The 288,358-nt window shown below is 41.7% G+C and overlaps 6 protein-coding genes and 1 long non-coding RNA gene across 14 annotated transcripts in view; 5 read left to right on the plus strand and 2 right to left on the minus strand.

Moving 5' to 3' along the window:
• Nucleotides 1-16,264: 16,264 nt before the first annotated feature.
• On the minus strand, nucleotides 16,265-92,044 carry LOC129149503 (uncharacterized). The gene is made up of 3 exons (XR_008556403.1): nucleotides 92,011-92,044; nucleotides 19,619-19,695; nucleotides 16,265-16,289 (listed from the first exon to the last, which is right to left on the minus strand). It is a non-coding gene; the product is annotated as an uncharacterized LOC129149503 (long non-coding RNA).
• On the plus strand, nucleotides 42,440-47,308 carry SPINK13 (serine peptidase inhibitor Kazal type 13). The gene is made up of 4 exons (XM_028161499.2): nucleotides 42,440-42,538; nucleotides 43,936-43,970; nucleotides 45,468-45,604; nucleotides 47,015-47,308. The coding sequence occupies exons 1-4, from the start codon at nucleotides 42,469-42,471 to the stop codon at nucleotides 47,067-47,069; spliced, it is 297 nt and encodes a 98-aa protein (XP_028017300.2). The 5' UTR covers nucleotides 42,440-42,468; the 3' UTR covers nucleotides 47,070-47,308.
• SPINK7 (serine peptidase inhibitor Kazal type 7) lies at nucleotides 64,143-67,284 on the plus strand. Its single transcript, XM_008152266.3, has 4 exons — nucleotides 64,143-64,316; nucleotides 65,189-65,214; nucleotides 65,895-66,019; nucleotides 66,981-67,284. The coding sequence occupies exons 1-4, from the start codon at nucleotides 64,256-64,258 to the stop codon at nucleotides 67,024-67,026; spliced, it is 258 nt and encodes an 85-aa protein (XP_008150488.2). The 5' UTR covers nucleotides 64,143-64,255; the 3' UTR covers nucleotides 67,027-67,284.
• Nucleotides 67,465-73,437, plus strand: SPINK9 (serine peptidase inhibitor Kazal type 9). The gene is made up of 4 exons (XM_028161500.2): nucleotides 67,465-69,253; nucleotides 69,967-69,995; nucleotides 72,131-72,258; nucleotides 73,281-73,437. Exons 1-4 carry the CDS (start codon nucleotides 69,208-69,210, stop codon nucleotides 73,324-73,326), a joined length of 249 nt encoding a protein of 82 aa, XP_028017301.2. The 5' UTR covers nucleotides 67,465-69,207; the 3' UTR covers nucleotides 73,327-73,437.
• On the plus strand, nucleotides 77,911-91,697 carry LOC114235365 (ovomucoid-like). 3 transcript variants are annotated; one of them, XM_054718022.1, is made up of 5 exons: nucleotides 77,911-78,037; nucleotides 82,324-82,349; nucleotides 83,390-83,520; nucleotides 89,883-89,957; nucleotides 91,518-91,697. In XM_054718022.1, coding segments are annotated over exons 1-5 (246 nt in total). In that variant the 5' UTR covers nucleotides 77,911-78,024; the 3' UTR covers nucleotides 91,519-91,697. The 3 variants fall into 3 exon arrangements, with proteins under 3 accessions (XP_054573997.1, XP_028017302.1, XP_054573996.1); XM_028161501.2 differs by lacking the exon at nucleotides 89,883-89,957; XM_054718021.1 differs by lacking the exons at nucleotides 89,883-89,957; nucleotides 91,518-91,697 and adding an exon at nucleotides 84,054-84,185.
• Nucleotides 92,045-98,884: 6,840 nt separating the features above from the next.
• Nucleotides 98,885-152,489, plus strand: FBXO38 (F-box protein 38). Of its 6 annotated transcripts, none has more exons than XM_028161504.2 (22): nucleotides 98,885-98,961; nucleotides 106,623-106,813; nucleotides 111,595-111,728; nucleotides 116,434-116,597; nucleotides 116,805-116,970; nucleotides 118,070-118,207; nucleotides 119,402-119,539; nucleotides 121,119-121,212; nucleotides 122,249-122,379; nucleotides 125,992-126,162; nucleotides 127,732-127,874; nucleotides 128,707-128,914; nucleotides 132,573-132,692; nucleotides 134,338-134,517; nucleotides 136,001-136,729; nucleotides 143,460-143,560; nucleotides 143,771-143,873; nucleotides 147,560-147,726; nucleotides 148,952-149,097; nucleotides 149,717-149,820; nucleotides 150,298-150,411; nucleotides 151,928-152,489. In XM_028161504.2, the coding sequence occupies exons 2-22, from the start codon at nucleotides 106,686-106,688 to the stop codon at nucleotides 152,104-152,106; spliced, it is 3,558 nt and encodes a 1,185-aa protein (XP_028017305.1). In that variant the 5' UTR covers nucleotides 98,885-98,961; nucleotides 106,623-106,685; the 3' UTR covers nucleotides 152,107-152,489. The 6 variants fall into 6 exon arrangements, with proteins under 6 accessions (XP_028017305.1, XP_008150396.1, XP_008150397.1 ...); XM_008152174.2 differs by having other exon boundaries at nucleotides 136,001-136,504; XM_008152175.2 differs by lacking the exon at nucleotides 136,001-136,729.
• A 36,425-nt stretch (nucleotides 152,490-188,914) lies between these two features.
• The window catches only part of HTR4 (5-hydroxytryptamine receptor 4), a 120,830-nt gene continuing 21,386 nt past the window's right edge, over nucleotides 188,915-288,358 (minus strand). Inside the window, exons 3-8 of the mRNA XM_054716748.1 lie at nucleotides 233,831-233,956; nucleotides 232,307-232,507; nucleotides 215,270-215,423; nucleotides 214,335-214,376; nucleotides 211,093-211,661; nucleotides 188,915-189,005 (exon numbers count right to left, since the gene is read on the minus strand). Of these exons, the coding sequence (XP_054572723.1) occupies nucleotides 188,915-189,005; nucleotides 211,093-211,661; nucleotides 214,335-214,376; nucleotides 215,270-215,423; nucleotides 232,307-232,507; nucleotides 233,831-233,956 (1,183 nt within the window). The remainder of the gene's footprint in view (nucleotides 189,006-211,092; nucleotides 211,662-214,334; nucleotides 214,377-215,269; nucleotides 215,424-232,306; nucleotides 232,508-233,830; nucleotides 233,957-288,358) is intronic.

Raw genomic sequence — 288,358 nt, forward strand, 5'->3', positions numbered from 1 at the left:
TGGTGGTACCTAAGATCGTGGTGAGTTCCCTTCTTAGATAGAAAAGATCGCTAGTTCACGCTCACATGCATTAAGCGTTTTGAGGTTTCATGTATGTGATTTTATTATACAGCATTTGTTGTTGTCTGTCTGACCTCTCTCATTGACATAACGCTCTCAAGGACCATGTATATTTTCACAAATGGAAGGATTTTCTTCTTTCTTGTGGTTGAATAACATACTATTGTGTATATAACATCTTCTTTATCCATTCATATGTTGGACATAAATTATTTTTGAGTCTTGGCTGTTACAAATAATGCTGCATTGAAAAGGGAAGTGTAGATATTGTTTCAATATTCCATTTTCAACTCCATTATATATATCAAGAAGTGGGATTTTTCTGAGTTAGATGGCAGTTCTATTTTAACTTTTTGAAGAACCTCCATTCTCTTGTCCATCTTATTTATACCAACTTACATTCCCACCCATGGTGTATAAGGTTTTCTTTTCTTCACATCCTCGTCAACACTTGTTTGTCATCATGATGATAATCATTCTAATAGGTGAATGGTGATATCTCATTGTGGCTTTGATTGGCATTTCCCTGAAGATTTTCCAGCCCATTTGGAAATGTACCTGTTGGCCATTTGCATGTGCTCTTCAAAAATTGTCTGTACAGATCCCTTGCCCATTTTTTAAATTTTATTTCAAAGAGAAGAAGGGAGAGGGAGAGGGAGAGAGGGAGAGATGTAAACACCACTGATGAGAGAGTCATTGATCAGCTGTCTTCTGCATGCCCCAAATGGGGATCAAGCCCACAACCCAGGTATGTACCCTGACTGGGAATCAAACCTAGACCTCCTGGCTCATGGGTTAATGCTCAACTACTGAGCCACACTTGCCAATGATTAATTGAATTTTTTATTGTTATTTAGTCATATGAGTTCTGTATGTATTTCAGATGTTATGCGATATATGGTTTACAAAAATTGCTCCCATTTTGTAGGTTGTCTTTTCATTTGTTGGTTGTTCCTTTTGCTGTGCTGAAGACTTTTAACTTGATGAAACCCCACATAACCAACAAAACAATTCTGTAAGTTTAAACTAGTGATGATATCTTCAAGCTCTTTATAGCTAATAGGTGCCGGGTTATAAAAGTGAGTGCCTCTGCAAACTTTCTGGGGGTTTTATCCACCCCATTAAACTATTTCAAGAGTGTAACACCAAATTTTAACACATAATATTGTTTTCTAATAAATTGATTCTTCAAGTAATTTAAAAACCTTACTGTGACTTGGACAGCAAGACAATCTATGAGGATAATAATGTGTTTATTAGAATACCTCCTTTTACTTGAGTTCTGTTTCTATATCTAGAAATCATGGAAATTCATGAATGAATTTGTGCATTGAGAGAAAAAAGGTGAGATCAGAATGGCCTACTTGATTTAGACAAATGCCACCTATCTTAGATGTCAGCTTATTGATACCAGGAGAAAACATTAGTGGTCAGATCTAACTGTCTGCTAAATGCCTCATGTATCCAGAGATAATAAGACAGAGGCAGGGGAAGGAACAGATATGTGGTACAATTTCCTGGTCCGCTTCTTAGCCCTACTGAATCCGAAGTTAAACTGGAGAAGTCTAGGAGTCGGAATTGTTAGTGAGACCTCTTGTGATTCTTATGTAAATAAGGAAAAACTGATTTCCTAAGTCTTCTAAATGAAAGGTAAGATTAAATGCTTGTGCCTTCAAGGTTAGATATTTCCCACCCGTAGGTGAATTATGGCCATACTTCAGTGGTTACATTTTTCACTACCACAGGTCTTTTATAAAACATTCTAAATTATTTGCTTTAGGAGAGATTAATAATTCTAGGAACAAATTGAATAAGCACAAAGTAATGTTATATCTGGGTCTTGGGGTATATCTGCCACAATTTTATATTTTTCCTTATCTCTGAGATAACACCTCAAATATTCAGTGTCCAGCATTGACATACATGGTCCCTAGTCTTGTAGGACATTTGGTCCTGTCTAAAATGAGCAATGAGATACTTGTTCCCTGCCAAAACAGCCTCATATTTTGTTCTGTCCTAAGCATCCATGGAGACATTTGGTCCATAGTTAATATAAATCCCACTCTTCTACAATATTTGATCCCTGACATATCTACTTGCCCCATGTGTCATTGCCAGCTAGACTACCAAGGTTAAGAAAGGTTATTATTGCCAGGCAGCACAACACAATCATTGGACCAATACAATCTGAAATCATTTTTATGTTTTAATACTATAACCCAGAGTATAAGTAAACATTATGGGCTATTTGAATGCAAGAATAACTTCTTAGGTTGAAATGTAGTTTTTTTAAATGTGTTTTTACTGAGGGGAGAAGAGAGAGAGAGAGAACATCAACCCATAACCTCGGTATGTGCTCTGACTGGGTATCAAACCAGTGACCTTGAGGTGTACGAAATGACACACATCCAACTGAGCCTCACTGGTCAGGACAAGTGGTTATGTTTTTGACAGGATCAAATTTCAGAAACTTTTTGGTGTGAACCAAATGTCTCCAAGGACATTTTGGACAGGACCAAATGACTGAGAATCATAATTAGGGATAAGAAATATTAAGAGTTATGTTTATAGCTGTTTAAGGACTTGGCTCCAACACAGAAAATATTCTTGTCCCCGGGTCCGGGTGAGGCCACGCGCCCCTGGGTCCGGGTGAGGCCATGCGCCCCTGGGTCCGGGTGAAGCTGGATCCTGGGTCCGGGTGAGGCCGTGTGCCCCTGTATCCGGGTGAGGCTGGGTCCCGGGCCCAGGTGAGGTCACGCGCCCCTGGGTCTGGGAGAGGCCACGCGCCCCTGGGTCCGGGTGAGGCCACGTGCCCCTGAGTCCGGGTGAAGCCATGCCCCTGGGTCCGGCCGAGACCAAACCAGAGGGAGTCAGACCTGCATTACCACCATTTGTCCACCATCCAGAACTGAGGGGTCAGTGCCGACATGTACACATAAGGAACTGGTGGACATTGATATTGGGTCTCAAAAGAACTGTTGGTCCAGAAAGAAACTCACTAAAGACTGATTCATTTGCCTGTCAGCATAACTATTATTGCTCGTCTCACATTCAGTTCTTATAAGTATATCTCTAGTGACACATGATCTCGCTCATCTAGGGGAAATGATGAACAACATAGACTGAGGAACAAGAACAGAACCAGAAACAAGGAGGCATCGATCGGACTGTCGGGCCTCAGAGGGAGGATAGGGGAGGGTGGGTGGAGAGGGGAGAGATCAACCAAAGGACTTGTGTGCATGCATATGAGCTTATCCAATGGTTAAGTTCAACAGGGGGTTGGGGCATCCGTGGGGAGGGGTGTGGGATGGGAATGGGGGGGATGAGGACAAATATGTGACACCTTAATCAATAAAGAAATTGAAAAAAATATATTCTTGTCATCACCAACAAGTTCCATGTCATTTACTTTAAAGAAAAAAGACTTTTCAGTTTGGGTAAATATCACAAGCCATTTGCCAAAAGCTGGGCTCAGGCTATCACTCGCATGCATGCTACAGAGGGCATCTTCTATGAGGAAGTAAGGGCCTCTTGTGATGCTTAAGGGCTGAGTTTCCTTCATCTAAAATAATGTTTCCACCTTCTAAGGAAGTTCCAAAATGGAGAGGCGTGTACTTCTTTCCCCTTCCGCCACCCTGGTAGCTGGCATCTGGGAGAATAAAAAATTTGATCTTCACATGTTAATTTTGAGATGTCTCAATATTATCTCAATATACTGAGGTATCTCAAATATATATTTTTGTCTGTGTTCCCCCAGAAGTAAATTTTGTGGTAAAGATTTGAGAACAAATGTGTTGATTCAGGAGACCAAACAGGACCCATCAGAGGATATTGGGGACAGGGGGCAGGAACATGAAGGGAATAAATGAACAGTGTGTTTTCTAACAGGTTAGTTACCACAGTGTGTAAGTGGAGTTCACTCCTTAGTGAGACTCTGAAGGTAGTGTGCACCATTAAGGTCAGATTTATCCTACTCTAAATGCAAGGAGATGCCATAATTATATGCCAATCCTCATCAACCAGTGATTGCGAGGTGACCATAAGATGTGTTGACTTTCTGGTGCTTCCGACACTCTGTGTGTATGGACACAGTGTTCAGAGAAAGTCCTTTAGCAAAGGGATACAGATAGTGGCAGTTGGAAGTTGAGCCCCATGAACTGAGAGGTAGATCCCAAAAGGATTTGAGCAGGACATGAAAGTACTGTGTGGGAATGGAGATATATCAAGAATCTGGAATTTAGAAACAAGGGTTGAGATACAAATTTATAGTCATTGATGTAAAATGGAATTAAAGTTCATGAGAATGGATAAGATCACTTAGGGAAATAGAAAAGCGAAGAGGACTGTACATTTAGTACCAGCATCAAAATAACAAATGATATCAATAAAACAAACCCATAGGAACAAGAAATGATAAAAGAGAAACAAAAGAGTGTGATATCATTGGAGCCAAGTTTTAAAAAGTGCATCAAATATAAGCATAATCAATGGACAGAGACAGCAGGGGGATGAGGGCAGGTATGGGAGCTGGCTGAGGGGATAATGGGGGATATGGACACATATGTAATGCCTTAATCAATAAAAAATCAATTTTGAAAAAGCACATCAAGAAAGACATGAGTACTTAGGAAGCATTAAATGAGTATTAGCTGCTACGATTACTCCTTCCTTCATTCATTCATTCATTGAATTGATTATATTCTGCTGATTCTGAAAAAAAGGAAAGAGAAGAAAGGAGTAATAAACCATACTAATTGCTGCTGACACGAGAATAAAAAAAAAATGAGATGTGAGATTCCACTCCTATATTTTGAAAGGAAAATCCAATTGACAGTCCTAGATGGCTCTTGCCCTTGCAGGCAGGTATTGCAATACCTCCCTCTGGTGTGTATTCTGAGAAAAGCACCCTAGTTGTGAATTCTAGGAACCTGAAAAGAAAACTCAGTTGACAGTCCTAGAGGGCTGTGACTCCTGCAGGGCTTTAAAAGAAAAGCCTATTGGAGATGACATTGGCAAATATGATCTCCCATGCAGAGGGCTTTCTTGTTGTTTTGTTGATGGTTCCTTTTGTGGGTCAGAAGCTTTTTATTTTGATGTAGTCCCATTTGTTTATTTTCGCCTTAGTTTCCATTGCCCTAGGGGCTGTATGGGAAAAGATATTGATTCCACATATGTCTGCTGTTTTGCTGCCCATGGCTTCTTCTAAGATTTTTATGGTTTCTCATCTTGCTTTTAAGTCCTTTATCCATTTTGAATTTATTTTTGTGTATGGTGAAAGTTGGTGGTGTACTTTCATTTTTTTGCATGTATCTGTTCAATTTTCCCAACACCATTTATTGAAGAGACTGTCTTGACTCCATTGTATGCTCTTGCCTCCTTTGTCAATTATTAATTGAACATAGTACCCTGGGTTGATTTCTGGGTTCTTTGTTCTATTCCATTGGCCTATATGTCTGTTCTTGTGCCAGTACTAGGCAATTTTGAGACCAGTGGCTTTGTAATATAGCTTGATATATGGTACTGTGATTCCTCCAGCTTTGTTCTTCTTTCTCAGGATTGCTACAGCTCTTCAAGGTCTTTTTCTATTCCATATGAATTTTTGGAGATTTTGTTCTAGGTCTGTGAAATATGCTATTGGTATCTTAATGGGAATTGCATTGAATCTATAGATTGCTTTGGATAGTATGGACATTTTAATGATGTTGATTCTACCAATCCATTATTCCGTTATATTCTTCCATTTGTTTATGTCTTCCTCTACCTCTTTTGTCAACGTCCTGTAGTTTTTCGTGTACAGGTCTTTTACCTCCTTAGTTAAGTTTATTTCTAGGTAAATTAATTTTTTTTGTTGCAATGGTAAATGGGATTGTATTTTTAGTTTCTCTTTCTGTGATTTCATTATTGGTGTATAAAAATGCCTAGACATCTGTATGCTAATTTTGTATCCTGCTCTATTACCAAATTCATTTATTAAGTGGGTAGTTTTTTGATGGAATCTTTGGGGTTTTCATTGTACAATATCATGTCATCTGTGAATAATTACAATTTTACTTCTTCTTTTTCAATATGAATGCCATTTATTTCTTCTTCTTGTCTGATTACTATGGCTAGCACTTCCAGTACTATGTCGAATATGAGTCATGAAAGTGGGCATCCCAGTCTTGTTTTTGTTCTTAGAGGAACTGGTTTTAGTTTTTGCCCATTGAGTATGATGTTGGCTGTAGGTTTGTCATCTAAGGCTTTTATTATGTTGAGGTATGGTTCCTTTATTCCTATTTTTCTGAGAGCTTTTATCAGGAAAGGGTGTTTTATTTTTTCAAATGCCTTTTCTGCATCAATTGATATGATTAAGTGATTTTTGTCTCTCAATTTGTTTATGTGATGTATCATGTTTATTGATTTTTGGATTTTGTACCATCCTTGCATCCCTAGAATAAATGTTATCCCTCATAAGTGTTTAATCTCAAAATATTTATAGGGAACTCATACAACCTAACAAAAGGAGCATAAATAATCCATTCAAAAAATGGGCAAAGGACCTAAATAGACACTTTTAAAAAGAGGACATACAGAAGACCAAGAGACATATGAAAACACGCTCAAAGTCACTAATCATCTTAGAGATGCAAATCAAAATGACAATGAGGTACCATCTCAAACCTGTTAGAATGGCTATCATCAACAAATCAACAAACAACAAGTGCTGGCAAGGATGCTAAGAAAAGGGAACCCTCTTGCACTGCTGGTGGTAATGCAGACTGGTATAGCCACTGTGGAAAACAGAATGGCGTTTCCTACTCTACAAGAAATAATAAGCGAATCCTTCAATTTTGAGTAAAAAGGACAATAGAAAATAAACCAAAGTGATATGAAAATATAAAATTCTCCAGTAAAGGTAAATACATGGACAATTACTGGTATAAGATCTTATTTTATTGTAATTTTCAAAAATCCACTTTTTATTCCTTTATAGGGTTTAAAAGACCAGAGCATAAAACCTAATGTTCAATACAGTGTGGAACAAAAGTAAGTATGCAAATTATGCAAAACACACAGGTTATCACCTACTTTTACCCCACCCTATATATGTTAATTGGTAGGCAATATAAAAAGATAAGCGTTTGTAACATTACTAACATAAACTAAGGGAGCAGAGCTTCAATCAATTTATTTTTATATACAGTTGAAATTAGCAGCATGTAAGAGATTATAACAAGAGTGTGTGTGTGTGTGTGTGTGTGTGTGTGTGTGTGTGTGTATCCTATATAATAAAACCTAATATGCAAATTCACCAAAGGGTGGAACGACAGGTTGCTATGACGTGCACTGACCACCAAGGGTCAGATGCTCAATGCAGGAGCTGCCCCCTGGTGGTCAGTGCACTCCCACAGGGGGAGCTCTGCTCAGCCAGAAGTTGGGCTCATGGCTGGGGAGCAGGCCTAAGCAAGCAGGCAGACATCCCCCAAGGAGTCCTGGACTGCAAAAAGGCCCAGGCTGGGCTGAGAGACTCTACCCCCAGTGCACAAATGTCATGCACCTGACCCCTGGCCTCTAGTGTGTGTATGTATATCATGTGCGTTAATATTACTACTATTTAAAAAAATACAGAAAATAGTAAGTGTAAGGAAGTGGAGAAATTGGAACTCTTGTGGACTGTTTGTAGGAGTGCAAACTAGTACAGAATGCAGTAATAAAAACTTTAAAATGGAATTACCAGCAATTCCATTTCCAGGTATATTTCCAAAGTTGAAAGGGGGATCTTGAGGAGATATTACACATCTGTAAATGCAAGGGACCCTGTGTAGCCAAAATAGTCTAAAAAAAGAAAAAAGAGCAAATTTGGAATATTCACGTATTCAGATTTTAACACAGACTACAAAGCTATAGTGATAAAAAAAATAGTATGCTATTGTATAAAGATGGACATATATAACAATAGAATAAAATATAGTCAAGATAAATTCATACATATATGCTCAATTGACTTTTAAGACTTAATTTTTAGAACAGTTTTAGATTTAACCACAAAAGTGAGAAAGAAATGCAGAGATTTTCCTGCTGAATACATTTACTGTTTTCCTCATTATCACTCACCAGAATCGTACTTTATTTTTTTACCAAGGTTAAATCTACATTGACACATCAACGTCAGCCATAGTTTATAGTTTACCTTATGGCTCACTCTTGGTTTGTCTAAAACTTATGGCTCACTCTTGGTTTGTCAAAAGTTTAATGAACTCCTACAATCATTATAAATATCAGATAGAATATATTAATTATCCTAAAAGTATTGTGCTGTGCCTATTCAGGTCTCTCCCCATTCCTCCTAGAAACCACTGATATTGTTGTCTTCACAGTTCTAACTTTTATAGAATGTCATACAGTTGGAATCATATAGTGTATAACTTTTTCAAATTGGCTTTTTTTCACTTAGTAATATGAGTTTAGGTTTTCTCCTTGTCTTTTCATGGCTTCATAGCTCATTACTTTTTATCACTGAGTAATATCCCATTGTCCAAATGTATCCACATTTGTTTATGCATTATGTACTGAAGGTTATTTTTCTTTTCAATTTTTGGCAATTGGGAATAAAGCTACTATATTAATAAAGATTTTTTGTGTGTACATAAATTCTCAACTCTTTGGGTAAAATATCAAGGAACATGATATCTCAATTGTATGTTAAGAGTATACTTAGTTGTGGGGGGGAAAGAGCTGGGCAGAAAGAGGTAAAGGAGGGTAATGGGGAGTATCTGCAATACTATCCACAATAAATATATATATCTAATCTAATAATAGACAAATATGCAAATTGACCACACCTTCGCTATACCTAAGCCATGCCCACCAGCCAAGCCACGCCCACCAACCAATCAGGACGAGTATGCAAATTACCCCAACAAAGATGGAAGCTAATTTGCATATCAAGATAGCGTCGAAAGAAGCCAAGAGCTGCAGAAGGGAGTAAAGCTTCGAAGAAGCAAGCAAGTCGGGGGGAGAGGGGGGAAGGAGAAGGGAGGAGCGAAGTCAGGGCCAGGGGCGAAGGGAAACGCAGGCGGGCTGGCCGAGAAGGTGCGGCGGGTGACAAGGGAGGAACGGAGGCGGGGTAGAGTGCAGCAGGAAATGCTATTGCAGGATTTTTCCTGCAACGGGAACGCTAGTATATATATATATATATATATATATATATATATATATATACACACACACATATACATACACACACACATATACTACTGGCCTCGTGCATGAAATTCGTGCATCAGAGGGGGGGGGGTCCTTCAGCCCGACAGGCACTGTTTGCAATCCAGGACCCCTCAGGACTGCTGGCTCCTAACTGCTCACCTGCCTGCTGGCCGGATCACTCTAAATGCTCTCTCCTGATTGTCTGATCCCCCTAACTGCTCTCCCTGCTGGCCTGATCTTCCTAACTGCTCTCTCCTGCGTGTCTGATCACTTCTAACTGCCTGTGCCTCAGCCCTGCCACCATGGCTTTGTCCGGAGGGTCGTCCATAAGGTCGTCCAGAAGATGTTCAGTCTAATTAGCATATTACCCTTTTAGTAGTATAGATGCCACCTTGTCCTAAAAATGCAGGTTGTTAGCAGGTATTCCTATCTTGGAAGGGGAGCCCGCAGTAGCATCCTGGGTTCTGACCAGGGCTTATGCACTCGTGCTTTATCTCAGCAAATGAGATTCCTAGAAGAAGACTCTTGGATGTACCTTGAACATTTCTATCGATTTTGCCAAATCATCCTCCAAAAATGTTGAACCACTTTAAACTCCCACCAGAAACCTTGCATGTGCCCTCTGTCATAATTTGATGCCAATATTATTAATTTCCCCCTAGAAGCTTCCCTCCCCTCAGCCGGGACTGCTTGGCACTCACTGTTCAGCCCAGGACTTGATTTCCCAAGATAGAATTATGGAGGAGGAAACATAGTTTTCCTCTACCCTTCTGAGTTCTTAGCAGAGGTCCTTGTAATGAAAGACAGATTGCCAAGAGAAAAACAAATGTTCATTGACATATGTACCTCGTATATATGTGGGAGATCCCAGGGAAAAATGAACAACTGCCCAAAGTGGCTTAGAACCCCTTTTCTAGGGAAAGGGGACCGGAGATGTAGGCCTCTTGGAGGTGAGTAAATGATTTTTAAGGAAGATGAATACGGGTCAGGGTAGATAGCTTGTAACAAAGTTTGGGTGTGATGACAACTTCTAGTCTCCTGTCCTGTGACAGGAGTTAGTCTTTGCTGGCTGATGACACTTTTCCCATTGAGGGGACCTATGACATTTAAGCTCCCTTTTTTTTTGGGGGGGGGTCCAATTTTTGGGCAGATCAGAAGACTTCAGTTAGAGCCTCTCCTTGCATTGGCTGTTTTTGAAACATCTGCAGCTCAAGATCATCAATATAGCAACATGGCATATGTTAGGGTGGCATGTACTCTGACCTTCAGAATAAACCCAACAAAAGTTTTTCCTCTATGATATGTGTTTCCATAGTAGCGTTATGCCCTGGAGACAGTATTCTGACCAGACCTTCCTGGGAATGATCATAACATACCCCCTGCTTGTAGAAAGGTGTGGGCCATATCACTAAATAAATCAGTGTCAGTTTTCTCATCTTGTGGAAAGGGAGATAAAGTTACAATAGTTTATCTCCCTTTCCACAGGTTTCCTGTGGGTTTGTTTCTCCACTGCGGCCCAAGCGGCCCCTGTGCCACCCTGGTCGTGGGGCTTGGGGCTGCTGGGTGCCAGACCGCTGCAGACTTGTGACTCTCCTCCTCCCACTCCCACAGCAGCAGTGACAGAGCAGGCCTAAAAGCCCTCCGCAGGTGGGGGTTGGGCGGAACGCCTGTGTTCCGGCCCAGGCACTGCCATCAGTCATGCAGTGACTGTCAATTTGCATATTCCCTCCTTATTGGCTGTGGGTTCCACCATCTCTGTCATGGTGTTACAGTCAATTTGCATATTCCCTCTTTCTTAGATAGGATATATGTGTGTGTATATATATGTTTATATATATATATATATATATATGTGTGTGTGTGTGTGTGTGTGTGTGTGTGTATATATATAAATAAATATATATATGTATATGTATATTCTATATAATAAGAGAGGAATATGCTAATTATTCATTTTGCCCTGAGACATAACGACCATATCACGGATCTGCTGGAGGGTGGGGCAGTGAACTAAGGAGAGCTACAGGACAGGGCAGGGCAGCAAGCAAGCAGGAGGCAGAGAGCTACAGGAGGGGGCAGAGCAGCAAGCTATGAGGGAAGGGGAGGGGGAGCTACAGGAGGGCAGGGCATCAGGCGGAGAGCTACAGGAGGGCAGCAACAACCTACTGGAACACAGATTTGTGAACAGGACAAATAGTGTATCTATACTTTTTTTTTTTTTTTAAATAAAACTACCAAAAAAGACAAACTGTCAAAATGCCTTCCCAAGTGGCTGAACCATTTCTGATTCCCATCAGCAATGTATGAGTTCTTCTTGCTCTACATCCTCCTCAGAATTTGGTATTGTCAGTGTTCCAAGATTTCCTTCGTGCACTAGTGTTTTAGTAGCATCTCATTTTTTAAATTTAAGTTTTGCTGATGACATATAATGTGGAGCATCTTTGCATATGCTTATTTGCCATCTATGCATATTTGATGAGTTGTCTGTTAAGGTATTTGGCCTATTATTTTTTAAATCAGGTTACTTGTTTTCATATTTTTGAGTTTTAAGAAATATTTGTACATATTGGATAACAGTCTTTAATCAGATGTAGTTTTTTTGAAACATTTCTCCAAGTCCGTGCTGTCGTTTCTCATTCTCTTGATACTGTCTTTCACAGAAAAATTTTAAATGTTAATGAATTCCAGTTTATCAATTATTTCTTTCGCGGATCAAGCCTTTACTTTTGTATCTAAAAAGCCATTACCACCCACGGTCAGCCAGGTTTTCCCCTATATTTTCTTCTAGGAGTTTTATAGTTTTGCAAATTACATTTTGGTCTACAATCTTTTTTGAGTGCGTTTTTGTGAAGGATGTAAGGTCTGTGTCCAGGATTTTTGCATGCAGATGTCCAGTTATTCCACCACCATTTGTTGAGAAAACTATCCTTGCTCCATTGTATTGCATTTCCTCTTTCCTCAAAGATCAGTTTGCTGTATTTATATGAATCTATTTCTAGATTCTTCATTCTGTTCCACACATCATTTGTCTATTCTCTCACCAATATACACTGTCTTGACAAATCAATTGATTTTTGACAAGAGTTCTAAGTAAATTAAATACTCTTCACAACAAATGATGCTATGACAACTGGATATCCACATGCAAAATATGTAACTTTTTAGCCATAACTTTCACCACATGCAAAAATTACCTCAAAATCTATCAAAGCTCTAAATGCCAGCACTAATGTTATGAAACTCTTAGAAAGAAACCTTGGTGCAGATATTTTTCAGTTTGGATTACACAGAATTTTCTTTTACTGAACAACAAAGGTACAGGCAAAAAAGGAAAAATATAGATAAGTTTGAATTCATTAAATTTGTAAAAATTGCAGCAAAGGGCACATCAATAAAGTAAAAAAGACAAGCTGAATATCAGGGAAAACTTTTGCAAAACATATCTATATATATAAAAGCCTAAACCCCAAATGACCAAACAGCTGAACAACTAGTTGACTGGTCGCTATGACTCACACTGACCACCAGGGGGCAGATGCCCAATGCAGGAGTTGCCCCCTGGTGGTCAGTGTGCTCCTACAGTGGGAGTGCCACTCAGCTGACTGACAGGCTCCAGACACCTGGCTCTAGGCTGGCAAGGGCAGCTGTAGTGGCGCAAGCCTCTCCTGCATTTGCAGAAGCACTACCAAGAGTGACAGAGGCAGATGCAGCAGAGCTGGGATGAGCAGGAGCGGCATGGTGCCTGACCGGAGCACAGGCTCCTTGCTGGCCACCTGCCACTTTGTGCACTACTACATTCCAAGGAGGATGTTGGAATGCCAACATCCCCTGAGGGGTCCTGGATTGCAAGAGGGCACAGGCCAGGCCAAGGGATCCGTGCACTGGGCCTCTCATATCTAATAAGGGCCTTGGATCGAAATTATATCAAGTACATTAACAGCCTTTGACTTGACTGATTTGTGAGTAACAAAGAAAATAATGTAATTTTCTCCCAAGCCTCAGAAATCATACAATATTTTTAATAGACTTTGCAGTTCATTCAATTATAGATAAGGCCTATATTTTAGAATACAAACCCATATTGCCTAATATTCATGATTGAAAGATTGACCCTGGGTATTTGTTAGAATTCAAGTCCTACATCCCTCTTATAGAGGCTTTCACTCTTTCTGATAAAGAGGATCCTAAGTGTCTGTAATTTTAATGAACACCCAGGTAATGTATTTTTTTTAACCTTTGATAGTAGTTACTTGTAGTTACCAAAAGTAATCATGTGCTTTAATCCATGAATCAACAAACGGTTGTATTTTAAATAAAGATAATATTATTTATCATTGTATTGATTGAAATATTTATGATTTTAAATTCTATTAGGTTTTATGTTATCAAACACAATTAAGGTAGTTTTTATTCTTCTATTTAATAATTTAACAGAGAATGAAAATTAATCAAAAGTTCTTAGAGTTGAAAGACAATTTGGAACACTCTATATTTCATCTTGTATAGTATAGAAGGCTTTATCCAGTCACCTAGGAATTTAACACCCTGATTGAAAAGACTCGGATTGGCTGTAGAATCCAGTGCAAAATAGGATTGCCATAAAAGCCATATGAGTGTGTAGCTCAGGAAGGGTAACATGACCCATAATGCTTAATTCCAAATGCGTTATTACTTTCTCTGTAAAGAAAAAGAGAAAGAAAGAGACATTATTATAAATAGCATTCAAAATTGCCTAGATATTGCACTAAGTGCATCTAAATGTGCAGCATGATGTGGAGAAGCTGTGCTCCACCTCCACAACCAACTGGGACCCACGTGTTCCCCAGAACCTTGACACATCCTTTCCTCAACTGGGGCTACTTGGCTCTTCCTACATGGTCAGTCCTGGCTCAGTGGTGGAAACTACCCAAAATGGAAAGTGGAGAGGATTGGAGATCGTTTTGATGGTTCTCTAGAAGTAGAAGCAACTTTTGGGATTAAATAAGAGGAAATAAATTTGAGAGACAATGAAGAGGGAAGTAGGAAGACTGGCTGAACCTTTAGACTGCAAACTTCTTTGGAGTGAAGCATATAGGAGAGGAGGTTGGGTGGAAGTGTCCTGGAATGCCCTGCTCTCTAAGGAAGGTTTGCAGTCTATCATGGAGTTCAGAAGTCAGGGTTGACCCTCAGAGGAGTCCCTTCCTAGCATGAATAGGCCCATTGTGATGGATTTCAAATTTCTGTAGTCAAGTACGGTTTCTTGCTCAGTTATGGTCCTTGTAGCTTGGTGCTACATCACAAAGATGATCAGTTATCATATGGGCTTCAGAAGTCAATATATTGGTCATAGACCCATTAGTAAGTCCTGGTGGTTAAATTAATTGATTTGTACATTTCCAGAATACCCAGCAGATATATTGAGAAGTCAAATAAAAATCTGCTTTTGCAAATGAGAACTCCTGGGAAAGGTACCAGTGTGATTCTGTGGCATTTACTAAGATAGTACAATTTTTTCCCATATATACTAATATTTGCATAGGCAAAAACATGGGTTTTCCTATCATTTTGTGATAGTTATCTCATTTTTTTGGAAGAGCCAATATTTAGGCTTATATTCTTACAATACTGCGCTGCAGAGAACGCATTCATTGGAGTAAGTTTGCATATTCGTTCCGCAGACTGGATTCATTTCTCTGGTGCACATATGTAATCGGTCTTTATACTTATTACACTCTGGCTGTCAAACATAAAGAACAACGTAAAATTTGTCAGATAGTGAACTTTTTGAAAATAATGTCTTTAACCTTTGTACAAGATACCATGCATCCGAAGGGAAAGAAAATATTCTATATTGTGGTTTAGAAACACACAATCTACTTAGTCATAAAATATTATTGATATATTTTTACAAACCCAATATCATTTTTAAAAAGCAGACAAATGGTTGAATGTATTTTTATAATGTAACCACTCTCATCTCCCTTCTACTCATACCTGCATTGGATGTCCCCCATTATTTCATACCACAAAAAAATAGTAAAATGGTATTTTAATAATTTCCCTATCTTTTTAATGATTTAACTACTAGAGAATCAGATACATTCAGATTATCACCACATATGTATATATTCATACATTTTAGTATTTGCATATATATGTAAAATTTGGTTAGTAATGGCACTATTGGTAATTTACATAAATAAACAATATGAATATATGAAAATTATTATATTATCCACCTTTCAGTGGATAATTTTTGCAATCCTCTTGTTTTGCTAGATAAATAATTCTACTATAAATAGACTGTAACCTTTATCAGGTGCTTTCAGATAACAAGGAGACCCAATAATGTAATCTTTGAAATAATGGGATATTTTATCTTGTCCAAAATACCAATTATTTTTATATGGCTGACTAGTTTTCATTTCTTGAACTTAGCATAATAATGGCACAGTTTAAATAAAATTTGTGAAGGATCATTCTGTTGCACATTTTGTTTGGTGAATTTTTTTTTTTTTTTTTATAAAAGAACAAGTGAGAGGGACTAGAGAGATAAAAACACCAATGATAAGAGAGACATCAAAAAGTTGCCTCCTTCAGACCCTCTACTGGGGAGTAAGCCAACAACCTGGGAATGTGCCCTGACCAGGAATTGAACCAGGGTCCTCTTGGTTCATGGGTCAACGTTTAACCACAAAATAACACTGGCAGGGCTGTCTGGTGAAACTTGCTGTTAAAACTTACAATATAAAATAATTAAAAGTTGCCCAGCCAGTGTAGCTCAGTGATTGAGCATCGACCTAAAAACCAAGAGATCATGGATCCAATGCTAGTCAGGGCACATGCTCAGGTTGCAGGCAGCATCCCTATGTGGGGAAAGCAAGATGCAGCCCATCAATGATTCTCTCTCATTACTGATGTTTCTATATGTCTTTCCCTATCCCTTCCTCTCTGAAATCAATAAAAAATATATCTTAAAAATATTGAGAGCTTTTTTAATTTCCAAATTAATCAGTATTAACTTACCTCTTTGCGACTGCGTTTTAATGCTGCAATTAAAGCTTCTGCAACAAGCACACAAAAGAAAATGTAAAAATAAGAAGAAGGAAAAGAAATCAGAGTCTCTGGTGGGAAGAACCTATACTTTTTAGTAGCAAAATTCTATACAAATGCCTATCAGGACCCCCAAGTTCTGAAGTGAGCCTTTTGTGGTAATATCAAAATAGTCAGTTCACAAAATAAATCCAAATCTGGAAATATAATTCCAAATTATTCTCATTTGTGAAAAATAATTTAAAGTGTTATTCAGTAATCACCAATCTTTCCTGTGAAGATACCATAGTTCTTTTTAATCATTTTTTAAATTAATAAATCTTTATTGTTCAGATTATTACAATTGTCCCTCTTTTTCCCCCCCTTAGCTCCCCTCCACTCGGTTCCTAGCCCATGCTCTGCCCTTATCACTCCCCACTGTCTTCATCCATAGGTATACGATATTTGTACAGTCTCTTCCAGCCCCACACCCCTTTTCCCCTGAGAATTGTCAGTCCACTCCCTTTCTATGCCCCTGATTCTATTAAATTCACCAGTTTATTCTGTTCATCAGATTTTTAATTCACTTGATATTTAGATTCACTTGTTGATAGATATGTATTTGTTGTTCATAATTTTTATCTTTACCTTTTTCTTCTTTTTCCTCTTCTTAAAGAATATCCTTCAGGATTTCATATTATACTGGTTTGGAGGTGATGAACTCCTTTAGCTTTTTCTTATCTGTGAAGCTCTTTATCTGACCTTCAATTCTACATGATAGCTTTGCTGGGTAGAGTAATCTTGGTTATAGGTTCTTCCTATTCACCACTTTGAGTATTTCTTGCCACTCCCATCTGGCCTGCATAGTTTCTGTTGAAAAATCAGCTGATAATTTCATGGGTACTCCCTTGTAGGGAATTAACTGTTTTTCTCTTGCTGCTTTTAATATTCTCTCTTTGTCTTTTGCTCTTGGCATTTTAATTACGATGTGTCTTGGTGTGGTCCTCTTTGGATTCCTTTTGTTTGGGGTTTTGTGCACTTCCTGGACTTGTAAGTCTATTTCTTTCACCAGGTGGGGGAAGTTTTCAGTCATTATTTCTTCAAGTAGGTTTTCAGTATCTTCCTCTCTCTTTCTTCTTCTGGTACCCCCATAATTCTAATGTTGGTACACTTGAAGTTGTCCAAGAGGCTCCTTATACTATCTTCAAATTTTTGGATTCTTTTTGCTTTTTGCTTTTCTGGTTGAGTATTTTTGCTTCTTTGTATTTCAAATCTTTGACTTGATTCTTGCATTCCTCTAGTCTGCTGTTATGTCTCTGTATAATATTTTTTATTTCAGTCAGTGTATGTTTAATTTCTAGTTGGTCCTTTTTCATATCCTCGAGGGTCTTGCTAAATTTGTTGGCCTTTTCTAGGAAATTCTTGAAAAACCTTATAACTGTGGTTTTGAACTCTATATCCAGTCGTTTGCTTTCCTCCATTTCTTTCGTTTGTGATCTGTTTCTTTGTCTCTGCATTTTCGCTGCTCCCCTAAGTAGGTAGAGTAGTTTTGTGTGCTAGGTGTCCTATATGACTCAGCCTCCCCCAGTTACCTGAGGTGGACACTCTTGGTGCACCCCTTTGTTGACTGTATGTATAGCCTTGTTGCAGTTAAGTCTTGATTGTTGTTGGTATCACTGGGAGGGATTGACCTCCAGGCCAATTGACTGTGAGGATCAGCTGTGTCTACACCGTGAGAACTTCTGTGCTGGAGACACCCTTATAAGACAAGACTTGCAAAATTGCAAAAGCCTCTGTGCTCAGCTTGGATGGGTCAGAGTCTCAGGGCTGAGCAGACAGTCTTTGCTTTCCATCAGCCCTGCCCTATGAAGCCCCTGGGTCTCAGTGTCCCTCAGTAATTGCTGCAAGCACCTCTGAGAGAATGTTGCCCTCAAGTTTCACCTGCTGCCAGACAGTCCAGTTTCTCCCCCAATGAATCTGGATTCCCAGATTTTCACCTGGAACTGGGGTTCAGTGTCAGGAGCTTCTGTTTCTCTCCCACTAGAGAAAGTCAGCAGCGCACTCAGCAGTCAGTCCTTTCTGTGCGCACTCACACGTGTGCCTCCAGACCTCTGTCTTTCACGGCTCCCCTAAGTTTCCGTGTGCTCTCTCTTTTTCTGACAATCCAGATTCTCCCTGTATGAGTCTGGGTCCCGAGGATCTCGCCCGGAACTGGAGTTCAGTGCAGTCTAGAGTTTCCGACTCCCTCCTGCTAGAGAAAGCCAGCAGCACCCTCAGCAGTTAGTCCTCTCTGTGCACACTCGCGCGCTCCTCCAGACCCCTGCCTTCCACAGCTCCCCCAAGTTTCCATATGCTCTCTCTCTTCCTTTCAGTCCAGACTCCCCCCTGTATGAGCCTGGGTCCCCAAGTCTTGCCCGAATTGGGGTGCAGTAGGAACTGGGGTTCAGTGCAGTCAGGAGCTTCCTTCTCCCTCCTTCCAGAGAAAGCCAGCCAGGCACTCAGCTGCCTTTCCTCTCTGCGTGCATGTCTCCATACCTCAGCCTTTTTCCGATCCTCTGATTCTCCGTGAGCTTTTCTCTTTCCTTCTAGTTGTAGAATTTCCACTCAGCCATATTTCCTGTGGTTCTGGATGATTTCCGTTTTGTCTTTTAGTTGTAGTTTTGAAATTGTTGTGCAAGGCAGCAGTTTAGGTGTTTACTTATGCTGCCATCTTGGTTTCTCCCTATTCCTTTTTATTCATTTTTTAATAAATGAGACATCCTAGTCAGAGAAGACAATGCCACTTAATATGCCTAGCATCAGGTCACCTAACATGAAGAAATTATTACTTCATGAATTAGTACTCAGTTCTAATATCAGTGGCCAATTCAACACCTCACAGCTACTTTACTCAAATTGCACTAAAGGAAGACAAATTTTGATTGAGTTCTCACCTTATACAAAGTTTTGACTTTACAGGAATGAGAACTGGCAAACAAATGAGATTGCTTAGGATTATCTGATCTAGGAGACATTATTACTCCCGCCCCACCTCCACCAAAATCTGTATTTAGCAAACATGGAATCTGGTCTCCAAAATAATAATTAGATAAATAACTTTAGTCATAAATGAACAAAAAGCTAAGTTCTACTGCTCATTCTATCCCACCTTTCTACCTCCATCTCTCTAAGGTGGAAATGAGGAGAAATAATCCTTAGATATAATTTGAAAAGGGGGTTTGTAACATGCCTGCTTTCATTTTGCCAGTTTAAATATTACAAACCAAATGAAAGGAGCTGCTCCATTTTTAGATAATACATGTTGTCTCCAGTATTTTCTAAGATGTGTGAAATGCTTCATCCAGAATTAAAATGTACTCACCAGAATGAAGGACAAATACCAAGGCAGTGATGAAAATAACTTTGATCCATGATGAGAAAAAGGACATTTTATCAAATCTGTAGAAGAAACCCAAAAGGAATGTTTACAACACCTGACACAGAGACAAATTTCCTCTTTTTAAAGGAAAGTTTCTTATAGGCGAAGGACCTGCTACTCTCCTAGATTCCTAATTATAATGGACTTTTCCCTTTTTTCTTTGTCCAAACTCACTGGATGAAGGAGACACACCTGGGAACAGAAGGCATCGTACAGACTTGAGAGAAACACCAGAACACATTCTCAGCACACTTAAGAAGGAGCTGTTCATTCCCAAATCTTGTCTCAGTCCATAGAAGCCTGATACAACTTAAGGAAATGTGCACACTAGAATCTCCATTTTCTCAGAATATAGAAACATTTCAGGAAGGACTGACCTGGAGCAGGCCTCACAGCAATGCTGCACACCATGGCCAGCCCATAGATTCCCCACCCAACCTCCCTGAAACCGGAGGCAGTGGAGCCTGAGGCCTACAGCTCTAGAGACTGTGCCTATTTTGTTCCCCTTTCTTTGTCAACCACCTTCACCCAGCTGAGAAGTCTCCTGTATTGGCTTGCTGTTGAGGAGCTTGATGGGGTTAGAATAGATGGCTCACAATAACATAAGGCAGAGGCATTCTGTGTTCTGCCTAGAGTCTGTAAAACAACTTGTGAGAGATGCTACTCAAATATTTCTCAACTAGGGGCTGGGTGCATGAATTTCATGCACTGGGGAGGGGTCCCTCAGCCCAGTCTCTCCCATACTGGGATCCCTCAGCGGATGTCCTACTGATGGCTTAGGCCTGTTCCCTGTTGGGAGCGGACCTAAGCCGCAGTCTGGCCTCCCTTGGGGGAGGTGACCAGGCTGATCAGGGGAAGGCACCAGCCCCATCACTCTGCTGCTGCAGCCACTGCCAGTCACCACAGCTGCCAAGGTATTTTCATCAACATGGACTCCAGTCCCTTCACCATGAAAAAAATAACAATTTATTTAGGCATTTTCAACATGTGTCTTTCATAGGATATGACATTTCTTTCTTTATTTTTCTTTTTATCCTCACCTGAGGATATGTTTCTATTGATTTTTTCCCCTTCCCTCCGATCCCAGGCTCAATCCCCCCTTCCCCTCTGATTGCCAGATCGGGCTGCCCAGGCTTTAGACTTGGGAAGGAGCCCCCCCACTGCCCCTCCCATCACAGGCTTGGCCCTTTCCCCCCCGTCCCTCCGATAGCAGGCTCAGCCCCTTCCCCTGTCCCTCCAATGTCTGGCTGGGAGTGACCTGGGTGCCAAGAAGGTTCCAGGACCCAGGTATGTATGCAAATTAACCACCATCTTTGTTGGGTTAATTTGCATATTCACTCTGATTGGCTGTGGGCATAGCGGAGGTATGGTCAATTTACATGTTTCTCTATTATTAGGTACTAGTAGCCCATTGCAGGAAGATTTCTGCAATAGGGCTTCTTGCTGCTCTCTCCCCGGCCCCGCCTGCTTTCCTCCCTTCTCCCTGTCCCGCCTGCTTCCCTTCCTTCTCAGCAGCCCTGCCTGCTTTCCTCCTGTCTCCCCCAGCCCCACCTGCTTTCCTCCCTTCTCCCCCGGCCCCGCCTGCTTCCCTTCTTTCTCCGCTGCCCCGCTTGCTTGCTTCTCCTCAGCTTCGCTCCCTTCTGCAGTCTTGGCTTCTTTCTATGCTGTCTTGATACGCAAATTAACCACCATCTTTGTTGGGTAAATTTGCCTACTCGTCCTGATTGGCTGGTGGGCGTGGCTTGGGCGTAGCAAAGTTGCCATCAATTTGCATATTACTCTTTTATTAGGTAGGAAGATAGGTCTTCCCTCAGTAGAAGATTTGGGACAATATTATGATATTCTCAGAACTGTGGGGTGGGGATAAAGTAATATACAGTGCTTTAAAGCCCTAAAATAGAAATGATATGTGAAAACTTTTCAAGCTACTAAGTTTTGGAAAGTAAGGAGAATCAAAGCAAGTAAGAGAAGAATAAATTTTGGAAACTGTAATTATATCCATACGTAGGCCTTTAGTAATTTGAAACACTAGGGGCACATTCAACTGAATTGGATATATGGTTTATTAACCTTTTTATTTTGAGATAAATGGAGGGTCTCATAAAGCTGTAAGTAATAGTACAGAGAGTTATGATGTTTCTTTTAACCAATTTCCCCCAATGGGAACATCTCCTAAAGCTATAGTACAATTTCACCACCAGAAATATTTAAAAAGCTCCCAGATGAATATCAGGCAGCCAGCTTTGAACCTGGGCTTGAATACAACATGCAAATACTAAGACCAAGAAAGAAAAAAGACTCAGGAGTGAAATTGAGACTACAAGGGACAATGCCCTAAATTTTATATTGAATCATTTGATCTGAGGAATAAGTGAAGAAAAGATCAAGTCAGTATAGCCCAGCTGACTTAAAATAGAGTCTGTATAGTCAGGCTGACAAAATTAGTTCAAACTAAATATGCTGACACATGAGGAATGGATTTTTGTTAATTAGCCTGAGGACTCATAAATGGATGGATATTTCATGTTCATAAATAGGAAGACTCCCTATTGTCAAGATGTCAGTTACTCCCAAGTTGATCTATAGATTCAATACAGTCCCAATCAAAATCACAGCAAGTTATTGTGTGGTTGCTATTAAACCAAGTCTAAAGTTTATATGGAAAAGCAAAAAAAGAAAAAAAGGAAAACCAAAACCAAAACAAACAAACAAACAAAAAACCGGAATAGCCAAAGAGTATTGCAGGAGAAGAACAGAGTTGGAGAATTGATGCTACTCATCTTCAAGACTTAGTATAACAAACTCAATAATCAAGACAGTGTGTTATGGGCAAAAGAAGAGACAAGTTAATTAATGGAGTACAACAGAGATTCCAGAAATGGACCCCCATAAATGTAGCCAACTGTGTATTGAAAATGAGCAAGGTAAATACAATGAGGCAAAGATAATTTCTCAAAATTAGTGCCTGAACCACTGGATATCCACATTCAATAAAATAAATGTAAACATAGACGTTATAACCATCACAGAAAATAACCCAAAATGAATCACAGGCCTAAATGTAAAATGCAAACTATAAAACTCCTAGGAGGTAAGATAGGAGAAACTTAAATAGATGACTTTGGAAATAGTGAATACTGTTAAAATGCAATGCCAAAGGCATGATCCATGGAAGAAATAACTGATAAGCCAGACTTAATTAAAAACTTCTGTAGTGTGAAAGATAATAATCAGAGGATGAGAAGACAAGCCACAGACCAGTAGAAAATATTTTCAAAAGACACATCAGTTAAAGGACTGTTATCTAAAATATACAAAGAAATATTAAAATTCAGAAATACAGAAACAAATACATGGTTTAAAAATGGGCCAAAGACTTTAACAGGTACCTCCCAGAAATAATTATAAAGATGTCAAATAAGCAAATATTCTCCACTGAAACATCCACAAGGAAATGAAATCGTAAAATGAAATGCACCACACACCTATTTCGAATGCACAAATTCCAGACCATTGACAATACCAAATGCTTGCAAGGATATGGAGCAACGGAAACTCTCTTTCACTGTTGGTGGAAATGCATAATAGAACAGCCATTTATAAAAGAGTTTGGTAGGTTATTACAAAACTAAACTTATTTACCATGCAATCCAGTAATTATGCTCTTTTCTATTTATCTAAAAGAGTTGAAATCTTATGCCCACAAAAAAATGGGGGGGAAAGCCTTCACACTGATGTTTAGAGCAACTTTATTCATAACTACCAAAACATGGGAGCAATCAAAATGTCCATCTTTAGGTGAATGGATAAATAAACTGTGGTACACCCAGTTGATGGACTGTTATTCAGACCTAAAAAAAAAAAAGAGCTATCAAGCCATGAAAAGACATTGAGGAACTTTAATGTATGTTACTAAGTGAATGAAGCCAATCTAAAAAGGCTTCATACTGTATAAATCCAACTATTTGATATTCTGGTAAAGGGAAAAGTATGGAGACAGAAAAAAAAATCAGTGGTTGTCAAGGGTAGGGAGGTGGAGTGATGAATAAGTGGAGCACACATGAATTTTAGGGCAGTAAAAATAGATAATACCATAATGATAAATGTATCTAATTATATATTTGTTCAAACTCATAGACCATACAACACCAACAGTAAACTATAGACTTTGTGTGAATATGAAGTGTCACTGTGTTTGCATCATTCTTAACAAATATACCACTCTGTTGTCGGTGTTGATAATGGATGAGGCTATGCATGTGTAGGGGCAGGGGGGAATAGGGTATATAGGAAATTCTGTATTTTTCTCTCAATTTTGCTGTGAACCAAAAATTATTATTCAAAGTAATTCTTAATAAAATTACACATGCACAAGGTTATTTATTTTCTGATGCATAATCTGTAATTGAAAAAGTTGAAAACATTTATATACTGGAATATAAAAGGTTGAATTATCTCTTGTACTTCCACACAGTATATTACTATACATCTCATTAAGAAGGAGTAATTTAGGCATGAACATGTATGCTTCTGGGTTGCTGGAATTTCTGTATTTTCTCTGAAGAGGGTAATAATTTAGGATTTTACTTTGTAGCACCATTATTATTGCAAGAATTTTTCCATGTAACAATTCATTTTATAATAATTTATAAAATTGTAAAGTTTTCCATTTCCAAATAAGTGAGAGGTAATCTACGCACATCATAAAAATCAAAGCATTTAGCCAATTTAGTTCCTGCACATATAAAAGACTTTAAATAACTTGGTATCTTCAATGATATTTTCACATCTGTTGTGAGAAGACATGGATGCAGTTCTTTTAATGAGAACACAACATGGCATGAGTGAGCCTTCTTTGGCATTGACTGTGGATAGAAAAGTCCATTTGTTAAAACTGTGTACAATGCTGATTTCTACAGAGAAATCAGTAGACCTAACTTTGTCTCAAAAAGCATTATATTATTTAAACCCAACAAAACCTTCATTTGAAGATATCATTTTGTTACTGATATTTTTATATGAAGAAACTGAAGAGTAAGAAAGATAATAACTTGCTAACATCGTTTTAATATACGTAAAGGGAATTAATTGAGATTGATTATTTCAATGCTGTTTCCAATGTCCATGCAGTTGCCTCACAATAAACAACTCTCAATTTCAAGGCAGATGAATTGCCCCTAGAGATATCAAAGAGGGTTTGACTAACATAGGGCTTTGATGTTGGAACTGATAACTGAAAGTATTAGAACAGAAAGAGATTTATTCTAGCAAATTCCATTGGAAAATATGACCTCCAAAACTGACAAGGATTCTTCAAGTACTTCAGCTCTGTAGGTCGGAAACAGGATGTATTTCCCTGCCCCATTATCCAGTGGCCATTCAAATCCACTATCCAGTTTCTTACCTTTTACAATATAGGAATTTTTAAAAATCCATTAATATAATCTTAAAGAGGCATTTACATTGCTCTCTATTTAATTTACTGATTCAAGGATTCTAAACCATATGGAACAAACAATTTTCTTCCCAGATGACAGCAAATATTGCCTGCACTTTTTAGGGTATGAGAAATGCTCTATCCAGGATTGGAAACTGTACTCACCAGGAGAAAATGGAAATGCCAACATGATTAATATATATATATCTTTGATATTCAATGAGAAGTTAGCCATTTCATCTCCTTAGAAAGTTGTAAAGAAAGCAGAATGAAGAAAGTTGTAAAGAAACCAGAATGTTGTAAAGAAAGTTGTAAAGAAGCCAGAATGTTTATGACAGCCCATAAAGAATTCAATGAAGGGAGGCCACTTCCTGAATCCTCCAACTTGAGGAAGAACAGCTATAACACCTGAGTTGTTAAACTCCTTCTCTTTCTTCCTTTCTTCCTTCCTTTCTTTCTTTCTTTCTTTCTTTCTTTCTTTCTTTCTTTCTTTCTTTCTTTCTTTCTTCCTTCCTTCCTTCCTTCCTTCCTTCCTTCCTTCCTTCCTTCCTTCCTTCCTTCCTTCCTTTCTTTCTTTCTTTCTTTCTTTCTTTCTTTCTTTCTTTCTTTCTTTCTTTCTTTCTTTCTTTCTTTCTTTCTTAATTCTCACCCAAGGATAATTTTTCCATTGACTTTCAGTAAGAGTGTAAGAGATGGAGGCAGGGAGAGAGGATGGGAGGGAGGGTGGGAAGGAGAGAAGAAGAGTGAGAGAAAGTGAGAGAGAAAAAGACATCTGTGAGAAACATATTTATTGGTTGCCTCCTGCACATGCCCAGACCAGGACCTGGATAGAACCTGCAACCCAGGTACATGCCCTTGACCAGGAATTGAACCCGAGACCCTTTTGCGGGGAAAGATAGCAGGGGAGTGACACTCCAACCACTGAGTCATGATGGCCAGGGCTAAACCCCTTTGCTTTTCATTAGGGAAGACTGTTCCCTTTTTTCCTCCTGCACCCAAATCAATTAAAAGTAAAGATGTTAAACAATACATATGGAATAAAGCTCAAGAGAACAATCTCCTGGAGCAGTTAAGAATATATGCCATTTTGAACGCTCAATCTATCCTTCAGAGATCCAGGAACAATTATTCCTATAAGAACCAGAGCTAGAGCAGTTTTGACAGCAATACTATACAAAAAAATCACAACAATGTATGCCCCAAGTTACCCACCTCAAGAAGACACAATACACAGGGAGACTGTGGATGTCTTGTTTACTTGTGCAGCCTCAGCCAGCTCCTCTGTGTTGAGCAGTGTATTTTAAATACTGCTATGTAGGAAGTCAAATGTCAGGAGAGATAAGACACACGGGGTCATATGTCCTGGCACTGACTGGGATGTTGCCACACACAGAGATCATCAAAGCCATTCCTACAGTAGGAAGTTTAGAGGACAATTCTATCTGATGGGCATAATGGATGGGGAGGGGAGAAAATAATGTGTATGTTTTAGATCCTAAAATAGGTAAGACATGAAGTCTTTCTAAGCAAGGGAGCTATGTAGGATCAAGAGATAAGGCAGGAAAAGAATTTCAGAAACTACAATTTGCAAATATGTCTGGAACATCAGCAGTTATAAAACATAGATAGCTATGAGAGGCATCTGGAGAACTTTGAAAATTACCTGAGCCCATGTTCCTCCCCCAAGGTTGCGATTCCATTTGCTATATGAGATCCTAGTAACTGGTGTGTGTTTTTAAGTTTCTTAGATGATGGTAACTTGCAGCTACAGTTGAGAGTGACTGAGGTAGAGCCACAGAGCAATCTCTGGGACAGTATTACATCAATCTTCCTACTTCCCTAAACCAGAGCTCTCATAGTTAGTGGAAATACATACAAACCTGTGGCTAGTTCTATTCACACATTTAAATTTGTCTTCTTTTGGAAATTTATCTTGTTTCAAATTTCTATGATCCAGTCTCAAAAAGAAAGGAAGAAAGAAAGAAAGAAAGAAAGAAAGAAAGAAAGAAAGAAAGAAAGAAAGGAAGGAAGGAAGGAAGGAAGGAAGGAAGGAAGGAAGGAAGGAAGGAAGGAAGGAAGAGAAAAGAAACGCTACAATGTTAATGATACCTTATTCTTAGGAATCTAGAGCCTGTCCTGAGAAGTGGTTAGAGGGTCAGCCCATGCATTGAAGGGTTTCAGGTTTGATTCCCCATTAAGGACACCTACGCAGGTTGCAGGTTCCAGCCCCAGTCCGAACTGGTGCACTGGCATCCGATGGGGGGGGGGGGGGGGGTAATCCAATCCATGTGTCTTTCTCACATTAGTGTTTCTCTCTCTCTCTCTCTCTTTCCCCCCTTTTTCTCTACTTTCCACTCTCTCTAAAAATCAATGGAAAAAATATTGTCAGGTGAAGACTAACAACAACAACAAAAGAATCTGGAGCCAGACAACTGTGCTTCAGGTCTTAACTCTGTGGCTTAGTAGGTGAGGGACCTTTAAAAATTGCATATATTATCTGATTATAAGTTAACTCATTTGTAAAAACAATGAATTAAAATGAAATTGCTGCTTGCAATTGTTAAATGATTTGTTACATACAAAATGCCTAAAAGTGCCTGTACCAGATTAGCATAGAATAAAGGCCTAGGAAGCGACAAAAGCATTTTCAAATAGTTAATTAAAACCTGTTATATAAAAAGGATATATCATTTACTGACAAAATATCCGTGAGTTGAATATAGCAACATTTTTTAAAGATAATTGTGAAGTAGGATTTTCCACCATTCAGCTAGATGGTACTGCCAAATATTGATTGGTAAATTCAAATTTAGATTATAAAGGGCTCTATTCTATTGCCTTAAAACAAATGAGCACTCATACAAATTGGAGGAATAATAAAGCTAACACAACTGCTTTTAAAGTGCACATGATCTAGGATTCATCTTTAGTAAATAAAAACTAACTTGAGAATGTTGTTTTAATTAAGGACATGCAGTTGCCCACTACTCTCTAACTTTGGAGCTGACAGACCAGATGGGAAACCAGGGTAATGAGCTTGGAGCCTTAATGTGTCATTAACAAGGCTAGAAGGGCACAAGATGCCTCAGAGAAAGATCCAGACATTTGTGATAAAGCCTGATTAGGATGTTAGGGTGATTGAAAATGATTGTGTATAGAGAATAAGACATGTGTTTATTAAAGTAACTTACCAGTAACAGAACACATTTTTATTGAAGAAAAAGAAGAAAGTAATCTTGCCCTAAGTAAATGATGTTCTAAAATAAAAAAGGAAAAAGATAGAACAAAAGATAAAAGATTTATGTAAGTTGCAGAAAGTTTGTGTGTGTTGAACAAGGTTCATGGAAAAGGAATCTTGAAAAAGAAATCTTATGTATGCTCAAACTAAGTTTGGAATGGATTCATTTAAGTTAAAGTACGCTGATTCAGAATTGGGATTTGGGTTTCTCTCTCTGTTAAAAGGAAAAAAAGTTTCTTTTTTTATATTCTTGGTATGCTCTTAATAGGAAATTATAAGGGAGAGTAAGATGTACTCTGCACCATCAGGTCTTTGATTGCTTAGGTAAACCAAATCTAAATATCTAAAGAGCTAATTTTTCCTTCTAACCATTTAACTTTCTGTAATTTCTTGTGAAGTTGTTTTTTTTAATTATTTATTAAAGTATTATGCATGTCACCATTTCCCCCCATTAACCTCTCCCCAGCCACTCCTACCCCCAGCAAATGCCCTCACCTCCCTAGTGTTTGTGTCCATTGGTAATGCTCATATGCATACAAATCCTTTGGTTGATTTCTTACTCCATCCCCTTCCCTGCCTTCCCTCTAAGGTTTGACAGTCAGTTTGATGCATCTCTATCTCTGGATCTCTTTTTGTTCATCAGTTTATGTTGTTTATTATATTCCACAAATGAGTGAGATCATGTGGTATTTATCTTTATCCAACTGGCTTATTTCACTTAGCATAATGCTCTCCAGGTCCATCCATACTGTTGCAAGTGATAAGAGTTCCTTCTTTTTTACAGCAGCATAGTATTCCATTGTGTAGATGTACCACAGTTTTTTAATCCACTCATTAGCTGATGGGCATTTAGGCTGTTTCCAAATTTTAGCTATTATAAATTGTGCTGCTATGAGGATAGGGGTGCATATATCCTTTCTGGTTGGTATTTCTGTTTTCTTGGGATATATTCTTAGAAGTGGGTCTACTGGGTCAAATGGGAGTTCCATTTTTAATTTGTTTAGGAAACACCATACCGTTTTCCTCAGTGGCTGCACCGGTCTGCATTCCCACCAGCAATGCACAAGGGTTCGTTTTTCTCCACATCCTCACCAGCACTTGTTGTTTGTTGATTTGTTGATGATAGCCATTCTGACATGTGTGATAGCCATTCTTTTAGTTTGCATCTCTCAAATGATTAGTGACTTTGAGCATGTTTTCATAACTCTTTGGTATGTCCTCTTTCAAAAAGTGTCCATTTAGGTCCTTTGACCATTTTTTGATTGGATTGTTTATCTTACTTTTATTAAGTTGTATGAGTTCCCTGTAAATTTTGGAGATTAAATCCTTATCAGAGATAACATTGGCAAATATGATCTCCCATGCAGAGGGCTTTCTTGTTGTTTTGTTGATGGTTTCTTTTGCAGTGCAGAAGCTTTTTATTTTGATGTAATCCCATTTGTTTATTTTCTCCTTAGTTTCCATTGCCCTAGGAGCTGTATCAGTAAAAATATTGATATGACATATGTCTGATATTTTGCTGCCTGTCGTTTCCTCTAAAATTTTTATGGTTTTCCATCTTCCATTTAAGTCCTTTATCCATTTTGAGTTTATTTTTGTGTATGGTGTAAGTTGGTGGTCTAGTTTCATTTTTTTTTTTTGCATGTATCTGTCCAATTTTCCCAACACCATTTATTGAAGACTGTCTTGACTCCATTGTATGTTCTTGCCTCCTTTGTCAAATATTAATTGAGCATACAAGCTTGGGTGGATTTCTGGGTTCTCTGTTCTGTTCCATTGGTCCATGTGTCTGTTCTTGTGTCCATACCAGGCAGTTTTGAGAATAGTGGCTTTGTAATATAGCTTGATATTTGTGATTGAGATCCCTCCTACTTAGTTTTTCTTTCTCAGGATTGCTGCAGCTATTCAGGGTCTTTTTTTTTATTCCATATGAATTTTTGGAGCATTTGTTGTTGGTCTGTGAAATATGCCATTGGTATTTTAATGTGGATTGCATTGAACCTATACATTTCTTTGGGTAGTATGGACACTTTAATGATGTTGATTCTACCAATCCATGAACATGGTATATTCTTCCAGTTGTTTATGTCTCCCTCTGGCTCTTTTTTCAATGTCCTGTAGTTTTCTGAGTACAGGTCTTTTACTTCCTTAATTAAATTTATTCCTAGGTATCTTAATTATTTTGTTGCAATGTAAATGGGATTTTTTTTAAAAAAAAATTTTTCTCTTTCTGTAAGTTCATTATATACACTGAGTGGCCAGATTATTATGATCTCTGAACACATAATAATCTGGCCAGTCAGTGTACTTCTCTTGACTACCTCATTTATTTGATGTCAAAGATACTATAAATCGTTCACCTGATCAGTTTTCCTCTTTGCACTGGCTGATAGAAAACTCAGGGTAAATAGGTGGTTGATCTCCAGCAAAGGTCTAGAATACTTTTGGTACCCATTTGAGATACAAACACACTGAATGGGCAGATTATTATGCATTCAGAGATCATAATAATCTGGCCACTCAGTGTATACTAATAATAGAGGATTATGCAAATAGTCCAGGACACAATAATAGTAACAACTGAACAGAAGGCTGCGTGGGGCAACCAGGCCCTGGCAGGGTGGGGCAGTTGGGGGTGACCAGGCTGGCATGGGGGGAAATTGGGGTGACCAGGCTGGCAGGGGAGCAGTTAGGGGCAACCAGGCTGGCAGAGTGGGCAGTTAGGGGTGACCAGGCCGGCAGAGGGGGGAAGTTGGGGGTGACCAGGTCAGCAGGGCGGGCAAATGGGGATGACTAGGCCAGCAGGGGTGGGGGCAGTTAGGGGCAATCAGACAGGCAGGCAGGTTAGAAGTTAGGAGCCAGTGGTCCTGGATTGTGAGAGGGATCCCAGATTGGAGAGGGTGCAGGCTGGGCTGAGGGGACCCCCCCATCCCATGCATGAATTTCATGCACCAGGCCTCTAGTTGGTCTATAAAAAGCCATAGATTTCTGAGTGTTAATTTTGTTTTCTACTACATTGTTAATTTATTAAGTCTAATAGTTTTAGATGGAGTCTTTAGGCTTTTCAATATACAATATCATGTCATCTGCAAATAATGACCGTTTTACTTCTTCTTTTTCCAATTTGGATGCCTGTTATTTCTTCTTCTTGTCTAATTGCTATGGCTAGCACTTCCAGTACTGTGTTGAACAGGAGTAGTGAGAGTGGGCATCTATGTCTTGTTCCTGTACTTAAGGGAAATGGTTTTAGTTTTTGCCCATTGAGTATGACGTTGGCTGTAGGTTTGTCATACAAGGCTTTTATTATGTTGAGGTGTGATCCCTCTATTTCCACTTTGCTGAGAGTTTTTATCAAGAAAGGGTATTGATTTTGTCAAATGCTTTTTCTGCATCAATGGATATGATTATGTGGTTTTTAACTCTCAATTTGTTTATGTGATGTATCACATTTTTTGATTTGCAGATATTGTGCCATCTTTGCATCCCTGGAATAAATCCCAATTGGTCATGGTGTATGATCTTTCTAATGTAATGCTGGATCCGATTTGCTAGGATTTTGTTGAGGATTTTAGTATCTATGCTAATCAGAGATTTTGGCCTGTAATTCTCCTTCTTTTAGTGTCTTTATCTGGTTTGGGGATTAGGGCAATGCTGGCTTCATAGAAAGAGCTTGGAAGTGTTCCTTCCTCTTGAAGTTTTTAGAATTGTCAGAGGAAGGTAGGTTTTAGTTCTTCTTTGAATGTTTGGTAAAACTCCCCTGTGAAGCCATCTGGCCCAGGGCTTTTGTTTGCTGTAAGTTTTTTGATGACTGATTAAATTTCCTCCTTAGTGATCAGCCTATTCAGATTTTTTTATTCTTACTGATTAAGTTTTGAAAGGTCATATTTTTCTATGGATATGTCCATTTCTTCTAGGTTGACCCATTTGCTGGACTAGAGTTGTTCATTGTATTATTATTATTTTTTTTTTTTTACAATCCTTTGTATTTCTGTGGGGTCTGTTGTTATTTCGCCTCTTTCATTTCTGATCTTGCTTATTTGAGTCCTCTCTATTTGCTTCTTGGTGAGCCTGGCTAGAGGTTCATCAATCTTGTTTATCCTTTCAAAAACCAGCTCTTGGTTTTATTGATCTTTTGTATTTTTTTTTTTGTCTCTATGTCATTTATTTCTGCTCTGATCTTTATTTTTTCCTTTCTTATGGTTACTCTGGGTTTTCTTGCTGCTCTCTTTCTAATTATTTAAGTTGTAGAGTTAGATGATTTATTATAAGTTTTTTGTTGTTGTTTTTTGAGGTAAGCCTGTATTGCGATGAACTTTCCTCTCAGAACTGCTTTCACTGTGTCCCATAGATTTTGGATTGTTGTGTTTTCTTAGTCATTTGTTTCCAGGATGTTTTTCATTTCTTCTTTGATCTCTTTGGTAACCCAATAATTGTTTAATAGCATGCTATTTAGCCTCCATGTGTTTGAGGTTTTTTTATTGTTTTATTGTAATTGATTTCTAATATTATGCCATTGTGATCTGAGAAGATGCTTGATATGATTTCAGTCTTCTTTAATTTGCAGAGACTTTGCCTGTGTCCCAATATGTGGTCTATCTTTGAAAATGCCCCATGTGCACTTGAGAAGAATCTATATTCTGTAGCTTTGGGGTGAAATGTTCTGAAGATGTCAATTAAGTCTATCTGATCTAGTGAGTCATTTAGGGTTGCTGTTTCTCTGCTGATTTTTTGTTTAGAAGATTTATCCAGTGATGTCAATGGGGTATTAAAGTCCCCTACTATCTCTCCTTTGATATCTTCCAGAAGTGTTTTTATGTATTTGGGTGATCCTGCTTTGGGAGCATATATGTTTACCAGAGGTATATCTTCTTGTTGTATAGATCCCTTTATTATTATGAAGTGGCCCTCTTTAGCTCTTGTTATCACCTTCACTTTGAGGTCTATTTTGTCAGATATAAGTATTGCTACCCCACATCTTTTTTTTCTTTTTTTCTTTTTTTTTTTGCCTGAAAGTTTTTTTTCCCATCCCTTCTCTTTTAGTCTGTGTGAGTCCCTTGTTGAGAGGTGGGTCTCTTGTTGACAGCATATGTGTGAATCATGTTTTCTTATCCATTCAGCCACTCAATATCATTTGATTGGGGCATTTAATCCATTTATATATAAGGTTATTATTGATAGGTACTTGTTTGTAGTCTTTTTTGTGTTTGTGCCTGTGTTCCTTCTTGGCTTTCTATTTCTTCTTTTTACAACAGTCCTTTTAGCATTTCTTGCATTGTTGGCTTGGTAGTGATAAACTCTCTTAGCCTTTTTTTTTTGCCTATGAAGCTCCTGATTTCCCCTTCAATTTTGAATGATAGCCTGGCTGGATAAAGTATTCTTGTATTTGGTCTTTTACTTTGCATCATTTTGTGTACTTCATTCCATTCCCTTTTGGCCTGATGTGTTTCTGTTGAAAAATCATTTGATAGTGTAATGGAAGTTCCCTTGGTAACTTTCTGTCTCTCTCTTGCAGCCCTTAAGATTCTTTATTTGTCATTAACGTTTGCCATTGTAATTATGATGTGTCTTGGTGTATGTCTTTTTGGGGTCATCTTGTTTGGGACTCTCTGTGCTTATGTAACTTTTTCTTCCCCAAATTAGGGAAATTTTCTGTCATTATTTTCAATCCTTGCTCCTCTTCTTGTTTTTCTGGCACCCCTATTATACATATGTTACTTCATTTCATGTTGTCCCAAAACTCCCTTAGGCTTTCCTTCTGCTTTCTAACTTTTTTCTCCAATTGCTGTTCAGATTGTGTTTTTCTGTTCTATCTTCTAATTCGCTAATTTGGTCCTCCACTTCTTCTAGTCTACTGTTGAAGCCTTCCATAGTGTTTTTTTATTGTAACTATATCACTTTTTATTTCCTCTTGATTCTTATATAAGTTGTTGATTTTCTCATCCAGCCGGTTTAGAAAATGTATGACCCTTATTCTGAATTCTTTTTCTGACATGTTGCATGCCTCGGTTTCATTTAGTTCTTTTTCTGGCAATGCCTCCTTTTCTTTTCTTTGAGGGTTGTTTCTTTGTCACCCCATTCTTGCTCTCACAGAAGGGTCGAGGCACCAAGACACGCAGGACTCAGGGCCACACCTCATGCTTGGCGGGTGGGGGGTGCAGTCCAAAGCTTGCAGGTAGGACATGCAGGGCCTTGGGCACACACCATGGGCTTGGCAGGAAGGGAGTGCAGTCAGAGGTTTGCCTGCAGGATACACAAGGCCCGGGAGGATGTCACAGTTTTCGTGAGTGGGAATGCAGTCCGAGGCTTGCCAGCAGGATGCGTGGGGCCAGGGCAATGCTGTGGACTTGGCAGGCAGGGGGAACAGTCCAAAGACAGTGGGAGGGGGGACCACTCCAGGACCCACAGGGCCCACATCTGAGGAGGTTGGAGTCCCAGTGTCCGTGGGTCTGCAGCTGATGTAGCAGGTCTTTGGCCAGAGTGCCTATAGGGTCTGAGGTGGTGCCTTAGAACAGTCTTGGTAGTGGTGAGGCTGAGCTCTTAGTCACAGTAACTCTCCCCTTCAAGATGGTGTGGTTTCTATCAGAGCCGGCCACCCAGGGAGTGAATTCAGCAGTAGCAGGGGCTCTCCATCTAGTAGATCCTGGTCCACCAGCCCCTGGAAGTTCTACAGGGTCTAACTGTCCCTCCCTCACACACACACACCACACATGTCCATACACTCCCCTTTCGCTCCCTAACTTACTCACACTCTCTCCCTCACTGACATCCTGCTGGCCTCCATCTTCTGTCCTTCCTTGTGAAGATTTTTAAGTGAACAATTAAAGGAATAGCTAAACTGAAGACTTAATTAGTCTCTTTACTAAAGGGTGAAATTAGACTAATTAAGCCTATTTGATGTTTGGAAAGTGGATTTCAATCCAATTGAACCTCCCTCCCCCAAGGATAAAAATGTAATAATGATGACTCATATGTATTCTTATTGGGTAGGGCTATAGCCATAGCAGTTACTAAAATACTTCCAGAAAGGATTTTTAATGCTTGGAAAATCCCCACAGTCCCTGTTTCACTAGACAAATTTTACACCAGGTGTCCAAAACTTGGCTGATATCGCAGCATTTCCATTGATCTTATCATCCCCAGTCCTCTGGTTTCATAGAACAAACTGAAAATAAAGTTAAATTGAATTGGTAAAAATTGTTGAATCTTTTTATCTGCCTTGGCCTAAATTCTTTCCCTTGATATTGCTTAACTTAAAATTAATTCCTATGGATAGCCCATGGACACAGTCAATAGTGTGGTGAAGGCTTAGGGGAGGGGGAAGAGATGGGGTGGAGGGGATCAATGGGAAAACAAAATAAAGGGGACATCTGTAATAATTTCAACTATGAAGATAATTTTTAAAAAATCAATTCCTTCTGGTATATATTGAGTGCTCTCAAATTGTTAATGAAAAGCCTATCTTATGAAGTTAGATTAAGGAATGTGCACACTTGCCTTATTAAGGAGAGTTTTTAACTCATTGCTAAGAATTTACAAAGACTCTTGAGATTAATGCAAGCTCATGGGGCATTCTTTCCATAACTCACTTCCAGGAGACAAAGACACTGAGCATCATGGCTACAACCTGGATACATGGTCCATCAAAAACATCTCCGCAAGGACTCACTCCAGTCTTGCTGAAGTAGACCATACCAGATGTTGTTAACTAATCGCTGAGTTGCAAGGTTAAAAGGTACTAATTTATGTTTTTCATTTTAAAAGGCCCTCAAACTTGCATCTCATTCACCTGATTGTACAACCCATTCTATAGGAGACCTCAAATTAGAGTTATCTAGAGCTTGGCTTTTACCTTGACAGTTTTACATTCAGCTTCTTATCTTTGAGTCTGTATTTACCTTGCTGAAAGAGAGCTGAAAATGTTCTGTTTGGTTGGTATTATTTCTAAGTAACTATTAATATCATTCTATTAAGTGGATATAACTAACTCATAGACTGGCAATTTTCTTTGACATTTTTTCTTTCCTCCTGTCTGAATTTATTCTATTCTTACTGGAACTTGAAGCATTGTCTAGAATTGATGAAATGACCCCCTTTTGGGTCCCAATCAGCTCAACAACAGGGACTGTCATGCTTAGGAGCTGAGTATCACTGATGTAGGTAAAAGTAGCAAGCATAAGTGTTGTAGAGGGAAAAGCTCACCAGCTAATCCCTCTAAATATTCCCATTACACAAACTGAGGCTTTAAGAAGGAAGTGTTAAAGGAAAGTAACTACTAGAATAATAACTTATACATGTGTTTAAAACATCAGATGTACTAAAAGTAGGGAACTTTCTTCAAGGAGTAGTTTGAAACATAATATGCCAGAGGCTCTTCCTATGTCCTCAAGCCTGCCTGCTCCCTCTCTGCCTCAATAAAGGGTAGAATTTGCCCCCAACATATTACCTCACCCTTTGTAGCCCTGCAGAAATTCTGTCACCCAGAGATCTCAGTGTGTTTACAAATGTAAATTAATAAGCCTCATCATCATTTCTCTCCACAGAGATGGTTCATTTGAGTAGCACAAAAATTTACCTAAATGGCCTACTCAAGGTCACCCGAGAAGTCCTTTGAATCATCTGGCAATGGATAGTCAGAGGGTAAAATATGTAGCAACCTCATTGTAGATCCAAATTCATTGCCTCCTTTGGCAAGTACCCCTGGAGGGAGGAATCATCTTTAATCTTTACTGCAAGGCTCCTACCAGTTGGCCTTTCCTCAGCCTCACTGAGCACCCACATACCTGGAAACCCAGACTTCAGCCCTCCTCTGTCCTATCTTATCTGCCCCAAAAGCTGAGTGAGGACAGAACATGGCTTGCTTTTTGAGATGTTTTATGAATCACTTTAAATAAATAGTTGGCTGTATTTTATTTTTGTTCCCCCAAACTCTTCTGTTAATCCAATGAACAAATATTTATTAAACACTTATTTTGTTGCCACTCACTGTGCTAGACACAGGGAACACTGTGTCATGCTCCTCCCTTCATGTGACTAGGACTAATTAGCTTGTCTTCTTTTTCTTTTTCTTTAAGTCATCATGTGTAATGACTGCAGCCATCCCCGCCAACGAGGAGCGGTATATTGGTGATTACATCCTCCTGAACACCATAGGAAATTAATCCTTTGCAGAGGTGAGGTTGGCCTGGCACACTTAGACTGGCACAGACATGGCTGTGAAAGTTGTGAATTTGCAGGGCTCCTCTGAAGATTTAAGAGAACTTAGTTGTCTAAAAGGCTTGAGTCACCTAAACATCACAGTTATTTGAGGTGTTTTCCACCCAGGAAAAACTGTATCTCTTCATGGAGTATGTGAGCAGAGGTCACTTATTTGATTATGTGGGGGAATGTGGATGCATGACTGAGGAGGAAGCCCCAACCATGTTTCACCAAGTATATCAGCAGTACAGTACTGCCATCAGAGGGACATCGTACATAGGGACCTGAAGCCATAGAACATACTCATAGAGAGTGATATGACATTCAAAGTATCATTTGGCATTAGTACAGAATTTACAGGTTAGAAACTGAGCACCTTCTGTGGATCCATTGCCTATATGGTCCCAGAAATCTTGATATTCTAACCCTATTATGGCCTGAAGATTAATATATGGAGTCTGGGGGTAGTTCTCTACAGAGAGACAGGGATTCATTTGTGAGGCTGACCTTCGGGCAAGAGAAGAAATGGATATTGAGTGGGAACTTCTGGGAACCATCTTTTATGTCTCTAGAATGTCAATAACTTAAAAAAAATAAATTACTACTTATCTTAGCTAAAGACCAACGCTGGATGATATAATAAAGGACCCATGGGTCAACATGGACCAGGAGGAGGAACTAAGGCCATACATTGAGCCACCCTGAGGCGACTTGGACCCTCAGCTACCAGAAATAATGAAGAACCAGCATGAGATCCAGGAGTCAATAACATAAAGAAAATATTATAATATCATGAAGATTTACTAATTCTAGATAGCACAAAAAACAAGAGGAAAGGCCGTAGTATCAGGGTAAGGCCCTACCACGCCCTTGACCCCACCTACAGTGTTGCCTCAAGCCAAGAGGGTCCACCAACAGATAAGAATTCTGAACACCCTGCCAATCACCCAGCCAGCCTGGAAGCAAGGATGTCCACTTCCCCAGTCAGCCTAGATTCAAAGACTGCTACCCTCATCCCAGCCCTCCAACATGGCCCTCAGGCTCCCCCTCTACCCTCAGCAGCAGCTGTGGTGGTGGTAGAGCCCCAGAGGAAGCCACCCATGAAAATTGCCTTCACGCTGGGACCCCAGTCTCTTCCTCTGGCCATAGCCAGGGCTGGCAGGGGGTAGCTAGGAGGGTCTTCAGGTTTTTCTTATGATTCCTATGCTGCCGGCTGCCCAGAAGTAAAACGCATCTCAAAAAGACAAAAAATCAAGCCAATAAATTGGTGAAAACACATTTTTAAGAATATACTTAGTAAAAAAAAAAAGAAAGAAAAAGATGGATGGATGGATTCCTTTCTTTCTTCCTTTTGTACACTATCAAGTGGTTAAAAAAATTGCAATGCACTACATTTACAAGGTCAAAATTGGGTATAGATGGGGTCTATTCCTTCATAGAGCAAACAATTTAATTATATAGGAGGCAGTATTGTAGAGAGATTAAAAGTACTGGCTTTGGAAAAAGAGAAAAGGAGGGGAAAATCGAAGACACTGGCCAAGAAAGGCATAGGGTATCACAAAAGACATTCATGGTGTATTGATCTAAGAAGACTGATGGATAATAAGTTAACGGAAGGGAACATTGTTGACCAAAGTGAGAGAAAACGTAGAGAAAATAAATGAACATGGACTTCGGAGTTAAAGGTGCGTTTGAATCCCATCTCTGCCCATTAGTAGCTTTGTTACTAGTTAGTTAGTGTCAGCAAATGAATTACCAGCCTCGGTTTTTTATTTTTTTATACAAGTTTCAGAGTGATATAAACCTCATGGGATTATTGTTATTGGGAATGTCAACCATATAGCCAGGTGCTGGCAGAAAGAAAGATAGATGAATGTGAAGACCTCTAGGGAAATTGATATGGAGATGATAAAATAGAAAATAAGGTAGATGGAAAAATTAATTTCCAGAATTATATGGCAAAGGGGAAAAAAATGGGGCTATCCATCCTGAGGCTTCCCTGCTCTGTAAAGAAGAGAAGTATTCCATTCAAAGTAAGGTAGAGGAAGTGAAGTCAGATAGTTTTTATTTATTTATTTATTTTTAAATTGGTGAGTGAGAAACTACCAATGTGGGTTTTTTTTTATTATTTAATATATTTTCATTGATTTTTTATAGAAAGGAAGAGAGTGGGATAGAGAGTGAGAAACATCAATGAGAGAGAAATGTCGATCAGCTGCCTCCTGCACACCCCTACTGGGAAAGTGCCTGCAACCAAGGTACATGCCCTTGACCGGAATCGAACCTGGGACCCTTCAGTCCACAGGCCGACGCTCTATTCACTAAGCCAATCCAGTCAGGGCAAGGTCAGATAGTTTTTAAAAATAAGTAAAAAAAGTGATATGGAGATGGGTGGCATATGAGGCAACATGATATTAAGTAAGAAGCTTCTTTAGGAATCTAAAGGGCTTAGCTGATTATATCAGGACTGTAGAGTCCATTGTGTGGAATTTGTTCTCTCCTTGCTCCACAAACAATCTCTGGACCAGGAAAATAGAAAACTGGATTTTGCCAGCTTGGAAGAAAGAGGAAGGAATAAAGAGGCGAATGTCAAGAGAGTACGGTCACATCAAAGGGTTAATTATAAATGTCAGACTTTGGGACTCAGGCTGGGAAGAGACTATACTGCAGCAAAAGGAGAGATTAAAGTCTAGGAGATAGAAATGTTCCCGATAATGGCAAATAATTTTCAGGCTTGCCTAAGTTGAGATGTAGTGGAGGGAAACAAGTGGAGATTTGGGGAGGCTTGGGTATTGCAAAGATGATTGGTTATGGTGCCAGAGTGTCCCAGGCTAATATCAGAAATCATGTCCTAGAAGGGTAAAACAAGTAAACCTTCTGAAAAGCAGGAGTGACTTCAGCAGGGAGAGGAGATGGCGAAGATTGGAACTAGTGTTGAATTCAGCAAGGAAGTTCATCACATCATCTGGAATGTGGTAGGTAATCTGATTTGCAAATGTCATCCGATAGTTAGTATGCAAGTTCTTCTTGTTCTTATGATCCACCATGAGAAACTGATCCTGGACACAATGGGTATGAAGCCACCTGTCACTACTTGAGCCAAATTAAGCAAAGACAGGGTTGAATCATGTCTGAGTGTTTATTCCAATAATGCTGGCAGTATGGGGAGAGCAGTTGGTCACCCTGGAAATTCTGCTCTCAGCAAAGGAGGTGGGTAGGGCCTGCAGTCCGGCCTTCAGGAGCTCAAAGTCTGATAACAAGGTGGCTAATCTTCTATGATGTTACAAACAGCTCAGCCCGTTCCTGAGACTGGGAGATGGTCAGCGTTCCTGAGGCAAACTCCCGGAGTGGGTCAGGGTCCGGGCACAGCCACCAAATCAAAGGGTATCCTGTTCTTGGTCTGCTTTTAAAATGTATTTTCTTTTTGCAGCACATCCTCCAGTTTCCCAAGGTCTGCAAGAAAACCTCTTATCTATAGTTGGCAACATGAATAATCATTATAAAACAAGTGTGGCTCTATTCTCATGTGCTCGTCCCTCTATAAAAACCTCAAGTACAGAACCTCCAGGGCTGTCCTTGCTTGCTGGAGCATGAAACATCCCAAGGAGTGGTTCAGGGAGGTGGACAGAGCAAACCAGAAAACAGCCTAGGTGTTCCTGGCCACAGCGACTCTGCTCGAGGCTAGCCGTGACCTCGGAATGACTGCAGCAGGCTGACTTTTGGTAGCAGCCTTATTCAGGTAGCATCTCTTCACCTCTACCCATTCACCAAGTCTGTTCTGGGATATCTTTGGCTTTCTTCTCTGTCAGTAGATGTCCCTGTATCTTAGGGAAAACTTTGTAGCTAACGTTTTCCTTCCTCATTTCTCTACGTGCCCACCAGCAGTGCTTTGTAGAAGACAGAATGGATAGAGTAGGGCATGAGGAAGGTAATAAAATGACTTGGAAAGTAAATTCACCTCTGGGCCTCAATATTTCCATCCTTGCAAAAGAAGAGTTTGGCCAAATAAATTGGCAGTTTAAAAGAGTTATGCTCTTTATGTATATTAATATCACTTGATCCTCTCAATATCCTATGAAGTTCAAGCTTGTCAGGCTCACATTTCTAAGAGAGGTTGGAGCCAGAATTTGAACTCAGATATATATATGTAGATACCTATAAGTACCTACATATGAGTCATAAAAATCATTGTGTACCTATATATGAGTCATATAATTTATAAAAGTTGTAAAAATTAATTCTAGATCTAGCTATAGCTGTATATACTTATTCTTGCATCAGGGAAGGTATACGTAATTTTTATGTCCCAGGACCAACAATTCCAATTTGAATTTATTCCTTGTATTTGAGTGCTTGTAACTGGCCTGGAAGAAGAAACTTCATTAGGAAAAGGAGGACTTCAGTATGGGAGAAATTGGTCGGTGCCTGGGAATCAAATGACTTGCATTATAAAATGACATTTTCCTGATTATGCAGGACAGACCTGAGATCACACCTGTGATTTCTGAATTCTTAAAAATTCTTATAGTCTGCATTCACTGGCGTGAGTGTACAGTGGAGATGATCTATTTTAGGGTGAACCTATTTGTAGATCACATGCCTGACGTCAGCCCTTGTGAAAGCCCTGAACCTAATTCCTCTTCCAAACTAGGATGGGGACTACACACTGGCTGCTGGGAAAGAAAAAAGACAAAGTTATTTAAATTGTTTTCTTTCCTTCTTTAGACATAAGGGCCCTCTCCAGTCTGAATCCCTGGGAACCAGGACAAGGTGAGACAGCCATGGCCAAGTGTATGGAAATGGCACCACCTCAGGGTGCTGGGTTATCCCATGTTTGGAAAGCCAGCTTTGCAAGAGATTAGGAATTAACTCTCTTGAGCGTTTTCACAGGCCTCACCCAAGCAGGACATTAACTGAGATCGAATGGCTGCCTTTCCTTGTGTGATCGTATTTTTCTTGGTCTCCTCCACTTGGGCACCTACTGTTTTTTCAGGTAAGCAAATGTGTAGGTCTTGGGAGAGAACCATCTGATTTTCTTTTAGTTGTAGGGAAGAAAAAGAATAACATGAATGGGTGGGAAATGTTTTGCTGAAACATGGGCCTTTGGGCTTGATAATGCAAATTGGTATCAATTGGGCATCATTATTAGAAACATCACTATCTGAAAACTAAGTACCATGCTTCTACATGATGCATGAGTCAAGAAAAATCAGAAGGGCAATTCAAAATTATTTTGAACGTAAAGAAAATGAAAAAAAAAAATGAACAAAAGTTTAGGTTCAAACTTATGTCATTGCCTCCATACCCGGTTCCTTTTACTCCAATCCCACCATCATCTGGTATGTCCCCAATCTCATTAGATTCTACTTTATCTTACTTGTATTTATTTTTTCTCAAATAAACATATATATGTATATTTTGTTATCCCTCCTACTTTCTTACATAAACAATAGCATGCCATAGATAGGCACCAGTTGAGTTTGTTTCCGTTTGTTGCTTTTTGTTTAATATCCCACATGTGAGTGAAATCATAGTTTCTGTCCTTTCCTGTTTGACTTATTTTACTTAGCATAATACTCTCATTTGAAACATGTTTTCTTGGATATTTTAAATATCATCTGATGGCGAGAGATAAGGAGGAGCAGAACTACAATAAGTCTTATTTCATTCTCCCACATCTAGCTGGTCATCCTCTATCCCCAGGCAACACCAGCACCACTCATCCAAACCAGTTCACTGAATCCCTCAGCCTCTCTAGGGTCAAGGAACTCCTAAGTTTTCTCATCATCATTCACTGTCATCTTTAATTCTTGATAGGAACAGACCTAATACTTTATTTACTGAATCATGTTGAACTTATATATATAATTGGTTTCAGAGAGGAAGGGAGAGGGAGACAGATAGAAACATGACTGAGAGAGAATCATCAATTGTTGTCTCCTGGGATGGAGCCTGAAACTTGGGCCTGTGCCACAACTGTAACTGAACCTGCGACCTCTTGGTTCCTGGGTCAGTGCTCAACTTCTGAGCCACACCCAGCCAAGCCATATTGAGCCGTATACTTATCCCAATTATAGTGAAGATGAAACTAAAGCCAACAAAAGCCAAGTCACTTAATGAAAATAACGTGGTTGGCACATTATGTGTACAATCCTGAAAGGTTTTTACTCTTTTCTCAATGACACAGAAAGTTTTTAAATGAAGTCAGAACTGTGAAAATAAAAGAAAGAATAAATAAATATATAAAGTAGTTACCACTCACAAATTCTGTTGTATAATTTTGTGCAAATGAGTAATTAAATTACACTTCTATATTCAGTTAGTAACTTCAATAAGTGAAATCATATTCTATGGAAAACTTTTTTTAATCTATTGTGTCTTTATTTGCAGGACTGAGACCACGGAACCCTGCTAAATGGCCTCCAGTAAATTTAAATTTCTCAATTCTGAATTCTAATTCTAACCTGATCACTCTCTTGACACAAGAACCCTAAAAAACTTCATAGTGGTAAAGTAGAATGGAAAGATTTCTGTGTGACCTTGGACATGTATCTTAACCTCTCCAGACTTATATTTGTGCCCAGGTAACACAAGCATGATAGTAGGAAAATATACTTCTGAGCATTAAATGAAACCATACCTGTCACTTGTTCAAGGTCACAAGCCTAAACTGTGGTATATACAGGAATTATTTCAAGTCTCAATATAAACCCTAAAACTTTTTTAAAATTTTATTTTTCTATTAAAGTTGCTATTCAATATTATTTTATGCTAGTTTCAGGTGTACAGTATGGTTGTTATACAACCATATAAATTACATAAATGATCACCCTAAATTTTCAAGTACCCACCCAGCACTGTGCATAGTTATTATAATATTACTAGAGGCCCAGTGCATGAAATTCGTGCCTGGTGGTGGTGGTGGGGGTCATTCAACCCGGCCTGGACCCTTTCCAATCTGGGACATCCTCCCACAATCCAGGACTGCTGGCTCCTAACTGCTTGCCTGCCTGCCTGTCTGTCTGATTAACCCTAACTGCTTCTGCCTACCAGCCTAATCACCCCCTAACCGCTCCTCTCCTACCCAATTGATGCCTAACTGCTCCCCTTCCATCTTGATGGCCCCCAACTGCCCTCCCCTGCAGGCCTGGTTGCCCCCAACTTCCCTCCCCTGCCAGCCTGATTGCCGACAACTGCCTTCCCCTGCCAGCCATCTTGTGGCAGCCATCTTATGATGGCATCGCACGAGGGCATGACGCCACCTAGGCTTTTATTATATAGGATTGATGACTAGAGGCCCGATGCACGAAATTCATGCAAGGGGCTCAGCCCTCACAGCCACAGTGGCTTGCCTTGGCGCTTGCAGCCCTGGTTTTGTCTGGAAGGTCATCCAGTCTAATTAGCATATTATGCTTTTATTATTATAGATATTCCATGTGATGTACTTTATATCTCCATGATTGTTTTGTACCACCAATCTGTACTTCTTAATCCCTTCATCTCTTTCACTCAGTCCCCCAAAATCCCTCCTCGCTGGCAACCATCATCACTGTGTTCTCTGTATCTATAAGTCTGTTTCTGACAAGCCCTCACCCTGTCCTCTAGTTCACATACTCCTTATAGTGAGTTTCTGGCATTGGGATTCCTAGTTTAAATGAAAACTTTGCATTTGGAGTTGAAGTTGAGATGTTATAATGCTCATATTTGAAGAAATGGTTGGATGAGCAAAGACACTGCTGTCAGAAAAAGAAACAAACAAAAAAACTGCCTGACCGAAGACCAGAGCAGAGAAAATCCTTATAAAAGATCAACCGACTAGTAATATTTGATGTTATTTCCATGTGGGGCAGTAGTGGCAGGATAGGAATAAATAGGAAAAATCTATCAATCATTATCTACATGATATTTTATATTATTTGCAGCCCCCATGTAGGATGTACTTCCCAACGGATCTCCTTTATGAACCAGATGAACCAGAATGCCCTGATATAGCTGCCCCTGTTTGTGCTACAAATGGCCACACTTTTCAGAATGAGTGTTTCTTTTGTCTTGCTCAGTGGTAAGTTCAAGTTAAAATGTCATTTTTTTTCTCTATATTTCATCACAGAAATGTCAAATAATCTTAGCCAAGGAACTGGATTTACTGATGCATGGGATTTTTTTTCAATAGCCACTATTATTCACCAAAGATTGCAGACAAACTACATATATAGTGATTTCTTTTTTAAAAAATGCAGTGAACATTCAATAAAACATAAACTGCAAAAGAAATAGAATAGGCAGTTTACACAGGGCTCATTGCTTGAGAAAACACTGGGAATTGATAAAATGTGTAATGTGTTTAGGAAAACAAAGAGAAAATTGTATTGAAAGGAATCCTAATATATAAAAAGCCAGGGGCCATCACAACCAAAACAACTGAATGGACAACCAAACAGTAGGCTGCGTGGGGCAACAAGGCCGGCAGGAGGGTTAGTGAGGGATGACCAAACGACTGAACAGCAGGCTGCGTGGGGCAACAAGGCCAGCAGGAGGGTTAGTGAGGGACGACCAAATGACTGAACAGCAGGCTGCTTGGGGTGACCAGGCTGTCAGGGGAGGCAGTTGGGGATGACCAGGCCAGTGGGGAAGGGCAGTTGGGGGTGACCAGGCTGGCAGGGGGGCAGTTGGGAGCGACCAGGTCGGCAGGGGGGACAGTAAGGGGTGACCAGGTCAGCAGGAGGGGCAGTTAGGGGCAACCAGGCTGGCAGGCAGAGGTGGTTAAGGGTGATCAGGCTGACGGGGGGGCAGTTAGGGGCTATCAGGCAGGTAGGCAGGTGAGCAGTTAGGAGCCAGTGGTCCTGGATTGTGAGAGGGATGTCCGACTGCTGGTTTAGCAGTCTGACATCCCCCCAGGGGTTTGGAGAGGGTACAGGTGGGCTGAGGGCCTCCCCGCTGGGCACAAATTTTGTGCACCAGGCCTCTAGTGTTATATAAGGTTACATAATTATATCCAAATATATAATATTTAGATAACAGTGATATATAAGGATGGAAAGTTAGGTAGAGTCTAACTTCTGGAAAATATAAATATTAGAGAATAGACTGTAGCTATGGGCATGTAAACCTAGTGAGAATTTGAGCAGAGTGTGTAAACTATGTGAATTGTGCACCACATTATTGTAGTTATTTTTTACTTCCTGGTAGAAAAAATCTGGCATTGCTATGTTGAATGGAAAGGTATCCGAATAGGAATGGGTTAGGGGTGAAAGATTCTCTGTTGAAAAATTTCACATAACACTTAGAATAATCTCGACATAGAGGAGGAATAAATAGGCAAGCTGTGGTGGTGATGAGAAGGAAGGGAGAAGAGATGGGTATAAAGGCAACTGTAAAAGCAGCTCTCTTAGGATGACATTTGAAAGATAAGAGAATGTGTAACAATGTCCACTTTCCTTGTGATGCTAATCTTCTTTTCTCTTCTCTTTAGGGAATTTGGTCATCGTATTAAATTTGGTAACTATGGAAAATGTGAGCGTGGGTAACAGAGTATTCCACTTGTTTATTCTTTTCATTACTTAATTCTAAAAATCATTTCTCTTGGAATTTGAGGATGTATAATAAATAACATGCCTGTCTATGCTGCACCCAAATTTGTAATGAAGTCGGGGGGAAATTAAGCTAATGGAGAACTAAATACTGCATTTATTACAAATAAACGTTATAACAAAAAAGGTGATCAGTGTTCATCCCTGGGCGCTGGTTGTTTACAGTCAGCTTTCATTGTGTGTGGGTCTAAGACAGTGTTTCCCAACATGGGGCACATGCCTTACAGGGGGGCAATTTGATTTTTAAGGGGGGAAATTTGAGAATGACTTATTAACAGTGAATTTTTTGCATTTCTTATCGTTCTAGGGGCCTCATATACAGCATATAAATGTGTATTGTGACATACTTATGCATTTCAGTCTCTATTATGTGTTTTGAAACTTTATTTGCTATTGGCTATGTTTTCATATCACTTCATATTATTATTTTTTAAAAATTTCTTAGTGATTTTTTTCCTCAGTACTTCAACTGTCCTTTTGTTCTTTTATTTCTCTCTTTCATGGATGCCGTATTCTTTGGAAGCTTGTTTAGACCAAGTTAATGGCCTTTTAGACTTCCTCCATGAGAACAGGAGTTCACTTTTTGAATAGTAAGAATTAGATGTCACAGGGGGGCATCAGGATTTTAGAGATGCTTAGGTGGGGCATGGCCAAAAAAAAGGTTGGGAACCACTAATTGAAAATCTGTGATCAGGTGGGCTTACCTAACACTCTCCTGGTTTAAATTTATTGCAGATTGCAGGCTTATCTGCAAGGTCCAGCACTGCCCTACTCATCTCACTTAAACACCTGAGCAAAAGAGAAAATAATCCCCCCACCCTCGCAACTCCCACAAACACATTCACAGAGCTGTTTGAGACTTTCTACCTGATATTCATGAGTGAAGCCCACCTGCATTAAGAGAGAAAACTTTCCACTTGCTAATAAGAAGAGGGAGAAGGATAGCCCAGAGGTTTTTTTTGTTTTGTTTTGTTTTTGTTGTGTTGTGTGTGTTTTTTTTGTTGGTTGTTTTTTTTTGGGGGGGGGGGGGCAGACATGTTTTAGAGAGAGCTAGAAGGTACTGATATCATGTGATTCCCCTGATTCCAGCATACCTAATTTTCACTCCATCTCATCGTTCCTATCCCATTGGTCAATAAATTCCTTTTCCTCTTTTGCTTAATCCAACTTATAATCTGTCACTTAAACTTAAAGGTCTTGATTAATACAGGGAGATCATGTTATTTTTACATTTCAGGCTGGAAAATTAACAGTGAAAAACTTGGGCTTCGGTGTGCTCTGTGTCATTACCTATTGTTGCCACTAGATGTCAGTCTCTTCTTAGTTTGACAAGATCTTGATTTAACCAGTTATCTTCCAGAGGAGGTCCTGTAACTCTACTTTTTCCATCACCTTTCCAGCTAATCCACAGTCTACTTCAGCTGGCAACAGGGACCCCCCTCCTCTTACCACTTCTGCCTTCCTTGGTTTTGTACAAGTGTTTGTATATAGAGGCCCAGGCCTATCCTATTTTAAAGAGCCTGGGCTTCTGTGTTCTGTGTTAATTCTCCAGGCGATTCTAGTGCACTACATTTTAAAACTATTTTCTCTTTCTTCTATTTTATTACATTTATTGGGGAGACATTGGTTAATAAAATTATATAGCTTTCAAGTGTGCAATTTATAATACACCATCCTATATAATAAAGAGCTAATATGCTAATTAGACTGGATGATGGAACGACCTTCCAGAACAACCTTCTGGAATGACCAGTGGGTGGGGGGCAGGGGGCGGTGGGCAGGGCCGAGAGACAGCCGGGCCATGAGGGCTGAGGCAGCGAGGGCTGTTAAGGCCTACTCTTGCATGAATTTTGTGCATCAGGCCTCTAGTCTCTATATAGTTGTGTATTCACCACCCACAGTCAAGTTTTATTCCTTCACTGTATATTTGAACCCTTTACCCTTTTCTACCTCTGTCCTTTCCCTTTGTATCTACATGTTTTTGTTTGTTCATTTGTTTTCAGTTTTATATCCACATGAGTGAATCATATGTTTGTTTTTTTACTTTTTCACTCTGACTTACTTTGCTTAGCATATTCTCAAGATCCATTCATGTTGTTGCAGATATCAGTATTTCATCTTGTTTTATGGCTGAGTAGTATTCCATTGTGTATATGTACCACATCTTCTTTATCCAGTCATCACCAGTTGTTCCCATGTCTTAACAACTGTGAATAATACTGCAAATGAACATGGGGGTGCATATATCTTTACAAATAAATGTTCTCAAAATTTTTTTGGATAACCAGAAGAGGGATTGCTGGATAAGTTCTATTATTAATTTTTAAAGGAACCTCCAAACTATTTCCATGGTGGCGATAACGTTTTACATTCCTATCAGTGTGGTGAGAACTATTTTCTAGACTGAGTTCCTTTATTCCTCAGCATGTCCTCAACTGGCAGAATTGAAAGTGCAGGTAATGATGTTATTGAGGAAGTGACATTGGGAAGGTAACTTCTCTCTGGGCTAACTTGTTTTATCTCTACAATGAGAATTTTAACTTGGATAATAAAAATTATATAGCATTTATATAATTAGCATTGCTATGTATACTACTTTGTGTTTGTCACTATATCAAACATGAGTAAAGTGAGGTCAATTAAACCCAAAATGCATTGAGGGAGAGCCTAATTCAGGTAGTCATTGGCTTTCTGAGTTGGATTGAGGACTCAGAGATCATCTAAACAATCTGTGACTTCTTCCACAGTATTCCTAATGGGATAGCATGTACCCAGATTTCCCACCAATGGGAAATTCACTGCCTGATAAAGTATGAACAATGCTGTAGAGGTATGGTTATTAGGAAGCACTGCTTGCCTTGAATCAAAACTTACATTGATGGTGCTTTCAACCATCAGAGCCTTTCATGACAGAAGTTCTCTCACAGTTAGCAGTAGAAGATGAATATTCTGTCTTCTAATCAATACATACTCAAATCATTTTTCTCCAGTCATTTACTTCAGTCATTTCTCAAGTCCTATTTTTATTATTTCATTCTATATGGTCTCGACATGCTACATTTAGGTAGTACGCATCTTAAAGTATTTAGGCATAACCTTAATGAATAAAAGCTTTTGATTAGCTGATAAATCCTTCTCAATTACATTTGGACACTACCAGGACTCAGGTGGGTCCCTCACATTGATGACATGGTGGTAGCAGCTGCAGAGAAGTAGGTAGAGGTTCTCTGGCAGCTCTATTGGGTACATTTATCTTGTGGCCTTTTGCCACTGAAGGTAGCTCTGCAAAAGGGCCCTTGTTCAGTCAGGTCATAGAATGTTTCAACTTAAAGACAATTCTGAACCATTTGGGAGGTAAAGTAAAGGAGGATGTGTTAAACATTTCACAATTTGCTCTTCTTATTGAAGTGTACAATCATTCTAAAATAGTTGAATTACTTGAAGTTCCAGTTAAGTAAGCATTTCTTTTTTAATTCGCTGATGCAGAACAGATTATTTCTCCCATATGCTGGATGCATTCTGTGTTCCTCTGCCTTTTGACTAAGGACTCCTTGTTCATTTAGTAATTATTTGTTGAGAGTATCTATGCAATGCACTGTGCTAGGTGCTGATTTGAGCAAGCAAACAAGACAGGCCGGATCCTTTTCTTATGGAACCTGCATTCTAGTGATGAGAGATGAATAATATACAGGGAGAGGAACAGGCAATGGCAGGGAGTAAGGAATGCTGTGATGACAATGAATAAAGCAATATAATAACAGTCAGATAATAATAAGTGAGGCAAATAATAGAAGTTCAATAAATAGACACTAAATGAATATTTGAGACCATGAACTCCTAGACAAAGACTCTAATTAAAATCACCGTAAGAAAAGCTTATAATAGAAAATAATAACAAGAGAGAGACATGGAGAAAAGGTAATTTAAAAAAGAAAAATAGGCAAAAAATTTTAAATCCAATCTCACATAGAATTTAGTATAAACATGTATGGTAATCACAGAAAACACAGGCTAGAGCTTGTATGATTTACAAGTTTTAAGGGTAAACACCCATTTTAGATAACAGTGAAACTGGATAAAATGGAATATCTAGGCTGGCTTCTCATCATTTGGGTATCTGTTCAAATATATCATCTCCTCAGAGAAGCCTTCTCTGATTACTCAATCTAATTTGTCCCCTATCTCCATGTTATTCTCTAGCCTAATACCATGACATATTTTCTTTTGAATACTTGTCAACATATGAAATCATTTATTACATTATTATGTTTTCTTTTCATTCTACAAGAAAGTAAGTTCCAAGAAGTAGAGTCCTTGTCTGTCTTATTCATCTGTGAACCTGCAGCGAGGAAAACTGGGTCAGAGAAGGGAAGTGATGAGGTTGATTGTGACTGTGTCTGACTGTTGCTAAGTAATGCTATGTTAATATGTCAGGGCAGGGAGGACTTACAGGGCTACATGCTATACAGGAAATACTAAAGAAGATGATTTGTCCAATCTAGAGGGGAAAAAAGGACTTTCTAGACACTCTAGAGCTGCCTTTACATATCTGAAGAGATCTATTTAGAAAGAGAGAACAGATTTGTTCTATTGGGCTTCATTGTAGAGAACTAGAATGTCTGGAAACCATATAGAAATGGAGTTCTTTTGAATTTGAAAAAATTTCTTAGCCAGTCTAAGCATACCAAAAATGCAGTCATCTTACTTGGTAACAAGTCTATATATTAGATATCATGACATTAGGGAAAATTGGAGTAAATCCTTTCTTAATGTCCAAGAAAACACTAACATCTCTTTAGATGTTATTAAATGTTCTGTAAAATAATAAACTGTGGCAAATTAAGTTTGGGGAACATTGAGTTTTTAAAAAGTGGGGGGGGAATTTGTATTGCAAAAAAAAATAAAAAATAAAAAATGGAGCCTTTAATAAGTAATTCCCAAAAATGAAATTGAGTATCCAGAGTTTCCCAAATCTGGTTGACCAGAGAATCCTTTAGTCAGGAAATACTAGTTAACTTTTCATGGGATACCAGTGTCTTAAATATTAAAGGTCTGTAAAGTGGGGGTGGGAGTATAGACGTCAGAATGTTATAGATTGACTTCTGTCTCCCCCAATTCATGTGTTGAAGACCTAACTCCTTGTGTGGCTATGTTTAGAAATTGTGGCTTTACAGGGGCAATTAGGGCTAAAAGAAGTCATAAAGGTGGGGGCTTTATCTAATAGTACTTTAATTTTACTAGAAAAATGAAGAGACACCAGGGGTTACGCACACAAAGCAAAGGCTATGTGAGGACACAGTGAGAAGATAGTTGTCTGCAAGCCAAAGAGAGAGGCCTCAAGAGAAACCAGCCCTGCCAACACCCAGAACTGTGAGAACATTAATTTTTTTTTCTTCACTTTATTTCAGAGAGGAAGAAAGAGGGAGAGAGAGATAGAAACATCAATGATGAGAGAGATTAGCTACCTCCCACACACCCCACACTGGGGATCTAGCCCGCAACCCGGGCATGTGCCCTGACTGGAATCAAACCATGACCTCTTGGTTCACAGGTCGACGCTCAAACACTGAGCCATGCTGATCAGGCAGAACATTAATTTGTGATGTTAAAATCACCCATTGTTTGGTATTTTGTTTTGGAGGCCTTAGCAGACTAATATATTCACTAACTCTGGGGCTGACTCTGGGGCTACAGGTGATCCCTTCACTAGTGAGCACAATAGACATTATTTTACTAAAAGGAGATGGGAGGTAGGTGTGTGTGTGTGTGTGTGTGTGTGTGTGTGTGTGTGTGTGCGTATGCATGCATGTGTGTGTGTGTGTGTGTGTGTGTGTGTGTGTGTGTGTGGTCTATATCCAGATAGTGTGAGGTCATCTAGGAGCAACATGAACCAATAAAAAAAAAATCATTACTGTTCAATTCAATAGTTTCATGATTTGGAACTATTTGGTCTTAATCATTCAAAGAAAATTGAGTAGAACCAAAACATAATATTCCTGCACGTGCTAACTTCCTTTTTCCATGAGAAACAGGAAATGAACTCCTGCTAGACACAAGGTCAAAATGCAAATGTCACTGTGCCTCAGTGCACACAGAGGCATGATCACAGTGGGGACTACATCAAAAACTGAAAATAAGAAGATAAGAAAGGAGCTGGAGTATTAAGGCATCATCACATAGGGGAAGGAGAAGAGGACAGACAAAAGGCTAGAGCTAGTGCAGCCAAGCCTGGGCCATGGATTTTATTTTTTATTTATTATTTTATTATTTTATTATTTTTATTTTTATTTTATTTAATAAATCTTATTGTTCATATTATTACAATTGTTTCTCCTTTTTCCCCCCATATCTCCCCTCCACCCAGTTCCCACCCTCCTTTTTGCCCTTACCTCCCCACCCCCGCTGTCCTCATCCATAGGTGTACAATTTTGTCCAGTCTCTTCCCGTACCCCCCACAGACACCCCTTTCCCCCTGAGAATTATCAATCCACTCCCATTCTATGCCCCTGATTCTGTTGTGTTCACCAGTTTATTCTGTTCTTCAGATTTTTAATTCACTTGACTTTTAGATTCACTTGTTGATAGGTATGTATTTGTTGTTCATAATTTTTATCTTTTTTCTTCTTTTTCCTCTTTTTAAAGAATACCTTTCAGCATTTCATATAATACTGGTTTGGTGGTGATGAACTCCTTTAGCTTTTTCTTATCTGTGAAGCTCTTTATCTGCCCTTCAATTCTGAATGATAACTTTGCTGGGTAGAGTAGTCTTGGTTGTAGGTTCTTCCTATTCACCACTTTGAAACCAGGTGCCAGTGCCTGAGGCTGGCTGCAGCCCAGGAGATGAAGAAGCTGCCTGCCCTGTGATCCCAAGCTGCAGCTAGCAGCAGAAACCTCAGGTCCACCTGCCCCACCTCCTGGGGGAGACTGAGAAATGGGGCCTCAGCGCCTGAGGCTGGCTGCGACCTGGGAGATGAAGAAGACGCCTGCCCTATGATCCCAGGCTACAGCCAGCTGGAGAAGCCGCCCACCCCATGTCCACCGGCCCCATGTCCTGGGGGAGATGGAGAAACCGGGCCCCAGTACCTGAGGCTGGCTGCAGCCCAGGAGATGGAGAAGCCGCCCACCCTGCGGTCCTGAGCACCAGTACCTGCGGCTGGTTGTGGCCTGGGAGACAGAGAAGCCACCCATCCTGCGGTCCAGGTGCCAGCACCTGCAGCTGGCTACAGCCTGGTAGATGGAGAAGCCGCCCACCCTGCAGTCCCGGGCACCAGCACCTGTGGCTGGCTGTGGCCTGGGATACAGAGAAGACGCCCACCCTGCAGTCCTGGGCACCAGTACCTGTGGCTGGCTGTGGCCTGGGATACAGAGAAGCCACCCACCCTGCAGTCCTGGGCACCAGTACCTGTGGCTGGCTGTGGCCTGGGAGACAGAGAAGCCACCCATCCTGCGGTCCAGGTACCAGCACCTGCAGCTGGCTGCAGCCCGGGAGATGGAGAAGCCACCCACCCTGCGGTCCTGGGCCCCAGTACCTGCGGCTGGCTGTGGCCTGGGAGACAAAAAAGCCGCCCACCCTGTGGTCCTGGGTGCCAGCACTTGCAGCTGCAGCACAGGTGAAGCCCCCTGTCCACCATCCCCTGAGGCTGCAGCCAGCCTGGGCGCCTATGGCTGACCAGAGGGAGGGAAGCCCGGATCCTGGGTGCCTGTGGTCAGCTGGAGGAGGGAATCCTGGGTACCAGGTGTGGGCTGAGGCAGAGGTGGTTAGGGGCAATCAAGCCAGCAGGGGAGCAGTTAGGGACAATCAAGCTGGTAGGCAGAAGCAGTTAGGGGCAATCAGGCAGGCAGGTGAGTGGTTAGGAGCCAGCAGTTCTGAATTGTGAGAGGGATGTCCAACTACTGGTTATCCCATGAGGGGTCCCAGATTGGAGAGGGTGCAGGCCAGGATGAGGGACACCCTCCCCACTCCCCCCCGCCTCCTCACCCCCGTGCACGAATTTCATGCACTAGGCCTCTAGTTAGCTTATAATCTTTTGTAGATATTGTGTTTCAGAATGTACTAAAATAAATCTACCAGGCAGAGCATTGGGGAGAAGAGTAAACTGACTTCCCCCAGGTTTTCATTCATTCATATGCCCTTAAACTCAGTAGACAAACAACAGCCATTTGGCCCAATGCAGTTTATAAGCTAATGTCAGGAACCTGTAGCAGAAACTCTGGGCTCATCAGTAATCATCGTCATCATCACAATTACAATTACATGCACTGCACTTTGGATTTTCACGTACATGACACCAATTATATGAACTCTACTATTGTGGCAAGTAATAGTTCCCAATCTAGATTAGATGGAGTTAAAGTTCTGGGATAGTTTCTGTGTCATTTGCAAACTATTTTTAGTTCTCCCCATCTGGTTGTCCAGGGACAAGGTGATATCACACTCCACATCCTCTATGATTGGGCCAGCCCACCTGAAGGTGAGGGAAAGGACAGTGGTGTCATGTCTGGACTGAAATATTTAATTGCTGAAAAGGGAGATCCTCAACAACACATCTTCACTTAACCTTGACAATGAACAACATTCCAAATAGTGAGAACTCTGCCCACCTGGGACCCTTGAAGATAATGCAGGACCATTAGCTGACCACCTTACATGTTCAGCTTGATTAAATAATATAATTTGTTCTAAGCCACATATATCTTGGGGTTAGATGTTACCACAATATAACCAGGTGTTCCTGGTAGCTGCAGGCTCACAGCACATAAATGATTTAACCAGGATCACACAGCTAGGAAATGTCAACACTCTTCTCCAAACTTCATAAATGCTAAAATCACTGTTCCTTCCTCTAGGTCCCAGCTTGCTTCATAGGTTTATTGCCTCAAAAATAAAACCATAGTTTCCCAGAAGCAAAAATATAAACATAAGTATGATCTGTCTAATCTGGGTTTTTGTGAACTAAGGAAACTTTGATATTTTCACTTATTTCATGACTGGGCCAAGTCAAGTTCTACTAATACAACAGGTTTAGAATCCTAACAGTCCCCACCTTTAGGACAAACAGAAAAATAGTTCTCACCTCAAATAACTAATGTGTTGGTCAGATAGGAAGTAGCAATTAAGTGACAAGGACTGCAGCACCACCCAGGGTGTGACATTGTGCTCTGAGAGCCTCTCAAAGCCAGCATTGACTCTGGATGACCTCAGAGGGAAGGCGGGGAAGCCAGGCATTGCCATATAAACATGGTCCCTTTCCTACCTCATGGCTGATACAGCTGCTGTGACTGCCTGAACAGCCTTTGCAGAGCAGCCACCTCCACCATGAAGATCATTGGGGTTCCCCTCCTGCTCTGCACGGTGATCCTCTTCTGCAGCAGCTCAGGTGAGGGAAGGGTAGAGAGTGAACAACCATTAAGCTTGTTTTGCCAAATAACCTTTCCTGGGAGGTAAGCATCTGAGAGAAGTGTCTGGTTATATGGATTTTAACTACCGGCATATGGGTTTAGAATAAAAAGCGTACTGGTTTAGAAAAGAAACAGCCCTGGCCTGGGAAGGGAGAATCTTATGTCCCTAATAGAATTGGGGCGAGGGAATAGGGGGGTTAGGCCTAGTGTCTTCCCATTTAAGGATTTTTATTTCCATCTGTGGAACAAAGAAATGAATTCTTTTCTTCATAAGAACATTGGAAGTTGTTATACACTATTGGATACTATTCCTGTTATTGGATGCTATTCCTCTGAGCAAAGATGCAGAACAACTTGGATGCCTCCCTAAATTATTTCAGGAGGATTGAAATAGAGTACAATTCTCCAGAGGCCAGGAGTCAACAATTAGACTTTTTATATGGTTAAAAAAATAAAATAAGATGTAAACACCTTAAAATTTTATTGCATCCCTTCATATCAATTAGAAGGGGAAGAATATCAAAGATGGTGCTTCAGTTCTTGGCAGTGGTGGCTGCAACACTGCCTGTTGGGATCTGACTTTAAACCGTTATCAAAGTCACAGTGAGTTCCAGAAGTGTCCCATGGTAAGGAAGGGAGGAAATTTGGGTAATTCTCTTGCCTGAACCAAGGGTTTACCTAATGGCTGTTTGCAAACAGCTGAAATTTTTGCATAAGAATGGGGTGTGTGCTGAGACTTATTGCCAGAGGAAACACAGTGTCTTAATCTCTGGAATCAAAATGACATTAATTGATGAGACTTCAAGACTTTGCTTTATTATTAACACTGCTATCTCTATTTCTCTTTCAGAAGCTGCTAGTCTACCTTTAACAACCGTGAGTATGTTGAATTACATTTCAGTTACTATTGACTGTCACTTAGTCAACAAATAATTACCAAATATACTGTATATGTAGGATTAAGTCAGTATGTGTAGGTGGTAAAAAGTGGAGGCAGACACAGATAAAGAAATCTCCTCTGCTGTTTGAGAGACATATGACATAAATAACCACAGCCTTAAAATCATTCCCAACTTAAAAGAGAGAGAGATGACTTTCAGTTGAAAAACTGGTAAAGTCTTGATGGAAAGGACAACATTGAAGAGGTAGGATCTTGGTTAATTGCACAGGCTCTGGATTCAAATCTCAACCTCACCAATGGGAAATTCACTGCCTGATAAAGTATGAACAATGCTGTAGAGGTATGGTTATTAGGAAGCACTGCTTGCCTTGAATCAAAACTTACATTGATGGTGCTTTCAACCATCAGAGCCTTTCATGACAGAACAGAAGTTCACTCACAGTTAGCAGTAGAAGATGAATATTCTGTCTTCTAATCAATACATACTCAAATCATTTTTCTCCAGTCATTTACTTCAGTCATTTCTCAAGTCCTATTTTTATTATTTCATTCTATATGGTCTCGACATGCTACATTTAGGTAGTATGCATCTTAAAGTATTTAGTCATAACCTTAATGAATAAAAGCTTTTGATTAGCTGATAAATCCTTCTCAATTACATTTGGACACTACCAGGACTGGTGGGTCCCTCACATTGATGACATGGTGGTAGCAGCTGCAGAGAAGTAGGTAGAGGTTCTCTGGCAGCTCTATTGAGTACATTTATCTTGTGGCCTTTTGCCACTGAAGGTAGCTCTGCAAAAGGGCCCTTGTTCAGTCAGGTCATAGAATGTTTCAACTTAAAGACAATTCTGAACCATTTGGGAGGTAAAGTAAAGGAGGATGTGTTAAACATTTCACAATTTGCTCTTCTTATTGAAGTGTACAATCATTCTAAAATAGTTGAATTACTTGAAGTTCCAGTTAAGTAAGCATTTCTTTTTTAATTCGCTGATGCAGAACAGATTATTTCTCCCATATGCTGGATGCATTCTGTGTTCCTCTGCCTTTTGACTAAGGATTCCTTGTTCATTTAGTAATTATTTGTTGAGAGTCTCTATGCAATGCACTGTGCTAGGTGCTGATTTGAGCAAGCAAACAAGACAGGCCGGATCCTTTTCTTATGGAACCTGCATTCTAGTGATGAGAGATGAATAATATACAGGGAGAGGAACAGGCAATGGCAGGGAGTAAGGAATGCTGTGATGACAATGAATAAAGCAATATAATAACAGTCAGATAATAATAAGTGAGGCAAATAATAGAAGTTCAATAAATAGACACTAAATGAATATTTGAGACCATGAACTCCTAGACAAAGACTCTAATTAAAATCACCGTAAGAAAAGCTTATAATAGAAAATAATAACAAGAGAGAGACATGGAGAAAAGGTAATTTAAAAAAGAAAAATAGGCAAAAAATTTTAAATCCAATCTCACATAGAATTTAGTATAAACATGTATGGTAATCACAGAAAACACAGGCTAGAGCTTGTCTGATTTACAAGTTTTAAGGGTAAACACCCATTTTAGATAACAGTGAAACTGGATAAAATGGAATATCTAGGCTGGCTTCTCATCATTTGGGTATCTGTTCAAATATATCATCTCCTCAGAGAAGCCTTCTCTGATTACTCAATCTAATTTGTCCCCTATCTCCATGTTATTCTCTAGCCTAATACCATGACATATTTTCTTTTGAATACTTGTCAACATATGAAATCATTTATTACATTATTATGTTTTCTTTTCATTCTACAAGAAAGTAAGTTCCAAGAAGTAGAGTCCTTGTCTGTCTTATTCATCTGTGAACCTGCAGCGAGGAAAACTGGGTCAGAGAAGGGAAGTGATGAGGTTGATTGTGACTGTGTCTGACTGTTGCTAAGTAATGCTATGTTAATATGTCAGGGCAGGGAGGACTTACAGGGCTACATGCTATACAGGAAATACTAAAGAAGATGATTTGTCCAATCTAGAGGGGAAAAAAGGACTTTCTAGGCACTCTAGAGCTGCCTTTACATATCTGAAGAGATCTACTTAGAAAGAGAGAACAGATTTGTTCTATTGGGCTTCATTGTAGAGAACTAGAATGTCTGGAAACCATATAGAAATGGAGTTCTTTTGAATTTGAAAAAATTTCTGAGCAGTCTAAGCATACCAAAAATGCAGTCATCTTACTTGGTAACAAGTCTATATATTAGATATCATGACATTAGGGAAAATTGGAGTAAATCCTTTCTTAATGTCCAAGAAAACACTAACATCTCTTTAGATGTTATTAAATGTTCTGTAAAATAATAAACTGTGGCAAATTAAGTTTGGGGAACATTGAGTTTTTAAAAAGTGGGGGGGAAATTTGTATTGCAAAAAAAAAATAAAAAATAAAAAATGGAGTCTTTAATAAGTAATTCCCAAAAATGAAATTGAGTATCCAGAGTTTCCCAAATCTGGTTGACCAGAGAATCCTTTAGTCAGGAAATACTAGTTAACTTTTCATGGGATACCAGTGTCTTAAATATTAAAGGTCTGTAAAGTGGGGGTGGGAGTATAGACGTCAGAATGTTATAGATTGACTTCTGTCTCCCCCAATTCATGTGTTGAAGACCTAACTCCTTGTGTGGCTATGTTTAGAAATTATGGCTTTACAGGGGCAATTAGGGCTAAAAGAAGTCATAAAGGTGGGGGCTTTATCTAATAGTACTTTAATTTTACTAGAAAAATTAAGAGACACCAGGGGTTACGCACACAAAGCAAAGGCTATGTGAGGACACAGTGAGAAGATAGTTGTCTGCAAGCCAAAGAGAGAGGCCTCAAGAGAAACCAGCCCTGCCAACACCCAGAACTGTGAGAACATTAATTTTTTTTTCTTCACTTTATTTCAGAGAGGAAGAAAGAGGGAGAGAGAGATAGAAACATCAATGATGAGAGAGATTAGCTACCTCCCACACACCCCACACTGGGGATCTAGCCCGCAACCCGGGCATGTGCCCTGACTGGAATCAAACCATGACCTCTTGGTTCACAGGTCGACGCTCAAACACTGAGCCATGCTGATCAGGCAGAACATTAATTTGTGATGTTAAAATCACCCATTGTTTGGTATTTTGTTTTGGAGGCCTTAGCAGACTAATATATTCACTAACTCTGGGGCTGACTCTGGGGCTACAGGTGATCCCTTCACTAGTGAGCACAATAGACATTATTTTACTAAAAGGAGATGGGAGGTAGGTGTGTGTGTGTGTGTGTGTGTGTGTGTGTGTATGTGTGTGTGTGCATGCATGCATGTGTGTGTGTGTGTGTGTGTGTGTGTGTGTGGTCTATATCCAGATAGTGTGAGGTCATCTAGGAGCAACATGAACCAATAAAAAAAAAATCATTACTGTTCAATTCAATAGTTTCATGATTTGGAACTATTTGGTCTTAATCATTCAAAGAAAATTGAGTAGAACCAAAACATAATATTCCTGCACGTGCTAACTTCCTTTTTCCATGAGAAACAGGAAATGAACTCCTGCTAGACACAAGGTCAAAATGCAAATGTCACTGTGCCTCAGTGCACACAGAGGCATGATCACAGTGGGGACTACATCAAAAACTGAAAATAAGAAGATAAGAAAGGAGCTGGAGTATTAAGGCATCATCACATAGGGGAAGGAGAAGAGGACAGACAAAAGGCTAGAGCTAGTGCAGCCAAGCCTGGGCCATGGATTTTATTTTTTATTTATTATTTTATTATTTTATTATTTTTATTTTTATTTTATTTAATAAATCTTATTGTTCATATTATTACAATTGTTTCTCCTTTTTCCCCCCATATCTCCCCTCCACCCAGTTCCCACCCTCCTTTTTGCCCTTACCTCCCCACCCCCGCTGTCCTCATCCATAGGTGTACAATTTTGTCCAGTCTCTTCCCGTACCCCCCACAGACACCCCTTTCCCCCTGAGAATTATCAATCCACTCCCATTCTATGCCCCTGATTCTGTTGTGTTCACCAGTTTATTCTGTTCTTCAGATTTTTAATTCACTTGACTTTTAGATTCACTTGTTGATAGGTATGTATTTGTTGTTCATAATTTTTATCTTTTTTCTTCTTTTTCCTCTTTTTAAAGAATACCTTTCAGCATTTCATATAATACTGGTTTGGTGGTGATGAACTCCTTTAGCTTTTTCTTATCTGTGAAGCTCTTTATCTGCCCTTCAATTCTGAATGATAACTTTGCTGGGTAGAGTAGTCTTGGTTGTAGGTTCTTCCTATTCACCACTTTGAAACCAGGTGCCAGTGCCTGAGGCTGGCTGCAGCCCAGGAGATGAAGAAGCTGCCTGCCCTGTGATCCCAAGCTGCAGCTAGCAGCAGAAACCTCAGGTCCACCTGCCCCACCTCCTGGGGGAGACTGAGAAATGGGGCCTCAGCGCCTGAGGCTGGCTGCGACCTGGGAGATGAAGAAGACGCCTGCCCTATGATCCCAGGCTACAGCCAGCTGGAGAAGCCGCCCACCCCATGTCCACCGGCCCCATGTCCTGGGGGAGATGGAGAAACCGGGCCCCAGTACCTGAGGCTGGCTGCAGCCCAGGAGATGGAGAAGCCGCCCACCCTGCGGTCCTGAGCACCAGTACCTGCGGCTGGTTGTGGCCTGGGAGACAGAGAAGCCACCCATCCTGCGGTCCAGGTGCCAGCACCTGCAGCTGGCTACAGCCTGGTAGATGGAGAAGCCGCCCACCCTGCAGTCCCGGGCACCAGCACCTGTGGCTGGCTGTGGCCTGGGATACAGAGAAGACGCCCACCCTGCAGTCCTGGGCACCAGTACCTGTGGCTGGCTGTGGCCTGGGATACAGAGAAGCCACCCACCCTGCAGTCCTGGGCACCAGTACCTGTGGCTGGCTGTGGCCTGGGAGACAGAGAAGCCACCCATCCTGCGGTCCAGGTACCAGCACCTGCAGCTGGCTGCAGCCCGGGAGATGGAGAAGCCACCCACCCTGCGGTCCTGGGCCCCAGTACCTGCGGCTGGCTGTGGCCTGGGAGACAAAAAAGCCGCCCACCCTGTGGTCCTGGGTGCCAGCACTTGCAGCTGCAGCACAGGTGAAGCCCCCTGTCCACCATCCCCTGAGGCTGCAGCCAGCCTGGGCGCCTATGGCTGACCAGAGGGAGGGAAGCCCGGATCCTGGGTGCCTGTGGTCAGCTGGAGGAGGGAATCCTGGGTACCAGGTGTGGGCTGAGGCAGAGGTGGTTAGGGGCAATCAAGCCAGCAGGGGAGCAGTTAGGGACAATCAAGCTGGTAGGCAGAAGCAGTTAGGGGCAATCAGGCAGGCAGGTGAGTGGTTAGGAGCCAGCAGTTCTGAATTGTGAGAGGGATGTCCAACTACTGGTTATCCCATGAGGGGTCCCAGATTGGAGAGGGTGCAGGCCAGGATGAGGGACACCCTCCCCACTCCCCCCCGCCTCCTCACCCCCGTGCACGAATTTCATGCACTAGGCCTCTAGTTAGCTTATAATCTTTTGTAGATATTGTGTTTCAGAATGTACTAAAATAAATCTACCAGGCAGAGCATTGGGGAGAAGAGTAAACTGACTTCCCCCAGGTTTTCATTCATTCATATGCCCTTAAACTCAGTAGACAAACAACAGCCATTTGGCCCAATGCAGTTTATAAGCTAATGTCAGGAACCTGTAGCAGAAACTCTGGGCTCATCAGTAATCATCGTCATCATCACAATTACAATTACATGCACTGCACTTTGGATTTTCACGTACATGACACCAATTATATGAACTCTACTATTGTGGCAAGTAATAGTTCCCAATCTAGATTAGATGGAGTTAAAGTTCTGGGATAGTTTCTGTGTCATTTGCAAACTATTTTTAGTTCTCCCCATCTGGTTGTCCAGGGACAAGGTGATATCACACTCCACATCCTCTATGATTGGGCCAGCCCACCTGAAGGTGAGGGAAAGGACAGTGGTGTCATGTCTGGACTGAAATATTTAATTGCTGAAAAGGGAGATCCTCAACAACACATCTTCACTTAACCTTGACAATGAACAACATTCCAAATAGTGAGAACTCTGCCCACCTGGGACCCTTGAAGATAATGCAGGACCATTAGCTGACCACCTTACATGTTCAGCTTGATTAAATAATATAATTTGTTCTAAGCCACATATATCTTGGGGTTAGATGTTACCACAATATAACCAGGTGTTCCTGGTAGCTGCAGGCTCACAGCACATAAATGATTTAACCAGGATCACACAGCTAGGAAATGTCAACACTCTTCTCCAAACTTCATAAATGCTAAAATCACTGTTCCTTCCTCTAGGTCCCAGCTTGCTTCATAGGTTTATTGCCTCAAAAATAAAACCATAGTTTCCCAGAAGCAAAAATATAAACATAAGTATGATCTGTCTAATCTGGGTTTTTGTGAACTAAGGAAACTTTGATATTTTCACTTATTTCATGACTGGGCCAAGTCAAGTTCTACTAATACAACAGGTTTAGAATCCTAACAGTCCCCACCTTTAGGACAAACAGAAAAATAGTTCTCACCTCAAATAACTAATGTGTTGGTCAGATAGGAAGTAGCAATTAAGTGACAAGGACTGCAGCACCACCCAGGGTGTGACATTGTGCTCTGAGAGCCTCTCAAAGCCAGCATTGACTCTGGATGACCTCAGAGGGAAGGCGGGGAAGCCAGGCATTGCCATATAAACATGGTCCCTTTCCTACCTCATGGCTGATACAGCTGCTGTGACTGCCTGAACAGCCTTTGCAGAGCAGCCACCTCCACCATGAAGATCATTGGGGTTCCCCTCCTGCTCTGCACGGTGATCCTCTTCTGCAGCAGCTCAGGTGAGGGAAGGGTAGAGAGTGAACAACCATTAAGCTTGTTTTGCCAAATAACCTTTCCTGGGAGGTAAGCATCTGAGAGAAGTGTCTGGTTATATGGATTTTAACTACCGGCATATGGGTTTAGAATAAAAAGCGTACTGGTTTAGAAAAGAAACAGCCCTGGCCTGGGAAGGGAGAATCTTATGTCCCTAATAGAATTGGGGCGAGGGAATAGGGGGGTTAGGCCTAGTGTCTTCCCATTTAAGGATTTTTATTTCCATCTGTGGAACAAAGAAATGAATTCTTTTCTTCATAAGAACATTGGAAGTTGTTATACACTATTGGATACTATTCCTGTTATTGGATGCTATTCCTCTGAGCAAAGATGCAGAACAACTTGGATGCCTCCCTAAATTATTTCAGGAGGATTGAAATAGAGTACAATTCTCCAGAGGCCAGGAGTCAACAATTAGACTTTTTATATGGTTAAAAAAATAAAATAAGATGTAAACACCTTAAAATTTTATTGCATCCCTTCATATCAATTAGAAGGGGAAGAATATCAAAGATGGTGCTTCAGTTCTTGGCAGTGGTGGCTGCAACACTGCCTGTTGGGATCTGACTTTAAACCGTTATCAAAGTCACAGTGAGTTCCAGAAGTGTCCCATGGTAAGGAAGGGAGGAAATTTGGGTAATTCTCTTGCCTGAACCAAGGGTTTACCTAATGGCTGTTTGCAAACAGCTGAAATTTTTGCATAAGAATGGGGTGTGTGCTGAGACTTATTGCCAGAGGAAACACAGTGTCTTAATCTCTGGAATCAAAATGACATTAATTGATGAGACTTCAAGACTTTGCTTTATTATTAACACTGCTATCTCTATTTCTCTTTCAGAAGCTGCTAGTCTACCTTTAACAACCGTGAGTATGTTGAATTACATTTCAGTTACTATTGACTGTCACTTAGTCAACAAATAATTACCAGATATACTGTATATGTAGGATTAAGTCAGTATGTGTAGGTGGTAAAAAGTGGAGGCAGACACAGATAAAGAAATCTCCTCTGCTGTTTGAAGACATATGACATAAATAACCACAGCCTTAAAATCATTCCCAAGTTAAAAGAGAGAGAGATGACTTTCAGTTGAAAAACTGGTAAAGTCTTGATGGAAAGGACAACATTGAAGAGGTAGGATCTTGGTTAATTGCACAGGCTCTGGATTCAAATCTCAACCTCACCACTTCCTAGCTTTTATGTTATACAAATTCTCTCTTTCAAGCCTTCATCTCCCCCAACCCTGTAAATAGGAGTCATAGTAGAACCTACTCTATTCAGTTGTTCTGAAGACAAAAATCCTGTAAGATTTAAGTTTAAAGCTGGCCTGATATTGTTAACTGCATGCACAAGTCATAATAGAAGTGGTGCCAGTGTGACTGGTATTTATCATAGTGACATTAGTGCTTAAAGTAGTGACACCAGCATCAGAATATCTGAGCTGGAACATCTAGGTTGGTATTTTGCTTCCTGTACTATAGAGGCCAGGGTAGCCTAGCCTGGTATCCAGGAATAATGCAGAACATTCCCCTTGTGTCTGTCACAGGTGGACTGCAGCATTTACAAGAAGTACCCAGTGGTGGCTATCCCTTGCCCCATCACATACATGCCTGTTTGTGGTTCTGACTACATCACCTATGGGAATGAATGCTTCTTGTGTACTGAGAGCTTGTGAGTACCTCACGGGGGTAGGGAGGGGGAAGAAGCTGGGGCCAGTGCCCTGCACTGCAAACCTCTCTTCTTTCCATGAGCCTGCTAAACTCTGCGTGAGCTGTACTTATTCCTACCCAGAAGCAGCTGATGTGGATAGAAAACTGACCACCTCATGGTCAGACCAGGGTTGGGCCACCATTATTTGCCCAACCATTCGTTACAGAACCTCCAACTCCTGTCTCTCAGTTGAAGTCCAACAATAGCATGAGTTTTCAAATTGCTGCCCCAGAGTCCAGAGGTACTGTAGAGGCAATCAGAAGTCACCAAATGTGTTAAAGGGATAATTTGGGGTGGTCTCCAAGTTCAGCTTTTGACTATTTTAAGTTGTGGAGTTCCATATAATATCTTGCTTGCAGAAAGGGTCCTAAGCCCCACACTAAAAAAATAATTGAGCCCAGGACAAGTTAAAATATCAAGTTAAGCCCTAAGCCCAGAAGGGTATGTCTACATATTTACTCCTATGCAGGAATGTTTGTTTCACAAAAGTGACGCTTCTCTAACCTGTACATACTGGGCCTTTGGGCTAGAGACTAGCTTGTATTCAAAGATTCTGAGGGGACGTGTAGTGGAAGCTGTCCTCCTAAAGCAGGACCCAGCTCCATCGCAGGTCCTGCTAACCAGGAAAGGCTTAAGGGCAGGCACTTCAACTTCCTGTGGCAGAATCCCTCCTTTGATGTTTTAAGACATTGAGTGACCAGCCTGGGCCCTGGGATCAGTGGAAGCAGCAGGTGGGGTGGAGGATACACCAGCCTAGGGAAATTCTGCTTCTGCCTCTGAAAAGGACAGTCCTTTTCAGAGACTCCATGGCCTCACCTGCAAAATGAGGTTCTGCCTCAAGATCTCTGTGGTTCCTTTCAGCTCTACTATTATGCAAAATTTCCTCTTGTGTTAATGAATTGTTAACTGTGTCTTCCTGTAGGAAAAGTTATGGAAAGGTTCAGTTTCTTCATGAAGGAAGATGTTAACTCCTCCATAGACATGGACGGGGAGCAATGATATCCTGTGTCTTCTTCATCATCCCTGGGCTCTGATGACCTTCTTCCTCCTCATGGCAGAGGTTCTGGGGGATGGGATGGGTGGAGGATGTGGGGCAGGGGCAGATGTGGGGTCATCTCTGTTGAGTGGAGAAAGTTGTTGTGCTTTCCTTCAAACTCATGCCCAAGTGACCTACTGGCTTCTTTTTGTACCTCATTAAAAGAATCTCCCCAGATAGTTTATCTTTACTTCTGTCTGTATTTGTGTCTTAGATCGGGGTATAACATATATATTTGGTTGTTCAGGAGAAAGTTTTGTACAATGAATCCCAAGTGGCTTCCAAGAAACAAATGCACACACACACACACACACACACACACACACACACACACAAATACACATGTGATCACATACACATGGAATGAAATGGAATTCAATACAATTAAAGCTCAAACTCTAGAGGGGGAGATAAACAAGAATTAAAAAATAATTACACACTGTTTTAAATGCTGGTATATAAGTCATTACTAGGTACCATATTGGAATAATCTTCCTATTGTGTAAATCTGATTCTATTACTTCTCTGTTCAAAACCCTTCATCTGTTACCCTTTGCCTACGGGATAGAATCCAGACTCCAGACATGGTGTTACCCACCCAGCCTGTTCTTCTCCCATTATCTCTGAAGGACACTGACTCTAACACTCCTTTTCCCCGACCCTGTGTCTATACATGCACAGTTTCCTTTGCTGGAAATGACTGTTCCTTTTCTGGTTTCAGCTCAAATTTAGCCCTCCTGTGAAACCTTCTCTGAATTTGGTTTGGCAGAGAAGTGGCTGAGGAGTCAGGAGTTAGTTTGTAAACTAGTTCTGTCACATTCAAGCTGTGTAACTTTGGGTGGATACCTAAACCCTGTGCTTGGCATATGGGGTTATTGTTGTGATGATTAAGTGAAATAACACAAAGCATCCTACAAGATACACGCAATAAATATTAGAGCCTTTCCCTGACTACCCATCATTTGCTCACCTGCTGTTTCCTTGCATTTTGTATTACATTGAATTTAAATTGTCCTGAATAGTTGGTGGTTGTGTTCTCCTACCCTTATCAGATTGTAAACTCTGTGAGGGCAGGACTATATATACATTTTTATATACCTGGCATAATAATTAGTATAATGCTTGATTCATGGTTAGTATATCATAAACATTACCAAATTGTTCTGGGGCCATAGAGGAAGTTGAGTCTAAGTCTGCCTAGTGTGTTGAGGAAACCTCCCCTTGAGTTGTAATTCATCTGAGTATGAGTGGGTTGGGGAGGGGACAGGTAATTCCAGGCAAACAGAAAGCAAGTACAAAGGCACAGAACTTGAAAAACGCATAGGAATTAATTACTGAACACAATTTCTGAATTTGGAAAAATAAATATTGAACACCTACCATGCTCATATCTGAAATCAAACTCAATCTCAGTTGCCTGACCTGCTCCCCCACCAGCTTCCACAATCTCAGGAAATAGCCGTTGTACCAGCTCCCGAAATGTGAGGAACTTGGAAAAATTATCTCCCTGCTAAAGAGTATGAATCATTGCTTGTTTCTGCTGAACCAAGAATTGGCAGTTCATACCTTTTCTCTGTGCCCATTCTGGTGTCTCAACTGGCAACATTTTCCATTGATGCTAGAGAAGGAAAGAGGAGAACCTGGGACTATTTCAGCGCCTATAAAACTGCCATGCTGGTGACTGTTCTTGCAAAAGTAGTACAACATGCAGTAAAACTAGTGAAATCACTTAACTTCCTTGTAACTTCACTTCCTCATCTGTAGAACAAAAAAAAATGGTAACTATGTGACATATTTCTTATGCAGATCAAATTGTGTAACAGAGATGAAAGCACTCAAACTTTTAAGGACATAAAGAGACAAGGAAATAATGCCAGCTTCATCGGGTCCTATTATCTATTAAAAAGTCATGTAAAATAATCTGTCTTTCACAATAAAAGAACTTCCACACCCAGCAGATGTTTCTGCCCTCCTTCCAGGATTCTGATCCTGCAAATAGGTGTTTCACAATTGAGTCAGGAACTCTTGACAATATATAAGGCAAGTGGCTGGGCAGACACCAGAAAGTCACTTCTTTTGCCTCCATCTGACTGCCCTTAGCCTCTTCAGCAGCATGAGAGTGACAGCCTTTGTCCTGCTCTTGGCCCTGGCACTTATTGGTGAGTATCTCCCTCCTAACACTGCTCCTCCCTTGATACCAATAGCTCCTGTCATCTTCTGCCCACATAATTCTGGGGTATACGCTTCACATAGATAATAAGGGAAGTTTTTGAAAAGGCACATTTGTTTGGTCTCCACCAATAAATCACTAAATCATATCATCTAAGGCACTGAGTGGACCTAAATTGTCAACTAAGGCCAAGTCCATTTTGTATAACCTCTTTGGAATGTGTTCATCCAGACTCTACTCTGACTTGATATCATTATTTATAGGGACTGATTTCTTCATAAAGCAGTCCAACCCATTGTTGGGCAGCATGAACTGTTACTTTCCTTCCACTATTGAGTTAAGATCTGACTCCCTAGAATTCTCAACCCCTGCCATCTCTGCCTGCAAGAGCAGACACTTCCTAAAAACTCCACTGTTTTCTCTTACTATTTCCTAAATTCTGATTATGAGATAGGAAGAAATAAGACTCCTTGTTATTATAGCAGCTTTTCCATACTTTTGACTATACTCTAATTCTGCTCCAAAACAAAAATCTGTTTTGTGGGTCAACATTTGATATGCTGATACAGAAGTTCTGAAGAGAATCTTATACTTTGAGAATGTATAAGGTTGAGAATGCTGATACATAAATCAAATATTATTTTTCTGATGAAATTACGTTCTTCCAGAGATTAATTTTTTTTGTACTTGTTTTTCTTACAGATGTAGAATGTGCCAGACAAGGTCAACAGGTCAGTACATCTGTCTTGCTTTGAAACTGCTACTTTTACGTAATTTTAATGCCTGTATCAGTAAGGAAAGCTTGACATTGTACATAATTACATTTCTACCCATTGGAAGAGCTATTTTTTAAAGTTTCAAAATTGCTTTTATTCAAAAATTGTACACAGATCCTTCTGAAACGAAGATGATGGGGGAAAAATGGTTAGATACCAGCATCTGGGTTTCAGTGCCAACTCTGATCAGGTGACACTTAAAGTCCCAGTACTTGGAAAGATTTAGCACAGTACCCACACATAGCAAAGCTCAGTAAGGACAAGTCCTGATTCTTACCATTTTTAAGTGATCCACATGTATCTTTGTTCTCTGTCTTTAAAAAAATGAAGATTTTGGCTCATATGAAGCTTTCCTTCATGGCTCACATTAAGTAATGACTGTTATTAAGAAAATGTAGGTGTGATTGCAACAACTTTATACCAGCAGTCAGGCACTTTGGGTTCTAGTCCAAGCTCTACAGCTTTTTAGTGGTGAGACCCTTTGGCCTAAGCAGCTCCTTTCACACCTTTGAGTCTTTTGTTTTATCCTATTAAAGAAAATAATGTTAAGAACGTAAGTTTGGAGTCAGGCAGGCCTGAATTCAAGCTATCCTTCACAACTTAGTAGCTGTGTGAGAATGACAAGGATTAATGAGCATTAAGCCATGGTCGTTTCCTGGTCACTTTTTGACCATTACACCAATTCTGGCACTGGGAGTTGAGCAGGCAAGGAGAGGAAGTGAAATCATGCTGGTATGTCCACAGCATGGGGCACTACCCTTTCTGTTCTGCTCCACTAGACTTGAGGTTCCTCTGCTGTCATGGCATGCTTACTAATCTTTGTATTTCCAGCACTCAGCTCAGCCCTAAGACTAGGGCTCAGTGACTAGAGGAATGACTAAGTTCACTCCTAGAACATATCTGAAGGGGAGGAGGAATTCAACTTTAACTTGGAGCATATTTCAGGTTATCCAAGTAGAAATGTTGAACAATTAGTAAAATATCATGTCTGGAACTCTTGGGCAGAAAGAGCTGAGAATGCAGTCTTCTATATAGAACTGGAGTTTGTGCAGACCTGGAAGGGAAGCCTAGGAAGAGAAATTATAGTGATTATATATTCAGTGTTTTCCATGCTGTGTAGTGCTAAGCATTTCACACACATCTGCTCAGTTATGCATTTGTTACTTTAATCTGACAATGTAGGTATATCACCTTCATTTTGCAGATAAAGAAACTAAGGCTTAGACAGGCGAAATAATTGTCCCAGGTTCGGAGAGTTAGGATTTGAATTTCAATATGCTTGACTTTTCTGTCCACACTCCTCAATTTGCTCATAGATGAAAAAAAAAAACAGGAAATTCTTGCTTAGTAATTGTCTACTTGCTCCCACAAGTGGCTCATCCCCTTGGCTTTACTCCAGGAATTTGAAAAAGTGGTTCTCAACCACAATCTATAATAATAAAAGCATAATATGCTAATTAGAACAGACAACCTTCTGGACAAAAGCCAGGCCTGCGAGGGAAGCCTGGGTCCTGGGTGCCTGCAGGCAGCTGGAGGGAAGCCAGTGCCAGCAGCTGGGGGAAGGAAGGCCTACTCTTGCACGAATTTCATGCATCGGGCCTCTAATGTTAACAAAAATCTATGTGCTGATGATGTGTATAGCAAGTAATTTGTTACCAATAGTTAAAAGTTTCCAATGGTGTACTAGTTATTAAAACAATAGTATTTATTTCTATAATACATCTCACACTTGCATTCATTTAGAACTTTTTAAGTGAAAGAGTGAAAGCAGGAAACCAAATGTTCCATGAGCATTAAGAACTGACACATAAAAAATAAAAAAAAAGGAACTGACATATCAGCCAGTACTAACTACAGTGGGTGGATTCTACATTTAAATAAATTGTGATTTGATTACCAGCTACTACTCAAGATTTTATATCTTATATAAAACATCTCTATACTTGATATATTTCAAAGAAGTTAGATAAGGACAGACAACTAGAATAAAAAATGAATGCATCCGGAAGCCTTCTAAACTTGGAAAATTCTAAATCCTGGGAGTAAAAATTTGGTAGAAGGAATTAAAGATTTTTAATCTCTATTTTCAGGTTGATTGTAGTAAGTTTAAAAAATTACCACCAGGAGAAGAGAGACTGTGTTATGAAATATATAGACCAATTTGTGGATCTGATGGCAAAACTTATGCCAATGATTGCTTCTTTTGTTCCGAAGTTGAGTAAGTATTGAAATATTTTTCTTTTCTATATTTAAAGTATAATAATCGTGTTAAAACAAATGTATCACATTTCAAAGAAGTGGTTTAAGGCACAAGGAATATGTGGATCATCTCACATTGAGTGTGGTGAACAGAATTCTCACAATTCATTGGATTTGGAGTCCTTGGTACCATTGTACCCCCTACATATTCTGGTAGTAATAGTCAACCAGAGAAGCCTAGCATCTTTGAATTGGAAGGAAATTTAAGGGTAATCTAATTACACTTCCAACTACTAATTTATTGCTTAAACTCCCTCTACACAAAACGTCACCAAGTCATCTCACAGTCTATGCTTATTTCCAGGGACAAGGAACATTCCTCCTCCTAGGCATGCCAGTCTGCATCTGTTAGAATGTTTATTGTTGAGCTTCAACAGTTTAAATACGTTAGAGTCCCCCAATGACTGGTGCAAAAGGGGGACAATATCTGAAAAACCTAAAGAACTTGTTCTGTTTCAGAGTATGATTTCTCCACAAAATATGTATGTTGGAGTGCTAATTAAAATTAAGTAGTCAACAGTACTTTAAAGGTTAAAAAGTATTTGTCTGCAAGATAAGTAGCATCAGCTCAAAAAAAAGGTAAATGGTAAGTTATGTACTAGAATGTATAGAAACATATAGTTCCTTTTAACTATTTCCAAAATATAAATGGGTTAAAACAAACATCTAATATATATGGTTTATTATATATGGAATTGGTTTTTTATAAGCAAAAAGTTACAATGTTATGACAAGAGGTGTCTAAATATGCATCACCTTTAAATAAAATAATCCATTAAAATATGTTTTCAGGGACATAAACTGTGCTGTATTTGGAGCATTGAACCTTATGTTAAATATTTCTAAATTGCAATCACTCCTCTTAAATACATCTGTATGTGAAGTAACCTGGTACATTTTTGGGGTTCATTAGTAAAGTTTGGATGCTAATAAAATGCTTATGGCTTCAATATTTCATTTGTTACTCTTTCCTCTCCACAGGAAAACAGACAACAAACTTAAATTTGTACGTTTTGGGGCATGTTGAATCTATCATGTGATTCCATTCACAAGAGGCACATTTCTTCTCCCATTTAATCTTGCCTCCATTGTCTTGATTTAGTTGTAGAATAAAGTGGACCTAAATGAAATAAACATACCTGACTTTTTTTATTTAAGAGCAGAATCTTCTAGGTTTGTTTCACTTTGGGGTGATGTCGGATAGACTATCTTATGGTCACATTCTGTGGGGGAAAGCCAATTAAGACCACATGGGAATCAGAAAATCAAAGGACCCAAAGCTGATGCCTTCTTCTTTCTCAAGCTAGGGAAACACCGTCTGTGCATTACTTATTTCTAAAAAAAATCAAACAGATAGAGAGGGTGTTCAATTAATGCTTTATAAATAAACTAAATTAAGATTAACTGGATTTTACCTCTGTCACAAGTAAGCAAGGAAATTACAGTGTTTTATCCCAGATAATCCTAAAAGCACATATCAACTCCTGATCCAGCCACAGAATTTGTAAGTATAGTAGCATTCTAATGCATAGTATTCTGTTTGCTTTCAAACTCTGAATTCCTTCTACTAGTTCCCATAAAAGGAATCCACACACAAAAAGAAATGCTTTTCTAGAGATAGTGTGGGAGTGACCCAGATGGCGGTTACCTTGCACAGCCACAGCCTAAAACTCCTCATTATATTCCAACCCTCTACTCTCAGCTCTTACAACAAACACTACTGTGCAAATCCTTGTCATTTGTAACATGAAAAGACCATTGCCATAAAATTTTAAAGATGCAGGACTAAAATAACACAAAAACAATTAAATACATTGCCAAATGTGTTACTAGAAGTGAAGCCTACTCCAATTATAAGAAATCTCACCCTGTTTCCTTTTTAATTAGTTCTTCCTCATATGTAAGCATAGCAGTCATTACTACATCCTAATAAACAGGTCCTTGTGGAACAGGTAACTCCTGTCTGTCTCAGAACAAATGCTGAAACATTGGCTTTGGAATTTTAATGAACAATGAGAGTACAGATCAAAGAAATGGAAGTCAGATCTATAAATACATGTCTTAACAAAACGCATCCAGATGGATGCATCCTGAACACTTTTCAGAATTTCTTAAGGAAAAAGAGAAAACACTGAGTCAAAAAATTAAGCTTTTTTAGAGTGCCTGCTTACAACTGGAAAAAACTGCTGGAGTTCTGAGAGATGCAGGAAACTATCATTCCCAGTTGCTTCTTTCCTGGGACAGGAGGCATTTAGTGCTCAACAATAAGATTGGGGTGTAGATCCAAGGCAGTGCTCAGCCATCCCCCGGGTGCCTCAACGAAGAGTAGGCCTGGGTTGGGGTTTCATTCGCCAAGAACCCAGCCCCTGAATCGCATTGCGCATGCGCAGGCCCTCTGTTCTGATGTTGGCTGGGCTGCCTCTCTTTAACCTGCTCTGTAGCCAGACCCTCTGGTTCTCTGCACGTCTGGGTTGTGCTCCTTGCCTCCCTCCTCCTTTTCACTTCACCTCTCCTAGAAATGGAGCCCAGGGGCAGACACCCCAAACTACTGGCAACCTTCTGTTGGGGCGCTCACCCCCCTGGTCGCCCTGCCTCTGTTTCCGCTGCCTGCCTGTTTGAGTTCCAGTTTTTCTTCTTTTTGAGGCCAACAGATTGTCTGAACTACCATCTGTTTGCTGCCACACCCTACAGATATTAGCGCGTTCGACCTGCCAGACTGAAATTATTAGTTATAATATAAATGATTAAGATGTATAACTATTGGTTAAGGTGGTGATCATTTTGCAATATATACAGCTATCGAATCATTATGCTGTACATATGAATCTAATATAATGTTATATATTCATTACACTTGAATTTTTATAAAGCACACTAAGAAATAAAACAAAAACAAACAAACAATAGGGCTTTGGAAATAGAGAACCCTGGGGTCAAATCTAAATTTGCTACTTCTGAGTAACCTTGAGTTGGTGGTTTAACCTCTGAGTTTCAGTTCCTGCATTCCCCACTGGGGGCAATAGCAGTTCCTATGAACTGGCATGAACCTATGTACATACAGTTCATAATATTGGGCCTGGCACGTAATTAGCAAACAATGAATGAATGGTTTAAAAAGTAATCACAGCAAAATTCCGTGGTTGTCCAGTTTGTCCCTTAAGCACATGGATGGTTCTAATTTAGGTTCTGGCTCCTCTTGATCTCCTCCCCACCCTATCATGCCTGCCTGACACCTGCCTGACCGTGTCCTGAGAGACAGCACCATGAACCTTCTGTTAAAGCACTCGGCACTGTTACAGCCACTGAAGTCTGCCATATGGAAGTCCCCATGAAGAGTAAGGCAAAAAAAATCAAGGGCATCTAGAATATTCATGGTAGGGTACATAACAAGTACTCAATACATACTATTCTTGTTGTTTAAAAGTATAAAACACTGAGGGCTACAATCTTCACACTCAGTGAGAGACTGCCTTTGCAGGATTCCTAAAAGACAATCATGCAGCTTCTGTTGGACTCTGAGTGAGAAGGAGCTCACTCCTTTCTGAGGCAGTCATTAATGGGAACTCTTACTGTCAATACTTCCTATCAAGCTTAGCGTTGCCCCATAGTATTTAGTATTTACTCCTTCATTTGTCCTAAATATAACCCTTGAGCCACAAAGGAAAAGTCTAATTGAGAACCTTTTTTTTTTTTTTTCACAAACACCTCTTTATTGCACACATTTCAGGCACAGGTACCTGGAAGAAGCTGTATTGCAGCTTTTATACAGGGTGGCTCAAGAGGCAGCAAGTACCTACCTCTCTACCCCACCCCCCAAATACTCAGCAGCCTAGATATCAGTGTCAGTCCCACTGAAATCTCCCGAATATTCTATCCTCTCACCCAGCACATCATCCAGTCCTGTGCCCAGGATAGTCAGGCACCTCTGGGGGTCTAAGGAAGTCCTTGGTCTTGATCCATAGTAGAGGGAAAGGGAGGTACAAGATGGTCAGGCATAGGTGTGATGCCCTCACCAATCCTAAAACTTTCAGTAACTTTAAGATAGTTCTTGTGTACCTCCTGAATATCCTAATGTTAGTTGAAGAAAACCTTGGACCAGGTCCTATACTATGTCATTATCTCATGTAATTCATAAAACAAGTCCAGTAATAACTTTATCTAAATATAAAGGAGAGTGTTTTTATTATCCACCACTAGAAGCCCGGTGCATGAAATTCGTGCACGGTGGGGGGTTGTCCCTCAGCCCAGCCTGTCCCCTCTCCAATCTGGGACTCCTGGAGGGATGTCTGACTGCCCGTTTAGGCCCGATCCTGGTGGAATCAGGCCTAAACGGGCAGTAGAACATCCCTCTCACAATCCAGGACTGCTGGCTCCCAACTGCTTGCCTGCCTGCCTTCCTGATTGCCCCTAACCACTTCTGCCTGCCAGCCTGATCACCCCCTAACCACTCTGCTGCCAGCCTGTTTGCCCCTAACTTCCCTCCTCTGCCAGCCTGGTCACCCCTAACTGCCCTCTCGCAGGTTGATTACCTCCAACTGCCCTCCCTTGCAAGCCTGGTCCCTCTCAACTGCCATCCCTTGCAGGCCAGGTGCCTCCCAACTGCCCTCTCCTGCTGGCCATCTTGTAGTGGCCATCTTGTGTCCACATGGGGGCAGGTCTTTGACCACATGGGGGCAGCTATATTGTGTGTTGCAGTGATGATCTATCTGCATATTACTCTTTTATTAGATAGGATAGAGGCCTGGTACAGGGGTGGGGGCCAGCTGGTTTGCCCAGAAGGGTGTCCCGGATCAGGGTGGGGTTCCCTTGGGGTGTGGGGCGGCCTGAGCGAGGGGCCTGTGGTGGTTTGCAGGCCGGCCACGCCCCCTGGCAGCCCAAGTGGAGGCCCTGGTATCTGGAATTTATTTTCCTTCTACAATTGAAACTTTGTATCCTGGAGTGGAGCCAAGCCTGCTGCTCCCTCCAGGATGGCAGCCATTTCTGTGGCAGTTAATTCACCTTCTACAATTGAAACTTTGTAGCCTTAAGCGGGTGAGCCTGGCCAGGGTATGCGGAAAGCTTTGCTTCCCCTGTTGCTGGTGGCAACCCTGGCCTGCTCTCTCAAGTTCCATTCTGCCGCCTTTTGTTTGAATTTGTTTACCTTCTATAATTGAAACTTTGTAGCTTGAGTGGAGGCTTAGGCCTGCAACGGCTATCGGAAAGCTTGGCTTGCTCTGTTACCTGGGAAACCTTGCTCTCTGTGGCTGTAGCCATCTTGGATGGGGTTAATTTGCATACTCGCCCTGATTGGCTGTTGGGCGTGGCTTATGTAGCGGAGTGATGGTTAATTTGCATATTACCATTTTATTAGAGAGGATGGTAAATCTAGCATCTAATTGGTAAATCTAGCATCTGGAACATGATAGGAACTCTAAAAACAATGAGAAGTTAATGAATGGATCTAGTTTTTTCTCACTCAAGAGAAGTAAGGTTTAGTGATGACAGAGTTGTTGTCCAACATGAATAGGAAATGGTAGAGTTCTGACTGATAAAGCTCTGATTCTAGAGCTCAAGCTCTGAAATACTTTGGTACTATGTTCCCTAGGCAACATCACAATCCCTATGCCCAGAGCAGCTCACCTGGACATATTCTGGCTGTTCTTATTCACTTACAGGGAGATCAATGTGAGTTCCCTATTGCACAGCCACTATGTCAACTAGTGTTAAAGAGAATGCCTTCTAGCCCATGAAAGCAACAGGTAAGAGGAGCTACCAATTATTTTGTCACTAGAGGCCCAGTGCACGAAATTCATGCATGGGTAGGGTCCCTAGGCCTGGCCAGCAATCAGGGCCGATCTGTGGGGTGGCCAGCAGGGCAATGGGGAGGGCCCCCACTGGCACCCGCCTTGGCCGGCCTGGTGCCACCCACATGCCGCCCCCACCCGCCACTGGTCACCTCCCTCTACAGGGTGACTGCCGGGGCAATCAGGGGTGAGTGGGCCCTGCTGGTACCCTCCTTGGCTGGCCTGATCATCTGTCCCCTGGTGGTTAATGCATGTCATAGCGACTGGTCTTTTTGCCAGATTTGCTTATTAGGCTCTTATTATATAGGGTAGTTCTATGGAATGGCTCTTTGCAATTGTCATTTTGCACAGTCAAGAGTCCTTGTAGTAGCATTTAGCAAACAACGTAAATGAAGAATTTAAAAAAAAATACTGATTCAAAATAATTTACTTCCTAATATTTGACATACTGAAAAGCACAAATGGTGCCCTTGTTTTGAACAATGGCAGGACAGTTAATGATATCACTAGCTAAGTATGCCCCTGGACACTAAATGCAATGGGTTTCTCTAGCTCTTGATCCATCAAACTGTACTTGGTTTCTTAAGGTTAGCTCTGTTTTGGAGACAAAGCGATCATGGCCCAAAGCATTGGAGACAGCCCAGCTTCTGCACCACTGGATTCTTGAGATAGCCACATGAACCTCATTCTTGTGCTTGAGGATACCAGTGAACTTCCCCTTAGCAAACTTGAATAAGCAGCTTCCAGCAGAGAACAGGTATATTTCTAGTAGATACCTGGCTATCTCACTAGCTCTACTTATACCACAACATTTGGAGCTCTCCAGAAAGCCATGCTCTACTCTAGAGCATAGATTGCCGCTTAAACTTTGTAGACCAAATCAGTTCAATGGATTCTTGTTTTATTTCTAGTCTGGAACCAGATGAGGACTCCAAGTAAAGGACCAAGGTACTGAGAGCTAAGCTTATCACTACAACAGACACAGGAAAGTGGTACTATTGCAGAAAATGAGCACCAAGCCTAGGAAGTTGTGTTTAAGGCTTATTTCAGACAACTCCAAGTTGTCATATCTTAGACAACTTCTCTAAGACCCAGTTTCCTCCTCTGTAAACTGGAGGCAAAGGTAATACCCAACTCAGACTTATATGCCAATCAAAAACGTAATTATGTGAAAGCACAAAGAACTGTTTATGCACCATCCAAATGTGAAGTAGCATTAATTTGGGTCATATTATGTAGTCATACAAGGAAACCTTTTTCGTGATTCATTGAGCCTTTTAAACCTGCTCTAGGGTCTTGTTTTGGGATGTATGCATTTCTTAATAGAGATGACACATCTGACCAGGATATAATGCAAGCCTCAAATGGGCTAGGCTGACAATAGGTCACTTCTCTTACCTCCACCTTACTGCCCTTGGCCCCTTTCAGCATCAAGGGAGCAACAGCTCCTCTTGGGGTTCTCAGACTTTCATTAAACTTTAGAATCTCAGCTTAGAACTGTGTCCAGGCCATCCTGAGATTCTTTCATCTCAGAGATGAGCAAGTCTGTTTAGTTTTGGGTTTTGGTTGTTGTTGTTTTAATGCATTTTTCTCTTTCCATCAAGAAATCAATGAATCACACAAACTCAGAGTTGGAATGGACCATAAAGCTCATCTAACCCAACTTCCCCATTCTACATAGAAAGCTTCCTGGGAGTTCCCTGAGAAGTGATCATCATTTACTTTCTGCTCTGATACAAAAACTCTTTTCAAAAAGAGCATCCCATTCTTGACCTGTTTGAGTCAATAAAATAGTCTCGCTTTATTGAGTATAAATCAACATTGACTTGTCATCATGACTGACACAGGATTTTAAGAATTTAAAAAATCTATTATTTATTTGTCTATTTTGCATTTATTGAGCACTGAATATGGCCTGGCATTATTTGCTATACTAACCCCTCATTATGATGGTCACCTTCCAAGTCCAAGGTCACTTTTTCTATACTCCATTCTTACTCCAAAAGAGCAATCATAGTATTCCCACCTTGCTCTCAAACGTATTATTTTGATTCAAAGCCTTGAAGAGAACCCTATGTCAGCCAGCACAGACTAAAAACTGATGGTATTTTTAAAATAAGACTTCCTTAAGAGTTAGGTCAGATTGTCTAATGTCTTTGTTTTCATAACAATATGAACTAAGCCCATTGCACCTGCTCATCACACAATCTACAATATAGAATTATTGATTACTTCATGATCTCCAAGTCCCTGCTGTTTTGAAAGCCAGGTATTATAATAAGAAATCACATATAATGAACTTGACTTTCCACATATGCCTCCTGGTTATTTCGTATGTTTTATGTGAAATATGAGATAGTAGATACTATGACTAAGGAAGTAGGAATGATTATGGCAATAATAAAAGATATAAAGATCACTGTAACAAAACAGAACAATTGCCTTTAGGAAATAAGGGGGAAAGAACCCAGAAAATTAGCCCATTAGTACAATATTATGGTCTCCTAACCCACTGGTTCTCAATTAAAGAGGTGAATCAGACTGTACCATACAATTTGAATGTGTGTGTGTGTGTGTGTGTGTGTGTGTGTGTGTGTGTGTGATGTCTAAGTCACACTCTGGAGCTACTGGATCATAATTTTGGGGTTAAGGGGAGCAGGTGTTGAAGGCAGGTGTAAATTTTGAAAAAGTTCCCAAGACTTACTCATTCTAAATCTGTTGTTTTCCCCCACATTTGCTGTTCCTTGCTAGTTGAAAAACCACTTACTTCTATGAAACAGAATAATTTAACAATCAAACAAAATAATGTTAAATCATGCTGTCATGCTACAGCTCTACAGTCTGTTAAGAAGGAAATATTTTCCCCTAGTAGTCTTCTTGGTTTTCAGTGACCTGGTGACTTAACCCCAGGTGTCACATGTAAAGGAGTCCTTTGCAAATGACTTCATAATGGGGTCGGAGGTTCTCAGAATGGATCAAGAGAACTGAGCCTATGAGGATTTGCTAGGAAACTTGACTGAAAGAATGCTAGTGGTGTCACTTTATGGAAAAGATGAAAACTTTATTGGTTGCTGTCTTGGCTATTGGCTATTTCTCATGTAAGTATTTATCAAAGAACTTTGGGAGGGAGTAAACATTTAATCTTCCAAGTGAAGTAACAAGCCAATGATAACTTTTCTCTAGATGTAGGGATTTTTTGAAACTTGGAAGTTTTTCTCAGAGGTAAAAAATTCACTTCCTCAACTACAATGAATATCAGTGATTGAATTGATTTTTAAAATAATTCCAGAACTGCCATAGATAGATTTGAGATATTTTAAGGGGTGACCTATGAGAGGTATAATCAATATTTGACAAATAATTTGGTCTTTTGAGTTGACAATCAATTTTATCTCTCCTCCCTCTTCTTCCTAATACTTTCCCACCATATTCCCCACACACTCGTAGTTCATGTGTGAACACACACACACACTAGTGCCTTCTACACCTAAGTGTCATTTTCTGGAATGGCTTACTAATAGCGCACAACCAATATCAGCTATCCAAAAGAGGCCTCAGTGCTTCCTGATTAAGTCCAGCAAAGTAACACCAACAAGGGAAGCCCAGGATATGAAATTAAATCTTCTGGCAGGTCAGTACAAGTCGACGGGGAGGCAAGGAGGCTCAGCTGCAGTAGTTAAAAGAAGTTGAGGCTATAAAAGAGATCCTAAAATATGAAGGTCATGGGAACTGTTCATAGTTTGGATAAACAGTTGTTGACACAGAGGTCTTGAACAAAGGAAACGCATTCCTTGGAAGCAGAGAGAGTTTGGGAAAAGAGTATATTCAAGAAAGGCAATCATCAGAAACAAAGGCAAGTATCTAAGATTTGTGTCCGAAGAGCTAGACATTTCTCTAAAATGGGTCCACACAATGAGCAGCCCAGCAGTAGATGGTATGCTGAGTCCCAGGTGATAAAGCTTGGGTCTAAACCTCCCTTGCCTAAGGTCAGATGACATCTAGAAATGGAGAAAGGATGAATTATCAGATGGGACAGTAAGGGTCCCAGGCACGAGGAGAGGAAGCAAACAGTGTTTGGGAACCAGGCATGGCCAGATAAACCTTGTGTGGAAGAGCCACATATTTTCTTATGACATTCATGGTTATTAATTTATGATATGACTTAGTGGGCTAATTAATTCTTCACATCTCAACACTACATTATTTTATTTGATCCTTTTTTCTGAACATTTTTGTTTCAGATATTTTTGGTGAAATTCCACAAAAGGTAAGTTTGCTTCTTCTTGCATAAGAATGATTTTTCCAGTCTTAGGCTTATAGTATTTCTATTAGATTGAACCATATAAAACTGCTAACATTTGACAATTTTTTGACAATATTTTTTAATCTCCATAATAACAATCCAAACATTTATGTCAAACATATTCTGGGGAAAACCAGGACTCATCCCTGTCTCTTATTGCCCTTTCATCTGCTTATATAACCACTGGCAATTAAAGCTCATCATTTTTGTTTTTAATTTTTTTCTCTTTTAATTTTTCCCATATTCAAGTCCTCCTCACTTCTTGCCCATGATACTGAAACAGACTTCTTATGGGGTGAGGTGTGTGTGTGTGCTTAACTAAAAGGATTCCAAAGGTACCTGGACATTGGTTGTAGTCATTTTAGACAGTGGTTATATTCATTTTTTAAAATTGATTTTTAGTGAGAAAGGAAGGGAGAGGGAGAGAGAAAGAGAAACATTATCTGAGAGCAATAACATCAATCAGCTGCCTCCTGCATGTCCCCTACCAGGGATCGAGCCCATAACCCAGGGATGTGCCCTGACCTAGAATCGAACCAAGAACCTTTTGGTGCTGTGATGATGCCCAACCAACTAAGCCACACTGGCCAGGGCAGTTACAGTCATTTTTTTCACTCCCCAAAATGGTATTCTAACAGGTTACAGATATATATTACACAGTAAAAGATCCGGCTGTCTCAGCTGCCTTGCAAAGTGGAAATTCCAAAGAATCTGGCTGCTGAATTTCAGATCAGGAAGTTTGTTCTTTGTTTGTTTTTAAATTCTTTATTGTTGAAAGTATTACATATGTCCCCTTTTTGCCCCCATTGACCTCTTCTGCCCACCCCCCGTCCCCTGCCCCAGGCCTTCAAAGATCAGGAAGTTTTAATGTTCAAAGTTTAAAAGGAGACATATTTTATCATTATCTTCCTTCTGCATATAAAAAAAATTCCCCAGTGTTTATAATAGAAGCTATTAAGAGATCATTGCAGGATGGAGAGTTTGACCTGTGAGTTTTGTTTTAGGGCATTTCGTGCAGTCATTATCAACTGAAATCTGTACAACGGAAACGAGTATGCTCCATTAGAGTGAGCCCATTATGCGCCTCTAATAATGTTACGTATCCGAATTCCTGTGTATACTGCTTCGCTAACATGTAAGTGGAAACAGCAAACCCTAAACAGAACCCTCTTTTGGGAAAATATTGTGTAGGTGACTGATGACACTCCCACGTATTTTGGAGACCTGATTCTTAAAACTAAAATCAATGTCATTGGGGTTTCAGTTCCACTGGTTGAACGCAAGGTGGGGGAGGGTAGTAGCAACTAAACAATTGAGATTCTGAGTCCCCTCCTCCAACTCCAACAGAGAAGCCTCCATTTACCTGTGTTGAACATTAGGTTCTAATATGAGATTTTATTCGAAAAAGAGTTTTGTGCCTAAAATGTTTGAAAATCATAGCTGTAAGAAAAGTCTCCCTTTTTAAGATAAGGTTACAGCTTCAAGTCTCAGCACTCAATCAGAAGACCTTGGGGTGAGCCCTACCTGCCCCTGTGCTAAAGTGATATGGGAAAGTTTCAAAATTCCTCCAAACCTCAGGTTCTTATCTACAAATCTGAGGTTATATTTACTGCTTCATTTGCTAATTATGCTCTAACCATACTCACTCTTCCTTCTTAATATTTTCAGATATACTAGTACAAAGTTCTCTCCTGCTTCAGGACCTTTGGGCAAACTGTCCTGTCCCACAAGATTGTTCTCTCCATGCTGTTCACAGGCCTAGCTCCTCATCATCAGGGTTTCAGCCTAAATATTTCTCCCCTGTAGATGCCTTCACTGACCATCCTACCTAAAATAGATTTACCTCTGATATTTTCCATGTTAATATGCTTTTGTTTCCTTCTTGAGTCTTATAACTCCAAGATATTTTATTTCCTGTTTCATTATTTTTGGTCTATCACTAAACGTAAATTGCATAACGTCAGCAGTAGGTTTGTGACTTAGTCCTAGCATTTCACACAGTATCGTATCGGGCATCAAGTAGGTATCATAAATACTTGTTGAATTAAATAAATAAATAAATAAATAAATAAATAAATAAATAAATAAATAGTTTTGAGGTGAGGCAATGAATTGATAATGGGTATAAAAAGCAATTTTAAACTTAAGGTACCTTTTATAGGTAGTTAAAATTTTTCCTTTATCACATTGTATTGGCTCAATCTTTTTTTTTTCAATTTTTTTTATTAAGGTATTATATGTGTACATATCTTACCATTGCCATCCCCCACCCCACTCCCATATATGCCCTCACCCCCAGAGTTTTGCATCCGTTGGTTATGCTTATATGCATGTATACAAGTCCTTTGATTGATCTCTTATCTCCCCACCTCTCCCTAACTTTCCCCCTATAATTTGACAGTCTGTTTGATGCTTTACTGTCTCTGTATCTATCTTTTTGTTCAAGTTTATAATGTTCTTTATTATCCATAAATGAGTGAGATCATGTGGTATTTTTCTTTCATTGACTGGCTTATTTCACTTAACATAATGTCCTCCAATTCCATCCAGGTTGCTGCAAATGATGAGAATTCCTTCTTTTTATGGCAGCATAGTATTCCATTGTGTAGATGTACCACAGTTTTCCGATCCAGTCATCTGCTGATGGGCACCTAGGCTGTTTCCAAATCTTAGCTATGGTGAATTGTGCTGCTATGAACATAGGGGTGCATATATCCTTTCTGATTGGTGTTTCTAGTTTCTTCGGATATATTCCCAGGAGTGGGATTACTGGGTCAAATGGGAGTTCCATTTTCAGTTTTTTGAGGAAACTCCATACTGTTCTCCACAGTGGCTGCACCAGTCTGCATTCCCACCAGCAGTGCACGAGGGTTCCTTTTTCTCCGCATCCTCACCAACACTTGTCGTTTGTTGATTTGTTGATGATAGCCATTCTGACAGGTGTGAGATGGTACCGCATTGTTGTTTTGATTTGCATCTCTCGAATGATTAGTGACTTTGAGCATGTTTTCATATGTCTCTTGGCCTTCTGTCTTCTTTTGAAAAGCTTCTATTTAGGTCTGTTGCCCATTTTTTTATTGGATCATTTATCTTCCTTTTATTAAGTTGTATAAGCTGCCTGTAGATGTTGGAGATTAAACCTTTATCAGTGATGCCATTTGCAAATATGTTCTCCCATGCAGTAGGCCTTCTTGTTGTTTTGTTGATGGTTTCTTTTGCTGTGAAAAAGCTTTTTATTTTGATGTAGTCCCATTTGTTAATTTTCTCTTTAGCTTCCATTGCCCTAGGGGCAGTGTCAGTGAAGAATTTCTTTTGGCATATGTCTGAGATTTTGCTGCCTGTGGATTGCTCTAGTATTTTTATGGTTTCCCGTCTTATGTTTAAGTCCTGTATCCATTTTGAGTTTATTTTTGTGTATGGCGTAAGTTGGTGATCCAGCTTCATTTTTTTGCATGTATCTGTCCAATTTTCCCAACACCATTTATTGAAGAGACTGTCTTGACTCCATTGTATGTTCATGTCTCCTTTGTCAAATATTAATTGAGCATAGTGGTTTGGGTCGATATCTGGATTCTCTGTTCTGTTCCATTGATCTATATGTCTGTTCTTGTGCCAGTACCAGGCTGTTTTGAGAACAGTGGCTTTATAATACAGCTTGAAATCTGGTATTGAGATCCCTCCTACTTTATTCTTCTTTCTCAGGATTTCTGTGGCTATTCGGGGTCTTTTTTTATTCCAGATGAATTTTTGGAGAGTTCTTTCAAGGTCTGTGAAATATGCCATTGGTATTTTAATGGGGAGTGCATTGAATCTATAGATTGCTTTGGGTAGTATGGACATTTTAATGATGTTGATTCTACCAATCCAGGAACATGGTATGTTCTTCCATCTGTTTACGTCTTCCTCTATCTCTTTTTTCAGTGTCCTGTAGTTTTCCGTGTATAGGTCTTTTACCTCCTTAGTTAAGTTTATTCCTAGGTATCTTAATTTTTTTGGTGCGATGGTAAATGGGTTTGCCTTTTTAGTCTCTCTGTCTGTAAGTTCACTATTGGTGAATAGAAAGGCCATAGATTTCTTGGCATTAATTTTGTATCCTGCTACATTGCCGAATTCATTTATTAAGTCTTTAGTTTTTTGATGAGTCTTTCGGATTTTTTATGTACAATATCATGTCGTCTGCAAATAAAGACAGCTTTACTTGTTCTTTTCCAATTTGGATGCCTTTTATTTCTTCTTCTTGTCTAATTGCAATGGCTAATACTTCCAGTACTATGTCAAACAGGAGTGGTGAGAGTGGGCATCCCTGTCTTGTTCCTGTTCTTAGGGGAAATGTTTTTAGTTTTTGTCCATTGAGTATGATGTTTGCTGTGGGTTTATCATATATAGCTTTTATTATGTTGAGGTATGAGCCTTCTATTCCCACCTTGTTGAGAGTTTTTATCAAGAAAGGGTGTTGGATTTTGTCAAATGCTTTTTCTGCATCAATTGATATGACTATGTGATTTTTATCTCTCAACTTGTTTATGTGATGTATCACGTTTATTGATTTGCGGATATTGTACCATCCTTGCATTCCTGGGATAAATCCTACTTGGTCATGGTGTATGATCTTTCTGATGTACTGCTGGAGCCGATTTGCTAGAATTTTGTTGAGGATTTTGGCATCTATGTTCATGAGGGATATTGGTCTGTAATTCTCTTTCATTATGTTGTCTTTATCTGGTTTTGGTATTAGGATGATGCTGGCTTCATAGAAGGAGCTTGGAAGTGTTCCTTCTTCTTGAATTTTTTGGAATAGTCTGAGGAGGATAGGTTATTGGCTCAATCTTTGAGAGTTGAATATGTGGTTAAGAATGAAGACTCTTATCCTATAGACTTGGATTGGAATTTCAGCTCTTCTATTTAAACTAGAGGCCCAGCGCATGAAATTTGTGCATGGGTATGGTCCCTAGGCCTGGCCTGCGATCAGGGCCATCTTCCCCAGCAGCCCGAAGCCAACCCTGCCCCGCGCCATCACCCACCCCTAGCTCCCCATTCTCCATCGGGCGATCGGAGCCTGATGGCCAGGGGAAGGGACCAAGAGGTCAGCCGTTCCTGCCACTTGCCGGTCCTGCCCCTGCTGCGGGTGGCCCTCTGTGTGTGGGGTGATCAGTGGGGTGGGGGCCTTGGCCTGGTGCCACCCAGGTCCCTTGCCCTGTCACCCACTCCTGGTTCCCCATTCACCATCTGGCTATCAGAGTCTGCCAGACAGGGAGAGGAACCGAGAGATGGTCAGTGCGCCTCATAGTGACTGGTCGAGCAGTCATTCTGGTCATTCCGCTGTTAGGGTCAATTTGCATATTACCCTTTTATAATATAGGATTATATGACCAAGGACAGATAATTTAACCTCAGTAATTACCAGAGAGGTTGGCTGTGGGAATTGAGAAAGATGTTGCATGAAGGATGCTTAGCATAATGCCTACCACATAACAGGCCCTTTGTCAATAATCACCTTCAGTGTCCTTATTATGTTTCTTACAACAAGGGGATCAACCATCTGGTTTGACTTAGGCTGAAGATTTTCCTGGACACTTTTAGGGCTAACACAGGGCAATCTCAGACAAACCAAAATAGTTGTCACCCTACTATCGACAGGTCTTTATACCTAGCCCCTCATTCTTCTTCCATATTTGCCAAGCCTTCCTTTCACTCAGTCCATATAATATATACCATAGTCATTCCCAACGAGTACAACAGTAACTTCCAAGCAATCTCAAAACTTCATTTCACAGGCCTTTAGAAGTGACATGGTAATTCCATGGTGCACAATGAGATTCCTTAGAGGGAAGAGAAACTGCAGGTGATTACTACTTTCTCCCAAATTTATTAATAGCTTTTCACTTTCATCCTTTCTTGAAAAAAAACTGTCTGCCCTCTTAACTAGGATACCAAGGTTTCTGGGAAATAAATAACTTAGTGGTAAGACTTTATCCTTGGGATTTTAATTGAAAAGAAGGGTGAATAGTAAATTCACTCTTTTAATGTATACAACCGTGGTATTTAGCATGTTCACAGAGTTGTACAAGTACTAATTTCAGAATAACTTTCATTAAAATAAATCTGTATCCTGCCCTAGCCAGTTAGAGCACCAGCCTGCAGACTGAAGGGTCCCCAGTTTGGTTCCAGTCAGGGGCATATCCAGTCAGGGGCATATCCAGTCAGGGCATATCCCAGGTTGTGGGCTCCGTCCCCAGTGTGGGGCATGCAGGAGGCAGCCGATCAATTAACGTTTCTCTCTCTCTCCCTCTCTCTTCCTCTCTAAAATCAACCTATAATAATAAAAGCATAGTATGCTAATTAGACCAGACAGCCAAACGACCTTCCAGATGTCATTCCGGACATCCTTCTGGATGGAGCCACAATGGTGGGGGCTGAGGCAGAGGCAGTTAGGGGCAATTAGGCAGGCAGGCAGAATGGTTAGGGGTAATCAGGCAGGCAAGTGGTTAGGGGCAATCAGGCAGGCAGGCAGAGTGGTTAAGGGTGATGAGGCAGGCAGACAGAGTGGTTAGGGGCAATGAGCTAGGCAGGCAGAGTGGTTAGGGGTGATGAGGCAAGCAGGCAAGTGGTTAGGAGCAAGCAGTCCTGGATTGTGAGAGGGAGTCTGGTCCGTGATAAGGGGGCCAAGTACACCTTTACACTAATGGTATATATGCCTCCTTTCACCACCAGTTGGACATCCCCCAAGGGGTCCCAGATTGCAAGAGGGTGCAGGCCAGGCTGAGGGGTCCCGCCCCCCATGCACAAATTTAATGCACTGGGCCTCTAGTAAAAATATAAAACATTTAAAATAAATACATAAATCTGTATCCTTTCTACCATCCCCCCAGTACCTGGAAACCTTTCTACCATCCCCTCAATTTTACTTATTGGCTAATAAGTAAAAGTACTTTCCCAATCAGGGAAGTATGAGACCCATACCAATTTTAGCTTTATGGATTTGCCTATTCTGGACAATTAATATAAATGAAATCGTATAATATGTGACTTTTTGTTTCTGCCTTCTTCCATTCAGCATAAGCCTATCAGGATACACCCAGGTAGTAGATCATATCAGTTCTCTGTGCCCTGTTATGATTGAATAATTATATGGCTATGCCATCATGTGGCTATACCATCCATCATATGTGTGGTTACACCACTCTGTTTTGTCCATTAATGGACATTGGGTTGTTGACACTTTTTGGCTAATATGAATAATGTTGCTATGAACATTCATGTACAAGGTTTTGTGTAGACAAATTGTTTTCATTTCTTGGGTATACATCTAGGAGTGGAATTTCCCAAATAATTCTTAGCATCTCCAAAGACAATAGCAGGACTGGAGGAAAGTAAAATTTTCTCAAATAAAATATGCTCCTTTTCCCATTGTGGTAATGCCACCTAAATATCCTTGTCCATGCCTCTCCCTGATGTTTAGTACACCTGTATCCTATTGCCACATTCTTTTTGTCGCAGGCCAATTGAGAAATTCATTCTGCTTCTCATGCAGAGGGACCCCAATGGTGCACGAATTTGTGAACCAGGCCTCTAGTAAATAATATATGATTATAAACCTTCTATAACTTAGAAAGTACTTTCCCAATCAGTGAAGTATGAGACCCATACCAATACTGCATGGTGGGAAAGAGGAAATTATTTGCTTTTTACACATGAAAGGAAAAGACTTCAAATTGTTTTGCCAATGTCAAATAGGAAGTATTTACAGAAGATGAACAATGTTTGGTTTTTTAAAAATATATATTTTATTGATTTTTTTACAGAGAGAAAGGGAGAGGGATAGAGAGTTAGAAATATCGATGAGAGAGAAACATTGATCAGCTGCCTCCTGCACCCCCCATACTGGTACATGGCCTTGACCAGAATTGAACCTGGGACCCTTCAATCCACAGGCCAACGTTCCATCCACTGAGCCGAACTGTTAGGTTATGAACAATGTTTTTATCATTTCACAGTAGCTCCTCTGTGACTATTAATTGTTTTTTAATGGACCACTTTTTTTTTTGGCCTGAAAAAATGCAATAGCGAAAGTCCATTGAGCATAATTTAGCACAAAATGTAGTTATTGGCTTTCTGTTATTATTACATTTCTGCTGAAGAAGACAAATGTTTTCACTTAAGTTTTCCATACTGCTGCATTTACCATGTTCTTGGTCATTATGTTCTTTGCCTCCAATAATGAGTCCTTCCTGTTTGCTGTTCTTAGAGCACTTTCACAGTGAGCCTCAAAGACTCATCTCCTTTTTCCTACAAACTGGTAGTTACAGAATAGTCACAGGGATGTAAATTACAGCATAGGGAATAGTCAATAATATTATAACTGTGTACGGTGCCAAGTGAGTACTTGAAACATTGGGAGAGACCACTCTGTAAAGTACATGATTTTCTAACCACTATGCTGTACATCTGAAACTAATACAGAACAATATTGGATATAAACTATAATTGAAAAGTATACATATACTTTTATATAATATATATATATATATATATATTACTTATCTCAGTAGGCACCCATCATTATGGTTATTTTATTTATTATTTTTTAAATATATTGTATTGATTTTAGAGAGGAAGGGAGAGGGAGAGAAAGATAGAAACATCATTGATGAGAGAGAATCACTGATCGGCTGCCTTCTGCATGCCTCCCACTGGGGATCAAGCCCACAACCCAGGCATGTGCTCTTCGCCAGAACCGAACCTGGGACCCTTCAGTTGAGCCAAACCAGCTAGTGCCATTATGGTTATTTTATAGTTAACGTCTATTTTAAGGTAGCGTCTGGTTCAGAAAAGTGAGATTTTTCTGGGATTCCTCAGTGATTCATTGTTTTCCCCTCCTTCTATTCTTAACATACAAGTTTACACATTTGCTAAAAGCTCTAATGATGTTTCACCATGATTACAAAGCAGAGGTGTGTCAGGGGTGTTGTAAGGGGAGAGGCAAATCTCTACCTATGGGCTATTTATAAGTCAGGATATTACAAATCAAGGCCTCTCTTCCCTCCAAATACTTACTGTAGTATAACTAAGCTAGGAAGAAAAAGGTTATATTTCTACCAATGGTCTCTAAATATTTATGTCAATTTCTCTTAGAGCTTTGGACTTCACTCTTCGAATTCAATACAATGGAAAATGCCGAAAACCCTTGGTTCCGCTCTGATTTTTCTTCGTTTGTCATGAGTGAACCCATTTGATTTGAGCTTTGTCTTTCCTTCAAAAAGTGGAATTCATATTACCTTATTTTAAAAAATCAATAAATTTTACCTTATGGAACGCTCTTTAACTCAAGATATATTTAATGAGCGGCACCAGAACTGTTTGTTTCTAGAAATACAGAGCTGAATAGGAAGTGACTCCTAACTTCAAGTCACTCAGTCTGATAGGCTAATTGGACAATTCATTCATTTATTCAGTAACTAGTCTTTAAGTTGTCATAAGACTAGGGCTCTGGGTCTTCAGTGGTAATCAAAACAGGTCTAGGCCCTTGTGCAGTTTACAGTCCAGTGAGGGAGCAAGAAAATGAACGACTATTAAACACAATGATAAAATGCGAGAAAGAGAAAATCCATGACACACAGGAGCTGACCTTGACATTGTACAGGTTGGCCTCCTGCTCACAGCTGGGCCTTGATGTTCTCCTGTTTAACATAATTGTAAAGAACATTAACATCTGAAAAAGCCACTCTGTAACCAAAGATCATGCCACTCCAAAAGCACGTCTGAACACAGAGAAAACATGATCATTATCCCACCTACAAAATACCAACATCCCCCGTCTACACTAATATGAGTGACTGCTGCTTTACCAATTTCAACTCTAGCCTTGGCTATTGTTCCCTGCTTAAGGTTCTACCTGACTCCCTGTCCCCATAGGCATCTTCTTCCTATTGCTGGAAAGTCTTCACTTTCTCAATTCCTACTCCTTTTCCCTTTAGTCTTAAAGGATTTTAGGAGCTCTAGTTCAATCCTCAGGTAATTCAATCCAAGTCAAGTCACTCTTGGTCAAACAATGATTTTCAAATAGAGCAGTACTGTTCTCCTAAGAGGCACCTAAAGTATGTGGGGACTTGAGTTTTGCTCATCACGATGACTGGAGTGATACTACTAACATTCAGTGGACTAAGGCCCTGCAATGAACTGGACAGGGCCACACAGTGAAGACTGAACCACTGAAATTCCAGTAGTAGTCGTGCTGAGAAACCCATAGGTGGGCAGTATTCATCATATCCCATCTTCCCGCTTCTACCCATGCCCATACCAGATACCAGTAATCAGTGACAATATGAACTAGTCCACTCTGCTGAGCTGGATGTGGCCTCCAAATCTTTCTTAACATAGAAATCCAGGCATGCCTTGGCAATCAGATTTGATATGAAAGACAAAACCCTATTTGCCATTCCTGCCTTTACCTTTTTTCTTTTTAAGACTAAGGAGGTTTCGTGGTTCTTGAGATCAAGTCTTCACCTGACACTTTAGTCCTCTTCCAGTTTCTATCTCTGTAGCCGTGCCTTCACGGTTATCTTGGTTATCTGACTGCTGTCCCAGTCCTAAGACAAGGGTATCTGACTGCTGTCCCAGTCCTAAGACAAGGGTACTATCAGGAATGTGAACTCTGTGGCTGGGACCCTGCACTCTCCCAGCAGGTGGCAGTAAATGCCTGTCTGCCAGCATTACCTCTCTGAATAAACACAGTGAATGAGCTACACCCTCTAGTGGGGAAGCCACATGTAATGACATCCAAGAGAAAATCCAACTCAAACTAAATGAAGTTTTAAAAAAAGAAAGAATAAAAGGTGGGGGTGGGAAGGGACTGGTTCCATGGCACCTGCTCCTGAAAAGTCCACAAGATCTCTCAATTCAGGCATGGCTAGATTCAGTCTTAAAAAATGTTTCCAGAAATTTCCCCCCCCCCTTTTTTTTTGATCCATCCATGCCTTCCTCGATGTTGTCTTCATTTTCAGATAGGCTTTGACCACCCCACCCAACCTCCATCCTTAGAATAAGATTACTGAATTAGTTGTTATGGCTACAAGCATGCTCAACTCTCATTAAAATGAACTGGATTACAAGGCACTGCAGGAGCTAGGGGTGAGGCAGTCCCCAATATATGGATTAGATGAGGGTAAAGAATTGTTCTCCAAAAAATATGGAGGCACTACTGCCAGGAGAAATGAATGCAAGTCAAACAAAAATTACAGACACTGTGGCACTATCTTTTATGGATGCCATGCTTCCCTCCTCTGGGTATGAGCTTGTCCTCAGGCCTGCCGGAAGCTCAACCTCCTGCTATTTTTCTGCCTTTACTACAGTTAACTATTCGTATCATGATAAATTATGATACTCCCAGGAGCTAAAAAAAACTTTACTATCTTGGTAGAAAGCAAGGAAATGTCACCCAGAGATCTAAGCCTTCTGGAAAACATGCTTTCGTAATGATACAAATGATTTGACTTTTCTAGTCCACAAAGAAACAATGGGAAGTCTGTTGTCTTCTCAATTTCAGAGGACACCAGGGCATTTGTGTTTTCATGGCCACTACTTGCTCTGTATCCATAAGTTTGCAGTTCTCCATCAGCCCCTCATTTTACCTTCTGAGACTGATGCCCCACTCTCCACCACTTCGGTACACATTAGAATCTCCCCATCTCCTTTCATTCCTTTCAAGGCTATGAGAGTAAAAAAATTTCTGAAGATCTGGGATAATATTAGAGAATAATAATGGTTTATGCAACATAATAAATATATCAGGATTCTTTTGGTTAAGAGTGATGAAAATCCAACTGAAACTTAGCTTAGCCAAACAAGAAATGTGTGGGTTCATGCAATTAGGATGAGCCAGGGTGGGTCTTAATTAAAACACAGCAGTATCACAGACTTAAGCAATATCAGGAGTCTTACTCTCCACCTCTGCCCTTTGCTAGTCTATGAATTTCGTTAAATGCTGATTTCATCATCTCCTGTACTCACTCCATATAGATGCAGAGATAATGGCTGCTAACACCCTAGGCATGTGTCCTTACAGCCAGGGGCCAAAAAGAAAAAGGTTGGGAGTGAGAAGGAAATCCTGAAGCCCAGCCAAACACCCCTCCAATTAATATGCAATTGCAATCCCCAGACACGGGAAATAGAATGGCTTTTTAAGTGATTGTCTTATAACCCCCAAAATATTAAATTTAAGCTTAGATATGAGGATTAAATCACATCTATATTATTATTTTGGGTTAAAAAGTCTATAATTTTCATTTAAACTATTTGTCACGTTTTAGGAAAAGAGCATATTATAGAAAATGATGCTTATGATTTCCATTTGAAATTTTTGAGTATTGATGTAAACTTAGAATTTTAAGTTGAAAGGATAAGAATTTTATTAAGACTATTATTGCATTTTGAGAAGTTATCATTTGCCATATTTATAGGTTTAAATAGACATATATTTGGAAAGGGTTTGTTTGTTAAGAACAGGTTTTGTTTGTTAAACTTAAATGCTTAAAAGGAAAATTTAAGTATATTAGATTTATCTATTCATTAATTCATTCACTCAACAAAACTTAACTGTGTGCCAACTTCCCATGTGTTTATTTTTAAGAAATTGATTTGATTCACCTGTATGGTTAATTGATTGTCTGTCCCTTGCCAACTGAAGGCAGAAACATCAACTTTTCACAATTGTTTCCTTGGCCTAGTCCAATGCCAACCCCCAGAGCAAGCCCTCAGGAAATATTTATGAAATGAATGAATAAACCGTGTCAGGCTCACAACACAATGGGCTTTTGAAAACTACACCTCTTTTCTCCCTGTTACTTTTGGAATATTTTTAAAATACATTTTTATTGATTTCAGAGAGGGATGGAGAGGGAGAGATAGAAACATTCATCAGCTGCCTCCTGCACGCTCCCCACTGTGGAGCAAGCCGCAACCCAGGCATGTGCCCTGACCGTGACCTCCTGGTTCATAGGTTGACACTCAACTACCCAGCCACGCTGCCTGGGCTGCTTTTGGAATTTAAGGGCCATCCATTTCTATTCTAGGATTGGGCACACCTAGACGGGCCCAGTTCACCACCATCCTCCACTTCTTTCTTTGCAACAGCTGAATGAGGTTCATTCACCTTTTGCCTACTAGGGGGGCAATTTGTTCCCTCAGCCAAGGGTACAAGAATCATAGGGTATGTGAGGGGAAACCTGAGTCCTGTGTGCAGCTGGGACATGATGTTTGTGAAAGAAAATGAGATTGAAATGGTAGGCTGTGACCAAAGCATTTTGGGCTTTGGATGTCTGATTAACAAGTTACAAGAGTACACTTTAAGGTTTAAAGTCTAAGCAAAAAGGAGCCATTGCCACAATTTACACAATGCTTTAGGAAGATAAATCGGATTGTCACTTGGAGAAAAAAAATTGCAACAATGCACCATTTAGTAATTAGGAATATGGGTTTTGAAGTCAGGTTGCTCAGATTTCACAATAATTCTCTGCAATTTACTAGCCATGTGACATTTAAAAAAAATACTTCACCTCTCTGAACTTGAGTTGCATTACCTATAAATGAGGTAAGTGATACTTACCTCAGAGTTCATAGGGATTAAATGTGATGATAATTAAAATGTTTGGTAGAGTCACATTATGATTAAAAGAATGCATAAACAAAAACAAAATGTACACAAGTAAAAATAAGAATTTGTGTGGGAGAAGCTAAACCCAGATGAAACAGAGAGGTACAATGAAGAAGTAGTGACCCAGAAGCCTATGGGAGGAGGAATGGTGAGTTGAAGAGGGTGTTTGCAATTATTTCAAGTGCAGCTGCATGAACACTGGACTGATTCAGCACCGTCTGTGCTGCTTCGACATTCTGGCATACCACTGTGCCAGGATCTCCCAAATTTCACGGAAGTGTTCTTTGTAGATAAAGTCTCCCAGCCTGCCTAGGAGCAGAGACTGTTTCCTAGTAATTTCTTCAGCTCTGGTGTGGAACATATTCCCAGGTCCCATACAGTCTTTTAGGAGATGTTGGCTGATGGTGAATAGCTCATAGCTTTTCAAATGATTTTTTCCCTGAAGAATAACTTCTTTACTCTCATCCCTCTAGAGATCAGGATAAAAGACTTGCACTACATGTAGTGACAGGAAAAACACAGGAAGGTTAACTGTTAAAAAGAAAGCTTGCTGAGTTTCCTAAGTTTCATTCTTGATCTTTCTCTTTCTGATAACATAACCTTGATCTTGTGCGGTATAGTCCAAATTAAAAAAATGAAAAGCAAAGGCTTTGTTCCTTAATATTTGCTCAGAGCTCATGTTTATAAAAGCCTCCCATGCAATTTATTTTCTTCTTTTTCTTTTGCCTAATCTGCCTTGTGTTTGGGTTTAAAACTGCAATTCTCTATACATACACCTATGTACAATATCGTTTACAGGATGTCCTAATGTAACATGGAAAAAGTTAGGATGCTTTAAAAGTGAACTTCAGAAATATCACATGCTGAGAAATCAGCCTTTGCAATTTCAACTGTAGCTGGGAAGAAAGGAAGGAAAAGAGGCCTCCAAATAACCAAATAATAACAGCTAATCTTTGTGGGGTTTTTGCTGTATTCCAGGCACTGTTCTAAGTGGATTACAAACACCAACCACAAAAAACAAATGAGAGCAAGAATGTAAAAAATATGGAATCCTTGTACACTGTTGGTGAGACTATAAAATGGTGTAGATGCTATGGAAAAATTAAAGGTAGCAACCCCACTCTGGGGCATACATCCAAAAGAATGGAAAGCTGGATCTAGAAGAGATATTTGCTCATATGCATTGAAGCATTATTCACAATAGTCAAGAGGTGGAAGAGCAACCCAAATGTCCATCCATTAATGAGTAGACAAAATGGGGAATATACATACAATGGAGTATTATTCAGTCTTAAAGACAGGAAATTCTTACACATGCTACAATATGAATGAACCTTGAAGACATGATGTTAAGTGAAAGAAGCAAAACAGCAAAGGCAAATATTGTATGATTCCACTTACATGAGATACCTAGAGACATAAAGTAGAATGGGGCTAGGGGGTGGAGGAGGGGAGCAGAATGGGAGTTGCCCTTTAGTGGGTACAGAATTTCAATTTGGGAAGATGAAAAAGTTCTGGAGGTGGCTGGTGATGTGGTTGTACAACAATGTAAACACATGCGGGGCAAAGTAGATTTACAGTTGCATGGATAATAATATAATAAATAATAATACAAGAATAACCCTTGTGTTTCACGTCCTCACGACTGTAATCCTACGTTTGCCCCACCCTGTATACTTAATGCTACTGAACTGTACTCTTGAGAATGACTAAAGTGGTACATTTTATGTTACTTATATTTTACCACAATTTTTAAAAAGTCATGTAAAACATCATTCATGTGCACTCAAGACTTTTTCCTGGTGGAGCTACCAGCCTTCCTTTTTGATACCTGTGCTCACAAAGTCTACATATATCTAAAAAGAAATAAAAAAATAAACAAATGAGGTAGTTTGGTAAATTAAAAGATGGCTACAAATTCTTTGCCACTTCTTCACCAAGAGGTGAAGCCTTATCCTTCTCCCCTTGTCTCTAGGCTGGCTTCGTGGCTTCCCGGCCCAAAGAATGTGACAGAGTAGGTTCTGGGACTTCGGAGGCTGGACCATAGCCTTGTCCTGTAGCTTCCCCCTGCTCCTGAGTGCTTCCTACCCAACCCGAGCGCTGGTCGGTGACAAACCCAAACCAAGGGAGAGGTCGCCTGGAGGCATTTGGATACGTAGCTCTAGCTGAGCCCCTATGGGCGCTTCCAGCCTGAGTTGCCAACCACGCAACACCCACTTCTGCCTGAAGTTAGCTACAGTCTCGGCTGACCTCTGACCGCAGATGGATGAGACTCAGACTAAAACGGCCCAGCTGAGCCCAGTCAACCCACAGAATCACGACAGAATCATAATACATTGTGTTAGCCATTAAATTCTGCAGTGGTTTGTTAAGTAGGTACCAAAAGATGTCCATTTTCACCTCACACACCTGAGGCTTACAGGTGAAGCGTTTGATGGTGGTCTCTCTGCAGTGAGGGGAGGAAGTCTCCCTTTACCCACGTCTGTCCTGCCCTAAATCCTGCATTGCACGGCCGACCACGGACTTCAGGATCTCAGTCCAAAGGGCTGGCTGCAACCGCCCGAGCCCTGGATATTTGCCCAGCGTGGGACTGCAGGCGCGGCGACACTGTCACGTGACAGGAGAGTGAGTGTGTGTGTGTGTGTGTGTGTGTGTGTGTGTGTGTGTGTGTGTGTGTGTGTGTGTGTGTGTGTGTGGTCCCCCTCCCCCCCCCGCTGGGAGGCCACTCTCAACATGGCTTCGGCGCGCTGACGCCTGTATCCCACACCCAACATGGACGCCGGTGCGCGCCCAGCCTGGATGACCACATTCCGGAAGTGCCCTAGCGGCGGCGGAAGCGGAAGTGCCGCGTCGGTGGGGGCCGCGGGAAGCATCGGTCGCAATTTTCCCTCCCTCTCGACTACAATAACAGACGGAGGGCCGGCGTAGGTAGGCGGTGGCCGGGGGCCCGCGGGCGGGAGGCGGGCCGCAGAGCCGGGGCGCGAACGGCGGGATGGGGACGGCCGGACGGCGGCTCCCGGTCTCCCGACCTCCTGGGTGTCGGTCTCGGGGCCCCTTTCGGGCCTATCGCTCCCGGGAGAGCAGGGGTTGGGCTTGTGGTTCTCGGCCTCCTAGGCCCTGCTTGTGGGGTTTGCCTCCTTGCTTGAACCTGCCCAAGGTACCAGCGTTCAGAACACGCTCTTTCTTGAACAAAATAGGGGTTGTTTGGCCTAGACAAGTAGGGGCACCCTACTTGTTTCATTCTGGGCATCACGAATTCCAGGATGTTAATATTTAGTCAGTGGTTAAGCCAGGGAATTGGAGAAGGCCTGTAGTCCGCGTACGGAGGGGATGACCCTGAGCAGGACCCAAAGAAGACATCCTTGAGTGGCCGCCAGCTCGGGGGTCCGGAGCCCCGAGTTCTAGTCTGTCTTCTTCCACCGACTCACTATGTGACTGCCCAGGTCCACGAGCCTTTCTGTGGCACAGTTTGCTCATCTCTAACATGAATGTGATGGATGCCTCTGATGGCCCTCCCAGCTCAGGAAATCGGATTCTCAACTCTCTTTCAAAGAGTCTTTCCTTGAAGAGAGACCTGAAAAGCATGTCTTTCCTGCATCCTGCATAGCCAGGAGGTCACTGATAAGAGATGTCTACCGTGTTTCTTTTCAGACACCAAGCTGGCCAAGGGCAACTGGGCTCTTAGGAAGGTTCCTGTGCTTCCTTTGGGGCCCTCTGCCCTGAAGACTTTGTTTTATAAACCACTACCAGCAGTGTAAAGCACACCGATGAGAAAAATAGGAGACCTTGTTTATGTGTCCTAAAACTCTCTTAACTTACCGGTTCACTTTGGGCAAATCTCTTCCGTTCTCTGGACTTAAGATTTCTCATCTGGCAAAGGAAAGTGTTGGGTCAAGTCACTGGTTCTTAATTCCCTTTCCTATAACCCCAACACAACTGAAGAATGAATAATGATTCTATAAGGCCATGATTTTCTGGGGGAGGGAAAGGTGGGGTTTGGAGGGTACACATGTAGTCATATAAATTGGAAAATCTGTGCTTGTGATTTTTAACTTGCATTTTTGACAGTTAGTGGTTTAGGTGATTCCTAAAGCTCTTTCCCTCTCTTTAAAATATACAGTGTTGTGAATCATCTGTCTGCTTTAGGTGAAAAATTTAGACTTGTGTGTGTGTATTTGTTTAAATTACTGTGTGCATGGAGGTATACACTTTAGTAAAAAAAGATTCTCAGGCGTAGAATAGGAGAAAAAGAAAAAACTGTATTTCAGTAAGGTAAAATGTATAGCGAAATAAAGCTGGGCTTGAACTAGAGTTGAAGACCTGGATGCTCGGTTCATTTAGCAGTGATATTTTCTGACTTTATAACGTCGGGCACCCCAACTTAACCTCTTCGGGCCTCACTTTCTTCACCTGGAAAATGAAGGGTTGGACTGGATGATTCTTAACCCTTTTCTTTACCATAATTCTGGTGTTTTGTTTGTGTTTTGTTTTTTATCTAAGCAGCTTGGTGGATGTGGTGTGTGGCATTTCTTTAGGAAAGAGGCTATCCTCAGTAGGAGACATTGGAAATCTTTAATGTGAGAAATGGGGCCAAATTTAGTGACATGCATGATTACTTTGACAGGAGTAAGCTGAAGCCCATAGAAACTAAAAAAAGGCATTAGAAGCCTGAAGGGCAGAGAAGTCCTTGACCAGATAGAATGATGACACTGGGAAGTTTTAAATGGGAGAAGGTATTTTTTAAAGTATATTTTTATTGATTTCAGAGAGGAAGGGAGAGGGAGAGAGAGAAACATCAATGATGAGAGAGAATCATTGATTGGCTGCCTCCTGCACACCCCATACTGGGGATCGAACCTGTAACCTGGGCATGTGCCCTTGGCCAGAATCGAACCTGTGACCCTTCAGTCCGCAGGCCAACGCTGTATCCACTGAGCCAAACCAGCTAGGGCTGGGAGAAGGTATTTTTGATGAGAATAATGAAAAGTAATTTAAGATACAATAATTGAAATGACTGAGTTGTACGACACTGGTGGTAAAATCTATCTCCACTCTGAGACTGTGAGATACATGGGCAGAAAGTCTGTCACCACCTAGCACTTAGTTGGCAGTAAATAAATAATTGAGTTAAGGGATGGGTCACTTAAATGATGGATGGATGGATAGATAGATAGTAGCAATCATGAAAAGAAGTTCCTCCAGAGGATTGTTATTAATTAGATATGGGATGAGAAATTAATACAGAATTGTGAACGTTTTATAAAAGAAGTCCCTTAGTTTTCTGGTTAGTTGTAAAGTGTTTAATCTCTGCCCTATAAAGTGTGTAGTAAGAGACAAACACATGTCCTGGAGGGTCTCGTGTGATCTGAGGAAGGGAGTAATTAGAATAATTTAGGGATGGAAGAAGAAGTTGACAAGATGGGACAGGTATAGGAAGGGTTTTAGTTGTAACATTTAGAGAGTAAAGGAGTAAATTTATGTAGTAGGCCTTTATAGGTATCAGCAGTTGTGGGAATTGTGCAAAATGTGTTAAAACCTCTATTATGGAAATAGAGGGTTAAAAGGAAAATAACTTGATTTTGTAAGCAAGGAAATGTTGGCTTCCCAACAAGAAGTGGAGAAAGCCTTGAAGGCTAAGGATTAAAAGATTGGGATAAATTGGGAGCAACCAAAAGGAATTGAATTAGAAAGGATAATGTAGTTTTGCTTGGGATGGGAGGAGCTTTGAACGGGCAGGTTGGGAGAAGAGCATGCATGTCTAAGAGAAATGATGTTATGGAAGGACCTAGTTTACAGGATACTCACAGATAACACTGGCTTACTACTTAGAGTGTACTTGGGCCTCCAGGACAAAAATGATACTTCCTGTGGCTCAGGTCTGCTGAACAGACAGCTACAGAATGCCTATAGGATACCCAGGGCTATTGTAGACTACGGTGTGGGAGCCTAACCTAGATGGAAGGAGAGTTGCGGTCAGCAGTAGTTCTATCACAGCATCCAGAAGCCCATCTCCAAGCACTGGGGCTTATCTCTAGAGTGCAGGGAGGCAGCCAAGGTGCAGAGGACTGACTTGATGATAGGGTATATAGTGTGGGTTGGGGAGTCTGAATCCAAACCTGAGCTCTGGCCCTTAATATATGCAATTGGGCAAGTGACTTATCCTCTCTGGTACTATTTATCCATTTGAGAATTGAGGTTTGCCAGTCTTGGGTAGGGACCTCTGGGTGAGCTTTTATGTGTCCCTGAAGTCATATGTATGTAATTCAGCATACATGAGTCTGGGTATGATTTGTTTACCTCTTGGGGAGAAGATGTGCATCTTTCATCATAGTCTCAGATGTGTTTGTGGCCCAGAAAAAATTAACAACTCTGTGACTAAGTAGTCTCTGAAGGCCCCTTCCACTTTTAACATTCTAGGATTCTCTAAAATTGTCAGAATGACATTTCTTTGAGGTTTAGACTCTAAGCCCCCAGAACTTGGTAATCCTAGAAATAAGACCTAGTGCTGCAAGCTGTAGTCCATATATATAAACTCACCTCTCCCTAACCTTCCTGACTCCTCTGCAGGCCACCTCCAATGCGTCATCTTTATCTACTGCTGATAACTGGAATTTCTCCCCTTTCCTCTTCCCCTTTTAACCTACTGCTGCTTTAGACTTTTCCTACTTTGTTGAATTTCTCAAGAGGCAAATGGTGATATTTTGGAGATAAGGGTAGGAAGAAATGAAGATATAGAAGGGTAGTCATGGCAATTTTCTATTTTCACTTGCTTTTATTCCTCATTCCACTGAAATAAAAGTATATAAGAGAGACTGTGCATGGACAAGAGAGACAACATCGTCACTCGGGAATTTGCATGTCTTGCATGGTATTTTCTTCTCAGGCCTCTTACTCATTGCCTGGGATGAAATGCTTAGCATGGCCTAGCTGTATTTCACGTAAATGAAGATGAATCAACTTTAATTAAAACAATTTTGGTGTCCATTATAGAGTGAGTGGTGGCAAGGGGAGATCAATGAGTCCTTTAATGTGAGGGAAGATAAATTAGTCTTTAATGGGGAAGCTTTTTACGTCCTGAACATTTTCAGGGGCACCTACTTAGACTGGAGAGGACTGATGGACTTCCCGTCTATAGGTCCTCACCTGTTAAACCCTCTACAAGTCCTTTCCCCACCGAAGGCTTAGAGGAAGGGGGCAGTCACTACTCTACCTACTGCCAGGTAGGTCGCTTACATGACCAAGTCTAATTCTAGGCACGATATGGGAAATATACATACAATCTCACCTAAAATTTTGTTAGTCTTGCTAATTTAGGCTCTTTAGTGTAGAGTTAATGCTTACTGTTGGTTAAAGAGATTTTTGTGGGCTTTCTGGAGACCTAACATCTATATGATGTGCATAATGTTATATCTGTGAGTAAATATTTATCTGAGTTCCAAACAAGTGAACTTTTATAAACTCAATGATATTTCAGATGCAGTCAGTTTGGTTTTAAAAATTCAAATGTAGGTTGTACACTGGAGCTATTAAATCAGACTTACACAAAACCACAGCATTGCCAAATATAAAGGGACAATAAAAGGTGGGATTGTAGATGAGGGGGTAAATTATGAAGTGGTGTGGATTTGGCTAAGCAGGATTTTTACTTAAAGGATGAAGAGTCAACATGGTATGAGTAAACAGAATTGTGAAGATTTAAAAAAAAAACTTTTATTGAGTTTTGAGAGAGAGAGAAATCACAGTTTGTTGCTTCACTTATTTATGCATTCATTGGTTGCTTCTTTTATGTACTCTGACCCGGAATCTCCACAACCTGGCATATAGGAATGATGCTCTAATCCAGCGGTCGCCAACCTTTCGGACCTCACAGACCACCAGTGGTCCACAGACTGGTGACTGCTGCTCTAACCAACTGAGCTCCCCGGCCAGAGCAGAGTTGTGAAGATTCTTTTAAAGGTGAAGCATTAAAATATGATAGCTAGAGAATTACCCCATGGTTGGATTGCTCTGTACTAGTTAATAGTCTTGTTGAGTCATTTACATGTTGCAGGGTAGCTGTTTGTGATGTGTCCTTATTGGAGTAACATGTGATTACATTTTTGCAGGGTTATAGGCTTGCTGCTGAGGTCATTGAGTGCTGTGGTAGCAAATAGGAACATGAAACGGTTCTTAGCAGCCTTGAAGCTACTGGATGCATATGAGTAATGGAAGGACTGATGGATATTCCTACATCAGACATTTGAGAATTTATTATGAGCCAAGGACTTGTTATCACCTAGAGGCAGGAGGTTGAGTTTCTTTTCCTTTTCCTGGCAGAGACATGATGAATAAAACATTACACAAGTTGCTATGGTAGAAGCTCCCAGGGAGAAGTTTTCACAGAGGACTTAACATTTAAACTAGATTTTGAAGGCAGATTAAAGAAAACACACAAATTAGTGGTTTCAAAAAATAAGGAAGGGAAGAGAAGGACTTTCTAATCGGGAGTCAGTAGCTTATTAGGGATGAAATATCAGTGATGGTTTGAGGGAATCGAGGATGTTGGTGTGGCTGGAGTGAGTGTCCTGAGGAGCAAGTGGTAGGATTGAAAAGTGAGATGGGAAAGGTGGCTTGACACCACATTGGAAAGATTTTATCCTAGAAACTAGGATTTTTTGCAGGCTGATTCGGTCATTGTGTGTTTTTTAAGAACTACACTTGACCAATCTAAAATTTTCAAACAATGGAGAAGAATATGAAAAGTAAGTCTCTTTCCTGCTTTCCTAAACTGCTGTTCTTACTCCCCAGAGGTAACTACTGTTAATATTTTATCATGTATCCTGCCAAAAATGTCCCATGCCAACACAAACATATTTGTCCTTTTTCTTTTATCAAATTCAACATCTTGCTCTTTTCACTTAGGAAGCAATCAGAGGAATGTTGTACAATGATAACTGTAGCTTCAGTGTGGAGTATGGTATGGTAAGCATTTATTCAGCAAATTACATATTATAGGCCTACTGTGTGGCAGGCTTTATTCCAGGCCCTGGCATTATAGTGATGGATATCATTTAGGAAGCCATTGCTGTAGCCCAGGTGAGGGCTGATAGAGGCCTGAAAGCCCGTGGGATTGGATGCAAGAGCAATATTTTGGTACAGTTGATGAGAATAGCAATCAAGTGACTGGGAAGTGAGAGCTCTTGCCTTATATTTGAAGAAATTGATGCTTGGTGAAATTGAGTAAGTTAGCTAAGAAGCAACAGAGTACAAATTAGAATCCAGGACTCCTGGTTCCTTGGATTTTTGCTTATCTAATAAAGAGGGAATATGCTAATTGACCATCACTCCATCACAAAGATGGCTGCACCCACAGCTGAGGCCAAGTTCCCATAAGGAGCCTTAATGAGCATTCAGCAGGGACCTGAGGCTACGCCCTCCCACGCCCCCGTGGGGCTTGACAGGGGACCTCAGGCCACACCCCCCACCTGGCAGGGCTTGACAGGGGACTTCAGGCCACTTCCCACATCCGACAGGGCTTGACAGGGGACCTCAGGCTGCGTCCCCCACCCAGCAGGGCTTGACGGGGGACCTCAAGGTGTGCTTCCCATCCTGATACTGGGCTAGGGTACCTCAGGCTGCTCCCCCTGCCCCAGCGCCAGGCTGGGGGACCTCAGGCCATGCCCCCCACCTGGCAGGGCTTTTCAGGGACCTCAGGCCGCGCGCCCCCCCCCCCACCCAACGGGGCTTGACGGGGGACCTCAAGGTTCACCCCCAGTGCTGGGTCGGGGGAACTCAGGCCGCGTCCCCGCCCAGTGGGGCTTGACGGGGGACCTGAGGCTGCACCCCCTTCCCGGTGCTGGGCCGGGGGACCTGAGGCTGCAACCCCCAGCCTGGCAGGGCTTGACGGGGGACCTCAGGCCATGCCCCCTACCCAGCGGGGCTTGACAGGGGATCTCAGGCCGTGTCCCCCACCTGGTGGGGCTTGACGGAGGACCTCAAGGCACGCCCCCACCCCGGTCTGGTCTGGGGGACCTCAGGCCATGCCCCCTGTCCTGGCGCCGGGCCAGGGGACCTGAGGCTATGCCCCCTGCCTGGTGGGGCTTGACAAGGGTGGGACTAGCCAGGTCTGGATCTAGCCCAATGGGGAGCGGGGGCAGCCGGGTCTGGGTCTCACGTGATTTTGAGGTGCATGTGGGTGGGCGGGGACTTGACTCTGGGTCCCTTGGTGAGCTCCAGACTCTGACAGGAGGAAGGTTTTCACATACATTTTACTAATTTTCTTTCATCTCTGACACTTCTATTATAGAGAAAGGGCAAATAGCAATATTAAATTATTTCCTCTAATTAATCTCCTTTTAATGTGCACGAATTTCGTGTACTGGGTCACTAGTTCTAAATAATTGTTGTATATTCTGAACTATTCTCCAGAAAACTATGTTCTGTACCTTTTGTGTAATAGTTTTATTAATTTGAATGTGATCTGTACCATTGTAATTATCTTTGTCTGTATTTTAAAGTAAATGTTGTTTTATTAGTGTCTATGTTTTATAGAGATAATTTCTGCATCTGATTTGCTACTTTAGTCTCCTTTGTTCTCTTCTTGCTTTCAGGTACTTTGAATTCAAGTAACAAAGAGGGGAGATTTGCTCTTCTATATTGGAGATAACGCAGCAATGGGTCCACGAAAGAAAAGTGTTAAAAGATGTCTCATAAATAATGAGATCCCTGAGGAAACAGTATCAGAGGAAACAAAAGATTATATGAATCAACTTTCACATGAAGTGCTTTGCCATATTTTTAGGTAAGATTATTTCTTTTCTGGTAGAAAGTTCTTTTGGACAGCTATTTTCTAGACTGTGTTAACATTCCAGGCCTCTTGGAATTCTTTTTGACTAAAAGATTTGTTGACTTTTGTTATTACAGCACTGTGTACATAAGGCAGCATTTCTGATTTTTTTTTTTACTACAACCCACATTGAGAAACATATTTTTGCTCAGTATTCAGATATATGTAAGTGGTTGAATCAGAAGTTTATGAAATAATACCCATCATTACCATATGAAGTGCACACATGGAAGTTATTTTGTGATGAACTTTTTTCAAAATCTTTTTTTTTAAATATATTTTATCCAAATTGCATTATAACAATAGTTGAAGAAACCAAACCAAACAAAAAACCCACAACACCAACAAAAAAAACCTGTCTTTCTAGTTTCCCCTGTTCTCTTACTTCAGTCATGATCCATTCAATAAACAAATCCCAATATGCTTTGTTTCTGGAGTTGGAGACCTGAGTTTGAATCTTGTCTGTCATTTACTAGCTGTGGACCAATGATAGATATACTAGTAAAGATGTTATAATAAGGACTAGAGGCCCGGTGCATGAAATTCGTGCACGGAGGGGGGGACGGTGTCCCTCAGCCCAGCCTGCACCCTTTGCAATCTGGGACCCTTGTGGGTCGGGCCTAAACCGGCAGTCGGACATCCTTCTCACAATCCGGGAATGCTGGCTCCCAATCACTTGCCTGTCTGCCTATTGCCCCTAACCACTAATGCCTGCCAGCCTGATCATCCCTAACCACTCCCCTGCCAGCCTCATTGACAACTAACTGTTCCTCTGCTGGCCCGATTGCCCCCAACTGCCCTCCTCTGCCGGCCTGGTCATCCCCAACTGCCCTCCCCTGCTGGCCTCATTGCCCACAACTGCCCTCCCCTGCCAGCCATCTTGTGGTGGCCACCTTGTGCGAAGGCGTGACAATTTGTATATTACCTCTTTATTATATAGGATTCAGTGAGATTTAAAGCACCTCACACTTTGCATGACTTAAATGCTTGGTAAGTGTTAATGGTTATGATTATGTTCTGACTTTTTCATATTGCTACATGGTCTTCATAATTGTCATTTTAGTCACTGTGTTCTATTCCTATGACATGATAATTACCTTACCCCCAGTGTTTTGACATCTGGATTATTTCCAGTTTTTCTCTTACACAATTGCAGTGAACTTTCCTAAGCATCTGGACTTTCAATTATTTTAGATTATTTACTAGGGGAAATTTCCATATGAAGTTCTTAGAGATGATTTTAATTTTAAAAAATTATTAAATATTTGTAAATTTAGATGTTTTTAAAAAGTAGCAGAGTTACTGTAGGGAATCATGGACACTTTATTTTTCTTTTCTAATATAAATATGTATTAGTCTTTATTGTTTTCAGTTCGTTATTTTGTGTCATAATGTAGTTTTTGTTAGTTTATTTCTGGGAATAGGGGCCCAATTAAAATAACAGATTTTTTTTTTAACATAATGAAAAACTACTGAAGTTCATCTTACAGAAAAACATCTACTAGAATAGCCAAAATTTTTTGAAAAAAGAGTGTACCCTTATCAGATATTCAAATACATTTAAAAATATACAATAATTAAAGATTTGGAATTGGAGAAGATATCCAGGCAGTAGGGTAAAATAGATAAACTCCATATGTAGGCTCCATATGTAGATTCAAATATATGTGGGATCTTGTTTATAGTAAGGTTGGTATTCACATCACTGAGGAAAAGCAATGTGGGTTATTATTCATTGATGATGTCACAACCTGAAAACCATTTGGAGAAAATAATAAAAGCATGTTCTTATCTCATACCTGACAACTAAATTCTAAGTGCATCAATGAAATAAACAATAAAGCTGTTAAAATTCCAGAAGAAATCGTAGATAAAGTTGTTTCTAGGCATGTGTGTTAGACATTTGTGAATGATGGAAGGACATAGTATGGACAAATTGGATTGTATTTTAAGTTGAGAGTGGATCAAATAACATACAGTTCAAACAGAATACTTAAATGGAAGGGTTGGAGTCAAGCACAAGGATGTTATTCTGGTTATAATGCAAAAAACATGCAGCAAATTGGCAGAATGTAAAGAACTGTGAACTAAGCTGAATACTTAAATTTGGTATGAGCTGTTTATTCTAAAAAAAATTATTTTTAAGCTGCTGAAGTTTTTATCTGAGGACCCATGGTTTAGTTTTTGATAACTACTTAGCATATTTTCATGAAATAAGTAAAACTATGGCTTCCTTAAAAGAAACCTAATCTTTGTTGTGTGTGCCATGTTAAACACATCTTTTCTAAAATGTATTTGATCTGCCTTTTGAACTCCAGCCCATTGACTATGTATCTGCGAAGAAAAAAATAACATTTCTTTTTCTGAGGGCAAATGTAAGATCAACTTTGTGTGATTACTGATCTATTTGTATTTAAAGGGAGTATAATATTAACTGAGGCAAATACTTTGGATAACAATGATTTGGGGGAAAGTGTTTTAGTGGCAAAACTAAATTCAATATTTTTCATTGTTTATAAAATGTGTAGTTATATAGTTTCTGAAAATTGTCCTGCTTACCTTTAAGTTATGGAGACTGTAAGTTAAATTAGCAGTAATACTTTTTTTTTTTTGCAAAGAAATGATTTGATTTGATTCTCTTTTTAAAATAGTTTTAAAAGGGATGGGAGAGGAGCCAGAGGTAGGAAAAAAATGGAGTAGAGAAATATTCATCAGGCATAGTCGGATTTTTCCTTTAGAATTAGCTTAATTTTTAGGAATTAGACTCAGACCCAGCTGTATTGACATCTCTGCTCTTCCTCCCTCTTACCTGGCTGTTGACTTTTTGCAGGTTTTTTCTGAGCCAATTTCACCACTTGCAAAATGGAATAATTATAGCACCTACTTTATCATTGAGGATTCTAGCAGGAAACAAGATAAACTAAGCTGGAATTTGAAGATAATTTAATGAAGGGACTATTTTGAGACGTGTGGGTAGGGGTAAGGTTAAAGGAATCAATGAGGGATGTTGAAGAATTCAACTAGGTGACTAGCAATTCAGAAAGCCTTTGCCTGGACTTGACATTGGCCAAAGTCAACTGATAGAGGGATAGGGAACACAGCAGAGCAGAGAAGGAAAGAAAGGATGGGGGAGGGCTGTGTGGCAAACATTGAACAGCCTACCTTGAAAAGTTGTGAAGCATTGATTTCCATCTGTGACATGATACCATCTCCATAAAGGGTAGCTCGTATGTTTTTAAAAAAAATTAATCTAAGTGTGTATGGAAGAGTGTTGAAAAAGAGAGAGAATGATATTTCCTGATCTTTCAAAATATATGTTGGTATTACTGGAAACAGCAAATAAAGGTTAATTGAAAAGTTTCAAGAAGGAAAATACAACGAGGTTGGAAAAGAGGAATTGCAATTCAGATAAAGTGTTCTCACTTAATGCTTATGAAATACTTTTATCAAAGTGTGTGATCTGAAAGGTAAAAGATCTAGGGAAAATTATATACTATAAACTTACTGTACATATCTGAGAAAATAGAGTTTCTTAGGGGGTGTTGAGGGAGCAGTGAGGAATTTTTTAGCCACTACAGAAAATGGATCTGGGAAAGCTATGCTATATAATAAAGAGGTAATATGCAAATTGACTGTCATGCCCTCGCACAAGATGGCCACCCCCATGTGATCACAAGATGGTTGCCACAAGATGGCCGGCATGGGAAGGCATTTGTGGGCGATCAGGCCAGCAGGTGAGGGCAGTTAAGGGTGACCAGGCCAGCAGGGGAGAGCAGTTGGGAGCAACGAGGCCTGCAGAGGAGGGCAGTTGGGAGGGACCAGGCCTGCAGGAGAGGGCAGTTAGGTCGTGACCAGGCCAGCAGGGGAGAGCAGTTGGGGGCGACCAGGCCTGCAGGGGAGGGCAGTTGGGGGCAACCAGGCTGGCAGGGGAGAGCTGTTGGGGGGGACTAGGCCTGCAGGGGAGGGCAGGGGAGGGGGGCCAGGCCTGCAGGGGAGGGCAGTTGGGGGTGACTGGGCCCGCAGGGAAGGGCCCTTGAGGGTGACTGGGACAGTAGGGGAGGGCAGTTGGGGGCAATCAGGCTAGCAGGGGAGCAGTTAGGCATCAATCAGGCTGGCCGGGGAGTGGTTAGGGGTGATCAGGCTGGCAGGCAGAAGCAGTTAGGGGCAATCAGGCAGGCAGGCAGGTGAGTGCTTGGGAGCCAGCAGTCCTGGATTGTGAGAGAGATGTCCGACTGCCAGTTAAGGCCCGATCCCACAGGGGTCCCAGATTGGAGAGGGTGCAGGCTGGGCTGAGGGACAACACCCCCCCACCCTCCCGTGCATGAATTTCGTGCACCAGGCCTCTAGTAAAATAATATTGGGCATGTTCAAAATGATCAGTACTCTCATCTTACTTGCATTCCCTTATCTTGTTTTGAAATGTATTAAGATTTTTTTCTTCATACCTTTTTTTTTGAGATTTTTTTTTGTCCTTAAAAACTTAAAAGAAGAAAGGCAGTTTCTATTAAATGCCCTGTAGAGGAAGCTCAGTATTTTTTATTTGGATACTTGAGTATTTGCTGACTTACCTGTTTTTAGTAAAAAGCCGTATATGCCTATTAATCTTAAAACCCTATGAATATTCCTAAGGTCTTATTTCATTTGAGGGGTAGGAGAATGGGAGAAGGAAAACATCACCCATCAGGGAGAGGAAGTCCTTACGACTTGATAAATATGAGTTTCTTTCTCTCACAAAGGTACCTCCCTCTGCAGGATATCATGTGCATGGAATGTCTTTCCCGGAAGCTAAAGGAAGCAGTGACCCTGTATCTGAGAGTTGTGAGGGTTGTAGATCTCTGTGCTGGGCGCTGGTGGGAATACATGCCAAGTGGTAAGTGGATTTAACCTGGAAACTAGCATTAATTATGTTTCCATAAAAGGTAACTTGTCATCATATCTTTTTGTCTTGAGGTAGGCAATTGGAATAATCTTGCATGTAAGGAGGCAGAGTTTTAGCTAAATATATTAAGGTTGGGTTAGTTTGATTAAATACATTTTGCCTGGCCCTGGCTGGTTTGGCTCAATGGTCAGAGCTTTGGACTGAGGGGTCCTGGGTTCGATTCCAGTCAAGGACACATGCCAGGGTTGTGGGCTCGATCCCTAGTAGGGGGCGTACAAGAGGCAGCTGATCAATGATTCTCTCTCATCATTGATGTTTTTCTCTCTCTCTCCTTCTCCCTTCCTCTCTGAAATAAATAAAAATCTATTACAAAAATACATTTTGCCTGATGCTTTCCTGTTTTAATGGTCTGTTGTTTTCATTTCCTATTTAAACAAGGGGCCAGTTCACTGTCCCTCAGACCGTTGGAGGGCCGGATTATAGTTTTAAAAAAACTATGAACAAATTCCTATGCACACTGCACATATCTTATTTTGAAGTAAAAAAACAAAAGGGCAAAAACACCCGCATGTGCCCCGCGGGCCGTAGTTTGAGGACACCTGCTTTAAAGGAACTGTATCAGCCTATTCCACAAATATATGATTAGAAAATACTTATGAGCCTTTTATTACCTAAATATATGTCTATCCCATTAGATAAAGTGTCCTTTTTTTTACAATGCAGTTTTTCATGATTTCCTATACCCCTTCAGTGGTGCCCTGTGGTTAAAAAAATATTTACAAATTTTTGTAAAGCTGCTCTAGTAGGCCACAGAAGTTGCAGTTCTGGAACTTGAATTTCTTTAGCACTTTTAGAAGGCCTATACTAGGGCTTGGATATTTTCAAATAAGACATTGGCCTTGCAGGTAAAGAACTCCAAGTTAGCCTAACCACAACAAATGGACCTCAGATGAAGAGACCATGAGAAAAGAAAGTTGAGCCCGGCCGGTGTAGCTCAGTGGTTGAGTATTGACCTTTGAACCAGGAGGTCACGTTTCAATTCCCGGTGGGGGCACATGCCCGGTTGTGGATTCCATTGCCAGTATGGGGCGTGCAGGAGGCAGTTAATCAATGATTCTCTCTCATCATTGATGTCTCTATCTCTCCCTCCCCCTTCCTCTCTGAAATCAATAAAAATATATTTTTTTAAAAAAGAAAAGGAAGTTGATCACTTTATATAAGCAGAACATATCTGAAAGGGAAGAATTAAAATTAAGGGCCAATCAGGATCCCCCCCCCCCCCCCCCAGTTAACATCAATCCATTAATTAGTGCCCTTTGATTACTATGTTTAACAATTTTAAATGTTTTTTTTAACCATCTTTCTTCAAAGTATCCAGATCCTGATATTTTGAAAATGTGATGGGGCTGGGTATAGGGGAGCCTTAAGGGTATGTGAAGGGCTGAGGAGGTAATTATCTTATTCTGTCCTATTATGTGGCATAGGACAGATTACCTCTGGAACACTGGAATGTTGTACAGCTTGGGCAACCATATCCTTTCCAGAGAGTCTTTAGTCACCTGGTAACTCTTACGGGTTGTTCAGAATTAGTTAACAATAGTATATACCTTTTTGTTAAGCAAAGACCTGAGGCTAGAACAGTTGTCTTTAAATACTTGAAAGAAATCATCCTAAAGGGAAAGCATTCATCTTCTCTGGAGAGGGATCATTTATAACAGGAAAGAAATTAGGGCAATGTGAAAATGACTGCCATTCTTTACATTAGATTTGCTTAATGGAGGTTAGGCCAGCAGGAATTCTGGAGATGAGATCAGTGCACTATATAAAAAGCAGCATAGGAGAGCTCCCATTTTAAACAGTTTAGAAGAATTTATATGTACGTTGCTGACTTCTTTCAGATTGGGATAAATATCTGTGAGCTCAAGGCTTCCATCCCTGCAAAGAATATAAAAAGAGAGTCAAAGCAGCAAACAGTCTTTAGTCTAGAATAAGATCTCATTAATTGCTTATTAGTGTTGTCAGGCCTGTCCCTGGAGTTTAAACCCTGATTCTATAATAATGCTAACTAAGGTTTTTATATAGTACTATTATGGTTTACATATACAATCTCTTTGAATTCTCACACCATCTCTGTAAAGATTAGGTGGAATTTTACCCACATTTTAGTGAGAGGCAGCATGTACTGTACAGTGAAAGGGAATGGACATTGGTAGTGGTCAGATTTAGTTTTGAATTACGGCTCTGCCACATGGTATCTTTTAAACTCTAATTTTAACATTATAAATGCGGTGGTAACCTTTTTAATTGGGTTGTGAGAATAGATGAAAAAACATGTAAATTGGTTAGCACATTGGATGTCAATAAGGTTACTATCTATAATAATAAAAGTGTAATATGCTAATTAGACTGGATGTCCTTTTGGACAAAGCCGGGGCTGCGAGGGAAGCCCAGGTCCCGGGTGCCAGAGGGAAGCCGGTGCCGGCAGCTAGGGGAAGGCAGGCCTACTCTTGCATGAATTTTGTGTATCGGGCCTCTAGTACAGGATAATAATGTGAATTGTTATAATTAGAAAGACCAAGACATTTCTGAGATCCTTTCTTACTCTTTAGTTTCGTGATGCTAAAGTTACTATATCATCTGAACTAGCCCTGTACAAATAGAACAACTTTTGAAAACTTTAGTATGTAAGACTTAGGGATTTGGGGCTTCATTTTTATTCTTTTTAAAAAATATATTTTTTTATTGATTTCAGAGAGGAAGGGAGAGGGAAAGAGATAGAAACATCAATGATGAGAGATAATCATTGATTGGTTGCCTCCTGCTTGCCCCCTACTAGGGATTGAGCCTGCAACCCGGGCATGTATCCTTGACCAGAATCGAACCTGGGACCCTTCAGTCTGAAGGCCAACACTCTATCCACTGAGCCAAATTGTCCAGGGCCATTTTTATTCTTGAGAGTTACTATTTTTATCATTAGTGAGCAGACAATTGGCTTTCTGACAGCCTACATTAAAAATAAAAGCCCCAGGTTGTCAAATAAAAATACAACAACCAGCACAACAATAGCTGTCTTGAACCATAATAAAGTTGCATATTTTTTTTATATGTTTTTATTGATTTCAGAGAGAGGGATAGAGAAATAAAAACATCAATGATGAGAAAGAATCATTGACCGGCTGCCTCCTACATGCCCCCTACTGGGAATCAAGCCCACAACCTGGGCATGTACCCTAACCAGGAATCGAACCATGACCTTCTGGTTCATAGGTCAGTGCTCAACCACTGAGCCCCACCGGCCAGGCCAGAGTTGCATCTTACTGGTCATGTCACATAATAAAGTTGCATCTGATTGGTTAATTCTTGATAGTAAAAATCCTTATGTACAGTATAGGCACCTGATCTTTTAAAAATTTTTGTCTTTATTGTTGAGAGTATTACATATTATAGATTTCCTCCCGTTGGTCCCCCATTACCCCTCTCCACCAGGTGTCCAGTTCCTCTTCCCTTGCCCCAGGCCTTCACCACCCTGTTACAAATAAGTTCTTTGGTTAATCTCTTCCTGCCACCCCTCACCCCTTCCATCTGAGATTTCTTAGTTTGTTCCATGTTTCCATGCCTCTGGTTCTATTTTATTTATCAGTTTATTTTCTTCATTATGGTGTATAAAAATGCCATCGATTTCTGGATGTTGATTTTGTAGCCTGCTCTGTTGCCGAATTTATTTGTTAAATCCAGTAATTTTTTGGTGGCGTCTTTAGGGTTTCCTATGTACAATATCATGTTATCTGCACAAAGAATAGGTAATTAGGCCCTGGCTGGATGGCTTGGTTGGAACATCTTTCTGATATACCAAGTTTACAGGTTCAGTCCTTGATCAGGGCACACATAAGAATCAACCAATGAATGCATAAATAAGTGGAACAACAAATCGATTTCTCTCCTTCCCTCCCCCTCCCTAAATTCAATAAAAAAATTTTAAGGGTAGGTGATTACTATTACTATTTTTTGTAAGTCAATCAAGTCATATATATTATTTTTTTTTGTCAGATCTGCAAAAAATGTGTTTTTTTTTTTTGATGTGCCACAGAATTTTAGGAATTAGTTTATATATGTCATAAAATGAGAAAGGTTGAAAATTGCTCGTCTAAAATGTCTAGGACTAGGTAGTGCCCCAGCCAGTGTGGGTCAGTTGGTTGGGCATCATCCCTTGCATCTGTCAGTTTGATTTGGGATCACGGAGGTTCCAGGTCAGGGCACATGCTAAGGTTGTGTACTGGATCCCAGTAGGGAGCATTGCAGGAGGCAGCCCGTAGATGTTTCACTCTCACATTGGTGTTATCTCTCTTTCTCTCTCTCTCTCTCTCTCTCTCTCTCTCTCTCTCTCTCTCTCCCCCCCCCATTCCTCTCTCTAAAAATCAATAATAAAAATAAAATCTTTATTAAAAATAAATAAAATGTCTAAGGAGTGATAGTTAAACATAGGACAGAGTAGTTATTAGGAATAAAAGAACCTAGGTTGGGATGGGATTTAGCTTTCTGAAGATGCGGATCTTATCTTACTCATGTTTTTTAGTTGTAGGGTCTATGGACCCCTTGAGGTTTTATGTACCAGAGAGTACTTTTTGGGGAGGAGCAAAGTGCAAATGCTGACAAACAGAAAAATGAACTAGTCTCTAAATATCTTTGAACTTCTCAGGCTTCACAGATTCCAGTTTCCTGACACTATTGAAGAAGATGCCAGACGTCGAACAGCTATATGGCCTTCACCCTAGATACCTTGAGAGGCGAAGGGTGCGTGGCCATGAAGCTTTTAGCATTCCAGGTGTTCTGGAAGCTTTGCAGGCATGCCCAAACTTAGTGGTGAGTACCTCTAGTTTGAACATTTGACATCAACTAATTGATGAAACAAATAAAAAGAATGATAACGCATGTTCACTCACATGAAAATTTCATCCATAGCAAACTTTTAAGTTCCATTGCATGCTTAACATCTTATGATACAGAAATAGAAGCTTTGGGTGCTAAATTAAAAGCCTTTCTTATACTTGCTTGGGCATTATTTTCTAGGGTGTGGAGACTTCTCATTTGGAATTGGTAGAATCCATTTGGACGTATATGCCACATGTTCATATTTTGGGGAAATTTCGGAATCGTAATGGAGCATTTCCAATTCCTCCTGAAAATAAACTGAAAATTCCTATAGGAGCAAAAATTCAAACTTTACATTTAGTTGGTGAGTACATGTTTCTCAGGTCATTGTGACTCCTTGAAATGCCGTTCCTTAGAAATGTCTTTGTTGATTGATGGTGGCAAAGATATGCTTATGAGATTTATATAAAAATTTCCATTAAAAAGCCTGGGATGGGGGATGCGAGAAATACTGCTTCACAATGACTCTATTTCCTTTTTGAAGATAGTTTGAGTAGTTTTGAAAGTTGTTGGTTTTTTTGTTTGTTTGTTCGTTTCAATGAGCCAGAATCCTGCCATTGTTCTCTAACATCTACCTCTTGTTCTAGCTCAGCCCTCTAGAGTAGAGTCCTCCAGTGTAACTTACTGTGATGATGGAAATGTCCTATACTTGTACTATCCCATATGGTACCCACTGTGGCCAGTGAAACAGGAACTGAATGTTTTTATGTTAATTTATCAAATAGCCACATGTAGCTATTTTTATATAATAAAAATCTTCATTATAGCTCTGAGGTTACTTGTATCTTCTCCAAGCAGAAAGTGCCCCTGTGTTCTTCAACCCAGAGTCATGGGAAAACTACCACTTCTCTGTTTCCCTGAGAAATGGGGAAAAGATGGTCTTTTCCAGATCACCTTATTTGCAATGATTACAGTGTGTACCAGGCCTCTAGTATTAAAATAAATGACTGACAGGTCTCTCACTTTCTTAGCATCATGCTGACTGGCTCCTACTACACATCTACAAATCCTTACGATTCATATATTTGTAAGAACAGCTTTAATCTCTGTGTCGGATATCAGTCAGAAACCATGATTTTTAAAGCCAGCTAGCCTGCATTTGTGCTGAGAAATTTAATTTTCCCACTGGCTGGATAGTGGACATTGGTATCTTCCCATGTGCTTTTACTCAAGAAATAACAAAGTACTAGTCTATTTATGGTTTGTTTAAATTGTTTTTTACAAGACTGTTTTAAGTGAGCCAAACTTGATAGACTTTAATTGGGTAATTTGTTCTGAAGAAAATATCCATGAAGGATATGTTATCAACTTGAAAATAGACTTGAACTTTGATACAGAATACAGAGTTTCTTGGTGATTTTCTTGTTTGTTCTTTTTTTTTTTTTTTTACATGTATGTTTTAGGGGTGAATGTTCCTGAAATTCCTTGTATCCCAATGTTAAGGCACCTTTATATGAAGTGGGTAAGACTCACTAAGCCACAACCATTCAAAGACTTTCTTTGCATCAGCTTGCGAACTTTCGTCATGAGGAACTGTGCAGGTAATGGGACATAGTCCTGGTGGAATTAGACATATGCTATTCTAAAAATAACCTAAAGCAAACTCCATAGCTACATTCATAAACAAAATTATATTTTGCTACTACTATACTATGTGTTTTGTAACTTACCTTGTGAAGATAAATACTTTTTGTTTTGAAGACAAAACATGATTTGTGTCTGACCCTTAGCAAAAAAAAACAACAAGGAGGAGGTGTTTGTGTGTCACTATGTCTCTAAGTATTTCTTACAGGCATTTTCACACTTACTTTTTTATAGGATTGTTCTAATAGATTTCTGTTTGCTTTCTTTGTCTCTGGTCGCCTAATCATTCTGCACGTAAATAGTTGATCTAATGTACTTTAAAGTATAAAACACTGCTTTTACGATATTGCTTTTCAGTTAAAAAACCTTCAGTGTCTCTGTTTCCTAAGTGTGTCAGGTGCAAACTATTTTGCTCTAAATTTCATAGTAACCAGGGCCCTTCTTGATAGCCTTTTGTTTTGATTCCTTTCCAAGATACACATTCTTTTATAGTCAGGTGTGCCTATGTAATGTCTACAACCATACCACATTCATCTCAGTGTCTTTCCTTATGCTATATGTCCTGAGTTACACACTTCCTCCTCTTTACTTGTATACATCCTTCAAGTTCTGCCTCTTTCTACTTCCCTTTCTGTTCTCTTCTTTTTTTTAAATATAGTATAGAAGATCTTATTTTTTGTACTTAATATGTCCTGCATTTTTATATTTTTATAATTTTTCATGTTAGTTTTATCTCCATGTCAGTTGCAAGCTCTTTGATAGGATCATATCTTTTATGATCTTCCATAACACTTATACAACAATCATTACATAGAGATATGTTTAAGTGATTGCTCTATTTATTGAGTGAAGGATCCAATTTTCAAATTGGCTTTTTCCCCCTTAGTTATTTTGAGCTCAAAACTATTAAAAGTTCAGGGAATTTATTTTTAAAAAAACCCCAAAAACTATCCAATGTTCTTGACAAATCCTATGCTAAGTATATGGTTAACAGGCCAATACTTTCATTCTAATAAGTTTAAATGGCAAAGAGCCAACTATTTGGCTCTCATTTTCCAACATAGAATTTATGTTATTTCAACTGCTGACTTGAAAATTTGTCTTTAAGGTTGTTTATATAATTCATTGAATTTTGTTTTTCTTTTTCCCAGGTCCCACAAACTCCTTGAAATATGTCCCTTTAGTAACAGGCTTAGCCTCTGCCCGAAACTTGGAACACTTAGAAATGGTTCGAGTTCCTTTCCTTGGAGGTCTTATCCAACATGTAGTTGAAGACAGTTGGAGATCAGGTATTTGTTTTTCTTTAGTTATTAAATATTTTAAAAATCAGTTTTTAAAAATCATTAAGATATTATTTACTTCTCTTTTGAGTCTTTTCAAAAGAAAATGCTTGTCAGTAATGGCACTTTCTGTCTGGTGTATTTCATAGAGAGTAAGTAACCGTGAGCACAAGCTAGTATTCATTTCCATTTTATGCAATGTTAAATCTTAAGTAGAGTGATAAGGCATGTTTTCTGGCTTGTTAATACTTATATTTAGTTAATACATCTGTTACATTCAGATTGTTTTTGAGAAATGTTAACAAGGAAGTCTAATGCTCATTGGTTTTAAGAGATGTTTTTTGACTTGGATACCAGAAGAACTCAGCTATTAATAACATAACTATATTTAATAGTATATAAAGTGTTTTCATGTTTATCACTTGGATATAGACCCATCTGGCAGGGGAGGGCAGTTAGGGGTGACCGGGTTGGCAGGGGAGGGCAGTTGGGGGGGGACCAGGCTGGCAGGGGAGGGCAGTTAAGGGCAATCGGGCTGGGAGGGGAGCAGTTAGGCATCAATCAGGCTGGCAGGGGAGTGGTTAGGGGGTGATCAGGCTGGCAGGCAGAAGCAGTTAGAGGCAATCAGGAAGGCAGGCAGGCGAGCAGTTGGGAGCCAGCAGTCCTGGATTGTGAGAGGGATGTCTGACTGCCTGTTTAGGCCCAATGCTACTGGGATCAGGCCTAAACAGGCTGTCGGACATCCCTTGAGGGGTCCCAGATTGGAGAGGGTGTAGGCTGTGCTGAGGGACACACACCCTTGTGCACCAGGCCTCTCGTCATTAATAGTTATAATGATAATAATACTTCATATCCAACAGAAATGCATACAGTGTTCACCAGGAGAGTGTTCAAAATTGTTTATAGTAACGTTCATAAAAGCTCCAACATGGAAGCACCCCAAATGCCTATTAGCAATAGAATGGAAAATTAAAATGTAACATATTCCTGCAATGGAATACTGTGCAACAATGAAAATGAACAAACTAATGCTACAGGCAACAATATGGATGAATCTCATAAACAAAATTTTTAATAAAGCCAGACACAAAAGTATATATACTGTGTAGTCTTATTTATAAGAAGTTCAAAACAAATCAGTCTTTTGTGAAATTCATTGAGCTATATACATTAATAATTTGTATATTTTTCCCTCTATTTACAAGTTAGAAACATAGCCAAAACCAGTTAAAAATAAAGTAGTGTTGATCTTATTGCTTATAAATATAAGGTTCAAACTTTTGCCAGAAAATGCCAGGATTCCTTATTTACAATCCCCTCATGAGCTTCTGGCTTTCTGAAAAGTCTTACTTAAAATTGAAATAATTTGGACTAATTTTCAGACGCCATCAGACTGTCTTTTCAGAGTGAAGGTATCTGTTTTCATCTTAGGACATAACTAGTAGTCCTAATTCATCTTGAGATACTCATTTGAATGGAAAAACAACTTTGATTTTCTTTTAAGAAATATCATTTAAAGTGAGAATAAATGCTTTTACTGTGGTCGAATGAAAAGTCTTAGGTTTTGTTCCTTTTCTTTGTTAACCAGGTGGTTTTCGAAATTTGCACACCATTGTTTTGGGAGCTTGCAAAAATGCTCTCGAAGTAGACCTTGGTTACCTCATTATCACTGCTGCTCGTAGGTAAGTTTCCTCTTCACCTGTGTCTTTTAGAATTATATGTATTTTCCTGTTTTACAAAAATTTGGGGGAATATGTGTGAAAAGTTTGATCATGCCTTGTTCGGATTTCAAATACACTGGAGTTTTTAAACAGCAGCAGGGTTATCATTTAGTGGTAGTCTTATGTTATAATTGATGACCAGTTGAGCTGCTTTTTCAGATCAAGCAAGCTCTGAAAGGATGTGGTCTCATCAGAGAAAAGCAGGCAGCCCTCTAGAAGTGCCTGAGAGTCTAACAGACGTCACAGCATTGATTCTCTGGTGCCTGCAGCCCTCTCAGGAAGCATGTCTCAACTTCAACGATTTTCTGAATCAGTTTAGTTAGTTGGAGATATTATTTGCTGTTGGGAAATCTGTTTAAAATTAGCCTTTTCAAGTTTCTGGCCTTATAACACATTTCATATCACTATGCCACATTTACTATTTCCTATGTTATCAAAAAGTCTACCTCTACTTGTACTTTAATATTTTATTTAAATTGGATCAGTTATTTTTTCATTTTATTTGAAAACAAAAGTCTTTTTATCAGTTGGATATTAAGAAAATAAATAAAGCAAAACTGTTTCTAAGTTTAAATAAATAGGTATTGTTACCTACTGTAGAACTGTGTACTCTTTGTTAAAATGGGACATAATGGTTAGCAGAGAAAAGATGTTAAAAAAATACCAGCACCAGATTCTTACTTGACTTAATCAGGTTTAAGAAAGCACTGGGAAGGATATAAGATTCTTACTGTGTAACTCATTGTTATTTAATAGGAACTTCCGTGTACCACCTAAGATGTGCCCACACTTTGCAATATGTATCTTTAAAGGAAACATCTCTAGTATTTTTTAATGGAGGGGAGAAAAGTTGTTTGCATTTGACACTTCAGTAGGATAAACTTCTTTTAGAGCCTTATATTAGGAAGAGCCTGTGATTCTGGTTGCTTGTAATTTACTGTGATTGTGTATTTTACTGGTTGCTTGTATTTTACTGTGATTTTATCTTTGTTCATAGGTTACATGAAGTTCGAATCCAGCCTTCCCTAACCAAAGATGGCGTCTTTTCTGCCCTAAAAATGGCAGAGTTGGAGTTCCCCCAGTTTGAAACCCTTCATCTGGGATATGTAGATGAGTTTTTGCTGCAGAGTAAGACTTATCCCATTTTTTTATTCTTTAGAATTTCTGGAGGGAACTTACTTGACTGAAACCTGAATTGGGATTTTCCTGAATATAAGACAACTTAAACTCTTAGGTGCTCTTTTTTCTTGAAAAAAGAAATTTTTAATTTAAACTTGAAGTGTCAGTGATTATTTTTTTCAATATTGCCTCTGAATTTAGCATATTATAGAAAATGTAGTGATTATCAGTATACTAAAAAAAAAAAAATCCTTATCTACATATCTACATTTGATATTGTCTCCACTTTGCTGCCCAAGTTTCTTTCCCATTCTGCTTCATTTTTTTCACAGAATGTCATCCTTGGTTCCATTTGTTGAATTTGATCTGCCACACTTCTTGAAGCTTTTGATGGTCCTCTCAGATGAGGTCCCATTCCCTGCCCATGCTCTTCATTTCCATAATTAGCCCGCTGGGGCTACTGGATTTCCCAGATAGTGTGAGCACATAATGGTCAGTATTCATTTAATGATGATTGCTGTTGGAAGGCTTGTTCACAGCATTTTCTGGAATGTATTTACAATGGGGAACTTAGCCTTTGGGTTTGAATGCATGTCAATTCGTTACTCAAACTTTTCTCCCACATGACGTTAGTCATACATGCAAGAACACCAGCATGTTTTTATTTTTGCAAGAATTAGTTTATTCCCCTTGTAATTTGCAACAAGTCTTTCTTACACTGTTCACTGTCATTCCAGATGGCATTTTTTTCTTTGGATCTAATTTGTGTTGTAGAAAACCATAGAAGGCTTAATTCCTCCGGTCAGGACAGTCCTGGTCAAACCGCATGACTGTTGTCCTTTTTCATTTCTAGTAATTATCATAGTAGTAGGTTTTTTTCCTACTTTTTCTTTGTTGCAGTACTCATTAATACTGGTGAAGGATTAAAACAATCAAATCAGCCAATTTAATACAGGATTCACTTAATCTTTATAGCTTTGAAAGAGATCAGCTTTTCACCAACATAGCTTTAAAATGCTAAATTAGTATAGTAAATTCATATAAAATCAGTGTACAGTAAGTCCCTCCATAACGTTTTTGGTAAGTTCGTGGAACTGTGGCAAAACAATGTTTGTATAATGAAACTAATTTTATCATAGGCTAATTGATATAAACAAGAATAAAGTTCTTGTGGTATCTCATCAACATTGTAATGAACGACATTGTAGGACCTGCTTTATTTGATATTAAACTTTTCTGGTTTTGAATGAGATTGTAATATTATCTGTGTAGTAAGTTAAAAAAATTATTAGCTTGGTAATTAGTGTTCTTTCTATAATCTTGTATTTTGTTCTTTCCCAAAGCTCAAAACATCGATTTGTTGTTTCACTTATTTATTCATTCATTGGTTGTCTTTTGTATGTGCCCTGACTGGAGATGAAACTCGCAACCTTGCCAACTGAGCTACCCGACAAGGGCATATTTCTTTATTGTTTTTCTGTCCCTTCCCTACACATTTTCAAAGAAAAACACTTTACCTTTGGCTACTATTATGTTATACTTTTCAAAATAACTTGTTTCACAGTCTTTTTCGTATTTAATAGTCTCTTAGTTCTGACCTTTTTTATAAGCTGTCCTCTTCATATTTGCTGCAGTTATTCCATTTCTCTAGTATAATTGTTCTTCTCTGCTTCTCCAAAGGTGGCTTAGAATTTTCTGCATCAGAATAGGATCCAGGTGCCTCTATTTAGAGAGGAAGGAGAGGTCACTGGTCACACTCTGTCACTAAATCTCAGCCTCAGTAATTTAGATTTTAAAGCATCTGTCTAGGAGGTGGGGGTGGCCCCTGGTAAAACTTGAGTCACTTTTTTTGTTACAGAGGGTCTGGCAAAATATAAAATAGACAAAAATCTTTGTCTCAGACATTTATGGTAGAAGTGGCAGTGCCAGATTGAGGAAATGGACCTGCTGAAAAGCAGATGCTATGTATTAGGAATACAAGAAAAGTGACCCAAGGATGAATACTTAGAGAAGCGTTCTTTGTTTACATAGATTTATGATCTCAGAGCTTCCTGTAAATGTGATAGGGATGTAACACTCATTGCAAACCAGAAGCAGTACAGAGTAATCTTTAGTGCTGAAGCTTTGGAGAGAGGGTGGGAGATGGACTTGAGGCCTGCCTACTAATCGTGGGGCCTTGAGCAAGTTACTTTAGTCCATGTTTTCTTATTTGTTGTGGTTTTATCTTCATTTAACAAATGAGAAAACAAGGGCTTTTATTATTATAATTTCTGACATTTAGAAAGCATTCAGTAATGGTAACTTTTAGCAGACCTATGAGCTCTGAACTAAAAAAGAAACAAAAATGAGTCTTTGGTGATGTCCTCAGGGTTTTGAAGGAGTGTTACAATCAGGAGACCCCAAGAGCAGGAATCCGCTATTAGTCTCAAAGGAGTGAATGTAGGACATGGTTTTCTCATATCAGGCTGTTTATTCAGATAGTGCCCAAGGAACAGGTTCAGTTCAAGATTTACCTGATCAGAGGAGAGAAAAGGCAAGTTTCAAGTCCAATGGGCAAGAAAAAGCTTTTTATCAGGAGACTGAAGAAAATTGCTTAGCTTAATGGTAAAGGATGGGTTCAGGTAATCTGCAAGAAATGCCAATAAAGGCCCAAAAAGGGTACTATCAGAGAGAGACTGTGAACTATATGGAAAGCAAAATTGGAAGAGTTTTGGAGTAGATTGCTTGTTTTAAGCATGTTCCAAACTGAAGGTATAAATCCCTGTCGTGTGCAGGGCAGTTTCACCAGAGCAACTGTGTTTCCTTTGTGCTTTGTGTCACTTGATTACAAGGACTGAGAGAGATGTTTGAATTCCTGTATTCCCAACCCTGTGCTGGACATTGAAAATGGAAATGTGAACTAGATACAGTTCCATTTTTACTTCAAAGTGTTCAGTCAGCTGGACCATCCTGGAGAGTAGAGGGAAGATAGATGAGAGAAACATTGGTAGGGGATATGGGATGAGGTGTGATTTCCAGTGGCATAAACTAGAATGGAGGGACCTCTTCTACTTATATATACACCTCCTCGTCTGTGACAAGATAGCAGGAGCTCAGTGGCAGAGAGAGTGGGTGTGTTTTGAGTTAGAAGTCCATGCCCTAGGAACAGATACAGATTTACCAACCAATAGCACGGGCTCTAAAAATGAATCTGAATTCCCCAAGTTTATTCTTCTGTACATATGGCCACACCCAACTCCATAAACATGATCCTCACACTGTGAAAGAGTTATATTTTTAAGGTACTATTTTTATTTTAAAAGATAAAACTAAAACTTCACTATAGACTTGAACTAATACAATATATCTGTCAGTTTTGCTTTAAGAATTTTTGCTTTCTTTTTGCCTTTTATAAATAATTGGAAATAATTTTTCCTATTAGCTGCTTCCCCCCCCCTTAACTTTTAATATAAATTCTTACTTTAATGTCCATTCATACAATACACCTAGTTAAAAGCTATACCTGAACCTGAATCTGATGGTGGGCAGATGACACAGAATGATCATAGTTAAGATAAAGAATTGGCAGTGCTCCTGGACACTTAACCTTTTTTTTAAAAAAAAGTCTATTTTTCTTTTTAGGCAGAATGGCTAATGCAGATCTGGTGAAGTATGGTCTGGCCGATGTGGTAGAAAATCCTGGTATTATCACCGATATAGGGATGAAGGCAGTCAATGAAGTTTTTTCCTGTATCAAATATCTGGCAATTTATAATTGCCCCCATCTACATAATCCATACAATTGGATCTCAGGTACTGTAGGCTTAAATCTGGCTGTTTTTTATGTTGAGCTAATATGTATCTTTGTTTTCTGTGTGTGCTGTGGATTGCATTCGTAATATAAAATGTAGATATTTTACTTGGATTATTCATACAAGTTCTGGGAACTTTTGATAACCGAGAAGGAAGTATATTCAGTGCCTTTTTGAACTCCTGACAATTTCTGTCCAGAAGTTTGTACTGTCCAGGTTATGGATTCAAGTGCCCTGATCTTTATATATACTTCTTTGAGCCAGGCACATACAATGAAGATTAGAAATTGTTGCTTGGGATATTATGGTTGTTTTCTCTGAATTACCTTCAAAAGGCATATTATCTGAAAGGGCAAAGTGGGTATATATTTAACTTTAGTTAGGTGACATAGTACACATTAACTTATAGAGATTTTTTGTCATCTTAAAATTCTAGGCTATTTCAGATCTCTCTTCCCCCTCCACCCCCTGTGACTTTTGCACTTGGTATTTTTCCTTATGGGGGAGTTGATTTTTCTCCCCAAGAGTGTAATACTATTTATTTCTTTAAAGGTCCTTCTTAAATACCTAAATTCTCAACCTTTAAATAAATTCAGAATTAGAGAATTTTCATTGTGATGTCCTCTTTAATCAAACCATGCCCCCTCACAAACACCTGCAGAACTGCCTCCTCTGCCGTCTGAGCCACTGCCCAGGGATATTGTAGCTCCTCACAAAGCCTGTCTTCAGGCCTGTCTTGGGGCTCTGCGGCTTCTGTTGATATCAATCACTCATTAGAATGACCATGTCTCACCCACCAGAAATGAAATCCCTGGCCCAGCTGCACCAAGAAGTTATTGGGAAATCCAAACTTTAAGTTTAGGAAGTGTAGACCACTTTTAAAAAATAACATTTATTGGGTTTTTGATTTGTTTGTTTTCTTAAATACAGAAGAGTATAAAGAAGAAAATTAAAAAAATGCCCTATAATCCCATCACTCAGAACTCCTGTTAACACTTAAAAACTAAAATAATACATGCACTTGATAAACAATATCAATCAGTACAGAAAGGTACAAAATGAAAAGTCTCCTCTTCTCAAAGGTAACCACCACCAACAGTTTCTTGTATATTCTCTGAGCATATTGCAGCCTATACATGTATAGCATTGAAAATGATTTATATATACAAAAGGATCCTGCTATGTATGCAGTCCGGTAGCTTGTCTTTTGTACTAAGAATGTTTTGAGAGTTTTCCAAATCAAGCATATTCAGTTCTTCATTCTTTTAAAAGCTGCATAATGTTCTATTAAATTAATGCACCAATATTTCTTTACCTAGTGTCCCACTGTTGAATAGGTATGTAGGTTGTTGAGTGTATCACGTTTAAATCCAAGCCAACTTGGTTATACATTAATGAATCCCACAGTGAAATTAGGTAACGAACATCATAGTTTACAGTTATCAAGTTGTAGAGATAAGAGAAAAATTATTTAAAGAAACCAGATTTGAAAGTCTTTGTGACCTATAGCAAAATTCATCAGTAATGGAGAAAGTGTTGTTTAAATTCTCTCTGGCCATTTCATCAACAGATCACTCAAGATGGACACGATTGGTTGATATCAACTTAGTGCGGTGCCATGCTTTGAAGCTGGACTCCTTCGGCCAGTTTATTGAATTATTGCCGAGCCTGGAGTTTATTTCACTGGACCAGATGTTTCGTGAACCACCCAAAGTAAGTCATATTTGAGAGAATTTTTGTTCAGTTATTTTGGTACCCAAAGAAGAAAACAAAACAAGTGTTTTCTTTCTAATAATATGCCTTTACAGTGTTATAATTGGACTTTTTACTGCCAGAATCAGTGAAGGCATAAAAGTCAGAATAATGCATGGCCTCTTTCTTGTAAATGAGTATTAAGGGGTCTCTAGAAGAGGGGAAGAAAAAGTAAGTGGAAAAGCTATCTTCATCTGTTCTATAAACTGAAGATATGATAAGAGCGAAGACAGAAATTTGGGCTAATACAAATTATTACTCATACTAATTAGTTGGGAGATTAAATCTCTAATCTGGAACTCAAAATATAAATGAGGATATGAATTTATTTGGAAATGTCTTACTTTGCTGCTGTCTTTTTTAGTTGGTTGTATATCCTGGGAAATTTGAGATTGCCCAGTTGAACAAAATGTTATTTTAAAACTGCTTAACAAATAAAATTTATACTCTCACCATAAAAAAAATTAATGCTTCAACTAAGTATGTTCTGTCTTGTCAGTTCTTAATGGTTACATTCCCACTGTTGAGTCAGTGGGATTTGAGGTCAGAACACTGGGTTTCAAGTCTCAGCTGTACCTCTTATTGGTCATGTGTTGTTGGGCAGCTCTCTTCCCATCATGCATCTCATCTGAAAATCAAGCATAATAACAATTTATCTTGCTTGAAGTGTTGTGAGCCTTAAATGAATTCTTGTATGTGTATGTAAGAGCACTTCATAAATAAAGTGCTATATAAGTATTCTTATGTAGAGATGAAATAAGGGATATAACGTGTGGTTTTGTCTTAACCTTAGGGCTGTGCTCGAGTTGGTCTGAGTGCAGGCACTGGAATTGGGGTGTCCTCAGCCCTTGTCAGCAACCAGAACTCTAACAACGACAATGATAACAATGCCCAGAATAATGCCAACATCCATGACAACAATCATCATCCAGATGACTCAGATGAGGAGAATGACTTCCGGCAGGATCTACAACCAGGAGAGCAGCAGTTTGCAGCCGACGGTAACCCAGATCTTTTGTGAGCTCCAGATAGAGATGATTTTTACTTTGGATCATACTTCTCTGACTCTATTCTGTCCTTCCCTCCATTTCACTTTTGTCACTTTACACATTAGGGTCCGAGTTGACACGGTAAATGAAGGGGTGGATGAAATTTGCCTGTCTGCTTGCTTGTTTCAAGTTCTCCATGTAATGCCTCTTGTCCACAGAATCTGTAAGGCTACTTACAAAATGGGAAGGACTTGTAGATGCCATGGGAAGTAGGGTTCGATGCTCCTTTGAGGCCTGGCTTAACTGAGATTTAACTTTCAGGATTTGGGCAAAAGAGCAATTCTTAATGTGTCACTGAACAGTAGATGTGGAATATTCAGCTTGCACGTCCCCAGAGCTGAGAAAAAGAAATACTAGTGATGTAGTTGACATTGTGTTGGGCATCTTTCACATACCTTTTATCTTTAAGTCTTCGCAACCATCCAGCAAATTAAGTACATGAACTAATAAAGACCTATTGGATTTTGCTTATGTAATTTTCCTTCCAATTTTTTAACCTTTTGCACTCGGATGTCGAGTGTGACCGTTATTGAATGTATCAATAATTTGAAATATAAAAAAATCCAAATAAATAAGTTTGTATGAAAAGAAACTCCAGTTTTTTATTCTACTGCTGCACTTTGTAAAATCTGGGGTATTTAAAAAATTAAATCCCGAGTAGAATAAAGGAATCAAGAAAAAAGCAAGCGAGTGCAAAGGGTTAATATTGACTAAACACTTGCTGTGTGTCAACCCATGTATTAGTAGGCTTCATCTGCCCCTCTGTTGGTGAGTGAGGATAGAATGAAATTATTTTTTCCACTTTCCCAATTGACCCTTAAGAAATAGAGAAAAGCCCTAGCTGGTTTGGCTCAATTCTGCTTAAGGGCATATGCCAGGTTTGTGGGCTCAATCCCCAGTAGGAGGCACGAAGGAGGCAGCCAATCAATGATTCTCATCATTGATATTTCTGTCTATTTCTCTTTCCCTCTCCCTTCCTCTCTGAAATCAATAAAAAATATATTTTTTAAAAAAAGAGAAAAGAACTAGGGAAGAATCTCTTCTAGCCATCTATCTGTTGCCCCCTCACCCATTCTTGTGGGCACAGTAATTTATGAGAACAAAGAGCCCTGATGGTATGTAACTGCTTTGATAATGAAAGCATACTGTGTAGAGAGCATGACTTCCTTTAGGGTCACTCTTTTGTATGCAGCCCCTCATCTAGGAATCATCTGTAGACATTGTCTTCCCTTTCCCACCTCACACATTCTCTACAGAACTCTCCATTTTGATTCTTGAAAGTCAACAGTGACCCTTAGCAAAAGCTAGTAGTCATTTCTCCACTTTCATCTTACTTGACATCTCAGCAGCATTTGTCATTGTTGCCCATTTCTACTTTTTGAAATATTGCAGTTATATCTGGCTTTATCCGTTTTATTTCCACCTAAGTACTCTCAGACATTTCAAACCTACAGCTAAATATCTGCCGCCGCCCCTGTCCCTACCCTCCCCCCACAAAAAAAAAAGAAAGTACAGAGCAGAAGGTGCTAGGAGCTAAGGAGAGGGAGTGAGGTGAGATTAGGTATTATCTCTTTTGCCTTGTGGTCCCTGAGTGTCATCATACTGGTCACTGGCACCATAAGGATCTGGACTTCAGAGAACACAGACCATCCATGGGAAACTGACAGCAGCTGTAGTATAGAACCACCCAAACCCTCTGAACCCAGTTGTGGTTGGAGTTAATTTACCTGACAGATTCTAGACTCCACTGGAAAGTTACTTGGCCGTATGTTTCTCAGTGCATAATGGAGAACGCCTTCCATTGTGAATCACTTATTCGTGCAGCAGGGATCAAAATATGTGCAAGAACACTGTGTTTGATTTAAGAGAGAACAATGGAACTCAAATATACTGACATAGAAACTTAAGCTTTTAGTTTGTGTGGAACTTACACACAAACCAAATATTTGAGGTACAGTCTTGTCAAATCAGAGATCTTGTGATTTTGTACTGTGAAAGGCTAGCAATTAAAAAAAAAGTGTCACAAAGATTAAAAATTAAAAAGGATCAATGAGAATTAGTTGGCATGACTAACATTGATGCTTCAACTCTAGGTGCAAATTTAGCATTATTTGTAAAGTTAGATTAAAATTTGGATTGACATGTTTACTTTCCTTAATGTAGAATTTTAAAACTTTTCACACATGGGCCTCTAATGAGTTTTGGACCAACCCCAGAATGAAGCAAAGCCATCCACCCTTTATCACCCTGTTGTATTTAGCTTCATTAGCTTGCATTAACTTGGTTTGTCTCTTTAAGGAGATTCTTTCAGGAACCAGATTCTCTTTCGGTTTTTTTCATCTAACTCAAATGGTTGGATGGCTGATTTCTCAGCAGTAGTTATTGAACATCTTAAGCATTGAGGATATAGTGATGAACAGGGTGGACATCCGCCCTTCTCTGAGTTGAGCCTGAGCTGTAAAGGTGTAGGATAGTATTGGTATTATCTTGACTCAAACTGAGATCAGGCACACACGTTTAGGGATTAAGGGGGTACTGGATTGAGTGCCCTGAATACTGACTTGAAGGATTTGGATTTAATTTTAAAAAGCTAGCAAAGCCAGCAATTTTTTATTTAGGGTCCTCTTAGAAAAGTGATCATTTTATCTTAAGACTGGTAAACTGATTAAAACTTTAGTACTTACAATAAACTTATTGAAGCTTAGCAGTCTGAAGTTGTTCACTGTGCTTATCCTCTGGAAAAAATATAAAAGTACACATTTTTATTTATTGACTAGAGGCCTGGTGCACAGAATCATGCACCGTTGGGGTCCCTCGGCCTGGTCTGCACCCTCCAGCAATCCGGGACCCCTCAGGGGATGTTGGATAGCTGATTTCAGCCCAATCCCTGCAGGCCCGATCCAGACAGGAGGGAGCCCGATCCTGTGCGTTGAGCGGCTGGCCCCTTGTGGTCAGTGCACATCATAGCAACCGGTTGTTCGGTTGCTTAGGCTTTTATATATATAGATAGGCACTAGTAACTGTAGTGAAGACTTTGTTGCAAATTAAATATTTGAGTACTATTAAAATGTCAATAATGTACTTAGTGTATTTGTTAGTAATCCTTGCCACACATTAGCCAAAAATGATACCAGAGGCTCTAGGGAGTAGGAAAGGAAACACAATTTGAGCTTGCCTACCCAGAACATCCTGGATTAGCTGGCAGGTACTGTGAAACTAATTGCTTATAAGATAATCCTAAGGTCTTCTAGTAGGTGGCTCTTCCTACCTTAAAGCAAATAGCTTAGAGGGAGACAAACAGTTGCCTGGTATAGCCATCTCTGATAGCATCTTCAGGAATGAAAATGGTGTTTTCTCTCAGCTGTGTGCCTTTGTCCTTGCTTTCATCTTACAGTGATGGGCTTTCTTCACCAAGTGATCCCTCCTCTCCTACAGAACAGTTGGCCACTTCTTGTTAATGTTAATATAGTGAAGCACAATTTTATGATATTTTTCCAAAGTGGGCCTAATAATCAGGGGCGTGTTCATATCTCAAGGGTGCCCTGTTTGGGCTGCCTTTGTGGTTTTCTTAGACCTTTTCTGGTTTGACTTTGTTTATTTTTTATTTAAGCATTGAATGAGATGGAAGACATGGTGCAAGAAGATGGAGAGGTGATGGCTGAGAGTGGACATGAGACTCCAGCTCACAGTCAGGCAGTTCTTCCTGTGGATGTTGATGAGGAACAAGCAGGTAACCATGTGACTTCCCACAGTCATGTAAAAACTAGGGCCTGACTAATGAAGTGAAACACTAAGAATGGTTAATTTAAAAAAAAATTATTTTTTTTACATTACGGCTAATGATCTGTTATATGCTATTTATTATTGAGGACTATATTTGTGTTCTCCCTGCTACTTGTATATATATTTTACTGAAGTTTGCTCTTAATTTTTTGTAACTGTGACAGCAACTTTATTGGCATATGCCCCGTGTGTGTGTGTGTGTGTGTGTGTGTGTAGAGAAAGAAAGCACTCAAATTGTTGATGGGAAAATAAATGACCTGACTAAATATTTTGCTTCTCCTCTCCCTTCATTTTGGTGTTGAGGGGAAGCAGTGGAGAGTTGACCTGGTTTAGTAAATAGGTCAAGATCTAATCTTTTGTTCTGGTTGACTTATGGCAGGCTATAGTCAAAGGCCCTTAAAGATGATCTAATACCATCCATTTTGCAGTAGCGAAACTAATATTCCTCCACAAGTTTGAAAGTTTTTGCCCACTCAGCCAATGAGCAAGGGACAGAATTGAGATTATAATTAAAATTATTTCACTCCTGATCTATTGGAAGGCTACCTTGTCTTTGAGTTGAAAATATGTTTACACTGTTTTAAGTGTCTTACAGTCAGTCACTTAACTAATATTGAGTGCCTATTCTTTGCCAGGAATTGTACAATATTAACAGGAAAAAGATAGGTGAGGTTCCTTGGAGCTTACATTTTATTGATGGAGCGAATATCAGTCACTCTCCCAAGAAAATTGGCTCATAGAAGCTAAAGGTTTACTGTGTGTGGTGCCAAGCAGATTAAACATTCTTTACATACCTGTAAATATTCAACCAAACTGTAACGGTGCATCTAGCCTTTAGGTGCATCCAATGAGATAGATCTTTATTCCGTTAAAGAATGCAGAGAGTCCCATACGTGTCTGAGGTTCATCTTCATTTCCTTTGCCTTCTTTGTACATTTGCAAAATTGGAAAAACAGACTATTTTAAAAATGATTATCATGACTGTTATTTTGATTATATTAGCATGACTTATATGACTTTTTCTTTTCTTGGTAATTCTCACCTGAGGATGTTTTTTCCATTGCTTTTCATAGAGATAGGGAGAGCAGGGTGGAGGGAGGGAGGGGGAGAAAGAGATAGAAACATCAATGCTGAGGGAGACACATGGACTGGTTAACTCCCGTATGCACCCCAACTGTGGGTCGGAGTGAACCTGAAACCCAGGTAAGTGCCCTTGACCAGGAATTGAATCCAAGACCCTTTGGTGTATGGGCCGATGTTGTAACCATTGGGAAACACTGGCGAGGGCGGCTTACGTGACATTTTCAAATAGTGAAGATCCTATAGGGAGAGGCCATATAATCTGTTTTAATTTGTCTTTAGAAATGTATAAAGTTTTTGACATGTTAATCATACTTAATGTTTATATAATGCTTTAGAGTTAAAGTGCTTTCACAGTGTCTCATCCTAGTGTATACCCCATTAAAATGAGTGATAAGGGAGGCTTCATAGAACCAAAGCATGTGTGTGAGCCCAGGTTCGTGGAAACAATACTTAGAATGAGAGCTTTTCTTGGGCAAAAAAATAACTTACGCCTGTGCTTTTTGTTTTAGGACCCAGTGGTCTTCAGCGGGTAGTAAAACCAACTCCAATTACTGTTCATGATTCAGAGAGTGATGATGAGGAAGATAGTCTAGAGCTCCAAGAAGTCTGGATTCCTAAGAATGGTACTCGGCGTTACTCTGAGCGGGAAGAAAAAAAGAGAGAGTCAGAGCAATCCAGGGAATTGTCAGGTGAGAGATTTTGTCATGCCCTGACCTACTAGTGAGAGTCATGAGAACCGACACACATGGCCTTTATTTATATAAGATGTCCCACCATGGCTTGGGTGCAGTTCACATTTCCTTACGAAATGTGACAGGAGCAGGAAAGGCAGTAGCCCAAGTGAGAGTGTAATCCGGGTGTGCTATCTAGGGTGAGTGGAGCACAACAAAAACATTGTGGAGTCAGGGCTCCGGGGACAGAAGACGTGAGGACTGTGACTCCTAAGCTTTTAGGAAGTGGCGATGTCAGGGGGTTAGGGGTTAGAGGGAGCTTAGTCAGTGAGCCATCCAGAGCAATGAACACACAGACATTCCCCAGCTCATAACCTGTCCAGTTGTGCTTAGTGGATGTTGGTGGCTGGTTTGGTGCTCGGAGAATCCTTTTAAGTATGTTCCTATAATCCCCTGCCTCTTTTCAAATCTGGTCCACAGCCTTCTGCCATTTGCTTCACCAGAAAACTGTACTTCTCTTAACGTTTAGGTTCTTACTTCTTCCTTGTCTTTCCTTCCACCTTGTTCCTCAGAACCATATGCTTACCACTTTCAGCAAAGGATGAGGTTTTAAAAATTCTCCACTCGTTTTTTCTTGGGCACTCTCTCCTTTATATGTTTGAATGCTTAGTTCATTATACATTTAACACAAAACCTGAAATAAATATACACTTCTGTGTACGGAAAGCTCAGTTCTTTAGACTTGGGAAATTTACTCACCATTGACTAATCACACAATTCTTATTTTATGCCTTTTAAGAAATTCAGATATCTTTACACTGTGGTTGAAATGAGCTTTAATAGAAACTGAAATTAGTAATGTGACCAGCTGGTTAACTTATGTTTCCTAGAAAGTTCAGTTTCTGAATGTAGAAACTAGATCTTCTGCCAGCCTGATAAAACACGATTTGTTTTTATGTGCCCTTTATATAGTCATTGAGCCTTACTGTGCCTCAGGAACTGTTAGATGCCATGAGGGATAGAAATGAGTAAGGCATGATCTCTCTGGGGAACCTCTAGTCTGATTGAAGTGTCAGGTCGGAAACATGTTTAGTAATACCACAGGGAATGTATTACAGAGGTGTGGGGGTGCAGAACAGATTGAACAGAGGTCCAAGGCTGAAGAATTGGTGAGAACAAAGGCCCTGAGGGAATAAGGCAGGGGTATAGTTGGGGAAAAGTTTGGGCTGGGGTATAGAATGTATACAGAGGGGAGAAGAATAGAAGGTAAGTATGGAATCAGATCATACTGAGCCTTGAAGGCTGAGCTGAGGAGTATAAACCTGGAAAGCACTAGGGAGCCATAGAGAATTTTTTAGTAACTGAGTGATGTGGTCACCATTATACTTTAGGAAAATTAGTGTACGTTGTTTCCTGTTCCAAATTTATTCTTGCCTTTTGTCCAGAATTTGTACTGAAATCTTTTCTTTTCCTTGGGCCATTCTTCTTTTTCTATAAGCAGTAAGTGGAAAAGGCAAGACTCCACTTCGAAAGAGGTACAACTCCCATCAGATGGGCCAATCGAAGCAGTTTCCCCTCGAGGAAAGCAGCTGTGAGAAAGGCTGTCAGGTCACCAGTGAGCAGATCAAAGCCGATATGAAAGCAGCTAGGGATATTCCTGAAAAGAAAAAAAACAAGGATGTGTATCCCAGCTGCAGCAGCACCTCCGCCAGCACAGTGGGAAACTCCAGCTCACTCAGCACTGCTTCTCAAAGCCCTGACTGTGTAAGGACAGTGAACAGCAGCGGGTCTTCCGAGCCTAGCCCTGCAGAAGTGGATGTGTCCAGGCAGTGTGTCTGCTCCCCTGCTGGGTCAGAGGACTCCATGGAGGAGGGAGATGCAGAGAGTTCTGTCTGCCCCAGATGCTGCTGTCACAGGCCCCAGGAATCCCAAAGGAGAACTAGCAGGTGTTCTGATGAGGAACGTCCTTCAACCAGCCGAGCCTGTGTTGTGAATGGCCCGGATGGTACGAGATCCGCCTTTTCCTTTAGGACTCTGCCACAAGGGGGGTCTTCAGGCCCAGCACATGATGAGAGGACTAATGGGAGTGGCTCTGGGGCTACAGGTGAGGACAGGAGGGGGAGCTCCCAGCCTGAGAGCTGTGACGTGCAGTCTAATGAAGACTACCCTCGGAGGCCCCTAACAAGGGCCAGGAGCAGACTCTCCCATGTACCGCTGGTATCTGAGTCAGGTATGACAATACTGCCAGGACTAGCAACTGCAGGTTAGGACTGGAGAAGGACATTAGCTCATTCCATACGTTTTCCTACATAAATCCAGTGGGGCAAACTGAATTCTATGTTGGTGTTCTGGGATCCTACAGATTTTGACCTAATTTTCAGCAGTGATGGAGGGAGGGAAGGGTGTGTAAAACAGCTTGTAAAGCATCCAACCCAGAAAAACTCAAGAAGTTGTTTCTAAGAAAAAAGTATTATGTGTATATTACCCTAAACACAACACTGATTCCGATGTGTAAGCTCCAATAGATAACCTCTACTGCCATCCCATGCTTAGGGAAGTCTTACTGTGGGTGAAGTTTTGAACCTTAGCCAGAAGGTAAGGACCTGAAGTTGCTGGGGCTGTGGGAACATGTATGGATATACCCCTATATCTGCCTCTGTAGTTACCTAGTAATTTTTTCTGAAGTGTAGTTTTGTTTCTAGTTACATTTGCCAGGATATAAGCAGGTAAGTAATTTAGCTGAGGATTATTTTGGTAAAGTTATAATCAAACATGTGTGTATATAATTTCATTAATATTTATAATGTGAACACTAATGGGTGGGGTGAGCACATTTCTTAGTCATAATTGTATTTATATCAGACCTTATTTTTAAGTTACCTCTGTCTTTATTAAGTCATGTGTACCTATCAATGAATCCTAATATATAAAAACCCAGGGTCCGTAATGACTGACTGAAGGCTTGACCGGAAGTCATATCTGCAGTCAGTGCTGGGTTGCCACCGCTGCAGGTGTGATGACCCAGCACTTACTGCCAAGGGAGAGGCCCGAAGAGAGAGGCAGGGTCTGATCCACAGCCTCCATAGCAGCTGTTGATCAGCTGTTGCCTCTCTCTTTCTCTCTGGGCTTCTCCAGCAGCCACGCCTCTGTTTCTCTCTGGGCCTCCGCAGGGACTGCTGATCAGAGCCGCCTCTCTGATCAGGCCCAGAGATAGGCCCGGAGATGCTGACTGGCATAGAAATAAGCAAATCAGAATCAAATCTGGGTGAATGTGAGGAGCCAATGGTTACCTAGGAGGTGGAGCTTTTGATGCTGACTGGCATAAAAACCAATCAATCAGAACCAAATTGGCCGGCAGGGGAGGGCAGTTAGGGGTGATCAGGCAGGCAGAGGCAGTTAGGGGCAATCAGGCTGACAGGGGAGAGCAGTTGGGGGCAAGATCAGGCTGGCAGGGGAGGGCTGTTGGGGTCAAAATCAGGCTGCCAGGGGAGGGCAGTTGGGGGCAACCAGGCCGGCAGTGGGGGGCAAGATCAGAGCAGTTGGGGGCAACCAGGCTGGCAGGGGAGGGCAGTTGGGGGCAAGATCAGGCCAGCAGGGGAGGGCAGTTAGGGGCGATCAGGTAGTCAGAGGCAGTTAGGGGTGATCAGGCCGGCAGGAGAGAGCAGTTAGGGGCGAGATCAGGCCGGCAGGGGAGGGCTGTTGGGGGTAAGATCAGGCCAGTAGGGGAGGGAAGTTGGGGGCAACCAGGCTGGCAGGGGAGGGCAATTGGGGGCGAGATCAGGCCAGCAGGGGAGGGCCTTGGGGGCAACCAGGCCTGCAGGGGAGGGCAGTTGGGGGTGAGATCAGGCCGGCGGGGGAGGGCAATTAGGGGTGATCAGGCAGGCAGAGGCAGTTGGGGGCGAGAACAGGCCGACAGGGGAGGGCAGTTAGGGGCAATCAGGCAGGCAGAGAGGTTAGGGGTGATCAGGCAGGCAGAGGGGTTAGGGGCAATCAGGCAAGCAGGCAGGTGAGCAGTTAGGAGCCAGCAGTCCCAGCCCCCCTCCATGCACGAATTTCGTGCACCGGGCCACTAGTAATAATATATTTTAATTTTATTCAAGTTTCCCTCAATTTAAAAATCTTACAATCCCCCGCAAGACATAGAGTTGATTTTTATATACTAAGTAGACCTGATTGCATCATGTGGAATTAAACGAACAAAAATAAGCTTTTACAAGATAAATATGAGAACTTAATTATGTGCTAATTCTCATAGTAGCATAAACTCATATTAAAACATAGTATATGAGTTTTATTTGAAGATTTCATTATGCTTTGCAAAAACTAGTTCAGTCATATGATGAAAATACTTTTTCCTGGCTTGAATTTTAAATGCTTTATGATATTTTTTTAAGCATAATGGAATTTACCATTTTAACCATTTTGAAGTCTGTAGTTCATTGGCATTAAGTGTGTTCATATGTTTGCAAACATCATCAGCATCCATCTGAACTTTTCATCATTCGGAACAGAAATTCTATGCCCATACACAGAAACATCCCATACACAGCAACTCCCCATTAAACAGAAACTCCACATTAGGACACTTTTGTTGTTCGCTTTTTTTCATTTGTAAAGTCAGATCTATGTGTTTACTTTTATGGTTTTTTCCCTTTGTTTTTATGCTATGGAAGGCCTTTCCAACAACTATTTCAAATAATTGTTCACATCTCTGCATTTTTTTAATTCATTTTTTGTTTATTATTTTAATCTGTGGGAACTAACTTGATATTTTATTTCAAACTGTCACCAGGTTGTGTCAGTACTATTTATTGACATCCATTCTCGTGTCACTATTTTGAAATGCTCTTTTGTCTCTTTGATACACTTAAGTTTGTCTCTGGGCATTCAATTCTATTCCATTGCTCTATCCTCTTTCATTATTTTTTGTCAAAATTTCCTTGCCTAGTCATATTTTATCATTTACTTTTTAGAGTTGTATTTTAAAATAATTTTGTCAAGCTCTAAAAGCAAATCTTGTTTTGGTTTGGATTTCTGTTGACTGAAAAGATTATTGTCATTTTTGTAGCACTGAGCCTTCCTATTTCGAAACTATTATTTTGTCTCCTATTTTGTCTTATGTCTCCCCGTAAAATTTTATAGTTGTTACCATTTTGGAGGTTTTGGTTTGTTTTATTTTTGTTTTTAACATAGATCCTTTATATTAACCATAGGGAGATAGGGGGCTTTGACTTCTTTTTTGTTTTGTGTTCTGCTATCCCTCTTACGGTTTCCTTCTGACTTGTTTTGTGACTAGAACTTTTTCTTAGGTTAAATAATTCCCAAGAATTAAAAAAAAAAAAAAGATTTCTTGCAGCGCATTTTACTTTTTTAAGTAAATTACATTTGTTATCTTGTTATTTTTTTTTAATTTGAGAAGACTTCTTGTGTATGTAGCTGATGTGTAAATAGTAGGTTAATTATTTTCTAATATTTTTTACACACAATACAAATGTCCATTTACTTTTCTTTTTATTTTTTTTAAATTTAAGTTCTTTATTGTTGAAAGTATTATATATGTGTCCTTTGATCTCTCCCCAGACGCTCCCACCCCCAGCACCTGCCCTCGTCCCCATACTGTCTGTGTCCATTGGTTATGCTTATATACATGCATACAAGTCCTTTGGTTGATTACTTACTTTCAATAACAGTTTTCTGGAGAAATGTCAAAGAGCTGCTTTTAATACTATCCAGATCTTTTGGAAAGGAAAACAAGTTATTTGGATGGCTTTCATCTTATTTTTAATCTAGCACATTTTTTATATCTATCAGCCATCATGCTTTAAAAGTTTTAAGGAGAAAAAAATCCAACTCATAAAGGTACAAACTTGATTGAGTGTTATGGATTTTTTAAAAATTACTTTAAAGAAAACATTTGAGTTTTTTATTTAGTTTTCAATCTATGACCTTATCTAGTGTTAAAACTATGTTAGAAGCTAATATAGTTATTTGTCTTGTGAATTCCTATTTTGATAATAAAAGCCTCTAAGTTTTTTTTAGCCTCATTGTATAATACTTTATAAAATAAGTATCACAAAAATAACTAATTGGATTGTCAAAGAATAACATTTAGGATTGATATGGTGTGATTCTCATAAAATACTAACTTCTTTCCTTGACACTTAACACTGGATTGGTTAGCTTTAGCAAGCCAGTTGTGTTTCTGTATCACCTTCTAACCTAATGTTAACTGTACTATGTTGTAATTTCGTGTTTTTCTGTCTTTCCAATAGACTATGAGCTCTATGAGGGCAGGGACAATGTCTGCTTGTTCGCTATTATATGCCCAGCTTCTAGAATAATGGGGCTCAGTGAATAATTGTGAACTTAATCAGTGGTAGGAACCATCATTTGAAGTATGTTGTTACTGGTGGATCAGCGATTTTTAACCAGTGTGCTGCAAGAATTTTTAAAATAAGCAATACCTATTTAGTCAGGGACACTGACCTCTTTTCCCTAAGATTGTCAAATTAAAATTGACAACAACCAACACAATAGCCATCTAGTGTGAATGAATCAGAATTATACCCATTTTTTTGTCAGCAAAAAATACATTTTTGGTGTGCTGCAGAATTTTAGATATTTGTGTGTGCCATAAGATGAGTAAGGTTGGAAATCGCTGTGATGTATGTATGAATTCACTAACAGTTGTCCCTAAACGAAGAAAGTGGCATAAGAAAATAACAGGGTGAACTCTGTTTTCCTTATACATTGGGAAGCCTTTGTTTTTCAAGGTTATCGGTATATAAAATGTGATTTAGTTTTATAACTTTTCTTAGAAAACATAAGCAGTCAATGTGGGCACTCTGGAGAGTAGGAAATTTAACTTTGAACCATATATTCTAATGAACTAAAGGGGAGGGGAGAGAGCAATCTAGGAAGGTGAGAGTTTGAAAATTGGATTGTGAACAGAGAATGCTAATAGAAAATTCTGCTCTGAACACTGTCACAAAGGAATGGAAACAAACGTGCTTTTTGTACGTTTGTTCCTTTTCATTTTTGTGGTATGGGGAGAGGGAACCAGGACCTATTGTTGGTTGTAACAAGTGTGTGAATTTTATCTATTACGTGAAATATGCTGCCTTTAGAAGGTGCCTTGTTAATGAAGATAATTAGATTTTGCACGAAGTTCTTAGAGGAATACTGTGGGAAGCAGCCTTCACTGGCTTGCCTAGATCAATAGTTTTTATGTTTTTTCCAGAACCCCTGGGCTTTGCTTGGGTTCAGGATCAGTTTAGGAAGTTTGATGGGTAGAAAGAACTCTTGGGTTCCCTTTTAAGCTTCATCCAAAGCAGCTTATTTCAGTTTTGCATGGTGAAATTTCCCAAAGGTTTCAGATAGTGGAGGAAAGGTTCTGGTATGTAAAAAACACACACTTAGACTAACTCTTTAGCAGGGGTCCTCAAACTTTTTAAACGGGGGGCCTGTTCACTGTCCCTCAGACCGTTGGAGGGCCGGACTGTAGTTTAAAAAAAACTATGAACAAATTCCTATGCACACTGCACATATCTTATTTTGAAGTAAAAAAAACAAAACGGCAAAAACACCCGCATGTGGCCCGCGGGCTATAGTTTGAGGACACTTGCTTTAGAGTTCCCATCTAACCCCAAGCCTTTGGGAATTTGCAACATTTGCACATTGTTTCCCTATCTTTCTTAGGAATCTTTCATGTCTGAAGTTGAAGAATTACCAAGTGAAGTGTTGTAGTCTAATAGTGGTGTATGGAAGAGCAATATGGTAGGATTTCATTCGTGAAGCTCAGTCTTACTTCATCCGTGTCGGCTCTGCTACAGAATGCATATCAAAAATAAAGACTGACTTTCCGAGTCTTGTTTAGAATATATATGTGCTTGTTAAGTTTTAGAGATGAATTTAGAACTTGTATTTAAAATCATATTTGCTTTGCAAATTAAACAACGTTTTATAACAATACTAGCAAATGAGTTAGGGCCTTACCAACTAGGGTTTGGGAGATAAAGAATTACAAGTTTTCTAGCATAGTGATTGGCACTAGATTACCTGAGTTTTACTCCTGGTTCCACCAGTTACACCTTCACAAGCTTCCCATGTCACAGTTTCTTAATTTGTAAAATAAGGAGAATAATAAATCTATCTCAAAAGGCTGTTGTAAGAAACCCTTAGAAAAGTGCCTGACACAGAGAAGGTACTCAGTAAATATTTGCTGTCATTATTATTCCACCTAACGTATCTCTAATGGCAGCAGTCGCCAACCTTTCGGCCCTCACGGACCACTAGTGGTCTGTGGACCACCGGTTGGCGACTGCTGCTCTAATGCATTCATTCATTCAATGAATGCTGAGTGCCATTCATTCAATAAATGTTCATTTTAGCTCATTGCTAATAGCTGACATTAATACAAAAATGAAATAAGGCAGTAATATTGCCTTCAAAGAGCTTTTAGTTTAAATAGAGAAACAAAACAGGTTTGGGAATCCAGGTGATTTGTTAGAGCAGGTAGCATTTGAGATGGTCTTTTCAGGGAAGAGTAGTATTTTCAAAAGTGAAGTCTGGAAAGTTGTTCTGGGCAGATGGAGCTAGAATGGTTAATAGTGTCAGAGGCATTGGCAGTGGGAGATGACTTAGATAATAGTATGAAATAAAACTGAACAGGTGGAGCCAAAGCATAGCTGCAAATGTCAGGCATTGAAATGCATGTATTAAGCCGTAGTCGAGAACTTACAGTTGTTTAGCAGGAAACTGGTGAGTTTAATCCACCAATAATATTTCAGATGGCTTGAGTGACTAGAGATGGGAATGTTCCTTAGATTGTCAGAATGCCCCAGGGATGAAAAGGACACTGTGTTTGAGGTAATGGAGGACGATCTGTTTGGGAACAGTCACTTGGAAATAGTGGTCTGACTGTATTCCATTGGGGACCATGTTCCTCTCGCTTTTTCTAGAGGTTGCTAAAACAAAGCCACGGCATACCATGAAGCGGAAGCGGACAGCAGATAAGTCCACCAGTACCAGTGATCCTGTGATTGAGGATGACCATGTGCAGGTGAAGAAAAAGCCCTCCCTTACCTTTCAGGCCAGCCAAGGTCCTGAATAATGTAAAGGAACTAAATTTTCCATCTCTATGTACTTTTTTTTACTCTAAATAGAAGAAATTGGTAATAATGGCTTCTCACTTGTGCCAATGAAAACATTTACGTTTTCCAAAGAAAGTACAGAAAAAGACATCTAACTTAAAAAATTTTCTCCTCCATAGGTCCTTGTGTTAAAGTCCAAAAATCTTGTTGGAGTCACTATGACCAACTGTGGAATCACAGATCTGGTGCTAAAAGACTGTCCCAAGATGATGTTCATCCATGGTATGTATTTGGGCCCATGTCATACAAGAGCATCATGAAGGAGTTTAAAGAATTAAGGACTAATAAAGGAATCGTTATGTTGGATTATATCTAATTCTGACCTTATTCTGTAGTTCTCACATAATTACTCAATAATATTTGTGAGGGGCCTGTCTCTGCCATTTGCTAGCTTTGTGATGTTGGACATGTTTTGTGTGTAAGTGTTTTGGGGGAGCGGTAACTGGGCCTTAAGTGCCTAACTGCTCTGGAGTTGGTTGACATGATTAAACATAACCTCAGTTCATGGCATATTGTCATTATTCCAAGCCCTGCTTTTTTTGTAGTCCCACGTGCCCTGCCCCTCTTTGCCAATCCCATCAGCTCCCTTCATTTATGCTTGTGTATTTAATATATACTCTTGCATGTATTTGCTTATATATATGTTTATCTCTGAAAAAATAGTAGGGTATTACTTTGTATGAGCTTTTAAAATTCTAGGTACATAATATGTCCTTTACATGATCTGTTTATTTTTCCATTCCACTCAAAATTATATTTTTGATACCTATCCATGTAAAATTATGAGGCTCTGACTCGTCTCTTGCCATGGGATAGTTATATATTCTCTGTGGGGGTTTTTCCCCCCAGTATGTGAAGTATGCATGATTATGCTTACCTTATAAAGCACTTATGAAGGTTAAATGCAGTGATTGATATGTGGGTATGCATATGTACATAACATATACACATACAGTAGAGGGTCTGACCTCTAGTAAAAGCCTAATGTTAATTTCTATTATATTAGTATTGCAAAGAAAATAATTAGGGGCTTTCTTTTCTTTGCACTTCTTCTATAATACTGGTAGTAAACAGAACAAGAAAATCCTTACCAAACATTTTGTCATAAACTAGGAGAATCTTAGAATGGAAAAATAAAAGTTTTAAACACTTAACTACTCTCTTGAATTCTAGAAAATACCAGACCTGGGAACCCTAGATTCATTTTCACCCTTAAGAGGTGGTACTTTTCTCTGTTCCAACCAATGAGGTCTTGAAACACCTAATCGTATATAATAAAAGCGTAATATGCTAAATGTCCGGTCATCTGGTCAGCCATTTAACCAATCAAAGTGTAATATGCTAATTATATGCTAAGGCCACTCAACCGCTCAATATGACGTGCACTGACTACCAGGGGGCAGATGCTCCGACCGGTAGGTGAGCTTGCTGCTGGGGTCCTGCCAATCGGGACTGAATGAGATGGGCTGGACACACCCTGGAGCCCTCCCACAGTCCCACGTCTCTCCCTGGCCCCGATCATGCACCAGTGGGGTCCCTCAGCCTGGCCTGCGCCCTCTCGCAATCTAGGACCCCTCGGGAGATGTCGGAGAGCTGGTTTCGGCCTGACGTTAGAACACCTGGTCACTATGATGCACACTGACCACCAGGGTGGGGAGACACTCAACGCAAGAGCTGCCCCCTGGTGGTTAGTGCACTCCCACATGGGGAGTGCTGCTCAGCCAGAAGCCAGGCGCATGGCTGACAAGTGCAGCAGCGGTGGCGGGAGCCTCTCCTGCCTCTGTGGCAGTAGGATATCCCCTGAGGGCTCCTGGACTGCGAGAGGGCGCAGGCCGGGCTGAGGGACGCGACTCCTCCCGCCCCCCCCCCCCCCCCCCAGTGCACTAATTTGTGCACCTTGAAAGGAACTGTGTGCTGCAAGGCTGCGGTAGGCACAGGGGCAGGTCTTGGCCCATCCTCTGCGCCCCTAACTGGCCCCTCCCACCATGGCCCCTGTTCCCCTGTCTGCTGGCAGCCCTGCTCCCACCGACTCCAATCTCACACACTGATAGCACCGGCCCCGCTTGCACCTGCTCATGGTGCAGAGCCATTGGGGCCGGTTCCAGCAGGGGGAGGTGGAGAAGCCCTGAGGGGCGATCAGGGCTGGCAGCACTGGGCACCTGCTGATGGCGCCGAGCTATTGGGGCCAGCAACAGGTGCGCGTGCTGGGTGGGACCTTGATGCACAGGAGCAAAGAATTTTCAGTAACCACCAGAGGCTCGCCCCAATGATAGCAACCAGTGCCCCGCCTTGGCCTGGTGCCTGCCCCGCCCCACCTGCTTCACCACCCTACTGCGGCCAATCAATGCCCACCATGGTACGTGCGCGCCCCCCCCCCCCCGACCCCCGGTGGTCAGTGCATGTCATAGCAACTGGTTCAGTAGTTCTGTTCAGTCTATTTGCATATTAGGTTTTATATATATAGATTGTAGTATCCTCCTGAAATAGAACAGGAGCCCTTTAAAAGCTCAGAAGATCATAACAGCAGGGGAACCCAGCCTAGTTTAAGACAGCAATGCTTGCAGCTCTGAGGTCTGAGACTCTACCTCTTAACCCTTTTTCTCTGGGGGTTGACTTCTCATTCCCTTTTCTACTGTGAGTGCTCTGAGATTCTGACTGGTTTTCTCTTCACTTGACTCTCCCTGTATCTTCTGTGAACTAGTGATGGATCACATGACTTTCAGGCTCAGCCTTTTGCCCTTAAACCAAATAGTTCTTCAGCTCCTGGGACAGAGGACCTTAGATTAGTAGCTCAGTCCCTAGACAACAGCTAAGTTATGGCGGCTGAGATGACTAAGTGAGATTAGAACCGACCTAGCCCTGTCTGGGTTTACAGCAGATGACCATTGAACCCTTATCACCATCTAGTCCTCTTTCTGTCTTTCCTCCTTTCCTGTCCTGTCATGTCACAGAAGGAGGAAATGAGTCTGAAAGGCTGGAGACTTGCTCATTGTTCAAACATCAAGTTTGTTACAGGGCCAGATTGCTCAGGACGTTGATGACATTTTGGTCAAAAGCGTTATAGAAGATACCCTTAAAGAGTTAAGATCAGGCATATCAGCCTTATAGTTTTATAGTGTCATCTCTTGAGTTGGACCAGGTTTAAATCTGGGATAAAATGGAACAGATTGAAATTTGAGATTGGAAAAAGGAACTAGATTTTTTTTTCAGCGTGGCATACTTTTTTATCCCTGTACTGTTGGATATGATAGCCAACGGCCACATGTGACTGTCGAACACTTGAACTGTGGCTAGTGCTGGAGGGACTGAGTTGTTCATTTTAGTTCATTTAAATTTAAATAGCTGCAGGTGGCTAGTGGTCCAGCTTTAGACCAACATATACAAATATTTCTGGGTCTTTTAAGGTTCTACTTTTTTACCTGCAGTAGGAGTTAAAATCAACTCTTCTCATTTTCTGTGGGTGACTGTAAGGTAATAAATGTCAATTATTCCAGGTTTATTTGATCATTACCCATAATATTTTGGAATTTAATAATCCCATCATTCATTCTTTTCCGTAAATGTTTCCTGAATAATTCCTGTGTTTATGCAACTCATTCTATGGGTCTTAAGATTCCTTGCCAGTAAACTCTTAGATAGAAAAAGGTACCTTAACATCCCTCTAGCATATATATGAGTGACCACCTTCTTTTAAACAGGATGGAATCACATTTTCAAATGATTGTGATAACTGTCAGTTGTACTCTGTGACATTACGTGACCTTTGTTAAAGATGTTTATTACATCTGTGGTATTTTATGCTAAGGGAGTTGGGCCAATCCTCCAAAGATGATGCCAAGTAGGCCATACATTGCTCTATTACTTTGCATAAATTATTTGTAGAGCTTACCATTGTTTTCATTTTGTAGCTACCAGGTGCAGGGTGCTGAAACATTTAAAAGTAGAAAATGCACCACTTGTAAACCGATTTGACTATGCACAATGCAAGAAACTGAACATGGATCAGGTACTAGACCAGATACTACGGATGCCTCCTGAGAGAAACCGCATCATATACCTACGCCCAATGCAGCAGGTACCAAGCTCGGCCCCTTTTTGATGACACATGTATTGCAGTGGTATTTTTTCTTAGTCTTCAACTTTTGTGTATTTGGCATGTTCATATGCTCAACCCACAGAGATGATTCTTTAGATTCTACAGAGTTCTTTTAACCTAGCTAGAAGACTTTGCCGATCTTCACTTATGCTTCTCTGCTAGATTTCTGTGGATTTTTAGCAAGTTCTATGATGAGGGCAGTTATTACTCAACACGACTGTTTTCAGACTGCCTGATTCAAATCCTGGTTCACTGACCTGTAGCTGATTACTTAACTTCTGTCTTAATTCTATCTGTAAAAGTAGAATAAAAACCTAATTCTTGTGATGGTTAATTCAGATGTGTGAAGTGCTGAGCAGTTGCTGGCATGTAGTAGCAATCATTATTATGAAGAGTAAGCTTTTTATTGTACCTATATGAAATTATGGATGTTAGCTGAACCTATCATTTCATAATATTCATAAACCAAGCCCAACATGCTGTGTGCCTGAAATTTATACAGTGATGTGTGTCAGTTATTTCTCAATAAAACAAAAAATAAAGTGAACATTATATGTAAGACTGTGCTCAGTGCCTAAAGAAAGCTGAAAGGAATCATTAGTCAGTGTCAGAGTCTAGTCCCAGAAGAGATATTTGAACAAACAAACCGCTTGTTGAGTGTTCTCTAATATTCCGGGCCTGAAAAAGACACTTCCCTGGAATCTTTCTGAGAAGGAGGTAGGCGTGAATATCACTAAGATGACAGATGAGATTTCATAAGGAGAGGTGAGGAAGAGGCATTCCTTGAGAAGAAAGCAATGTGAACACAGGCTGCGAGGGGCAGGCAGCTGGAATAGGCCTCAGCCAGACTGAATAGGGCATCTGGTACTGCACACTCAGTCTATGATGCAATCAATACTTGAGCCTGTGGAGGACATATTCAGATGTAGGTTCCTGGGATCAGTTACCTAATTCTGGATTCTCTGATTAATAGGCATTTATTTAACGAAGAAATGTAAGTTGCTGAGCTTGCAAGACAGAAGAATTTGCTAAGCATCACCCCCAGCATGGCAAACTATGTTCAGGGCTGAATGTGATACTTGATTTTCAAATGAGCCAGCGATTTTAAAATGTAGGTCCCAGGAAAGATTGTCCAATCTCTAGGAGATAGAGTTCTAAGGAATTCTGTTCCTGGGCCCACAGCTCGCTCTGCTCTCTTCCATAGGTGGACACACTGACGCTGGAGCAGAAGCTATTTAGTGGTCCCTACCCCTACCACATCTGTATTATCCATGAGTTCAGTAACCCTCCCAATGTGCGGAACAAGGTGCGCATTCGCAGCTGGATGGACACCATAGCAAACATCAATCAGTAAGTAACCGTGGCACCCAGTCTCTTCAGTCATTCCTGTTGCGAGGGAGGGCCATGGGAACAAGTCCTCGTTATTCTTTATTTTAAATGATCTCATGGGGCTTTTTAGGCGCTGAAGCATGAAATGTAATGTGAGAAACTGAGCGAAAGAGGACTTAAATTAGAATGCATACATGTGTATCTGCAGTTTTTTATTTTCAAATGTAAAAAAAATTCCAAGAACAGACTGTACATGAATATTTGACTTCATTTCTTTAACCCTAGGGCATGGAAAAAGAGGTCAGATTAAAAATCTTAAAACTGATGTTTTACATCATCAGAAAATTAGACTTTTTAGGCATTTGATATATAAACATTAAGTACCACACACAAGCTATTTGATTGGAGAGTGGTTTCTTTACCTGACATGATTTTGAAGATAGTAAAGTTTTTTTGACCTGACTAGATATGTATTCTCTAGTTTGAGTGTACCCTTCTTCCGTTAGGTATTTAATATTTAATTTTTGAGATGTTCATTAGAATCTAGGCCTGGCACAATTTTGACAGTTCCTTCCTACCCCACATCTCAACATTATTTCCAGTTTTATAATTTTTGTTTGATTTTTCTTGTTGCCTCCAGAGAGCTCATTAAGTATGAATTCTTCCCCGAAGCCACACGAACTGAAGATGACTTGAAGAAGTACCCCAAGTACCCCTGGGGCCGAGATATCTATACTTTAGAAGGTGAGCAGTTAAATGGTTGGGAAGCTAAAGAGCTGTTCACTAACTGCATGGAGAGACATGCCTTAGGGAAGATGGGAATGGGAGCCTTACAGTTAGGCAGAGTGATGGGGGCTTTGAATGTCTGCAGGTAGCAGGAACCAGGTAAAAGTCTGAGTCTTTACCATCCCTAAAGTAATCAAACTGTGTGGAGACAAAGAATAGAAGAAAATTGAAACTGGCTACAGTTTGAGAGTTGGAAGTGACTTGAGGGCACCTGTTTTAACTTCTTTATTTTATACATATAGAGAGAAAAATACTGAGGCTTAATGAAAGCAAAGGGTGAGCAAGATCCCATGACCAAGCTGGAGCAAAACCAGAACCGGTCCAATGCTTTTCAGCCAGGAGGGACAGAGGCACATTCACGCTCTGCCTGCAGAATGCTGCGTGTTGCCCTGTCTGCCTCCGCAGCAGTCGCACTGTTCATCTGTCTCCTTCCAGGGGTTGTGGATGGCGCTCCGTATTCCATGATTTCTGACTTCCCCTGGTTGAGATCACTACGGGCAGCAGAACCCAACAGCTTCGCCAGATACGATTTCGAAGATGATGAAGAAAGTAATTATGACCTGGCTTGATTTGTGTTCGCTGGTTTGAGCGTGTCCTGCTGTGTTAGATACTTACAGATTGTTTGAGAGTTGGGAGCAGTGTGGCTGTTGAATCACTTCCCATATAAATGTTTTCATCTGTGTTCTGTTATTGCTTGGTTCTCTGCCAGCAATAAATAATCTTACTGGGGATCTCTGAAGGTAGGTGGGAAGGTTTCCTTCAGACAGATTTTTCTACCTAGATTTTTTGTTACCTGTTTATAATGTTGTTACTCCTTATTGTCAACTATATTGTTTCAGATGTGTTCCTGTCACACTAACTATTCTGCTCCTTACGAGCAGCTCCTTGTTAGGTAGCATGTAGGAACTTATGATTTAGACTGGTGGCCCAGTGCTTGAAATTCGTGCATGGGTGGGGGGGGTAGGGCATGCGGGAGGTCCCTGGCTTGCACCCTCTCCAATATGGGACCCCTCGGGGGATGTCCGACTGCTGGTTTAGGCCCAATACCTGCAGTCGGACATCCCTCTCGCAATCCGGGACTGCTGACTCCTAACTGCTCACCTGCCTGCCAGCCTGCTCACCCTCATTACCCTCCCTCCCCCGTTGGCCTGATCGCCCCCAACTGCCCCCCTGCCAGCCTGATCGCCCCCAACTGCCCTCCCCTCCTGGCCTAATTGCCACCATGGCTTTGTCTGGAATGACTTCCAGAAGATATCCCGGTATAATTAGCATATTACCCTTTTATTAGTATAGATAGAGGCCTGGTGCATGGGTCAAGGCTGGATGGTCTGCCCTGAAGGGGGTCCCGGATCAGGGTGGGGTCCCTTGGGGGGCAGGGCCGGGCTGGGCGTTTGTGTAGCTAGCCTGGGCAAGGGGCTGAGGGCCGTTTGCAGGCTGGCTATGCCCCCATTGGGGTGAGGGTCCCCGCTGGGGTCGTGGCTGGCCTGGGCGAAGGGCTAAGGACTGTTTTCAGGCTGGCCACACCCCTTTCAGGGTGGGATTACCTGCTGGGGGGCGTGGCTGGCCTGGGCCTGGGGCTGAGGGCTGTTTGGGGGTGGTTTGCAGGCTGGCCAAGCCCCCAGCTTTGTCCTGAAGGTCTCTGGAAGGTCTCCCGGTCTAATTAGCATATTACTCTCTTATTAGTATAGATGGAGATGTTCAGGAGGGGCAAGAGGGGCTTGAAGGACATTTGGAATGAAGTCCTAGTTGTTAGCATACTAGAATATCTACTTGTAGGATGTTTTCAAAAACTAATTGATGAGTAAATGGGTTTTAAAAGCTCCATGTACATCTGTGACTGACTTAGTCTCTCTGGGGCATTTCCACCCCGGCCTTTAATCATGTGTGCTGTCTTAGCATCAAATGGGGCATGTAACTAAACTGACGGGGGCCCAGTCCATGAGCTGTACCTTTTTCAATGGCAGTGCATGGCCGTATAGAGGCACATCTCATGGACCAGCTTAATCGAGCGGCTTTCCAAATGCATCTGATAATAATGTTTCCCCTTTTCTTTCTAATTTCCAAGGCACCATCTATGCTCCTCGCAGGAAAGGGCAGCTGTCAGCAGACATCTGTATGGAGACCATCGGAGAAGAAATTTCAGAGATGCGTCAGATGAAGAAGGGGGTGTTTCAGCGAGTGGTGGCAATTTTTATCCACTACTGTGATGTCAATGGAGAGCCGGTCGAAGATGATTACATTTGACTGGTCCCTCCTGTTTCCCTGCTATTCTGGCAGAGCCAGGGGCCATGCAGCTGCCTGAGAGGCCCCGGGGACTCGGGACTGCGGCTCAGTGTGTTACAGGAAATGCATAAGGAACACTGAAGTTGTATACGAAGATTTGTACATACGGAGCTATACAACGACACTTCCTGAGTACCAACTTTATATCATATGTTTATACAGCTTAATTTAAAAGTTCATTTTAATGAAGGCAGATCATTGGAAGGAGTTCATTTTCTTGACTTAGTTTATAAAGTCACTCGCTGAGCCTCCATTTACTGTATTCTTCATAATCACTGTCACCCCCTTAAATCTGTGCCTTTTCTTCTCGAGCGAAGCAGTTTGAGTAAATCTGTTGAAGAGTCTTTGTGTCTGGTGTGCTTTTTTTTTTTGTTACTATTAAGCTGAAACCCTATAGTCAGAGGTGGCTACACGTTTCTGTACAAAATTGTGGTTCTTTTTTTCTTGGTATTATAGTTGCCATATTTCTTAAAATCAAGTAAAAAGACTCATGAATTTATAAAACAACTGAGTTTGGAGAGAGAAATGGAAAAGTTTCCAAAGCATTTCTAGTTATTTATTTCCACATTCAATTGTGTACATGCTTTATCTTGAATATAAAAATAAAAGTTTACTAAAAACTTCTTTCTTGCCTTGGACCTGACTCCCTCTTTGTCAAGAAAAATAGCAAATACCATGCAGAGAAGGAATGTGCTTTAAACTGAAGGTCTGGGGGAGACATCTTAGAAACTTTTCACGTAGTCATGTACTGCATAATGATGTTTCAGTCCCAGCAAGCCACGTGTGCACTGGTGGTCCCATAAGGTTATGATGGAGCTAAAACATTCCTGTCCCCTGCTGATGTCAGCCATCTGGTAAAGTCTTAGCCCAATGTTACCGCAGTGTAACCCCTGACTACAGAGGCATCCATCTCGAAGATGGCTAAACGGGATGAGGTCTAGGAGCCAGGCCACACACCCCCCTGAAGTGCCTTTGTTTTTGAGATCTTGGTTGAGCAGTAACTGACCATTTGGGCTACTTGACTTTTGTCTTCCACACTATATTCCTGCTCTTACAGTTTAAATTCACCAATAGAGAATGAGCCCTCGAAACCCTGGGCCCCCACCCTCAAGCCCAATTAAAGCAGAACCTCAGCCCCGTGCTTTCTACCCTTGGACTTGCCATGTGGCCCCAAGTGTCCTGTGTAATTTCCGGGTCTTGTGATAGACCTCATCTTCAAGTTCACCTAATGGTTATTTCTGAGGGCCCTCTTGCAATCAAGAACCACAAGGGCGGGTCCAACCACAACACTGGTTACTGATAGGCTGAAACCTGCACAAAACAATTATGTGTGGTGGTGTTGGTGTAAACCCTGGGCTGCCAGTCTAGGAAAATGGAGTCCTTACAGTTGCAGTAGTAGGGCCGTACCACCTGGATTTGTGTAAGTGCACTCTGATGTTTGCACAGTGACAAGTGCCAGATGATGCATTTCTCAGAACATAAGCCCCTCGTTAAGTGGTGCGTGACTGGAATATGTAATTACGGTCTATGAAATTGTGCACTGGGGGAGCGGGCCTAAGCCGTCAGTTGGACTTCCGTAGTGCTGCCACAGAGGCAGGAGAGGCTCCCGCCACCCCCACTGCACTCATTAGCCGTCAGCCCACTCCCCCTGTGGGAGCGCACTGACCACCAGGGGGCAGCTCCTGCGTTAAGCGGGATTGGGCCAAAACAGGCTCTCCGACATCCCCCGAGGGGTCCGGGATTGTGAGAGGGCTCAGGCCAGGCCAAGGGTCCCCACCAGTGCATAATCAGCAGGCCAGGGAGGGTAAGAGATTGGCCAGCCAGGGAGGGACCACGGGAGGGCTCCAGGGTTATCCAGTCCTTCTTGCTCAGTCCTGATCAGCCAGACCCCAGCAGCAAGCTAACCTACTGGTCAGAGTGTCTGCCCTCTGGTGGTCAGTGCACGTCACAGCAAGCAGTTGAGCGGCCTTAGCATATTACGCTTTGTTTGGTTGAACTGCTGACCGGATGACCAGACACTTAGCATATTAGGCTTTTATTATATAGGATGAGGGGTGAGGGACCTGAGAGCTTATGTAGTCCAACCCCCTCATTTACAGGAGAAAACTGAAGGCCAGGGAGGGAAGAGCTCGCCGATGGTCAGGAACTGGGTAAGGCCAGGTAGCACAAAAATCTAAGTGCCTGATTCCCAGGGCTACCTCTATCTCAACAATGTCCACAGAAATGAAGGGTGCCAGCAAGTTTTCCTAACACTAAATAGTGTGAATGATAATCAGTGTCTTTCTGCCAAGTCTTTTCCAGGGATTTAAAAATTCTTCCTATTACATTAAGAGGAATGTTAGGCACTGCATTCAGTCATCTCTTTAGTACCTTGCTTTTAACTCAGCTAACCTTCCTTTTCACTAAGAGTGTGTTCCAGTCCCCAGGTTAGAACTGTGATCAGTAAAAGACTGGAAAAAATATAGAACATTCTAGACACTTCAAAATAATACAAACCCCCAACCTTCATTTTAAGATTAAATCCAAACCTCATTTTTCACTGTCCCCAAATAATCTAACTCAGCAATTTTCAACCTTTCTCATCTTATGGAACACAACTGGTTAATAATGCAGATTTTGTAATCAAAGAAAACACAATCATTTCAAGAGAAACATCAAAAGTGCTTTATTCAAAGTAATGTCCATCGCCAGCTACACATTTCCCCCATCTTTCAGGTAATTTGTGGATACCGTCCCTATAGAACTTTTCTTGTTTTGAGGCAAACCATTCAGAGACCCAATTTTCCACTTCTTCAGAAAGTGCGTGTGCCATCGATCGGAACAAGTGGTAATCTGGAGCAAGGTCTGGTGAATACAGCGTGTGGGTTAATACTTCCCAGGCAAGATCTTTTAAGGTGTCTTTAACTGGTTTTGAAGTGTGTGATGGTGCGTTATCATGAAGCAAAATTACTTTGCCGTGTCTTCTGGCACATTCTGGTTGTTTTACGATCAAAGTGTGGTTCAAATTGATTATTTGTTGTCGGTAGTGATCAGTATTAACGGTTTCACCTGGTTTTAGAAGCTCATAATACACCACACCTTCCTGATCCCACCAAACGCAGAGCATTGTCTTCTTTCCAAAGCAATTTGGCCTTGCAGTCGATGTTGATGGTTGACCTGGATCAACCCATGATTTTGTGCATTTGGGATTCTCAAAACCACTTTTCATCGCCAGTCACAATTCGATGCAAAAAGCCTTTCTTTTGTGCCATTGAAGCAACATTTTACTGATGACTTTTCGGTTTTTCATTTGTCTTTCGTTCAGTTGATGTGGCACCCATTTCCTTCCTTTAAAATCTTTCCCATTGCTTTAAACGATCGGAAATTGTTTGCTGAGCAACGTTTAATCTTTCTGCAAGTTGTTTTTGAGTCTGACATGCATCTTTTTTTTTTTAAATATATTTTATTGATTTTTTACAGAGAGGAAGAGAGAGGGATAGAGAGTTAGAAACATCGATCAGCTGCCTCTTGCACACCCCCTACTGGGGATGTGCCCGCAACCAAGGTACATGCCCTTGACCGGAATCGAACCTGGGACCCTTGAGTCCGCAGGCCGACGCTCTATCCACTGAGCCAAACCGGTTTCAGCCTGACATGCATCTTCATCCAATAATGCTTGCAATTGTTGGTCTTCAAACTTTTTTGGTTGACCTGGACGTTCTTTGTCTTTCACGTAAAAATCATCACTTTTAAAGTGTTTAAACCAGCATTCACAAGTATCTTGAGATGACACACGTTCACCATAAGCTTCCCGAAGTATTCAGCAGCATTTTTCTTCAAAATAAAGTAATGAACTAAAACTTCCCACAAATGCTCTTTTTTTGGCACGAAATTCGACATTTTAAAGTGTAAATATCTGATGTTAACACCTTCAGAAAATTTGACATATGAATATTTGAAGCTTGTTGTCAATACAACAAAATAGCATACATATCAAATCGCATATACCGTATATCAACATATGTGTAACTCCATCTATTGAAAAAAATCCGCATTATTAACCGGTACACCCAAATTCTGTGGCATACCAAAAAAATATATTTTTGCAGATCTGACCAAAAAAAGGTATACTTTGGGTTCATTCACATGGGACAGCTATTGTTGTGTTGGCTCTTGTCATTTTTTTTTAACTTGACAATTTAAGAGAAAAGAGGTCTGAGACCCTGACTAAATAGTCAGATAGTGCAAGTTTAAAAAAAAAGTATTTTATATGTTTTTATTTCAGAGAGAGGAAGGGAGAGAGACAGAGATAGAAACATCAGTGATAAGAGAATCCTTGATCAGCTGCCTCCTGCACGCCACTGGGGATCGGCCCGCAACCCGGGCACGTGCCCAGACAGGGAATCAAGCATGACCTCCTGGTTCTTGGGTCAGTGCTCAACCACTGTGTGAAAATCGCGGATCCAGCTAATGCTTAGATGAGCCACTAGAGGTCGCTGCTTTCTAACTTTTGTTGATCAGTCTCACTTCATGCCCTGTTAGAACAAGTACAGCAGGGGGCGCTGAAGTCATCCTACAGCTGCCCACACTGGACCAACTAAAATCACCGAATTTGGAAGATGCATACTATAGAAGGCTCTTGGTAGGTGTCTATGGAATGAATGGCTAGATAGTGATTGCCCAACAGCAGGATCAGCGCACTTTTTCTGTTGAGAGCCAGATAGTAAATATTTTTATCTCAGTTGTGACAACTGCTCAACTCAGCTCTTGTGGTGTGAAAGCAGCCCTAGGGGATCCATCAACAAAGGGGTGCGGCTGTGTTACAACAAAACTTTATTTATGGACACAAATTTGAACGGCACATAATTTTCACATATCACAAAATACTTTTTGATTTGTTTCCAACTACTTTAAAAAAAAAAAAAGTAAAAGTCATCTTTCGTTTACAGACTGGAGGACTTACCGACATCAGAGAACCAAAGTCATCCTGCATCCTTCACGGATGTGGAGCTGGCACATTTTTAAAAGGCTTTAGGGAATGTTTCCTGGATGGATTCACGAACTAAGGTGAATGTTAGAGAAAGAATCGGGTTTCTCTCACAGTGCGGCCAGGTGCGTGAGTCCTGATCATCTCTCTAAATAAGAGCAGGTACCACAGTTCTTACAGGGACTCCGCATTTGGATTCAGAAGGCCTGGGTTCAGATTCTGACACCCTCAACTGACTGCTGGGTGCCTTGGAGATGGTCACAAGCCTGACTCTGGAGCCACCTGTGAGTGGTTAACAGTGAATAGGTAAGATGCCCACTGCACAGGGCAGTCACGAAGGTCCGAGAGCTGTCAGCACACTGGAAGGTGTGATGGGTGAAGGTCGTATCGCTCCATGGTCACCCCCTTATTAGAAAGGTTTTCTGTTTTTCTAGTCTTTCCATAACCTTCGGTTCCTTTGACCGTACACCAGGATGGTAGGAAGCAGAGAGAACTGGTGAGGCCATTAACAGGAACTGGTGATACTACGAAAGCATGTTTAAAAGCATTTACCAAGGGCTTTCTGTGCACCCTCATACTAACACTTCAAAGTATGCCTGGCCATTGTGGCCTCTCCTTGACTGTTGGGGAAGTTAGGGCTGAGCGCGTTAAAAATCCGGCTCAAAAACACAAATCTAGGAAGCGGTGGAAGCAGGAAGAGGCAGTCTGACTCCAAAGCCTGTGCGACTTGAGCAAATTGTCCCGGCCCCTCAAAGCGGGGAGGAGGCCCGGGAGCCATTCAAGGGCTGCCCTCCCCTCAGCGAAGCTGCCAAGTCAGAGCTGCTGCTGCCTCTTAAACATGAAACTACCCCAGCTGACCTGCATAAGGTTAGCTCAGGCTCACAAAGAGGAGGCGGCTGATCTCCTGATGCCTCCAATGCCCTCTCAGGCACGGGGTCCAGCTACCACATGAACGACGGCACTGCAAACTGCACGTCTATCCCATAAAGCTCACACACGGCAACGAAAGAGAATGAAGGTTCACGTGTGGATGTGAAATGATGTGGGAGGTGTACTGTTGAAAAAGGCAGTTTGCAGAGTATTTAATACCGTCTCATCTTATTTCTAGAGAAGAACAAAACAAAACCTTATACTTTTATGTGTACATTTCTACACGTGTTAAGTACGCTGACACATTCTTGAATGATATAAGCCAAGCAATTACTTCTTGGAGTCAAAGAGTATTTTATTGTATTTCTATTATTAGAAATTTTTGTAATGAGAATGGACTGCAGATACATTATGTGTATAACCCATCATTTACATAGCCCCCAAATATAGAATTTGCATATTTAGAAGTTAATAAATTTAAAGTAGAGGAGGAAGGAAACACTGTTAGACTGGAGTGACCTGCCGTCTTGACTTCTGTCCCCTACATGCTCTGTGTCCTTGGGCAAATCACTTTTCCTGCAAAGTCTGTTTCCTCTTCTATAAAATAAAGTCAATAATCTACCCTCCCAAGCTGCTGTGAGAGGCTGAGATCTTGGGTAGGTGCGCAGAAACGCCCGAGTGCCTGTGATACCGCTGTAATTAGCTAGTTAACGGGGAAGCAGCAAAGGGAAGGCCGGACATCCTAGGCGTGTCATCTGGGCAGCTTCACCAGGAAGCTGCAATTTCCCACTCCCCAGGGAACCACCAGTCCATTCCCCAAAGATCAATGCGAGGAGGGGCTCAGCAAAGGGGAGATAGACTCATGGTCAGTGAAGTTGGGGTGACTAGGAAAGGTGCCTGTCAATCAAACCTGGGGACAGAGCTCATTAGCCAGATTGGGTGGCCGCTACACACCCTCAAAAATTTGGGAATACATAATCCCCTAAACAAAGGAGTTTGCTCTCTGGCACTTGCCCAGATGGCCCATGGCCATGTGGGCCCCGTACATATGGACTAATGGACTGCAGCTGGGAACACAAACTGAACGGGCCTGGTGCTGAATCGGACCGTTCCATGCTGGACACTGGCTTTGATCTTAGCTCTGCTGAAGCCCCAGCTACACGGCTTCCTTGGTGGGACGAAGGGAAATGGGACCTTGGAAACGCAGGTTTGACTCCACAGAAATAAACCTTTCTACCGTATCTTCTCCTACCAGGCGAGTCTCAGAATTCTTTTTCTCGGGATACCACAGCCACAGGTGGAGGCGAGAACCCCTTCCCACTGGTAACACCTGCAGTGCGAGCTGATGGGACCGATGCGAGCAGGTCCGCCAGGTGTGCAGGTTCCAGCTACAAATGCGGGACGTCCAAGTGCCTTGCACCGGGGGTCAGCAGTCCCAGTGATGGTCTGAAACACACAAGACTGGTGCTCTCCCTTGGCTCACACATCTGATTCTTGGGATTTGTTGCTGGTTATCCGTGACTTCAGGCTCCTGAAAAGGCTGAGAACGATCAGGGCGGAAGGGCCTCTCCCGCTGATCAGTCACTATCTGTGTCCCTCCATTGTTTAAAGATGGAGACTGAGGCTCAGAGAGCAGAAGGGTGCAGAGGAAAGCAATAGAGCAAGTGAGAAGCCGTTTCCCACTGGAGTAGGCACGGCCCAGGTGCCCTCCAGGTGCCAAGCTGCTGCAGAAGGGAAATGCTTAGGCAACAAGAGATGAGGGAGGCGGCCACACTCCGCCTGTTCCCTGCTCCCTCCCAGCATTGGGGCTGACGTGAATGTGGAATAAATTGATCCCCGCAGTGAGCAGTGTTGCACATGTTGCGGGCTGGGGGCTCGAGCATCAGACTGCCTGCCGTCCCATTCGCGTCCACACTTCCCAGGTCTGTTTCCCTCAGCTGCGGTTTGCTCGTCTGTGATGCATCAGCTGAGGTTTGCTCATCTGTGATGCAGGGGCGATTCTGGTGCTCATCTTATAAGGATTTCATGGGGCTTGAATGGGATAATCCACATTAAGCACTTTCCACAGTGCCTAGCAGAAAGGAGCTCATTGATCGTTGGCTTCCCTCTCTATTGCTACATTATTATTTTTATTATTAACTAAGATATATTCTCGGTGAGCCAAGAAAGGGGAGAGGGAAAGGAGAAACCTAATCTAAATCAGATATAACATTAGTTAAAAAAAAAAGTTTAACTTCCCTTGTATGTTTCCAAAACTGTGGACTGTAGCTTGCAATCACATCACATTAACTCATAAAGTTTAGAAGTTCATCTCTGGTACCTTCTCTTTCAGCTCTTCCTTGCTTAAAGGGCCCTTCCTCAGAGGTGGGCCCCTAACAGCTCTCGGACACTCGCTCGTCATCCTTTTAAACACAAAAGCCTTGGGCAAGCTGAGGGCTGGCTTCTCATCAGAACGTCATCACCTTGTTTTGTTGTCATCTGTTTACCACCATGGCTGCTTTCTACGTATGGCAAGTAATTACGGTTTTCTACTTGGGGAATCAATATAATGTTTCTTCCTAAAATAAATGTATGTAAATGAAACCCTGAATTGATTTAAATAAAAATATTGCATAAACAACAGTGCTGGTGGATACATATTTGGTGATGCGCACGGGAACACTCACGACACTCCTACCAGCTCTGAGGTTTGCTCCATTTTGGGACAAGACAAGCGAGGCGAGCGCAGAACGTGACCCGATGTCCCAAAGTCAGGCCGTCAGACCCACCCCAATTTGCTTAAATTCAAACCAAATACTCAGCCTCGGTGTTCTGGAGTGGACGGAAGAGAGACCGCACCCGATGGCTAGAAGAGGTCACTGCATTCGCCTTTTCCCTCTAGACCAGCTGCCACAGGAAGGACTTTGACCAGAGAAAAGCCGAGTCCTAGAGAGAGAGAGACGCTACACCAAAGAGGAAACGGGTGGGAAGACAGCACAGCACCAGGGATACATGACTTGTTCTGAAGACAACATTAGAGGCAATTTAGTTACAGCCCCTCTGGGTCCCTCCCCGAAGCCCACCCCCACCCGCAGCCAGACAGCAGTTTTCTCAGGAAAGACCAAGTTAGCAGCATGAAGAGGACCTGTTGGCGAGATGAGGTGAAATCTCAGGAAGAATGGGTTTTTCTACAAACGCATCCTTGGGTGTCAGTTGAAGTTGGTTTTTAATCTCTTTTGCTTTCTAGCTGCTGATCCCGAGCTGGCGGGGATGCTGTGGGGCTGCAGAGCCTCTGCCTGGACAGCCCTGCAGGCTGGAGGTCAGCTTGAGGAGCAGCACAGGTGGACCCCTTTCTCCCAGGCATCGGGCAGTCTGGCTGCAGCATCCATCACCCAGGGGTTGTCAAGGCCAATCCCCTCCTCGCGGGAGCATCGCTTCTTGACGGTGCAGGCTGCCTGGGAAATGGTGGCCTCCTCAGAGAAGAGGGCAAGATGCAGGCCTCCTCCTCCCTTGGATGTGTCCTAAGTCTCCTCCTTCCATGCACATGCTCTGTGACCCGATTCCCAGGAGCAGAGAGTGGAGTAATGCCAGGCGAGCAGCTGTCTGGACAGAACAAGTCTGGTCCTGTCCTGGGAACCACCAGTGTGGGCCTTTGGTCCAAAGAGACAATCAAGTTTGCTTCTGAGTCTACCTCTGCAAAGGAGACCATCTTCTTGGCAATGACAAGGCTCCTATACCCACAATTGCTGTTCGTTCCCTGGTCAGGGGTGTACGTGACCTCTACAGACACCAATCATGGACTGGCTCACAGAAGCGTATCCAGAGTGTCCAGAAGCTATGGACCAGTGACATGGTAGGAACTAATTTCCCACCTACATTGTAATCTGTGGATCCCTGTTGCATCCAGGTTGCCCTTTAAGATGGTAGATCTGCCACTGAAAAATATCTATATATATAAAAGCCTAAGTGACTGAACGACCAAATGACCAGTCGCTATGATGCGCACTGACCACCAGGGGCAGACACTTAATGCAGAAGCTGCCCCCTGGTGGTCAGTGCACTCACAACAGGAGTGCCACTCAGCTGACCGACCCATCCGGGCGGCCCACCAGCCTGGTGGCAGCCACTCCCTCCCTCAATAGTCCTGCAGGTCCGATCTCCGGAGAACGGGCCAGGCACCAATGGACCAGCGCCGCTGGCACGATCCTGACAGCGCTGCCAGCCTCCTGGAAGTTGGCCTCGGGCACTGTGGCACTTCCCCTCCCTAGACTCTCCACAAGGAAGAAACAATATAGAAGCAGCTGTCAGGTGGCTCCCAACAACCGGCGCGAACGTCAGCAGGACGGATCTGGATCCCGGGCCAGCAAGGGCGTCCTACTGCCTGCCCGGAGGACCGATCATGTCCCGCTCACCCTCCCTCTCCCTTAGGAAGGTGCCGATCAGGACTGCCTGGGCATGAGCTCGCAGCAGGTGCAGCAGGGCCGGGATGAGCAGGAGTGGCAGGCGGCATTGGACTGCCAGTTTCAGCCCAGTCCCCACAGGCCACGCCGAGGGACCCCACCTGTGCACGAATTCGTGCTCGGGGCCTCTAGTGTTACATAAATAAATATGCTTGCTAAGCTGCTTGGAAAAGAAGCATTTCGCAGGGAAGAAATCCAGTTGTATTTATGTATCTGTGTGTGCACGTATGCATTTAATAGTAGATCCTACTGACTTCAGGGTGTTAAACAAAGTTTACCAGTTGCCTCAAAGCACTAGACCTATTCCTCCTGTGAGCTGGTTCTGGTGAGCGCTGTCTTAGTCTTTCCCTAAGAAGTTCTTTGTGAATCAAGGAGAGCAGAAACCACATACAGAGAGCACGTGGAGAACTATGGACCCGCAATTTCACTCATCTCTGCCTTTACCATTAAAAAAAAAAAGTGAAGAAAGGAAAGCAACTGTGAGGAGGCTTATTAATCCTCAGCATGGGGAGGGTTCCATTTCTTGGGACGTGGGACTTTCAGTGCTAAAACCAGAGTGGCTGGTCACCCTAGTCCTATGTGGAGTCTGACCATCCTTCTTACCATTTCTGGGACAGAGAGAAAAGGGAGAGGCAATGAATTCTGCCCTCATGGATGAAATAGGGGATAAGGAGGCAATGTGGCTTCTGAGATCACTCAGGAAAGAAAGCAGGATAAACAGACCAAGTGGATGGTCAAGGGGAGCTGGTGAGGTTAGAAAGGTCTGGCGCATCTTTGCCTTGTAGGGTGTGATCACATACGCACCCCACCATCACCCACATTGTCTTTTCAATGGGCTCTGATAAGGACCAACAAGCAAACCTTTCGATAGGGTTTTTATCAGCAACCAAAAGAAAGGCAACTGAGCCTCAACCTGGCGGCATAATTCACCCCAAGATAAAGTAGTTTGGTGGTAACTTTGACATCAGGGAAGCGTCTACGTAGGAGCTTGGAGAAGGGGAGATGCTGGTAAAAGATGTAGAAAAGCGGTATTGCAGGGGCTTCACAGGCAGGGGTCAATGAGGCTTCCTAGAAAACAAGTTGGTCTGGGGCTCTGTCTTCGCCGAAAGAGCCAATGGCCCTGACCAAGACCAGGCACTGACTCAGCACAGGGCCCCGAAAGCCACTCAACTGATTACAGCAACTGAGTGTTGTTCCCCAAATCGGAGCGGCAGGAGCATTCTCAATTGATGTTCTGGGTAAAAGAGGCCCTTTTCGCATTGCCATGGAAGGGAAGTGAATCAGGATTCATTCCAAATGACTCAAAGCCAGTCTGCCAAGGAGAGAATGTCACCTTTAAACAGATGTGCATATCAGACCAGCTCTAAATAGAGCTGGTCATAGATCTGAAACCAAATCCTAAGCAGAGTTCCCAGAGTCTATACCCCCCAAAATATGACAAGAAAAAAAATGCTCATGTCTATAAACCAAAATGTATTGATGCTTCTCTTGTCAGCACTTCGGTGCTTCTGGACGAACCTCTTGGCATTGCTATCAACCTAATTTTGTTAAAAGAGCCTTGATGAACTCATCCACCAAAGCATGTCCAGAAGCAGATGGCCAGAATGGAGAGAAAACTGGAGCTGTTGAGAGGAGGAAGGATTAAAAGGGTGAGTGGGTGGCAGATCACGGTCTCCTAACAGTGATCAGGGTTCTTAAGAGGAAAAGGTGGCCAACGGCATGGCCCCATTGGAACAGTTACAGAGTCGAGAGCCAACAAAGGGAAGAACTTCCTTTAATTAGAGCTTCCCTACGGCAGAAGGATCTGCATCAGGAGGTAGTGAGCTCCTGTCCCTGGGGGTGTGCAAGCAGAGATCGACCGACTTCCAGGGATGCTGTGAAGGATGCTACTCCTGCGTTGGGTGGGAGGCTGGATCTGACGATGCTTGAAGTCCCTTCTCAACTCTGTGAACCTCCACGCTCTGGCCTCAGGTCCTGTCCAACACGGACGGTCCTCCATGACCTTCCCTGGGCCCTGGGCCTACTTTCTCATACCTCACTGGTGGTGATGAGGGTCAGGAGAGGTGCCAGGGTGTCCTGTTCATGCAGACACAAATGGGAATGAATGGCTTAGCTGTGAGCCATGTCCTCAATCAGAAGCATGATTCCAGGGATTCTGGGTCAGTGTGTATGGGCAGTTTCTCGAGTTCCTGGTGATGCCCACTGTGCAGAACTGTGTACCTAGGAAGGAAGGAAAGCAAGCATGAGAACTCAATAGGCCTCTTTCAAATGCACCTAGGAGAGCACTCCCACCAATCCTCATTTCCTTTCAATGCTGTCTGCGGGGGTAGGGGGGGGGTGGGGGGGGAGGGCTGCAGACGAGGCAGGGGTACTTCCTCAAAATAAGGTCCAAAGAAATGCATCCACACTGCTCATTTTAAAGGTGAGGGACAGAAGGTCTTAGGAGAATAGCTAGGAGAATAGCAGGCCCAGGGTTACTCAGACACTGAGTGGCAGAGCTGGGACTAGGCCCCAGATTCTTTCCTCCCTGCAAAGCCTGGGGCTCCCGTGTTACTCACCAAAATGGACCCTACATACCACCTCAAGCTCCACCCGCACATCTCTGCCAGGGACTGTTCTGGATTCAGCAACATCAAAGTGCTGACTGAGATCCTAAACCCCTTAGAGCCTGAAAGACAATGTAACTATTTGTTCCTTTTGGGGGCATTTGGAAGAGCTCATCCATTAGATGAATCAAACAGCAAGTTGACTCCAAGCATCGCAGTGAAATTGACTTCTTGACAAGTGTTTATTGTTTTTCTGCAATATCACATGGTTGCACTCAATATGTTAATTGCATTTAAATCAATTTCAATTGCATGCAAGTCTTGTCACCAGTAACCCAGATTCCAGCATCTGGCAGTCATTGTTAGGAAATTTCTAGCGAGTTTAGGAGCACCATCCCCACTCACTTTCCTGAAACCAATGTCAAACCCATTCAGTAACACACACACACACACACACACACACACACACACACACACACACACCAGTTTGTTATTTGGCATTATATGTTGACAACCAACTTGATGGTTTATCATGAGTTACATTAATGCTTTGTTTTGCATTATATTGATTGCTTGTGTGTACCAGGGACTGTACTAAGCCCTCTCCATGCATTACTTTATATTTAACCTCACAAAAGCCCCATAAGATAGTATGATGCTCATTTTTAAGTTAAACAAAATGGCACAGCTTCAGGGACTTTCCCAAGGGAATACTGGTAATATGTGAAGATACAGCCCATCGAACCTGGTCTATCTGGTGCAACACCCATATGCTTACCTGGTTCTCGCATAGCCCACGGACCAGTGTAAATTTAGAACAGTGAGTCTCCACAGGAGCACCGAACAGGCATTTTTGGTTGTCATGGCAGGAGCGGTGCTATTGGCATCTAGTGGGTAGAGACCAGGGATGCTGCCAAATATTGTCCAATACACAGTACAGTTCTTCCAGAACAAAGACTTATCTGGCCCAAAATGTCAGCAGTGCCAAGACTAAGAAACCTTGATATAGACCGAGTTCCCAAACCAGGCTCTACCAGTTACCATCTTTGAGATGTTTAGCAAGTTATTTAACCTCTCCACATGTCACCTCCTTCTTCTGTAACTGAGGGTGCTGGTGCCTGCATCATAGCCCTGGCGTCTGGATTAAAGAACGCAATGCATGAAAGCAGCAGCACAGGGTCTGGCACAGAGTAGAATTCCAATATATTGAAACCAAAATTATTCTCCTTCTCATTCAGTTATGAGAATATAAGAATGATGATAATAATATATATATAGCAGTTTATTATTTCAAAATATTTTCTCCTTTATTTCCTTGATGGGTAAAATCTAAAAGGACTCAAGATATGAAAGACTACCAGATGTTGTCTTTCTCCCTGATCAAAGTCCTAAGCCCTTGTTTGGCAAGCAGGCATGCTGAAGCAGAACTAATTGGTTTTTCCATACATAACTCCTGCAGGCCAGTCAAGGCCCACAATTATTGGGAGGAGAGAGTGAGGCTCAGGGCAGTTGACTAAGTACTTAAGCATTACGGTAAGTGAGTGGCAGAGCCTGGCCAGGAGCACAGGCAGACTCCTGCCCATTGCTCTTACCCCTGAGCAGCATTGTTAATGACTTAAGTCCAGGTGTTCAAAAAAGGGCTTCGAACCTAACACCCCATGAAACGGGATTGCACTCCTGAGCTACAGGGATATCCCTGAAGTGAATACTTGTGCAAGAGAAACTTTAATGATAATAATGAGAAATACACAGCTCAAATTATTGAGAAATGAGGATGTGTGTTGGTAACAGTTTTAGTAATTACATATATGATTTCGTTTATATCATTCATTTTTCACAACCCTAAGTGCTAGCTACTATACTTAGATCTACTTTACCGATTAGGAAACTGAGGCTCAGAGAGGTTAAGCAATTAATGTTAGGTCACAGTCTCCATGATGCCCACACTCTTAACCTCAAAACACACTCCTGAACCTGGCCAATAAGTCTACTTCAGTGGCAATCAATGGCACTTTCTCCTTCACTGTGTTCACATAAAGAGAGTGTCCTAGTTGGGGAACCAAACTGATACTTCTGATTGTATAAGTTGTGCTGCCACAGAATACAGCACACCTCGACAGCAGCTGTTCACACACCTCTCGGAGGGCTGTATTTCTCCCGTGCTAAAGAGTGGGTTGTTCAGGAATAACTAGAAAAGAGGTGTGGGTATTCCAAGTGGAGGTTCTCTTTATCCTGCTGCAGTTGACTGGGGGTGAGCAGACAAACACGTTTTCTAGTTGCAACTTTTGGGTGGGTCCTCTCACTGTGGTATGCCAAGGGATACACACAGAATGGAGGAACTCGTCTGAGATTTCCTTGGCAGGACTCGGGTAGAGGGCCTTGTGTCTCAAATGGAGTGTGGCCTGCAGAGGCATTGCCTGGGCTGGGGTAGTCCCCATTCTTCATGAGATGGATATATTTGTAATTTGGTATTTTCACTTTGACAGTAAATCAGTAATTTGAGTGGATTTGGGACCATCTGGATGGGCCACCTTATGAAGTCACATTGCCTTGTGAATTCAGGTCGCCTTTGCATTTGGGGCCCCCCTGATGTTGCAGTGACAATGGCTAACTTTATATGCAGCATCTCTCTAACTGGGGTGCATGAATCCCAAGCATTCTGTGTGCACATTCATGGGGATTTACGCATCCCTGATTTGAGCAATATTGGGGCAAAGAAAGCACACATGAACAGCGGGCACACAGAATGGCATTCAAATCCTGACCCTACCATTTACTAGTTGTGTGACCTGGTCAAGTAGATTAGTTCCAGGGGACATCATAGCTTTGTTGTGATCATAAAATGAACATCTTTAAGGGACTTAGCAAAGGGAAGCTACATAGTGAGAGCAGGAATCATTACTGTTGAGGAAGCCAAGGCTAGGACGCGGGACTTCCTCAGGGTTGAATGGTTAAGTACACAGGCTCTGGAGGCAGAATGCCTGGGTCGGCATCCTGACTCTGGCATTGACTAGCTCTGTGATTATTTCCGATGTCATGGGCATTACATGAGATTATGCCCATAAAATGCTTATTTGAATAGTGCCTGCCAACGAGTACACACTCCATTAATGTTAATTAATACTACTGCTATCTAATGATCCAGGTATGACTCGAACCCAGTACTTCATTGATGATTCAGTGCAGGACTCCACTCCTTCGTAGTTGATCCAATGTTTGTTCACTTAGCAATTGACCATGAGGCTGAAAGAAACCTTCAAGACGGCCGTAGAGATAAAGATGTAGCCTCCCCAGGAGGCTGCCATCTGCTCAGCGTGGCAAACGTCTTCTGGCTCTGTCTGGGGTAGGATCTTACTTGCAGTCTTGTAGCTGCGCTGGTGGGTGCAGACCCTAGAGGTGAAGGTGTACCTGGACAGTGTCAGGTCCAGATGAAAACTCTCTGCCGTTTCCCAAGCAACAGCAAGGCAGGAGGCAGCTTCCCTCTTTGCATTAATTTACTCAAACATGACGGGAACCACATGAGGTTTGGTGATTACCTGAGACTACAATTCATTCACTGAGCAAGCAGCATCACACTTAGAGCAGCCTGCATGCGGTAGTTAGTGGCATAATAATCGCCCCCTCTGCTGCCCAGTCGGGCATTATAAGGAAATGGTTAGGCTTTATTTCATATCACACCCTTACGGCGGTGCTCACACGGGAGCTCTTGCAAGGAGATTTTTAATTATTAAAATATAAGGCACAGGGGTTTAAAGAGACTCAACCCTAAGGAGGAGTTTCATGGAAGCTGGAGCCCCATCACCTGGACACGAGGATCTCACACTGTTTTCTGGATGTTCAGGGAGGAATGAGACTTTCAAATCCTAGACATGCATGCACTCAGCCACTTATTTATCTAAAACTGTGTTTTGAGTGCCTACCACAGTGCAGGCATGTGCCGTGCCCTGGGCAGTGAGAAAAATCTACGCCCATCCCTGTCCTCAGGGACCTCACAGCAGAGTGCGGGAGACTCACAGTTAGATGCCAAAGCACAGCCAGGAGAAGTGTTAGGAAGGAGAGGCATTCGGTGATGCTATGAGAGAATTCACGGGGGGATGAGGCCAAGGTGAATGTGTCAGGGTTCTGTGACCAAGGAAGTGATGGAGATGAAAACGGAGAGGTGGGTAAACGTTAAGCAGGCAAAGGGGAGGAAGATGCCAACATGTGCCAAGGCCCCCTGTTGTGGGGGCAGAGGGTACAGTGAGAGCAGAACAGGGTGGTGCAGGTCAAGCGGAGAATTAAGACTCGGGAGACTGAGTCATGCTAAAGATTGTTGTGCTCATCCTCAGAGCAGCAGAAAGCAGGCCAAGGTTGTACATAGAGTGAGCTCATGAGGACTTTAGCTCTGAAAGAACATTCTAGCTGCAGTGTGTGGAATAGACTGGAGTGAGGTTGGAGTGGGAGCCTAGGAGGTGTATTAGCTTCCTATTGCTGCTGTAACAAATTATTGCATGCCACAAGTGATTTTCAAGGTGTCCAGAGATGTTGGTGGCTCAGAGATGTAAGATGGTAGTGGTGGTGTTGAGAAGTAGTCAGATTCAGGATATGTCTGGAAGGTAGAGTTGATGGGACCGTTGATGCATTGGACATGAGCCAATGAGGGCACTGGAGGCATGGGTTGACAAAGGCCTGGAGGCAGGAACGAGCGCCGAGGGGCATGCTTTGTTTGAGGCATGGGCAATGTTCTAAGACTGTATCCTACATGGTGGGACCCTCATGATGAGATGAGTGTCCTTATAAAAGAGGAAGTGCAATCAGAGCGTTTGCATTCTCCCAACCCCCCATCCCCACCCTCATGTGAGGATGCATCGAGAAGGTGTCTGTCTGTACGACCGGAAGAACATTCTCACCCAGAACTGAATGTACTGGCACCTTGATCTTGGACTTCCCAGCCTCTAAAGCTGAGAGGTAACTGTTGTGTAAGCCCCCCAGTCTATGCTGTTTTATTATAGCAGCCCAAGCTGACGGAGACAGGAGGCTCAAGGAATCAAAGAAAGGATGTGTATGAGGGGACAAGAAACACAGTTTAGCTTGTGGAGATAAGACTTTTTGCCCTGAGCTATTAATTTAGGAAAATCTGAGTCATCAAGAGAAAAACGAACCAACAGAGGAGCATGTGTGTGGATGTGTTTCTGTGAATCATTCACCAGCAACATTTCATTTACCCAAAGGCCATGCACTGAGTGGCCCAAGCTATCCAGAGACCTGCACCGAGATGTGTTTTGTTTGTTTGTTCTTTATAAAGGTCTCTGAATCTCAGCGTAGTTTCCACAATGGTGTGGACTTTTCTTGTTGCCTTCCTCAGTGTCTCACTCAGAATATTGAAACGCAGTTTGCACCCAGCTCTAGTGAGCTTGCTTCTTCCACACACAGCAGGGCGGAGACTGGAAACTGGGAGATAACGATGCCAGTGATAAATAGAGTGATTACAGGAGCAGATGACAGCCGAGTGTGCAAGGAGAAGAGAAACAGAAGAAAGGCAACTGAAATCAGCACAGCAACCAACAGGGGCCATTTAGTGTAGAGGAGATTTCACACACTCAACGGCATTACTGTCCTGTAGGGTAACTAATAATAGACATTCAAAATAACAACTGTGAACAAAGTTACTCAAAGTCAGATTTGACATTGGGGGAATCCAAACCAAATCTGTAGTTCAGTTAGCAGTCTCAGATAAATGCTAATTTTCCAGCTTTGACAAACCTCCATGGTTATGTAAATGCCAGTGTTAGGGGGAGTTGTGTGAATAGTACCCAGGAACTCCCTGTACTATCTCTGTGCTATTCTTCTACAGTTATAAACCTGTTTCAAAAGAAAAGGTTTAAAAAATGTTTAAAACTTAAAAAAACCAACCACCACACACCAGGGTTTAACACAGTCATTTGTTTGAAAAAGGTAAAGGAATTCACCACCGACAGCCAAAGAGATGCGGAATGAATGGGGGCCCGGATAACCCGGGGGAGAGAACCCGTGGGCACCGGATGGCACTGCTGACCTCAGCCCCGTCAGAGGACTTGGGAAAGCTGTGTTCCCAGCGCAGGGAGGGAGCCCAAAGCAAAATGGGAAGATTGATGGACGCACAATAAAATAAAGCCCCCAAAGCATCGAGATCTTTAGCCTTCAGATCAATAGCAATCACAGTGCAGAGGGACCTGCGGGCTTGGGATGTTTCTGTGATGCGATGTGCCCATGGGACCAAGGTTGTCCAGTGAGGACAGGGGGATATGCAGTATCCAAGGACATTTTGTAGGAAGAAGTGAGTGGACAGACAGACAGACTCACAACACAGTGACAGACTTACAGAGCACGCTCAGAGCTAGACAGGAACTGGTCTACTGCAGAAGAGCAGGAGGAAGCTGGAGACAGGGGAGCAGCCGCTTTTAGTTGTAACAGAAAACAGCCACAGGAGAGGGAGAGCCAAAGAGAAGTGGGAAAGAAAAAAGATAGAAAACGCAGAGGTTAGTGGACAGGTGACCCGAGCCCGCGTGAGCGTCACAGCAGCCTCAACGTGCCTTTAGGGGAAGGGGAGGCGGGGCGCCTAATTAATTGCACAACATGGTTTTGTCACACCACACGCCTAAAAAGTACTTTTATCGCTAGTGTGTCATTTGAATCTCACAGCAACCTGGGACGCTCACAGTGCAGGTTGCTGCCTTCGTTTACCAAGAAAGGAAATGGGCACAGAGAGGAAAGTTACCTGCCCACGGGCGCCCAGTTACTTTTCGTGGTGTCGTGGCCAAGGTGTGCACAGAAAGCCAGCCTCCGGCACCCCTTCCTCCTCCTCCTCGCTAGCCAGGCCCCATCCCACCTTCCTTACATAAATCACCCCATAGATTACTCCCATTTATAATACCCCCTGTATATGCCCACAGAATATTCATGTCCACCTTGTTGGGTAGCTACTATGAACCCCCACTTTCTGATGAGGAACCTGAGGCTGAGATGCAATGCGACTGAGGAAATCTTGGAGAGAAGAAAAGCCGTCTCTCGACCCCAGGGCCCTAGAGTCTGCGCACACACCTTCAATCTCTGAGCTTCACGATTCGCAGAGCTTCCCGTCTCAAAGCCTGACCTTCCTGTGACCACACCCCCCGCAGATTCTGGGCCAGGCAAGCAGCGAGGCTCTTTCCTTCTTGGACTCGGGGTCCCATTCCAAGAAAGAACCATCCCTGCCCCCATCACGTTTCCCAGAGGTTCCCCAGATCCTTGTATTAGGAAACCCCATCCAAATAGCCCCTTCACACCTTCAGGGCTCCAGGTTCTAAAACGCTTGCCTAGCTCTGCCAACTTCTTCCCTCATCAAAACATCCAGTTCTACTTCCGATGAGGCAAGAGGCCAGGCACAGAGCCAGGGCCCTGGAATTAGGATTTTTAAGGCCAATTTTTTCCAATCAATTCACCATAAAGTTAAAGGCACAGACCACACTCTCTTCTCCTAGGAAAATGCCCATGTTGAAGAACCTTGGAAGTATAATCGGGTGTGTGTGGCCACTTCCTCCATGCAGCCATCTCTGTCCATCTCAGTGTGACACTCCCTCCCCCTCTTTTGCACAAACATAGCACCTTCTGCTTCTATAATTTATTTGTCAATATAAGCAGCCTATGACAGCCCTTGATGTAGCTTGTTAAAGGCAACCCGAGTGTGCATATAAATAGCATGTTCGCAGATAAATTACAAGCCTCCTGGGGGTAGAAACCATGACTTACTCATCTAGCCCACTTAGGTATTTTACTGACAAACATGATGGTTGAGAGTCAAACGCCCAGATTCTAACCACGGCTTCATTACTTGGTATCCCTTCCCCGTGCCCCTCCCCATGCCCGGCTTTCCTCATCTCGCACATAAAAACAACAGTGGCTCCCTGAGCGAGTTAGGGTGAGTGGCGACTGAGGCAAGGCATCCCCACCACGTGCTCAGCGCGCCTATCATGTGCTCATTAAATATTAGCTGGTACAACTCATAAGTTCGTTATGCAATTAAAGGGACTCGGACCCCCAACCTTTTCTTCCTTTAACTGGTCCTCTGTAGTCCTTCATTCGTCTGATGACACGCCCTGGAATCTATCCTTCACTAAGCTAAGGGCTACCATCAGAACACTCCGCATATTCAGTGGAAACCTCCAATTTCAGCAATTCATATGCTGCCATGAAAATTTAAGGAAAAAAAAAAACACTTGGAAACGCCCAGTGGGTTATAAATGAGTTAAAGATTCGAATCTCTGGGGGCCTGTTTGAATGACAGGCTTTCCCTGCTGTGTTAGTGCAGGGGGAGCCAGAACCACGCCTTCCCCTGGGTCTTCCACGCAATCCAGTGGGTTCGAGTATTCATGTGGGGCTGGGATTACAAATGGGACAGTACAGTTGTAAACTATTAAATATATCACATACATAATAACGAATACTTGGTATACACATATGTGTGTGTGTATACAGATACACACACATATATACACACACAATCACATATATACATACACAATCACACATATGCTATTTATTAGGCCTTAATAATTATTTAGTAGATTAACTACTCTTGCATATTTATTTATATATTTCCTCTCAGATGCAAGTAACGATATTGTTTTTCTTGGATCTACCCTTAAGGAGTCTAGTTTGAGAGTGCCACGTGTAGGCAAGTTATAAACCTGTCTCAAAGTAGTGAGCAAATTCTGGCAACAAACAAACAAAATGTTTCCTCGTGAAAATTTCAGAAGACAGAATTCTTACAAACATGTTTTTGCACTGCACTACACTTAAAAACGGGGGATGTGATTAATGGTACACATTGAGATAATGGTAAGATGAAATGTAAAACACTAATGTAAAATAAAAAGTGGATTTTCGAAAATTTTTAAGTTTGTAGTAAAGATCTTCTCGACGGCCCTCCTGTCCAGGCCAACCTCGCTGAATGGACAGTATGGTTTTCCTGTGACCTCTGGCTGCCTGCGCTTTCACTGGCCGGACTGAGCATGTAAAACTACACCCGGTGGGAGCTGTACACAGACACTGTTCCTTACATTTGTACTGCAGACCATGATCTTACAAAGCCCGTTTGGCACTGATTATTGTACTTTTTACTCACCACAAACCCCGGAGGTTGGTATTGTGTAGGTTTGAATGGGCAAGAAGTCACACCCCCTTCGCCTGCCCAGGCAGTGTAGAGGCCTTTATGCCATCACACGAGACCATGCTAACTGGGCGGCCTTCCCTTCAAGTTCACTCAGGTTCAGTGCAGGCAGAGCCGTGGCCTGGCAGCTGGGTGAGAGCTGGGGCAGGTCGGAGACCCAGGACGCAGCACAATGAGGCTGCCTTGGCTGTTGTTTGAGGGTGATGCGGTTAGCTAGCTGCCTGGCAGCGGGTGCTAGGAAAACACAAGGCTGAGAAGACAGGGCTTGGTGGCAGAAGAGGGAGGAGGCCAGGCAGAGAGCTTGAACCCTAGCGTAAAAGCTCAGAGTGCTCCCAACGCCTGCGTAGCTCCCGCAACCGGGCTTCTCTGATTAGCTCCACCTTCGTTACTCTTGGAAGAACTCTTCGCTACTTACAAGGATCTGATCCACAAATATTGAGTTAACACCTTAAAATCACTAGCCGGGGGCTCAGAAGAGAAGACTACATCTGGCCCAACATAGGGACCCCAGGGGAGCTCTCTGTCTCCTGGGCAACATCTGGGAACAAGTCGCAGAGCTGATGCTAAGCCAAGCTCACTGCCATAGTCAGAGGCAGGCCCCCAGCTTCCCCCCGCGTGGCTGATCCCTACCTGCAAAGGGCACTCGCACTGATTCTGCCCCTGTACCTCGGGGGCAGTGCTGAAGTGCGGGAAGGGTAATTTCCATTACTTTGCAGCAGTAATATCGGGAAATGCGACTTCACATCCCAACAACAGAGTCTATTTGAATCTACTGCCTTAAAAAATAATCTGAGCTAAAGTAGGTTTAAGCTAAGGTTGGTTGGAAATGACAGGGACTCCTTGCATGAGCTAACATTACCTACTTTTATAGTCACCCACTCACGCTAATGCTGTACCGCTAGGATCTTAACAACTTGCTTTAAACATCACTCTGAGCGCACATTTTGCTCAACTGTGTTTTAGCCTTTGGCCCACACCAAATAAAATACAGCTCGGATCTGAGCACACCAGCTCTGCTGTCAAAACGTCCTGGCTCCTCACCTCACACATCCCTCCCTACGCCAGGTACCTCTGCGTGTCCCTCCGGGCGGTCTACGGTCTGGCACGTTCTGAAGCCACCTCTGTCCTGGACAGGAACCACGAGGAGGGTGTTGGCTGCTGTTGATGAATTTCACTCTCTGCAGCATAAACAGCGAGGTGCTGCAGGAGGCCCGTGTTTGTTCGGTCAGGGCTTTTTCCATTCGGCTCGGCCATCAGCAGTTGGCTGGTTACAAATGCAGTCCTAAGATCCAATGGCTGGAACCCAATTATCCCCGCTTCCTGTCCGCAGAGTCCTGCCAGCGAAGAACAGTCATGTTTTCCCGCCTCGTCAGGCTCCGGGGCCTCCAAGTATATCCTTTGGAGAACACCAGCCAACAGGTCCTCAGATGTTTTGGATGGAGAGGCACCACCATGGTGCGGAAAGAGGACGCACTGGGGCAGAACACAGAATCCAGCCCTCGCCTGGAATCCGTCTCTTCCTGGCTCCGTGGCTACCCCTCCACTTCTCTGAGCTTCAGTTTTATTAGAGGGAGATAATATCCCCAACCACTGGGGGTGTTGGGAGCTCCCAATGGGATGATGTACGTGAAAGAGGCTTGAAAACTATCCTGATGTTGGTGATGGTGGTGACCATAACAAGGTTAGCTGACATGTACTGAGTGCCTGCCATGGGTAGGGCCGCATACTGTGTGTTTCATGGACAATATCTCATTTAATATTCACGAACATCTTTTAAGGAATTGGTGGTGATGGTAATAATGATGTTAATAACAATAGCTAACATTTTAAAAAATATATATATTTTATTGATTTTTTTACAGAGAGGAAGGGAGAAGGATAGAGAGCTAGAAACATTGATGAGAGAGAAACATCAACCAGCTGCCTCATGCACACCCCCCACTGGGGACGTGCCCGCAACCAATGTACATGCCCCGGACCGGAATCGAACCTGGGACCTTTCAGTCCGCAGGCCGATGCTCTATCCACTGAGCCAAACCGGTTTTGGCGTAGCCAACATTTCTTAAGTGTTTATTATATCCCAGCCTCTAACTTCAGCATTGTATGTGTATTAACATATGTAAGACTTACATCATCATGGACAATAAGCACTGTGATCATCTACGTAACATGAGGAAAACTAGATTACAGAAGTTGGGTCATTTGCTCAAGATCATACTGCTGGTAAGAGGCCACAAGGATTCAAACACAGGCATTCTGTCCGATTCTAGAACAGGAGTCAGCAAGCGTTTTCCATAAAGGGCTAGATGGTTAGGTTTGGGGGCCACATACAATCACTGTAGCATTTCTTCTTCTCCGTCCTCTTCTGATTTCTCCTCCCCCTCCTCCTTCACTTCCTCCTCCTCCTTTTTTTCTCTGTTTAGCTTTTTGTTGTTGACTATTTCTGTTTGTTTTCTACACTCCTTTACAAGCGTGAAAAACATTCTTAGCTCAAGAGTCACACAGAAATAGGGCGATGGCTGGATTTGGCCCACTGTAGGTTTGCGGACCCTAGCTCTAGAAATAATTTCCATTTTTCACATAAGAAAGTAGAAACTCAAGTGCTCAAGTAACTAAAATCAGGATTCTAATCCAGTTTTGTCTGCTTCCAAAAGCAGTGTCAACCCACATGCTACTGTTCTATGCCGTGGAAATGTAAGATAGTATCCCCGAGTCAGGGATGCTGTGCTCATCCCAGCCAATTTCCAAAGAGAACAGACTTTTTCCTCTTGCAACAGACTTGGAGACAAGCTAGCATCTGAGACTGAGCAGACTCAATGCTGGGCACAGTGCCTGGCACATAGTAGGCCTGCCACAAATCTCTACGGCGTGAAGTGATTCTGATTTCTGATTGAATTCAGCGACGCACCACAATCTCTGCTATTTGCTCAAACTCGTCTGGACCCCGCACTGGAGTCTATAAGTGAAAGCAATGGCACATTCCTTCGTGGAGCTCATGGGAAATCTATACCATTTCTGAGATAATTTCCATAGAGCTATCCGGAGAAAAGAAAGACGCTATGTGAAGAAATACGATGACAGAAATGGCACTTGGAGACTATGTTTGTGACTCTGAAATAAATACATCACAAACCTGATGCAGGACCATAGGGAGGACTCTGGGACTTGAAGTCAGTATCTGTCGTATCAGCAGATAGTGTCTCACATTAAAGCAGACATTTCAATTTTAACCTTGGGTTTCTCCTTCAGGGAATCAGTGAACTTCTTGGAAATGTATTCAAAATTCTGTGCATATGTCCAGGTTTTCAGGGGAAAGGCCATAGATTTTATCAGGCTCTCAGAGGGTTTTATTGTGCGCTAAATGTCCTAAATGTTAGAACTATAATAAAATGGTTGCAGTATAGTTTGCTGATGAGGAAAGGGAATGATGAACGCACTGGTGTGCAGCGAGCAGTATTAGGTTTTCCAGATGCCCTGATCAGTATGATGCTTTGTTACACCCTCAGGATACCCACTGGGGTCCCATTGGCACAGGTGTCAGGATCCGCACATTCACCCAGAAGATTAATCACTGGTCCAGGCTGCAGTGCCCAGCACTCAGGGAAACCAGCAGGACACAAGCAGCCTAGAATGAAGCTACAGAGTCTCTTTCATTTTCTCTCCAGCCCCAAGGCCAGACCCAGAGGCCGGTTTTCCCCTTTTCTACATTATTAGCCCTAGCACAATGCCTGGCACACAGCCAGTGTTTAATAAAAGTCTGTCTGGCCCTAGCCGTTTTGGCTCAGTGGTTGGAGTGTCAGTGTGCGGACTGAAGCATCAGTGTGCGGACAGGGTTCGATTCCTGGTCAAGGGCATAAACCTCAGTTGCAGTCTCGATCCCCGGTCCCTGGTGGGGGGGCACGTGCAGGAAGCAACCAAATGATGTGCCTCTCTCACATCAATGTTTCACTCTCTCTGTCTCTTCTCCTCCCTTCCACTCTCTCTTAAAAAAAAATCAACGGGAAAAACATCTTCAGATGAGGATTAACAATTAAAATAACATAACATAACATAACATAACATAACATAACATAACATAACATAGCATGTCTGTCTGAATGAAGATGAGGATGATGATGAAATTGAGGACACGCAGTCCTTACATTCCTGGGATGGTTAGTAAGGTTGTTTCATTCTATTATCTCGTGAGATACCCTATCTTTACGAGCTCACAGGTCTTGGTCAAGTAGAGGGCATTTTCACTTTGTACTGTTTGTTGTTGGTGGTGGTTTTATGCCAAGGCAGCCAGTTGGGATGTTTCTCTGTTGTGTGTGGGCCTGAGAGCATCCTTCCTTGGAGATTATAATTGTGGCCCCAGGAAATTAGGTCCTGTGGACCTAGACCAGGGTGGGCTGGATTAGGCTCTACAGACAAGGTTGCCCATGGTGTGCCTTGGCTTTGACTGACAAGTGGTGGGAGAAAAGCAGAGTGGGCTGCAGGGAGAGGTCACATAGGAACCTGACAGCTGGGAAGCAAAGTGGGACTTGGCCCCTCTGCACTCTCTCCGCTCTGAGCTGGGCACCGTGTTGTGGGTATGGGTGACATATTGATGGGAAATTGGGGGGTAAATGTATGTTTCTGAGTTGCTGAATATAAAAAATTTTCAGCATATATAAGATTTTAGGGGGGGTGTCACCTTACTGTTTTCTTTTTGTTAGTTGTCATGTGTACAAGTGTGACTTAAAAAACAGATTAACCTGATCAGATGTATGGAAAAAAGAATTAGAAGATGGTGGTAGTTATGGAGGTGATAGGGAGTGAGCTCTGAGAAGTGTGAAACTTGGGAGGAAAAACTAGATATAGGTCTTTTCAAAGGGAGAGATTTTGGAGACGAAATGTAAGAGGCATAGAAGGTAAAAAAATCAGAGATGACGTCCCACCAGGAGTATTGGGCTAATAATAATAATAATAATAATAATAATAATAATAATAGTTGTCATTATTATTATAATACTTTGCATATGTCACCCAGCCCCATACATTTTAGAATACTTTGTCTTAATTAATCTCATTGACTATATTGCTTTTTGCCTGACTTTTAGTTTTCATGACCATATCTTTTCCTGCCTGTTAACATGGAAGCCATCAAAGGCCAATGAGCATTTATTGATTGATGTATTTCTCTCTCCTCTAGCAGCACAAAAACGTTTGCCAAGTGAATAAATGAAATTTGGAATCAGTGAGGCGGGTTAGGGCATTTGCTTCATGAGAAATCTGAGAGCCAGAGTGGCTTGCCGGAAGCCACCCAGCCAGTGAGGGCAGAATTCAAGGTGGAATCAGAATTGGTGGCGTGTTTTGTTTATTTCCATCATGCAGGCCACCATGAGTGAAACCACCAGCTGCAAGAGGGAGGTCTGAATAGCAATAAATGCCAGGAAATTAGAAAATAAATAGAGTCTGCTCTCTCTGCCAGGGCTACTATTAGATGAGGGAGAATTCTGGAATGACTTTGGCCTTTTACTTTTATAATATAAGCTCAGTGTTTCTGGAAGGCTGTGTTGCGAGGAGAGGCAGTAATAAGGGTGACCCTGATAAGACTACTCTTTTCTGGTTCCTTCCATTGACTCAGATCCCTTTGCCCAATGGCCCACTCTCTCTCTCTCTGGCTGGGACAAGAGGTCTCACCAGGCATGATGCCTGGGACCAGCCAGTGGATTTTCACTTGAAATTATGAAACCCTAGCTTGACTTCCATCTCACAAAGCCTTAGTAATGATGACTCCCAGTCCCCTCCATGGCCAGTTTCCGAGGAGGATAAAGAGAGATTGCTATAAGGCTCTGGGGAAAGAATGTGGAGTGGAGGGTGGGGTGTGGGCTGTGTCTGGCCAAGAATGTCATCATTAAGCAGGGGCATTTGGGTCCCCATTTGGACCCTGTTGGCAAGAAGACAACGTATTAATGGTTACCATGCTAATTCAGGGGACCAAGGCTGGGGTACAATGACTCACCCCCTAGTGGCATTCAGTACAGAGAAACGCATGATTGAAATGAGATGATCTGACCTCTACCAAGTTTTTTAAAACAAAGGTAATGTCTGACCTTTCCCCCAAGGCTCCAGACCAGTTTAAATGACTATCCATTCAGGCCGCCAGGACACTCACAGATGTTATGAAATATCTTCCCATTTTGGAGGGAGTGTCTCCTCAAAATTTGATGGTATTGCTTCCGTCTCTTACCTTCTGCACAGGCAAAAAAACAGAGTGTGCTTCTCAGGGGAGGCAAGTCTGAGTTTGTATCTGGCCCTGCTCAGTATTACCTATGTGACCTCCGTTCAGCAGCTTGGTCTCCTTAAGCCTCATTTTACTTATTTACAACATGAAGGTTAGCATATAAATTAATAATGAAAATAATAAAAACTCCCAATTATCTGTCTTGTTGTGTTCGAGCTGCTATCATATGCACAATTTTGTTTAAATCATACAACCTTATAAGTTAGGTAATGCTAACATCTCTGTTTTACTCATGAAGAAACAGAGGCTCAGAGAAGTTAACTGACCTGCCCAAGGCAACACAGCTAGCAAGTCAGGAAGCTAGAATTCAATCCAGTCAATACTTTTTTTTGAGGATTGATGTGCTATAAGATATGTAAGGTGTCAAGGGAGTGCTGACATCGTAGGTGCTCAGTGAACGTGTGTCCCTTTGTCCTCTAAGAAAGTGACGAATGGCTGTTGCTTAGGAAACTCATGAATTGGAGACGATAAAGAGACATTTTCGGCATTCCATAACAAGACGCCAGATGACAACGAAACTCCGGTTCCTGCCCGTGTTCATCACGTCTGTGTTCTCTGACTGTCACCAAATCCCCTTTCATCTCCACCGTCTTCTGAATAGTGTTCATAGCCTGCCCCTGTCAAGAGCTGGTAACCGGCGTAGAAACAATACCCACCTGCCACCTTCCCCACCCCCCAGCCCTGGGTCCTCAGCACCCTTTCCACGTGACTCGCAGTGCATTTTGGAATTTCGCAGGTCATGGACTCCAGAGTGATGACAGTAATGGCTACACTTGGGTGCGCGCTTATGTATGCCAGCGACGGCTCCGCTATTCAGTTTTAACTCACTGAAGCCTCAGAACCGTTATTCTAGGTTAAGAAGAAACCGAGGCTCAGATCGTTGGAACTTGCCCAAAGTCATACACAATCAGTAACTGATGGAGCCTGGATCTAAACCCATGCCCGTCTAAGGACAAAGCCCAAGCTCTTAACCACAGAAAACACCTCAATTTATAGATGGTAAAACTCAAGCCAGGAAGGGGCAGGGACACGCACAGAGTCAGACAGCAAGTTAAGGATGCAGGGGGGGAAAGGGGAAGTATTTGTCCAGACCGGTGTTCTCAATGGTTAGAGCAACGACCTACGCACAGAAGGGTCTCGGGTTCGATTCCCAGTCAAGGGCACGTACCTGGATTGCAGGTTCCAACCCCAGCCCTGGTTGAGGTGGATGTGGGAGGAAACCAATTGATATGTCTCTCTCACATTGATGTTTCTCTCTCATTCCTCCCCCCCTCCCTCCTTTCTCTGTAAAAAGCAATGGGAAAAAAAATATCCTCAGGTAAGGATTAAAAAAAAAAAAAAGGGATTCTGGAGGAAAGGACACACTTTCTGGCATCTTCTTAAACATCCTCTATCACACTCTATCCTGAGCGGCTCTCACTGAGTCCCGATCCCACCCTTCATCCACTCTGTGCTTTGTGCTGTCTCGGTAAATGCCATTACTGGTGACATAGTGTCCAAAGTTCTCTAGGTTTATACAATGTGAAGGGACTCCCACAACTGCAGTGTGATTCAGCACCACAGCCTACAAACACAACCCTTTAAGCTTAATTTTTTTTTCCAACACATAGCCATGAACCAAAAAAGAAAAAGAAAATAAACAAAAACAAAACACAACCACCTCGCTATGAATCAGGGAAAGAGTGGTACTTTAAAATTAATCCTTTTGCTCCTTGCAAGAAATAGGATAAACATCTAGACTTTGTTCAACACTGTCACAGCAGTGGGTGAAGTATTGGAGCAGTGAGGTTTGGGGGCTGAAAGAGCTCAGTGGGATGGTGTAGTACGGATGCTATAAAAAACTCACAGCTTCAAATTCTTCCAAAGACAGGAATTCAATGAATTTGCTGGACAGCTCCAGCACACAAAAACCTGAGTAGCCATGAGAAAAAAAAAAAAAGAAAAAAAAAAGATCCATAGAATTGGTTCCTGTCCTCCAGGAGCCCCAAATCTGGTAGGGAAGCTCCGAAAGGGCAAGATTAACGAACCCCCTGGAAAAGCGCCCTTAGAGAAGGACAACTGAAGTGCTTCAGGGCCTGGAATAGGTCCAAAACCGCATGCTGTCCCGAAGACTGGCAAAGACTTCAAGAAGAAGGTGGCGTTTGAGATGGACTTTATAAGAGACGCTGAGAGATGGATGTCCAGTGGAAAGAAAGCAGGGCCAATAGACTGAAGGTGAAAATGCAAAAAGAAAGTGCATAGCATTTGCTCTGCAGGGATAAAGGGGAAAAGCTGGAGGCAAAGCTGTGAATAGCAGACTTAGCACTATGGAAAGGCCAGAATTTGATAGGCCAGGCATAACCTGGTAGGGATTTCCATCAAGAAACGGCATGCTCATAGTGGGTTTCACAGCCTAAAGGCTCAGTCCGGATGAAAGATAACATCCATTGCAGAAGGATGACGTCAGGAAGGATGGAGATAAGGAAATGCATTACATAGCCAGATTGAATTTCCTTTATGTCTGATAAAATGAATAGTTTTAATAGAAAACCACTTTCTGGTCAAGAATTAATTGGTGTTTACTTCTAATTAGATGCTACTTGGAATTACTTATTGAAAACCGACGAAGGACCACTGTGGAAATGCATCTTTGTTTAGAGACAGCCAATACTCCACAAAAAAAGAAGGGCGGAAAAGGGGGAGAGATTTGCAAGAGAATCCATCTGTTTCAAGGATGGTTCTTGCTGCTAAAGATAATGAGCCTCCAGTGAATCGAGTTCCCTCAGCAAGTGATGCGTAGGGGAGAGAGGCTGGGCTGGGTGAGGCAGGTTCCATTTCCAGCTCCAGGTCATCTCCGTGCCCTTGGGGAAATGCCAGGTCACTGCTCTGCTGTGCAGCTCAGTTGCTTCATCTATACAATGGGAAAATACTTACCCCTGGAGTTCCACATAAAATGCTCCCCACCAAGCCTGGCACATAGGAAGTAACTATCAATAGTATGCAACGCTACTGAATTATCATCAGCTTTACTTACTTCTTTGATGCCACCTCCCACCACTTTCCCGCATCCACCGAGCACCAGCCACACACGCCCAGCTCATTTCCCTCTAAGAGTCTTGTATTTTCTGGTCCCTTTGAATAACATTATGTTCCTCCCATCAATGCCTGGCTGACTACTCACCAGCATCCCTGTCCCAGGTCACAGGGCCGAGCCCATTCCACGCAGCTTTCCCTGACTACCCCACATAACAAACGCACCTCAGCCCCATCCCTATTTCTCATGTTCTGTAAAGCCCTGGTGAGCATCTAAACTTACAGCATTCACATATGTACATCTCCTTGTTTACTTCCTGGTTCCCAACGAGAACGAGAGAGAGTAGAGACACCTTGTCAGTATTATTTAGTAATTAACCTCTGGCACATAGATGTGCAAAACGCAGAAACCTGTGAACACTGGAGTGCTGTTGTTAAAATTAAACTATGTAACAAATAAAACTACTCAGCCCACAGCCAGTACTAAATCAATTCTAGGTTCTTGCCCTGGGATGGGTTGGGAGAATGGCTGCTCCAAAGTGAAGGAAGACAATTTGGAAAGAAAGCAAGAACGGAGACAGTGGCCCTAGGCTGGGTGGTTGACTGCCCGAGGTCTAGTTCTCTGCCTGGAAACAGCAGAAGGGGGCCGTTGGGGGAGGGGGAGTGAAGGCTCAGACTCATTCTATGATGGAAGTCTCAAGAAAGTAGGCATTTTTTTGTAGGAGGAAGAGGTCTTGTAAATCAGTGGACAGTTGTGATTCTGAGGACATGCCTCTGGATAAATAACTCAGAGCCCTTGTGAACTTTTTATAAAAACTGAGGAGGGAAAGCCAACCACCACTTCTAGAGAAGAGTGCTTGGTCCAGAGGTTTAGGATTTTCATCTGCGAAGAAGGCTTCTTCCAGGGATCAATTATAATGAGCGGAGATGGAGGGTCCAGATACACCTGTGCCCCATCCTATTTCAGCCCACGTGCAATGGGGTTCCAGATAAATTTGTGTATGAAGGATTCTGATTTGAAACCCTAATTCTTGTCCACCCTCTGCATTTTCTATGTGGATGATGGAGGCCCCACAGGTTAAACAGAAGAGCTGGGACATGAACCCTGACCCTGACTGCCAATGGGGGCCTTTCTTACTGCCCCATACTCAAAAGTAATATACTCTAAGCCTAACACCCCAGGGGCTCCAGGGAAAGGGAGCTGGACTCCAGGCTCCTGGGTGGCTCATGACACCAAAAGAGGCTTCAGCGAGGAGGCACATACTTCATAACCTCAATCTTGAACCTGTGGATATGCAGCTGCCTCGCCGCCTGGAATGGCCGCACCGTGTGCGCCCTGGGAGTGGCCAGGCTGGCTCCTTCCCCATCCTCTGCTCTTGGGATGACGTTGGCAGAGATCTGTCGTAGCCGCCCAGGAGGTGCTGACGAACGTGGCAGGCAGACAGAAAGGAAGAATCACATTATCTAGCGATCCTGGGCTTCCAGCTTTACCTTGAGGAGAACCTGATACTGGAGGCAGAATATTCCCCAACTTCAAACATCTGGAGCTTCCGAGGATGAGTCGGGCTACGGCACTTCATGTGAAGCTCCAGAGAACTGAGGCACAGACGGACACGGGCATTTTATCGTGTATTCAAAAGTCATTTATTCGTTTTAAGACTTAAGATTTCCTGCAGTATGTAATGTATATAATAACCATATAGAATGCACAGATGTAAACATATATGTAATTTATTAATGTTTATCAATAAATAGAATTTCTCAATAAAAAAAACACACAAGTCTGTGGGCTCCTGTTTTTCCCAGAACATATTCCTGGGAACTGCATCAAAAAAGTCTATCATCATCAAGCCAGAGGTGCTTCCCATAAAAACAAATCTGACTCAAGGATCCCAGTACCTTCAAAGTTTCAGTTTCAAATAAACCATAGGTATAACTTACAATTTCATAAGACCAAAGATACAGCCATCATTAAAATGTGTGATCATTTGTAATTACATAATTAAGTCCCATGTTCAATATAGGGGGCATTCATGTAATTTACATGCCGATTACAAGGAGACTCAGTGCACTGTGACCCATACATGTGGCCTCACTTGTAATTCGACTTTATTAAAAATGTAAACAAAATTAAGGTGCTAGCAAAATAACATTAAACTATAATTAATCATTTTCACAGGCTATCAATAGCAAGAATCTCAAAAGGTATCTGGTTCTTAAAGGGGGAGGGGATGGGGGTATCTGTAATACTGTCAACAATAAAAAAAAAGTTATCTGGTTCAGTATCTTAGCAGATTCTTTATGTAACACTCTCTAGTGTTACACGAATTTGTGCACGGGTGGGGTCCCTTGGCCTGGCCAGTGATCAGGGCCAATTAAGGTGGGGGGCGGCCAGCCAGGGGGAGGGACCACAGGAGATTGGCTGTGGGAGCACAATGACCACCAGGGGGCAGCTCCTGCATTGAGCATTTCCCCGTTGGTGGTCAGTGCACATCATAGCAATCGGTTGACCAGTTGTTCTGTCACTTAGGCTTTTATATATACATATATAGACTAGAGGCCCAATGCATGAAAATTCATGCAAAAGTAGGCCTTCCTTCCCCCAGCTGCCAGCACCAGTTTCCCTCTGGCACCCGGGACCCAGGCTGCTTCCCTCTGGCCGCCGTCAGGCACACGGGACCCGGGCTTTGCTCCAGCCCCAGCTTCATCTGGAAAGACATCCTAAATGATGCCCAGAAGGACATCCGGTCTAATTAGCATATTACCCTTTTATTATTATAGATAACTGTCAGCTGCTCATTCACAGTCTGGTCCATGTTTGAGCGTTTTTGTGTTTTTTTTCCACAGAATTTATATATATAATTTTAATGACCCGTTTCCTCCAAATAAATATTTTCAAGGCAGAGAGGCCTTTGAATGTATTCCATGTGACTTTGAAGTTACGTGAAGTTAGGCTCATTCTTACCAAATTAGCCCCCATCTCTCTTCAACCATTCCTTTATTTCGAGAACAACAAAATCCCAATAAATACAGGGTTTGTGATGTTTAAACCTGCAACGTTGTGTGGGTTGCAAAACCTGGAGTAACCAAATGAGGAAGGGTGGATTTGGAAGAATGGACCCCAAAAAGGTGCTCCCTTGGCATTGTTTTTCAATACAGAGGGCTCGTTCTCTAAATCGGTTCACCTCTTGGTGAAGAAATTCTGAGTCTTGAGCTCAGGGACATCCAAAGTAATAATCAACGTACAGACTGGCATTTTATGATTCGCAGAATGTTTTCACCAACATCGTTTACCACCACAACAACTTTGTGATGTAGGCAGGAGAGAGTCTCTCTGAGTCCAGAGAGGTCCGGCTCTTAGTTCAGGGTCACACAGAAAGTCAGCCACTGACTCATGTGCATGCGCTCCGGGAGGCGGTGGGCAGCGTGGCGGCGTCAGAGCAGACAGCTGGGGTCTGATGGCCAGGTTCTCAGCCCAGGGACTCAGAACCTTACTGTTCCCTCCTTTGTGTTAGAAAAAGACCATCCTCGAAACGGTCCTGAGTCCCAATCTAGTAAAGGCAGATGACAGTGACTTGAAAAAGCAAAGGAGGTCCGTCTAGCCAGTCAGGGTGCAAGGTAGGACTTAACAAACTTTCTTCACGTGTGATGAGACTAGATTCCCAACTGAATCCGCTCCATGGACCAGCGAGAGGCCCAGCCTCCCACGGAGCATCTCAGCATGATGCAGTGTTTCTCAGCAACACTCCGGAGTTCCGAAGGACACTTCTCTTGAGAGGTTTTCTCCTTCCCTAAGGCATGACTTTCCCCCAGTAAAATGAAGTCGTCACAGGACAGATTTCTTTTTTTTTTTTTTGTTTTGCATTTGGATGGTTTGGGGGCAATTTCCTCTTCCTCATTCCAACATCCTTCCTGTCCGGTTCAATCCCAGGACTAAAGTAAAAAATCAACAGGAATGGTAACTGACTCTTCTTAAGCAGTGGGAACCAAGTGAGTGTGACAAAGTCCTGAGATGCTACAGCCGAGATGAACGTTAAAACCCCCCCATGGCTCTGGGGCACGATGGCGTTTACTTCTTTGTGACATTCACTCGGGGCAGTTCATTCCATGGACGGCTTGGAATGAAAGACATTCAGGTGAATCTGAAGGGCAAAGCTGCAAGGTCAAGGGGCTAGAAGACCCAAAGCTAGTTCCTTTGAAACAGACAAAAGGCAGGCCGGCCATGGCTTTTCGAGGTAGCAGATGACTATAGCTGCATCCTGTTGTCCTAGAAACGGAGAGGAATCTTAGAGATCCCCTAGTCCAAGCTTCAAATGACAGACGTAGAAAGTGATGGAAGGGTTGGATCAAGATCTCACACAGCCTATTGGGAGCAGAGCCTCGGCTGGAATTGGGGTCCTCAGACTTCAAGTCAAGCACTGTTTCTGCACCCCTGGCACTGCTTGGTCCTGCCTCCTCCGCAGGGGACTGCAGTTTGTGACAGGTCTCAGCAGTATGAGCTCCCAACAGTCTCTCCTTTGAAAGCAACACGGCCAGAATCCAGGGTTACAAATTGGTGTCCTGGGCCTCACCACAAGCTCACAGGAAAGATTCCAAAGTCTCTTAATAAACACTCCGATGCCGCGGGCCCTGCCCAAGGCCCCCTAGGACAGGACGCCGCTCTAGTTGTAGAGCAAGGCGGGCATCTCGAAGCAGAAGGGGCCGAGGCCACGGCTCTGGGGCAAGCTGTCTGTCTTCGGCTTCCCTCCAAGGTTGCTGCGGAGACTGTTTTCCTCGGGTCGATCTTTGCCCCAGTTTCTTCCACGGGAAATAAATGGAGCATGTCCTGGAGAGAAGGACTGACAGCAGACACAGGGAAGAGCAGATGAAGTCTGCGACTGACACGGGGACTGGCCGGGAGGACACACGTTCGGACCCGGAGCCCGGGAGGAAAGTGTAGTAGTGTCTGGCACAGAACAGGATGAGATGAGACAGTGAATAGTTTGAACAAGTGAGCACTGTGTGCTTTTGAACACGAACGACTCTGATCGACAGGCACGGACGGGGCAGGCGAGGGGAGTGACACATTTGTCTGTGAGCAGGCAGAGCCAAGAAGGCATATTTAGCGACCCTATGGCTGAGATAGGACACAGTGAGCGATCGTGTTTGGAACATGAGTGGGACCGACCAGGCACAGTAAAGGGACAGACTGGCGACAACAGACACTGTGCAGCAAGGGCAGGATGCCAGGAAGGAATGCTGGGAAATGAAAAAATCCCTTCATAGGGGCATCTCTGGAAGAGGACCCCCAGTGAACAGGGGGGCCATCCTCTCCTCTGACCCCCTCAAACGCTGCCTGCTGGAATCCTGGAGGAAAAGCCCGGTGGGCACGGGTGCCTGCCCCGACGGACGGATGGAACGCTCGGATGAGGAGAATACCAGGCGCAGTCACACACAAGCAGCAGCTTAGGACCTGGCCCTCGCGCGGAGGGGTGGCTGTCTTCTGAGTCACTGGCCCAGGGACTAAGTGTCACTGGGCTGAGCAGCCATCAAAGGAGAAGTCGCTGGGGGGTGGCACTGACTCTCCCATTGGACACCACATTCCACCGCATCCCTGGAGAGGGGAGAAGACCACAGAACCTCGGAGTTGGAATGGACGTCACAGAGGACCTCGGGAAGGAGCCCCCCCAGTGCAGGAAAGCCCCCGCGCCATGCAGCCGTGTGGGTGGTCAGCCCCTAAGGAGGAATCCCAGTGACTGGCCAGGACACATTATTTTTGAGCAACTTTAGTGAAAGAGCCTGTTGGTGTTATCAGCCCAAATCTGTCTTCCTAGCGGAACTACGGTGCCCTCCAGGCCCACTTAAAATTCTCCCCTCTACTAATTATATCCTCCAAGTTTTCTCTCTCCAGGCTACACATTTCTCTAATGGTTCATAGTATATTTTGGCTTCCAGAATAGTCCCGAGAATGAACACTGTCCTCTGAACACAACCCGTATTTTATGATTCTCTCTCTTTGAAACAAGGTGCCAGGAAAGAGCACAGATCCACACAGTGAGCCTGACACACTAGGCACTTCCCATCATCGGTTTAGTTAACTTCCATGAATGTGGCCGGCATTAAGTTCATTTCTGACTATGGCAATATGCTCTTGGCTTATATTGACTTGGTTGCTAACATGCATGTTTTTGATACAAACAGTTGTCCATTCCTGTGGTTCTTTATTACATGTTGATGCAGTTTATGTTGTTTGTTTGAGCCACAATATAGGACATGATACGTGCCTCCGGTAAATGTCATTTTATCGATCTGGTATCATTTTAGTTGATTGAGATCATTCTAAATCATAACAATTTCAACATTCAAGATGCGATTATTTAGCACCAACTCAAACTAGACTTTGAGGATTTAACAAGCACATAGGGAGGTCAGATAATTTATTGCTGCCTAGATCTTTCAGTTTAGTGTCATCTGCCTTTTAGGTCAAGATAAAACAACTATTGATCAGGACAGGGCGAACACAGAGAGTCGTGGTGCGCTATGACAGGCTGAGACTGGCCCGCCCATGCAAGGCTTTGTCCAATACCTCGCCGAAACATCTCTAATGCCAAGCAGTAAGTAAACCTGTCCTAATGGATAAGTAAATTAGTTGGCAGGATTTGTTTTTAATGAAACAACACTGACTCTTGCTCACAAATGGTTTGGGTTATAATTGTTCTAGAATTTTGGCAAGGTCTATTTCAAGCTATGAGCCCCTAGTTTCCTGAGTCTAGCTTTTAGTATGCCTTTAACAACTTGGTCAATATTTACTGGTCTCCAGGCTGTCCTTATTTCCCCAGTCCTCAACAGAGCACCAGCCAGAGGTCCAATCCACCAGTCCCTTTAATCCCCTGAGATATAATATGCTTTGGCTCAGAGACAGTTAAATGTTTTCCACCAATCCTGGACAGCAACCTTCTCCCCATAATGTTCTCTCGTGTCCAGTTGGAAGACTATTCTTATTGTAGCAGAATATGTAAGATTTCTTCCATAAATAATGAGGTCTAACTATTTCTGGGTTGGCTACTTGCTCAGAACATAGCTTTTGATTCATCCTTGGTTACACATTTCCTCTTCCAGATTTCCACGTGCCATTTTCAAGTATACATTCACTAGATACTCAAGATGCGGCCTCGTGTCTTTACATAGCCCCCCCCTACACACACACACATACACACACACACACACACACATACACACACCATTTTTATCTGTCTCACTCATTGAAAATATCCATTAAAGGAAAACAAAGGATGAACAGAAAGGAAGCAAGGAAGGAAGGGTTTCTACTTCTCATTGGCCCAAAATACTTATTTATTATCATTATCAACAAAACCCCCTTCCATTAGTGCGGTATCTGTGTGTTAGGCATTAATTCATGCATTTTATGCCTCTTTAACAGATAAGGAAACTGAGTTTCAGAGTTTAAATAATTTTCCCAATTTTACTCAATTAATAAATGGCAGACCTTATATTTAGATCACTTTTTATACCAAAGTCGGTGCTTTTAATTGTCCTGATATATTGTCACTTGTCACCTTGAGAATTACCATTGCTAAGTCCCGGGCTCAGGTGCTGCTGTCTCTAACATTTTATTGTCCTATTATGATGAACTTTAGGGTAAAAGAAATATGTACAGGGCACATATCTTATGTATTCTACCTATGGGAAGCCTATAGTGTGACATGCCCCCCTTTTCACTGAAACACAGTGTGATTGAGATGTTAATACAGCACCTTTCTGCTAACACCCCTGCCCACTAATGCAGGAACTTTGCCAAGTGGCATGTATGTTTCCTGTGATGCGGAACTGGGGAGGCTAGGTGAACAGAAAATCAACCCTGCAAAGGCAGAAGGAAATGAGGGAGGACAGAGTCAGAGGAAAAAACCTAGGCTAATAAACATAACAAAGACAGGGGAGCGAGGATGGAGGACAAGGCAGGAAGAGCCACAGAGTTGGGTGTATAGAAGGCTCCAGAGCTGTGGGGAGGATGGAGGAGGTTCTTTGAAAAGTGTTTCCAAAAGGTTATATTAGCTGTCTCATGTCGCCGTGGCAGAGATTCAAATAAAGGTAGACACAGACAATAGTATGGTAATTACCAGAGGAAAGAGGCTTGGGGGCAAGTAGAAGAGGGTAAAGTGGGGGATAAATGGTGAGGGAAGGAGACTTGACTTTGGGCAGTGAACATATAATACAATATACAGATGATGTATTATGGAATTATAACACCTGAAATCTATATAATTTTATTAACCAATGTCACCCTAATAAGTTATATACATTTTTCAAAAAAAAAAGTTTATGCATGATAAATAAGAAAAATAAATATAACGAAGGCTTTAAAATAGCTACAAAAAATAAAAGACTGATATTACTGTGGACTTGCTAATGGGTGCCTGGTGTCACTTCTTTTTATTCAGGATACATCAATTTAGCCTTTGTCAAAGAGAGGAGTCATGGAGAAAGAAGGACAATGGCCCAGCCTCTAACCTCATGGAGAACTCACAACCAACTCCCTCTGGACAGGGCAAATGGGGACTTGAGAATAATGACACTGTGATCTTGTGTCCTGGTTGTCCTGTGTCATTCTCAACTTACACTACTGTACCAATCTAATTGTTAACACAACAGTTTAATGTCATCTGCATTCAAGTTACAAAATTATGGCCCAATATGCTGCACTCCAAGAGACCAACTTCCAGTACAACAGATCACACTCAGTGCACGTGACGTCAACACTAAGTGAACCCCTTTCACTTTCAACTGCAAGGCCACCCTACTAACTCAGCCAAGGAAGCCGCTGAGAACAGCAATGTGAGCAGTCAACGGGAGACAGGAACCTAATGCCTTGTTAGCCTCCCCCCATGGGCGACTCTGACGACTTAGTCCCTTCCCTGTGCCTCCCTTGCTCATTTTTTAAATGAGGAGGAGGATTATCGATAAGATCCTTTGCCGCTCTGACATTCTGATTGTATGAGTAGCAGAGATGGTGGGTGACAGATACAAACCTTCTGATTGGGCACCAGCTGTGTGTGGGACTGTTCTCCAAAGCTGTGGGTAATTGCTTCAAATTTGGCTTTTAATATTCTATTGTTAGGATCTGATACTTTGTATTCTGTGTTGGAGGGAAGAAGTTTCACTGGAGACACAAGGGGGTGTAATTTTTGGATTTGTATTAAAGGATATGAAAGGCCTCCATTTCTGAATCTGTGAAATTACACTGCAAAGCTGTTAAGTGTATCTGGGTAGGAGAGGATAGGGGCTGAGATGCCATCACTTAAAATGCAGCGAGATCACAACTGTCTCTCCTCAAACATATGCTTGCTCAGAAACATTGGCAGAGTCGCTCAAAATCCCTGATGCAAAACATCATTAAACACTTCTAGGAATATATCCTAAGAAGCCTGAAACACAATCAGAAAGAATATATGCACCCCTATATTCATAGCGGCATTATTTATAATAGTCAAGATCTGTAAACACCCCAACTGCTGATCAATAGATGAATGGATAAAACACCTGTGGTACATTTACATAATGGAATACTATGCAGCCATATAAAAGAAGGATCTCTTACCCTTTGAGACAGCATGGAGGGACCTGGGGAGTATTATGCTAAGTGAAATAAGCCAGTCATAAAACGGTAAGTATCACATGATCTCAGTTATATGTGGGATCTAAGTAACAAAATAAACTGACAAACAAAATAGACATTGATGCATACAACACACTGACATGTTTCAGAGGGAACGGGGGCGGGGGGGCAGGAAGCGTTTAAACAAAGAAGTTATATGCATATATACATAACCCATGGACACAGACAATAGTGTGGTGAAGGCCTAGGGAGGGGGCAGCAGTGGGGTGGAGAGGGTAAAGCGGGGTGGGGGGGAGAATGAGACATCTGTAATACTTTCAATTATAAAGATAAATTTTAAAAATATCATTAAAAAGAATCTCTAATATTTTAACAGAAGTGTTTTTAAGTACAGTTCTTGTCTTCATAGTTTTGTAAAAATCCTCTACAATGTATGAAGTATTTGCAGATCTTTTCCCATATTTAATCTTCAACACAAATCTGCAAGGGAAGGAGGGTACAGAGTATTTTAATTTAGAAGAGGAAGTAGGTCAATGTATGTGGCCTGGATTGATTGATAGGGAGTGGTGGGTCCATTGCTATAAATCAGGCATTCTGCCTCCCGAACCTGGAATTCTGTCCATTAGGAAATCATTTGGGGGGGTGGGAAGAGTTTTGTGATGAAGTTTAATAGTTGATGAAATCAACTTATCATTACCTGTGTTCCAGAAGAAGAAGGAGAAGGAGGAGGAGTTGGAGGGAAAGAATTACCAGATAAGTTATCTTTCACAAAGGGATCTGATATGTGTAGCAGAATTAACTTGGGTACCTGTAACAAATACAGATTCCCAGGATCCACACCAGACCTCTGACAGCAGGGTGAGAGGACAGAGGTGAAGTGGCAAGAGCAGAAATCTGCATTTTAAAAAGGTGTCCTCAGGTGATTCTTATGCACGTGGGAGGATGATATTCCTTGAACAGGTGGACATCCATTTGTTCTACTCATCCCTGAGGCAGAACTTAGACCCAGACACTTAGGTGGCAGCAAAGAGAAAGGCAGGAGAGAGCGAAAGGCCAGAGGCATTTAAATGCACCCAAACTGGTTAGCAAAGTGGACAAGGGGATGTTTATTGGTTTTCATGACATTGACGACGAAGAAATGAGAAAAGACTTGGTGATGATCATAAATATGAGAAGGTGAAAAAATGTAAAGAGATGCACCAGCAATATATCCTTAGATGTTCTTTATTGATTAAAAAAAAAATAGAATGTTTGGGTTGTAATGACCTGATGAAAACTAACTAAATTGCCTGTAAACAGTGAGCACACACACTATGTTGTCAGTAAGTTACATTATTCAAAAGCAATGCCTTAGGTCAACTGCTTTATTTGTCTTTAGATTCATTATCAACCCAAATAGAATGCTGACCGTGGGAGACTATTTCCCAAACATGGGATGTGTTCCACAGGTGATATGCCAACCGATGGGCACAGCATTAAATAATTTGAATCTCAGTAAGGAATTCAATATTTCTTTCACTCTTTCTGATTATTTTATTATTTTTAATCTCTTCTGATTCTTTTTTAAAATTTATTCTCACAGTTGACATATAACAGTATATTAGTTTCAGCTGTAAAATATAATGATTAAACATTTATAGACCTTATCAAGGTGATCTTTCTGCTAAATTTAGAGAAAGACTCAGTTTGGCTGCTCTCTGGCTTTCACAAGCCACTCAGACCCAACAAATGGAGAGCAGGCCTCAGGTGCAGGCCCTTTCCCAGGCAAATAGGACAAAGTAAAAGTTTAATAATAATTTATACAAATATTAACTTTTTTGTTTCATTGCATTTATTTTTAATCATCTTCTCTACATGGTTTTGCATTTAAGAACATGCTACAGAGTTTCCTTTACAAATACATTTTAGAGTAAAAGTGTATTTAAAGACAAACAGTAAATCAGTAATAGCATGGGTAGAAAGCAGATATGGTAAAAACTTGTGAAGGCAGGAGGTGAGTAACAACAGCCCGTATCAGATAATAAGAAAACTGGCCCTAGCTGGTTTGGCTCAGTGGATAGAGCATCGGCCTGTGGACCAAAGGGTCCCAGGTTCGATTACAGCCAAGGGCATATGCCCGGGTTTGTGCGCTCGATCCACCCCAGTGGGGAACGTGCAGGAGGCAGCCAATCAATGATCTCTCTCATCATTGATGTTTCTATCTCTCTAGCTCTGTCCCTTCCTCTCTGAAATCAATAAAAATATATATTTAAAAAACAAGAAAACTGAATTGCAGAGCACATAATGTCTTGGCAAGGACATAAACCAACACCTCCCCTTGGCGGAAGCTCTAGGATCTCAGGCCACAGCTCTTTCGGCTATTTTGTGCTACTTGCAGAAAGGACCGCGCATAGCTGAGTCTGTACAGTCTGGAATGCCTAACGGTGTGGCCTCGGGACAAAATGTATTCCCAGGGGCTCTTTAATTCCATCATGAGCCTCAGCTATGTCCATCTTTCAACAAGCCAAAGTGCAAGATCAAATTATTGGGCATAGCTTATTCTAATCCCAATGTATCTGCTTCCCTCCTGCTCCACAGACAAACCAATCTCCTTGAGAGATTTTCTTCTTCTTCTTCGTTTTTTGTGTGTTTTTTTTTGCCATTGCCTACCACAATTTCTAAATGACCAGGGACTGGAACATGGAGATTTAGGGAGATCAGGCTGTTTGCCTGCTTTTTCTGCTAAACTACTTCTATATGATAGAACCTAAAAACATCTAGGAGAAAATGCCTTAACAGAATGGACCCATAATGAAAACAGCCGACATTTATTGAGTGTTTACTATGTGCCAATGACTGCTAAATAAGCAAATCATGGCCTATTTCACAGAATTTTCACAATAATCCTACCCCATATGCTCTAGTTGAGTGGAATGAAACTTAGTAACTTGACATGTATAACAACTACAGAGAGGTTGAGCGATTACCTAGACCAGGCCATCCAACTCAAAGTCTCACTGTACCAGCATCATGAAATGAGCACCTTCACCTAACAGGCACCCTGGACTCCTAGACTTGGCAGGTTGAAGAAATCCTGCTCTTGAGAAGCTGCCTAGAGGAGTGAAGGGTGTGTCAGGTGCATAAAAGTCCTTAAGATCCCATAGAATGAGCTGAGCTTCCAGGAGGAGAAGCAGGGGGAAAGAGAGCCCAGAGGAGGAAGTCATTGTTGTTACTCAAGATTGAGGGGCGGGACCAGGAAAGTTTAGAAGGCTGTATTGAAACCACTCCTCAAGTAATGAGTAGGCTCTTGCCAGGCAGGAAATCCAGGAAGAACTTTTGAAGCAGCAGAAATAATAATCCCGAGGCAGGAGAATCCACTACTTATTTGAGGAAAACAGGTCAGTCTTGCATGCGTATTGCATAGGGAGTTAGGTTGGGGAGAGTTGAAGGAAATGAGCTGGGAAACCAGATTGGGTTTAGCAAGAGGAGCCTGTATGCCCTTCACTATCTGCCCACTGCAAGTCACTCTATGTTGCTCAAGGTTATTTTATTTAACTCAATCCAGCCAGCATTTACAGTTTCGAATCCTACACACCCAAATGGCCTTTTCATCCTCTTGAATGAGACATGTGAAATAGCTTCTCTCTCCATAGTTATATCGTACACACAGTCCCAAAGAAAATCAGAGGTAGAAAAGAATTATAATTTGCAACACTGTCGAGGGAAGGTCACTTTAAAATCACCAAATACGTGAACAGCCTTGAGTACTATAGAGAGCCCAGTCTTCTGGAAGCTCTGGAGGAAGAATGCAGAAGAAGTTGTCCAGAATGGCCTGATTATGTGTGTGTGATGTGTGTGTTGTGGAGGGGGGTGGGGGGGAGGAATGGAATCCAAAAGCAGGCTTTGAACCATCAAAAAAAAAGTGAGATGGGCTGAAACCGGATTGGCTCAGTGGATAGAGCGTCGGCCTGCGGACTCAAGGGTCCCAGGTTCGATTCTGGTCAAGGGCATGTACCTTGGTTGCGGGCACATCCCCAGTGGGAGGTGTGCAAGGAGGCAGCTGATGAATGTTTCTCTCTCATCGATGTTTCTGACTCTCTATCCCTCTCTCTTACTCTCTGTAAAAAATCAATAAAATATATTTTTAAAAAAATGAGATGGTAAAATCTCTACTATATACTCTTTAATGGCAGGAATCTTGCTTCTCTAGAGCCCTGCTGAATCCCCACTTCCTAGAACAGTGCATGGACCATACCCAGCATGTAATAAAAAGGTAATAGATGAATGAATAAGTAAGATTTAGGGTTAGAAATTCTGAGACTTGGATTCTGATCTTTACCAGCAAGATTGAAGTCTTTTGGGTTCAATATTCTTGTCTGTTTAATGGTCTGTTTAGGTTATACTTAACAAGACTTTAACAACTTCATGGAAAAGCTACATGAAACATTGGTGGGATGGGGTCAGTGGTCATGATTTTGTGACCCCCCCCCCCCCATATGAAGATTTGTTTTGATCAAAGCAGTTGTAGTTTTATTGATCAAGGTCCAAGGACGAGTCTATTGGAATAACAGATTTCCACCCCAGAAAAATACTGTTTAAAAACCACTGGACTGCTGGAGGTCTGTTGTCGTCTCCAGCTATAAAACGCTAAACTTTGATGATGCTAATATACAGGGAAGTAAAATCTGACCAACCTTTGCAACAGCTATGGCTGTTCAAAAAACGGAATGCCTTGCTTTGGATAATAATGATGAGCTACCCCTCACTGGGAAGAGGGATAGCCAGCTCCCTCACAGATAAGTGGTAGAAGAGATAACTGCACTGGTTGGGATATTTGTGCAGAACACTTTTGAAGTCCTTCCTGTGCCTCAGAAGCAAATGTTTCGTATTCTTTCAACAGTTTTCAGATAACTAGCAAGGGGCATAGTTTCATGGTTAACAGCAAGGTTTTGGAACTCAGATGAACATGCATTAGAATCTTGGCCTTACCATTCACTAACTACAGGACACTTCCCAAGTTACCTGATCTCTCTGAGTCTCAGTTTCCTCATTAGTAAAATGAGAATAATAACACCTGCTCAACAATATGACATATGTAATGCTCTTAGATCAATGCCTGGTATATGAGCCAGTGCTTAGTAAATTGCAGATTCTAAGATGATGACGATGAAAGTAAAGATAGTGATGACTAGACCAAAAAATCTAAAACCAAATAATTCCTAATTATTTTACTTGACAATCATATATATGCACATATATGTGTATACATATGTACGAATATGTATGAACATATGTAAATACATACATACACATATGTATGTGTGTGTATGTATGTGTTCACACACACATACTCCTTTCCCCAAAGTCAGAAACTTAAAGCAGGCAATGCTAATTCACAGAGGAAAAAACTGCATTATACCAGCAGGCAAAGGAAGTAAAAGTCTAGAAAGGATAGCAGGAACATAAGCAGGCACCATATATATTCGTTAGGCTTATAAAAATATAGATGCACCCATTCCTTAGAGAATAAAAGGCTCTCTAAGAACAATTCTAAGTGTGAAATATTTCTAGGAATCTTGTTAAAAATAACCTGCAATAGGCACGGAAATGAGAAAAGACAGTCCTAGAATCTTTTTGTGGAAAGTAAGTGCTTAGCTCTTTGGTTGAATAGAGCCCCCTCCGTTGGTTTGTTTATATAACCAGAAGCCACTCACTGGTTTCCTCACACAGGGGTGGACGCTGGCTTCCCAGCACTGCTAGGAGGACAGCAGCTGGAACGTCCTGCACCGCTCCTTCTCCACAGTTCCTCTCTCCTTGCAATTAACGTACTTTTCCTTCCCCTCTGAACTCACTGCTCAGGAACTAACCTGTCCCTTATCAGGAGGATGTAAATTATGGCGATTTTGATGCCAAACCACTTCCCTTCAGACCCTGTGCTGACAATGAACCAGTGTTCCAGAAGCAGGAGCCTGTCCTACTAGCCTGTGTTCCTGACATTCTGCCCAGAAAGATGATGAAGAGGATAGCGAGAACACAGTGTATCAATAACTTTGCGTTCCAGGCTCTGTACGTACAGTATCTCACACGACCCTCACAAGTCTCATGAGGCTAGAACTACTTCCACTTCCATTTGGCACGGGAAGAAACTGAGGCACTGAGAGGTCAAGAAACTTGCCCGGGACCACACAGCTTCGAAGTGGCAGGACCGGAAGTCAAACTGAGGTCCAGCAAACACCACGCCCTGTGCTTTTAGCCACCAGTCCCCGGGTTCCTCCTAGAATGGTATCCTGCCTTCCTGTTTTCAGAGCCTGAAGTCCTGGCCCTAACTTTCTCCATGAAAAAGGAAGAACATGAAAACCAGATTGAGGGCATGTCTCTTTAATCCCAGCCTAGGGTTCCTTCACCCTACAAATCTGTAAACAGTAATTCCATTCATATGAAGGCCTCAAACAACAGAAACATATCCTGATGGGTGGCTATGACAATATTTTCCTCCAATGGATCTCAGGCATCAAGTCAGCCATGTAGTACGGAGCACCTATAGAGCCCAGGATGTAGTTTTGCCTTAGATTTGTCTAAATTCCCCACCAGCCAGATTGCCAGAAGAATCATAAAGCAGGAAAGAATGGCCCCTGACATTGACCGCATCGCCTCTGACACACCTGTTCCCACTGTAATCTTTCCAGGTCTCTGGCTTCCACCAAACAAAACATTAGACAGGCCGAAGTAGGTGTTACTCCCTTGTGTTGCACTGCATTGTGGGAGACTGGCAGTTCTGTGACACACTGTCACAAAGGAAGGGTCGGAGAACATCTTCAGTCTCCCAGCCCTTTCTCAGTGACGCTAATGATCCATGTTTGCAGTGCCTGATGGTCATCTACCCTTCTAAGTGCATGGTGATCATCTGCCTCTTTCCTCCTCCTGTATAAGGAATTCCCTAGTAAGGCAGCTGTGCACTGAAATTCACACTAAATTAAAATATGTATTCTTAAACCTCCCATCCTTTGATCCTACCTCTCTCCCTTGGCCCCATGCTGAACAAGCTGGGTCCCTCTTTCCCATAACAGCCCTCAGATATAGAAAAACAGAGCTTATTACGTTGTTCTTCGTCTGTCATGAATTCCACAAAGAAATCACGGTGTTTACCCTCTTCTGAACACACTCCAGTTTGTCGACACCTGCTACGGGCCAGGTGTCATACCTGCATCATTCCACTGCGGACTACACCCTCATTTCCATGGGGCGTGGTTTTCTGGGGGCTCTCTTGGTGTGCTTTGGAGGCGATTCCTTCCTGAACAGCTGCTCTGACTAAATTGGGAGGGCTGTGTCCCTGCCAAGTACACGCTGTAAGGGAACATGCTCATGGAGCCTGCCTGTGGGAAGGGCTTCTCTGCAAGGTTACTGCCTGCACTCTAATCACACAGATTCAGGGCCCTTCCCCCCAGAAACACCAATGGCCTTCAACAGGGTTGTTTCCCCTGATCTTGTCTTGGGAATGGATGGAGATGAAGAGGGCCCACATGGTGCTGGGCTGCACTGCAGTGGGTCGGCAAAAGCATCTGCTCCTCCTGGCATTGCCAGAAGACCTCTCCTGCTGTGCCCTGGCAGAGGGGAGGAGGTTTTTTGTCACGGAGTCCAGAGGAGTAGTTTAAAGCAGGGTTCTTCAAACTCAGCATTATTTTGTTGGAAGGAGGGGCGCTGTACTGTGCATTGTCAGATTTTAGCAGCATCCCTGACCTCTATCGCCGGATGCCAGTAGCATCCACTGATTGTGACAACCAAAAATGCCTCCAGACATTGCAAAATGTGCCCTGGTAAACAGAACAGTCCCCGATTGAGAACACAGGGAATACAGTCATTCATCTATATATATATAAAAGCCTAAGCAACTGCTACAACGGAACAACCAAAACGACTGGTTGACCAGGCGCTATGATGCACACTGACCACCAGGGGACAGCTCCTGTGTTGAGCAGATGCTCAATGCAGAAGCTGTCCCCTGGTGGTCACTGTGCTCCCACAGACAACCTCCTGGGGTCCCTCCCCCCAAGCCAGCCAGCCCCCCAACCCCCCAGCCCCCCAATAGGCCTTGATCACTGGCCAGGCTGAGGGACCCCACCATGCATGAATTCATGCACTGGGCCTCTAGTATTTTAATAACTATGTATGTTGCCAGATGGGTAATAGATTTATCACTTCATAAGACATATAAATGTCTAAGCACTATGTTGTACACCTGAAACTAATATGGTATTGTATGTCAACTGTTATTGAAAAACAAATCTTAAAATTTTCTTTTAAAAAATTGAGCTATTTTGGAAATAAATCATTAGAGAGAGAGAGAGAGAGAGAGAGAGACTGAATTACTGGTTTAAACCCATACTATCTCAGTAGTTTAACACATGGAGCTAGGCCTAAACTTGAAGCATTTTCTATTTCAACTTCCTCATTTTATTGGTGCAGAGAGATGGTGATTATGAGGTGATCGAAGAGATGAGAGACAGGCTTCCTGCTGTTTCCATGGTACCAGTGGCTCTCAATCCTGCTGCCCATCAGAGCGCCTAACACATACACATTTTTGGTCCCCACCCGGACCAATTAAAATAGAGTCTCTACAAGTAGAACCCAGGCTCAGGTGTTACTTAAGAGCTCCCAGGTGACGCCGGTGTGCAGCCAAGGTCGAGGGTCAGAGCACCACAACACACTGTCTCAATTCTGGACCTCAGATAAACCACCTTGGGCATCTCTGAGCTGAGTGTTGTTTGCGGACTTGCCCTACAGGGTGCCATGCACTGTCCCCCTCTACTGTGGGCACCAATCTCAGAGGGCTGCTACACAGAACCCTAACACCCTAACAACAGGTGCACTTGCAGAACCAAAGGAGGAAAATACGCACACAGAATATACCCAACTTCTTTGGTTAGCATGTCTTTATGTTGGATCAAAGAAATGCCTAATTTAAAAGCCATAAGACATATTCAAAATAATAGTCTCAATTGTTCAGCACAGGGCATGATGTACCCAGGAAACAAGTCTTGTCTCATGTTACTTAAACAATTATTTATACAGTGTGATTAAGTTAATTTAATTCATTTCTGGCTTTTCTTCTAGCAGAGGGAGCGCTGCATTCCTTGTTTAAAGAGCAGTGAGTAGAACACAGAGATTTCCACTGACTCCTTTCTTAAGAAATGCTTATCAGGAAGCTGAGAAAATAACTAGATAAGGTTGTTTAACCAAGATAGGGGTGCTACTATATATACAATCATAATAACTGCAATTGTAGCAGCGTCCATTCATTGAGTGCTTGCTGGGTAACAGGAGCTTGGCTCAGCTATGCACATATGTTGTATCATATTTAACGTTAACAAAAGCCCTAGGAGATAGGTTCTGATAGTATCCCCATTTTATAGATGAGTAAAGAGAGACCCAACATTTATCAATAAGTGACAGATGTCAGGACAGTAACCCAGGCGTGCCAGACTCCAGCACCTACGACCATTAGGTTACACCTGGTGGGCTGTCCCCTCGATAACATACCAAAGTTCACCTTCCTCTAAGTCAGAGGCAGGACTGTTTGGCCCAGAAGTGAGCATATGGGAGGGCAGCTTAAGCCACCTGATCACCAAACTTTTGCAGGTACATTCTGCAAACAGCACTAACTTTTCCAATCCTATTTGGTGAGGCACATGGAGCTCTCCTGCTGTTGTTATTCTCATATTGTCCTGGTGTGATCGCCACAGGAGCCACCTTTTTCTGGGAGGTTGGGATTGGGGCAGGACAGACAAGAGGACCAGCTTCAGGGTTGTGAGACGAGTGCAATCACACAGGAACCCAGAGCTTGGCTTAATGCTCTGCTTGTCACGATCCTGAAATTCTTCCTAACTCTATCTATGAACTTGTGAAGGCTGAAGGGCCCATGGAGAGTGCATGTGACCACAGGTGGCCTAGTACATGTGTGCACTGTATAGTTCCTTGCCACCCAATCACCTTTGTGATGCCTCAGGAGCATAGAATTCTGGTAGACCCACTATGCACAAAGAGTTTAGCAAGACTCAAAACAAAACAAAACAAAAAAACACCAAACCCCACCCCCACCACACACACACACACACACACACGCACACACGCACACACACACACGCACACACACACACACACACACAAAATAAACACATTATAACTATGAAAAGTTTTCCTCTGTTGGCATCTTCTATAACATGCTTACCATATATTCACATTGAGTCTTGCTAAATTCCAGGGGTCCACCGGAATTGTGTGCTCATATTTCACATCAACAGTTCTATGACTTAGTAACTGGGAATGCTGATATACAGGATTCTGAGTGGCCACATCTTCCATTTGAACCAGAACTTGCCAAATGTAGAAAGAAAGCAACAATGTTCTAAGAAACAGGAACCACCAAGGAGCCTTATCTAGCCTTTTCTCACTCACGTTGCTTCCCTGTATTAGCCAAGCACTTACGCTGAAAATAGGATATGAGGACAAACCATGGTTCCTTTCGCTTTAAGTCCTCTATCATCCGTAGCTAAAGTTAGACAGTTGAATGTGTGTGTATCAAGAAGTGAAATAAAAAAACTGTGTTATTCTTTTTCACTGTCTGGTAAAAACAAAATACATAAGCATGTCTGCACTACAAAATACAATTTGTGGAATTTTAGTGATTCCACAAGTCTGATGCTTTTATTTGTAATTGCATTTAAAATTGCCATTGTACAATATAAAGATGAATGATAAAATTTTATGCTAAAAATTGAAAATTACATTTTTGTTTCTTTTACTAGAGAAAAGGTAAATACACCATGAAGGTTGAGAGAAAGACTGCAGATGAAAGAAAAAGGTTTTTCATTTTAATACTTTAATGGCATTTCCCCCTGCCCTTTGACCAATAAGGCCTTGCATTTTCATTTTACACTGGGCCTGCAAATTATGTCGCCAGCCCCGGGGGAGGTTGGGAGAGACAGGGCAAGGTCATCCTCATCCATCTTTGATTCACTCAGATTAAGTCTGCTTTGGCTCAATACAATGAGGTAAATGCTGAATCCAATTGTAACCTCCAAAGTTCAAGGTAAAGGCCAAACAAATGGCTTTTAAATGTCAAACAACTTTCCAACATTAGCAGAACCCTCTCAGGATCCAAAGTAAATCAAACCTAAATTATTTCCTCATCCATGGGTAACCTTCCAATCTACAGTGTGAAAACCTCGACTTAAAAGGGGCATTCTGGTATGTTGAGATTAGAAGGTGGCAAGTGGTTTCACAGAGAAGAAAAAATGGCTCTACAGTTATGGAATTATTAAATATTTTTTTAAATGGTGAAAACTTATTTGAGTATACACTGTCTAGATGAACAATAAGGTCTAATAAAAGCATTTATTCATTCATTCAACAAATATATTCATTGAACAATGTACTACACCCTAGGGAAACTTTGGGGAATAAAATGAACATGTTACCAGCCCTCATTATTGATAGTCTGACTGGGGAGATAGTTAATAAAAAAGAAGACAAAAAATAAATACAACTATAAATTCTAATCATTGTTATTTATAAAGGAAATAACAGGAGTGATAATGGGGAAGAATTTTTTTTCTTCTACTGTTTTATCCCCCTGTGGAAATGTCATTCTCTTTGCCTCTTTCTCACTTGCAATTTTTCTCTGTCCTCATTTTCCTCCTCTACTGATTCCATATATAAGTCTGAATATACTAATCTTGTGCATAGAAATGTCAAAGACTTACATAGCGTATCTGCTAGAATTGGTTCATTTATTATTGAGCTTGGGTTGATAAGAGTTACTAAGCCCAAGGCGCAGCACAGATTGCCTTCTTCCAAAAGAAGGCTTAGCTAGATCTAGAGCTTTTGTCCAAGAGAACTTTTTATGATGATGGAACTATTATACATCTGTGCTCTCTAGCCCAGTAGCTACTCAATGTGGCTCCTGGGCACTTGGAATGTAGTTAGTGGTTGGCCTATTACACAGCATAGCTCTAGGGATCTCCAAGTCAATGAAAAACATGTGTATCAGGTGGGTGATGAAGAATGGTATCCAAGGGCCAAGTTTGACAGACAAGTTCTTTGGGAAGGGCCTGCAGAAGTTCTCAGCCTTCTTGGGGATTGGGTGAGCGTTCTAGGTCTGAGCAGGATCTAAGCTTGGGGAACCAGGGAAGAGATTTAAATCTGGCATGAGAGAAACCCATCCTCCAAGCTAAACTTTGCATGTAATCCTTGCTTGTGTTACCTAACGTAAAAATAGTCTGTTCTTGTAACATAATTATCTCTCCCACGAAGACAGAACTTTGCAGTTAGCAAAGCAATTTCACATCCATTATCTGCTTTGGTTTTCACAATGAGGTAGCGAGATAAGGCAGGACAGGGGTTATTTACCCAAGAAGCCAAAACTGGAATCCTCAACGGATTTCACGTAGAGAAAATCTCTAAGGTTACCATTAGCACCCTAGTCCCTACTCTGCCTTGGATCATCTGAGCTAATCTTCATAGAGACAGTTAAACAGAAGAAAAGCTAGTTCTGGGGAGAAGGGACAGAATCATTCCTCCATCCCCCTGTCAAGCCTCACAATATTCCTGGTACTTTACTAGGTTCTGAGGATACAACAGGGAACAAGACTGGCAAGATCCTTGGCATTCTAACGGACAAAGAACCCCAGAATGAAGTCAATATGACTTGCTCCTATCACCATGTGAATGTCATCCATGTGAATGTAGTCATAGTCTATATGGTCACACTAGGCCTCCCAAATGAGGAGACTTACTTGGCTTGAAGACTTGAAGAATGATTGAGCAAGGCAAGCTTCTAAAGAAAATTTTACTAGTTAACGTCAGATAAAAATCATTACCCTTTAAGAGAGTCTAAAAGAATGTAAGAATTATAAATTGTGTCTTAACCTTGAAGCATAATCAATGCTAGTAAACACTGGACTTACTGATTCATGAAGTTCTAAAACTGTGGTTCTCAAAGTTTAATGTGCATAAGAGTCATGTTGGCAACAATGTCATTTTCCCGAACCTGTTCCAATTCAGTGAATGGGACCCAAGGTTCTCTGTTTTCACTAAGTTCCCAGGTGATTCTACTGTGAGTGGTCTGCTGACCATACTGTTAAGAAAAAACGATCAAGAAAAATATAAATGAAGGCATAAGTAAGAGGACATGATCATGTTTTCCAAACCTTCAACAATATTGTATGGAGTGTAATGGAAGAAATTGGGATACTCAGACTGTAAAAAGAAAAGCCTCAGAAGGGACATATCACTGAAATATACAGAAAGGTCATTTCAATAAAAAAGATGTAGCTTGGTTTTCTCTTGCTCAAGACAAAACTATGGCCATTAGAAGTCATAGCGATGGAGACATCAACTCAATATAAGGAAGACTTAATCTCTAGAGCTGCCTAACCATTGAGCAGACTCATCAAGTAGTAAGATTCTCTTATTGCAGGAATAGAAGTGGGGATAAGATGACCATCATCAGTGATGACAAGGAAACTCTTGGTTAGGTAGCGATCCCTACAGCTCCCGTTAAACCTGTGCACAACTCCAGTGATGTCCACTGTGCTGTGATTATTTGCTTAAGAGTCCTTCCTTGGCTGTGAGCTAATTGAGGCATCAACTCTCATTCTATTCTCATGTTGGATGCTCAGTACATGGTTACTGAGAATCTAAGCTCAGAACCTAATAAATCAAGTTCCAGTATCTGCAAACCTGGACTTCTGATGAGTTTCCTGTAACTTCAAAAGAAAACCTGGAATTTATAGCAATCTCCTCTGGGTTCAGAGTGAACTGTTAGCTAAACCCTTGCTCTTCTCCTTCAGGAAAGTTTTAAAGTTTCCTTCAATGAAGGTCTCACATCTTTCTTTTACATTTTAAAGTACCTTGTTTCCTAATTCCATTCTAGTTGGTTATTTCTGGTATGTAGTCTAGTATCTAACAATGTCTGAGCTTCCTTGTGAAATATCTCAGTTTCCACAGTTTACAGAGGATTTTCCTGGCAGATGATCACATATTTTTTTTAAAACGGTAAATTTACTCCTTTCCCCCAATTTTTATACCTCATATTTCTTCTTTTCTGTCATTTGGATTTTGCACCTACAATGTTGAACAGTACAGGGGACAAGGCATCCTTGTCTTATTCCCGACTTGATTAGAAACACAACCCATGTTTCCTCCTTAGGTTATCTCCTCCCTTCTCTGCATCATGCTTAATGTGCGTTTCCTAGAGTGGGAAAAGTGACTCCTGTATGACAAGAGAGAGATTGGTGGATGAGGAAAACAGCTGTAGGACCAAGTCAAGCATGTGACAAATAGAGAGAACCTGGCTCCAAATTCACTAAGGATCAGCACACACACAAGATGAACCTCTTAGAATCCACTGCCCAGATGCTGGCATTATGCCTCCTTCTAATATATGTGTGCACACTCCCCTAAGAAACATTTATATAACAACTAGAGGCCCAGTGCACGAAATTCGTGCACTGGTGGGGGGGGGGGGCATGGCCTGCGGGGATCGGCCCACTGTGGGAGCGCCACTTATCCTGGTCAGCTGAGCAGCTGTGAATCTGCCCTCTGAGCGCTGCAGCCACTCATCCTCGTCAGCCAAGTGGTGCTCCCATTGTGGGAGCACACTGACCACCAGGGGGCAGCTCTTGTATTGAGCATCTGCCCCCTGATGGTCAGTGCACATCATAGCGACTGACTCTCGTTCTGCCGTTTGGTCCATTTGCATATTAGGCTTTTATTATATAGGATAATTCATGTTTAGAAACCTTTTAAAAGGCTATGTAACCTATATATCTAGACAAACTATTTAATTAGCCAACCAAATTGTATCTTCACTTCTATTTTTTAAAAATCTTTTTATTGATTTTTAGAGAAAGAGGAATGGAGAGGCAGAGAGAGAAATATCAATATGAGAATAAAACATCAATCAGCTGCCTCCTACATGCTCCCTACTGAGGATTGTGGCCTGCAACCTGGGCATGTGCCCCGCCCGGGAATCATACAGGCAACTGTTGGTGCACAGGATGACACCCAACCAACTGAGCCACACCAGACAGGGCTCTTCACTTCTATTATGATTATGGTCTGGATAGCACAAAGACGACATATATCCAATAGAAAACAACCAAGCATAACTGCCTACTACTGTGTACATTAGTACAATCTGAGTGATCAAAGTCCTCTAAGAATATCTTGCAAAAGCGCATTTTATTTCATTGGCTATGCATCTGCTTGTTTAATGGTAAAATGTTAATGTAAGTCCAAGGGCCACAGGATAGCACCAAGCATGGGAGACCTATCATTCTAAACCACTAAGGCCAGACTGGCCTGTTTTCAACTCAACCTGGAAAAGTCAAATCACATTCTCTCACAAAAAGAAAAACGGCCCCATAATGTCACGATCTGGCTCTCCCCATTCTCAGGGTTTGGAAAGAGACATCAGGACTAATCACGAAACATTCAAATCCAGGTTGTCATGACCCGGCTCTCCCCAATGTGATTCCTGGGTTGCAGACTAAATCCTCTATAATTTTTAGAGTCTCGGGAAAAATAAGACAGTAAAAACACCCACAGATAATCCTCAATTTTGAGTGTTTTAATCTTTCATTAGTCTGAAGACAGTCATGAAGATATTTCATCAGCAAAAATGTATTGATCATTTTGTCATCTACTGTTTCATAGTTATATGGTACATAAATAAAGCCATGGTTTCTACCCTTAGGTACATTTGGTGTTATAGACATTAAATAAGGAATTCTATAGTCTAAAGCAGTACAAGTGCCAAGAAAAATAAAGGCGAGGGAATAGAAAGGTAAAAGCTGATTTACTTTTGAAAGTTTAGGTTTGATATTCCTTTGATTTATCTGAATTTGTTGATGTCCCTCCCCACTTGTGGGGATTTCTAAGAAAAATGTAAATTTTCCTTAAGTTGTGTTAATACAATGCCCTGGAGAATTAATTGTATGATTTGTTAATTTAATCAGCAAGAGTTCAAGTTCCTATATACATCAGGCATCAGATTGGGTATGTGGTATGTAGCAGCGAATTAAACAGGCAGGAATTCCTATTTTTGCAAGGTTTACATTCTAGCAAATTCAAGTTTCAAATAGTCTTCTTCTCTTGGGATAGACTGCCCCCTCTCTTATAAGATTCCCACCCCCACAGAAAAGTACCTCAGACCCACCTCCTGCACTCTTCTTGACCATGAAGAAATGCAAGGACTAAGGTGGGGATAGTGTATCCATAAGCCACCTCTAAACTGCTGTCTCTGCTTTATAGTCACATGGCAGACTTCCAGAGGCAGCAGGGATAAAACCACACATATTAAAAACCGTAAAGTAGGGTTTCTTGGGCTGCCCTAGAAACCCCCAAACTCTTTCTATGACTGTTTCTATGGGAAAGGCCACCCAAGTTCTAAACAACTGGCTTAGTACACGCACTGCTGAAGCACACTCTGTAAGCTGTCAGCAGCCTGTGCTCAGGCAACTAACTGCTAGCTCAAATAGCTAAAAACGATCTGGCACCCACACCGAAGTTCCTGTACACACATTTTACTTCATGGTTGGAGCCTTTCCATGACACTCGCTAAGGCATAATTATTACGAATGTCAGCCTCGAGGAGTAGCCTTGGAGGCCCTTCCACCAGCTGGAATCGCGACACCATAACTAGGCTTTAGCTACACGTCTGCCCACGCTGGTGGCAGGAAACTGAATGCAGGCTTCTGAGCAGCCCTGGAGGCAAGGTGTTTATATTTCATCACAATCCCTATTTGCACTTCATTTCTTCCACGTGCACATCAAAATGCCTCAATTTTCAGCTGCCAGAACAGCTGATTATCGTCACCATCGGAAATAGTAAATGCTTCTCTCAAAGAAGCGACTGCTCTTTAGAAATTCCTGTGCATCTCAGGGCACAGAAAGAAAATGTCCTTGACAGTTCATCACGGCTACGGGATGAACACACTGATCACACATGTGTCTTTTCATAGCTGAGAACAACTCCCAGGCCAGGGTGCCCAGCAAATTCTCAGGGTTTGGAAAGAGGCATCAGGACAAACCACAGAACATTCAACCCCAAAGTCCCTCTCACCGCCATCAACCAAGGTGATCTTGGGTAAAACACGTCCATGTTCCAGTTCCTTCTTGGTCCTGTTCTCTCCCTGGGACGGCTTCCTTGGGCTCACATTAGGTCTCTCTCAACTTCTTATAAAATGCTGTTCTCTGAAGCCTTCCCAGATTCCCTAAAGCCAAATCAGCTTCTTTCTTACTCATATCCCCACTCCAGCAGTCCACATCCTTTATAACACTTATCATGTGGTATTATTGTTACATATTTATTATTCTATTTATATTAGTTTATCATGCTATTTTATGGTCCTCTCAGGGTATCAGGCAATATGTTATCACTCCTACTTCTAATATTAATACTATCATTAGTAGTATTATGAGTGTTTACTACTTGTCAGACTATGTGAATACAATCTCCAATTGTTACAAGAGTCCTGGGAGGTGGACATTATCATTCTTCCCACTTTTTTTCTATACTGGAGGATAGTAAAACCAAGAGAGATTATATAAATGGTTACTCATGTCACCGAGAGTCAAAATAAAGTCTATTTTTCCTTAAAACGTATGCTTTTTACCACTACCCTAAAATACTACCTATCAATAACAGTAGATGGTATTTACTAAGCGCTTACTAGATATCAGGCTCTGTACCAGGTGCTCTATGTGCATTAGCTAACGTGATCCTCACAAAAACCCTCCAATGTAGATATCATAATTATAATCTCAACTTTACAAAAACGAAATTAAGGTTCAGAATGGTTAAATGACTTGCCCAAGGTCACAGAACTATGAAGACTGGATCTGAATGTCGGTCAATCTCCCCTTACCCAGTACTCTATTCCATGACCAGATGGTAGATTTTCTTTCGTCTTTGCAAACACTGCACCAGTTTTCAAGAATAGCCTGTCAGGAGACAGAAAACTGGACAGTGACCCAGTTTTCTGACTCACACAAATAAACCAAACCTACCAAGCCCCTAGGCACTCACCTTAGCACGTGTGTGGACCCATTAATGGTTGTGGTTGAACAGGGGACAGTCTGGCCCAGAATGGAAGGTCTTCGGTAGCGCTCATCATCACAGCAGAGGATGATGAGAAAGGCACGTCGAAAAGACTTATTCAAGAAAGCGTAGAGAAAGGGGTTCAATCCAGAATTGATATAGCCGAGCCAGAGGAAAGCTGTCCACACCTGCCCAGGGACCGTGTAGTCTACGAATGGATCCACAATATTGGTGACAAAGAATGGAGCCCAGCAGAGGCAGAAGCAACCCATGATGATGCACAGGGTCTTGGCTGCTTTGGTCTCTGTCCTCATGCGATGAGTGCTATGCTGGTCTGTCGGCTGGGGCCTGCCCTCCGAGGGGGCTCCTGCCCGTTGTAACATCTGGATCTGTTGGGCGTGCTCCTTGGCTGTGATATAGATGCGGTAATAGGCCAGCACCATGAGGAGAAACGGGATGTAGAAGGCTACCACGGAACAAGTGATGGCGTAGGGCTTGTTGACCATGAAGATACAGTACGTGGAGTTAGAGTTCTGAGGGAACTTCCTTTTTTCTATCTGAGAGGTGGAGGGAGAGAGGGAGAGAGAAAGGGAAGAAAAAAGTGAAGAGGAAAAAGTAGGAGGGGAATGAGGAAAATTGTAAGAAAAGAAAAAGGAGGAAAAAGAAGAGAAAAGGAGAAATTGAAGGGGAGGGGAACAGGAAAGGAAAGAGGAAAGAATAAACGAATTAAGGAAAAAGGAAAGAAAAGGTTTATCAGCACAGCTTTCTTCTTTTTTAAAAAATAAACCTACAGCACCTAGAACCTTGATGGTAGAAAAAGAATACGACCAGATCCCAGGGCTCAGAGGGCTTATCTATCCAAGAGGGGCTGAAAGCCCAGTAAAGAGTAGAAATAAAATAGGGACGGAATCACTCTTCATTATATCTACCCAGCCAACAGTGGAGTCCTGCCCGTCCTCCCGTCCTGTGTGCTTGCACACAGTAGATTTGGTAGTAAAAGTCTTCAAACTGTGACTCATTTTCTTCAAGACAGTGCTGGCTATTCTTATAATCTCAACATTTCCCATATAAAATTGATTATTAGCTTATCAATTTCTATAAAAATCTTCAAGGATTTCAATTGGGGTTAAAACAGAATGACTGAGGAAAACAGATATCTCTACAATGTTAAGTCTTCCCATTCACAAACATGATAATCCTTGCCCTTTATGGAAGTCTTTAACATTTTATTTTGGTATTATTTAATAGGTTTTGTGTAAATGTCTTGTGCATCTTTTGTTAGGTTTGTTCCTGAGTGCTTGACTTTTTATTCTAGTGCAAATGGTACCATGTTAAAATTATAAATCCTAATTGTTTGTTGCCAGGAGGTAGAATTCAATGATTTTTTTTTTTTGTATATTTGCTATGTATCCAAGAACTTTGTTAAATTAATTACTAATATCTCATCTCTAGATTCTTTTGAATTTTCTCCATGCACACTCATGTGATCTGTAACTAATGACAAGTTCCTTTCTTCCTTCCTATTATTAATAACATCTTTTCTTGCATTATTGAACATGACAAGTCCTCCAGTATAATTCTGAATAAAAGTGGTACGAGTGGACACCACTGTTACATTCCCAGTTTTAGGAAGGGAGCTTTCGATATTTTACTATTAAGTGTGATACCTGTAAGTTTTTTGTCATTGCTTTTTATTTGATTGAGAAAGTTGAATTTTATGAATTTTAACAAGTCATAAATGGATATTGAATTTTGTCAGTGCATTTTTTTGCAACAATGAGGGTTTTCCCTAATACAGTGAATTACATTGATTGCATTGCATTCCTCACTTGCATTGGATGCTGTGGTACACTAGATCCCTTTTGAAGGATTGAAGGTTTTTTCTCCCAATTATGAATTTTGCATGCTGAGCTCTTAATTATCAGCCTTCTCTGGGAACAGCCCTTGGCTAAAGAGAGCTGTGTGACAAAATGCCACTTCTGTTCCTGAGACCAGCCTGCATCCAGTGTGAATATTACACTTAAATGAAGATTCGAATAAAAAATATATTCAACACACATATGTTATTACTTGTGTAACAGAGTACACAAGTAATTTAGTGTCTTGTCCTATAGTCTATTATAGGGTTATAGTATATCTTTCTATTGAATTGACATTTTATCATTATGAAATATCTCATTTTATCTCAAGTAATTTAACTTGCCTTAAATTTATTTTATCACTGGTAATAGTATAGCTATACCAGCTTTCTTTTGGTTAGTGTTTGTATATGATATTTTTCCATTATTTTATTTTCAATTTTTCTGTCATCTTATATTTCATGGGTCTCTCTTACACACAGCATATATTATGTATTGATTGGTTGGTAAAAATATTGTGACCAGAGACTTGGAGAAAACCAATCTTGTATTTCTCCTAGGAGCAAAGATTTAGTATTTGCTAATTCAGTGTTTGTGGCAACTAATCACTGCAAATAATGAGAATCAACTGTATATGTATTGTGAACACGTGGGTTCTGCTAGTTTCTCTCTGGGCAGATTCAATGTGCAAATGAGTGGAAAGCTATAAAATGCAGTCACAACAGCATGGCGCAAATACTAGGCATGTTGACACTAAGGAGATGCCACACCCTTCAGTTCCACAAAGTAAATAGGGGATGCCTCACTCATAAATGGGAAAAATCCCCTAGGTTATTTCCCTTAAAAAGTCTACACATGAAGGTAAAAGTGCTGTGCCCTTATTAAAAGTTCTGATGCACAAAAACTTATGCTTCCACAGGTTTTCTCCATTAAGGAGTAAGTTTAGTACAGACAGGAAGGCACACACACTGGATCCCAGTAAGCTTGGGCTTAGATATAGTGTCTACCCCTCCTGACCAATGTAACTTTAGCTAATAACTTCACCTCTCCGATCCTCATTTCCTGAGGACAGTAATAGGATCTACATAGCCTTGATGTGGGGCCTGAGTGAGGTTCATAAGAATAGTGACTCTATTAACATGGGGCTCGGTGCACAAGAAATGTTCATTTGTTGGCCATTATTATATCGGTTGTTGGAAACTTGAATTTCATTTCTCCCCAAGAATGATAAAACTGAAAGTTTGAAAGAACAGGGATAGAATTCAAGAAAATATCCATACAGTCTCCCTTGTATGGGTCCCCTTTTACTTCTCCACTCCTTTGTCCCCAGCATTGCTCTCAGAAGCCCTGGGAACTCTTGTTCTGACATACCACATGCAAATCCTCGCCCAGCCTTGGTTTGGGTATTCCTTCCTGGACAAAGAACAAGGCAAGATTAGGGGCTAGAAATGGGGTGAAGAGAAGAAGAGGCAGCTCCTACTCTCACTGGTTCTGTTGGCCCGAGCTTGCTCTCAATCTGTCCTCTCCGTTCCCCTTCCTACCATGAGATGGTCCTGGGATCAACTTTACAGTGACAACCTGCCTACTTCCTCAGGGAATGTATACCCCTGGCAATGAATCCAGACCACAGCTTTTAGTCACAAATTTGGTATTGCAAAGATAGTATGTCAGAGCTGGACGGCTCTTAAAAACCACCTATCCTGGGGATGGTAAATGCCTGACACAGTGCCATGGTGTTATTCCTCCAAACCCTGGAAGATAGATAGTATTTTCCACTGGGGACCGATGGATACAGCCTTGCAGGAAGTGGGTCAGTGAGAGCGCTGGGCTTGGGGTTCAGCTCTCAACTATCCAGGGCATCTCTTTGCTCTCCAAAAGCTTCCACTCACATGACACGTTTTCTGCGGATCACTGAAAGCCTCAAACACTGCTAGCATGAAATAGGATGAAGACCTCTTGGGGCACTGCAGTCAGAATGCTAAGTTTCAGACACCTGTTCTGCTATTTAGTAGACATATTAGTGGGCCTGTTACTTCACCTCTCTGAGTCTGAATTTTCTCATCTAAATGAGATAAGCAAAGGATGCTATCAGGATTATAGGTAAAGTATTTCACATACTTTCTGCCATACAGTAAGCATTCAAAAATGCTAGCTTGCTTTTTTCTGTTGTTGTTATTCTTGTCATGGCGCAGACCACTGTCAGAATCTTTCTCAGAATATCCACCCAACTTGATACTGCTTGTTTATGTAGAATCCCAAGCAAAAAAAGTGAATTGGCCAATGGGATCTGTGTGGGGTCTACTCACCAAATCAATTATGCCAATGTTGTTCCAGCCTTGCATTATAGGAAGAAAAGAGATAAACATGGGGATGACCCAGCAGCCTCCCAGCATTAACGCGATGCGCAGAGGGGTCATCTTGTTCCTATAGACCAAAGGCTGGCAGCAGATGGCATAATACCTGGAGAGAGAATGGGGAGGGGGTGCCAAAGGAGAGGAAGAATGAGAGGGAAAAGGAGGGAGAATAATTGATGGGAGAGAAAGAGGGAGAAGGAATGGGGAGAAGAAGGGAGATACGAAAAGGAAATATTGGGAAAGAGAAAAATTGGAGGGGGAAGTTGAAAATAAAAATAAGGAAGAAAGAAAAGAAAAAATAGTGGGGGAGAAGGGGGAGAGTGGGTAGCAGAGGAAGGGAAGGAGGAAGGGGAGAGACAAGAGAAAATAACAGAGGAAAGAAAACAGCAATTATACAATAAAATAGGACCGGAAAGCCGCCCGGGGCTTTCCGGGCCTTGGGCCGATCGGAGCAGGGACCCGGCTGGGGTGCGGTGCGGCCGAGCCCAAGGACCGGAAAGCCGCCCGGGGCTTTCCGGGCCTTGGGCGCCAGCTGGGTGCATGCTCCGATCGGAGCAGGGACCCGGCTGGGGTGCGGTGCGGCCGCGCCCAAGGACCGGAAAGCCGCCCGGGGCTTTCCGGGCCTTGGGCCGATCGGAGCAGGGAACCGGCTGGGGTGCGGGGCGGCCGAGCCCGAGGACCGGAAAGCCGCCCGGGGCTTTCCGGGCCTTGGCGCCAGCTGGGTGCGTGCTCCGATCGGAGCAGGGACCCGGCTGGGGTGCGGTGCGGCGGAGCCCAAGGACCGGAAAGCCGCCCGGGGCTTTCCGGGCCTTGGGCGCCAGCTGGGTGCGTGCTCCGATCGGAGCAGGGACCCGGCTGGGGTGCGGTGCGGCCGAGCCCAAGGACCGGAAAGCCGCCCGGAGCTTTCCGGGCCTTGGGCGCCAGCCCGGTGCGTGCTCCGATCGGAGCAGGGACCCGGCTGGGGTGCGGTGCGGCCGAGCCCAAGGACCGGAAAGCCGCCCGGGGCTTTCTGGGTTTTGGGCGCCAGCCAGGTGCGTGCTCCGATCGGAGCAGGGACCAGGCTGGGGTGCGGTGCGGCCGAGCCCGAGGACCGGAAAGCCGCCCGGGGCTTTCCGGGCCTTGGGCCGATCGGAGCAGGGACCCGGCTGGGGTGCAGTGCGGCCGAGCCCAAGACCGGAAAGCCGCCCGGGGCTTTCCAGCCGGGTGCGTGCTCTGATCGGAGCAGGGACCCGGCTGGGGTGCGGTGTGGCCGAGCCCAAGGACCGGAAAGCCGCCCGGGGCTTTCCGGGCCTTGGGCCGATCGGAGCAGGGACCCGGCTGGGGTGCGGTGCGGCGGAGCCCAAGGACCGGAAAGCCGCCCGGGGCTTTCCGGGCCTTGGGCGCCAGCTGGGTGCGTGCTCCGATCGGAGCAGGGACCCGGCTGGGGTGCGGTGCGGCCGAGCCCAAGGACCGGAAAGCCGCCCGGGGCTTTCCGGGCCTTGGGCGCCAGCTGGGTGCGTGCTCCGATCGGAGCAGGGACCCGGCTGGGGTGCGGTGTGGCCGAGCCCAAGGACCGGAAAGCCGCCCGGGGCTTTCCGGGCCTTGGGCGCCAGCTGGGTGCGTGCTCCGATCGGAGCAGGGACCCGGCTGGGGTGCGGTGCGGCGGAGCCCAAGGACCGGAAAGCCGCCCGGGGCTTTCCGGGCCTTGGGCGCCAGCTGGGTGCGTGCTCCGATCGGAGCAGGGACCCGGCTGGGGTGCGGTGCGGCCGAGCCCAAGGACCGGAAAGCCGCCCGGGGCTTATATTATATTGGCCAATGAGTTTCTGCTAATTTAATATCAACTTTCGATCACATCTGAGAATCATTTTCTAGAGCCAGCTCCATATCCCTCTTCCATTCCTAATGCCTGAGAAGCTGGACACAAAGCTAAGGGTCTGCCCTGTCTCAGGCACAGCTCCAACAGTACTCTCATGCATGGGCATTTGAGGAACTTCAGTCCAGCCCTCTGGGCTTCAGTGTCCTGGCATCTGTGGTCCTCTCTGATAACAACTTGAGGTGATTCATGCATGGCCCGACATCTGAGCTCTAAGAACTGTCTCAGATCTGTCACCATTCTCTTGATCACCTGCCTATACTAAAGTGATGCTAAGTCAATGTTCCTTACATTGTGGTCCAGGGATTCCATCCTGTTCCCCCGCATGAGATTCACCTGAGGAGGCCTACTTAAAATGCAGATACCAAGGATCTCCTGAGGAAGGACCTGGAGTTGGCATTTTGACAAGAGGAAGTCATGACTGCTGTTCGCTAAGTATGCCCAGCCCCTCTTCCTGGGCACATGCGCTTCCTGACCTCCTTGTGGTTGGGTAGGGGCAAGTGACTGATCTGGTCAATGAGTTGTGAACAGAGTTGACATGTGTTACTTCTGGGCTGGACTATTTCATTGTTTCTCTAAGAATGCAAAACTTCAAATATTTCCTGTTTCATCATTTCCTGCCTATTGATAGAAACCACCTCACCCCCTTTATCAGGTCTTCTCTTCCTCACAGGGCTCACTGCTCATCTTTCTTTGAGTCTGTGTTCTGCCTATGATACTGACTATCTTCTTACCTCCACATAGAGATGCAACCTGCCCCACTCAATGATCAAGTCTCTAACTCCAAGACTGTTCCTTGCATGCCATTCCAACCTTAGAGATCACCACTTCCATGTCCAGGCAGTTCATGGAATTTGACAACAGGCAAAATACCACAGTAGATCTATCAGCTATTTGTCTTGGCAAGAATCTAAAGAATAAGTGTAAAAAAGACAGCCTGAAGGCTAAGTCTATTCTTTAAGATTTTATACCATTAAATGATGAGCCACCCCCATAACCCCCTCATTTCATGTAGTTCACTTTGTTAATTTCCCCCACCTATTCTTTTCTTAATTCAAAGCATAACTAATATAACAATGGCAATATTTTTGAAGAAGTGGTGGTGGGATAAGTTGGAGAGGGTGGAATGAGAAGGAGAGGCCAATGTTAAAGCATGAATAGTGGGTGCTTTTGGAGATGGGGGGTGGGTGGGGATTATACTTTTCCTTCTAAGGCATCAGGGAGCAGCTGGCCACACTGTGCTTCCTGTGGCCAGAGAGACAGTGGGTGTCTTGACTTGCAATAGAGTGCAAGGAGCAAGAGCCCAAAGAATGGAAGAAGGGATTAGTCAGGAACTCATTTTTTTCTTTTTTAAAAAATGGGTTTTTTTTATTGATTTCAGAGAGGAAGGGAGAGGGAGAGAGAGATAGAAACATCAATGATGAGAGAGAATCATTGATCGGCTGCCTCCTGCATGTCCCACACTAGGATCGAGCCCACAACCTGGGCATGTGCCCTGACCGGGATTCAAAGCATGACCTCCTGGTTCATAGGTTGACACTCAACCACTGAGCCACACCAGCTGGGCAGAAACTCTTTTTTTTTTTCTGTGTGTGAAACTGACATGGTAGCCAACTCTAACTAAATATAACTTGGTAATAGAAGAATGATGATTATCTGGAATTCCCTCCATACTCTTGACTTATAAGAAAAGCAAGTTATAACAGAGTGGCAATTTTATTTTCTGAATGGCTATACCAATAATCATTAGAGGCTTATTATTAACATAGAGATGGTGAATTAGGTGTGTATGAAAATATATTTTTTTCCAGATTTTGCTCCCTCTCTCATTTCCTGCTAGAGGACCTAGATTAGACATTTTGTTGTATCCATTTAGTATCCTTCTTCTTTTTGTTCTTGGCAATAGCATCCCATGTCTTTGGGGAATTATCTCGTCTGTTGATGTGGTGTTGGGAAAGCAAATTATCAGATTCTGACATTTCCAGCCAAGGAGTCACCCAATCAGTGTCTCCTGGGATTCTAGACATCATGCAGAGTGATTTAAAGATGGGACAGTCAGGGACGGTACCCTATTCCCGCAGCAAGCTCCTGGCGGGGCTGAGAGTAGCTCCTTTCCTTGGGTCTTTGGGAAGCCATGCTCTTGCCCCTTCTGTTCTTCATTCTGTAACTCTTCCTTTAATTTAATAAGCCACCTTATATGTTTCCAATAAATTCTCTTTTTGCTTAAGTTGCTGTTATGGGTTGAACTGTGTCCCCTTCTTCCAAAAGAGATGTGATGTTGAAGCCCTAAACCTCAGTAGCCTGGAATGTGACCTTATTTGGAAACAGGGTATATATAGAGCTAACCAAATTAAAATGAGGTCATTGGAGTGGCCTTCATCTAAAATGACTGATAATCCTCACAAAAAGGGAATTTTGGACACAAAGACAGATGGCCACGTGAGGACAGAGGATTGGAATGATGCATCTACAGGCCAAGAAATAGCAAAGATTGTGAAAAATAACCTGATGCTAGGAAGGGTTCAAGATTATTCCCAAGGTCTTGGCACCCTGAGGCAGCTGCCCTAAATAAGCCTCCTAATATCTTTCCTCGTATCTCTTTAATCTTTGCTTTATAACAAAGAATCTAGAAAAACAAACATCTTTTTGAAGGCTGTATTCAAGAATCTAAATTAAGTAGCTGAAAATAAATATTACTGAATAAAATGATTAATAAAAATTGAATTCTAGTGCTGACTAATGGCGCTTCCTTACAAATTCTAACTTTTGTCTATAAATCAAGGACCAGTTAAAAATCTGATCATTTGATTTTTATCTATTATGGTTGCTTTTTAGTTCCTATATTTGGATTATATTTCCCCTGCTAGTAAGAAAAATATTTTTCCTACCAAGAATTGCCCCCAAAACACATGCATAACACCATTAGACAGAAGTAGCTAGTTAAAACTTGTATGCATATATATGCATAATTCATAGACACAGACAATAGGATGGTGAAGGCCTGGGGCGGGGGTGAGGGCGGACTAGGAGGGGTCAATGGGGGAAAAGAAAAAGGGGGGACATATGTAATACTTTCAACAATAAAGATTTTGTTTTTTTAATTTTGCAAGTTCTTTGAAGGTCAGGCAAAGCAACCTGGCTGAGTTAATAATAAAAGGTACTATCCATTTACTTAATAAGGACTCTACCTATATTGTATCATTAAGTCCTCACAACTACTTTTGAGGTAGGAACTATAAATGTACCCATTTCACAGGTGAGCAAAAAGAAACACAGAAGTGTTAGGATTTGTCTAAGGTCCCACATGTGGTAAAAACCAGATCTAGCCCAGGCAGCCTGACTCAAGGGCTAGGATGTTACCCTCACTACTATTACTTTACTACCTCCCCTAAATCCCCAAGGGATTATTCTATATCTATCTTTACAAGCCACTTTAGGAACAATATACAAACATACAAAACATTAAAAAAAAATATGAACACATACAAACACTAAATCTCAGAATACTGAAATCCCCAGTCCTGTCCACAATGAAGTGTATGCAAGCCTGCATGAATGCACCAAGGACTGGGAATTCACCATTCTACCACAGTACATTGGAAACTTAAGGCGATCCTGAAATTAAGAATGTTTCCTTTAAGACTGACTTCCTGTAACTTCCGGTTTTACCCTCTGGCTAAATTTAAAACTTCCATCTCTATTCTTTTTCTGTATAGTGGTCCTATGGACATCTGAAGAGGGCTTTTATATTTTTCCGAAGCCTCATTTCTATAGGTAGAAACAGTCCCAGTTATAGTCAACCAGGGCTGATTTTGCTTGCCAAGGGATACTGGGCCATGTCTCGAGACATTTACTATTGTCGCAACTGGGAAGGGTGATGGTCCTGGCATCCAGTGGGCAGAGGCCAAAGAGGCTGCTGGATGCACAGGACAACCCCCCGCCCCCCAACAAAGAATCAACTGGTCTACAATGTCCGTAGTGCTGAAGCTGAGAAACCCTGGTCGAGAGGAGGTGATTTTCACCAACAGCAGGGGCTCCATGTCCTCTGCATGTGCTGTGCTGTGCCATTATCTCTTAAGAGTGGGTGCCACGAGCAGTCGCAATACTCTGGTGTACCCTATACAAATGGGAGAAGCCTAGTACATCCCCTTCCACCCTGCCCACCACAACTTAATACAGACAGGGGACACCCAGGAGTCCAAGACACCTGCACTCCTTCTAAGAGCAGGGTGGGAGGTGAGAACGTCTTCCCCTAACTGATTTATAATGTCCAGAGATGTTTGTCTCATTCACCCCTGTATCCCCAGTGCTTAGTGCAAAGCTAGAGACAGGGTACAAGCTCACAAAATGGGCTGAATAAGAATGAGCCCATAATCACCACCAATTAAAATCAATTACACTGAATGTGGGACCATGTTTTGGGGATATGAAAGGTCATATCTAATAGAGAAATGGGGAGGCTTTCTCTAGTAGGTGTCTTTTAAGTTGGACTTTAGAGAATAGGTAAGGGTGGTGGAGGAGCAAGTGCAATACAGGTGCATAGCCAAAGAGACAGAAATATTATATATTTCAAATATACTCTCTATATAAAGTATTTATAGATATGTGTTTCATATCAATATATATTTCACCAATAAGAAATATATATCTATATAAGTATATATCCCTATATTCACATAGCTGGACAGTAGAGTGTTTATAAGAAAGTAAAAGTAAATACGCCTTAAAAGGCTGGCTGAGGGGCAGGTCTCAGGGCACTGGTTCTCAGACTGTAGCCAGCATCAGAATCACCTGGAAACAGAGGTTGGTAGGTCTGGAGTAGGGCCCAAGTTTTTGCATTTCTGACATGTTCCCAGATGCTGCTGCTGATGATGATGACTTGGGACCACAGTTTGCTTAGAGGTGTTTGATGCTATGATAGGAGGAGTCACCAAAAATTTTTGAACTGGAAAATTTCCATCACAATCAACACATCTGCATGCTTTACTAATCGAGCTGAGTTACAACACATTCAAGAGAAAGGGTTGTTGGTTCAAACCTAGGTGGACAGTGTTCGTAGATGAATGCAGCTCTGTCTCATCTTAGGAACAGATTTATCTGCAAGGTCTGTTCTCTAGCTTTTCATTGGACATTTCCCATTCTCCTTTAACTAGAAAACTTTTAAAAAGTGGTTAAATGAATGTTCAAATGGCAAGTGAGGTTCCAGATGGCCAGGATTAACTAAGATGTACAAAGTCATTTCTTATGCAAAACATTGCAAAGTACTGCTTATAAAACTCCATTCAAACCCCTTTCGGTAGACCAGACACCAGCTTCCCCAACTGCAGCCAGGTGTAAATGTGTGATCAAATTGCCTTTAAATGTCTCTGGGGACACAATTTACTTTGACAACTCTGAGAAGACAGTTGTTTATTTTAAGCTTGAGCTAAACTCTTCCCCACTCTTGCAATTAAGGAAAATTCTTCCTCCTCACTTCCTGTCCTCCTACCACAGGAAAGGCAAAGGAGCAAGCAGAAAAGTTGGAATTGTAGACTCTCAGAATTAGAGGAGATTTTAGCTTTATGTCTTCACATCTGGAGACCTTAACCATCTATTAGCTCTGTAGTCTTAGAATCAGTTACTTCACTTCTCCAAGATCCAGTTTGCTCATCATAGTGTGGGTCATTATGCCTACTTCATTGTTTAGCTGTGAGAACTAATAAAATAATATGTTCGAAACTTAGGAGGTTCCTGGCACATAAAGCTTAATAAATAGCAGTTATTATCTACTCCCACCCCCCTCTCATCTTTTATATACTGGGTGGACAAAAGTAGGTTTACAGTTGTTCATATAAAAATAGTACAATAATAAATAAATCATAATATAAGAATAAACTCTGTGTTTTGCATACTTACAGCTGTAAGCCTACTTTTGCCCTCTCTGTATATTTGTTTTATACCTATTGTTAACAGGTTCAAATACTTTTGGAACTAGTGGCTTTTTAACTATTTAACAAGTAAAACAGAAGTCTCTTGGTTCAATATCTCTCCCAGTAGTTGGTTCTAAGAAACAGAAAGGTGAATGAGTTGACCCTACAGAAGAAGCACTGAGACCATACTGGCTACTGTTGTGGAGTTGATTACATGCAGCATCCTCTCAAGGACTTAATCCAGGCCCGGCCCTCCTACCTGAGATGAAAGAAGAGATCATCCTGGATCATCACTGAGACCAAATCCAATCTCTAATCAAGGTCAGCTCATGAAAGAAATGTCAACCACAGGGGAGAAGAGATGACATAGCAGCTGGCAGCTAAGACCTGAGTGCTGGAATGGACCCAGGAAAACAGAAATGTTTCACGAGATTCATTTTTTTCACAGTTCCTAACTCAGAGCACAGCGAATTGGTCTTTAAAATTTAGGACCAAGGGGATGATGAGCTCCACCGAATCGGTAAACTTATGAGTTACAAGGGGCATTTTGCCTTAAGCAGGAAAATCAGTAGGTTCCAGTCCAAGCTCTTTAGTGGATTGCCCTTCCAACTTTGGGACAGATCACTTGCTGTGTTTTCTTTGTGTAAAACGGGAATTACTGCATCTGAGTTTTTGTAAGAGGCTGTACTTGTGACGGATTAAAGATGGCCACACATTCTTTGACACTCCTCCCATCCAGAGGTGGGGAGCCTGCCACCTCCCCTCGGATCTGGGGCTGCCCTGGGACTGCTCTGACCAACAGAGCACATGGAAGAGCTGTGGGCTACTCCCAGGCCTATTTTTCAAGAGCAGTCTTGATTTCTCAAAGCCATGAGCTATCATATAAAAATATCTAACATGTATGAACATGAGATCAAGTACAGAGACCTGGGGCCACAGAGACAGGGAGAGGAGCCTGGCTGAGCCAAGCCTTCCAGATGAACCTACCAAGGTGCCATGCATATCATGCCTTGGACCCTTCAGGCTACTCCAGTCTCCAGCCAAATACTATCAAGTGACTTCAGGTAAGCCAAAATTCCTGATACACAGATTTGTGAAATCTAATAATAATGCATTGTTGTTTAGATCACTGTTTTGGGGTAGATTCTATGTGGCAAGAAGGGTAAATAGGTGATATATAGTCTGGAGTAATTGTGGGATTCACTGGGTACCAGTTCTCCCTCCAGGAGGTGATCCAGCAAAGCACTGTGGCAGAGCTCTGGGAAAGAGACTGGTCTTCTGCTCTTTGGTTTTGCCGCATTTTAGTTCTGGTTGCCCGTTAAGGAGTGGAGAAAAGAGAAAAGCAGCAGTAATTTTAAGAAAAAAAAACAAACACAAAAAAACTAAAGGCCTTTCCCTCTGGTTCCTAAGAAGTTTGGCAAGCTGTCAGTCATTTGGAGGATTAATGAAGAAGATCCCCAAGGTATATTCACTAGGAGACAGGGACAGGAAGGGGGGCTGAGAACGCAGCCAAGAAAGGAGGTAGAACTTCAGGTTTTGGGAAATAAAAATGCTAGGGGTGGGGGACAGGGAGAGACTCTTTTCTGTCAGAGGTCTGGGGGCCATCAGATGGAACCTTTGCAGGGGTCATAATCCCAGATGAAATCTGCAGAGTTAGTGTTTACTATGTTCATCTTTATTAAGTATTCCTCTGTACCATCATGATAAGAAAATTCACAAGAAGGGAGTGCCAGCTGGCTAGAAAGGAGTCCTCCCGAGTTATTATAGACCAAAGGAAAAAGGATAATCTGACAAAAATGTCATCTGAAAACATCTTGGCAGGGCGAACTGGACACACACAAAGGTCAGCAAGATAAACTTGGTCACATACATGAATTGACCAGCCTGCCAGCAGACACTGGATGGCTGTCCCATTGACCCTTCCAGACTCAGCTCAACAGTCATATCCCCTGGAAAGTTCTTTCTGGCCCCCAAAGCACAAGGAGAGACCATTTTCTGCCAGAGATATGAATTGGTTCCCCATCTCTGCCCTGGTTTTTTACAGTACCTTGTATATATCCGTGTGTGTGTGGGGGGGGGGGAGGGGCATTTCTCTAACTGTATTGTGCTTATTCATTTTCTTTTCTACTGCTACAACTACTCCTATTCCTATTAACATACCACCTATGATTGAGGGTACACTATGTGTCAGGAAATGTATTCTATATTCTACCTAATTCCTAGAACAACTCTGCAAGGGAGTTGTCACCATCCACATTTTCAATATGAGAACACTGAGGCCTAGAGAATTTAATCTACTTGTCCAACATCATACAGCCAGGATATGGTAGAACTGAGACTTAAACCTCCATGTGCCAAAGCCTATGTCCTCATCATGTTAGCAAATAGGCAACACTACACAAGAGCATTGCTACCCAGAACAGGAATATGCAGTGCCCTATAAGCTCTGTGAGCTGAGGACACAGAAAAAAAGACATGTTTAAAGATGAACTTGACAGATAAGATAATAACCAAGAAGCTACTGCAGTGATCCAGAAATAGCATGGGAGAAAAATAAAGAGAAGGAAGACAGATCTGAAAGATATTTATGAAAATACAGCTATGATTTGTCATCCAGCTGGTCATAGAGATAAGTAAAAGTTGACCTCAAGGAATTGCATTTAAATGACTCATTATGCATCTCTGATATAAAAAGTAGAAGAGGACATTAGTTTACGGTGGAAATTTCCACTTTGAGCACCTTGGGTCTGAGAAAGCAGAAAGGTGCTGAAGGCAAGATGTTGAACAGGCTGTTCAACTGAGCCCGGAGGACCCCAGAGCCCTGCATGGGACAAAATTGCAGTAGAGAGCAGAGCAGAAGTGCAGGTGAAGCCAGAGGACAGGTGAGCTCTCTGAAGGAAAGAAGGGAGCTACTCAGGGCTAGAAGGCTGAGGGTCTAATCTTGAAGAACACTCAGCTATGTAGCAGGAAGTAAAACACAACTCCCAGTGTCTGGGAAGGCACCCACAATAGCCATGAGAAATTTGCATTTGAAAAGTAAAACAATACTGGTATAAAACTTGTGGCTAACACTTACTAAATGTTTACTAGGTGCCATGCACTAGTTTATGTTCCTTGCGTGCACTCAGTAATTTATTATTCATAAACTCCAAAAGGAACATACTATTATTAACACAGTTTTACTGGTGAAAAGATAAAACCCAGAGAATTTAAGTAACTTCCCCAAAATCACAATTCATAACTGGTCAACCTGGGAGTCTAGCACTAGCACCCCAAAGTCATTTCAAACAACCACATTCACATGTCAAAGCGTTTCACGCTCAGTTAAACATGCATGGAACTGCTATTATGGGCCTGTAAGGAGAACACAAGAATGGATGAGATAAAGGCTGACTCTCAAAGAGCTGACAGTCTAAGGTGAGACAGACAAATAAATCAATTATTAAAACAAGTAATAACTGCTGTGTTTACATTTAACGTTCTATGGGAGCTCAGAGGAAGAAACAACAACTCTCCTTTGGGAATGAAGCCTGGCTCGTTGGTGGGGAAGGTGACACCTCTTATCTGAGTATTGGAGAAGGGTGTACATTCACCTGGAAAAAGAAAGAAACTCAAGACACAGGTGGCAACATGGAATTATCAGGAAATGCATCGTACCCAGGAGATGATAGCAAATCACCTCACTGGGAGGTGAGATAGGAAAGACAGACTGAGGACACCTTGGGAATAGCACAGAGAGACGAGCTAAGGATTTAGCCTATAGTTGATGATGTGTCACTAAAAACCCCCTGTGAGGCTTTGCACATGCTGTTTTCTGAAACTGTCGCTCCTCATAACTCACCTATTGACATCTACATTGTCCACAGCTTCAGTATCACTTCTCATGAGAGCCCTCCCTGCACTGGAGGCCATGTGCTCCAACAGCTCCTTTGACTTCCCCTCATTCTATTTCATTGACCACGCTCGCCCCTCCCCCAATTTTACTGTAATTACCTATCAACTGTCTGCATTCTCCACCAGACTAAAATCTCTGCGATTCACAGCTTTCTTCTGATTGCTCAGCACTGCATTTCCAGGACTCTGTTCAGCTCCTGGCAATTAGTAGGCACTCAATAAATATTGGATGAAATGAATATAAAAATAAGATTCATATCCTCTGGCATGAACTTCAACTTGACAAATATTACTGTGGTGTACAAAGCATGAATCAACCCTCAAGGAGTAGATGAGAGGGGGAAATGTATAATATGCTTTCCTTGCAGAGATGCATTTCAGCCCTGTTGGGGAAACAAATGTAATTGTGTGACACAAGTTCATAATGATGGACACTTTTCATTTATACAAAATTGAGTCGTGCTCCAGGGAAATCATAAGAAATGCAGAGACACTTAATTCCGGCACAGTATAAAATATGCAGCCTTTGAGTCAGAATTGTATGTTTTACAATTAAACCTATTTTCAAAGAAAATCTGTGGCGGAGAAACCATTGGAGGATTTTTGCAGTTATAACACATCAAGTTCCCAGGCTGCCAAGGGGAAGGATGACAATTCAGTTAGACATATCAAAGAGAAAATCTTGCAATGCTGTAGGGAATGCTATCTTCAATGAAGTGAAATAGATTTTTTTAAAGGGAATTGCATCAAATGCCAAATATAGGACAAGTATACCAGAGAAAGGGGACCAGAATGGTTAAGCCTGAAGAGTCTGGCATATGAAGCCAGAAGAACCTAGCGATGTTTAAACCAATATAAACAAGACTTGGGGGTGACACATGTCTGTCTTGTTGTGGAGGCTTCATAAAGATACTTGTAGGTCCTTCAGCCAACCTAAGAGAAGTTGATGTCTGTTGTTCTTGTCTGTCCAACAACCCCACTGCCATTCTCCAGTGCCATATGTTGTGGTAAAGCCCACAGTCACGGCGCCTCATCTCTACCCAGCAACCAGATGTGTTATCCCCACGCCACAATGATTGGTTAAGGGAGGAGTGTGTGACTCAAGCAAAGCCAAAGTTCTTCATTGAGAAACAGCATTTCAGTTTCTCTTCCTGTGGACTCAGAGTTAAGGATGGTTTAAGATTCACATTGCCTGAGGCTATTTTTTCTGAACTCAGCGTGAAAATGAATCCAACATGAAAACAGGATGGAAACAAAGAAGGAATATATAAAGACAAAAACAGACATAGAGACAGAGAGGAACCACAGACAGAGAGAAAGAGAAGGAAAGGCAGAGATAAAGAGGAGAGGGAGACTGAGACAGAGAGTGATGCTAGACTGCATGTCATTGTTCAAATCTCCCAGATAGCCATGTCTGAAGCGAGACTTTTGAGATAATTGAGCCAATCAATTTATTTTATGTCCCATGGTGCTGAAAAAAGACCCTACTAATCATCTGGTAAGCAAGTTGGTAAGAACTCTACAATCAAGCATTTCATTTGGGTACATACAGGGAAAGCTCTCTTCAAAGGCTAATTTAAAACATAAGTGCATTTGGGTAAGCTAAAAATATATTCACATAACAAATATGCTTAATGGTATAAAATAATTGGAATTTAGAGGGAGTGATACTTACAGTAGTTACCTCTTAGGGGTATAGCTATGGAGGTAGGGAAGAAATTGGGGACGTTTTTTGTGTATTACTTTTGAAATGAAGACATGTTTATAATGTTCAGGTATTATGTGTGGTTTTTTAAAACTATGGTGATTAGAAAAGAGATTGTTGAAACAGATCAAACACAAGGTTGTGGAGATGGCTGTGAATGTCTGGGGGAGGAAGAATCTGCTGACGGGATGGTGAAGGCTCCCTCAGTCAGGGTGAGAATCTAGGGCATTCTGTGAGAAAGCAGAGAGAATACACTGGCTGAAGGTTTCCACACCCCAGTCGTGCTCTGGCTTCAAAGGGAACTCCTAACACTGATCTCAGAACGTTCTCAGCCAGTTGAGGAATGTGCTGGCCCAGGAGTACTTTCAGCTAAAAGGTTCCAGTGGATACTCTTGCATTTGAGAAGTGTTAACTTCTAGACAAGGGGAAACGGAGCTTAAAATACATATTTCCGAAATCAGTAAAAGTGAAGTTTTCCAATACCAATCCAACTGACCATCCAGTCTAGCCAGCTCCACCCCTGGTAGCCCCTATATAACCATCATTGATGGTTTGGTGTATTCCCCCCACTCATTCATGCATACCCAGATATAAACATCTATATATTTATTTTAGAAAAGTGGTATTACCCTAAACACTAAAGTCTGAAACTTGCTTTTTTTCTCATATAACTCACCAGGGATATCTTTCTAAGACAATACCCAACGCTATTCCTCATGTTTTTAATGCTGGTGTTATAGTATTCCACTGTTAAAACCAGTACTCTCTTATAGATACTTGGTTGGTTTTCATTTACCACAGAGCCTTAAATTTAAAATAATCAATGGTACTTTATGCTTTAGTGCAGTTCTAACCTCTCATGACACATATTATAGGATGTGTGGATTTTAATTATGCTTTGTAAATTATTTTTTAATGAGGCAATAAGCTTTCATTAATAGGATTCAATTCTCACCCAGCCCATGTGGCTGTGGTTGAGCATCAACCTATGAACCAGGAGGTCACAGTTTGATTCCTGGTCAGGGCACATGCCAGGGTTGTAGGCTTGATCCCCAGTGTGGGGCATGCAGGAGGCAGCCAATCAATGATTCTTTCTCATCACTGATGTTTCTATCTCCCTCTCCCTCTTCCTTCCTCTCTGAAATCAATAAAAAAAAAAAAAGAAAGAAAAAAGTAGGATTCAATTCTCAAAGCACTTGGAAGCACAGTGGATGGAGAATGGGAGTTGGGGAAATGTGTTTCATAATGTTTTGCTTTGATCTAGGGGTCTGCCATCTGAGTGGAATTGGGATTCACAGTGAGTGTTCTTGCTCGAGAGCCACTACCCTTTCTGAGTCATCCCTGCAGATTCTCGGCAGCTCTGGAGAGCACAAGCATCATGCCAGGAGTCACATGACCAGCGATGACATCACACTTCACTGAGACACACTCTGTGCTTTGCCCCAGCCTAGCCAAGCCCAACTGTCATGGGAGGGGCACAGCAAAAACAGAAGCCAGATGATAAACAAAATCACACTCTTCCAGGCTAACCTGTTGCCCTGTGATGTCCAGAACGAACCTCCCAGCCCAAAGAAAACATCACTCTTGGAACAGGGAGACACGTGGCACGTGTCCCAGGCTCCCAGAGGAAAACCAAACCATCTGATTCCATTTTACTTACGGAGTTGGGTTTCTGATGTATACTATCAGAGAAGGAAATGAAATTATTGGCAGCATTCTTCTAAAAGAGAATGTGCTGTACCCTCCAGTTGTTCAATAGTGTTTACCAAACACCTTAATCAGTATTGATGTGATTATTGCTCAACTGTCAATTTCCCCCAGCAAAAGGTAAGTTCCTTGAGGGCAGGGGCCTTATCCTTATTCATATGCATGTGCTTTCTCTCACTGATGGAGACAGAGATATTTAAGAAAATTTTTTTTCGTTATAATTGTGGTTTTAATCATAATTGCCCTAAGCTCTCAAAGGAGAATGTGTTTTGTGGGGTCAGAGAGGCCTTCTGCAATCAAGAGAGGACTGAGCTAAAATCTAAAAGGCATGCAGGAGAGGAGGGGGCAAAGGAACTTTCCAGGCAGAGGGAGGAGCCAAGGTCCCGAGATGGCTGAGCAGGGAGCACTGGAAAGAGAGACAGGCCAAGATAAGAGGGATAAGGTTGCCTTGATCCTTCAGCTTTGCCTTCTCCACGTTCCTGTAACACTTCCGATCTCACTGCTCATTTGAGTAATGATTACATGCAGGACACCCTGGAGGATTTCCATATATTGTCTAGTTCCTTACGTTTTATTCTTTCTAATGTGAACTTTCACCCAGTATATACTGATTGTCTTAAAAAGTCTTTCATGTACTGAAGTCAGATTGTTATAAAAAAGCTAATAAAGATAAATTTCAAACTATGGCACAGCATGTGGAGGGAGCTTTCAGCCAACAATTCAGCTTTATCAATGTCATCATGCCTAGTTACAGAGTGGAATCTCATTATACATACATTTAACTTAAGCATATTCAACTATAAGTTCTTGGCAGAGAGAGGGAGAGAGAGGCAAGGTATATAACGTAGGCCATTATACCTCCCATACCTGTCCCATGGATAGGATATGAATCTGCTGCTCCCCCCGCTGGATTCAGTCCCTAAGGACTTTTCCCAGTGTGACTAATTCTCTGAGAACATTCTGATTTTAGTGTTTGAAAGGCACATATTTTAGATAAACCATAACCTCCAATTTTAGTCAACTACTTTTCCTTTTCCGCAGTGAAAGAAACAGACACCCATCCCAAGACTAGAGGAAAACCTGGTCTGCTGGACTACTCAAGAGGCAGTAAAGAGATTGTCCCTGGTAATTTGGATCACGTAATTTGCACACCACTTCCTTTGGAAAACAAACCCCTAAGACATGGCTACAGTGATGGCTGCACATGTTCGTGTGATCCTCTGACTTTTAAATTGCATTCTTCCTTTACTGTTAAATACCCATGAGCAGGAATCAGAAAATCAAAAGTACTGGTACAACTAATACACCTACATCTCCACAAATAAGGCAAAGATGGAGATCATTAGACCTTCTGAAGTCAAATGTGAAGAAAAAGAACAAGATTGTGCAACGAATGAAATGCTAGCCTTGGGTCCCCAAACCAGACAGTTATTGGGGATTTTATTATCATCTTTAACTTTCTGGAAAATAGTCTCTACAGTCACAGGCATACACCTACAATTATGATACAGACACATTTTCAGGAGGAGGCCATGTTCAAACACAGAGCACTACCCTTCTGAACCACCCCTGCAGCCTACCCGACAGATGTATTCATTCTTGCCACTCAGCTCCCTCAGCACTTTGTTCATGCCACCTGGACACAAGTTAGAGCTCTCCGGTGACCTGGATGGCTGGTACCTGTCTCTACCTGGATTGTAAGCTCCTTGCAGGGAAGGTCTAGGCCTTTCTAATCTCTGTCCACAGGGCCTCAGAGAATGCCCTCTGCAAAGACTGAGAAGTGAATGGGTAAGTGAATAACCAGATTTACTCTCTAAGATTCATTTCTAATGAATCAGGGAAGAAAGAAAGACACATCCCAACAGTCATCCGGCCATTGTCTCCAGCCCAGAGCTCCGCTGTGCACGCCACTCTGTCCTTACCTGTCCAGAGAAATGCAGCACAGGTGAAAAATGGATGCCGTGGTGAGCAGGACGTCTAGGGAAGTCCGGACGAGGCAAAACATCTCCCCGTAGATCCAGATGTCCTGAACCAGCTCAATGGCACCGAAGGGCATCACCAGCACGGAGACCAGCAGATCCGCAAAGGCAAGAGAGACAATGAAATAGTTGGTTTTTATTTTCCTGTGAGCGAAAAAGTATAAGGACCAGGCGGGGGGAGGGGACAAAGGAAGGAGGTTAGGGAGAAAGGAGCGAGAGAGAAGAGCAGAGAAAAGGAAAGCAAAGAAAGGAGGAAAGGAAGGAGGGAGGAAAAAGAAAAAAAAGTCAAACGTGTAACCTATCTTGTGAGGTTGTTTCTCTCTGCGACGTGGCTTGGGGAGACCCTGTGTGATCCGGCCACTTCTGAATATTCCAGATTCCTCTTGCACCCAGAACCTTCCCTCCCTCTCCCTTCTGGCCACACGGCCTGATTAGAGTCCCTGTGAGGGAGCTTCTTCCAAGCGCCTTTGTACAGGGTGCTCTCTCCCTACTATGGGCTTAACTACCCCCCACCAGTCTGCAGGCCTCGGTTTGGTCATTCTCAGGGAACCTCCCAAGGTGCCCCCCTCACAAACGGTGTCGAATTCCACTACTTTTTACTCTCACACTGACTCGCAAGTGCCTCACATTTGTGAGACCTACAGAAGTGTGCTTTTATATCTGTTGCATCACCACTGGATTAATGCGTGTCTTGCTTAGAGAGGAAGACAGTAGATAAGGCAGGGCTACATCCTTTATCCTTTTTAAGCTTGTCTGGTGGCTCTTCATCCAGGCTGCACGTTAGAATCACCCAGTGGATTTTCATAAATATTGATGCCCAGGTATCACCGCAGAACAATTAGTTCAGGGATTTGGGGTGATTAATACCCCCATCCACACCCAGGGTTGCCAGATAAAACACAGGGTACCCAGTTAAATTTGCATTTCAGATTAACAATGAATAATTGTTTAGTATAAGTATGTCCCAAATATTGTCTGAGATATGCTTATACCACATAGTAGCAATTCAAAAAAGGTCGTCAGGTGATCTTAACGGCAGCCAGGGTTCAGAATGATGAAGTGGAAAGAGAAGAAGACCCGGGTTTAAATCCTAGACCAGTCACTATCGGCCATCCCTTCTCTGAACTGATTGACAAAGTGGGGAGGATAGATTAGATGTGCTCTCAACGTATGTACATACAGTGATCACAAACTTCGAAAAACAAAAACAAAAACCAACTAAGTTAAACATAGGAAAAAAGACAGGATGGAAATGCACTTAAGTGTTTACACTGGTCGTGTTTGAGTTGGAGGGCGACGTATGATCTTTTCACCTTGCTCTATTTCCAAACATCGTCCCCCTGTATTTTTTCCCTTTCATAAGTACAAACTATAATGGAAATGGTAAGTGCAGACCCTGACTCTCCAGGGAGAGCCCAGAACACCACCCAGGCTTCCTGCCTCGTGAGGCTTCCTCATGCTACTCACCTGAGCTGCCGGTCCCTGCACACGGCCACCATCACCAGAAGGTTCCCCAAGATGGCCATCAGGATAACCGTGGAGAGAAACGTGAGCAGCACGACCTTCTCCACTGACCGAAAACCCTCCTTGGAACTGGAAGACAGACAGACAGACACACATACACACACAGATTGAAGGAAACCCTGACACACAGGCAAGAAAATTAATCTCTTCCTCATTCATCCTCAGGAAGGGAACTTCACCATAAGTAGCTGCAACACAGAATAAGTATGCACCTATTATATGCCATTGTCTGCACTTGTCACTTTAAAAGATATCTTAGTTAAACCCTACAAAACAGGGAGGAGGAGGCTCAGACTTGAATGAACTACCGTGAGACTGCACAGTTATTCTCCATCGGAGAGCTCGTGGCTTTCCTTCAGAGCACGTCCTCAGTTTATGCTGAGAAATGTATTTGGGCGATTCCTGTTTTATGCACCTGCCCACCTAGTAAGCTCCATGAAGCAGGTGCCTCATATGGTTTATCCATTGATAAATTCAACTCCAATGTGTTATTCACATTTCTTGAGTGAAGGAAAGACGCTGTTGGATGGATGAATGACAGTAACTTGAACCAGGTCTGCATGAGTACAAAGGCCACCTGTTTTCAGGACCCCAGCCCGGCCCATGCAGAAGCTGCTGTGTACAGGCAGGCTGTCTCGGGCACAGGTCTTGGCTTGAAGATTGTTCTCATGTAGCTGACCTGAAAAACTTGGTCTCAGATTCTGTCCATTGGAAAGACAGCAGCTGATCACTAAATGTAAGAACTCATTTCACTGCCGAAACCACATTTCTTTTGTTGCCCAACATAACAGTTCTAATTTGTGTTCTTGTCAATTTTGGCATCTGATATGATTCTATGAACCCTGCTGTCCTAGTACGAATCGTTTTATTTTATTAACTTGGAAGTGAGTGTTCCTATCAATAAAAGCATAATGTCTGCAAATTATTAAGAAGCTTCAGGAAAAAAAAAGTTGTATTTCTATTAGAGCAATAAAAATGGTTTTTAAATGAAGTTTCAAAGGACCTTAAAATTCTCAGACCCAAACCCCACATATCAATACAAGAAACCGAGGCCTGGAGAGAGGAGCCAAGTTGCCAGAGCATTTCAGTGGCTGGTCTGGAAGGGGCTGCTTGCCCTGGGAGCCCACTCCTGGAACCACAGAGTCTCCAGAATCAAGAGATGTCTGTCTTTACTGAGCTCCTCTGACTGGAAACCAGGATAGCTGCTGGCCCCAAATGGCAGCAGCCCACCGAGTCCTGGCTCTGACCTTGTCCAAAACTGGCCTGGCACGAAAGACGAGATGCTGACTAGAATAAGGCAGCACTGTCACAGTGGCTGGAGAACCAGAGCGTCCCTCCACTCTGCTGACAAGTGTTTTTCTTAACTGATTGACTGACTGACTGATGGATGGATGAATTGACGTCTGTATGCCTAGGGTTCGGAAGAAAAGAAATTCTAGGTATATTCATCTAAATCACTCTTCTACATCTAAATTCCAGCTATCAACAGTACAAATACTGGACAGGGAAGATTTAATACAATGAGGAAAACGACCTTAACAGGGTGATGTGGCTACCCAAAATTAATCTTACCTTAGGCCATGTTAACTGAGGTCAAGTGTCTAACAAAGGAGGTGATAGTGGGTTTTTTCCTTGTCCTTCTCAGCGGCTCCTACTCAGAGCCCTTCTGAAACTTGTTGCCCCATCCAGGCCTCTGTACTAGCTGTGCCTTCCTCCTGGGATGCTTCTTCCCTATCTTCCAGGTCTCAGATTAAAGTTAACCCCCACTTAATGTGACACAGCCAACGTTTTCCATTTTCTTTATAGCAGTTATTGTTACCTGAAATGACTTCGGCTACTGATGCTTGTCTGTGCCCCACCCCCACAGATTCTCTTCACTTATCTGTTCCAGCACAATTTCCAGCGCCAGGCACAGTCTACTCTACAGTGTGTGTAGTGTATAGGTGTGTGTAGTACATAGGAAGTGCTCAATTATTTGCTTATTGAGTGAAAGAAAGGCATATTGTATTCGTAATGATGAGCTTTATCCTTCAATGTCTTTGAAAACGGATGGAAGGTACAGAGAAGATTTTCCCTAGAGAAGCCCCAGTAGGAGACACAAAAGCTATTTTTTAACATCTGAAGGGCTGTCATTTGAAATAAGAGATTTGTACATGCACTCATTCAACAATTCTTTCTCAGCACCTTCTCTGCACTAGGCATTGTTGTGTGTCCTAGGGAAGCAAAAATGAGCAAAACAGAGAGCAGGCAATGGATAGGTAAAAAGAATGAATGGAGAATGTCAGCGGCAATACACACTATAGCAAAAAATCTAGAAGGCAAGCAGGACAGGACTGCCAGAGAGGGCAGGGCTAATAGGGGTCGTCAGAGAAGGCTCAGTGCTAGGTTTGTCGCACTTTATGCCCTGCAGGTTGTGCAAGGAAGTGAGATGAATGAGCTGCAGGCTTTGAATTGAGTGGTTCTCAGCTTTGGCTACATATTGAAATGACCCGAGGAGCCTTAGGAACATTAATGTTAGGGCTGATTTAATCAGCCTGGGTTGCAGCCTAAATATTGGACTTTTTTCAAGTTCCTAAGTGATTCTGTTGTGCAACCAAGGTTGACAATCCCTGCTGGAGGAAGGCAAGATTTAGAAATGGCTAATGAGAACTTTCTAACAACTAAGGGTGATCTGCAATAGCTTCCTGGTGCTGTGTTGAGCTCCAGCTTAGGAAGTGTTTAAGAATGACTAGATGTCCATGAGCTACCACTTCACACCCACTAGGGTGGCTATTATAAAAACAAAACAAGAGTGAAAAATTACAAGTGTTGGTGAGAATGTGGAGAGACTGGAACTTTTGTGGATTGCTGGTGGTGATGTAAAATGGTGCAGCTGCTGTGGAAAACAGTTTGGTGGTTTCTCAAAAGGCTAAATATAGATTGACCCTATGACCCAGCACTTCCAGTGCTAAGTATATACCCCAAAGAATTGAAAGCAGGGACATGAATAGATACATATACACCAATGTTCATGGAAGCATTATTCACAATAGCCAAAAGGTGGAAACAACCCAAGTGTCCATCAAGAGATAAACAGATCAACAGAATGTGATATACATACACTATGGAATTTTACTGTCATAAATTTCTGATACATGCTATAACGTGGGTTAAACCTTGAAAATATTGTGCCAAGTGAAATAAATCCAACACAAAAAGACAAATATTGTATGATTCCACATATATGAAGAGCCTACAAGAGGTAAATTCATAGAGAAAGTAGAATCGTGGTTACCAGGGGCTGGAAGAAGGGAGGAGGGAATGGGGAATTACTTAATGAGTTCAGAGTTTCTGTTTGAGGCAATGAAAAAATTCTGGAAATGGAGAGTGGTGGTGGTTGCACACCACTGTGAATATACTTACTGTCACTGAAGTACATTTACATGGGCTCTTTTATGTGTTAATGATACATTTTATGTTATGTATAATTTATCACAATAAAAAAGAATACCTGAATAGCCATATATCAGGATATTGTATAGGGCCCCTATATTGGAGGCAAGTGAGATTGGCTGATTGTAGGTCTCTCTCTTGTCTATGGACAATGGTCTGAACATGTCCATCAACAAGAGCCTCAGTATTAGAACCATCTCCCCTGCACTGCCTCTCCTCTTGTAGGAGAGAAAAAGCAGATTCAGGGTCTGTGGTGAACATTTCTGGCTCCAGAGAAGGTATATTTCAAGCCAAATGAAAATGTCAGGGTCAGAGAATCTCAAGTTCAATGTTATGGTTCATTTGTGGCATTCCAATTAGGAGCTAGAAATAGCTAAACTTTAAACTGTGAGTGACAAGCACAATTTAACTATAGAAGGAACATTTTTAATTAGATAGAACTGTCCGTTGAACCAAATGTTAAGTCCAGTAGTGATGATTAAAATAAATTAGGAACCACTTCTGCTAAATCTATGTTAGAGCCTTGGGTTACCTTTGACATCCTCCAAGAATACTGTCAACCACTACCAGACAGCTCCCATTTGACCAAAGAGCCATGCCTGCTCCACTAACTGGGTTCTTTGACAATTAGTCTTACGGGAAATTTTACTTTTTCTTCTTCTTCTTCTTCCTCTTTTTTTTCTTTTTCAGTGATCTCTTGATCCATTAATAAAGAAACTCCACAAACTTGCTGGCTCTGTTTTCCATTTTCTATGTTCTTTTAAAAAAAAAAAAAAAATATATATATATATATATATATATATATATATATATATATATATATTATTGATTTTTCTACAGAGAGGAAGGGACAGGGATAGAGAGTTAGAAACATTGATCAAGTGCCTCCTGCACACTCCCTACTGGGTATGTGCCCGCAACCAATGTACATGCCCTTGACCGGAATCGAACCTGGGACCCTTGAGTCCGCAGGCCAACACTCTATCCACTGAGCCAAACCGGTTAGGGCCATGTTCTCTGTTATTAATAAAAGAAAACCTACAACAATAATTCTGGGTAAATTTCCACATAGGTTAGCATATGTGAAAGTGAACTGTAAATGACAAAGTACATTATAAATAAATAATCACTGTTATTAATATTAAAAGCCCATACAGGGACAATAGCTAAGGAGGTTTTGGGTTATGCTTTGTTATATCACCCAGAACCAATATATTTCCTTAGGAGTCAAGAATAATTTTATTTTCCCCTTCCCCTTCCCTTTTCCCTTCCCCTTCTTCTTTTTGCATTGGTCTTGTTCATAAGTTATGTAACTTCCAAATGTCACTTGCCTTTTTGAGCTTTCTGAGCTTCTTCATGGATCAATTGAAGAAATCAGATTAAATGTTTCATTTATCAAATATGTACTGATTGCCTGCATATGTCAAGATATGTGTTAGCCCTAGCTGGTTTGGCTCTGTAGATAGAGTGCCAGCCTGTGGACTGAAGGGTCCCAGGTTTGATTCCAGTCAAGGGCACATGCCCTGGTTGTGGGCTCGATCCCCAGTAGGGGGCATGCAGGTGGCAGCCGATCAATGATGCTCTCTCATCATTGATGTTTCTATCGCTCTCTCTCCATTTCCCTTCCTCTCTGAAATCAATAAAAATATATTTAAACAAACAAACAAACAAAAATATGTGTGCTAAGTGCTGGGATATGACAGTAAAGAAGATGGACAAAGTCCCTCCCTTTATGGGCATGCTACTAAAGAAACAGATAGCAAGTGTGCAACAAAAAATATAAATACAGTTTGTGATCAGTGTATCGAAGTCACCCTCCCAAACTTTACTGTTCAGATGAATCTATTGGGGATATTGGTAAAATGCGGATTCTGATTATTTTGGTCTGGGATGGAGTCTGGAGTTCTGCATTTCTCTCACAATGCTCATGCGCCTCAGTGATGATCATGCTGCAGGTTCATGAGTCACGTTGGGGTAGTGTGATTATCAGAGGCATTGACATGATGGTGTGATTGAGAACAACTGGGTTACAGGGAAACTTTAGGTAATCAGGGAACACTGGTTAAAACACAGATGGCTGGACCCACTCACATTTCAGTACATCTGGGGTGGGGCCCCAAAGCTTGCACTTCTAACAAGGTCCTAGGTGATGCTGATGCTACTGGTCTGTGGACTTTGAGGATACTGACCTAGAGCATCGCAAAGGATGCCCTTTACCCTAACCCTAGTCTCTCCATTGCAAATAACTTGCTTTTGCTCCTAGGTTTAGAACTTCCTGCTTAAAAGTGGGTAGATTTTGACATTGATTTATCAAGCACCTACCATATGGCAAACAATGAACTAAGGAGCTTTTCCATCTTGGCTCATTTCATCTTCACAATTATCATGCAATTTAATGTCACAATGCCCTTTTTTTTTTTTTTTTTTCAGAAGATATGGGTGCTCAGCATGCTTAGGAGACGTAAGATCCTACAACTATTTACACCTGCACATTCTTACAGGTCTAGTGCTTTTCCCACTAAATATTAAACATGCTCATTTGAAATTGAATAAATTTCCGTAAAAAAAAAAAAAGACAAGCTAAAGTTTTACTTTTTGTCTAGAAATTTAGTATCCAAAATGTTGATGATGACATCTTAATATGCCATGTAAAAATATGCTGGCTATAGAAAATGGTAGGGGAAAAGAATAAATCCTTATAGGATGGAAATAATGCGTCATGGAGTTTCTATGCAGATCTGAAAGAACTCTTGTGATAGGTATTGAATACTCTGTAGAGGATAGTGCTCAGGGTGGAGGGGGTGATACACAGCTGATGAAGTCAGGTATTTTTCAAATGTAAACACGTGGAAGGAAATTCTTGTGGCAAGCGCTTAATAGACTTTTCTGGGGCCTCAAAGATCACACATATTGAGCATGAGAAAAACTTCAAAGCCCTAAGAGGATCTGTCTGTATATAGAGTATAATGAAGTTCAAAGCGGCAAGGAACACAAAGGACATCATCAGGATCAAAGACACTGTTCTCTAAGGCCTTGCCTGAACCTAAAGGCAGCCAAACTGCAGTGACAAGCTGAGGTCCACGGCGGGAGAATCTCACTGCCTCAGAGTGTGTTAATGACTAGGGCTTCCATTCTTCTTGGAACTCCAATGCTCAGTGATAGTGCCAGGAAATGATACCCTCGAGGTGCGTCTCACTTTAAGAAAATCCAGCCTTTCAAAATTGGCACTGAGGAAACAGTTCCAGAGATAGATTCTTTCCTTTACAATGTATTTTTTCCCTTTATATGCAGATGAAGCGCAGGGTCTCTGATTCATTTTGCAAACATCCCTTTACCCCAAATGGTTCAGCGTACTGAAATGTTCATCAGATACTGAAAAGGCTTCCTTTGGAGTAAAACACGTGGCATGCTTTCAGTATTTGGCTGGTCATTTCCTTGAACTTGTTCTTGTGGTTATGAGAAATCCAGCCCAGGGGAAAACGTGAACTCCAGGGGGCCCCTCCAGTGTGGTCAATCATTTACCCTAAGGCTGAGGGCTCAAGGAAAAGCAGAATTTCCCATACTCTGACAACCACCTGCTCCCCATTCCCTTGCTATACGCGGCTTCTATCTCTGGACCCAATGGCTAATGGCTACAGCTCTGCATAATTTGCTAGAGTCCTGGCTTGCTCTTGCTAAGTATTACGATTTCTCTTTTCACCTCTGCTTTTGACAGTGTAAGAATCTTATGCCCAGATGAAAGAAGGAACTGCTAGTGTTGCCGATTGCAGGAGCTGCCAAACATCAGCCAAGGGGCCAAGTCCAGCCCGCCGCCTGCCTTTGTAAATAAAAGTTCGCTAGGAACACAGTCACACTCAATCGCGTATGCATTTTCTAGGGCTGCTTCCGACTGCAAAGGCATAGCTGCGTCATTACAGCAGAGACGTACGGCCCACAAAAGCTGAAGCTGTTTATTCTCCTTCCCTTTACAAAACAAGTTTGATGACCCCTGCCCTTTTGGGAACAGGTAAGTTTGGTCTAAAGAAGAAAACGGTATAGAGACACGAAGGCCTCTAAGAGCCTACTACAAGGAACCTATTTAACTGGAGTCATTCATTTCTCTGGATTTTCTCACCAAGTGGAAAGTGGCATCGTTCCGGTTAACCAAGCCAGAAAACAGGCATCTATTCCATTTCTTCCTTCTCCTTTATCTAAATCACTATTTATTTTGAGTATCTCTTTTCTTAAAATTAATTTTTTTTCAATTACATTCAATATTATTTTGATTTAGTTTCAGCTGTACAGCACAGTGGTCAGACAATCAGATACGTTACAAAGTGCTTCCCCTGATATTTCCAGCACCCACCTGGCACCATCCAGAGTTACAACAACATCATTGACTATATTCCCGATGCTGTACTTTATATTCCCGTGCCTGTTTTGTAACTACCAATCTGTACTTCTCAATCCCTTCACCTTTTCAATCCGTCCTCCACACCCCTTCCCTGCTGACAACCATCAGTCTGTTCTCTGTATCTGTGAGTCTGTTTTTGTTTTGTTTGTTCGTTTATAGTGTGAGTACCTCAAATCTCTTCACTTCTCTCCAGTCTGCTGTCAATACCCTAATGCAGGCCTTTCTGCTATTTTGCCTAGATCAGTGGTCAGCAAACTCATTAGTCAACAGAGCCAAATATCAACAGTACAACGATTGAAATTTCTTTTGAGAGCCAAATTTTTTAAACTTAAACTTCTTCTAACGCCACTTCTTCAAAATAGACTCGCCCAGGCCGTGGTATTTTGTGGAAGAGCCACACTCAAGGGGCCTAAGAGCCGCATGTGGCTCATGAGCCACAGTTTGCCGACCACGGGCCTAGATCAGTGGTCAGCAAACCGCGGCTCGCGAGCTACATGCAGCTCTTTGGCCCCTTGAGTGTGGCTCTTCCACAAAATACCACGGCCTGGGCAAGTCTATTTTGAAGAAGTGGCATTAGAAGAAGTTTAAGTTTAAAAAATTTGGCTCTCAAAAGAAATTTCAATCGTTGTAGTTGATATTTGGCTCTGTTGACTAATGAGTTTGCCTACCACTGGCCTAGATTACTACAGCCATGACTGCCTACCCTGTCTTCGGTTATCAGTCTATTATACAGTTCAATTTAACGTTTCCAAAACTGAACTCTTGATTTTCTTCACCCCAAACCTGTTTCTGATGAAAATATGCAGCACATCTATTTTTTCAGTTGCTTAGGCCAAAAACCTTGGAGTAATTCTTAACAGGTCTCCTCCTCTCATACCTCACGTATATCAACAAACCCTATTACTTCTAACTTAGAAATGTCTCCTCTTCTGACCCTTTCCCAGCTCCTCCACCATTACCATCTTGTTTTAGCTACATTATGCTTTACCTGGGTGATGGCAAAGGCCTCCATGCTTCCATTATTTTATTTTCTTAAGATTTTAAAATAGATGTTTAGAGAGATAGGAATGGAGAGAGAGAGAGAAACATCGATGTGAGAGTGAAACATCAATCAGCTGCTCCTACATGCCCCACCCTACCCCCTGACTGGGGATGGAGCCTGCAACCTGAACATATGCGCTGATGGAATCAAACTGGCAACCTTTTGGTGCACGGGATGATGCCCAATCAACTGAGCCACACCAGCTAGGGCCACTGTTTTCTATATACAACCCATTCTTCACCCAGTAGAAAGGATGAACTTTGTAAAATGCTTAGGTTGGAACATGTCTCTTCCCTACTCACCGCTCTTGAGATAGTTTGCCATCACACTGAGTAATACTAGAATGAACACTTGCAAGCAATATAAATGTCCACCAATCTGGGCAATTAATTAAATCATGCCACTCGGTACACTTAGATATTATACAGATGTTAAAAAGAATGTGAAGGGATCCATATACATATAATAAAAATATCAAGACATGTGTTGGGTTCATAAACGATGAAACCAAGGAAGTGATTTGGAGTAGGGACAGAAAGAGAGGTTTATCAGGAGGAGACTTCAACAGTAAGCATTTGTAATAGTTTATATCTTAAGCTGGATAGGTACAGAGGCATTCTTTCCTTGTTCTCAGCAGCTTCTGTTATCTTTGAGATATTTTATTTTTTAATGGAAAGCATATATGTATATATGTATGCATATTCATATATTTTTACATATATAAGCGATAAAATTATTAAAAGAATAAAATATCTCCCAGACACATGATTACATGAAAAAAAAATCGTACACCAATACACATAATATAATACCATAAGAATTGGAAAGAAAATAAAAACTGGGAGAGATGGAACGATATGTATGATATCAATATATCTATTCAGAGGCTATGGCCATAAGAGTGCACAACCAATTGTTAATGATAAATATTTTGGGCAGGGGAGTGGAAGCTGATGGGGGACTTTTTCATGTTGGGTATTACTGGAATTTGAAACTACAAGAATATATTTAGGTATTACTTGTTCAACTAAGGAACTCCCTCTTCGATGAATCCCCTTTCTCTTGCACTTCCAGCAAACTCACAGCCCTCTCACCTCACAGAGAAAGACAGCATACTGCTCTTGCCAGACAGGTCCCACTTGAGAGCATTCATTTCTCTAAGCCTTGGGTGTGAGCTCTGCTCTAACTAGAAAACAAACAAACTCACTGAGTCAACAAGGCTTGGCCAAGGAATGTGGGCGCCACTACAAGCATATGTTTGCTCCTTTGTTCATTCAGCCATGCCTTTATCTACTCAGTCATTTGTATATTCGCTCAACAGAATATCTGAGAATCACTCTATTCCAGTCACTGAGAAGAGAAAGAAGTGGTTTCTCCATTCTGAGAGCTCAGAGGCTACCGGAGCAGAAATGAATCCTATAATTGCATGTCTGCGAAATTACAGCTGTTGTGGAGACAATGAGAAGAAATGCACAGGGTGACACTGACCCTGATTGGAGATCAGAAAACACCTTCCTAAGGGAGTGATAATTGAACTGCAATTTAAAGGAAGAATCAGAGTTGGCTGAGAAAAGGCAGAAAATGTCAGGGGCCAGAGCTGGAAGCACAGCAGTGACAACATGACTTACTCCAGCAGCTGACAGGAGACCAGCACCACTGGAATGCAGGCAGCCAGGGGAGGCAGCATCCCATGAGGCCAATAAGGGCCAGATCAGGAGGGGGTTGGGGGCGGGGCTAAGTATTTAGGTCTATCATGTTTTAAAGTTGACATGGGAGGTGACAGGATCAGATTTGCATTTTAACATGTCTGGAGTGTAGAGGGACAATATGCAATTTTATTTTTGAGGATGGCCTTTGGCCTTAGTAATTTAAAAACCTTTTCACTAGTACTCCAGTCAACCTATTTAGAACACGGCTCTCAGTAGAAATGATGCCACCCCTAGAGACTGTCTGAAATATTTGTGGGGCATTGGGTTGTGGTAATGACTGAGGAACACCACCGGCATTTCGGGGGAGGACAAGGACAGGGGACATTACAATATGAGGGGCAATCTCTCAATTAAAAAAAAATACTCCTTGATTGTAGAATGTCCTATCAGCCATTTGTGTGAGTGAAAAATTTTGTTTAGCTAATTTAGAACTTAACATCTTTTACATATAAACACAAGTATTTTTGCATAGTAATTTATATTAATAAAATGAAGGGAAGATTGTGCTTTCATTTTGTTCAGATGAAGTATTATCTATATGTCACCAACAATGCCATTCATGGTATGGAGTTGCTAACACTACTGCTAGTAGCTGTCACAATTCACAGTGATTTAAGGTACAAGCGCAGGTATCTGGCTGCTTCATTACGTTTTTTTACTGTGGATGAGCATTTACATTATGAAATACTGGTACATATTGTTTTATTATAAATCACTTTCATGTTATTGCTTTCTGTACTCCAGTTAAGGCATTATGTGGGTACGTTTTTAATTGTGTACAGATAGTTTACATTACTCATGATTTCATTTTAGGACAGTCAAGGAGTGTTACAAAACATTTGTTTTAAAAGAGTAGGTTAGTGGTTGATCGGATATGATTGAGAGCCATTGGTCTAGGAAAGCATAATGACCCCAAGTGCTTGGCTGTTTTCTTTTCCAGAACTCCGGGCTCTGCAGTGTTCCTGATTTATCAACACTGGACATGTGCCCTTAAAGAAGAGCAGGGAGTGTCAAAGAGAATAACAGAGCAGAGACAGAGGCTGCATACTACTTCTCTATTAAGAAAATCAGAAAGGTAATGCTCTCATTTCGGGCTGCTCTCATTCAGAGCCCTGAAGGATTTTTTTAACAGCTACAGCACACATCTTCCATAAAAAGCTGTATTTCATTATCTTATGAATATCTAATTTGAGAATATTGGCAAATCAAATTTGTGTGGTTCTGATGTGTGTGTGTGTGTGTGTTATTCTTTCTCAGAATAATTTATGGGGTAGAAATGCGTCCATGTGCTAGAAATTGCTGAGATAGAAAAATTAATTTTGTGGATAGCTTGAAAATAAATGCTAGGAAGCAATGTGTAACGTAATGTAATGTAGTCTAATGTAATGTAATGTAATTAGGAAACCCTTTTAGGGTCGACCAAGGCAGCTTTCCAATCCTTCAGGCTGCTTTGGCCTCTCTGCTTTAATAATAATGGGATAAAGAATAGTTATCATTATCTAAGTGCCACCATGTGCCAGAAAGACTTCTGTTTTTCAAGTATTAATGCATTCTATTGCCCAAACAAGCCTATGAAGATGGGTGTTCCTACTGTATTCAATTACAGATGAAGAAACTGAGACTCCAAAATTTGAATTGATGTACCCAAAGTCACAAAATGGGTAACTAGTAAATTCAGGATTTGAACCTAGGTCTTCTGAACTCCAGAGCCCATGATATACTAGAATAAATGTCCTAAAATGTTAGAGATAATTTAATAATCAATGGCATGACTTATGAAGGTAATCTAAAAGTTAAAATAAATCACCTGAAACACAGATAAATATAAATGCTTACCTTCTATTCTTTTCTTTAAATAGATCTTCATTGATTTTAGAGAGACAGAAAGAGAGAGGTAATTGACCAGGGATCAAAACCGATACCTGAGTATGTGCCCTGATGGGATCGAACTGGTGACCTTTCGGTGGACGGGATGACGCTCAACCAACTAAGCCACACCAGCCAGGGCGTACCTCTTATTCTGATAACTCCTTTGAGAATTACAAATTCTCAAACCTGCTCTCCTCCAATGAGCTTGTGCTTCATACTGCCTCAGTTACTCACTCCAATGTTCAAACCTTGAACTTGTCATTACCATTAGATGCAACTCCTCAAAATCTAAATTTTAAATATCTCACTCTAAACACAATTTCCTATCTTTAGAACTCATTCCTTTAACATTTTGATGCCAGCAATTCTTTGACCCTCTTGGGATATTCAAACACTTTTTTACTATCCCTCGCCCTTCTTACTTTAAAACATGACACACCCTAAGCAGGTTATGAGATCTTAAAGATCTGAATGCTAAAGTTGCTAGAAATCTAAGGCTACCCTGAGAATTGTCTTGGATAATGATTATCCAGAGACACTAAAAAATATCTAGACAGAGTAACCAGAATTTTTTTCAAAGGACTTTGAATTATTCCCTGAATCACCAGTAAAATAGCTTTGAATTATTCCCTGAATCACCAGTAAAATACCTAAAGACCAAAAGGCTCAAGTGTTGGGGTAGCTAACTTCAATCTCTGAAACACTGTCTTATAGCTCTAAAGAGTGTGACTGTACCCATGAGGGAAAACTCTGGAAGGCAGAATTCAATTCAAACACAGAGAAAATGACAAATTCCTTGCTTCTCACATCAACAGTTCAATTGATTTGTATAGTTGAATGTTATATTGAGAAGGTTTCTGAGAATGGTTCTCAATCATCATTATGTCAATCAGAATGGGCTAGGATATACTCTGGTAACAACCCCCAAATCTTCACCAGTTTAAATAACAAAGGCTTAGTTTTCCTTCACTGTACATGCCCATTGTGGGTGGTCAGTGAAGTCTGCTCATTATACTCGCTCAGGGACCCAGATTGATGGAGTAGGAGGGGTCACCATCTTAATGTTGCCAGACGCCATGCTAGAGGAAAAGGGAACTTAAGGAATGGGAGGATGTGTGTGAGTGAAACTGCTAATGAAAGGCTCCCACCTGGAAGTGGGGTAATCACCCTATTTTAAGGTTCACTAATTTGGAACCTTAATTACATTCTGCAAAATCCCTTCATAGCAGTACCTAGATTAGTGTTCAAATGAATACAAAGTAGAAAGAGTGTGTACTCTGGGGAGCAGGAAATCATGGGGGACATCTTAGAATTCTGCCACTCACAGCAAGCCACTTGGTACTATGAGCCTCAGGGATACAAGGGGGACAGTGGTGCTCACTATATAGTCAACTGGATACAAGAAGGAATGATAAAAGCTTCCAAGTACTGATGATAGCCAGAATTAGGTCCTCTGTTTCCATTTTTTTAAATCTATCATTTCATCAACGCTTTTGAAATGAGCCTACAGCATAGTTGGTCCGACGGTTGTGGGTTATTGTTAAGCTGAAATGAGCCTACAGCAGAAACTGTTTGGGTGCTGACTGGGTCCCTAACAATGATCTATATATAATAAAGAGGTAATATACAAATTAACCCTCATGCTCTCACAAGATGGCTGCCTATGACCAGGCTGGCAGGGGGGTTAGAGAGGGACGACCAAACGAATGAACAGCAGGCTATGTGGGGTGACCACGCTGACGGGGGGGCTGTGAGGGGCAACCAGGCCAGCAGAGGGGGCAGTTGGGGGCAACCAGGCCAGCAGGGGGGGCAGTAAGGGGCGATCAGGCAGACAGGCAGGTGAGCGAATAGGAGCCAGCAGTCCAGGATTGTGAGAGGGATGTCCGACTACCGGTTAGGCCCGATCCCCGCCTAAACCAGCAGTCAGACATCCCCCGTGGGGTCCCGGATTGGAGAGGGTGCAGGCTGGGCTGAGGGAACCCCCACCCCCATGCATGAATTTCATGCACTGGGCCTCTAGTTCATTATATTAAAGAGTAAGGCAAAGATTACTATTACCCACATTTTATAGATAAAGAAACTGAAGCTCAGAGGTAATATCTGTGAAGCAGTTATTATAAGCTCTAGCATATCTGATGAGCACTCATAAATAGAAGCTGCCACCACCACCACCATCATCATTATCATCATCATCATCACTTTTGTATTAGGAAGGAGAACCCCAAAAGCTGCCATGCACCCACTCTTCACAGAGTTCTGGCAAAGACCATGGCTATGACAGCACTTTGCAAGACATTTCTGAGGAGCCACTGTTCCCTAGGAAGATGCCTGGTTGTGTTTGTTTGTTTGTTTGTTTGTTTGTTTGTTTGTTCTTGCTGCTTCTTAGCTCAGGAAGAGCTGCTGTTGAAGCTCGAGTCCTGGAACAGACCATACCAGAATTCCAGCCTCTTAACACCAACTTGATGGTGGAATTGTCATTGCCTAGTGCAAAACGCAGTCCTGTTAGCATTTACATGTGATCTGTTTTCTGGGTATACAATTTCCTTTCTCTAATTTTCCCTCTCATTTATTTTGCTCCATCTTACCCAGGCTTTCAGTGGAGACACATAGTATTTGAAAGCTCTCTTAAATCTTATAACAGCATATACAACATTTGGGGCCTATTAAACTAACACCATTCTTCTCAAGTGTCAATCCATAAGTGATGTAAATGAGGTCAGTGAAGAGCGGTACTCAAATAAGCTTTAGATTTCATCTGGTTCAAACTCTTCCTTTTAGGTACTGAAGGAAAAATGGAGGGAAGGATTTTCTTAAAGTCATGAGGTCATGGCAGAACCAGGGCTAGATGGACATCAGGAGTCCACTCACTCTGTGCTGCGACCTTTCTAATTACATGACCCCACCTGGCATCTGGTTTACAGTCCCCACAACTCTACTTAGTGACCAAGTTATTCCATTCTGAGTGTGTGTGTGTGTGTGTGTGTGTGTGTGTGTGTGTGTGTCTTTATGTATTAGGTGTACCAGTTAATAATGCAGATTTTTTTCAATAGATGGAGTTACACATATGTTGATATATATGTGATTTGATATGTATGCTATTTTGTTGGATTGACAGTAAGCTTCAAAACTTCTTTTCTGAAGGTGTTAACATCATAGATATTTTTACACGTAAAAATGTTGAATTCTGTGCCAAAAAAAAGAGCATTTGCGGGAAGTTTTAATTCATTACTTTATTTTGAAGAAAAGTGCTGCTGAAAGTTATCGTATACTTCAGGAAGCTTATGGTGAACATACTCCATCTCAAGATACTTGTGAACACTGGTTTAAATGCTTTAAAAGTGATGATTTCAATGTGAAAGACAAAGAACGTCCAGGTCAATTTGAACCACGCTTTGATAGTAAAATGACCAGAATGGGCCAGAAGACATGGCGAAGTAATTTTGTTTCATGATAATGCACCATCACACACATCAAAACCAGTTAAAGACACCTTAAAAGATCTTGCCTGGGAAGTATTAACCCATCCACCGTATTCACCAGACCTTGTTCCTTCAGATTACCACTTGTTCCAATCGATGGCACGTGCACTTTCTAAGCAGCACTTCAAAACGTATGAAGAAGTGGAAAATTGGGTCTCTGAGTGGTTTGCCTCAAAACAAGAAAAGTTCTATAGGGACGGTATCCACAAATTACCTGAAAGGTGGAGGAAATGTGTAGTAGCAATGGACATTATTTTGAATAAAGCACTTTTGATGTTTCTCTTGAAATTATCGTGTTTTCTTTAATTACAAAATCTGCATTATTAACCGGTACACCTAGTATATAAAAGCCTAAGTGACCGAATGACTGAACGACCAGTCAACTGGTCACTATGATGTGCACTGACCACCAGGGGGCAGACGCTCAATGCAGGAGCTGCCCCCTGGTGGTCAGTGTGCTCCCACAGCCAACCTCATGGGGCCAACCAACCTCCCACAGTCCTCCCCCAGGCAGGCCAGCCCCGATCGCCGGCCAGGCCGAGGGACCCCACCCGTGCACGAATTCGTGCACCAGGCCTCAGTAATTATAAAGTGAAAATAGCTCATCATAGCTTTAAAGTACTTCTGAATAAGCAGAGATTCCCTGTGATAATCCTGTGGCCCAATGTTCCACTGAGGCACAGCAGACACTGGCAACTACCTTCCCAGCAGCCATGATCTCCATCTTCCTGGGTGGCAGAACCTCAGCTTTGTCTGAAGCACCAATATGCCCAGCTCCATCAAGCTACTCTCTTTTCCAATCTCCCTTCTGTCAGGGGTGACAAGATACAATTTTAGCTAACAAGCAGAAGTCAGCCGGGGGGTTGGGGAAGGCTTTTGCTTCCTGGAGCAAAAGGATGGATATTGTTAATCATCTCCACTCCACTCTTCCCTTTGAACTTGAATCTGATGTCTGGAGCAATAGCAGGCTTATATACAGGACAACAAAATGAAAAGCTAGAAAGAACGTGGATCCTTGAAATCACTGACCTCCTTCAACAGCCCTGAACTACTTGTATATTTATTTTCAGGACAAGTAACAATAATTCCACAAGCAATATTTTATAGTGCTTACAGACACTGCCTGAGATAGACCTGGGTTTGAGTCCTGGATAACTGCCTGACTTTGAGAACGTTACCTAACTTCTCTGAGTGTCAGTTTTTCCACTCACATGATTGCTTTAAAATGAAAAAAAAAAAGTAATGCAAATAAAGTGCTTATAATGGTGCAGGCAAGCCCTGTCTATTGCAGCCTGGTAAAACCCAGGAATCTGTCTCTGAAACTGTGTTATTACTACCCAATGTATGATCAGGGATATAACAGGACCTATCTAACTGGTCAGCCAATAACCTATTTTACACATACAATTTCATATCCACTGGTGTGAAAGGCACAGGTTACCAAAACAAGGCTAATGAATATTCATCAGATTGCTTAAAAACCCTAAAATGCTAAATCTAGAAAGACTGCTCAATGTCTTTTCAACCAACACTTATTGAACATATAAGTATATGGTCAGCACCATCCTAGTCGTGTAACTATATCAGTAAATAAGTGAACGAAGGGTCCTGTTCTCATAGTGCTTATATTCCAGTGGGGCAGGCTTTAAGGTGTAAGTGCTGTGACCATCTCGTTTGATACATGAGGAAACTGAAGCCCAGAGAAGTTCAGTGGCTTGCAGACTTCTTTAGATCACACTGCAGTTAGTGCCAGATATCAGAGTAGAACTGCAGCCTCCTGAGTCCTCTTGCAATGATCTGACTATATCCAAACACTCCTGGGCTGACTTTTTAAAAAATATATTTTATTAATTTTTTACAGAGAGAAAGGGAGAGAGATAGAGAGTTAGAAACATCGATGAGAGAGAAACATCGGTCAGCTGCCTCCCGCACACTCCCTACTGGGGATGTGCCCGCAACCAAGGTACATGCCCTTGACCAGAATCGAACCTGGGACCCTTGAGTCTGCAGGCCAACGCTCTATCCACTGAGCCAAACCGGTGAGGGCCTGGGCTGAAATTTTTATACATCATCACAAAGCCTGCCTTGTTACTTACCATGGTGCCTGAGAAACAAAATCTGACTCCTGTGTTCCCTTCTCAACCACCCTCTCTCATACTCTCGATGATGCAGAAAGTGTGGTCTTGGTTGTATTTCTTCCAACTTGTCGGACTTCGTCCTGTTTTAGGACTTTTACACTAGGTCTCCCCTCCGGCTGGGTGCTCCTACTCCCTGGTTTTATTTGGAAGGCAGTCTTTCCTCATTTTCGTCTTAACTTGAACGCCACTTTTTTGTTTTTTAACACCTCCTAGAAGACATGATTCCCTAATCCACCATTTTCCTTTTCGCTCATAAAACCAGCTGAAATGACCTTACTCATTGTCCCCCCTCAGCTTGCTTAGAGAACAGAAATCTTGTCTGCCTTGCTCACTGCTGCATTCCAGAAGCCAGAACATTGCCTGAAACCAGAATTGCCACCCAATAAATCTTTGTCAAAGGAACTTGAATGATGCTTTCGGCCCTAGCAGGCTAGGCTCCTGAGGCAACTGTCACCTAATGAATAATTGTGAGCTGTGCTTGGCAATGTATGTTGAATGAATGAAGGAATCCTGCAGCCATTTCATATTTAGCTTCATAAAATACAGGATGCAGAAAAGATCTTGGGACAAATCTTTACTCCAAATCTTTCCTGTGAAATAGGAGCGAAGTTAAACCCAGGACTCGCCCCAAGGTCCAACTGACTGAATTGAACCAATGTGTACAGAAGGTGAGGTTGGGTGTGAAATCCATCACAGGCGACCTATCTAAAAAGCCAGGTGAATGCTGAATGAGATTGCAAATGCTGACTGACTATAATATGCCCTTACCGCTCTCCCCTCTTCATTCCCTGCTGCCCCCAATCCTCTTACGCCTCCTCTGATGGATGCCTGAAATCCCATCCCTTTCGTTTAGCAGGGCCTGATGGCTCTTGGCCCACATCCAGCCCCAGAAGATTTTTGTTTGTTCAGCACAGTGTTTATGAAACATTTACACGTGGATGCCGTTCAGTAGGCAGACACTCTCCAGTTCCCCAACGCCCATTATGTCACACCTGCCTGCTTCAGAAATTCGTGTCACCTCCCTGGTCCCTGAAGACATATGAGTTTGCCACTTTTGTATTAGGGTTAAAATGTAATTTCTCCAGCTCTTAGCAGTGGATCCCACTTGACCGTGAGTGAATGACCCAGAGCTAATTTTGTGGCATGGAGGACAATCTCTTAAATATATTTATAACAGCGTAAGATAGCAGATGTGGAAGAAATTTAGAAAATGTCTGGTCCCCCTTCCTTCATTTAAAAGTGAAGCTTCGAAAAGGAGGGTGACTTGTTTGAAGTCACAGAGCAAGGGAGTGGCAGATCCAGGATGGGAAGTCAAACTTGGTTGTATCACCCCACACGGGCCTGATGCAGGGCAGGGACGCTGCGAGGTCCTGGGCTGTTAGAGGAAGCTGGGCGGTGAGTCTGCAGAACAGCATCTGGATCTGCCTGGGCTGAGCCCACCCTGTCAGGTTTCCCTCCCAGCTGAACTCTGAAAGGTGGGAGGCTGGGTCCTCCCCCATAATGGTACATCTGTGCCTTCAGCCTCCTTCACTAATTTGTATCTGTATCTTTTCTGTCACTTTATATAACTAATCACTGTTTAGTCTTTCCGAGTAGGTTGCGTGGGAATCTAAACTGGGAGAGGATGATGTTCCTTTAAGGAAGCCTTGGAAGGAGCAAGACAGTCAGGAACAGGGGGACCTCAGGCCGCAGAATTCTCTTCTCTCTCCTTGCTCACTCATCCAAATATGTGGGTCCGATGGCTTCTATCTCCTTACCTTTTCTGGAATGCATCTACTTCCCTCCACCTCTAATGCGAGCGGGTTAATTTTTACTCTCAGACCTGGAATAAGCCTGCTAGGTACTCCCTCTGCCACAAGAGTGAACCTTCTCTAATTCATTATCGACACTGCAGCCCGACTGTTCTTTCTAAAATTCAAATCGAATGTCACTCCTCTTCTTAAAACCTCTATTGCCCCTTCATTGACGTCAAAATAAAATCCAAAATCTAAGATGAAATTCAAGGCCTTTGAAAATCTGATCTCTGTTTTAGGCTCTTATCTCCTACCAATTTCCCCTCCTTGCCTCCAAGTGACCTAAATGCCTCAACCGCACTAAATTTTCAATCTTCTTCAATTCGCCAGAAGGTATTTTGCATATGCTAGAAAAACCAATGAGTGGATCGATAAATCCAGGTACGAACTTCTCAGCATGAATTATTATGATACCTTTCCTGATGATGGCATTTCCTTGAATATTTATCATTATACTTAGTAGCAAAAGCATATTAAATTGTAGTCGGCAACAATATTGTACTTTTTAAGTACTAGTAGAATCAATTTCAATTGTTTATATTCCAGTCAGAGAATAAAATATGTTCCTAATAATAATATATTTTATGTCTTACAAGCATCCTGTTGAAGACAAACATAATAATAAAATTGTCTTAAACAAATAAATGCTTGTTGTCTTAAACCAATTGATTTCTTCAAGGAGACCTAGATTCTTGATAATATTATTAGAAACTATAAGAGTAAAAGGTTGGGGTTAAAAATTCTGTAATTCTGTGGTGCATGCATGCATGTGTATGTGTGAAGTTACCTGGTATTCCAGTAGGAGCAATTTAGAAGTTGAAATCATAGATTAGAACTGAAAGGGACCTCAGAGGAAATTTAGCCCCATAGCTTTTTTTAATTTATTGCTAGTCAGGAACTGGTTTTCAAAGAAAACTTTGAAATCTAACATACAAGGGAGATAGCTGTGAATCTCCTCTGGCTTATTTTAAAGTGTGGGACACCGCAGCCCCAGACACATGTACTCCTTCTCTCCTTCGCCAGGAACGCGGAGGAGACACAGAGCCCAGCGTAAAAGTCACTGGTCTACCCGAACCCAGTCAGGGCGTAAATGAAAGGATGGAGCCCAAGAAGGTGATGATGTACTCAGGGCCACACAGTCAGCTGGAGGCAAAGCTGGCACAGAACCTGACCTCCCAACTCTCCGTGAAGTTCTATGGCTATGACTCTTACTTTTGACAATAATTTCAACCCAATCTCAGGAAGCCAATAAAATTTCTCATTTCTTATGTGCCACAGATGGGTTAGTGCTATGAAGTAACGAGTTTTCCCATGAATTCACTCCCCAGAAGCTTTGACATAAGAAATAGTTGCTCATTGTAGAAATTTTCATAAATAAAAGAAAGCAAACACATAAAAGATTGAAGACTCCAGAAATCCCACCTGGCAGAAATAACCACTACTACTTTTTTTTTTTTCTATGCAAACCATTTCTTTTAACCAAATGGCATCAAACAGGGGGTATTAGTCAGCATTTCTAGTTGCAAGTAGCAAAATCTTCTTTAGTTAGTTTAGGCAGAGAAGATATTTATGAAAGGACATTAGGAAGTTTCAGAATCTCTAGGAAGGTCAGAGAGTCAGGGTTGGAGTCAACCCAACCAGGAAAACACTCACCAACATTATGGGACAGCGCAAGAGAAAATTCCAGCAACATTACTACTGTGGGGCACAGATGCCACAGCTCACACTCTGCATCATGGGAAAGGCATCAGAACCAATAACACCTCTCCTGCCCCTCAAAGCCAGACAATGCCTTTCCCATGGCTTCTGCATCATCACATTCATCCCTTCAAATCACTTCAATAAGGTGAACCTGACTAATAGTGCCCAGGACACAGATTATACCCTACCCACAAGGAGTAAAAACATGCTGCAAACATAGGAAAAGTGTTCAACAATCCTACAATGCAATGGCATAATACTTGTAGAAGGAAGAATCTTTGTTTGTGTAGCTTTAATTTGTACTGATATCATTATATTAATTTACTGGCTTGATAAGATTGACCATTTTATATGAATCACCTCCATCAAAGCAAATAATATTGATTCCAAATGTATGAATAATCCAATTTGTTCTTTCCTATTCTCTTATTTGAGATGTGAGAGAGAATTTCTAGATTTTTCTATGACCCTTTCTCCACCCTCCAGCATCCTCAAAAATTGTTTTAAAATCGTTTCCAACTTAAATGATATAAATTCTAAAAATGATGCAACCCATTTATAGGAAGAAAAATCCATAAAACTGTGGGCTGCAGGAGTTAGAGTAGTGACGCTTATTTATTGCCATGACTAATAATCATCGCAGCATCGTGTTTTTATCTCTCTGGGTTAGTTAAAAATATAGAACAGAAGATCGGTTGCCTCAGACACCAATCAGCAGCCCACAGACTTCCGATCAAAGTCTGTGGCTACAAATAAATCGCAGCATATGGCATTTGTGCTTCTATTACAACCTGGAGCAGCAGCTGAGGACATAGCAATTAAGCAAATGCTAATGAGCAGTCTTAACAATCCAAGAATGTATGGATTAGAGCTATTTGACACTCATGTTAAGTGACAAGCACAACCTGTGCCTTAGAATGAGAGTGATGATGGTGGCCAATTACTGGTCTCAGAATGTGTCTGAGAAATTCTTTATTATTATTATTATTATTATTATTATTATTATTTAATTGAAATGGTAAATTACCAGTAACTCATTAACAAGTAACCTTGACTCATCTTCCTGGGGCAAACCCCAATTTCAGTTACTCCTCAACTTCAACCCTTGATTGGCTCTCACTGTATATTATCCAGTTCTTACTCAGGCATGCAAAGCTCTGTACTAATGCCCTTAGAGGCAGAGGAAGGGTCATTTGAGATTACTTAAATATCTATCAAGTTTGAGTCCAGTAAACTCTGAGGGAAGATTCTGAGATTAAGATAAATGTATTGGAAACAGTACGATGAGAAAAAAATGTAGGTGGGATAAGGACAGTTTGGAGAAATGAGGAAAAAATGAGGGAAATACAGGTTGAGGTAGAGTGGGAAAGGGGATGAAGAAATGGGACAGGAAGATGATGCTCAGAAGGCCAGGCGTTAAGATCAGAATAAGTGAAATCAGTGAAGGTGAGTGGTCAGTGAAAACATCAAGCCAAGTAGTTTAGCATTTTAAAAGCTGCCTGGGTACATGGACGGTATTAAATAAACATTTATTGATAGATTCTGATCAAATCCTCTTGTACTTTAAATAAATCTACTCTATCGTAGTGTGGCAGACTTTTGGGGATTGCCTGCCTAGGAGCCTTCCTTTCTTCTGGTAACAAAATTCATGTCAAATGGTAGAATGGATCACTGATGGGTGATCCAGGCAATGCAGTTATAAAAAGACTTTAAAATACCTGTAATTAATAAATATGTTCAAAAAAAAGAAATGACAAAATGAAGAGAATTTCACAGGACAATTTAAAAAATGTTTAAGAACTATTTAAATGAAATCTATTTAAATGAAAATTCTAGACTATTAAAATATTACTATTGAAGTTAAGAATTTAATAGATGGATTTAAATAGCTGGTTGGGTATGAATAAAGAGAGCATTAAAAAACAGGGAGACGGGTAAGTAGAAAACATAATGACTGAAACACGGAGATAAAAATAGAATGGAAAATACCCAAAAAAACTGCATGGCAGATAGATGGGACACACTGAAAAGGACTAACATAAAAGCAATCATTATCCGAGGAAGGTGAAGAGAAGGAAGAGGCAAAGGCAGTATTTGAAGACATTTCTAAAACTAATATACATCAAACCCAAGATTCAAGAAATACTATTAATTCAACCAAAATAAAAGCAAAGCAAAGGCACACCTAGACACAAAATAAAGAATACAAATTGCTTAAAACTCAAATATAATTAGGAATTTTAAAAAGTAGCCAGAAGAGAAAATAGACACATTCTTTAAAGGAGCAACAAGACTCACACCTAACAGTAAGTATGAAAGTCAAAGCACAGTGAAGTAATATTTTGCAGTGCTGAGAGAAAGCAAAATTGTCAACCTAGACATTGTATAAGTGAAAGAAAAATAAATACACTTCCAGGCAAACAAAACTAAAAGAATTTATCATCATTAGACCTGTACTAAAGGTAATCTTAAGTAAGAGTTTTCCTTGTAAAGGAAATGACTCAGAGAAAAACATGGAAATGCAGAGGATGATGAGCAAGGGGAATGGTAAATATGTGAGTAAATCAACATTTTTTCACTGTGCAAACAATATAAGGTCATGTGGTGTTTAAATTATATGTTGAGTTAATATGCAGAACATATGAGAAGAGAAGATAAATGGAGACAAAGTGTTTAAGAACTTAGGGTTGTTTGAGAAGTGGTAGAAGTACAGATTTATATTTAACTCTAATAACACAGGGATGCACATTTTAATCTATAAGGCATCCACTAAAATATATATCTAGTAAGCTAATACAGGAGAAAATACAATAATAAAAAATAAATTATTAGTCCCAAGTAAGGCAGGAAAGCATGGAAAAGAATCATAAAACAGTTGGGACAACTAGAAAATAATTAATATAATAGACACAAACCTAAATATATTGGAATGTAAATAGTTTAAATGCACCAATAAAAAGGAAAATATATAAAAAATATAGGTTGCATAGAATAAACATAATTTAAACATAAGGATACAAGTAAAATATATATATTATGAACACTAAATAAGAAATTGGTACAGTTATTAATATATAACAGCAAGAAAATAATTAGTAAATAAAAATGTAAATTATGTATTTATAGAAGCATTAAAATACATAAAATATATTGAGCTACAGTAATTATGAGTGTGGTGTTGGTTTAAGAATAGACTAACCAACCAAGTAACAAATAGGGCCCTGAAACTGACCTGGACATAATCACCACTGACCTGGGATGTTGACTGCCATGGGAAAAAATGGCTTTTTTAAATAAATGGGTATATCTTCTTGACCTTGAAATAACCAAAGATTTCTTAAATAGAATATTACAATAAAGTTCTAACCATAAAAAAAAAGCCATTGATAAACTGGATTGCATTTTTAAAAACTTTTGTTTGTCAAAAGTCCTCTTTAAGAGAGTGACGGGAGATATTTACAATACCTGTATTGAAGAAAGAACTTCAATTCAGAATATAGAAAAAGAATCAATAAGAAAAAGTGAGTGAATTTATAGTGAAATGGGCAAAGACTTGAAAAAAACTTCATTAGAAAAACGTATCAAAATTGCCAATACCAGCACTGGCAAGGACATGGAGCAATTAGCACTCAGATACTTTTGGTGAAAAACTCTTACTATTTTCTAAGGCTGAACATATCTTGTTACTAAAGCAATCTCACTACTAATTCAATGCATAGTAGAAATGGCTAGATACACACGCGCGCACACACACACACACACACACACACACACACACACACTGTAGAGCGCTAATCATAATAGCCTAGAGCTGGAAACAACTCACAGGCCCAACAGTTAAAATGAATAAATTATGGCATGCTCATAAAAACGAATATATGCTTAACACTCATGAAGATGAAGCAATGTGACAAGCAACGAAATAAATAAATCTCAAATATAGAATGAAGAATGAAAGAGGCTAGACAGGAAAAATACAGAATATGTGATTCCATTTATATGAAATTCAAAACTAATCTATGATGTCAGATGTTGGGATAAGGGTTTCCTTTGCTTGGGAGGGATAGTGACTGGGCATTCTGGCATTGTTAACCTTATACTTGTTACATAGGTCTTCTCAAGTTTCAGAAACTTTATCAAAGTCTAACCTTATCTGGGCACATTTCTAGGTGCATTTTATGCTTCAATAAAAAGTTTGTACTTAAAAATAATTAACCACGTTTTCTTTCCTCATCGGGCTCTTCCTTGGACTGTTTTCTCTTATGCAAGTCAGTCCCTACTCCTCCTGATGTTTTCCTATGACTTTGTAATCCAATTTCCATTTGAAAGGATTCCAAAAACACCCTTATCAAAACTGACATTTTAACAAGATAATAATGCCACTTACATAATATAGAAGGTTACAAATACAGAATACATCATCCCTCATATAGCTGCAACTGTTGTAGAAGCAGGGAATTCACAGGCACAGCTGTTCCAAGACTCACATTCCTTCCGCCACTTCCATGGGCCAGCTGGGTAGGAACATGGACAAGACAGCTGGCTACCAAGTATGTTAAATGAGATGATGGAGGAAAAGCATGTTGGCAACTGTACATCATTATGTAAAACTAGAGGCCCAGTGCACAAAATTTGTGCACGGAGGGGGGGTCGGTCCCTCAGTCCAGCCTGCACACTCTCCAATCCAGGACCCCTTGGGGGATGTCCAACTCCCTTAACCGGCAGTTGGACATCCCTCTCACAATCCTGGACCGCTGGCTCCTAATCAATCACCTGCCTGCCTGCCTGCCTACCTGGTTGCCCCTGACACCCCCCTACACCCCTCACCAGCCTGACTGCCCCTCAATGCCTTTGCGTGCCAGCCTGATCATCCCTAACTGCCCCCCTGCTGGCCTGGTCGCCCCTAACTGCCCCCCCCCCCGTTGGCCAGGTTACCCCCAACTTCCCCCCCTCACTGGCCTGGTCGCCTCTAACTGCCCCCCCTGCCAGCCTGGTCACCTCCAATTGCCCCCCCACAAACCTAGTTACCCCTCACTGCCCCCCCTGCCAGCCTAATTGCTCCCAACTGTCCCGCCAGGTCTGGTCACCCCTCACAGCCCCCTTGCCAGCCTCGTCGCCCCATGCAGCCTGCTTGCTCAGTCATTTGGTCATCCCTCACTAACCCTCCTGCCAGCCTGGTCATAGGCAGCCATCTTGTGAGGGTGTGAGGGTCAATTTGCATATTACCTCTTTATTATATAGGATAAGATGTGTAGCACTATGTCCATTCTATTTTATAGCTCAGGCAATATAGAAACTCACTGAACTAACTCAGTGAATATATATATTTAAGAACTTCCATTCCTCAAAAGTCCTCTTTAAGAGAGTGTGGCAGGAGATATTTACAATACCTGTACTGGGGAAAGAACTTTAATTCAGAATATAGAAAAAGCCCCTAAGAATCAATTAGAAAAGGGGAGTGAATAAAGGATGTTGGCTCAGCTAAGTATCTGGGCCAAATGGACCCAGGAAATCTAATGTGGCCAGGATACTCCCTATGTGTTCTCGTGGGTAGTCCAGCAAAGCTCCCTGGAGAAAGTGACATCTCAGCTGAGACCTGGATGATGTTACATAAATAAAAGATGGGGAAGAGTGCTCTCAGTAGCAAGAGAATGCAATATATAGAAAAATAGAAACATTGTACCAGAACTGAAATGCAAGCAGTAAAGTGGAGTGTGGTTTGATTCATTATAGACAGACCAGGGGTCAACCCACAGAAGTCTTTAAAAGCCATGTTTAGGAGTTTGGATTTTAACCTGAGAATGAGAGACTGCTCAAGTCCTTTAAGCAGGGATGTGGCGTGACAAGATTCACACTGTAGAAACATCACTCCAGATGTGGCAGAATAGATTGAAGGCTGATCTTCAATCAGTGTGACCAATGAGGAGGCTGAGGCAATAACCCAGGTGAAAGATCAAGATACTGCCAGAGAGACATGAAAGGATTTCAGAGGGATTAAGGACACAGAAGCTGTAAAATTTAATATTTTATTGGTATTTGTCCTTAACTCATTTTCAACCCTCAGCTTGAAAGGGGCTAATTAAGATGATATATTCTATTAGGGATGTGACTATCTAAGGGATTCTTATGTCAGAAAGGAGGCTAGTTCATATCACAGGATTCTATTCTTGTCTGCAGTACTTTAGTTCTGCAGTACTTTGGTTCTGTGAAGACAGAGAATAGGATTAAATTATAATTAATTATTAATTCACTAGTTTCTTGCATAATAGAATTAGGGATCCCCTTGTTGCCTAAACATTGGTGATATATTGGACATGAAAATAAAGCACTACTTATAATAGAGTTGTGTTGTACACTCCTTTAACCTACTCTGAGAGTAAGAAAGGCACCAACTGAATACTGCCGGCAATTCTGCTTCCTGCTCACCTGAATGGTCACATGACCCCAAATAAGCATGAGAAGGGAACTGGGGACCTGCTATTCCTTCAGTCAGCTCAGCTCCCTCTGTCCCTCACTGGGTTACAAACCTTGCCACTGTGCTTATAATGCTGACGACCAGAGATAGGCATTTTTGAATTTTCAAACAACGTACCCCCCCCCTAACAAATTATAACTTGACTACTTCATACAGTTCACAGGAGAAGAAATAGTGATCTATTGTTCCAACACTAGAAATATGATGATGTGGATTTATTGAGAGAGGGCACATTAGTCCACTTTTGTATACTAGCCTTTTTGCATACAGTTTAAGGAATTATTAAGGGTGATTTTTATTTTTTACTACGTAAAAATGCATCATGGATATTGGCCTTAAGAAACTTTTGAGTGAGATTCAACTCCAAAGAAAAGTAAATGAATGAAGTTCACTATCATAGAAGTTGTAGAACCTAAAAATAGAAATGTTATACCTTCCACGAAGATATATGAGAAACCAGAGGTGTTTCAGAACAATCTTAATATGATGTAGATAGAAAGTTCCTGAAGGAGCAATTAAGTTTCTGGGACCTCCTTTCTTGCAGACTGCTCAGGTAAAATGCTGACTCAGGACTTTGGCTTGACAATCAAAATTTCTCAGGTGGGAACAAAAATATTTTTGAAAAATGTCCACCTGCTTAAACTTATTCAGATGCTGATTGAACTTGCAGCTGGGCATTTTATTTTTCTCCTCTACCCTTTCTGTTTTTATCCTATCTAATAAAGAGGGACTATGCAAATTGACCATCACGCCATAACAAGATGGCTGCACGCCCACAGTGGAGGCAGGGATTCCGTAACACAAGATGGCTGTGCCCGTAACAAGCCTTAATGAGCAATCAGCAGGGACCTGAGGCTGTGCCCCCCTCCTGGTGGGGCTTGACAGGGGACCTCAGGCAGAGTGCCGGCCCCGGCAGCAGGCTAGGGGACCTCAGGCCACATCCCCTGCCCCAGTGCCAGGCTAGGGGACTTCAATCCACGCCTCCCGCCCAGCAGGGCTTGACAGGGGACCTCAGGCTGCACCCCCCGCCCCAGCACAGTGCCAGGCAAGCTGAGGCCGTGCCCCCCACTTGGAGGGGCTTGACGGGGGTGGGGCTGGCTGGGTCTGGGTCTCGTGCAATTTTGAGGTGTATGTGGGTGGGCAGGGACTTGACTCTGGTTCCTGTGGCACGCCCCAGACTCTGACAGGAGGAAGATTTTCATATACATTTTATTAACATTCTTTCATCTCTGACACTTCTATTATAGAGAAAGGGCAAATAGCAATATTAAAATATTTCCTCAAATTAATTCCCTTTTAATGTGCACAAATTCTGTGCACCGGGTCACTAGTGTGTGTGTGTGTTTGTATTATATATATATATATATATATATATATAAATATTATATATAATATATAATATTATTTATTATATATAATAAATATATATATAAATATAATATATATTATTATATATATATATGTGTTTGTATTATATATATATATTAAAGGACAAGACTTCACAGTGATTAAGAAGCACACATAGCAATTCCACTAATGTTGCTAGGCAACACGGGCCATGTATGAAGTCAATGAATGGATTTTTGATTATCTGCATGACAGAGAAACAGAAAGAGCAGCGAGTAAACTGTCTTGATAACCACAGGGGTGAGTACCTTTTGATACACATGCTCCAGGATTCACCTGAGAAGGGAAAAGGCACACTATTTTAAATGTGATTCATTTTCCTAAAATGTATTTAAAATTCTCCTTCATGGAAAGTTGGCACAGTATGTTATAATGATCATCAGTTCAAGATGAGAAAATAGCAAAAATGGCCTCTACCTCTATTTCCCTAGTTCAGGGCAGTATTACCTGTAACTTGGGCTATTTCAACAGCATCCAGCCCGATCTTCCTCCCCTCCCCACAGTATATCTCACCTGGCTGATTAATTACAAGGGTGGTTGTTGTTTTTTTAATATCCTAATCAGTAACTCCCATCCCCTATGATCAGCATTTACCCTCCTCAGTTGCTGTGAAAAAATATAAAATTGATGAGCATATTTACATACATCTGTTTTATTTTGTTATTTCAAAGCAATGCATGATCATTAACAAAAAAAAGCAGAAAAACGCAGACACATAAACAAACATTCATATTAATTGTCCTGTTCATAAGAGGTAAGCACCATAAATATCTTGGTGCATAGATTATTTTCAGTGCCAATGTGACAGCTCTTTCTCACAGAATTGCATTACATGTAAATAATAAGTCACAACTTGCCTTATAAACTCAATAAGAGCCACATAGTTTTTAATAGATTCTATACTATACCATAATTATGTAACCATTTCCATAAAACATGGGATAATTAACAGAATGACCAGTTACAAAATAATTTTACTTATCTTTTTAAAAATATTTTTTATTGATTTCAGAGAGAGAGAGAAGGAGGGGGAGAGAAATATCAATGATGCGAGAGAATCATCTATCAGCTGCCTCCTGCAAGCCCCACACTGGGGATTGAGCCAGCCCAGACTGGGAATTGAACTATGACCTCCTGGTTCATAGCTCAACGCTCAACCACTGAGCCATGCCAACTGGGCAATTTTACTAATTTTAATGCATCTTCTTGTCCATCCCCTGAACTTAATCATAGCTAGTTTTATTAATTCTTCAGTGTTACACTATTATTTCCTTTCCATTTCTACTAGTATTACCCTAGTTCAAGTCTCTTAACTGGCCTCTTTATAATAATTAAGTAATCAGATTTCCTTTGATTTTAAATGGCAGAAATCCCAACTCAAAGTGGCTTAAGCCAAAGATGGCTGCATGGCTCACAGTTCCAGAAGCAGGGGCTAGCTGAATGCACAGTGGGATCCACAGCCTCAAATACGGTCAGGGGGACTGGCCACACTCCCTTCACCTCCCAGCAATTCCCTCTCCTGTAATGGTTTCATCCTGTCCCCTAAAGGTGATCAGATGGCTTCCCCTAAAGGTGATCAGATGGCTTCCCCTAAAGGTGATCAGATGGCTGTTTGCATCGCCTCTACGTTCTCAGGAACTCCAGGGGAAAGAGCATTCCTCTGATTTATTCCTAGGAGTCACTGACTGTATCCTCCTGAAACAATCACTACCTGGGCTCTGTGTCAGGACCACATCAATCAGCTCCCTTTCCCTCTGGCTTCTGGTTGTGTCTAGTCCAGTGATGGAGAACCTATGACACGCGAAGGAAGAAACATGGTAAAAATACAGGGATAAAGAGTTCTGATCTTGGAATCAGAAAACTGGAAATTCTATCCAGCTTTGCCTAGGACTCACAGTAGCTGGCCTTGGGACCACTGGCTCTCTTTGTCCTGATCTGTCAAACATGGGGATTGGACCAGATCATCTCAAGTTCCCTTCCAGTTTTAATCATCTATTAAATTCTAGGGAACTACAATGAATGATGCCTGCAAAACAAACGCATTTACAAACCTTTAAAAAAAATACAGATGTTTTACTAAGTTGGATAAAAATGTCTCTCATGACCAAGAAAGTAAATTCTTTTTGAAAACTAGGCAATCATTTACATTAATAATGGAATGGAAACCTAAGGCACTGACCTCAACTCAAAACAAAATTGCTTTTGTTCGGCTTCTTGCTGCAGACCACATTCCACGTACAGACCACGTGGGGCTATCAACAGGGATCTGCAGTGAAGCCCAAGGAAAGCGCTAATGAAGCCAGTGGGAGCCACGCAGCCCGGCCACGGGCGCAATGCAAGATTAGAAACAGCACCGAAAGCCCGCCAGGTTGGAGTTCCCACATTTCTCTGTGTAATTTGCCTGGTCCCGCCAAGACCATGGAAACTGTAGGAGGAAGATCAAAAAAAGGCCCAAGCAGGAAATGAGCTGTAACTTGACAGTCACAAAAGAAAACAGAAAAGCATGAGATATCTCAGGTCCAAAGAAGTGGCTTGGAAAGTGTAGCCTGTTTATTCAGAAATGAGGCAGTGGATAATATTAAAAAAGAAAAAAAAATTGAGTTCTACAGTATTTCTTATTTAAAATGCCCATTGTAAATAGCCAGGTATAGGAAGAAAGAGGCAATAAACAAAACTGAGTGTGGGAAAGGGCACTTGTTGGCATACTGGAGGGCGGGGACGGAGTGAAGAGAGGAAGAGACGAAGAGACTTTGTTCCTGCGGGCCTGATGGTTACTTGGCGGGGGAGGCGGGGAGTTAAGGCAAGGACAGAACACCTGCACCAGAACCCAGGGAGAGCTTGGCAGCCTCACAGAAGTTGGAAGAATATGGAGGAAAAGTCAGAGGTAAACTATATGCATTGGCAAAATGGCTCTAATTGATTAGTTGTAGTGGTGTCTCAAAAACTGTTCAGAAGGATGGTCAAGTCATAGAACCAGGACATGGGAAGCAAGGGTGATAAATTAGCAGTGTTTGTAGTTGGGGTGGACAATAGGATAAGAATGGGGAGCAGTAGCCCATCTGAATAATTTGCTGACCTTGGAACATGCAGTCTAGAACTGCACTATCCATTATGGAAGTCACCAGCCACATGGAGTTATAGAACATCTGAAATGTGTTCATATTTGTATGTGCTGTAAGCGGAAAATACACACCAGATTTTTAGGACTAAGTACAAAAAAATGTAAATTCTCTAGTAATTTTTATATTGATTATATGCAGAAATAATATTTTGGATATGCTGAGTTAAATAAAATAAATTATTAAAATTAAGTTCATTTCACTTTTTGCTTATTCCCCCCCCCCTCTATATTTAGAGAGAAAAAGAGGGAGGGAGGAGAGAAAGAGAGACAGGGAGAGAAAGGGAGGGAGGGAGGGAAGGAGGGAGGGGGAGGGAGGGAGGGAGGGAGAAAGAGAAAGAGAGAGAGAGAAGAGAGAGAGAGAGAGAGAGAGAGAGAGAGAGAGAAAACACCTACAACCTGGGTATGTACCCTGACCAGGAATCAAACCTGCCAACTTTTGGTGTATGGGATGATGCTCCAATCAACTGAGCCACACGGGACAGGTTTTACTTATTTTTAATACAGTTACTAGAAAATTTCAAATCACATATGTGGCTCACATTTTTTGTTCCCATTATATTTCTACTGGACAGAGCTATTGTATAAAGTCCCTTTCTCGCTCTCTCTCCAGGCTTCTGTGATACTAAGATACTGGGTAAGACTTGACTTAGCTCTCACTCTCTTTCCCATCTCAAGCAGAGCCTAGTTTAAAACTAAGTGAAAGAAAACCACACTGAGACTCAACAGCTGCTGTGTCCACACAACTCACACCCACGTGGGAATATACTCTTAGAAGAACAGTCACCACCGCCTCCCCACATGTACACCCACTTACCACATATGTACATAAGCATATTTGTACATGTCAGAATAATATCCATAAATAGGGGAGGAATATTAGTGGAATCATTCTTTACAGTGAGGTTTACATTTCTACTGTCAACCTGAATCATGTGTTTGAACAAGGGAGAGTCATTAGCGCTTGTAAAGAAGAAGAGGTTCTTTGAAACTTAAAAGAGAGTTTGAACTTCATGTCTTCCATCTCCTCACAAGAAACCAGTCACCAAGAGGTGGCTCTAGTGTAACTCTTCTACCTAGAATCAAGAGTTCCAGAGAGTAAAAACCAGGCTTTTGCCTGATTTTTAGATGAAAACCTCTAGTGCAAGCATGTCAAACTCAAAGGCTAACACAGGCCAAATAAATGAGGCATGTGGCCCTTGGGCCGTGAGTTTGACATGCTTGCTCTAGTGTAGGCATCCTCAAACTACGGCCCGTGGGCTACATGCGGGTGTTTTTGCCGTTTTGTTTTTTTTACTTCAAAATAAGATATGTGCAGTGTGCATAGGAATTTATTCATAGTTTGTTTTTTAAACTATAGTCCGGCCCTCCAACGGTCTGAGGGACAGTGAACTGGCCCCCTGTTTAAAAAGTTTGAGGACCCCTGCCTAGTGTGATATACCAACGAGCACAATTTGCTTTGCATTCTCTTAGCTGTCTTCTGTAGACTTTTGCTCTCTCTAAACCCTAAGAGCCACTTAATCCTTCCAGCCTTGTCAATTCCCCTGGAACCTACGACCTGGCACACCTGGCTCTCAGTATCTGCTAACTGCATCAAAGTCCTGGTCCAAACTCTGTTATGATGCAATTCAGATCTGATATAAGTGAACAAAAGATTTCCTTCACAACTGAACTTCAAAGAACTCTGCCTTTTGAGGTTAGTCTCCTTTATGGAAGGATTTTGGCCCCTGTATTGGACATCTGCACTTTTAGACTATCGAGAATTCATCCTCCCTTCATTTGGTAAAAGAACTACATTTTCCCTTGGGGGGAACATCTCGTTCCTACTCTAGTTCAAGTGGTTTGGGTGGGACTTCTATGCCCATTCTCCCGCATTTCCCTCACGACAGCACATAACCTAGGCCTGGCCAATTACCCTATTTTATTCCCCTGGAAATTCCAATAGAAATATAATGCAAACCACAATGGTTCAGAAATGGTTATATGAAAGAAACTGAACCAATTGGACTCATTCTGGTACTTTGTTGAAACCACAGGCAAAGAAAACCTTTGTTTTATCTGTACTTGAAGCTGATAGGATGTAAGTCTGGAAGTTCAAGGCGTTGCTACATGGAAAGACTGCTTAAGAGGATGGCAGAGTAGAAAGAGAAGCCAATTCCATGGACATTGTTTGAGGCCCTGATCCAGCAAATTGTACATGTAAACTTTTCAGTTTAGTGAGCTAATACATTTTCAATTGTTGCTTAAATGACAATGAATTTGCTTGAAACTCTGACTAACACACTCATCAAACATTTAGCCACTACAAAGATAATCTATATTTTTCCTATACTTCAAGGAGCAGATAGATTCTCATGAAGTCTCCCCTGTTAATGTAAACTCACCCAGAACTTTCCTTTTACTTCTGTGTTTGGTGTTTTTTTCCCCAATAAAATAGTCTGTAAGGCACATTATCATTATTAGAACTTGCCTCAGAGATCTGGTCCATCCATACTCAAGGGAATTCAAAGGTTACTTCAATATTTCATGCTGAGTTACTGACAATACTTGACATTAAGTCGTCCTCGCAGCTCATTTGGATTATGTCCCAGCTCTGGACTCTTGGCTTCTGTATGATCCTGAGACCCAGCTGCCAATTTGCATTCCAGCTTTGACTGGTATCCAAATCCCTGTTTCTGGCTATCTCTTGTAGTAACTGCCCCAAGCCCCAGTCGCTTCAGCATAGGGGTCTCCCTGACTAGTCCCTCTGCTCTAAGAACTGTAGATGGGCCCCTAGTACATTTTGGAAACTTCTTTAAGAGCAACAATCTACATGGTTTAAACCAACCAACTTCCCGATTCCCCACTGCTGTGGTAGGAATATTACTGTTTGCTGGGTTTGCTTGATGCCAGCTGCTTGTTATAACTTCACTTTATGGACTAATCTTTCTATCATGTGTCTACTATGTTTCCCCAAATCCAACCATATCCTGATGGATAAATCTGTCTTCAGATCTCAGCCACTTCTCACTGGTCAGGATCCTCAAAATGTGCCACTTTGGCATTGGAATATTTTAGGCTGAATGCAATCAAGACCCAGCAGACTCAAGAAAAACGTTTATCTCTCCCTTGATAACCTAAAAGAATGTAGAGAGGGATCCCAGAAAGAGAGCTATTACCAGAAATAACTTTTTATCTGAATGACCTGTCTGTATGCAGGACAAACATCTAGTTACTAAACATCTGTTCTTCTTATCACCCTGTGAATTACACTCCTTCTCTTTGAAGCCCCAGGCCCCTATCTCATTCCTTAGCCCAGAATGGCACAGAAGGCTCAACTGCCCAACTTGTCCTTGGGTCTCATTATCTATGTGAGGCCCCCATCCATACATAATTAAATTTGTTTTTCTCCTGTTAATCTGTCTTATGTCAATTTTATTAGACCAGCCAAAGAACCTAGAAGGATGCAGAAAAAATGTTCCTACCTTACACATGAAACTTGTTAACCTTTTCAAATATCCCAACCTAGGCCAAACACCATAAAACCATCATGCCTATCTACCTGTATTTTAGCATCTTATAGCATCACTGTTATTATGCCAACATATCCTTATGATACTCTATGTTCACTTACTGCCACATGTATAGTGAAAATGCAGTGGACAAGAATTAAAACATCTGGATTCTAGTCTTGGTTTTGTCATATACTGTGGTGTGATTTCATGCACCAAAAAAATCTCTTTCATACCTCTCACATTTTTATTTTCTTTATGGATAAGCCCTCACATACATTGCCATCTAATTCTCACAGCATCCAGCAAATGATGCACACTACTCACTTTGAAATATCATGTAAATAAGAGAAAAACCCGGGTTATGAATGAGTGTGGAAGTGTTGGACAGAGTGGAAAGGCATGAGAGGAGACAGGGCATGTTGTTAGGGGAAGAAATAGAATATTGGGGCCAGCTTTAATTGTAAGAAATATTAATCATGCTCTGTTAACTGTGATTGTTTTGTTCTGATTAAAGAAGGTACATTCTAACCTGGCTGGGAGTTGCATGTGGGACCTGGGAGCTCACCTGGAAATGTGGCCCATCCTCCCCATCTGGGAGCTGATTATTATTATGGAAAGATTAACGACTTTGTTGCAGAAACCAGAGCCACCAGCCCTTTGAAGATCCTCAACCTTTGCATACCTGCAGGCCTTGGCAAATGCCCAGCCCGTCTTACCTGTAAATTACCCATTTGGCACACCCTTCTGCCTACTTGCCCATGTAATCTTTGTCCTTCTATCCAATACAAGCAGCTGGCTTATGGTGGGGGAGAAAGCAGATTTTTGTGGATGACCTGCTGCTCTCCCATACTGCCAGCAGTATTGGAATAAATGCACATACATGATTCAACCCTGTTTCTGCTTAATTGGCTCAAGTAGTAACAGGCAGCCCAGACCCTATGTCTAGTTACAAAGTGAGATGTAAGATGATACATCAGTAATACAAAGTAGGAGAGGACAAGGAGAGAAAGACGAAAGGAAACAGGAAAATGGAACACAACAGAAAAGGCATCAATCATAGACCTGAGTGATCTGCTTGGCAAATATCTGGGGACCGAGATGGAAATGAGCTCCTTGCTCCCCAATGCCTTTCAATGAGGGAGGAAACCACCAGCCACTTGAAATTGTCTTCAGGAAAGCCCTCCAGCCCAGAGACCTGTCAGTGGCTGACCCTCCTTCCGGGAAGCACATGCAGCAATGCCTACCCGTGGGAAGAGACGGGGTAGGCAATTGGACAAACAAAAAAGTAGGATGCTGAACAACAGCACAGAAAATGGGAGAAAGAGTAAAAGGGCAGACCTGTTGCCAGATCTGACTATTAAAATATTGCATAATTGAACACAATTTTACTGCGGCTGCTTTTCTTCACTGAAATACCTGATGATGTAGACTGAATTGATTGTTAAGTCCAATGTAACCAATTACCTGGACAAACTTAAAAAAAAGGACTGGAATGTTCTAGCAGAAGCAAGTGGCCCCTTTCTAGGATACCAGTGGGAATTCCGACATGTGAGACGGGCTTCAACTCTCTCAAGGCCTCTTAACATTCTAGGTCCCCATCCCAGATAGGGGACACAAAATAATGGGAGCACTAACCGTGGCCCTAGAAGTCCCATGCCATGAAGTCTGTGAGCATATCCACAGGAGAGGCCCTTCAACTTCAACTAAAGAACTGGTGTGGTGTTCCTTCTATCCTTCCATCTCCTCTCCACATCTCATCGCCTCAGAATCTATAGTTGCAAGTGAAATTCAGTGCATGTGTGTGTGGAGGGGGTGGGGGGCGTAAAGGTGGTGACTGTTAATATCCACTGGGCACACCTATCTAGGACAGGCCTTCAGTGATAATGAGAGCATGGCTGAAGAGTTGTGACGTGAAATATAAAGGCTTGCTCAATTTTAGTAAAATTTCTCCAACACTACAGTGTGCTAAAATCCAGGTTCATGAAGTCCAGCAGACATATTAAGCGAATAATTATGAACAACTCTGACAATTAGACATTATTGATAACAGCAATTTGTACACAGAGTCCTGGGAACATAGAGGGGAGCTGGGAAGGCTTGGGGGTTTGTAGGAGATGACTGAGTTCTGATTTGAAGTATGAGTAGGAGGTTGACAAAAACAGGGGATGGGCATGATTGGACTTAAAATATAGAAAGATGGCTTGGAGGTGAATCTGGATTGGAGGTGAAACAGCCATAGTCAAGAGAGGAGTTTGGGGATGATGCCAATCACTCAGAAGGCTAATGACAGCAATGACAAGAAGGGTAGGAGAGGGTGGCAGAGTGAAGGTTACATAATTCTAAATTCTGAATAAAACAGTGCTAAAATTAAGCTGGTGTAAAAAGGTTATACTAGGTATTCTTTTTTACAGAGTAAAACCTCATCAATTCAACATAATTTGATAGAAGCATGCCACAATTAGTCAAATATGAATTACAGATTTTTTAAAGAATATGACTAAATGCTTGGGGTTTGTGGACTAGATGACATTTTAAATACCTTTCAATTTCCGTTTTTAATTAGCAGCATCAATGGTCTTACAAACAATGAAAGTGAAGTTCTCAGTACAGTCTTTTTTTTCTAAAGTATATTGAACCTTTCTCTCTTCTGATTTTGTTCCCATAACCCTGTGGGGTTCCCATACCAAAACTGACCTCTACCCACAGCCAACTCCTCTTTTGCTAGTGTAGGAAGTCCTAATGCTGACCCCAGGCTGATTGTCCAGAAAACTGGTCTGAGAGGCCCGCACAATCTCTCCATATAGAAAGGGTGGGTGGTACTCCTCCCCACCAATGAGGGGTGTCAAACTGGGCGATGCTAGTCTACCAACAACACAACCATAGAAAAGACATTACAGACAAAAATCGGCCATAATCTTCCTGAGTCTCAGGATTCTATGGGGTGACTCAATTTGCTCTTCAAAACTTCTCTCTGTGTGCAATGATGAAAATCAGTTCAATCCCAGGACAGGCCATCAAAACACTCCCTTTTAGGGAAAGGATTTTATCATCTTGTCTACTAAAGTCCTATATTAGTTGATATCCTTAGTTATCATAGCTTGGCTATAACTCATACTAAATGCACTATTTATTTTCCAAATACTTGTGCATCTTTTATACCATAATCCTCATGAGTCATAAAGAATGTATTTACTATGAAAAATATTAGACTCGATTTTCACAATCATATTGACTAGAAATGAAGGGCAAAGAAAATAATTCCTTATTCCAGATTCTCTAAAGATGCACAACAGGAGGCTGGCTCCCATAAGTTTCCCAAGTTTAGGAGATGAGAAGGGTCATAATTTTACACACATCCTAATTGTGCAAAACCTCTTTAGTACTTGCAAGTTAATGATTCCTGAAGTCTCAAGAAGGAAGAAGCTTCATACACGGGCATTCTTCTTGGTGAGAATATTGGGAGAACTACATGCATCTCCCACTTGTCCAGAAGATCATCTGAGCTTTTGGGGGTCAATTTCTAGTCTATTCAATTCACCATGTAGCAGATTGGGTCAGAATCCTCCCCCAAACGTTTCCCCACTGAGCTCCATACCAATTTAACCAACCATCTACTAGATGTTTATCACCAAATGTCTCACAGTTTTCTCTACCTCAACCACAGCTCCAAACTAAGCTCTATATCACCACGCACCCTACGCCTTCTCCAAGGTCACCTTTAAAAGGTCTTCCTCCTCCTCCTCATGAAATTAGTCACCTTCTACTATGAATTCTACTTCCTCTAGAATCTGCATGCTCTTCCTCCATCTCCACATTAGTCTCAGTTCTGGCCTTAGCCTCCCCTTGGCAAGTACAACAGTCTCCTAATTGAGTCCCCGAGTCCCTAACTCCTGTCATCCGCTGCAATTCAGCCTAAACTCAGCTAGTCATCCTCCCGATACACTTGACATGGCTTTTCCTTCTGTACAGAATGACCATATTTCTGGACCTCCTATATCTAGTTTTTTTCATTTACTAGTACCAACATTTTTGAGTGCTAATGAGTTCTCTTTTTTTTATATATTGAAAAAAAAATGACCTTTCTAGTTTTATATATCTACACATACACTTTTTCTGGAATTCATCTTTTGAGGATTGGGACTGCAATAATTATAAATAACACACAGTTGTGACATTTGAGGTAAGGTGAGGCTAAAAATGTCAGTTACACTGTAGGTAGTGAGACCTTATAATAACTCTGCATCTATATTGATATGCATAAAGGCATGATAGTATTGAACATTCAAAGATGAGTACTTTGTCTAAAACCTTTTGAGAGCACTGAAATGAATAAAGCCATTATAAGTTAAGGAGAAAGTGAGTGGGCAGAAGAGGGGGAAAAGATTATTCTTACAGATCTTTAGAAATGCAAATAAGAACACTGCCTGAACATCATTACCTTGCTGATAAAATGGTAATCACTTAACAGGTATTTATTTAGAAACCTGTTCCAATTCCTTAACTGAAAAAAAAAGAAAAAAAAAAAGGTCTTAAATTCAGCACAACCCTATTTGCAAAGTGGTAATAAAACAAATTTCCAGGAGAAAATTGCAGGTACCAAATGTCATAATATGGTCTATAAGTTGGAGATGATTCTTACCACTGCTTTCCAAATTTAAGTGATAAAGTAAAAAGCCTCAGGGGACTGGCAGGCAAATACAGCTCCCTGACAACTGGACGCTGTGGCTGCGAAGAAAATGTAATAGTTCAAATGGCTTCTTTTCAGACAGTAGGAATCATTGTTACTCTGGTAAACTGGAGAAGGCCCAGCCTCCCTAAAGGCATTTAAGTTAATTTTTCAAAGCCTGGACAGACCAAACAAATAGATCTTCCAGGCTTTCAGTTTGGGAATCCAAATCTAAAAATGTCCAATGACAGACCCTCTACTACACATAAATGTTTGCACAAACAAATTCTGAGGCTCACAGGATAGACTCTAACATCTAGCAAATTTGGGTGAAAATACTAGCTTCACCTCTACTAGAAATGTGACTTTGGACAAAATCACGATCCCTTTCTGCCTCAGTCACTCCTATGTAATAACAGGGACACTATCGGTGAGTGTCTTGGTCACTTGGGCTGCTATAACAAATTACCACAGACTGGGTGGCTTCAACAACAGATTGATTCCTCAGGGTTCTGGAGGTTGGGAAGTTCAAGATCAAGGTGCCAGCAGATCTGGTGTCTAGTGAGAGCCCACTTTCTGGCATGCAGATGGCCTTTTGCTCATTGAGTCCTCACATGGTAGACAGCAGAGAGCGCTCTGGGGTCCATCGTCCTTTTATGGAAGTGCTAATCCCATTCACAGGGTATCTGCCCTCATGACCTAATTACTTTCCAAAGACCCCACCATGTCCTACAACCATCACCACATGAATTCCAGGGGGACACAAACATTTAGCCCATACGGTAAGGAACTCCCAGAGTTGTCGGGATGAAAGGAGATCAGATAGGTAACGTGCTTAGAGGAGCATCTGAACCTGTCAGCTGCAGCAAACTGTTCTTGTAAATGATCAAGGCAGCGAGTAACAAGTGATTTAATACTCTCCTAGTACTGTCTAAATCCACTTTTCAGAATTAGGCATGTTTAATTAAGTAACATTTTAATCAAAATTATATACCCTTTATGAAATAGTTTGCTGTCTTTGGAACCTTGAAAAGTAATTGGAAAAGATCAGTGATTTTGAAGCAAAGACTTGGGTTTAGTGCGAGGTTAATCACTTGTTAGCTGTGTGGGCTTAGGAAAAATCACTTAACCTCCCTGAAACCCTGTGTGCTTCGTGAGACTTCAAGAAGCCACCAACCCTGCTCAAGGCTCCAGATTATCAAAAGGAGCTTGGGAAGGATTTCAAATAACTCTCAGCATCAGTCATATGCTTCTTGAATCTCATAATGACCTATTCTTTTAAAGAGGAAAAAAGACCCTGTTTTCTGGAATCCAGGTGACCCTTCAGTACAGACCATACTCTAATCCTATTAAGTCTGGAGGAAATTCTGACTGAACTGGAGCTTAGAATCGAAGAGCTCTTCTAAAAGTTTTTTTGTAAAATTAGGCAATACCTCCATCCCTACCTGGCTATTTGCATGCAGATATACACAAGTGGAACTATCTTTTAAGAATCGTATTGAAATTTAAGATTTAAATAAGGCTTGTTGCCCTGGCTGGTGTAGCTCACTCAGTTGGTTGGGCATCAATCTGTGCACCGAAAGGTTGCAGGTTTGATTCCCAGTCAGGGCACATGCCCTGGTTTTGGGCTCAATCCCCAGCAGGGGGTGTGCAGGAAGCTGCCAGTCAATGTTACACTCTCAAATCCAAGTTTCTCTCTCTCCCACTTCCTTCCTCTCTCTCTAAAATTCAATAAACGATTCTTTAAAAAATTAATAAGGCTTGGTGATAGCTGGCAGGACCGAGGGACAACAAGGAGTCATAAGAAAAGGAATTGGATTCACCAGTGTGGACTAGGCAAGAGACTCAAAATGAAGGTGTGAGTGGTAGATCTGAGAACATGCAACAGTTGATACCAACATTCATCGAGACCCAACCCTGCTGTGTGCTCCTGGGAAAAGATTAGGTCTGAGAATAGGCAATGCTGTATTGCTGGTTTCTGAAACACTTCTGTCCCAAGCAATTTTAGTAGGGGACCCACTTTGATCAAGTATTACACAGAATGCATATTCACCTCACTTTACAGTATCAAGAGGCTTTCTGTGTTACTAGAGCCAAGACACAACCTTTGAGTCCTGGGAACTGGTCATCCATCAGGGTAGATTCAGATTAGCTCCTCGGTGGAATGGTTCCAGCTCGAGGTTGGGAGAATTCAGCTGGAGAAGCAGAACAAAGTCAGGGACACTTATAAACAGCCATCTTTAGTAGCAATCAAAAACACTTGGACAAGGGAACTGGTCAAACAATAGCTTCCTACAGTCAAGGAGATGAAGACTCAGAAACAGAGATTCAGATGTGTATGTTAATGTGGTCACAGGTGAGCCTGAAGGCTTGTGAAGCCAAATGCATCCATGCCGGAGCTGTAAATTCCAGAAGGAAGCAAGGTCACAGGGAAGAAGCTGTGCTGTTATTTGCCACTCTCTTCAGACACTGATCTCTATCAGAGAGGGAAGAAGCCTGAAATCTACATTTTCCATACTTCCTTGCCCAATGGCTTCTCGTTTAACAAATGAGAGGTTCAGGATGGGAAACTAGACTGCGAGAGGGGAAAAAGCACAATTTTCCTCCAGTATCTGGAGCTGCCTTCAGCAATGAGTGCAGCACTAAATGGTTCCTTGAACAATAAATGTGGTGGCGGCAGCATGTGACAGGGATGAGGTTCGTGAAGCTTCCTGACCTCTGATTAACACCCCTTCTTCCTTCCCTCCCAGGGAGCTATGTGACCAATTTCCTGCTTGAAATATAAATATATAGAACAGTTTCCATTTTCCAGACTGGTCATTGGCAGGCACAGAAGCAGAAAGAAACAAGTCAGAGGTGTTTTCCTCTAAACAGAGGTCATCAATCAAGGGATTAATTGTGTATGAAGGAATGCTGGCTGAACTGAATGGAGCTCGAGACTAGGAGTCACAAAGACACAGGATGGAGTCCTAGATCCTCCAGTTCCCAAACAGGAACGTGCCCGAGTTCATGGAAAGTGCAGTGTAAAGAGAAAACAGGATTGGATAGCGCACAAAAGAGAAGTGGGTTCAGCCCAATTATGCCACTGACAAGCCCAATATTGAGGTCTTCTATCACCTTTGGAAGCCTCAATTTCCTTACCGGGGATAAACAGTCAAAAACTTTCAACAAAATTAAGGTCAGCCAATTAAATGGATACGGAATTTAAGCAATCAAGAAGTTTACAGAGTGTAGTAACTGACTAGCAGTCCTAGCGGTAATAAAAGCCTATACCTCACCATTATTGTGATGACTAAAGGCAATATTTACCATTTGTCTAATGCCTACTATGAGTGATATACTATGTTAAGAATTTTACCTACATCACTTACAATCCTCACAAAAAATCCCATTTTCAGATGCCAACACTAAAGGCTTTGAGAGATTAAATAATTAGTTCAAGGTTCTACAACCAGCAAATTTCACACATTGCCCGAGACCAATGCTTTAGAAACGTAAGCGTGACCTCTCCCTCTGGTAGTTCTGAGGTGTCCAGCTTGAGGCCCCCTGTGACTCCATGGAACAGAAGGGGTGTCCCCCGCAGTGTGAGTTCCAGTTCATATTCACTGTGCTCCTGATCTAACCCAAAGAATGATCAACCATTTTATCAGCCAAGCAATAAAGTATTATTCTCATTTACATTTCTAAAGCAACATAAAATTATCTCCTTTTAAACCTTACCCACTCACTTTCTCCTTATATGCTAAGGCATGTCACAATTTCAAAGCCTGCAGGGAGATTTCTTGCAAAACATTTCACTGCCTGAAAGGTGTACATATTCACCGTTCCAACGGCCAGGTTACAAACACAAATTAACTCCACTTGCAAATCAATTACATACTGGTAAGTCTTTTGGGCTGACAACCTGTATGCATGGATTTCAAACTCTGTTAATTATTTCAAGCCTTTATGATATTTAGCATTAACAATTCTAACTTCATCCTCAGACTTTAGTGAAATACATGTATTGTCACCAGTATTAATAATCAAGCTGAAAGTTAACCCCTTTATTTTAAAAATTGCTCTATTTCCTTTGCCAAAATCAGATCGTTTCAATTAATTCTTGTAATCACATTGATTTCCAATTCATTTCTTGATTTGAAGTAATTATTTTCAACTTAGTGTAATGACAGAATTAAAGCAACTGGGCAATTTAATTCAAAGTCAACTACTCACCTTTGCTACGGTTTTAATTTATGTTGTCACATGTGAACCACAGGTGACTGCATTTACATCAAGAATATGCATTTTATATTTAAAGTATTCAAGTTTTGCCCTGACTGCTTTGGCTCAGCGGATAGAGCGTCGGCCTGTGGACTGAAGGGTCCCAGGTTCGATTCCGGTCAAGGGCATGTACCTTGGTTGTGGGCACATAACCCAGTAGGGGGTGTGCAGGAGGCAGCTGATCGATGTTTCTCTCTCATCGATGTTTCTAACTCTCTATCCCTTCCCCTTCCTCTCTGTAAAAAATCAATGAAATATATTAAAAAAAATAAAAATAGAGTATTCAAGTTTTGAGGCCCTGGCTGGGTACCTCAGTTAGAGCATGACCCCTATATGCCAAGGTTGGGAGTCTGACCCCCCAGTCAGAGCATATACAAGAATCAAGCAATGAATTCATAAATAAGTAGAACAACAAATTGAAGTTTCTAACTCTCCTCATCTCTCTCTCTCTATCTCTCTATATCTCTATTTCTATCTCTATCTTTATCTCTCCTTTCCTCTCTCTAAAACAAATTTTAAAAGAATTTTAAAACAAATTTTAAAGTATTCAACTTTTGGTATTTATTCAGATGTTCTGTGTTTTATATGAAAGCTTGCCATTTTGATCTGCTATTTGACATTGTTCAGTGGCTCCCCAGCAAGTGGCATCAAGCCCTACCAAGTGAAGAAGAAAAAAAAGATTCTTTTCCCTGGAAAACTGGTTCTTTCTTGAATTCTTTTTTCCCTTTCCTTCTCCCTTCTGTTTTTCCTCCCTTGAAGTGGCTTATAAAAATAAACGATCCTATATAATAATAGACTAATATGCAAATCAACCAAACTAGGGAACAACCTGTGGAATGACCAGTCGCTATGATACGCACTGACCACCAGGGGGCAGATGCTCAACGCAGGAGCTGCCTCCAGCCCCCCCAGGCCAGCCAAGGTGGGTGCCAGCCACCCCCCCACACCCTAATCACCCCACCAGTCACTCCACAGATCAGCCTTGATCGCTAGCCAGGCCTAGGGACCCTACCTGTGCACAAATTTCATGCACCAGGCCTCTAGTATAAGACATTGTTAAGAAAGCAAAGGAAACAAGATAAAGCGACCGAAGGCATTGGAGAAATAAAAATAAAGGCAGGTCAGAACTATTTGTGAGTGCCCAGAGATCTTTTATAAGTACAGTGGTAATTACAAATGTGGCTCTAAGTTTCCCAGAAACCCTAGCAAAGGGAGGAAAATTTTACCATTGATGTGATTCATCATTACTATAAGATGCTTTTTTTTTGTTTTGTTTTTAAATGAGAAACATTCACGAGAAAGCACAACAGTTACTCTATAGAGGAGAAACAGAATCTTAAACCAACATGTTCTTACTAAACAGGGGCAAGGTAGCAGGAAAGTGTAGAGAGCCCATGGGACAAGGAGATGAGTCAAGGGTAGGAGGAAGCCAAGGTAAAAAAAAAAGAAAGAGAGAGAGAGAGAGAGAGAGAAAGAAAATAAACTTTTTCTCCACTCAGCATCTGGGGCTATTATCCTGAGAAATTGTCAAAGAAAGAGTCTGTATACATTTGGACTTTCCTCCACTTATCGCCTACCTGAACCCTGTACTTTCTGGAACTAGAAATTGATAGACGATTTCTTAGAAAGCAGAAACATGTTAGCTGTAAAAAGCAGCAGGAAGAAAAGGATGGAGACCTGGATTGCCTTTAGGGGTCATGCTCAAGCTGAGGAAAACCAACTGTCAGTGGAAAGCATCTGATCTTTAACCAAAGCAAAACAAAGGCAAGCAAGGCCTATCTCTGAAGTCAGGCAACAAGCCAGTGATGGCGAACCTCTGACACGCGTGTCAGTGCCATTTCTGATGACACGCGGCCGCTGAGGCGGCCGCATGCCGAGGATGAAACATTTATGTTATTTAAACTATAAATATCGCAAAATAATGTTTTTTCCTCAAAGGGACACACTACCCAAGTTATGCTCAGTTTTTTGGCGAAGTTTGAAACAGCAAGCTCAAAAGGTTGCCCATCACTGCGAATAAGCTGCAGTCGGTAGCACTGAGCGCTTGGGGACAGCACTGGGGTCAGGTACCACCAGGCTCACTGCCCAAATGCAGGCTGATAATGTTCTACAAAGAGTTCCTACTGAAAAGTCACCAAAGCCACTGTTTCCATTTTCCTTTCTTCATCACTTAAAAAAAAAAAAAAAATGCAGTTGTCTCCTCCCGAGCCCCAACAAGACGCAAACAGACCAAAAAATGACATCAGGTGGGTGTCAGATCGTCTGCAAAGCTGACTACTGTCTGCTTAAGTTTGTGAGACACCGTTTACCGAAGGAGGAGACTCATCAGAACTTGCCTCTCCAGGCCCTGATTCACGGGCGGCTTTTCATCCTGACTCAATCCATCCTACATCCTACTCTCTACAACAGATGCCCTTAAAGGAAAATGCTAGTAATGAGCTCAGAATTCTAATATCAAGACCTAGTATTTTTTTTTAAGTCCTACCTCATAGTTCAGAGAGAATATAGCTTAATATGTATCTCATTACTAGGGTTCTTTTGTTATTGTATTTAATTCTATTTGGTTGGTTGTCTTCTGGCTAGTCCATGGGCTCCTTAAGAAAAGGCACTTAGGTTAACCCCCTCACACACAGTTTACATGCTTAATGAATATACAACAAACATGGAGTGACATTATTTAAATACCACACATAAATACCCAACTGCTACAAGTTGGACATTCGTCACATGTTACTGAGTCTCTATTCCCTCTCCTAAAAAAAAAATCTTTGGAGGATTTAACTTTCCTCCATTGTATCGCATCTTCCTGAGTGGTACCTGCCGCCCCTTAGGAAAGCTGTACAGCAACTGGTCACATGACTTGGCTTGGCCAATCAGATGTCATCCCCCAGAACTCTGTCTCTTGAGCAGCATACAAGGGGAAATTCTTGGTCATCACCCACGATGCAGAAATCTACTGACCACTTCTTCCTGGGGTTGGTCATTGTTCCACTTCCAAGCTCAACGAGAATTCCCAAAGTTCTTATTTATTATTTGCAAACTCTGTGCTCCAGCATTTTCTCCTTAATTCTCTGAGCCTATATACATTGTAGCTTCTCCAAAATTACCCTTGAATATGTTAGCAAGTTTGTTTCTGATGCTTATAGCCAAGAACACTGACAGATATATAATAGTAAGGATCAAACTGAATTAGCAAACTAAAATGAAGCCCAACAAACAACAACAAAAAAAGTGGCTGTGATGGCCTGACAAAATGCTTCAATGTTGGACATTTTATTTGGTTCTAAATGTTGACTAGAAACTCTCTGACCCCTGATATCTGGGAAAAACTGGCTGGAGTCTCAATTCTACAGCTGGTCGAAATAAAAAACTTGCTCAGATTTCTGAATTCCCCTGGGCATTTATCTAGTCTTCTGCCATCCTGTGCCGTTTGGGTGTCCATTCTGCATCCTCTCTTATAAATCACATTTACACAGACAGGCACGCCAGCCTCTCACCAATACACACTCACACATACATACATATGCACATACAATGTTTGCAGTAAAGTAGGAGGCAGTGTGGTTATACGACCTTGAGCAGATTACTGAACCTCTTTGTGCGTTGGTCACCACACATTGTAAAATGGATATAATAATGGCACGTGCCTCATAGGATTGTTTTAAAAATTGAACAGGATAATGCATGATAAGTTTATAGCTCTTGATGCCCTCACACCTAATAAACATTCAACGCTCAATGGCTAGCCAGGCTAGAAAGTTTTATGGAAGAGCTGGATCCTGCAAGAGGTCAGCACACGCATCATTCACATCGAAAACAAACCAGCAAAAGCAGATATGCAACCCGTCTACTCTCAGAGTCCCCTACAGCCACCATGACACTGGATATTCACTCTTTTCCAAGCAGAGCCCAGACTCTCCTTCTCAGAACCTTGTCTCTTCAACCTTCTCCCTCCTCTGCTCACTCCTTTTCCTATCTTGAGAGCATGTAATAAAATTCCTCTCTTGTGCCAGGGATTTGGGCCCTTCAGCTCGTACTTTATATAGGCATTTTACCAAGTGAAGACATTTTCTTACCCAAAAAAAGACTTTCTGGTTTTTGCTCTTAAAGTAACAAACTTTCCTCTATCTAGTTATAAACTAGAATAGCCGTTTCTAGACCCTGGTCATTTGCATACTACCCTTGTGATTTTTTTTCACGTTCATTTGTTAATGAAATTTTTAAAATACATAACATTTTCTTTAAATACACTTCTTTTTTATTTTAAATAAATGTATTTTAAAAGGAAATTTCATGTCACTACCTTAAGTGTGCAAAACAGTATTACTCATCACGATAAGACTGTTACCTTAAAATAAATATTTTAAAGTAAAAACATGTTCATATACTACCTAAAATCATTATGCATCACCAGAGATCCACACATCACAATTTGGTAAATGTGCACCTAAAATACATCTTCTATCATGGACACCCCCAGAGGCTGGACTGAGGAAGAAATGGGTGGAAAGTCTGTGGCATTTGCATGTTTCCAATATTGTGGGTGGAGATGGGGAGTGGGCGAGGATGAGCACATGTTGATGGAATCAGGCTAGGAATCTGACAGAGAGGATGGTCCACAGACAAGATTCTGGGGAGTGATTAGCATCGTGTATCCTGAGCAATACAGGATAGACAGCACCCAAGGCTAATGCTCATTTAATTGAATTGTATTCTGCCATTAGAATCCAATGTTGCTATAAATAAATGTTGAAAAGCAACCAATGTTAGGGATCATACTATCTGAATTCTCTCCAAAGAAGTGCATTTTAACCAACTGATGCAGACTGATACGGTGTCTAAAACTTAAAACAATTTCATAACTTATCACCATTGATATTGCTCACTTTGGCCTCTGGATGAACTAAAATCAAATTGAAATTCTCTAGATTCCACTGTGCTTTTTTGGGACAAATAATGTCACAAACTTTTAGAGGAAAATTAAACACATGGCACCAACCTAAAAAATCTGCATTAAAGTCCTAAGGCTCTGCTCCAAGTCAGTGTGCTGGGTAAATAACAAAGTCCAGGATGCTTCTATTGCGAATGTAAAATGTTTTATTTTAAAAGGAAAGAGCCCCTTTGCACATCAAGGTGTAATAGAACGCAACCCCATTTGAAATACATGTGGTAACATCGAAGACTGGCTGATCAGCAACCCTTTCCTAAATACTCACCATGTGCCAGGGACTATGAGTGAGACACATCCTACCCTTAAGGAAGTCCCGGGTTTAGTACATCTTTGGAAGCCCTGTCACATTACACTAGTGTTTCGAGCAAGACATTTGACAGCACCCTTTTGTCACAGTGTTCTACTACATGTTCTACTACATGCAACACACAGGCACAGTGCCCCCATTCTGTACCTGGAACGTGCTTTTCTACAGGTCTCTGGTGAAGGAACCTGTCCTGCAATTACTCTGGGAATGTATTTTTTTTAGAAAGTCTTCCAGCTATCGGTATCTCCAGCTAGTCTTCAGCCTCTAATGCCAACCCATAACACTTACGCCTTATTGAATACAATTTCCTCCCACTATTTAGTTGTGCCGAATAAAAGTGTAGCAAGCCCTTGAAGAAATAACTTCCCCAGGAGCCATTCTATTACTTGATCTCCAAGGGCAGCAGGAAATTGCAGGAAAACAAAACAAAAGGCATTTAGGTTTACAGAACTATACCACGCAACATAATCTAATGACCTGGTTGAAAAAAGAAGTGGGCAAATGAGAAACTGCTATAAATAGCTATTTAAATGTATATTCAACGTTTAGCTGCACAGATAAATGATATAAAGTTACTTTATGCTATTAAATACACCTTCTTTCTTCCTATTACAGATATGAGTATCTACTTTCATATAACATATCTCCCTTAGTGCAGACTTTTAGTATAGGCATCTCGAAACATTTATAGCCATATTTATTAATCTTTTAAGCAGAAGTGAAGACAAAAACACTAATAATAGAACAGAACCACACTTATATGTGAAACGTTGAAGAAAATCCACATCCATTAGCTTTGTTACAGAGACCTCATAGTTCAAATGGCCATAAGGTATAGCACAATACACATAGAACTGTCACATACCTCACATTAGCATCAAGTTCGTCCATTACAGGAAATAGGCATGGGTGAGTTGGATTTCAGTACCCACAGGGTCCTATAATGTGGGAATAAATAATAAATTAGATGATCAGGTAGGAAAATAGCAAGTCGTTGGTAGAGGAAAAAAATGCCAGTCATTGCTTCCTATTTATTAAGGCTTTTGTAGAGTATCAGTAAATATTTAATAAATAATATCACAACAAAAAGCTATTGGCATATTGAGGTATATAACCACTGAGTGTTGCAAAAGGTTTTCTTATATTTTACTAATCTCCTGGAGATTAAAACATACAGGTACTTCTTTCACTGTTAATCAGTTTATTTGTTATTTTTTGCTCTTCCCAGAAACAGCTCATTTATATGACCTGCTTTAGGCCACTAGCTAGTGCAAATAGGCAGCTATGTTGCTATGATTACAACAGTGCATTGCCTACAATGGTCAGTCACTTTGCTTTCTATGAAGATTTTCAGATTTTTCTTAAACCCTTTTCAAGGGTGGGTAATCATGTATCCCTTCAAAAACCTAGTAAACTCCTGAGAACTTCTACCCAGAAAAAAAAAAAAAGTGCACACACATACATACACACTTTCTGGGGAGCCCATGATTCCTTCAGACCCACCCGTGAGCCCAGGCTAAGAACTCCCCGTTGAAGGGGAATTGACTTTCAAACTATCAACTGACTTTCAAACATTCCTCCAGCATAGACTCTTAGAAGGCCTTACTTACACCCTTCAACAGATGGACACTCACTGATACTCACTAAGTAGGCTCTACACTGACTGTACAATTTTGTTATTCCGAAGAATTCCTGACTCTCAACACATTTGTTCCACAACATGATGCATCAGAGGATGTAGTGGCAGAGCCTGGTCTGTTGCTTCTGGGGTTACCCTCAGCAAGTCCCTTTTTTGTTCTGAGCTTCATCATCCACTTCTCAAAAGCAGAAAGGATTGGAAGAGATGATATCTGGGTTCGCTTCCAGCTCTGACATTCTATAATTCCATCTGCTGGTTTTCTAATCAAATCTAACCAAGATAAAACTGTAAATCTGTTTATCTACATAACAGAACCATGAAACTCAGCCTTGGACCTGGGATGCTTTGGTCGGGGTGGACCAAACACACATGCCTGGCAGCCAAGAGGAGAGTGGAGGACCACCGGAGCTGGGAAGGATGCAGATCTCATTGGTTTTACAATGTTTGTTCCTCTAAGATTAACAGGGGCTTCTGTGTGCATTTCTGGGTCTGGGGCAGGGGTGGGAAAGGCTCAGCCTGCAGGTCTCTGAACCCCGACTCTGACCTCAACCTAAGTAGCTCTGTCCACTTCTATCTCTTTCACTTTTGAATTTGGAATAATCATTCATTTGAAATACTTAAATACAAAGCCCTAACAAGTGAAGTGATAGGGCTCCATCCTCCTTCCTCCTCCATCTAAAAATTATTCCTGAAGTGATCACATCCATTTCCATGGCCTAAAATACCACCTATTCACTGAAGGCTCCCAAAAACGATAGCTCTATTCTTGACCTTTCCCAGACTGGTATCGCCTACCAGACATGACAAGTTGGATGACTAAAAAGCATTTCCCGCTGAACTCTTCATTTCCCACTCCCAACACAAAACCCTCCTCCTCCCTAGCATTCTCCATGTCAGCAAATAGTTCCAGCACTTACCCAGTTACTGAGACCAAGCTACCTCATTTTCTCACCTCCTACAACCAAACTATCAGCAAACTCATTCTATTTTAAAAATTATTCCTTAACCTGTTTATTTCTCATTACATCCAGAACCAGCACCCTGGCCCCAGCAAGCAACCATCTCCCTTCCCTGGAATACCTTCCCACCCTCCTAACTGGTCTCCTGCTTCCTCCACTGTCATCTCTTCTCCTCACAGTAGCCAGAATCACATTATTTAAATGTAAGTCAGATCCTTTCTTGCCTGCATAAAATTCTAGCGGCGTCCTGTCACACTTAGAATAAAAGCCAAACTCATATCATAGCCAACCAGACTTGACATGATCTGGCCCCAGCTCCTCTCCGATCTCAACTTTATCGATGGCCTACCCCAAATTGCCCTCAAGCTCAGGGGTTTTGCTATTTTCCTTGACCATGAAAGTAGGCCCTCACCTCAGGGCTTTTTCACTTACTGTTGCTTCTCCCTAGAATGCTCCCAGGTGGATCACTCCCTCAGGGCCCCAGGGACGCTGCTCAAATGACACTTCCCACGGAATCTCCTTGATAATCTAAATAAAATGTCAGACCTCATTTTCTGTAAGTCGCTATCCTCTTTATGCATTCTATTGTATCTTACTAGCACATCAATTATATAATACTCAATTGCCCCTTTATTAGTGATCTGTCTCTCTCTTTAGAATATGTGTCAAGAGCGCATAGTTATATCTTGATCGCTATTATATATATCCTCAGTGTCTAGAAAAATGTCTGATACATTCTCTTCACAGATATTTGTTGAGTCATCTAAGTAGTTAATTCCTTTTGCGAATGAGGAAACTGAGGTTTGAGAATTTGTGACTTTCTCACTGGGAGGTAACGTGTGAATCATCCCAGAGTACAATACTATGATTTTAAAACAAGCGAAAACCATTTCGTTTTATTAAGTTACCCTGCCAAACACTATCACTTTTCCTTCTCTTCCAACCTCTGAGTTTTCATCTCCATTGTTAGATGAAGAGACTAAAGATCAAAGAGGTTAATTGACTTGCCAAAGTCTCACAGCTGGCCGTTGACCAAAGTGGGAATAGAATCCAGGGCTGCGAATTCCAAAACTCAAGCTTTGTCTCGCATAGTTCTTCTCATCATATCACACTTCCTCCCACAAGAGCAAGAGAATCTCCTGATGAAAGTGGACATTTGCTGTAATCATCGATTCCTTCTTTCTCAGAAAACAGTGCTTAGATTTTCATTTGCAGAACTACCCCATCCCCTGCCTCAATCCCTAGCTCCAGTCACGAGCATATGACCAGGACTGGCCAATCAAAACAGTCCATTCCCTGGCCATAGTTAATTAGCTCATCAGCTAGACTAGTAAAAGCTACACCTGGGATTTTTGCTAGGAAGAATCTCTTTCCCCTGATGTTGCTAAACTGATAGACCGTCCATTTGAAGTTATTGGGGATCATCATTGCCACTTTGTGGGGAGAACCTGAGAATGAAGCTAACCCAAAGGAAATCAGAATATAGTGACCTGATGACATAATTTGAGGCTTAAGATTGAGCAGTGTCTTAAAACAGTTTTATACTTGAATGAACCAACAAATTCCTTTTTTCTCCCCCTCTGTAAGCCAGTTTACTTGGGTTCCAGCCATTATTTGCAACCAAAAGAATCCTGCG

The sequence above is a fragment of the Eptesicus fuscus genome, chromosome 6 (genome assembly GCF_027574615.1).
Source record: "Eptesicus fuscus isolate TK198812 chromosome 6, DD_ASM_mEF_20220401, whole genome shotgun sequence".
Taxonomy (NCBI): domain Eukaryota; kingdom Metazoa; phylum Chordata; class Mammalia; order Chiroptera; family Vespertilionidae; genus Eptesicus; species Eptesicus fuscus.

Excerpts from the sequence above, each read along its gene's own strand:
- LOC114235365 (XM_054718021.1), top strand. Across the intron at positions 82,350-83,389 it reads TTGGTGAAATTCCACAAAAG|GGCATTTCGTGCAGTCATTA; the intron begins GTAAGTTTGCTT and ends GTTTTGTTTTAG. Across the intron at positions 83,521-84,053 it reads GTATACTGCTTCGCTAACAT|ATATACTAGTACAAAGTTCT; the intron begins GTAAGTGGAAAC and ends TAATATTTTCAG.
- SPINK7 (XM_008152266.3), top strand. The coding sequence starts at position 64,256 with ATGAAGATCATTGGGGTTCCCCTCCTGCTCTGCACGGTGATCCTCTTC. Across the intron at positions 64,317-65,188 it reads CCTCTTCTGCAGCAGCTCAG|AAGCTGCTAGTCTACCTTTA; the intron begins GTGAGGGAAGGG and ends TTTCTCTTTCAG. Across the intron at positions 65,215-65,894 it reads CTAGTCTACCTTTAACAACC|GTGGACTGCAGCATTTACAA; the intron begins GTGAGTATGTTG and ends TGTCTGTCACAG.
- SPINK13 (XM_028161499.2), top strand. The coding sequence starts at position 42,469 with ATGGCTGCCTTTCCTTGTGTGATCGTATTTTTCTTGGTCTCCTCCACT. Across the intron at positions 42,539-43,935 it reads GGCACCTACTGTTTTTTCAG|GACTGAGACCACGGAACCCT; the intron begins GTAAGCAAATGT and ends CTTTATTTGCAG. Across the intron at positions 43,971-45,467 it reads ACCCTGCTAAATGGCCTCCA|CCCCCATGTAGGATGTACTT; the intron begins GTAAATTTAAAT and ends TATTATTTGCAG.
- SPINK9 (XM_028161500.2), top strand. The coding sequence starts at position 69,208 with ATGAGAGTGACAGCCTTTGTCCTGCTCTTGGCCCTGGCACTTATTG. Across the intron at positions 69,996-72,130 it reads GTGCCAGACAAGGTCAACAG|GTTGATTGTAGTAAGTTTAA; the intron begins GTCAGTACATCT and ends CTCTATTTTCAG. Across the intron at positions 72,259-73,280 it reads TTCTTTTGTTCCGAAGTTGA|GAAAACAGACAACAAACTTA; the intron begins GTAAGTATTGAA and ends TCCTCTCCACAG.
- FBXO38 (XM_028161504.2), top strand. The coding sequence starts at position 106,686 with ATGGGTCCACGAAAGAAAAGTGTTAAAAGATGTCTCATAAATAATGAG. Across the intron at positions 126,163-127,731 it reads TCCATACAATTGGATCTCAG|ATCACTCAAGATGGACACGA; the intron begins GTACTGTAGGCT and ends TTTCATCAACAG. Across the intron at positions 143,561-143,770 it reads TTGAGGATGACCATGTGCAG|GTCCTTGTGTTAAAGTCCAA; the intron begins GTGAAGAAAAAG and ends TCTCCTCCATAG.